General features: G+C 36.2%; 8 protein-coding genes across 10 annotated transcripts; 4 read left to right on the top strand and 4 right to left on the bottom strand.

Annotated features, from left to right (window-relative positions):
• Window positions 1-33,701: 33,701 nt before the first annotated feature.
• LOC132553605 (neo-calmodulin-like) lies at window positions 33,702-39,095 on the bottom strand. Its single transcript, XM_060217861.1, has 6 exons — window positions 39,051-39,095; window positions 36,013-36,043; window positions 35,536-35,679; window positions 34,694-34,867; window positions 34,180-34,260; window positions 33,702-33,733 (listed from the first exon to the last, which is right to left on the bottom strand). The coding sequence occupies exons 1-6, from the start codon at window positions 39,093-39,095 to the stop codon at window positions 33,702-33,704; spliced, it is 507 nt and encodes a 168-aa protein (XP_060073844.1).
• A 20,273-nt stretch (window positions 39,096-59,368) lies between these two features.
• Window positions 59,369-69,161, top strand: LOC132553610 (26S proteasome non-ATPase regulatory subunit 14). Its single transcript, XM_060217865.1, has 11 exons — window positions 59,369-59,403; window positions 61,294-61,378; window positions 61,698-61,772; window positions 61,913-62,032; window positions 62,726-62,796; window positions 63,709-63,859; window positions 64,704-64,811; window positions 65,334-65,408; window positions 65,628-65,753; window positions 67,847-67,909; window positions 68,548-69,161. The coding sequence occupies exons 2-11, from the start codon at window positions 61,331-61,333 to the stop codon at window positions 68,644-68,646; spliced, it is 936 nt and encodes a 311-aa protein (XP_060073848.1). The 5' UTR covers window positions 59,369-59,403; window positions 61,294-61,330; the 3' UTR covers window positions 68,647-69,161.
• Window positions 69,162-74,981: 5,820 nt separating this feature from the next.
• LOC132553611 (glycoprotein 3-alpha-L-fucosyltransferase A-like) lies at window positions 74,982-90,991 on the top strand. 3 transcript variants are annotated; one of them, XM_060217866.1, is made up of 3 exons: window positions 74,982-75,024; window positions 82,533-82,845; window positions 89,641-90,991. In XM_060217866.1, the coding sequence occupies exons 2-3, from the start codon at window positions 82,808-82,810 to the stop codon at window positions 90,830-90,832; spliced, it is 1,230 nt and encodes a 409-aa protein (XP_060073849.1). In that variant the 5' UTR covers window positions 74,982-75,024; window positions 82,533-82,807; the 3' UTR covers window positions 90,833-90,991. The 3 variants fall into 3 exon arrangements, with proteins under 3 accessions (XP_060073849.1, XP_060073852.1, XP_060073850.1); XM_060217869.1 differs by lacking the exon at window positions 82,533-82,845 and having other exon boundaries at window positions 75,009-75,024; XM_060217867.1 differs by lacking the exons at window positions 74,982-75,024; window positions 82,533-82,845 and adding an exon at window positions 86,847-87,879.
• Window positions 90,992-101,020: 10,029 nt separating this feature from the next.
• On the bottom strand, window positions 101,021-105,068 carry LOC132553612 (uncharacterized). The gene is made up of 2 exons (XM_060217870.1): window positions 105,016-105,068; window positions 101,021-103,041 (listed from the first exon to the last, which is right to left on the bottom strand). The coding sequence occupies exon 2, from the start codon at window positions 103,007-103,009 to the stop codon at window positions 101,762-101,764; it is 1,248 nt and encodes a 415-aa protein (XP_060073853.1). The 5' UTR covers window positions 103,010-103,041; window positions 105,016-105,068; the 3' UTR covers window positions 101,021-101,761.
• Window positions 105,069-113,739: 8,671 nt separating this feature from the next.
• On the top strand, window positions 113,740-141,997 carry LOC132553607 (cytochrome P450 2J6-like). Its single transcript, XM_060217863.1, has 8 exons — window positions 113,740-114,298; window positions 126,245-126,467; window positions 134,407-134,530; window positions 135,598-135,754; window positions 136,081-136,217; window positions 136,457-136,550; window positions 136,878-137,072; window positions 138,749-141,997. The coding sequence occupies exons 1-8, from the start codon at window positions 113,962-113,964 to the stop codon at window positions 138,937-138,939; spliced, it is 1,458 nt and encodes a 485-aa protein (XP_060073846.1). The 5' UTR covers window positions 113,740-113,961; the 3' UTR covers window positions 138,940-141,997.
• A 3,149-nt stretch (window positions 141,998-145,146) lies between these two features.
• On the bottom strand, window positions 145,147-161,077 carry LOC132553615 (NAD(P) transhydrogenase, mitochondrial-like). Its single transcript, XM_060217873.1, has 16 exons — window positions 160,996-161,077; window positions 159,435-160,073; window positions 158,534-158,721; window positions 158,125-158,289; window positions 157,638-157,842; window positions 157,198-157,265; window positions 155,187-155,418; window positions 152,833-153,063; window positions 152,179-152,358; window positions 151,347-151,454; window positions 150,689-150,934; window positions 149,775-149,963; window positions 148,512-148,663; window positions 147,828-148,092; window positions 147,268-147,479; window positions 145,147-146,638 (listed from the first exon to the last, which is right to left on the bottom strand). Exons 2-16 carry the CDS (start codon window positions 160,054-160,056, stop codon window positions 146,489-146,491), a joined length of 3,213 nt encoding a protein of 1,070 aa, XP_060073856.1. The 5' UTR covers window positions 160,057-160,073; window positions 160,996-161,077; the 3' UTR covers window positions 145,147-146,488.
• Window positions 161,078-161,369: 292 nt separating this feature from the next.
• LOC132553603 (isocitrate dehydrogenase [NADP], mitochondrial-like) lies at window positions 161,370-173,811 on the top strand. The gene is made up of 9 exons (XM_060217859.1): window positions 161,370-161,505; window positions 164,108-164,205; window positions 167,911-168,076; window positions 169,853-170,294; window positions 170,564-170,715; window positions 171,213-171,325; window positions 171,790-171,887; window positions 172,325-172,417; window positions 173,278-173,811. The coding sequence occupies exons 1-9, from the start codon at window positions 161,400-161,402 to the stop codon at window positions 173,354-173,356; spliced, it is 1,347 nt and encodes a 448-aa protein (XP_060073842.1). The 5' UTR covers window positions 161,370-161,399; the 3' UTR covers window positions 173,357-173,811.
• A 5,920-nt stretch (window positions 173,812-179,731) lies between these two features.
• Window positions 179,732-260,070, bottom strand: LOC132553613 (doublecortin domain-containing protein 2-like). The gene is made up of 17 exons (XM_060217871.1): window positions 259,778-260,070; window positions 235,038-235,098; window positions 221,211-221,243; window positions 217,108-217,190; window positions 215,720-215,854; window positions 215,067-215,228; window positions 212,791-212,829; window positions 207,951-207,974; window positions 202,455-202,532; window positions 201,812-201,912; window positions 200,780-200,904; window positions 200,130-200,216; window positions 199,116-199,139; window positions 196,956-196,994; window positions 194,800-194,928; window positions 189,757-190,398; window positions 179,732-179,943 (listed from the first exon to the last, which is right to left on the bottom strand). Exons 1-17 carry the CDS (start codon window positions 260,068-260,070, stop codon window positions 179,854-179,856), a joined length of 2,145 nt encoding a protein of 714 aa, XP_060073854.1. The 3' UTR covers window positions 179,732-179,853.
• Between the last annotated feature and the right edge of the window lie 28,288 nt (window positions 260,071-288,358).

Here is a 288,358-nt window from a genome sequence, read left to right as displayed (position 1 = left end):
AAAACTTAAAATATCCTTAACTCACCTTCGTCCCGTCACAATGGTACCAAGAGGAAGGGACAAGCGTGCCTCCCGTTAACTAAACGGAAGAATTCTTAATCCACACAACATACCAAATCGGCTTTAACTGTATCATGTATGGGTGTGGACCAGGTAGACGAGTTTTTACATGTACAAAGGGTCAATATGTGGAAGTCGTGTAGGCTAAGTCCGGCTGATTGTCCATTCAGGTACACAGGTAAGTGTGGTACCTTGTAAGCAGAACGACAGGAAAATGGTGGCATTGGTCGATAAACGACCTAGCTGCTTCACGATTAATGGTATCTTTTCCGAGGAACTGAGGTTTGAGCTATAAATAGAATCTCGCCTCTACGTTTGTCGTTGGATTCCGCCCGGCGACGGGAGGAATCACGGAGACGAAAAACTGCCAACAACAACAACAACTACGTTTGTGCACGAAGCCCTCACGGTAACTTTCATCCGTCACAGTCTACTACGTACTGGATTCGTATGCACTTGCTACAGGTCTACGAAGCGTAAAAAGAATAAGGCTGACGAAAGCAGTGATAGCAGTATTAATAATAGTATAGACCCATTTCACACATAAGTACTTCCGGTGACATAATACACATTGGCCCCCATATTGGATGACACCTTTTACACACGTACACAGCTATACATTTTCTTTCTAAAACGCTTACACATGGCTTCCAAAAAGACACCTACGTACTTCGATGGACTCAGCAAAGAAGCACAGAATCGGTACACTGAGAAAATAGAATTGGTTGGTGGAAGAGACCCGTATCTATTCCAAAAAAGTGAATTCAGCCAGGACATTGAGAAAATATCGAACGTGACCTACCCGGACATTGTAAATTATCTTCTTTACTCAACAAGTTCTTACACCTTAGATGAACTGAAGGCTTATAAAGGACTTGATGCATATAATCAGTACGTGTGTGGATGGGTTCGAGACCTCAGTGTTCACGTTAAACGAAAAAAGGAAAATGATAGTCCTGATCAGGTTACTAACAGGGGCAGTAGTTCAAGAAAGTTTCTAGATAGTTGGAAAATTGGCAGGCCATGGCTAAAATATGACCCAGAGCAAACGCTCATGTTTTGTGACATATGTATTAAGGCATTAGTTAGAAATAGTTTCTCTGATGGCTGCAGTATCATGAAGAAGAAGTGCTTGGTTAAGCATGAGAAAGGATCAGTATATACAACTATTCATCATTTATGAACAGAAAATTATGTAAATTTAGATTAAGTAATTCAGAAATACTATACAGCCTGGAGGATGGTACAATGTAGTTACTCATTACAGCCTGCTTGGCACATGAATTAGAAACACAATCTTTTAGTTTAACGATTATGTCTTTATTATCTCTGAAGTGTTTTTAAGAGATATATTACTTAGGAAGTTACTGTAATAAGTATAATACTTTGATGGTGTAAAATAAGGTTCAATGTAATCCTGTATCTCTCTGCAAATGTCCAATTCTATTCTAAATTTTATTTTCAATTTTACAGATGAGAACTCTCACTCTGCTGCTTTGGCAACACAACAGCAAACTGTCGAGATGCAGAAGGCCTGTAATAATTCCATGTTTATAAACTCTTTTACCATATACTGTGTTATGTTTTGATGTATTGTTGTTAAAACAATGAATAAATAATGTAATTATATAATTAGCATATGTGTTTTTATTATATGAGGAAATTAAGGGCTCGTCGGGTGAGGGTGAGTTCCGGAATCTGTTCGCACGCTTATAGAAAAAAAAAATTTGGTTTGGCGAAACTGAATTTTGACCCAGAGCTAGCCCTGCAGGGCTCGCGCTGGCGATCGCCAATGGCGCCATTGGCGAAAGTGAAATGAGATTGGCGATTTCAAATTTCTATTGGCGAAAATGCCGATTACAGACATTTCCAGTCACCGATGACTGTATAGAGAAAAATCACTGGCGTTTAACTTATTTGTAACGAGTGACACAGGTAAATTTTGCTCCGACATCGTTGTGTACTACACGGTCACGGCTGACTGACTCCCGCAGCTGGGGCAAAATACAAAATACCACATACTAATTTACCTGTATGAATATTGGGACAACTTCCCTTACCTGTTAAAACAACACTGCAGTCCCTTACTGTTATAACAACACACAGGATTTCGGGACAAACAGGATTTATAAATTTTCAGTTTTGGGACAAACAGGATTAAACCAGGTCAGCTATCGGAACGCTTTTGTGTTTTGACAGAAACGTTTACCTGTCTAAACAGCAACACGCCTGTATCCAATGTTGTCTCCATTGTCTCAATCCGAGATAGCCTCTGCCGTGAACAATAAGGTAAGTTAGCTGAAGGAAAGATGTTTTATCGGGAATTGGCTTACGGTAGGTCGATCATTAGGTGTGTCGATGTCGTTAATTGGGCACGAGTTTGTGATTTCTGCAGTCATAACTTAGTAAACTAGTGTATTTGAAAGGGCCCGAAATAGGCTTCTTAACGTTTTTGATCGACTATTAAAATAGCAAGAAACACAAGATATAATTTTGTTGTTTTTACACTAGGTTGCCGATTTTGTTTTATATTTTTGTACATATTTTGGTCACATCAGATTTGGCCCTTCACTAAGATAGATCGTTAGATGAAATGGGAAAACGTAATCTCCCCTTTCGTGATAGGGATGGGAAAGTACCCAGATTGTCATCATTTGGTTTTCAATTATGTAAATTTAGATTAAGTAATTCAGAAATACTATACAGCCTAGAGGATGGTACAATGTCCTCGGAGGACAAACATACAGTATATTTAAAAATCATTTCGGAATTGAAGATTATTTAAAACGTCTAAATGAGAAAGAGTGGAAAGTAATATGTAAATTCAGAACTTCCAATATAAAACTTCCTGTTGAAACAGGAAGATGGACAGGAGTCCAGCGAGAGAACAGAATTTGTCCATTATGTGACACTGGTGTAGGTGATGAATTCCATTTTTGTTTATTTGTAATAATGATAATGTACTACAGTTAAGACGTAAATTCATCCCGTCCTACTTCTATACGAATCCAAACTATTATAAAATGAATGGAATGTTTACAATATCTAACAAAAAGTTGTTAATTAATGTAAGCCTATTTGTAAGAAAATTATCAAACCTGCTATGATTTCGTTCTGTAAAAATTAAGTAATATTAAGCATACTTGGTATATTAGCCAATATTGATTGTAATAGTTTTTTGTATCGATTTGGAACAATTGTCCATTAACCCAATGAACTGTATACAATATATTATGTCTATCATCGCTCCTTAAAATTTGTAAAATTGAATTGTAATAACCTCTTGTTACACATACATGTGTCTGAGTGAATAAAGAAACCTTGAAACCTCGTACATAAATTATTGATAAAAACCAGTTTAAACTTCAGTGACAAATACGTTTTCCGTAAAAAATCCAGTGGTTAACTAAAACCAACCTTTGAGGAACTGATACCAAGAATCTCTTCATTCCCCTCTCCTTCAAATAGAAGTAATTTTTAACACCACTCTACCTTTCTGTCTGCTTCCAACTATAGTTTTCTTATTTGAACCGTGTATGTACAAGCAGAGACGTATATATCACATATATATACGTCTCTGATTTAATAGAAATTATTTGAAACTTGTCCTTAAGCAAAGATTACAAGACCAGTTCATACAAAAATGGTTCAGTGATGTAATTAATTCCTATTGTTTAATGAAGAGTAATTTTGAATTAGAAAAATATCTTTTGAAACTTAAACCTAGAGAAAGACAAATTATCGTTAAATTTAGAACTTCAAATATGCATTTACCTGTAGAAACAGGAAGATGGATTGGAATACCAAGGGAGAACAGAATTTGTAATCTTTGCTCAAATGAAATTGGCGATGAATACCACTATCTTTTTAGATGCGATCATGAATCAGTTCGTAGAATTAGAGATCAATTTATCCCACACTACTATACTACTTATCCTAGTATTACAAAGAAGCATGGACTTTTTTCTGTATGTAATGTTAAAGTTTTATCAAATCTCAGTAAATTTCTTGAAAAGCTTGATAATCTATTATTTACCGCCATGCCAAGAATAAATTTTTTTTTTTTTTTTTTTTTTTGTAATCTGACCTCTTGTAACATACTTTGTATGTCTGAGAGTACCAATAAAATCTGAAAATCTGAAGAAAAAAACTGAAAATCCGTACTGAGTACGTTTAGCTTAAAAAGCAGATCATGCCGCAGGCTCATTCCCCGAAAGGGAAGGTGTTTATATAGGGAATCCTTTGAAGGTAAAGTTATAGTCTGTTTCAACTAAGAACTAATATATATGACAAAAGTTATGATAATTTACACTTAGCTGAAAAAGTACAAGATTAGCTAATATATATAACAAAAGTTATGATAATTTACGCTAAGCTGAAAAAATACAACATTACCATACATGACAAAAGTTAAGTAATAAATCAAGCAATGAGAAATTGATGCTTCAAAGTGCAGACTGAAATATCATAATTCTCCAAAATTTACTGAGCTTTTATACATTTCCCATTGAACCACTTGGGATTGGAACAGTTTTAACAAAATATTTGAATCCTTTATTTTTCAGTTATTAACAGTTTTCTGAACAGTTATCAGAACTTGATTATCTGATTTGCCTACCTGTACAACAATTCTGCAGAAACTTCAAGAGAGAAAGCAGATTTGGGAGGAAAGAGAAAGGAGAAAAAAAGTGGTTGGGTCAGATGATAAAACTTGAAGATTGATCATATATGTAAAATATATTGTGAAAGGAGAGTAAAACAATTTCGGCTAATGAAGAACTTACATGTTTGTATACATATAGACATTTCAAAATAAAAGCACAAACATAAGTATGTAGCAGTTAGTAGAAATAGAAAACTAAGATGCATATGAAAATTTAATTAAAGATTAATAAGCCTGTCCCATTTTTTCCATTCTTTTTCAAATTTAGATTTAACTGTGTCGTCTTTACCATAGGCAACATACTTTTGAACTGTATAGTTATCTTTAATTGTATTTACTAGGGCATTTATATTAAGGGAGCTATGCAGACATCTCATTTTATAAATATATTGCTTAATTATTATGATAATTTCATTGTCTACTCTATTGCTTGGAAGATTATTCCTAAGAATTAGCCCAAAAATGAAGGACGTTTTTGTTCATTGAAAAAGGGATTAACACTGCATCTAGTAGTGTTTCAAAGCTATACAGTAATTTTTGTACCTCCTGACATTCCCATAATATGTGAGTAGTTGTTTCTGTTTCAGAGTTACAGAGAACACACAAAGGGGAGATAACTACCCTTATTTTAAACAAGAATGAGTTAGTTGCTAAAATATGATGGACAACCCTGTACTGGAACCACTGAAGTTTTGTATTGTTCGTTACAATAAACGGTAATTTGTAAAAAAAATCTCCCATGTTGGTTTGTCTATATCATTAAATACTGTATTCCACTTTTTTGTACCCGATGAAGTCTGATGAGATTGGATCAAAATGTCATAGAACCTTTTAGAACCTTTTTTTATCTCTAAGAACAAGCTCCAGGTTAATAGGAATGTGGGGATAACTTATTTTTAGTTCATGAATATGTATATTATTAATGAGTTTCTTCAGCGACGAAATAAGACTCTGATATCTTAAAAAGTTTGTATTAACATGAAATTTACGAGTAAATTCAGCAAACGTATAGAATGAGCCCGAGTTGTCATCATTAATCAGATCATTTATTACCACAATATTTTTCTCATAAAATTTTTTATAAAAAATAGTTCTTCCCCCTATCTTTATTTGATTGTTGTACCAAATAGGTACTCTCAATATCTGCTCATGAAAAACTTTGTCATAATACTTGATATTTAAAACATACCAGGAATTAAAGACGTCCCTCCAAAAATCATTTTTACATTTCTTACTACAACTTTCAATATATTCACTACCACAATTTGCAAGAAGATCTGAGTTTATATAAGTTTTTAATATAAATTGCCATTTTTCATTATTGTGGAATAATACTAGAAGTAAACTCAATGTGTAGCTTACGTGGGATGTATGCTTTAAACTAGAACAGCATCATTTGGTGTATCACAACATACAGCCAGTATATCAATATACAAATCTTTACAGAGTGTATCACAATATAGTCAGTATATCAATATACAAATCGTTATAGAGTGTATCACAATATAGTCAGTATATCAATACACAAATCGTTATAGAGTGTATCACAACATACAGGCAGTATATCAATATATATCTTTACAGAGTGTATCACAACATACAGTCAGTATATCAATATATATCTTTACAGAGTGTATCACAATATACAGCCAGTATATCAATATACAAATCTTTATAGAGTGTATCACAACATACAGCCAGTATATCAATATACAAATCTTTATAGAGTGTATCACAATATAGTCAGTATATCAATACACAAATCGTTATAGAGTGTATCACAATATAGTCAGTATATCAATACACAAATCGTTATAGAGTGTATCACAACATACAGTCAGTATATCATTATACAAATCTTTATAGAGTGTATCACAATACAGTCAGTATATCAATACACAAATCTTTATAGAGTGTATCACAATATAGTCAGTATATCAATATATATCTTTACAGAGTGTATCACAATATAGTCAGTATATCAATATATATCTTTATAGAGTTTATCAAAATACATATTTAAACAACAGTGCCCATTTATTGACGATACGATGATACAATATTAATTTCCTGTTCTTTCTCTACAGTGCATTTCGTTTAATCATCATTTAAAATTTCTGAACATTTATGAATAAACGCTGATATTTTGTTTATTATGTCGTCTGATACCGAAATGATGACGTCAAAACTTTCGACAAATAATTCTTTTGTGACACATTCGTCATTCAAACACATCATAAGTTTTTATTGAACACACAACCCTTATCTTAAATACATATTACATTATTGTAAAACCATAAATTTTCGTGGGGGATTTATTTTGTAAGTACTCTTAATGCAAGATATCATATATATACACGAACTGATAGAATAAGTACAACTACGAAAAACTACGGAAAACTATGGAAAACTACGAAAAACTACGGAAAACTACGGAAATTGAGCCCCACAAAAATGTATGATCTTACAGGAAATAATTCTATCCAGTATCATTTTTTCACTTTTTTTCTGACTCTAATCAAATTTCCATGCGTTCCCACGAGTTATAGAAAGGTCTCATGGTGAAATCAATATAGTTTTTTATCATAGGTAAAGTTGATTACCACTAATTTACCATTAAAAAGATCTTTTTATTCTTTGAACGTGCATGCAAATCAGATGAAAAGAGATTTGATATATAAATGAATATATCTATTGGTTTAAGATTTATCTTTTTGGTCTTAGTTCTGATTTTATTATTATATTTTTGTTTCTTTCACAAGCTATAACTACACACATGTAGAAAAGCAATAAAGTCCTAAGAGTGACCGATTGGCGTTTTCTTATCCCGGGCTTTTCAGTTAGTTTCCTTTTTAGGCTTAACGTACTCAGTACGTACAGCCTATTGCGACGGCCTTTCAGACAAAATTTACCGATCCTGGCCTTCTCATTGGCTGAAATATCGAAAAGAGTTAGAGCCCTCTAGCGGCGATTTTCTGTGTAAATAATGCCGCGATCTTTCAAATCGCTATTTTAAAAGCATCCACAATTAGTTTATTTTTTAATAACAATACGATTACTATATATTTCAAAAAAGAAGCACAGTGTGGTTGAACTATTGATAAATTTTGAACAATATATTTTACGGAATTCTCGACATGACGTAAGCGTACAGAACACTGTACGTGCGAGTTGATAAGAAGCTAGTCTTGGGGCTTGGTTTGAATTTTCAACTAACAGCACTTATAAACAAACAAAATTTACAAACAGAACATCAATTTTGTTTTAATCCTTGTCGTTGTGGCAAGATCGTCTTTATATATAACATCACTTTACCTCATTAGACGTCACCGAATTGGACTGTTCGTCCCACGCGCACACCCGCCGATATGACACTTTTCAGGTTTTTCACACCCACCGCCATGACACTTTTTCAAGTTTTGAAAGATAAAAAGTTTGCGCTTCGTAGGCAAGGTACAATTGGTGCTCATGATTTATGAATAATATATTTTTGATAATGTAGTGATCATGATGTTGACTCTGTTATAACTTATACTTTTTGTCTTTTAGTTTTATTCGATGAAGGTTGATTGTGCTGATTTCTCAAGATTTGTTAATGTGTATCAAAGTTCCTTGAAATGAAAATATTCCTTCAAACAAAGCGCATATAAAAAAAAACCAAAATATTAATGTTTATAATTATCAATTAACTAGAACGAAATATTTCCATAACATATTTATTCATTTAACGTGTCATGGTGACATTATCTAATGCGTTGGAGATAAAAAATAGTAGTAGCTATAGTGAAAATATTGTAAATTTTGTATATATTTGGAAGTCTGGTTTAATCTCAAAGAACTATGTCTTTAAAGACATAATTACTGGAAGAAAAGTCCAACCATGATACTTCAAGGAAGATAGGCATGTAAATACATTTAATGTAATTACTTACACTTTAATCTACCTGAAATGCTGTGTACACCTTATCTACTTTCTTCAACTACAAATATAATTATGATAAGTAAGGACTATTACTTTGCATTACATTCAAAATAAAGAAGTAGGTATAAAGTCCTTTCGATTTGTCTAAATCCTCATATTGATAGGATAGTAATTGCAACATCTTGGGTATTTCTAAGTTTTATTTAGTCAACTTCATCATAGAGTTATTTATCATTTGGCTTGTTGGCGATAAATATATGGTTGTGTGTATTTTATTTTATTTTTTTAAACTATTTTGATTTGTTCACATTAATGTCGTCAAATTTAAAATAAGAATTAAAGAAGATATAAAATCGCTTAAAATTAAGAAAAATGGCCTCTGATTCTCTTATTTTAGTTATTTTTGCATTCCAAAGTGTAGGAGTATGGGGAAAGTAATATAGCTTTGCGGTTATTTGTGAACATTTTTCAATACGTTTAGCCTCTCAGTACCAGTACTTTGATTTATCATTATGATGTCCTTTGCAATAAAAAGTTATTTGGATCATCGCAACAAATGGTGGACTGTTTCCTGGTACACGTTATATACATAGGTATACTGTCTCGTTTCTTCCTGTTGCTTGCTGTGAGGTACTGCCATGATCTTCTTCATATACACTCCTACAATAAATTGCTAAGCTCAGATTACATCAGACAATGGTCAGCAGCGGTTGAGAAGTCACTCACAAAATTCGAAGGAATCCAAAGTTACTAGGCAAGTACTATGATGGATTTTGGAACTCGTAATACATTTTAGCATTATGTGTGCCATTCAATAAGTATGAAGTGATATTACCTGTCGGAAAAGTGTTTATTACTAATAATTGAGATGGCCAATAACTCACCAGGTGATATTGAAGGGTCCAATATCATTAATGTATCACAGAGCAATAGTGAAATATTCAGTCACTTATGTGACATCGTTGGTGGATGTGATCGACTAAAAGTTAAACAGATACTGTTAGATATATACAAAGATGAAATTAGTGAAATCAGCGCGATTCGTAATAGTTTATTTGAGTTGGCCAAAGAGAGACGCAGCGAGACTCAAGCTGGTCAGTTGATTAGAAGAACAAGCGGTGGAAATAGTCAAGCCAGTGACAAACTGGATGATATATATATATTATTTCACTATGTAGACGGTTCATTGAGTGTCTCCGATCTCAACAATGTCTTACTATATAAAGACCGTATAAAGTCCTCGTGTGAGAACTTGACCCCTTCGGGTACTCCTGGCATAGACGTCGTACAGAGCGGACAGTCACTCCGTACACATTCCAGTGAGAACGTAAACAACACCCGTTCAGGTCAGGCATCCTTAGACAGAGATATTTTTATCGAAGACTTATTTCGTCTGATCGTCGGTCTCCGGAATGATTTCATAGACAAGTTCGATTACATGACACACAAAAACACGCAGGAAATAAAAGAGCTTATAAAGGAAATCAGTATCCTAGGAATAAAACTAATGAGCAAATGTGACATTATTATGAAGCAACAAGATAGAAAAGAAACAGAAAACTACATGGACAATTTGAATAATAAAGAAGCTAATCCTGTTAAAACTGATCAAACAGATACCAGTAAAACACAAACACAGCGGAATGAAACAAGCAAACATCACCCAGATGCTAAACAGATAAATGTACGAAGTGAAACCAACATTATTGATAAACAACGACCGAGTAAAAACACAACGGTAAATGTAGTAATGTTATTTTGACATATTATTTTAATATATGTGCTATATGCATTTGCTATTGTTTTAATATTATCGTTAGGCGTTCGCGTGTCAGAACCGGAAGTCAGCCTTTCGTATTATTCGGTACGTGGCGCATTGCGATATGGATTTTAGCGCGCGCGAGTATGGCACGTGAAAGTGAGAGTGGAGCGCGAGATGGATGTGACGTTTGTATTTGTAAACCAGTTTGTCTAGTCTGTCTTATCTATTATTAGTATATTTACGGGGGATATTGGGTGATCTGGGAGCCTCCGTTACCTGTCGTCAGTGATATAGTGTTAGGTTACGCCAGGATTAACATCTAATCCTGAGTATTTTATTAGATTCTAGTGCGAGATTTCTGTGAACATTTTGTGGTTATTCAGAAGAATAGCAGGGTGCTTGTGATTAATCAACAAACCAAGGATAGATTAGACAACAGAGTTTCCGAGAAATCCAGCAGAACGATAAGTACTTTTCTAGTTTTCATAATTATCGCATAGTCTAAAGGTCAGCCCTTATGTTTTAATCTTGTATTTTAGCGACGGGAACTCATAGTAAATAGTATCTTGGTCTGTTCAGTTAGCTATTTAGATAGGTACTGTGTTAAAGGTGTTTAATAGTGATGTTATAGGTATAACTAGGTTTAGCTATATATCAGATATAATAGGTAATAGTATTAGGTAGAATTGGAGTCCTGTAGGATATACTTCGGATATCTCTTATATATATATAATCTTTACTTTTATCTATCTTCTTTCTGGGATTATTCATTTCGGACCATCTTTTTAAGACGGCCTTATAAAGTGCCATCTTAATCCCATAACAAAAGAAATCTTGTACCAGGTTCCTGTCCGTTGTCTTTCCGCGGCCAGGTATCACACCTTCACACCTAACTGCACCCCCTCAGCTGTCCAGGTTTCTCACTTTCACGCTTGACCGCGTCCCTTTCTCTATCAAGGTCTCTGTCGATCCGTCTCCAGGTACCACACCTGACCTTTTGTTCCAGACTAATCGGGTTCTCCCCACAGGTTTTCCTCACCTTATTCACCTCTTCCTTTTGTTATATACTTATCATACAACATGGCAGGCCCAACTATAGACAAACCCGCCGTGGTAATTCTGACCCCTAGGGATAGAAAACCACTACATGCGGGCCGTGTACGCGGGGACATCTCCCAGTACACAGGGGTGACAAGGGACGTCAGGATGCTACCGTCAGGTATCATCCTAGTCCTGTGCGCCACGAGCTGTGCGTCAAAAGGGCGATGAAAATCGCATCTATAGATGGAACCCCAAGTACAACACGGCTGTCTAAACGGCCATACATAAATTCCCCACCCAAACAAAAAATAACACGAACAACAACAACAACAACAACAACAAAGGGGGTCATCTATCGGATCCCCCTCAACACACCATTAGCATCATTAAACAAAATAAACAATGTCAAGACAGCCAGTAGGATGTACAACAAAGAGAAACAAAATACAACATCCATCCTATTGGAATTTCACACAAACACTTTACCCAAAGTTTAACAAAATCACTTACCCAGTGACAAAATTTAACGTACCACACAAACAACAAAAACAAAATACAAAACAAACCAAACCGAAATATACCCAGGACTCGGCGACCCAAATCAACAGCAACAAAACTACAACCAATCGACTGTACTCGGCAGTAGTACAAAACTCTCCTCAAAACAACACATACAAACACACCAACACAACTACAACCAATAACACCCACACAGCACGGAGTATTTGTCACAACGGAGCTTCTCGGCAATATTGTCTTGCTAGCACGTGATCAAACACTCAAAGACAGGCAAGCACTACAGAAAGCCAGGGCCCTAATAAACAAACAAAACGGATACCCAGCACCACAAGTCACCCCCATAAACAAACTGACATAAACAACACCCACACAAACCTCACCAATACAATCAACACCAACACAGTCCACACCAACAACATCACCAACACTATTCTCAACACAAACAACACCCCAAACCTTAACAACCTCACAAACCAAAAACACACCTACTCAACAAACAATACGCCTTCTGGACAGTTCCGGGGACAGACGACTCGGATCTATCCAAACCTCTCACACCTCGCTCTCCTACTGGATTGTGTAGGCGTAGGACACAAACAAACAACAAAACAACACCAAAAAACAAACAAACAAACCAAACAACACCCACACGCCCTAACACCAGATCACGGGCCAAACACACAGGCAATCAGCCGAGAAATGGAAATAGCAAACGAAAGCTATACTAGGGCCACAAGCACCCTAAATTTAATATAATACCCATTTTCTTTCGCGGGTATACTAAATGACCAGTCAGGCCTTACTGTCATGCATTGGAATGCAGGAGGCCTTTAACCGAAAATTTCAGAATTAAAATCTTTTCTGAACTAAAATTCTCCCGACATTTTATGCATTCAGGAAACACTGCTTAAACCTAAACACAAGAGTATAAAAATTAATGGTTACAATCCCCCCTTTAGGTACGATTTTGACCAAGGTTTGGCTATCTATGTAAAATGCGGAATTGCATACAAAGAGTATGAAATTAAAGATCAAGATCTTGTGGCTCTAGGAATAGAAATACACAACAAAACAAACAAAACAATCATACTCAATATATACCTCTCCCCCACAAAACCCATTCCATTTAATTCCCTGGCAAGTCTGATAGAAAACACAGACACTGATAACACCATAGTAACCGGGGATTTTAATGGACACCATACACTGTGGGGAAGTAACAAAAACAATTCCCGGGGAGAAACAATACACAAATGGGCAGATGAGACTGGTCTAACCGTACTAAATGAGGGTAATCCCACTAGAATAGATGTGGCACGGGGTATCGAATCCCATCTAGATATCACCCTAGCATCACCATATTTAGCTAGTAAATGTAGCTACTGGAACACCATCGATAGCACTCTAGGTTCCGACCATTACCCAATTTTAACACAATTTGATTTTAAACCTCATGTCAATACAATTCAGTACCCACCACGATGGGTTTTTAATAAGGCCAATTGGGACCAATTCAAAATTTTAGCAGAAGTAATCCAACATGAGGAAATTTTCGATCAAGATGTTGACGTCTTTAATGCAAATTTAACTAGGGTTATTTTAGATATAGCGTCAACATCTATCCCAAAAACCTCAGGCAAACCCAAAACTAGGAAAATAATCCATGGTGGAACGATGAGTGTAGGTTAGCCAAAAAACTCACAAAGAATAGCGAAAGGAAATGGAGGGCAAAAAAAATAGTGAACTATTAAAAACAGAGTATACAAGATGCAAAACAAATTTCAATAACATTATTCAAAACGCCAAAAACAATCATTGGGAAGAGTTTTGCACATCTTTAAATAATAAAACTAATTTGAAAAACGTTTGGTCAAAGGTCAAAGCTATACAGGGAATAAGTAGATCAGAAATCCCTACACTAGGTAAGAACAACATCACCGATAAGGAAAAGACAGATACTCTAGCTAAACAATATCAAAAGGCTAGTAGTAATGATAATTTGACCCCTGAATTCAAACTAAATAAGGTTAACAATCGGGTCACCATCGATAATGAAATCAAAGATCCAGGCCCGAACACCGGTGATCGCAACTGCCCATTCACAATCACAGAATACAAACAGGCATTACAGAACAAGAGAAACACGTCCCCGGGCGAAGACAACATTTCCTACAACATACTCAAACACTGTCCAGACAACATCACAGACATCATAATACATTTCTACAACCACATATGGGACACGGGTATAATACCTGAATCTTGGAAAAATGCCATTGTTATACCTATACTAAAACCAGGTAAAAATCCACAAGAACCTGCATCATATAGGCCCATAGCTCTAACCTCACACCTGTGTAAGGTTATGGAAACTATGGTAAACTATAGGCTAGTACACTCGCTAGAAAGAGCAGGTATCATAAACAAGGAACAGAGCGGGTTCCGTAAGGGTAGATCGACATTAGACCTACTACTTCCGACTCACTTCAGAGATAAAAAAAAGTATTAACCTCAAACAACACACTCTAGCTGTCTTTTTAGATCTAGAAAAAGCTTATGATCTTATTTGGCATGACGGACTTCTGGTCTCACTAAAAACATTTGGCATAACAGGTAACATCTTTAAATACGTCAACAGTTTCCTTAAAAACCGTAAAATTCAAGTTAGGATCCATAACACTCTTTCGGATCAACTAGAACTAGACAACGGTGTAGCACAAGGCAGCGTCATTTCTCCAACACTCTTTAATATTTACATCAACACACTGTCAGATACGCTAAACAATAACACCAGGTTAGCGCAGTTTGCAGATGATGGGTGTATCTGGAGTACAGGCAAAAACATTAGATATTTAACTAAACATATTAAAAAAATCTTACAGCAATCAATGAGTGGGTCAATAAGTGGGGTTTTAAACCATCTAAACAAAAAACTGTAGCTATGTATTTCTCCAGAAATAGAACACTACCAGAACTATACCTAGGCCAAACCAAATTAAAATTTGAAAAACAAGTTGGGTATTTAGGCATGATAATCGATCACAAACTCACTTGGAGCAAACATATTCAATATGTTAAGGAATCATGCCAAAAGGCAATTAACACCATGAGGTATATTTCTGGTTGTAAATTTGGCGCCAATAAAACAACTCAATTAATGTTATATAAGGCCTTAGTTAGATCAAGGTTAGATTACGGGTGACAGGTATATAACATAGCTAGCGACACAGTATTGTAACATCTAGATGTAATACAACACACAGCCTTAAGGGTAGCGCTAAGGGCCATAAAAAATACCAATAGCAATAGTTTACTAGCAGAGGCCGGCGAAACCATATTAACTCTTAGGCGAGAAAATCCTACACTAAAATACTGGGCTAGAACTCAAAATCATGGGGATAGGTTTTTACTAAATAAAGAAATCCAAAATAGTAAAATACCCGTTACCAACATAAGGGCTCCCTATCCTTCAGAAATACATAGATTAAAACAGAAATATGGCTTAGAAGGTGTCAAGATCTCCCGCAAACAAGATTTCCAAGTCCCGTGGTTAAAAACACCACCTAATGTATCGCTGGTACTACATAAGACATTAGATAAACATCGCGACACGATAGGCGCAAAACACCTAGCATTAGAGTTGATAGATAATAAATATAACAACTTCGTTAAATTTTATACCCGGATGGCTCTAAAAATCCAATCAATGATAGAGTAGGGGTAGGCATATTTAACGATACTTATAACATCAGAAAATTTCTTCGGCTAAGTTACAGAGCTTCGGTCTACACAGCTGAACTCATGGCTATTCAAATCGCATTGCTAGGTATCAAGAAAAACCACACCAAATTTGAACGAGTAGTCATTCTTTCGGACTCCCTCAGCTCTTTACAATCCTTGATAACTGGAAATAGCAGTAGACCTTAATTGCTTAATGCAATTCAATATATGATCACCGAGATCGATCAATTAGGAATAGATCTAAAATTTGAATGGATTCCATCTCATGTCGACATTTTAGGTAACGAGATAGCCGATCAACTCGCTAGAGCAGCCTTAGGGTCACGTGATGTTCATCTAAATATAGACTTGAGTGTCTCAGAAGTCGTCAGTATAATCAATAACAAAACTCAATTGATAAGGCAGGAAAATTGGTCGAAATTAACTAATAATTGGCTCTATTCCATCGAGAGCAATGTTAAGATCCAGCCTCAGTTATATAGTTATAATAACGTAGAGGATACTGTCATCACTAGACTTCGATTAGGCTACACCAAACTCGGTCATAACATCAACCGTATTAAAAAGGAAGTCAGTCCATATTGTCCTAACTGTGGTGAACCAGAAACCATTGAGCACATACTGTTTGAATGTACCGCCCATGACAACCTTAGAACAGTTTTCCAAAACCAAATTGAGGCTATAGACAATATGAAATTTGGTTCTAAAACGGTACTCAACCCTCCTAAACAACATAGGAAATATGTATTCGACCAATTAACCTCCTATCTGACTGATATTGATTATATTGATAAAATCTAGGACAGCGATAAAAAAAAAAAAAAAACACGCACACACACGCACACACACAATATACGCAATTATGAGTCCACGTCCAGTATAGACTAAAAACACAAATAGGTACTACTTGTAGATCGTACAAGTACTGTTTACTATAACTGGATAAACAGTAGGTGTATTTGTATCTACCTGGGCCCAACGGGTGTTCGGTAACCTATGGTAGGTAGGGAAACCAGGATACACAGCCCTCCATAATTGACTTTACAGGGAGGTGTATTCAACTCTGGACATAGGACCATAATTTCATCACCCCACACATACCAACAATACCCTCCAACACCTACCAATAACACACACCACATACCTTAGCAGGGGGCGCTGTAGAAATAAAGTCTGATCCCTTTTTAAGTTAACATACCCACAACACCACATACTTAAAAACAGCATACACTGGGCAGAATCCCCAAGCCAACAACATCCGTTACACAATCTCTACTATTCCTTCCTCCTAATATACAAATCCCTGTCCTAGTAGGGTAGACATGTAGACGATTATACACAGTAATCTACAGTCTCCCGAACGACATCGTTTGTATAATAATTCACATTAATTCTCACTAATCCCAATAATCTACGCTAACCCGATTCCAGCACATTCTTTACATCACTCCATCACATCCACTCTCATAACTGAACTTAATAACACAGTTCCCCATTTTTAAATCCACTCTAGAACATCATGACTAGCCTTGTCAAATGGTGGCTAGAACCCCATCTACCAATAACAAACCTATACCCGCTAACAAGCTAAACCTATTTTCCAATTTTCCTACTTTCCCATACGCTCTCTCCCGCTATTTTCTAAACCTCTTGTCCTTCGGAAGGGACGTTCAACGGGGGTCCGGTGTACAGTGAGTCACGCCGTGCACGCTGAAGAACCTCTGCTGGTTTTCGAAAAAGAGAAGGCTAATTGCTAGCCGCCGCAGAGTATAGGTTTTTAATAGGTAAATATAGAGTTAGACTAGAGTAGGAATAGGCGTTTCTGTGACAGTTCAAAATTTCCCCGTTTTGGTTTTTTTTTTTTTTGTATTTTGTTTTTTATTCATAGACGTTAGGGTATAGAAATAGTCATATATGTCCTTCCCACATTAGACCTGTTTGATGATTACTAAAAAGCGAAATTGCACACCTTAATGCCTCGGCCCTACCAGCCCCCTCCCCCTTAGTGTCCTATGCTCGATTATAACCGGAACAAGGACGTTAAGCTCAAAAAAAAATGATCTGGGAGCGCACTGGTCATTTTGGGCGGAGCGGCCGATGCGGCAACATCAACCAGTTACCTAGTCATAATTGCTATTTGTGGGACACTAGCTATATGAGTAATGTAAGTACCCGATACTTAGTATCTATTTAATAATATATTTAATTTACGTAATAGTTTTGTTTTAAGTAAAAGTAAATGTTTTCGGAATCGAGTAAATTCAAATATTGGGTGTGGTCAATTTACATTTTGTAATAAGCGTATAGGTCTATAGTTTTAAAGAAGAAGGCTTTGATGTGTATCGTACTTTCCTTTTTTTATAGTGTAAGCTTCGAGCCAGAATTGGTGCTCGGCGGACTTCGTCCGGAAAAAAAACCACCTTCGCATTGAAGAGGTGGGTATTTTATACGTGTGTATTAATGTCTGATATTGTATATTCGTTAATATATAATTATTCAGCTGTAATTTCTGTATAATTTATAGAAATGTAGTTAACAGTGTAATTGTTCAATTAGTAACTGACTGCGGTCAGGATGACATTAATTGTGTGATATTCTTAGTGTGTAATAGGTGTGATTCGTAGTAATATATGTTGTATCTGTTGCAGGATTTTTTTTATTACTATCTGAAAATAAACGCTTAAACGAACTCTCGGAGTTGTGGTTTTGGTATGCGAAGAAGCACGACTACTACATAATTAACATTGAGCATGAGAATAATAATGCTGCTATATTAGACGTGCCCACTGATAAAATTACAACAAGCGCGTATAGGGCGAGAAAGTCTCGTAATGGCGTCACTTCCGGGTCACGGACTTTATATAAACAAACTAAACACGTTACTTTTCTACGCTATGTTTGACCGGCGGCAGATTTAATCGCAAATATTTAACAGCGTAATGTTTTGTAACGGGATGCAATCACCAGAGTTTGAGAGAGATGTGTAGCTTTTTCAGATTCCCTAAACCACGGGTAAAGCAGTGGGAGAAATTATGCAGGTTTGTAAACAAACAATCAAGTTGAATGACTCAGAATGTTGGCCTGCAGCTACAGCTGTCAGTCAGTCTATCGCCAGATCTATTGATCTAACTGTACGCATGTAGTACCTGAAACATGTCTCTAAGGCATCGCTTTATGATCAGTGAATCATTAAATTTAAATGTTTCTCATATCAATCAAATACAAACCTTCATACTTGAATTATTGTGTGCTTGGAATTATGTGAAAATGAGTCATCCTGCAGTGGGCGTGGTCATTTTCCTGCACAAAATCTGCCTTTGATCACAATGGATACACTGATATCTCTTTTAGGAGGAGCGATAGGAAAGTAACTGATGCAGACCAAATCTGTAGCTGCCATTTTAAAGATGGGAAGAAGGAGAATGGTCCCACTTTGTTTCCTTGGAACCAAATCCAAATAAAATTCACAATTAATTGCTATATTTCCATAAAAAATGTCTGAAACATTAATTTTGAAATCGACTGGACAAAAGACACGATAATATATCAGTCCTTTCCTAAAAATGTGACAAATTATTTTAAGAAATAACGAAGCACTTTTAAGATTGTGTTCTCCATGTTCATATTACAGGTGTATAACATGTACATCTTTATTATAACTCTTATTAACAGGTATCATGCCTATTTTAATGTTAAATGTATTAGCTGAACATTAACACAAATATACTCAATATATATATAGTTGTTATAATTGTTAATATGAGTCGAGTTCCTGGCTGGCATTAGTATTATACACCTCTGTAGTCAATATAGTCTGACAAAGATAAAGATAACAATGTTGGGTTATGAAGGAAGTTTGTTCAAGTCAGATTTAAAACTATGTACAAAATAAATGTTTATCACAGGAAACCAAAAAAAGTGGACACTAGTTCAGCTGAGGTAGCGAGTACTTCTTGTACAGAAAAAAAGTACTACTGTGGTTGAGGAGGAAGATCTGCATAAAGTGCCTAATGATCGTGAATACCTGAGGTCATATTGGTCTCTTGTAGAAGAGATAAAGGTACATAAAGTGTATTAAGAAATCAAGAACCTGGTTAAGTTGAATATCTTTCTTCATCCAATAACTTTTAACAAGTCTCCTTATTCTGTACATATTACACAAAGGATATGTTTGATATGATCTTTTTACATCAAGATAAAACAATATGCTATTTGATACATGAAATATGAAGTACATGCAAGCCTCGATGACATTCAAGTTATTTCTCCATTGTAATTTCATCGAGTTTTTTTTTTTTTTTTTTTCTCTCTTTTTAATTCTGGAATTATAAATGAGACAGCTGTTTCAGATTTCGGTGTAGTTTATTTGGCGTCCAAGCTCTGAGTGAATACATGTTATGATATAAACAATATACATGAATGTATATTAATACAGCATTACAGTACAAAGGTAAAACACATTATAATTGATATTCACATAGAAATACAATAAGTATTCTGAAAATAAAGAGTTACAATCATATAAAATTGAACTACTTAATAATGGTTCACTATACTGTATGTACAATTGATTAAGTTTTTAGGGGGGAAATTAGCCAGTGGTAAAGTCTAACTTTGCCATGCGAGTAATGCCTGTAAAATATAACTGAACAACTCATCTACCGTTAGCTGATACAAGATACATATGAACATGTTTAAATGAAACTTATTTACAATGAACTTGACTGAGATAACAACTACAACAAGACATGACCAAATAGTGAGGTTTGACTACCTTTTGTTTACATTAGAAACATCTACTTTCACTTTACAGATAATTACTTCCGGTTGTGATGGTCACTTCCGGTCAACTCACTATCCCTGACATGATATCAGATGTGGACAATGACATAAATCCTGAGATAAAAAGTTTTCTATCCTAACATTACGACATTTGGATCAATGTAAAACAAGCTAATATTAGAAATAAATGAATTGTCATTAATAATTATTTACAAAGAATCATTGTGTTTTTTTTCTGAATGTGAAAATCGAGCGCATAAGTGTCTACTGTACAGAATCAGCGGAAAGATCATGACAATCATTACGGGGCAAAATACATATTTATACTGAATAATACGAAAGAACGATTGAATCAGTATAATTACCTGAATAACGGAACTCATTTCCAACCATAGAACATGATTTATGAAAAGATTAGAATACATTTCAGATTAAAAACTGCCTGCTGTCATTCCAAGCGGTTTCTTTGTTTTCTATCAGAGCGATATGATGAGGGAGATAACTCTAGCAAAATTTGATAAATTCAGGTTCCGCAACCAACAATAAGCTGAATATGCTTTATAAAAATAATAGTTAAAACTACATTAAGGTATTTTTTTTATCTTTTCAACATAATTAACTTACTATTAACAATTTACAAAACATGTGATTTTGTCAAAAATAGTAAGACTTCAATAATTTCTTTTGTTCGGACTGAGACATTTACTTACACCATAACAATAGGTCATATACAATATATACACATTTAGAATTCAAGTCAATAGAAATAATAAAACAAGTATTTGTAACATTTGTAATAAAAAGTTAATTACAAAAATAAACAGATATATAAGTTGCTTACCTGGAATTATAAATGAGACGGTTGTTTCAGATTTCGGTGTAGCTTATTTGGCGTCCAAGCTCTGAGTGAAGAGTTGGGCGATGATACCAAAATCTAAACACGCTGTCCGAAGGACTTGCGTAATCTGATTGGTCAGTTTGATGTCCTTCTACAATCTGATTGGACAGAACCTAGCTTTTTCTTGAACAATCAAAATCATCTCGGTTACGATGACATGACGCGCACGCATCTACCTGAGCTATCGCTAATTGACACTTAATACCTGACACGGCTTTAAGATAATTAACTGACCAGGTAACGTAACAGGTAAGTTGTACATGTCATTAGAGATCTAAGCAGGAACAAAGGAGGGTATAAACCTGGGTACATAGGTGTTGTCTTCGAGTGACCAAAGAGTAAATAAAATTACATTAACTATGCGTATGTTCTTTGTTCGTTACCTAGACTAGTCTAAGAAGTCACAGCGTGGGTACAATCTTATTACACTGATCAAAGAGAATTTGTTAAACTACATTGCTGACAAACACGTATTGTAAACCTGACAGTCTTGTCAAACTTGGAAAGTTTGTGCTATGTAATTTCTGTGTCTGCATACTCAAAATTATTCAAAATTATTTCTTTAAAAATCATTTTCATTCTATTTATTGAAAATAAATGACTTTTAATTAGAACATTATAACTTTCCACATAAAAATCTAAAATAAGATTTGTTTATCAAAAAAGATTTTCACTATGAAAGTAATGTAATATAATAAAAATTCAATTTGCATTTTTTTAATGTCTTGAATAATGTATTATACAGGATGGTACCTGTAACATAATCAATGGTTTAATTCAGGAACTGCAAGTACATGTTACTGATCTTGAGAGAGAAATAGCAGATCTGAAGACGAAGAAACACCCATTTACACTTGATCAAATCATTGATAACGAAAGCAAAGTATACAAAACATATCTTATCTCAATCTGATCCCACAAGATTTAATGAAATAAGACACTGATTTATTCTAATAAAACCTGATACATTTAAAGGGAGCTGCACCTTTGTGTAAAATGAAAGATCTATTAAGTAACAACCTGAAACTTTTTTACAAGATTTTACATAGAAATGCATTATCTGTAGATGCTGATGTACACATCACTGAAGGCAGAGAAAATTTCTCATCATTGATGCAACATTGAAAAGATTTCCTCTAAACTATGTGGATGGATGGACCCCGATTTCCTTCTCAAGATCAGACCAGCTCCTTATGTGCCTGATGAAACTGAAGATGAATACCCCTCTCCTTGACGTTGCTGAGCGCTTTTGCACGAGTAAATCAACAATACACAATATCCTGACCACACATATCTTTACTTTACATGAGGTTTTTTTTTCAGGGTATGATGGAAAATAATATCCCTTCAGTACTTAAATGTAAAGCATCTATGCCTGCTAGTCTGGGGGATTTCAGTAGCTGTCGTCTAGTTATTGATGCCACGGAAGTGACACAAGATGTCCCTGGCCTTGATATGAAAGCCCAGTCCCAGACTTACAGCTCATACAAAAACCAACACACTGTAAAGTCTGTTACAGGTGTTGCTCCAAATGGAGCTGTAGTATATGTAAGTAAATTGTACCCTGACAGCACATCTGATGTTGCCATTGTAGAGCACAGCAACATGCTTGCTCAGTTATCTCCAGGGGATATGATGCTTGCAGATAAGGGCTTTACTATTTACCCTTTACTACCCCAAAGTGTCCTCCTGAACATTCCACCTTTATAAAGGACAAAGGACAGTATACACCTGCAGAGGTCCAAGTGTGCCGGAAGATTGCTAGGTCGCGAATTCATGTAGAGAGAGTCAATGAGAGAATCAAAAACTTTGAAATTCTTTCCCACATACCTCAGCAGTTTAGACACATCAGTACAAAAATTTTCAAGTGTGTTCAATGTTAGTTAACTTTCAGGAGCCAATGATTGCTGAAATGGCTGAACATTTATCTCCCCAGGAATAATTTAAAACTATTCAAGTAAACTTAATGATGTGTACTGTGGTGATGAAATGTTTTAAATACTTCACTTTTTAAATTGAATCTGTATGCCATTTTGTAACAGGCATATACATTCAGTTGTCCTGGCATAGTTTGCCTGTAGATTGACTAGTTTTCACTTTAGAAATAATAGTTGTAATTAAATATGAATAAATTATGTAACACCTGTATCAATCTCACAGGACAAGATGAGGAATTTATTTACCTATCAGTTGTAGTTAGTATATTTTCAGCCTCTCTTTGTTTTCGTAACCTTAAAATAAATTTCTGTCAAACTAATCTTCATCATATCAGATGAGTTTTCTATCATCGGTACGGTTACATCAGGAATCCATTAGACACAGTCATTTGCTATATTATCTATATATTATAAAATATTCTGGAGATTCTCTTCTATAATGGGGGTTTCCCGGTCTTAATTGCAATTATGAAAAACTATGGACCTTATTTTCACTTTTTATGATGATTAGGGTACATTTTCTATTATTGATTTTTTTCTAGCTAAGGTTTTTTCCTGTTAATAAATGGCATTATTATCAGAATGACTGACTTTTCTATATCGTTATTTTCAAATCAACCTATGTATTATTATGTTATGATTTAAGTTTAAATGTGAAACTTAAACTTTGGATCATCTTGAGACCTTGACTCATAATAATGAGAAAATCAAAAGAAATATTTTTCCATATCAATTTTTTACTAAGATCAACTTTAGGGACTGTGACATATTAGTAAAAAGTTTAGCTGTTTAGTAGCAGTGAGCACACACTATAACATGTAGAGGGAATGTAAGCTGAACAGAAGTGCACATAAACATAAACTAAATCATGTGACAACAATGAGGGGATAAAAACAGCAGATTTATCCCTTCACTTACGTTCACATGCTAACTTCTGTCCCTCATACTGGCTTGCATTCGTCCCTGTAGGTGCTGTGTCTCAGGATCGTAGACGAATTTAGAACATGCTCCGATTTTACGGCTATTTCTGATTTCTGGTGCAGTTCCTTCGTTCCAGAAACAAAGTTCATCCAATACAATATTGAAAATGCCATTGTGGTAGAGTCTATACGCTTGCTCTGACAACTGGCCGATCGATAGCTTTTGATTGACAGCGGGTAGTATTCGCCTCTTTGTTTACGTTTCGCTACTCCGACATTCTCCGACAATGGTGAAACGTTTGCTGCTGGAGAACTTGCAACACCGATTTCGCTACCCAGAGCGATTAGAGGGAAGTGTTGTGTTCATACCGTTTCCCAAATCTCAGACGAAGCATGAGAAGTGCAAAGCTTGGCTCCGATTGTACGGACGGCCTAAGTATCAACTTATCGAGGAGATCCTGCGGTGTCCTTCTAGATTAAAGCATTTTTTTATTTTTATGTCTGCTCAAAAGTGCGTAAATATTCACAGACTCACGTGTACAATATTTCAATGAACATCAGTATTTTATGTTCGGACTGACCATTTTCGGATATTTATTGACTGAAGGGAAATGAAATTATCTGGACATGTTTCTGCTCTTTTACAAAGTTTTACTTTGTGAATGGTCTGTGATAATATTCATAAGTGTTTACTGTTATGGTTAAACGGTTGAAATAAAATCTTAGTCTTCCAATAAGGTATTAATATTCTTGATGAAAAAAAAAAAACATTAACATGATATACATAAAAAGCCCCAAAAATATAAGGCCAGTTTAGAAAGTAACCATTATATCAGTGATGTATCTTGGTGGCCATTTTATAAAGACTTTATATGACTTGGAGTTTACCACTTCATTCCCACTTGAAACAGAGGTGAGAGGTGAATTTTCACGGGAAAGAAATTGCTGCTGCCGGGATTCAAACCCACCCGGCCCTCTGCACCCTTCTGGTCGTGGAGCCTATGCTCTTCCAACTGAGCTAACCCTGCATTGCGACTGTTTTTATTTTTATTTCATTAATTCTGCTCCATAGAATACTATCACACCACTTGAACTTTGTTTTGTTCTGTTTTTTTTTTATAACTTTTTAATTATTAGCAAAATGTAAAGAGGAAAAAACATAAACAGATTTAATATTGTGTAGTGTTTAAAGGGTATCTTCAGCGAAAAATATTTTTTTATAAATGAAAATAAAGGTTACTGTGACCACTTTACAAGAAATAAAATTTTTTATAGATGAACCATAAAAGCGAAAATGACTGTTAAAATGGCAAAATTATCGATTTCACTGAAACAGTTGAGTAAAAATCTGAAAACCCAATAAGTGACCAGTGACGTCACAGTATACCAAAAGAGACTGAAATCGACTCGATTTAACATGGCAGTATAGGGAAATGAAAGTACGTGACTTCTTAAATGGACCGTTTTGAGTCATTCAAGGAGGAAAAGGGCTAAAATATATATACATAATTTTAGGTTATTAAATTCCCTAACGTCCGGTATATTTCTTTATTTAATTATTGCACTGCTACCACATATAAACTTAGTTTAAAAAGTAAAAAAAAAAAACCCTCTCAGAAATACTCGTCTGAAAAACGGGTCGTAGTAATGTGGCGACTTACTAGGTTCTGGCAATATGCGTAAAATGAAAAAGACCGTTTTTACTCCTTCAACAACGGAAAGGGCTGTAATTCATAGATACAAATTTAGTATTTTGAATTCCCTATTGATTGGTGTATATATTGTCTTTGAATAAATGCAGTGATTTGCCATATTAACCTTATTTGAAAAGGGAAACCTCATAAATATTCGACTGAAAACGGGTCGTAGATGGTATATATCCCCAAATTTTTTCCGCTGACTGGGGAAACATGGCCACTAATTTCAACTGTATCATCGTCTCTTGTTTTGAAGGACGCTCGTTGAAAGTATGGCCCAGACACGAAACCGTTCGCTTTTAATTTTTTCTTCGATACGTTAGAAGTATAATTATGTCCGATATCATCGGGAATGACGTTCAATGCTGACGACATTTTGTTTGTCGGAGATGGTGGGAGTAGCCTCCCTTGATTTTCGGTAGGCGTGGTCATTTTTGCGTTGTCGATCGGCCAACTGATCAGCGGTTTGTTTATCTCCAGAACGCAAACTCTCGTTGGATCTCGTGAAGTCTCGCGCTTGACCTTTCTCGCCCTATTCGAAAACAGACACCGGAACAACAAGCACATATTCTGACCGCGTACAAAACGGCAATGTCGCGGCTGGTCCTAGTAGACAGGTACCTCGAACTCAGAGAAGTTTACGGGAAGAGGGCAAGGCCCACACGCGCAAGGAACCAGATGAACAATCAAACTATGTGTTCCAGTGTGTTCAGAGGAAAAAACGCACAAAACGTATTTTAATGTCAAGGATAAAGGCTGACGGCACATACAGAGAAGTTGTCAACTCTGTTATTGAATATGCTGCCGATAATGGCGTAAAAGTCACGTATGTTCTCATCCTGAAGTGTTGGGACAACTACAAAGAACCGGCGTATACGGCAAGGGTAAATATAGTAGAGAGCGATTACGATATTGCCAGGAGGAATGGATTCTGGCCTCCAAGACTGCTTGTTCGCGAGTGGTTCGATAATTTTGAAAAAGATGGGAAACGTCAATCTGCACGAGGACAGCACCAAAACGATCACGAGTGGGCGGGTGTATAGGACGATAACTACTGGAATGTAGGATTCGGAAGCGGAAACAACACTAAATATGATGAGTACCAACAAGACTGGTTCGATGAGTAAGGGTATACCATACTTTGTTTTACTGTTTATTGTTATCACTCTATCTACCGTAATGAGATTACAGAGCTGGAACATACGTGGTGTAATGTTTGGTACACCTCATTTATGTGAAACGCTAGGTAACTCTGATATTAGTTTTTTTAGCAGAACACTGGTTACTGCCGGAACAATTAGACTTCCTTAGTAGTATTGACAGCAATTTCAAATATTTTGGAAGGTGTGATGATAGGTTAGCATTAGAACCTGAAAATAGAAAAGGTCGTGGCTTTGGAGGAATTGCTCTGTTATGGTGTGAACAACTTAAAGTAACTCCTCTTCTACAGAATGGTAATGACAGGGTAATTGGTATATATGTTGATACTGGTAATGTGTCCTATTACATTATTGGTGTTTTAATGCCGTCTACCAACTTACCACTATGTGATTACAAATACACCATGCAATGTCTATGTGATATGTATGATAAATATGTAGAAAGTGGTTCAGTTATAGTGATGGGGGATTTTAACGCTCATCTTTCAAAAGAATTGGGTAGCAAGAACAGCGTTTAAGCAGACGAGAGAGGGCGAATTCTCGCGCAGTTTATTCGAGATCGCTATTTAATGTCTGTCAATTCACAAAGCTGGTCTAACTGACCAAGCTATACTTACCTCTCTGGTGAAGGAAGTAGAATGTCTATGATTGACCATATTTTGGTGCCAACATCTAAGTTTGATCTCGTCGAATCGTGTCGTATATGCGATGATCATTTTCTCAACGTGTCCGACCATCTACTTATCCAACTTAGACTACGCGTAGTACTTCATAGGCGTCAAACTATAACTCCTAACTGTACTGTCAACTGGAAAAACGTAACTGAGATTCACATAAATAATTATAAGCATGCACTTGACACAATGATGGAAAACACATCTTTACAGTTAAATGACATTGAAAATATAGTAAAACTATTTAATAACGCAGCAAAGTTAACTCTTCCTATGAAGAAGTACAGGCATTATCTAAAACCGTGTTGGAATTCTCATCAGGTTAAAGAACTGCATGCCAGGATGCGAGCTCTCAGGTTATTGTGGATAGCTGAAGGTAAACCAAGAGGTGTTCACTTCGAATTCTATGCAAATTATAAGTCCACTAAGAGACGTTTTCGCGTTCAATTGAAATTAGCTCGTGATGAGTATGGGCGCGAACAATTCGCGGAATTGGAATCATTGGCAGAAATAGACATTGGTACTTTTTATCAGGCTGTTCGACGGAAGAGGTCTGTAGGGAAGAAATCACAGTCATATGAATTATGAGTTAATGGTAAAATCGCGATACGGATGTTATGAGAGAAGCGTGGTACGACCACTTCAGCAGACTTGCATGTCCTGTAATTCAACCGCATTTTGATGATAATTTTAAGATCCATGTTGAAAATGCTGTAAAGGACATGCATGCAGACAGCTTTAACAACCCTGATGGTAGATGTGATCATCCGATATCATTACCGGAAGTGAAACACGCAATCACCAATATGAACTGCGGCAAAGCCGGAGGACATGATGGACTAGTATTAGAACACATAAAATTTGCCAGTGATACATACTATCATGAAGATAATTGTAAATATGTTTAATAATATCATTGAAAGCGAAAGGTATCCAGAACGTTTTAAATATGGGATTGTGATAACATTATTTAAGGGAGGAAAGCGAGATAGATTACTAATGGATAACTACAGAGATATAACTTTAATGTCTGTTTTACAGAAAATCCTTGAAAAGGTTATGTTCTTTACAGTGCTTAAGAAATGTCATGAAATCAACTTTCCTCACAAATTACAGCAGGGTTTTAGAGAACAATGCGGTAGCATTACAGCTGCCTTCATTGTGAAAGAGTCAATTTCTTACTATATTGAAAAGAAATCAAAAGTATAGGCAGCTTTTCTTGATAACCAGAAAGCGTTCAATTCTGTATGGATAAAAGGATTAACGTATAAAATATATAAACTAGGGTTCAATGGCAAGTTCTGGCGACTTTTATCTGATTCGTTTATTAATGTTAAAGCATCAGTGTTTTTTGAAGTTAAGCGTAGTCCAACGTACACCATTGGACAAGGTGTCGGTCAAGGTCGAGACCTCTCTGCTTGGTGCTTTCTTGTAATGATTGATGACCTTGTAAGTGAGTTAGAGAGTCGAGGTCTTGGGCTTAGGATAAAAGACATACATGTGCCTTGTGTTTTACTAGCTAACGATACATTAGTATTGTCAACCTCTATAGGTTTACTCCAAAAAGAATTAGATGTAGTTTATTCATACACTACTCGATGGCGTCTTAACTACAATTCTACAAAGAGCTCTCTGGTAGTATTTCAATCCCAACGTCGACGAGTACTTTTAGATGATTTTAGACATATACGATGTAAAATTGGTTCCCAATCCCAATTACATCATAGAAAACTTACGCTGGGATAACGTTTACTAGTAACTTGCACTCAGGACGTAGTATAATGGACGCCTGTGTAAAAGGAAGAACTAACTTAAATTCACTTCTAAATATCGGTATTCACCCCAACGGACTTAATCCCGTAGCAAGTTTTAATATTATCAAAAGTATTGTATACTCAGGTATGTTGTATGGATGTGAGCTTTGGAATTCATATACTAAACGAGCTGTGGAAGAGCTGGAACGCACACAGAGATATGCATGTAGACCTCCTCCTCGGCAGTGACTGTTCAATGTCTAGGATCATTTGATATATGGAGCGAGGTGGAGAGACGAAAACTATTGTTTTGGAACAAATTGTGTTTAGGAAGTGCTAAGTTTTTGTGGAAAACGCTTTTTGTAATTAGATTGTGCCAATTTATGTATAGTGGTTCATCATCCGCTCAAGCAGGATTTCTGCCTGATATATAGAACATAATGGTTAAATTTCGTATAGAGTCTTTCATTAATGATTATATCTTTTAATACATTCGTACCACCGACAATGTGTTGGAAACGTTTATTCTTGAATGTCCTGGTTTATACCTAAGTCGGGATAAAATGATGGATGGTGTTGTAAATGCGATTGAGGTTTTGTCCTATATAAAATTTTCAGAACTAAGCATTGAATGTAATTTTTTGTTTGGTGATCGCTCACAAGTATGTTTGACTGATATAGAATGGGAAACTCTGAAGATAAACATGGCTAAAAATATCAAAGGTATGGTCCGTGAAATGGAAAGCCTAATATTATAGTCGTTAACATATAATGTATATCTAAGTGTGCATTAGTATTTAAATCGATAATGTAAATATTATGTTGTAAGTAGTATAAAATTATGAATTGTACATGTAAAAAGTAATCTTAAGAATATCAAAAACATTGTATATATACTTTCCACTGTATATACATACAAAATACGACTTATTTTGTAAAATGTTTTGACAAGATATGAAATCTCTGCAAGGAGGAAATAAAGAATGTCTAATTTAATGGTGACAAACACACCACAAACCAGTCAATTCTAATTCTCGGGTATTTGAAATACATTCGCTACATCTGTTCGATATTGGAAATATCCGTATAGTGTGGTGATATTACCCGCTTATTGATATGTATAGATTTACAGAAATGTTTGTTAAGGACTTAACAGCTTAATATAAACTTGTATATATATAAACTTTATATATTTAAAAAAAAGTGACATATATATCAACATAAAGAAATAAAATGCAATGTTTTTTTTATTTTATATATGTTTAAAAAAAAGTCAATCAGATAGCTATCATTTAATAGGCTAGTTGGCACAGGTGACCACAGGTAAAATACAGGTAAATTAATATGAAATAGACTATAATCCTTATCACAACATTCTTTTGCCCATGTTATTTTAAATAGGGGGCAAATCGGGATACAGCCAAATCGAGAACCCACCGTTTTTGTAAATCTTCGACAGTGTCTGCTAATAAAACAGTGTCATCAGCGTATAATTATGCGTTCTTAAGTCTTCTACGTTATTTAGAAAGATAGAAAATAAAGTTTCCCGTTGTCTTACTCCAGAATTACAATTAAAAATATTAGACACAGAATTGCCTTTAATTACTTTAGTTTTAATACCATTATACATACTAGTTATTACGTTAAAACATTTTCCAACCATATCACTAGTAATTAATTTGATCCATAGACCTATTCTACAGATACACTGTCGAACGCCTTTTCGAAGTCTACAAAAGCTCAGTACATGCAATTTTTGATTTCAATTAGAGTTCAATTGAAAGCATATAGTGAAATATATGATCAATGGTAGAATGTTGTCCTCGAAATCCAGCTTGATTTTCAAGAATAAGTTGGATACCGTCAGCATATTTATTAAGACGTTCATTAATTATAGCAGTGAATACTTTACATAAACAACTACTAGGTGTGATTGGCCTATATATGTTGAGTTCCTTTACGGGATGACTTTGGATTGTACCACGAATTGAATCAAGACGCATTCAAGCTCAGTACCATGCTATTTTAATCCCCGACCTTCTGCGCATGCTCAGGGAGCACATATTATACAAAGTATAAGGAGGGAGCTGTTATGAATTACAATTAATGTATTGTAACGACACTACAATATAGACTCGAACTTATCAGCCTTTATACACAGGTATGATGTTAACCGCCGTATCTTCGATTTCCAACTCTGTAAGATTAACGTAGTCGACAAATCTCTTGTTATCTAAAGACGTAATCAACACACCTGAAGGTGAAGTACAACGATTTTACAAAGTCTTTGTGACCTGTTTTGATAAGTTCTTCAATAAATTCAGCCTCGTATGAATAAGATTTAGATTTATGACTTAGATCGTTGTTAACTGCACAAAATATAGTTAATTAAATCACCAACTGATGACTTGTCAATTCACCGCCCACTTTGGTAAATGTATTACCACTGAATATATGTATCCCTTCATCTTATCTATGTACATTTAATATAAAAAAATGTGATATTTATTTACGACATATTGGAGGTTTCGACCTTGCTTGATGGATCTATTTTATTCGTATATATAACGAACATGTATATTGTGATGAAGTGAAATTTTTAAGGTAATTTTAGTTGTTAATTTTATGGGTAAGTTTTACTTACAATTCACTATTAACCTCGTCTCATTGGATACCGGCCCATTATTTGTATGACAATATTGTGATAAAAGTATCATGGTATTGTAGTGTTTATAAGCAAAACAGATACAAAATCAGAAGTATGACCATAACTACAGAGTCTATAGATCTTTTAAACAGGGAAGTATTACCCGATGGTATTATATAGTCGATATGAATACAGACGAATAGAATGACGACTTGCTTATATTAATATTCATATATAATTTTCGTCATCTGAAGAAAAAAAAATTGACCGAATACTGAGGTCTGGAAATTCATAACAGAGAACAACCTGAATACTAATTTTCTCCTGTCATCTTAAGTATCAATGGCATGAAATAATATTGTCACAAATTGAACTCGATAACCAATATGAAAGTGTAAACTATGTTTTTATTTATAATTACATTATTTTTCAGTTCGTTTGAAACAAAAACATTTTATTCAGTAACTAGTATACGATGAATTGAAGTGCGTATATAAATAAAAAATGGCTCGCTAAGAGCTGCTTCAAATAATAATAACCCTACTCACACAGATCCTGATTATTACACTAGCTGTCTCACTCAGAGCTTAAACGCTTCACAACTCGATAAAAACTGAGTTCTAACGCCAGGTAACTCACTCAGAGCTTAAACGCTTTACAACTCGATAAAAGCTGAGTTCTAACGCCAGGTAACTCACTCAGAGCTTCAACGCTTTACAACTCGATAAAAGCTGAGTTCTAACGCCAGGTAACTCACTCAGAGCCTAAACGCTTTACAACTCGATAAAAGCTGAGTTCTAACGCCAGGTAACTCACTCAGAGCTTCAACGCTTTACAACTCACTAACTTCTGAGTTCTTACGCCATTTAACTCACATAGTGCTTAAACACTTGATAGCTCGCTAAACAGCTGTAATCTGAAGTTAATAGACTCACTCAGAGCTTAAACGCTATAGCACACTAAATAACTGCGTTCTGACGCCAGTTGACTCACTCAGATTTAATTATTTTAATGATTTTTATTTCCTAAAGAACTAGAACCTCGATTATCACGTTAACAAATTCCCGCCAAAAATCGCACTAAGTGATTCATTGGCATCTTCATCATTACGCATACAGACACAAGATTTTCATTCTCACTGATTTGGCTCACGCTTACTCTGATGAGAACTTCATCAACACATCACATCTCGCTCATTGATTGTCTCATATATATATATCTTTTTGAAAACAGACGATTACACGACACTTGTTGTGAATTGCGAAGTTTATCATCAAGTCTGATGCTTTGTTATTTACACACTAGATGACAGTTATTCTGACATACAATGTGATCTAAACGTAATCCAATAAACGTTCCTCCTTAATTCCACGGACAATTGTGACGTCACGAACACTTGACATCAGAGTCTGTCCCCTTCATCCGGGTCTCTTATTATCTTACCCACTGCTTATTTGTATTCTGTCACCTTAACTGATGAAGTCATCTCATTCTTATAGAATTATACCGGACTTCCGAGTCTCGCTAAAGATTTGGGGCCATGTGTTTTGTGAATTCTGAAATTAAAATCCGGAAAAATAAGTCAAAAATTTAAAACAGTTCCTGCTTTTCAAAAAGCAAATTTGTCTTGTGGTGCTTGAAATGTTATGAAAATTGTCATTTAAGTCATGACTGAATGCTTCCTAGTCCTAGAGATAAGTAAATTCATATATAAATATCAGCAGTGATATTTGTTAACACACAATGGCTTTCGCATGCTATCGATCTGTAACTTCAGAGGGCAGACTTAACGTCATGCAATCATACGACAATCCTTAATCAACGCTTTGTCACAATTACAGACATTACGATATCACCTAAGGTTTGGCAACAAATATTCAAAGTCATGATTTGTAACCGGTCACGGTGATGTAATGCACCATTGTAATGACGTAAATGGTGACGTCATCCCTAGAACGTTACGGTATTGTGAGTTTGCCTATGTATCTTATGTGTACTCTACCTGAATAGCTGATGCGGCCATCTTTATTCACATCCGCTTCCTTAATAATGGCCTGTATTTCAGCCTCTGTCTTTTTTTCATCTATAAATAAATCATATCTATCTTAAGACAGAGTATGTATCTAATAATACTGATGACGTCATACTGACAGCTGTGAATTTTGAAGTAGTTATACTATTCGATGAATTAACACACAACTCATGCCAAGTAATGAAATATATGTATTATATCTTACTGCGTCGGTATCATTATAGTATGAATGTTTTTCTCAAATATTGAGCAAAGGTGAAAACCTCGAAAAACAAAATGTTTAAACGTGTGACAGGATGTTCTTAGAATTTTGATGAAAGCATTCATAAATTATTGTTGGAACACGGATGTTCTTCACCGTAAGACACAAAAAATATGTGAAAATGTCAACACTTCCCGTTTTTACTTTGTGAATATAACTGGAATCGATAGATTATCGAATTTGAATTGAGAAATGGCGTTCTCTGAAATCTTGATCACTCACCGAAACGTGACATAAAGTCGGTGAGTTCATCTTCGGTGATGTAGCCATCGCCATCAGCGTCCAGAACTTGGAAGGCTGCCAACATGTCCTGATCTGTCTCATCAGGAAGGGACTTTAGGAAGCCACTGTTGGTAATGAAGTTCTCGAATTCCTCATATTCTACCGTACCGTTTTCTATAATGATAAATTCGCCATTTTATTTTGGTTATGGTACACCATCATCAATCAGTACTTTTGTTAGGTTAGGGCTTAATGTTTCAAACTTGTCTGAGATACTGGGACTTAGGAACTCACTATCATCACAAATCCTTCATCTGACATTTAAAATTGTCAACAATCTAAAATTGAACCTCGCGCATGCGTCAAATGACATCCTCACAAGGTATCTAAATATTCTTTTTTACTTGATACCTTAATGTGCATGGAAATGACGCCAGATAACCGATACAATTATTGGTCATATGTTGTGATGAACAAAATTCAGTGGTTGTGTTATATAGACATACAGCTGATTCGTCCTTCTACGACTCCTTCGTGGTGGTGTTATGTTTAGGTATTGGATTACATGCTGTATAGAGATTATTTAGTTTTCTGGTTAGTTAATTTTCGACGTTCAAAAGATACTGTTTCGTAATGAATGTTTATTTACCATCCGCGTCAAGCTTCTTGATGACGTCGTCAATGTTTTCTGGTTAGTTAATTTTCGACGTTCAAAAGATACTGTTTCGTAATGAATGTTTATTTACCATCCGCGTCAAGCTTCTTGATGACGTTGTCAATGTTTTCTGGTTAGTGAATTTTCGACGTTAAAAGATACTGTTTCGAAATGAAAGTTTATTTACCATCCGCGTCAAGCTTCTTGATGACTTCGTCAATGACACTCTTGCTAGGTAAGATTCCCAGATTATCGAGTACGTTCTGTATTTCGCTTGTAGAAAGTTTTCCATCATGGTCAACATCAAACAGCTGGAATGTTTCTCTAATCTCTGAAATAATAATACACAGATACATAGGTTTACTTACATCCGGTATCATGCTCTAGCATAATGGCCATATTACTGTGGAATTTGGATAACCTCGGGTGCTTCCGGAAACTTGATGTAGTTACGGAACCAACCAAGAAATGTTTCAAACATATCACGCGATCGTGTGGTTGAGTTATTTATTACAAAATTCAGGTATATCAATAGACTTGTGAAAACCATTTTCCGTGTATATATGTATGTTTTTTTCTATATAAAATACATTTCTACGACTTTTATATTTCAGAATACTTTATTTCAAGAGGACGATAATAACACCTATATTTGTACACTTACCATTTCTTATTTCATCCGTTATGTTTCCAGACTGAAACGTGGAGAAGAAAATTAAATATACATATTAAGTATAGAACAAATACTCTATATTGTACTCTTGATTTGAAAGAGCTATCTTCCTTGAACCAAGGACCTAGGATGTGAGATTATGCCACTATTACCAATAACTTTCAAGAAAAAATCGACGCATGCACACGTACGCACGCACAAATAATAATAATAAAACATAGAAAGACACCGATAAAACGTCGTTGCTCCTGACCAAAGTTTATTGATGACTTGTAAGTGTATACGATCGGAACACATCTTATGAAAAGTAAATTATACAGATCATATTTACATTTGGCAATATTAACTGAACATGTTTTCCGTACTGCATTAGCACAAACGCTTTTTTTCTGATGCTGTTCAATAACACACAGAAACAGTATCAGAAATAACAAGAACATGTAAATATACAATGATCAAACAAATTCGTAATGAACAATTCAGATACGTAAACAAAGATTTACTGGATAATGAACAAAGAGAATAAGACCAGAAATTCGGGGAGGGATTGTTATCCAATTCATGTAAAAGTTGTCTCGTTCATTTAAACAATATCTAAAAACTTTTTTCAACAATATGACACATGGAAAAAAACAAGCATACATCCTAAATCAACATAGCCTAAACCACCAGGTACATTATAGAGGAGCACTGGAAGTATCTAACTTGATATTACAGCGATCCCTCCAAGTACAATACACAGCACTGGAAGTATCTAACTTGATTTAACAGCGATCCCTCCAAGTACAATACACAGCACCGGAAGTGTCTAACTTGATATCACAGCAATCCTTCCAAGTACAATACACAGCACCGGAAGTGTCTAACTTGATATCACAGCAATCCTTCTAAGTACAATACAGAGCACCGGAAGTGTCTAACTTGATATCACAGCAATCCTTCCAAGTCACTTCACAAGTGTCTACATATACAGCAATCCTTCCAAGTAGCACAGCACCGGAAGTGTCTAACTTGATATCACAGCAATCCTTCTAAGTACAATACAGAGCACCGGAAGTGTCTAACTTGATATCACAGCGATACCCCCCAAGTACAATACAGAGCACTGGAAGTATCTAACTTGCACCGGAAGTATCTAACTTAATATCACAGCAATCTCTCCAAGTACAATACAGGGCACCGGAAGTATCTAACTTGATTTAACAGCGATCCCTCCAAGTACAATACACAGCACCGGAAGTGTCTAACTTGATATCACAGCAATCCTTCCAAGTACAATACAGAGCACCGGAAGTGTCTAACTTGATATCACAGCGATCCCCCCAAGTACAATACAGAGCACCGGAAGTATCTAACTTAATATCACAGCAATCTCTCCAAGTACAATACAGGGCACCGGAAGTATCTAACTTGATACCACAGCGGTCCTTCCAAGTACAATACAGAGCACCGGAAGTGTCTAACTTGATATCACAGCAATCCTTCCAAGTACAATACAAAACACCGGAAGTATCTAACTTGATATTACAGCAATCCCTCCAAGCACAATACAAAACACCGGAAGTATCTAACTTGATATTACAGCAATCCCTCCAAGCACAATACAGAGCATCTGAAGTGTCTAACTTGATATCACAGCTATCCTTCCAAGTACAATACAAAACACCGGAAGTATCTAACTTGATATCACAGCAATCCTTCCAAGCACAATACAGAGCACCGGAAGTATCTAACTTGATATCACAACGAAATATCCAGATACATCACAGAACACCGGAAGTGTCTAACTTGATATCACACAAAGAGATGGAACATAATGAGATCGAGGCATCATGTTCTAATTTATGAAACAAAGAAAAAGTAAAAAGAAATCGGGCGTTAATGAACCTTAACAATAAAATGAAAATAAACAAATCCCTAAAGGTTCAAAGATTGTACAAACCTACAAGTCAAAGCACCTTTTGATACAAATTGAGATAAGATACAGAATAGTCAGGCAATGAATTAAACTGCATCACACAACTGTTTCGTCCTTCCAGGACTCGTCAGTGATGCTACATCATACAGCTGTTTCGTCCTTCTAGAACTCGTCATTGATGCTACATCATACAGCTGTTTCGTACTTCTAGGACACGTCAGTGATGCTATATCATACATATGTTTCGTCCTTCTAGGACTTGTTAGTGATGCTACATCATACAGCTGTTTTGTCCTTCTAGGACACGTCAGTGATGCTACATCATACAGCTGTTTTGTCCTTCTAGGACTCGACAGTGATGCTACATCATACAGCTGTTTTGTCCTTCTAGGACTCAACAGTGATGCTACATCATACAGCTGTTTCGTCCTTCCAGGACTCGACAGTGATGCTACATCATACAGCTGTTTTGTCCTTCTAGGACTCGTCAGTGATGCTACATCATACAGCTGTTTCGTCCTTCTAGGACTCGTCAGTGATGCTACATCATACAGCTGTTTCGCCCATTGTAGGACTCGACAGTGATGCTACATCATACGGCTGTTTCGTCCTTCTAGGACTCGACAGTGAAACTTGAAGCATAGGAGATGTACTAACATCGTAATTCAGTAAATTTCTGATGATTATCGAAGAAATTAAATGTGAAAGCAAAAGTTAAATAAGAATTAATGGCGTCATGAAAGAGATATATCAAAATAACTTAAATATGTAATTACTGTAAAAAAAAATTAGTTTTACAAACTCCGCTGAACAAATTAATAAAAATGTTTTAGTAGACACAAACCAATAGTCTATGTTATAATTCATTAAACATCAGTAAGATTGTATCATTGATATAATTGTTTAAATAATTATCTCTTCAGTTATCGGAATATTTTCAGTTTAACCAAATATTTCCTCATTGTACAGAAAACTGGATTTATTTTCTTACAATCTACAAAACAAACACACTGTGTGAGATGAATACCAAAAAAATATTTATATAATTAGGAACAGTCGGTATTTTGCCAAAAAAATTTAACAACCTTATTATAAAAATTCATATGCATACCTCGTCGAAACAGTTGTAGTCAACCATAAAGATGACAGAAGTCATTGTCCGTGTGAGGTAGTATCCTTAATATCGGTGCGGGCCTTCTGATTGATTTTGTTGGCTGAGACACCTTTTTTCGGTGTATATATATATTCGCCCTCAAACTAACCTCGTAAACAGTCACTGATCTTCTTAACCCTGTGACGTCACAACCGTTAATCCTTTATTTCCATTACCAAATATGTAAATATTCGATTGACCATCTGGTGACTGGCCGAGATAAAAGTGTGACCATTGTGGGTAGTTTAGCCTTAATGATATAACTGGACGTTTTTTTTACATTCTTATAATCATAATCATTGGAGTAAGTTACTGGCCTGGCTAGTACCTACATATAAGAACCAGTATTTCTTAATTGACGTCACTAAAAAACCGTTATATATTCAATACATTAACATATTACAATTAATATCTGAAAATTATTTTTTGCTACTTTTCAATATAATTATGTGTTTGATAGAAAAAATTAATGCAAAATTTCTATAATTTATAACATAAATACTTAAAACTACTTATCTTTTGTTCTTAACTAATGTGGACGAGGTTCAACAATTCGATCACCCGAAAGCGTATTTAAAAAGAAAACTTTTAATTTTGTTTCATGGGACTAATTATCTATATCAGTTTATTTACGCCAACAGCAATGATTTATTTTCTAATCATAATCATTGCTTTTTCAGGATTGATTCTTTCGTCATGTAATTTTGCCTTGTGTAACACTAACAGGTCTTTTATGGCTTCCATGATTAACATGACTTGTTTATATACCGAGAGATGAGGCAGCTTGATGTCTACTGTAAGTAGATGTTTGTTAGAACTGGGATAATGTTCTAGACAAGATAGATAAATAAACAATTATTAGATGGTGTTATTTACAAGTAAATCTACGTGACGGGATATTAAGAAATTGATCATTATATTGTAAACATATAAATATATTAGTGGTTATCCTATTTCAAATATACATGATGGGATATTTAGATATCATAAGACCATTGAAATATTCTAAACACACACACACACACACACACACACACTCACACACACATATACACACACACACACACACACACACACACACACACACACATACACACATATATATATATATATATATATATGTTTGTGGTTATCCTAATTTTAAATCAACATTGTAATATTGTAAACATATATATATTCGTGGTTACCTTATTTTAACTTATTTTTTGCTGTGAAAATTACATTTTCTGGATGTTATTCTTAAAGCAATTATTCCAAATGCACAAATTGTCATTCTGTTAATTTGTTAAATATTGATAATATACTTAAAGGACAGTTACAATATCTATACAGACCTATTTATATCTCTAAGACTGCCTTTTATAGTACTCCAAACGATGTTTAATGAATTAATAATTGTGACGTATAAACATTTTAATCCATGAACACCATTTTGTGTTTTGATTGTTTTCTAATATCCTGGTCGTTTAAATCATTGTCATCTTAGACCCATATTTGAAAAAAAACTCACAAACAATTTTCAATATAAAAGAACAAATACGAAACACATGAAATTTATAACTTTAAAATTAAGATTTAACTTTTAAAATTAAGATTTAACTTTTAACTTCTAAAGATGTTTGAAACAACATTGTCCGCAATCTGTATCTACTTTTTGGAGTAAACACTATTAGAACCTTGTCAAGGTTTTGGATTTCAACATGTAAACACAGTCATTAGACAGAGTTAAAACCTACAATGTAAGTAAGCCAGATCATATCAACCTCGCCAGGTCAATAACATTAATAGGGAGATCAACACCTAAGTATTGGCTATGATATCCGAGGTACTAGGCGCCTTTCTCGTTCTGGCGTCGGTCAAAATTACAAGTCACAGACCCTAGGGATCATAACGTTCTACTTTGTTTCGCTCCGTATTTCTTCATCAGCACTTTACTTCATGTTCCATGATAAGATTTGCCTTTATTCGCTGTGTTGTCCTAGTCTTACTTAGACTTAAATTGTGTCATATTTAGATTGTTTAATGCGCCATTTAAAGTATCTACAAAAGACACACGATAGAATGTCATGATTCTATATAAATGGAGAGTTATGTACAGTAGAGGCAAATACTATGAATTAAAAAACATGATACACTTGTTAAGTTTTTAAGGGCTCGTCAGTGACATTAGAGACAAATGACGTAGTAAGATAGCATCATCCATCCGTCTAGTCTTTTCAGGACTCGTCAGTGACAGCATAGACAAATGATATGAATTTAACTGCATATTCAGCAGTTCCGTCCTTCCAGAACTCGTCAGTGACACTAGGGGCAAATAATATGAATTACACTGCATCTTCAGCAGTTCCGTCCTTCCAGGACTCGTCAGTGACAGTATAGACAAATGATATGAATTAAACTTCATTTTCAGTAGTTCCGTCCTTCCACGACTCGTCGGTGACAGTATAGACAAATAATATGAATTGTACTGCATCTTCAGCAGTTCCGTCCTTCCAGGGCTCGTCAGTGACAGTATAGACAAACAATATGAATTAAACTTCATATTCAGCAGTTCCGTCCTTCCAGGGCTCGTCAGTGACAGTAGGGGCAAATAATATTAATTAAACTGCATCTTCAGCTGTTCCGTCCTTCCAGGGCTCGTCAGTGACAGTATAGACATATGATATGAATTTAACTTCATCTTTAGCAATGCTGTGTTTCCAGGGCTCGTCAGTGATAGTATAGACATATGATATGAATTTAACTTCATCTTTAGCAATGCTGTGTTTCCAGGGCTCGTCAGTGATAGTATAGACAAATGATATGAATTAAACTGCATCTTCAGCAGTTCCGTCCTTCCAGGACTCGTCAGTGACAGTAGGGGCATTTGATATGAATTAAACTGCATCTTCAGCAGTTTCGTCTTTCCAGGACTCGTCAGTGACAGTATAGACAAATAATATGAATTAAAAATAACATTATACAGCTGTATAGTCCTGGCCTGAATTGGTATATCTAGGAGGGGACAGAGGAAATTCTAAAATGGTCGAAGAAAATGTCAGAACCGAGATGAAATAAATAAATCTTTAATTCAATGAAGTTCATCAATTTCAAAAATCGGATCGTAATACCCATCAAACACAGGTGTAAAACAATGAACAGACCTCAAAGTTGTCAAGCTTCCGAGAGATCGTGCCTAATATATGATTCAAACCAGAATACAGCAAATGTCATTAACAGTACTGAAAATACACATGAAAGCAAATATAAACGAAGTATTTACACTGAAAATACAATGACAAATAAATAAACGAAATATAGACACCTATCTAAGGTTGTTAGAGAAACACATTCGTAAGATATAAAATCGGTGTGTCATTAAAAACACACTATAGAAAGGTACATTTACATGGAAATCCAATATGAAAAATAAACAGAATAATATTATATATAATACATTGACTAACTGATAGCATAATTGTTTCGTCTAGAAATCGAGGAAGCGTATCCGTAACTTAGTATATATAGCCCTTACGTCATGGTAAAGTTAATCAGCAAAGTGATTCTTTAAAATTAGTATCTGTGACCTGAGTCGTATTCTGAGTTGTGACATCCACTCGTGTTTCTTACATCACAGGCAAAAAACTACCTGTATATCACATAATTAAGATTGAAAAACAAAGTAATTTATACAAGGGATATATCTAAACAATGTATTCTTACAAATGACAATGCTAAATATTTAAATTTTAATTATGTAAATTAATGGAACCTAAACGGTTTTACTTACATAAACAAAGTAATTTATATATATCTAAACACTGTATTCTTACAAATGACAATGCTAAATATTTAAATTTTAATTATGTAAATTAATGGAACCTAAACGGTTTTACTTACATAAACATAGTAATTTATATATATCTAAACAATGTATTCTTACAAATGACAATGCTAAATATTTAAATTTTATATTATGTAAATTAATGGAACCTAAACGGTTTTACTTACATAAACAAAGTAATTTATATATATCTAAACAATGTATTCTTACAAATGACAATGCTAAATATTTAAATTTTAATTATGTAAATTAATGGAACCTAAACGGTTTTACTTACATAAACAAAGTAATTAATTCTTTTCAGAAATTCCTGTTCATTCCAACAAATGAGAATACTTTCAACCTAGTTTTGTTTCCGTTAAGACATTGCACTTGATGTTCTTTTGAAAGCATGCGATATTGACAATAGTGAAATTTATTGACTTTGTGTAGCTAGTACATCTGCACGTCTTGTTTAAAACTTAAACCTGTTTTGTAGGATCTCCGTTTTCTCCTAATTTTCAATAGTTTAGACCCTGAACATGACTGACGTATCCTAGAATTACAGAGCATTTAGGTTATATTGTATCTTGAAACTTGATTTCTGTATTGAAAGGTGCTGATTGTTGTTACCTACTGTATGTTATAGATTGGTTTGTGTTAATTGTTCTAAATCAGGCCAGTCCTTATCTACTGGGTAGTGTTTATGAGTTAGGATATATACAGCTAAATAGCTATTAGTTCAGACGCACTAAGCCAACTTTCAGTTTAATCTTCACAAACTTTATACACTGTGCTTCTTATACATTTTGATCTCATTCTAATCTGATAATCCGGATCACGGCATTTTTACAAGAGATAATCGACATCAATGTAGTACTTTTAACTTATAGGCCCGACAGCTTTCCCAAGGATTAATCATTTGACTGATCTGAACTGAAGAGTAACACGTGACTAGAATACCGATCTGAATTGAAAGTAACACGTGACTAGAACAGGTCTAATTGAAACAGTGAAATGTTGTATAAAAAACTAACTTTAAAATAATGATTGTAAACATTGTTTTTCATATATACAGGTCATATACTTAGTACACGATTATCTCCCGCTTAGCTTCGAACTGGATATCAACCTTCTTTGAGTTGTCCCAGAGTGTGTGGTGACCCTTATATTCAAAATAAAACGACGTTAAACCGGAACATGTCCATAATGTGGAACATGTCCATCTATAACTTCTGACGTTAAACCGGAACATGTCCATCTATAACTTCTGACGTTAAACCGGAACATGCCAATCTATACATTCTGACGTTAAACCGGAACATGTCCATCTATAACTTCTGACGTTAAACCGGAACATGTCCATCTATAACTTCTGACGTTAAACCGGAACATGTCCATCTATAACTTCTGACGTTAAACCGTAACATGTCCATCTATACATTCTAAGGTTAAACCGGAACATGTCCATCTATACATTCTGACGTTAAACCGGAACATGTCCATCTATAACTTCTGATTAAACCGGATTCTGCCCTGTTAAACCGGAACATGTCCATCTATAACTTCTGAGGTTAAACCGGAACATGTCCATCTATAACTTCTGACGTTAAACCGGAACATGTCCATCTATAACTTCTGACGTTAAACCGGAACATGTCCATCTATAACTTCTGACGTTAAACCGGAACATGTCCATCTATAACTTCTGACGTTAAACCGGAACATGTCCATCTATACATTCTGAGGTTAAACCGGAACATGTCCATCTATAACTTCTGACGTTAAACCGGAACATGTCCATCTATACATTCTGATGTTAAACCGGAACATGTCCACCTATACATTCTGATGTTAAACCGGAACATGTCCATCTATACATTCTGAGGTTAAACCGAAACATGCCCATCTATACATTCTGACGTTAAACCGGAACATGTCCATCTATAACTTCTGACGTTAAACCGGAACATGTCCATCTATACCTTCTGAGGTTAAACCGTAACATGTCCATCTATACATTCTGAAGTTAAACCGTAACATGTCTATCTATAACTTCTGACGTTAAACCGTAACATTTCCATCTATACACTCTGAGGTTAAACCTGAACATGTCCATCTATACATTCTGAGGTTAAACCGGAACATGTCCATCTATAACTTCTGACGTTAAACCGGAACATGTCCATCTATACATTCTAAGGTTAAACCGGAACATGTCCATCTATACATTCTGAGGTTAAACCGGAACATGTCCATCTATAACTTCTGACGTTAAACCGGAACATGTCCATCTATAACTTCTGACGTTAAACCGGAACATGCCCATCTATACATTCTGACGTTAAACCGGAACATGTCCATCTATAACTTCTGACGTTAAACCGAAACATGTCCATCTATACATTCTGAGGTTAAACCGGAACATGTCCACCTATACACTCTGATGTTAAACCGGAACATGTCCACCTATACATTCTGATGTTAAACCGGAACATGTCCATCTATAACTTCTGAGGTTAAACCGGAACATGTCCATCTATAACTTCTGACGTTAAACCGAAACATGCCCATCTATACATTCTGAGGTTAAACCGGAACATGTCCATCTATACATTCTGAGGTTAAACCGGAACATGTCCATCTATACATTCTGACGTTAAACCGGAACATGCCCATCTATACATTCTGAGGTTAAACCGGAACATGTCCATCTATACATTCTGACGTTAAACCGGAACATGTCCACCTATACATTCTGTTGTTAAACCGGAACATGTCCATCTATACATTCTGTTGTTAAACCGGAACATGCCCATCTATAACTTCTGACGTTAAACCGGGACATGTTCATCTATAACTTTTGACGTTTAACCGGAACATTTCCATCTATACATTCTGAGGTTAAACCGGAACATGTCCATCTATACATTCTGACGTTAAACCGGAACATGCCCATCTATACATTCTGACGTTAAACCGGAACATGTCCATCTATACATTCTGACGTTAAACCGGAACATGCCCATCTATACATTCTGACGTTAAACCGGAACATGTCCATCTATAACTTCTGACGTTAAACCGGAACATGTCCATCTATACATTCTGACGTTAAACCGGAACATGTCCATCTATACATTCTGAGGTTAAACCGGAACATGTCCATCTATAACTTCTGACGTTAAACCGGAACATGTCCATCTATAACTTCTGACGTTAAACCGGAACATGTCCATCTATAACTTCTGACGTTAAACCGGAACATGTCCATCTATACATTCTGAGGTTAAACCGGAACATGTCCATCTATACATTCTGAGGTTAAACCGGAACATGTCCATCTATAACTTCTGACGTTAAACCGGAACATGTCCATCTATACATTCTGAGGTTAAACCGGAACATGTCCATCTATAACTTCTGAGGTTAAACCGTAACATGTCCATCTATACATTCTGAGGTTAAACCGGAACATGTCCATCTATACATTCTGATGTTAAACCGAAACATGCCCATCTATACATTCTGACGTTAAACCGGAACATGTCCATCTATAACTTCTGACGTTAAACCGGAACATGCCCATCTATACATTCTGAGGTTAAACCGAAACATGCCCATCTATACATTCTGACGTTAAACCGGAACATGTCCATCTATAACTTTAAACCGGAACATGATCTATAACTTCTGGTTAAACCGGAACATGTCCATCTATAACTTCTGACGTTAAACAGACATATTATACCTGTGATTTCTTACACTTTATACCCGTAATCTATGTTACAGTTAAGGCTATATGCTACCTTACACTCTATACATGTGATTTGTGTTACAGTTAAAGATATATGCTACCTTACACTTTACACCCGTGATCTATGTTACAGTTAAGGTTATATGCTACCTTACACTTTATACATGTGATTTGTGTTACAGTTAAAGATATATGCTACCTTACACTTTACACCCGTGATCTATGTTACAGTTAAGGTTATATGTGATCTATGTTACAGTTAAGGTTATATGCTACCTTGCAAATTTTACCTGTGAATTGTGTTACAGTTAAGGCTATATGCTACTTTACACATTATACCCGTGAGATATGTTAAAGATATATGCTACTTTGTCTGAAATTAGCATATATGCCATCTTTTCAATTTTATCAGTCTGTGTCACGTTTAAATGTGTATGTTATATACACTGTACTGTATCTGCTATCGAAATTCCTCTGAGCAATACACTTAAACATGATTTACCTATTTAAAGTAAATTGATATCTTTTAAACCTATGAGTGACGAAGAATTGATTTAAATAGAATGGGGTTCACTTTGGAATTTAAAATTACCTCAGTCATAAACACGTCTGTAATACTAAAACTGTCCTGTGTCATTAACATTCAGCGATACGGTGACAGCCATATGAGGGAAACGCGAAGAAAAAGTCCTGCAACCTAGTCGTCACATTTAACAGAACACCCGGTGGGCATGCACGTAAAACCAGAAACGATAACTACAATCTGAGTATAACATTACGCATGTATAATCTTGCACTTAAAAATAGACAAATAAGACTGTTATTCTTCTTTCTATTTTACTTTCTATTTTTCAATATTTGTTTTATCTGATATGCTCTATGTATACATTCAAATCAAGATCGCAGGTAACTGTTCCTGGAGGCAAACAACTCAATAAAAACGATAAGACGGGCTCGGGCTCAGTTACGGATCAACGTTATCGTCATCATACAAATTGTATCTTCCAGCGAGAAATAAATTGAAAATGAAGTGTTAAATGAGATAAAATATATATGACCAGTAAAAGATCGGTAAACAAATGAGCTACAGCGTCATACATACTAGGTCACCAGTTCGTGGTATACCATGCGTTCGATAGGTCGCTGGGCAATTTAATGTTTTATATTGGAATTGGAAAATCGATTAATTTTCGTTGCTTTCGCTTCTTTTTATTCATTTTTTTTCAGATTATTATATTATAACCGACACCAAACTTGCTAGTCTCATTATTACTTTATAGTCAGCTTTGAAATACAAATCTATTATCTGTGTCTGTCTGTTTGTTAGTCACCTTACATCACAAGAGTTAAACAATAAATATTTATATATAATATCTATATGATAACAAAACAGAATAAACTTCAACGGCATATCGTAATACTGATTTTCGAGTATTTAATTCCCCAACGAGCCTTGAATTGCCGAACCTGGTTACTGTACTGTTGAATATTTTCTAAATTTACCGATTTTACCTTTAGATGAGCCTTGAATTGCCGAACTTGGTTACTGTACTGTTGAATATTTTCTAAACATACCGATTTTACCTTTAGATGAGCCTTGAAATGCCGAACCTTGTTGTCATACTGTTGAATATTTTCTAAATTTACCGATTTTACCTTTAGATGAGCCTTGAAATGCCGAACCTGGTTATCAAACTGTTGAATATTTTCTAAACTTACCGATTTTACCTTTAGATGAGCCTTGAATTGCCGAACCTGGTTACTGTACTGTTGAATATTTTCTAAACATACCGATTTTACCTTTAGATGAGCCTTGAAATGCCGAACCTTGTTGTCATACTGTTGAATATTTTCTAAATTTACCGATTTTACCTTTAGATGAGCCTTGAAATGCCGAACCTGGTTACTGTACTGTTGAATATTTTCTAAACTTACCGATTTTATCTTCAGATGAGCCTTGAATTGCCGAACCTGGTTACTGTACTGTTGAATATTTTCTAAATTTACCGATTTTACCTTTAGATGAGCCTTGAATTGTCGAACCTGGTTATCAAACTGTTGAATATTTTCTAAATTTACCGATTTTACCTTTAGATGAGCCTTGAATTGTCGAACCTGGTTATCAAACTGTTGAATATTTTCTAAACTTACCGATTTTATCTTCAGATGAGCCGTGAAATGCCGACGTTAGAACTTTTTCTATTTCAGATTTAATCTATATACTTCGAATTTCTATTATGTACTTTTTAATCTTAACACAGGTCATCTCTAAGGGTGCCAAATTACGTCATAAGAGAAATTAACGATTTATTTTAGAATAAAGTAAACTTAAGTAGATTATATATATACATAAAATTTAATAAACCTTTAAAATATTAAATTTTTCTTATTTGATGAAATGTTCTTTGAATAAGGTCATGATTTAAATCGCGTCTGGTTTAGGAATGACTATTTCATGCATGATTTCATTTCAGTCAAATAAATCTATAACTTGGTATACTCAGTAAACGTGATTTCATAATTACATTGAGATCTCTTCCTATTTCCCCACCAGCATGAGTTGAAATGTATAATCAAGTATCCCCACTCCTCCTGTTTCTGTCATATATATGTATATCGCCCTTCTATCTTCCTTTTCAACATTTTCTCATTCAGTCTATCGAAAGTATACCCCGTGTATTCTGTCGTTATATATGTATTGACATGTATATGAACATACCGCGTGAGAGGATAGTAAGTACTTACACAAACTCGGAAACTCCACACAAAGTGATATTGATATAAACATTTATACCCACAAGTCAATACACATTAAGTTAGCTCACTCAAGGCTAACCTGAATTTGAAACCTTTTAAATCACAGTAATTGGTGTTTGAATGAAGCCCCACTTTTTTGACAATAAAACAAACTTAATCCTATTACTGTTTTATACACGTATACACTCCTTAACTGTACAAAGTGTCATTCACGTGTTTCATATTCAACAGCTTTAAATCGGTCTTGGATTTCATTGCGCCGGAAATACAAATGTTCCATGTGTCACTTTAGAAAACGCTTTCCTGGTGTCCCGTTGGAATTAACCCCCTATCTCAGCCATTAAATGGAATTAACACACATTTCTGTATATTGCTATTTGTACTGGGATTAGTCTAATTATTTGCACATTTCTTAGATATCATTTTTTGTATTGTGTTGCACTGTACTAATCAGCTTTTTTCTTGTGTCATGTCGGATGTAAGTCTTTCTTTCTATCTGTCATGTCGGATGTAAGTCTTTCTATCAGTCATGTCGGATGTAAGTCTTTCTATCAGTCATGTCGGATGTAAGTCTTTCTATCAGTGTCATGTCGGATGTAAGTCTTTCTATCAGTGTCATGTCGGATGTAAGTCTTTCCATCAGTGTCATGTCGGATGTAAGTCTTTCTATTAGTGTCATGTCGGATGTAAGTCTTTCCATCAGTGTCATGTCGGATGTAAGTCTTTCTATCAGTGTCATGTCGGATGTAAGTCTTTCCATCAGTGTCATGTCGGATGTAAGTCTTTCCATCAGTGTCATGTCGGATGTAAGTCTTTCTATCAGTGTCATGTCGGATGTAAGTCTTTCCATCAGTGTCATGTCGGATGTAAGTCTTTCTATTAGTGTCATGTCGGATGTAAGTCTTTCCATCAGTGTCATGTCGGATGTAAGTCTTTCTATCAGTGTCATGTCGGATGTAAGTCTTTCCATCAGAGTCATGTTTAAAAAAACGGTAATTACGTCATCGTTCACGTTTTTCTAAAATGCTTCGTATTTTATATTGACAATTTATACACCTTACAGAAGATAAACAACTTTTTGTCTCAAAACTAAATAAATACACATCCTATAAGAATAACAAGGACTTGCTATGAATTTACAGTCTCTTGGTTCCTATATATATATATATAATGTGTAATCAGATAGGTGTACCACTTATCAAAAGATAACACAGACGCCTCGTAGCTGACTCGCCTTGACAGAACTAAAATAACATACTGCAACTTGCACCAGAGTTTAAATAATGCTTACAAGTGAGAGGATTGACCTGACAGATACAAACTACAAATATACCTGTTCCAGTAGTTTGGATATCGTGTCATCTCTCAGCATCTGTATCATCTTTTTGTTTAACTTTCATTAGTAAGGACGACCGAATTTTCAATAATCACAAATATTTCTTAATTCCGTACAGTTGCTTCGGCTGTCACTTGTCTGTACAGTTAATTATTACGTGTCCCACCATCATTCCGCAGCATAGGTATTAAGTTTTTATGTAAACACAATTAAAACTTTTTAAAATGTGTTGATTAAATGGAATTAAGAAATGTCTATACGGCACGTGACCTGATGTTAGATACAAGACTGATACTGATCCGGAAGACACACCTTCTTTGTAATACATAGAGTATGAAAAGTTCCGATACATGAACACCACCTTGGTATTTTTTAACACACGCGTGACTTTTCTATACTCTAAAGTATCATCTGAGGGAAAACTTCATTTGACTATTGAACATGGAATACAATTAGATGATTGGATAGTCTCAGTTTTCATTTGACTGTCACCTTACGTACAGAATCAATCTATTGAAGTTGAACACTTGTATTTATCAATGTAAATATCCATGCATGTATATTGCTTCCGGAATAATTTTGTAAATTATACGCCCATGTTATATCCAGTAATTAATATGTTATTGATCACTCCTGTTGGTACTGTTTAGGTGTAAAATATGGACAACAAATTGAGAAAAATCTCTGTTATATACGGATTATCTAGAAAACTACGGAAATGTAATAATTTCTGTAAATGTAAATCAGTTGAGAAAAAAAAGAGAACAAAACTGAACCATACCTGTATGGCCAGCGATGTCCTGCGTTTTCTTGAGGCGTCCATTCCGGTGCTTAAATCGGCGAGTACAGGCGCTTAATGACGGATATAAAACATAGGTAGATATATACTGTCAAGGTAAGCAAAGACCTTTCTACAGGTAGGACTGAACGGCGGCGATTTAAAAGCTCTTGACTAAAGATAATACCTGTCCATTGTATACAATTTGTTCATTGAAACTTATAGTAGCTTTCACGTTAATAACGACCTGAAATAATACAGAAGTAAATAGTTCGTCACTTGACTCCGTCTGTACGACTGTCTATTTTCAGATACATACTAGTTTAAGGAATAAAAGTAATATTATCATATAATGAGCAAATAAGACCAGAAAAAACATCAACATTGTCATATAACGAGGGAATAGGTCCAGAATAAATGTAATATTGTCATATATCGGCGGAATAAGTCCAGTATTATGATAATATCGTAAAAAAACAAGTGAATAAGTTTTGAGTAATAGTGATATTGTAATATAACAGGGAAATAGTCCTGAAAAGCATTATTATTGTCATACAACGATGAATTACTTAAATCCCCGTCCTCATCAAATTCTGAGACCAATAAAATTGTTCCAGGGACAGATTTTCTTGTGATGGCAGAATCAGGAAACTACCTTTACTTCTGACATTTTACCCAGTGTTATTTTTTATCCAATTACATGTTTATTTCAATTTTATTCATTATTTCTATGTGCCTTTAATCAAAATTGCTATTTAATCACATTTTTCCTCAATGGATTCATAAACAGAAAAGGTTCACGTGGCCTGCACATGCTCTTGTTTTTTTGAAAATATGAAATGTATATCAAAGCAGCATTTTGTGCATCATTGATGAATCAATCAGATGGTAGTATCTCTCCTTGAAACATTCAAGCTGAAGCTGAGGTAAGCAGCTGAAGGCCATGAACTACGCTTTTAGGCCTGTCATCAGGCTGCTAGATGCTGCTGCCCAGAAACTTTTTCTGGTGAAAGGCGCAAGATTCGTTGTAAGTGCTACGCGCTCCTTAACTTAATGGTTCTTATTTTTTGACGTTTCCACGCGATATTTCGGATTTACATTGGTAAATCCTCTACTTCCTCGCGTTAATTGAACTGTTTCTGTTTATATATATATATATATATATTCTCTTTTCCCTGTCGATTTCTTGTATTACAAATATCTCCTTCGGGAGGAAATAAAGTTTGATGATGGTTCAGGCAACACCTTTCTCTGGAATCAAATTATCATTGAATGTTGCAGAAGTTATTTTTAACAAACGGGAGCTTCTATTGATAGTCTGCACTCAAATTGTACATTTTGTACACCACCTTAGTAATCTAAGTCTATTCATACGTTTTGTTGTTTCTATACCTTGTTGATTTATATACCTAAGACACAGAATACCATTACCTGTATTTGGACATTAAATGTATTTGTTATGTTGTGATATAGCTGATGCTAAAAGTGGATGAAATGATTGGTTAAAACATATGCTTAATACAGAGGGGTTGGCAATAGAGAGTGAAAATAAGTTGTGTGTAAAGAGGTACATGAGGTACCATAGAAACAAAAACCTGACTCAAAAAACGGCACTCAGTGTAATAATGATTCTTAGTTAACTTCTTTTGATAAGATAACAAAGAAACGATCCCTCCACATCTACCTCTTCTTCGCATAGATTTTTCTAGAAATAATCGGTTTAAACATATGCTTAACACAGAGGGGCTGGTGTAGAGAGTATAAGTAGGTTATGTGTTAAGTGTTACCTGACGTACCTTAGAAGAAGACTATGACCTCACTCAAAGGTCGATACTCTGTGTAATAATGATTCTAAGGTAATTTGCGATTCATTTGAGGAGACTGAAGTTAATCCAAATGACAGAGCACCGAACCCTCCACATCTACCTCTTCTTCACATAGAAGATCTGAAGTACGGTTCCTCTTCATATTGGAAGTGTTTACATGTTTAGAGTATAACGACAGCTGCATAAACATTCCTAAGTCTGACCGTCACTCTCTTATCCATAGATATTCACCTTGGTATTCTCCTGATGCTTGTGTGTGTTCTGAACATCTCAGAGGAACCATTTCTGCATCAGTATAAACAATGATGTTCCTCTGCAAAGTGAACTGAATGGATTCATTTCCTCAGTTGTAATCAATGATTTGCTTGAAATTCTACATCAAGTATCCAAACATGAGAATTCCCTTAAATCACGATTTGAAATTTATCAGATTCAGACAGATGCATGGACTGGCTGGACCTTGGGTCAGTCTAAGGACATGTACGGCATATGTGAATCAGACATTGTTTCTGCTTCATGTGACACTGCATGTGCAACAAACTTGTTTCTGACATTTTGGGGTGTTAAAACTAATATTTCATGGAATCAAATGACCATGCTTACTAACCCTTCCAAAGCCAAACTGTCAAGATATTTAAAAAAAAATGTTGATCTGTCGAACGCTTTAATTGTCCCCAAATCATATGATACAGCCATATATCACACCAAGAAGCTGTCACACACAATACTGTACTTACCAAAGCATTTTATGGGGATCAGGTCACTCTTATCTTAGATGGTACCTATATCTACCTCAACAAAAGTAAAGAACACCAGTTTCAAAGGGCATTATATGGAAGGCAGAAGAAAACGAAATTACTTAAAGTTCACGTCCATTGTACAGCCTGATGGGTATGTTTTAGACACAACTGGACCTTTTCACGGCAGTGGTAATGATACATCTATAACTCAACTCATCTTGGAGAAATTAGACATCCTGAAATCTTGACTGCAAGTAAATGACGATATGACTGTGAATCATGGTTTCAGGGACGTCTTAGATCTTCTTGATCAGCTGGAGTGTGATGCTAGAATCTCATCGTTTTTTTAATCATTTGGAAAATCACAATTGGACTCTCATACAGCCAATACTTATCGCTGTTGGGTACGTTTCAAGGATCAACACCCATCAAATTACTTCATTGAGATAATTGGCAAGCTATTGCAACTGCATGTCTGAATGACCTATCAGAGGACCCATATATGACTTCAGATATGCAAAATGAGTTGGTGAAGACCACAACATGACATGCCACTCCAAAAGTGAATGGCAAAAACTTCATCTGATATCTCGTTCCCTCGTGTGTATCTGGAATACCTTGAGACAATCACATGCGGTACGTACCAAAAATCAGTCACCTGGTTACATTGTGGAACATCAGACAGATAACGGTGATTATGAGATTTTGGTCTACCAGCAAGACGATGAACTCATTCGAGGAAATATTCATTCTCGTCACAAGTCTTGGGTTCAGTTTGACGAGACAGAATCTGACGATCCTGTGATGGCCTACTATCGTCCTGCGGGGAAGAGAACCTCTTGCATGTGTGTCCACGCTCGTCATTAATGTATTATTTGGGGATATTATATGTATTTGGAAAATCCAAAACCAATGCAACCAAACAGTAACAAACTTTCAAAGATTCTATTAACAAGCCTGCCAATGTCTCAAATAAAAGAAACAGAAAACAAGTACATGCAACATAAAGTGAAATATTTCTACGCTTTTGCCAATACATAACTATAGTAATGTTACACTCTAGCAATGCAAGGATCGATATTAGGCAAAACAAACCATCAATTATCACCTTTGTATTTCATTGTCTTTATTTCAATTTAATACCACCTGAAGCATTAGGATGGAAAATTGGCCAAAAGTTTCAATTAAAATTGGTACATAAAATAGTTTTAGATATGATATATGAACCTCTGAAAAATTCACTGTAGCTTCCAGAACAAGTACTGACTAATATATCACCGGTACATATTTTAGAACCCATTCTTTGGTTGACAAATGAATTAACCACACAACCTGTATAAAAATATTTCATACACAAAATTGTCTTATACAATGAAGAGTATACAAACTTTTCAGGTTGTTGTCAAGGTTATTGAAAACCTAAACAAAAATCAACAGTTATTTTATATAAGATTCACGTGTGCATAATGAATTCAAAATGTGAATACAGTTGTGGTAACTCACAACGTACCGAAGACTGCGTGCGCGCATACGCGCTAAACAGTATCTAGCCTACATCTCTGCGATAGGATTGCACAATGTATGCGGTTCAGTTAAAAGGATGGTCTCCTATGACTGAATAGCAATCATAAGTCTATCAAAATTGTTCGGTGATTATCAAAGTCATTTCTAAGCCGACAGTGTTCGAAATAACACTGGACCTTACGTTTATTAGTCTTTCTGTCGTATAGTTTTACGCCTCAGAGAGTGGCGAGTGGTGTGACTAGGGCAACACAAATCAGGTTTTTACAAGTATAGACGTAACAGATCCAGATCCGTGTCGTCTTGGTCCCGTGTAACAAACACAACACTTCAGATTTACATCAGTGTATATTTACAAAAAGACAGAAAAACTATATTAAATGAAAGTAACGACAGAATCGCATATCTGTGGGATAGAACCACATAACGTGAACACAGATGTGCGATAGTTTATTTCATCCAGTTTTTCTATTATGCAGTCATCCTGCAGTCAGTTTGCACATATCGTGGACCGTTGTGCTATCCCACAGCTGTAAACTAAATAATGAAGTTCAAATGAGCAAATGAAGAAAGAAATAGCATTCCATGAGTAGGATTACTTATTTCTAGAAAAGAATGGCTGCCAGTATAAATATGGCTTGATGCAACATCTGTTAACTCGCTAAAAAGAATGTTTTTATTATTATTATTATTATATATATTGTATTTGCTGCTGATCAATAAGTTGCTTTTTATTTAAAGTTGGTTTCACTACGATTCGTTTGTATTCACTGTTAAAATCCAGCGGTCTGTGTTGATTTAATCACATAACCAATGTCACTGTATTTTGTAGGGATTATATTGTACGCGACATGTCCCTATATTGATTCTCTTGATGTGTAATGAAGATATTCAGCTTCACTCCAGGACTATCTACCCGACTCCGACCTCTAACCTCTGACCTCTAACTACGTGACCTGTATGATTCAGTTTAAAACGACAGATGGACTGCTCCCACAGAGCTTCCACTTATGAGTGTGCACGTCATCACAAAATGGTGGAATGCACACAGACCTCTTCATCGTTTGGAACCTTAGTATGATCAATCAAATCGATCACTTTGTATTAAAGTTTAGAAAGTCGTGCGCAACACAAGTGTCAGCTGTTAACGATCAACAGTATAATGACTACATATCTGTTTTGATTAACGACACAATGTACTGTCACCATGTAAGGATGTCAACCCTCCTCGATAGTTTAGAACGAAAATTTGACCCAAAGAGGACCAAACAACACAGACTACCTTCATACGAGGTTGAATTTATTGAAGAGCTGATCAAAAACAGGTCACCAAGACCTTGCAAAGTCGTTTTATTTGACCTTCAGATATACTGATGACTGGAAGTTTTATGGTCGCCATAGTGATCTCATTGAGAAATATTCTGTTTCTTTGTGCGACATGAGGATGGACGTATTTGATGTTGGTTAGCTTGCCTGTTGGTTCCGTTGTTGTATATCTTGTTCCCATTGGAGATCGTGACATTACATGGCGCTTACTCTTCCGGAACACCTTATCTTACTCTCCTTGTAATTTTTCACGAGTTGCCCTGTAAATCTTCCTTTTGTTCATATTTTGCTTCAGTTTTATGTAATTTGAGTTTGTGTTGCCATGTTGATATATTCTTGAATTTTTAACTTCCTAAAGCTTCCTATCTGTACAATTTTTTCACATATGAAAATTCTTTACAAGATTATGTCAAAATTCAATTTAATTGCGCTGAAACATACCTCAGTTTAAATAGTTTTTAACTTCATAAAAAACTGCATGATTTCACGACTTCGTAGGAAGAATCTCTACACATTTCTTCCCATCTTAACCGGCTCAGGTGAACTTATAAACTTGCTCTTGTTTTGTTGCTTTGTCTTTTGCTGTATATCCGAAACTGCTCGACTGTTTTGAAGTAGGAATTCAACTCTTGAGCAGATCATATTAAAGACGTTTTTGCAGATTTTTCAGACATTTTGTCCCATTAATACTTAACAAGGAATTAACTTAGGCTCCGAGCTTGTTTCCTAGTCCCCAGAAAGTAATATGTGCATGCTTTTATCATTATTAACTTCATACATCTTGATGTTCTTGGTGTCAGATGGTTCCATCTTCAGGTAAATCCTCCATACTTGGTTATTTCGGTGTTGTCCACTACAACCTCCAGAGGTGCCCCTAGGGTGATCAGATCCTAGCCTGAAACCGTCTAGCCTGTTCCACCATGTACCACTGGTGATGTTGTCACAGTCCTCTTGTGATTGATGTTGTTATCACTATACAGATATCACACATACTTCACTCCAAATCACAAAGTCTATATTGGAGTGATTCTGAAGAGTTACACAACACTTTGATGTCTGCGATTCTGCCCGCTTCCTCCACCGCCACATTGATGCTGACTCTGCTCGCTGGCACATTGCAATCAGATACATCCGGTCTTTCCCGCTGACACCTATATTCCTCATGGCCCTCCACAAAGACTAACCAGCAAATCCTCTACAGCCAACCTCCACAGGGAAGGACAGTACCCACTAATCCTTCTGCTGACAATAATCCACCATCTCCTTATATGTTGCCTTCTTCCGCTCGTATGCCTCCTCGATAAGTTCTTCCAATGGTACTATCAGTTCCACAATGATGACCTGTTCAGTTGTGGTGATGATTTCCAATGGGAATTTCACCCTGACGTTCAGATCTACATTCGGATCTTCAATGAGACCCCGTGTACAAAGGTTCGCTGTTCTTGGTAGCACACCAATAACAGATCCCAGTAGAAATGCGTTGCCCATCCATGGTCAAGATGTTGCTCCATATGAGCTTCCTTTCTCGAACCTCCTGCCAGTTGATGTAATAACACCAACACACACAAGACACAATGAATGGAAAATCAAAATTGTACAAACGGAAAACATCATAAACTTGCACAAAAACTAAAGGTGAAATCGGGAGATCCGGAGATCCGGACAAATGTACATCTATTATGCACTTTCTTAAAAATGATGATTTTGACCAAACTATTAACTGTGTATTTTGTTTTAATTTCCTTTAAAAGTTGAGGCGGGGCTAGGGGCTGAAAGTCGCACTTAATCAAATACTAATTACCTTGTCTATGTATGTTGCCTCTATCTGCCCCGAAGCTCGGCAAAAAATAGTACCGGAAAGGCTGTCAGTTTTAATTATCAATATATATGTAGACGTTCCGATAAACATCTCAAAATAAAACATACTTTGTATCTGAAGTAAAAAGCAAGAAAACACTATTAAAAGAGAATTGTCCTGATCCATAAATCCTATTTTTTCATGCAGAAGCCAGAAATACATATTTTTGTTTTTGTTACCTTAATTGAGTCCCCTTGAAACATTGATCCTTTGAACGAAATCTTATAATTGAAGAATTGGAAGAGGAACAAATATAATATGTTTCCCCATCCCAAATGTATGTATTAAACTAAACTAAGAATTTGGAAGAATTTGCAGAATTTAACTATAAGGCCCCTCCACTGAGCAGTGCTAGGTGAACTGACAAATGAAGGTACAGGTCGAAAACGGAATGAAGTTCCGTATGCGCTGATATGATAAAAGGTATTCGATAACAATAGCAGCTTATCCCTATGGCTTTTCTCCATCACCACCGAGTTAGCTGTGACGTACATTCCCCGGTAGTTGGCTTTCCGGAATACAAAAACGGAATTCGAAGTTTACGTCTCTAAATTTAGTACATTCAATGTATTTCCGGTAAAATTTTGCAAGTTGGGCCGGTTGAAGGCAGGTAATATATTTAAGTTTAATGTTCTTACAGATGATTTTCAGGGCATTTGTCGTGTTTTATTTTAAAATCGAACCACATGTTTACGTTTGTATAAATAGTTCGTGAAAATAGTCGTTCATGACGGTACATGTTTAAAATCCGCCAATAACAAAAACAGTAACAAGCGTCCGGATTGTATTTTACCAGATTCATTCTAAAATCTTATTTAACTTGATGTTTTGTCATTATTAAAGAATACAATAGAATATTTACTTGCATCTTTCAACATTGAAAATATCGTATGACACTGTGAGAAAAGTAGTGTAGATTTTCGTAGATTGAAATCCAAGCACAAAGAAAATAGACCACACCAACAACGATCGATCAGGAGATGGCGTGGTCCGTGTCAGAAAAAAACATATAGGGTCTATATAATCTGTATTTTGGCGAGGATAAAAAACTACAGTGGTGAGCTACTTTCGCATTTCTGTCCTGAGCTAAAATACAGCTTTAGGACACTGACCCTATTTTACGTTTATGTTTACGTGATATTGACGTCGTGCTAGTCTGAAGAATTCTGGGTATCTATTTGAGATTTCTTTTTGTCTTGGTGTCTCCGACAATTGATAAGATTAAGTTAACATTTTTGTAGATTTATGTATATTGAAATGTAAACAAGTTTTTATTACCTTTGGTGTTCCTTTTAAAATTTGAAATGTTGCCATCATTTGGCTGTCTGAGCTTGCCCTGAATTTTTGTTCTAAAACAATGTTCAGAAAAATTTTGTTGTGATCTAGCTCCGACATTTTTTTAATTTCATCCATGATTTTGGAGTGACCAATACACCAGTATGTCACGGTGCTTTTTTTTTTAACGAGTACGTACCATACCTTTTTTATAAATCACAATAATATCTTCTGGACTTTTGCAGTTACTTCGAAGCCCAAGGAGAAGTTTACTATAGCCTTTTGTATCCTTGGATCAACAGGTCATAGGTTATAGGTCAAATTCTAGAATAACCTCCATGCTTGTTTGCAATATAAATGCCCTTGTGTAACTTACAAGAAGAAATAATATTGGACTAAGAATTTGGTCAGCATACAAGGGCCTTCTTTAATATTTAATAGTAGGACACCGATGGAAAGATTGAGAAAACCATTCATAACTACAGGCCCTATATCTGTGCATTGACAATCTATGAAAGACTAAAGCCAAACAAGTTCAATATTTTCCATTTAACGATTTTTGAAATACATCAATGAAATAAAGGATTATCTGTGAATAACTCATTTGCAAAGTTTTTTAAATGTTTCACTGACGATCTTGAAAAATTGCCCTCCATTGTCTGTTATGTCAACAAACTTTTTGAAAAAAAAAACAGGTAAAGCTTATATACCAGTGCAGCTTATAACCTGGAAAATATGGTAGTCAAAATTATGTTTGAACATGACAACAACCATCATCTAAATACATACAAGTTTGATAACTATACAATAGAATTGATTATAAAGTCTTTTTACCTAATGGCCCTTTGAAACATGTACCCATTACTCTTGATTTTTGAAGGCTATGGCTGGATATTATTTGACAAGAGGTTGGTGAGACTTTGATTGCTTCACTAAAAGCTCAGTAGATTAAAATGGTGTTCAAAATAAAGAGTAAAATAGGCTTACTTCACATTACTTTTTCAGTTATTTCAGTTAAATCCAGATCATATTTTTCAATATCCAATTAAAGTGGCCATCGAATTTCAAACTGTGGAGTCCAACAAAAATCATGTCAATTCAAGCGCTTTTATTTACAGTAAATTCAAAGAAGTTGAAAGGACTTCTGTGTATTTATGATAAAAATAATATTAAGTGTATGGATTAGCAAAATAGCAGTTTATTTGAAATATTGTTATTTTTGTAGGTTGCAGTAAGGAATAGTTTATATTGTTTGGAACACAATGGAGAGACTTTTAAGATTAGGAGGAGGAATGCCAGGACTTGGTCAGGTAATGTTTTATACTGTAACAACTACTGGCTTTATTTGTACTGATCAACCTTTCTGGCCTCAAGATAATGAAGCATCTTTGAAAATCTTTTTTTTTTTAATAATTTCATTTGAATAAGAATTAAAATACTTGTTAAATTTGCATAAAAATAGGGGATATACTATATTATTAATGAACAGAAGGGAAATATGCAATAATTTTGAAACAATTATATTTAGGCGGAGTTGTTTATAAAATAAAGTAGACATTATCATTTAAGCAAGTATCACAGTGTCAGGTATTTGTCAATATTTTTTTTTATTTAATAACCATATTACAGGGTGCGCCTCCAACAGATGCTCCAGCTGTTGACACTGCTGAGCAGGTGTATATCTCATCATTGGCCCTCCTCAAGGTAAGTATCTTCATTTATATGAGGTCTGCAATATCTTCATTTGAAAGATTAGACTACCTGTTAATAAATTTTTCAAGTGTAGAAAAAAAAAACTTTTTCATAATTTTTATGAACAATTTAAAAATTGCTTCTATTTTAAGATGCTTAAGCATGGAAGAGCAGGCGTACCCATGGAGGTAATGGGACTAATGCTTGGAGAGTTTGTAGACGACTATACAGTCCGAGTCATTGATGTGTTTGCCATGCCCCAGTCAGGAACAGTAAGTTACCCTAGTCTGGGCAATTGATATGTTTGCCTGCTCAGCTGAAACAGTCAATGATAGGTTTGATATTCCTTATAGGCGAGGAAAGTTATAGGTTACGCCTGCAGCATGCATATCATAATCATTGAGAAGATACATTATGCTGTGCTTATTTCTCAGCATTGAATTGGCTGTTTAAAGATTGGTACATTATGTAAGTCTGTCGTTAGTATAATTTGACTGAATGGGATGTCATGCTTCTTTCCATATTATGACATTTCATTGTGATAGCACTATAAGTGTCCAATAGTGGCACAAATTACCATAGACACAGTTGTCATGTGATCATGGCTGTTGTGAGGACATTCAGGTAAAACTGAAAACAAATCCATAGTAAAAAATGCATAGTCTAGACTAATTCTTCTTTATCAGTATTTTTGCTATACATAGGACAAGTCTTTATACTTAATGAGTATTACACAAGAGTGGAGTATTACTCCCAAATTACTTCTAGATTTTGTTCTTCAACTTCATTGTAAAGCTTTCATATTCCAATATTTCTTATGGTCTTTACACATTTCATTTACTTTTTAGTTTGTTTGATGTTATTTCCTTTTTGGATCGCTGTGTGTTTTACCATTTGATGGCCATAATGACCTTTAATGTGTTGACTGGCCATTAAGAATGTCATAATAATATTACACATTTCAGGGAGTGAGTGTTGAAGCAGTCGACCCAGTTTTCCAGGCAAAAATGTTGGACATGCTTAAACAGACCGGCAGGTAAGTTTTATAAGCTATGGTCAAGTTTGAACAGGTAAAAAGTATTTTGAGATTCAGTGCACTGTATTGAGAACTTGAAATGATGCTGTTTCATTGTCAAGTTGATTCATAGATGCACTCTTAATACTGAAAAAAATAGATGGAAAATAAGAAAAAGAAATGAAAAAGATAAATAGAGTCAACATCAAGAATTTGAATGTTTATTTACATGTTACATATATGGTATATTTATAACATCTATTTAATATACAAATTTTTAGAGTTAAATTTGTTAACCTGAACATTACCTTAATTTCTCTTGGAGATTCTCATTGAAAGGATGTGCTTGTTAACATTTAAACTGGTCCATTCACTCTCCCATATTCTGTGTTAAATAACGTGAACTTTTATTTATCCAGCAATCAGCACATGTCTGTCTGGTAATAAGCCCACTGCCGTCCAGTAAAATCATAAAGTCATTGAATTTTCTTATAAATAGCCAACCTCCTGGTTTTGGTAAAGAAGTTATTGTATATATACCAGTATTTTGATGCTGTCAAATTTTAATGCATAACCAAATTTATTTATTTAGATATTAAGTGCAATGATGATTTAGCTTACTCACAATAACTGAAATAAAAAAATGGCATAGGTAAACAGAAATTAAGGCAATCAGTCATAATTGTAGTGAAATGTGCTCAGCACAAAAAGCATTAAAAATCTTATCACTGCTGTATATGATGGCTATGCACAATGAACACAATATTTTTTACTGTCTTTTCTTGTTTTTGAGTAAAAATTGATGAGAAGACCAGTTGCTCTCAGCTCTTAGGATTTTCAGTAATGGCCACTTTGTTGTCAGTTCATTTGATCAATTAGAACGCCTTTCTTTGGAAATACTGTTTTACATATTCCATGTATGATTTTTCACAGACCAGAGATGGTGGTAGGATGGTATCATTCTCATCCCGGGTTTGGCTGCTGGCTGTCTGGTGTAGATATCAATACTCAACAGAGTTTTGAAGCCCTGTCAGAACGTGCCGTGGCTGTTGTTGTTGACCCAATTCAGAGTGTGAAGGGCAAAGTAGGTATTAAATTGGTTGTTTCTTGGTTCTTCATCATTACTTGTCAACTTTAATATTTTCCTGATAAAAATTCAAATATAAATGAAACAAAAATGAAGTACAATGCATACATTTATATTGATAACAGAATTTTTAGGTTACCTGAAACAAAATGTCATGGTGACCTGTTCTAATCACCTTCATCAGTGCCATGCGTCCAAAAACAATTTAACATTTTCTACTTCTTTTCAAAAACCCCTGATCTGATGTTAATGAAATTTTGCAGAAATCTTTCCTTACTTAAGATGAACCAAAATTGAAAATTATACAGCCCACCACCAACCCCCCCCCCCCCCACCCCCAAGGGGCCTGAGGGGTGGGTCCAAAAGGGGTCAGATTGACTTAAATTTCAAAAATCTTCTTCTCAACACCCAGATATGGTAGAATCAAATACTCTTTATGCATGGAAGCATCTTAAGGTGCATTAATTACCAAAATGAGTCTCAAATTTCTCCCTGGGGAGGAATATTTTTTTAGACTGTACTGTAAGTTTCACATATTGACACTGGCTTACTATATTCAGTGTAACAACTTCTGTTTTATGACACTTGATAACTATCCTTTAACCTTTATTTTCAATATTGCTTATCTCAGGGGACCATCAAGGTCGCCAGGCCTCTTGTAATACTTATTTGGTGAATAGAATTTGTTTTTATTTTTAGAAACGGTTACTACATTTCGGTTTAGAAATGTTTTCATATATTTGTAATGTGTATTAATATTACTTTTTTGTAAACCTTTTGACTTCTTTAAATTTTTATACATTTGTAAAATGTAGTATAAGTTTCTTTGTATTAAATCTAGGTGGTGATAGATGCTTTCCGTCTGATCAACCCAAACATGATGGTATTGGGTCAAGAACCTAGACAGACCACATCTAACCTGGGGCATCTCCATAAACCATCGATACAGGTAGGTATCTATATAATACTGGAGACATGCTTGTAACAAGGACTTATTTCAGTGAGGAAATTTATTTTCCTATTGATACTGTTGCCAGGAAATTACTTTGTAGAATTTGGTGCTGTGAGATAGATGAAAGTTATTATAATGTTTGACTTGTTACTTAAGGCTTTGATATCTGGTAGTGGTCATATGATCACATGATCACATGATTGATTGTCTAATTGTTTAAACCTCATTTGATGTGATGATCAAATGTATATCTTTATAATCGTTCATCAGGAACTAATTTTTTCTTGTGTTTTAGCAAAACACAATATTTATTTCATGCATAATAAAGATGCCAGTTGCCAGTAATATTCATTCTTTTGCAAATTCTAGATAAGAGAAGTGTTTATAATAATAATGAAAATGATAAACATTCTTTATTGAGGATGAAACATGTTTAGCCAAACGACTAATTTAATTTGATATAATAATTTATATTTAATTTTATGATACATTGAGTAAGTCTATGACTTTATATTTCAGGCTTTGATACATGGACTCAACAGACATTACTACTCGATTGCAATCAATTACAGGAAAAATGAGCTGGAACAGAAGGTAATATTCCTGTTGTTAGAAACACCACAGTCTGGTATAGGTACAATGTGAAATACTATAGAATTAAAGAACAATTTAAACTAATGTCTTAAGTATTCTTGAAGAGTGTAATATAGTTAAGTTGAGGTAACCACAAGCTAAATCAAATAATCAAACAGGGCAATAAATCTAGGGGGAAATAACTCGTATTATTAATATTTTTATCCTTGACATTTGTAGATGTTGCTTAACTTACACAAGAAGAGTTGGGTGGATGGTCTGTCTCTGGAGGATTACAACACGCACTGTACAAATAACGAGAATACTGTTAAAGAGATGCTGGAACTGGCCAAGAACTACCACAAGGTGGATATACTGATTGTAACACTCACTTGATTTACAGTAAACTGTTGTTAAGTTGGTAGGATGTTTGGTATACTGTTGTTAAGTTGGTATGATGTTTGGTACACTGTTGTTAAGTTGGTATGATGTTTGGTATACTATTGTTAAGTTGGTATGATGTTTGGTATACTGTTGTTAAGTTGGTAGGATGTTTGGTATACTGTTAAGTTAGTATGATGTTTGGTACACTGTTGTTAAGTTGGTAGGATGTTTGGTATACTGTTGTTAAGTTGGTATGATGTTTGGTATACTGTTGTTAAGTTGGTATGATGTTTGGTATACTGTTGTTAAGTTTGTAGGATGTTTGGTATACTGTTGTTAAGTTGATATGATGTTTGGTATACTGTTGTTAAGTTGGTATGATGTTTGGTATACTGTTGTTAAGTTGGTAGGATGTTTGGTATACTGTTGTTAAGTTGGTATGATGTTTGGTATACTGTTGTTAAGTTGGTATGATGTTTGGTATACTGTTGTTAAGTTGGTATGATGTTTGGTATACTGTTGTTAAGTTGGTAGGATGTTTGGTATACTGTTGTTAAGTTGGTATGATGTTTGGTATACTGTTGTTAAGTTGGTATGATGTTTGGTATACTGTTGTTAAGTTGGTAGGATGTTTGGTATACTGTTGTTAAGTTGGTATGATGTTTGGTATACTGTTGTTAAGTTGGTATGATGTTTGGTATACTGTTGTTAAGTTGGTAGAATGTTTGGTATACTGTTGTTAAGTTGGTATGATGTTTGGTATACTGTTAAGTTGGTATGATGTTTGGTATACTGTTAAGTTAGTATGATGTTTGGTATACTGTTGTTAAGTTGGTATGATGTTTGGTATACTGTTGTTAAGTTGGTATGATGTTTGGTATACTGTTAAGTTGGTATGATGTTTGGTATACTGTTAAGTTAGTATGATGTTTGGTATACTGTTGTTAAGTTGGTATGATGTTTGGTATACTGTTAAGTTAGTATGATGTTTGGTATACTGTTGTTAAGTTGGTATGATGTTTGGTATACTGTTGTTAAGTTGGTATGATGTTTGGTATACTGTTGTTAAGTTGGTAGGATGTTTGGTATACTGTTGTTAAGTTGGTATGATGTTTGGTATACTGTTGTTAAGTTGGTAGGATGTTTGGTATACTGTTGTTAAGTTGGTATGATGTTTGGTATACTGTTGTTAAGTTGGTAGGATGTTTGGTATACTGTTGTTAAGTTGGTATGATGTTTGGTATACTGTTGTTAAGTTGGTAGAATGTTTGGTATACTGTTGTTAAGTTGGTATGATGTTTGGTATACTGTTGTTAAGTTGGTATGATGTTTGGTATACTGTTGTTAAGTTAGTATGATGTTTGGTATACTGTTGTTAAGTTGGTATGATGTTTGGTATACTGTTGTTAAGTTGGTAGGATGTTTGGTATACTGTTAAGTTGGTATGATGTTTGGTATACTGTTGTTAAGTTGGTAGGATGTTTGGTATACTGTTAAGTTGGTATGATGTTTGGTATACTGTTAAGTTAGTATGATGTTTGGTATACTGTTAAGTTGGTATGATGTTTGGTATACTGTTAAGTTAGTATGATGTTTGGTATACTGTTAAGTTGGTATGATGTTTGGTATACTGTTGTTAAGTTGGTATGATGTTTGGTATACTGTTGTTAAGTTGGTATGATGTTTGGTATACTGTTGTTAAGTTGGTAGGATGTTTGGTATACTGTTAAGTTGGTATGATGTTTGGTATACTGTTGTTAAGTTGGTAGGATGTTTGGTAAACTGTTGTTAAGTTGGTATGATGTTTGGTATACTGTTGTTAAGTTGGTAGGATGTTTGGTATACTGTTGTTAAGTTGGTATGATGTTTGGTATACTGTTGTTAAGTTGGTATGATGTTTGGTATACTGTAAAGTTGTATGTTGTTTGGTATACTGTTGTTAAGTTGGTATGCTGTATTGTGTTATAGAGATGGTAAAGTATACCATTGCATTATAAAATTGTTAAAATGTTTGTGATATAGGCTTGTTTTAACATTGATATACAGTTTTAATATGGTTTCTTCTCATTTCACAGGCTCTGGAGGAAGAAGAAAATATGACCCAGGAACAATTGGCTATAAAAAATGTTGGCAAACTGGTATGTGGTACAAATTCCTTCTGAATGTTTAAAAGATGGAAAGATCATTATATGTCAAATATGAATGATAAATGAATAAAAAGAACATTACTTTCCTTTTTGTTTTGGTGGTCAGATGAACTATTTATTAGGAATAAACTGTAAAAGACAAATTATCATAGTTAAGAAAAAGCTGGTATAAATTGCTGTCTTGATTATATTTGTAAATAAAAACCGTAGATGTATGTAACTGAACCAAAATTGTTACTAAAGCATATGATTACTCATTGTCACTGTTGATAAAGCTTGAAAAATATGGAATTAAAGCCTCACTTTTTTGGATAATACATTGAAATTTTTCTTTTTTTTGTAATGCAGAGTTATCTGCTCTTGTCAGTAGGTAGTCATTGTTGTGTTATTAGTTTTCCTGAGAAAATTACACCAATTCCTCATGATTTTGTTCACATGACAACAATACCCACTCTCTAGAACATTTGACTATGCATTCCAAAAGGTGGAATATGAAGATAAGTTGTAAATATTTTGTATTGTTTATTTATTTGGATAAAATGGAATTTGTTTATTGAGATGAAACAGATGCTTATGTATTTTTTTTCTATTTACCCACTAAAGCTTTGTTATTTATCTTTGTGTGACAGGATCCAAAGCGCCATCTGGAGGAGCATGTGGATGTTCTTATGACAACCAATATAGTGCAGTGTTTAGGAGCTATGCTTCATACTGTAGTGTTCAAATGATGTCCAGAAAGACTGTGGAGAAAATAATGTATATCTGACATGGTGACCTTCATGTGTAGAAAATTTTGTTTATCTGACATGGTGACTGAAGGTCTTGTAAACAGGTCACTGACAGAACTTTTAAGTGCTGTAAATAATAATTTGCAGCAAGAAAGACCATTTCGGATAATGTAATTTGGAGCTTACCCCAACTGACCAGGGACAAGTTTGAACAGATCTGCCTGGACGTATACAAGATGGTCGGTCAAATTACTTGTCCACACTGAAACTATTGGTCATACTTGTAACAATTCTCATTGTATACGATAAAGGTCATGATAAATAAGAGTGCTGATGGACCAGTTTCTCTTCCATGGACGTCAGATTCTTTGTTACATAATTGTAATGACAGAGGATATATGGAGTATGAAAATACAGGTTTTCATCACAGTTACAAAAAATTCAACATGACCAACCTAAGTCCAAATATGTGCTATTATAATTAATTCTTTTAAGAATAAAATTTTGAAAATTTCTGTTGAGATTTTTCTTTTAATTTTACATTTATTTCTGAAATATCACATAATGGATTTTGGCTGATATTATCTCCCCTTCTATTCATTCAAGGCCTGAGAAGCATATTAAATTGGTGATTTCAGTTGGCTTATCAAAACATAGATAAATTTTCCCACATTTTTTTTGTAAAATTTCCGTCAGATGTATAATGTATTCCACAAATTAACTTATATATTTTGTTCTGACATTGATAATTTTATTTGGGACATACAAAGGGATAGTTGCAAAACTTATCAAAACATCCAGGCAAATGAATTTGGCATTACAACAGGTGCATTAAGCTGTTCTGATATAATTGATGGTGGTATGCGACTTTTGCTGAACGGTGAGGTTTGATCCAATAATTCAATGTTACATTAACTTTCTTTTATGCTACAACTGGGGCTGCCCTCATCAGATTTCACCTGGCACATATATTTGCCCTGTATTCTGGAGTGATGTGAAAATAACTGTATTTTAGCATTTATTCAACATAATTACTTTTTATGAATGAACTAAAATATTACATTTAAAATATAAATAATTGTTGCAGTAAACCATCTTGTTTTTTGTAATGAACAAATTCATTGAAATTATCAAATTACTGTAATCTACATTAGAGTTTACAAGTATATTTGCGGATGGAGCAATTATTTTGGTGTACATCACCAGGCTAAATTCAGTGTAATGTCATCCTTGGGAAAACATTAACAACAATCTGTTTAAGCTTTGATCGCCTGATTTTCAGTCAGCGTTGCATGGTAAATAAGATATAAGCTGCATTTTAGCTCGGGATAGACAACAGTGGCTCCCTCTATTTGTCATTCTTCACGCTCGCTAAAATATCCAACACTGACCATGTATTCTATACAACTATATATTGATCTGGTTATTGACTCCAGGCTCATATTCCGTCTATTTGATGTCGTTTCCTCACAAATTTATAACATTACTCTCACAAAGTAACGATCAATATCTGCTCACAAGAGCAGATAACTGTATTACGAAAAACCGAATATGTAAATGGAAAGAATGTCGGGACGATTCAGGCTTAACCAGTGATAGTCTGTACAATTGTAGATACATGTACACAATCTACAACAGGTTACCCGGGAGGGTTCAAGTTTTCCTTTTAACATTGGACACAGTTTAGTTCATTTTTGAAAACACAGTAATTTTACACTCTTATAAATCTTCATGTTCAACTTTCCCAAGATTGTTTAAAGTGATGTATACATTCTGATATCAATGAGTTACCTCCCTTCTTTACATTCCATCTGTTGATGGTATGGCAATATACCTGACAGCCGATGGAGGTCAAGGATATATTCGTGAATTTTGCCATATGTGTAATTATCACCTTCATAAACTTCATATATTTAAATCTGTGCAGTTACTTTGCTTCAGTATAAAATACACCTTGAGTGAAAATTTGTTGAAAAAAAAGAACTATTGGCCATCAATGCATGTCATTCAAGGTCTCTATGCACCACACAATATGGTGTGGGTGTTGGTACAGCAAGTATGTATTTGTATATAGTTTATTCGTGCGATTTTAATACCACACAATATATGATAAGTTTCTATATCATTTAGAAATAAAAGACTAGGAAAGAGACAATTCTTTCCCTTATATAACATAGACATTGAAAAAGTTGTCAAGAATCACAAAATCACCATTGTTCATAATTTTGATTGATATGAAATTTGCTTGCAACTTATTCCACAAACTAATTTTCAGATTGTGTTAATACTTTTTGAACATGATGGCCAATTCTTTTCCTTTGGATTAAGAAGTTACTTCAAATGTGATCAGCTATGGAAATACCTAGATTGGCTTTTTTCAAATTAAAAGTTGCATATGCACAAAATCTATTGTTGATCAGAGAGAATTCCATCATATTGATCAGTATTGAAGAAATCACAATTCCTATCTTAATCAAACTGGCGTTGTTGATGTATCAAGGAATACTAAGCACATGATACGTTGCAGTGCACGGCTGGGTATGATCATATGTTGCAGTGCACGGCTGGGTATGATCATATGTTGCAGTGCACGCCTGGGGATGATCATACGTTGCAGTGCACGCCTGGGGATGATCATACGTTGCAGTGCACGGCTGGGGATGATCATACGTTGCAGTGCACGGCTGGGTATGATCATACGTTGCAGTGCACGGCTGGGTATGATCATACGTTGCAGTGCACGGCTGGGTATGATCATACGTTGCAGTGCACTGCTGGGTATGATCATATGTTGCAGTGCATGGCTGGGTATGATCCATATCTTTCAGCTGAGGTATAGAAGCATGTATATGATGACTGTTTGAAAATGAGACATACCATGTTGACTGTGAGGACACCATGCTAGGGAGTTGAAGCAGGTGATATCATCTAGCATGTTAATTGTCTTGATTCCTTTATAATTTTGGATTTCTATATATTGAATTAAAAAAAACACTGACACATCAAAAATCTTTTTTGAGACAAAATACTGATGAAACAAGTTCAAAATGTGAAAATAAGATGTACATGTTGACTCTTACGAAAGAACAAAGAGTATTTCTGTGTCATTGACAACATTTGCCATGAATATAATTTTCAAATCTTTGTCTTTTCAGGTACATGAATGTCAAAATATGAATATGATAGATTTACATGTATATCCCGGAATAGGTACAAGATCTTGCCGTGGTTGCTCAGAGTTTAATTAGAATTAACAAGTGGTAAGGAAAAATTGTTGCCACAGAAAATACTAGAGCATTATAGGAACAAGAGGCCCATGGGCCTTAAGGGTCATCTGACTATAAAGACCTATATATGAAAGAGGCCAAATAGGCTTAAGATAAATTGCTCAACTACACCACAGCATACATAGAAGACATTGTTGGTTCATACAGACATTTTCTGCAAACTTGAAATCCTATTCTTTATACATGCACTACAAGATGCCATTACTCTAGACATATCGCTTGTTGAAAAAGCATGCTACAGGCCCTATATCAAGACCCTTGGACTTTTGGTTATTGAAAAGAAGTAACTTATGTATTTCAACAAATTTGACCCCTATGACCTTGACAGTAGTCAAAGGTGAACAAACTTGGAAGCCCTTCATCCCAGATCCCTGGGTCAAGGTCATTCATTTTAACAAACTTGGTAGCCCTTCATTCCAGCATGCCCAATATTAGTACCAGGGGCCATTATGGTTATTGAGAAGATGTCATTAAAAGAATGTGAACCTTTAACCATGAAAGTAGGTCAAGGTCAGTAATATGAACAAAATTGGTAGCAATTCATCTTACCATGCTACTGGCCAAATATCAGCAGTCTTGCCCTTTTGGTTATTGAGAAAGAGTTGTTTAAACATTTGTTTTCCAATGATGAGAAACAGATGATTTGTGATTACTGTAAATATTTCCTAAGATGATTTGTAATTATTCAATATATCTTTCCTCAGACGATTTGTGATTATTAAAAATATTTCCTCAGACAATTTGTGATTATCAGAGATCTTTCCTCTGACAATTTGTGATTATTAAAAATATTTCCTCGGACAATTTGTGATTAGTAAAGATATTTTCTCAATACCATGGAGAAAAGGTTCTTATATTTTATACAATATTTCATTTGTTGACATGAAATACCTTTAAGAATTGAACTGGTACCAAATGGTAGTAAACAGTAGATATGAATACAAATTGGGCAAAAGATAAATAGAATGTTGACGTTTAATTTATATTTACATTTGTAAACATTTCCTTTTCACTGTAACTAGTGACCTGTTTAAATTTGTTGTTTACCATTACATTTAACATCAAATACTGGAACAACAGAAATTTCCCTAAAGGAATAATATCGACCCTTATGTAGCATAAATAACATACACATGAAATAGTTTTTGCACAAATTAAATTTAATTTTAGACAAAACGTATGTTAATTTGGCATAATATATGCTTCATCAAAAATATTTTATTTCACTTTTTGTTACTTGTATGAAATTTGCGCTCTGCTATAAGGAAATAGTAAACAGTTAATTTGCTTTTTCCTGAAATTATTGGTCATGTTTGACATATACACGTATAGCAGATTGGTTATGAAAAAACAGGGACGTATAATACTGTATTATACGTCCCTGGAAAAAGACATCATTACGTTTATATATATATTTATAAACTACATAACAATTACATTAATAGTAGAGAGATAAAAATTGTGTAAATCAAAAATTTCCTGATTTCTGACATGTGATTGCCATGGTTACAAACTGAAAATGTTAAATATGCAAAAATACTGCTAGTTCCAACCTAACACTACAAACGTATAGAAGAATTTCAGTTCTGATTTGCTGTCTTAAAATCAACAACGCTGTCATGGTAACAAACTACGTACATTTCAGCATATTCCAACACGGAAGTCATTCACAACATGATCACGTGTACACAGTAAGAAAATTCACTTCCTGCTTGTTGGTCAGACGATTTACGGAATCGGGCAGGATCGGGCAGAATCGGGCTAGAAAAGTGCCGTTGTAATGATTTTTATTAATTTCTTTTGAATTGATATCATCATATGTTACACATTGTGAAAAGTTTTAAGGAAAAATGAAGACGTGTTACAAAAAACACTCATATCTGTTTTGGTCGCGCAAGACCGAAAGACGATTTACAGGATCGGGCAGAATCGGGCGGTTTATATGTAGAATTTGGGCATTAAATTGTTTTTTTAGTGTACTTATTGTAGTGTTCAATGGCCTTAGTAAAAACAGAGACGTATATATCACATGTGATATATACGTCTCTGGTTAAAATATCATAATTTCATATTGATCAAAAAGGCCAAAAAAGATATTGTGTTCTTTCCACATAACATAATGTGCCGCATTGGACCGAAAGACGATTTGCAGAATCGGGCAGAATTCCGCCCGACTCTGTGCGATCCTGCAAATCGTCTTTCGGTTTTATGAGATATGAGTGTTTTATGTAATATGTCTTCAATTTTCCCGTTTTAATTAATACGTTTCCTTTTTTTATAAAAACTGATCAGAATGTTTAACATATGTTGGTTTTAATACAAAAGTAATTCATTCAAATAAATAAAACGGCACAATTCTGCCCCGATTCTGTAAATCGTCTTTCGGTCTTGCACGGCAAAGTACAATCTGCGAGAAAAATACAATATTTTCGCCATTTTTGGTCAATTTGAAACTTAAATATACGAATGATGGTCATTTAAAAACAAAAATAATTACACTAAGAACAATTTAATGCCCAAATTCTACATATAAACCGCCCGATTCTGCCCGATCCTGTAAATCGTCTTTCGGTCTTGCGCGACCAAAACAGATAAGAGTGTTTTACGTGATACGTCTTCATTTTTCCTTAAAACTTATTCATAATGTGTACCATATGATGATATCAATGCAAAAGAAAGTCATGAAAATAATTAAAACGGCACTTTTCAAGCCCGATTCTGCCTGATCCTGCCCAATTCTACCCGATCCTGCCCGATCCTGTAAATCATCTAACCGGTTTTTCTTGCAAAGATAAGGATTCGACACTGACCACACAGTAATCTCCAACACAATGGTAAAATATTACTCTGAAAAAAAATGAAATCCCACATTGTCCACTTCAACGTGACAATGCCAATTTTAGCAAGGATTTTTTTTAAAAATTTTAATTAAATTCTTTATGAATTGGGTAATATAATGAACAAAAATATCACCCATGACCACAGCGAGAAACTGTGTACTGCTACATTAGGCGTGACGCAGCTCTTTCGAAACGCTTGTATGAAGTGACCATATATATCTAATGGAATTGACCGCTTGGATGGCTAAACAGTAAGTGCGGAAAAATGACGATATTTCCCTCTCCATTATCTATTTCGTAAAAAATATCGTACACCACTGAAATGTTGTACTGTCAAAGAATCCCGGGGCTGTATCATAGATGACAGCCAGACAGGTAGAGAATGTGATATGTTATGTGAGTCGTGGTATTTCGTACACGTTCCGATCACGAATGACGATTTGACCGGCAGTGGCTAGGTCTACATTTCGTTCATCGGTAATTTCCTCACTGAGGAGTTAAATAGTGAGCAAAGCTCAAAGCTTTTTTTCTGACAAGAAGAAACATTTCTCGTGTTGGACCTTAATGAAGGTTGATTTTTGTGGGAGGACATAAACATTAGGGGCAAGTGTTACAATTCTGATCGGGTATACAATTTGGGCCACATAAATAAAAGGCACATATTTCAATTAAAATTGGCGTTTTCGCGTGTCTGTCTCGTAGGGTTGCACCCAACTATTTTAAGAAATGGGAAAACACCCAAACGTGCTTTGCTTTATGTGAGCATGCGTAATTATTTAATCGAGCGCGTGCCTTTTTGACCTTCACCTCTCACTGCTTTTGGCGTTGACGATTCCAACTTTTTTGCGAGTCCAAGGTTACCAAGGGTGCTGTAATCGAAGTCACGTAAGTGAAATTTTCTATTATCGATCATTATTTTATCAGTGGTACCACTTTTAAAATACATTTTTGTTTAAGTGTATAATTCAAACCATGAAAATAATATAATTTATCAGTATCACTTATTTATTGGGGTGACCGAAATTACAACACTAGCAGTTCATCCCAAAGGAAGAGCAGAGTGATTCTCCAATCAGGATGAACACAACACAAACAATAGGCTTTGCGTACTGAGTACGTTTAGCCTAAAAATAGACAGGATATAAACGTAGACTTGCTTAAGTCATTTTAAAACAAATTAAGAACGTGATATCCAGTATTTTAAAAATGTAGTATAATTGCATCTCGTTGAATTTTTAGACTGTTAAAACATGCTGACTCACTCATTTTTATTGGTATTTTATTTTTTAAAATTTTCAATTTGTTCATAAATAATAACAACAACAACAAACTTGCATGTAATTTTATTTAATTTTTTATTATGATTCTGTGGAAAAGAGGATGATATTATTTAAAAGTATGTAAATCATCAATATTTGTTTTTAGTTACGAACAACTTCTTTCTTGGTATATTGATATTTTGGTCTTTCTTTTGAAATTGGAATGGTACTTTTTTTCGTTGTGATTTAATTTTTTTTAGAACTGCACGATGGAAAAAAAATAAAGTTGTAAAAATATTTTGTAAATTTGCTTTTTCAGTAGCTTATATTTCTGAGAATTTGTTTTGTTTCTGTAAGTATTTTTTGGGAAAGACTTGAATTATCAGAGATAATTTTTTCTTTCAAAGATCTACATGATTGAAAAAAAAAAAAAATTGAATGTTAAGTTAGTTGTCTCATGGTGAACTATTCAAATCACCTTCTTTTGACGTCATGCATCCATAAACAACTGAACAGTTTTGACTTCTCAGAAACCCTGATCCGATTTAAGTGAAATTTTGCAGAAACCTTCCCTGGCCTAAGATGAACCAAAATTGTGAATTACACAGTTCCCACCCAATAGGGGCCCAGAGGGGCAGGGCCAAAAGGGGTCAAATTGATGTGGGATTTTAAAAAAATCTTCTCTTCAAGACCCAGATATGGTAAAATCAATTACTCTTCATGAATGGAAGCATCTTAAGGTGTTTTACCAAAATTATGAATTTCATCACCTCAGGATCTCACATTTCCCGGTGGGGAGGGGGTAAAGTTTACTATAGTTTATGTAGAAAAATTAGATTTTTGAGCATAATTTGTTTAGTTTCCATAGGAAATATTTCAAACTTGGTGAGAATTATGATTGAAAGATGACATATTGATGGTATGCCCATATTGATCCACCAGGGACTGATGGGAAGGGCCAAAGCATCTTAAGGCACTTTATTACCAAAATGAGTCTCGCATTTCTTCCTGGGTAAGAATATTATTGTTAGATTGTACTGTAATTTTTATATAAAAATTGCATTTTTGAGCATAACGTTGGTCATTTCCCACTGGAAATAACTTTATAAGAATTATCAGTATAGGACGACAAATTTGATAGTATACATATATGGATACTGGCTTACTATATTCAGTGCGTATCTCAGGTCAAGACTGGTAAGAATGGGTGTACAACATTTATGTTTTCTTTTCACCCATTGTATTTTGATCATTTGATTATAGCCTGGGAGAAGAATAAAAAGAAATCCTTGTTCTATGACAGCTGAACTATGGACTGTGTCTTTGTTTATTTCATATCCCTTAGTGACATATTTTTGGGTGCGAGATTGAATTTTTGAAAATTTCAACGTCACAAGTCAGAATTTCAAATCAGGCCAAATCAATGTGCAGTTGTCTAATCTTTTTTTTTTATTCAGAATGTCCAGAAAAAAAGGAATTTATTCCATGTACCATCTGAGGATTTGGATAGCGCAGTTGAAGCTATAAGAACAGGCCAACTGTCTATCAGAGCTGCAAGCAGGTAATTCAGTATTCCACGGTCAACACTGCAGGACTTGATTTCCAGAAAAGACTAGAGCCAAGATTGGAATACCACTGGCTCTCTCACCAGACATAGAGGAAACCATTGTAGCAGGCGATTTCAGCATCTGAAAAAGACTTTGGAGTGAGCAGGACCATGTTGAGGTCAAAGACATGATGATGAACCACCCAGTTGTCTTTAATTATTTTGCTTCCTTTGAGGCTCTCATGCAGGACCTAAACCTCTGAAATAAATCTCATCAAGTATGGAACTGTAATGAAATGGGTTTTCTAATGGAGCACTCCCAAGTTGCAGTATGTGCCAGGAAGGGAGCAAGGAGCCTTCCTGGAAGGACCTCTAGCTCCAGGGAATCAGTCAATGTATTGGCATGTGTCAGTGGGAGTGGGGCTTCAACGCCACCCCTTTGTATAGTTAAGGGGACAACCAGAAGGTTATTGGAATCATTTAGGGCAGAGGATGTTCCTCCTGGCACTGTTAAGACGTGGCAGCCAAAGGCCTGGATTACCGATGTTTTGGAAATAAATGGTTTCAAGAGGTATTTCTTCAGCATACTGGCCCTGAGAGGCCATAACTGCTTATCATAGACTCTCGTAGAAGCCATGAAGTGCTGACATTGTTAGAGGCCACCAAAGCTTCAAATGTTCTTGCCTTGCCACCACATACTTCGGCACAGTTTCAGCGTTTGGACAGGACTGTATTAGGACCCCTTCTCAGCCTCATACAACCAGGTGGACACTGAATTTCTTGCCGCAAGTCTCTCAACAACACCACCAAACAGACATGGGAACAAGTATTCAGTCAGGCCTGGGAAGCAGCTGCCACATCTGAAAATATCAAGAGGGGGTTCAGGGCATGTGGAATATTTCCCTTAAACAGAATGGCTGTCCCTTCAGTGGCATTCCTAACATCAGAGCCTTTTGATGCTCAGATAGCAGGAAGTGACAAGGATTCTGAAGATGTTCAAGTTCAACCTCCAGTTGATGATGTGTCCTTAGGTTCAGGTGATGCTAGTCCTATAGGTAATGTGTTCATAGGTACAGGTGATGTTGGTCCTACAGGTGATGTTGGTCCTACAGGTGATGTGTCCTTAAGTTCAAGTGACGTTGGTCCTACAAGTGATGTGTCCTTAGGTTCAGGTGATGTTAGTCCTATAGGTGATGTGTCCTTAGGTTTGGATGATGTTGGTCCTACAGGTGATGTGTCCTTAGGTTCAGGTGATGTTAGTCCTACATGCGATGTGTCCTTAGGTTAAGTTGATGTTGGTCCTACAGGTGATGTGTCCTTAGGTTCAGGTGATGTTGGTCCTATAGGTGATGTGTCCTTAGGTTCAGATGATTTTGGTCCTACATGCGATGTGTCCTTAGGTTCGGATGGTGTTGGTCCTACAGGTGATGTGTCCTTAGGTTCAGATGATGTTGGTCCTACAGGTGATGTGTCCTTAGGTTCAGGTGAACTTAGTCCTATAGGCGATGTGTCCTTAGGTTCAGATGATGTTGGTCCTACAGGTGATGTCCTAAGGTTCAGGTGATGTTGGTCCTACAGGTAATGTGTCCTTAGGTTCAGGTGATGTTAGTCATACAGGTGATGTTGGCCCTACTTTTCAGCTTGATCAGTTTCTAGGAGCGGTTTTACTTCCAGCCTGCTCATTCGCGGAGGTTTACACTGTAATAGAGTCAGATGGTTTGGCAACCATTTCCAGTCTGTTAGAATTGGATACTACTCCAATGCAGCCTGCCAATGTGTCTGTCACACCTGTTGTTGATTTAGGTGAAACAATCAATAATGTCTTCAGTACACTGAAGGTCCCTAAAAAAACCCACAGATGCAAAGAATGGACATACGACATGATAATAGCAGAAGAGCAAAGAGAAATAGCAGAAAGAAATGAGAGAAAAAAAGAAGGAAAGAGAGAAACAGAATGTAAAACTACCAAAAAAATGGAAAGAGAAGAAAGCGAGTAAAGAAGATGTCCTCTGACACAAGATTGAAATCTAAAGTACTATGATAACTTACAGATGATCTTATTCTGTTATCTGTGACATTCCTTGTGTGTAGCATGTCACTGGTATCTTTCCGCTGCGAAGCCTCTGTCAACGTCATCAGGTGATAACCAGCCCTCTTCAGTTGTTTTGACCCTAAACCACAACATCCTCCGGCTGGTGGGTCAGCAGTGCTGGCCAAACCACTGCTCGTCTACATTGGCTTCCACATTGGCTCATCTCGTCAGTGCCATAGCCAGCACAATGCTTTCTCTGCAGCTTCTTCCAAACGTCTGATGGCTGCACTTCAGGTTCTTCCTGTGATCCCTAGTGTCTGCAGCATCCTCCATAAGGGCCAGGAACACTCTGCAGCCCATCTCCACAGGAAATAGCCACACAATCCATCCCCTTTCTCTGCACTTCGCCATCAGCTCATCATACTTCGTTTTCTTCCTTTCATGAGCATCCTAGCAACCTTCTTTCCATGGTACTGTTAGCTCTATTGTGATGAGGAGTTTGGACTGCTGCGATGACATCACGATGTCAGGCCTCAGCGTTGTCTGCACGATATCTGGGAAGACAAGCTTTCTGTCCAAATCAACCATCATCTCCCATGATTGAGTCCAGTCCAAGATAGAAGAGATGCTTCTTGTCCTCCCTTTCCCTCTTCTGCCTTTCCATCTCCAGGATATCAGCTAATACTCTCAGTACATTATCATGACTCCATCGATCCCTTCCTTGTTGAAGTGCCTTCTTACATCCCGGCTGGATGTAAGACATTGACCCTCTCTGATTGCATAGTCTGCAGTTCGGGTCTGCTGTCATTCCCCACTGGTGCAGATTGACGGGTGATGGAAGAGTGTCATATACTGATCTTAGCATGAACGAGATCCTGAAGGTTCAATCCTCCAAAATTCAGCACATGTAAGCTTTCTCTCCGGGATATTCCATCTGGTCCATGCACCATGCATACTCAGTTCAATAGATTTCTGCTTCCGTCTCCTCTTCAACTCTCCATACCTCTTTCTGAACCATCTGTCGTCGCTCCTGTGTGTTTGCCCTTTCCCACTGCTGGAAGTGTGAACAGCCAACACCTTGCCCTCCTACACATGTATTCCCAATAATATCCCTCAACTCCAGCATACTCTCCGCTTCCTCTACAGCAGCAGTCGCAGACCACTTCCCGTTCTTGTCTGTATCCCTGCCTCACTGATCTTTGGATTCCCGGAGTGTCATCACCAGCCTGCTCATGGACACTTTGAACTCCTCACCATAAGTGGCAGTTGTAGCTCTGTAGAGCGTCCATACAGATCGATATCTGTGAAGCTTGGCGGGACTCCTCGCTATTTTCTCAGGTACCTGTTCACCACCCTCTCTAAAGTCTCCACTGTCGTCATTGGGATCTCATACAGCAACAGCAGCCGTGTCAGTCTCGGTAGCATTCCATGCTGGTGCTTCCAAGGCTTATACTTTCCCGGAAGTCCTGACTAATTCAAGTATTTCTGTTTCAGTGAATGGAATAAAGAATCATAATTAATCTAATATTTGTGATATTGTATTATTATTCCAATACATTTATATATGCTTTAACAGATATCAAACATTTGTACCTCGGCAAAATGTGTATAACAGATGAAACTGTATTTCCTGAAGATGTCAATAAATATTTAAGTTCATCGTACAATACTGTAGCAAATCTAACTGTAATTGAAATCTACAATTATTAAAATGAAAATGTAACCAAAATAATTGATTCAGTATACACTATACTTATATCAATATTTTATGTTTTTGTATGTATTTCCCCTCTTATCAATTCTAATTATCATGACTTAAATACAGTAAACAAGTTTTCTGCACAATCCTGCCTGGACTAAGCATTTCTATCTAGTTTGCTTATTGGTTTGAATACTCTAATATTCTGCAATGTTGGTTGATTGGTTTAAATAGCCTAGCACTTTGCCTCAAAAATCCTGTTTGGTTTGCTTGGATTTTGTATGAGCACCTGATGAGTTGCGGATCCACAAATTGGCAGCGACAATGGAGAAAGGGTACATGCTCACGTGCTTCTACATTACATCAAAGGTTTTTTGCACCTGCCTATGTGAGGGGAGCTTCAATTTATAATTAATTTACATTGTTTTGTCGATATGTATAATCGAATGGTCTTTAGTTTATTTTAATTGGTGTGTCCGAAATTGTAACACCCCTTGGCCGAAATTGTAACACCTCATTATGATCGATTGGTATACCATGTGCTGCCATATAGTACAGACGAAGTCACTATAAATAGCCGGAAAGTCAACCAAAGTTATTCCCCTTCCTTTAGAGATGCGAATGACATGTGAGGTACATATATACAGATATAGACATATCACTCGTGACCCACCAACTGAGATGTTGTATGACTGTTGCCCAAAGACAGTGAGGTGTGTACCTCTTGTTTACACCGACTGATTTACATTTAAGCATTGAACTGTTATCAAATGGCAGTATACAGTCGCTATGAATACAATGTTGAATTTAAGATATAATTGGATTGTATGTATGCAAGCTATGTTTATTTATTGCTACTGGCGGCCATGTTTGTTTACATTGGAGACACTATCTGCTGTATTCATACACTGTAAGTTGAAGTAAACAGTCTCATCTACTACAATTTGGTGTACAAACGACATATAGGCAACACAGAATGTAAATATACAATAATATTACATTTCTTAATACATGTAATTTTGCATTTGTTTCTTGCAGAGACATATAACACATAACATTCACTGATATAATATACATAAGTTGTAGCATAAGTTGGTTAATATACAGATACAAACATACATGATAGAGATATTTTAACAGTCCAGCACATTTTACATTATAGTAGACACTTTCAAGTCTAAAGGTGCTCCTTTAGTTGGGTCAGTCTGCTGTTGATATTTCAGTATCCTTTCCCAAGCGGTCTTGATGTTCCTCGTTGTATCCTGTTGATTTCATTGGCGGCATAAATCTTTTGGAACGCTCTGATAATGATGTATATGTTCGGATATGACTAGTGTACCACCTTCTGCAGCTTCTAATACTATGCTTCGAGAACTTGGTTGGAGGTCCCTCTGTGAACCACACATCAGCTTCACTTTACCTGGGCATCAAAGGTAGCATGGCGGATAAGGTGAACTCGTCTCGCTGCTGTTCGTTGTCGTCTTAGTAGCATCAGGAAATGGTTATACAGCTAGGGGGTCTTGCCAGGTATTGGAGGTATTTATACGATATAATTAACCGTAATTAAATGCAGAAATCTGCACATTAACTAATTATTTGAATACTTTTTAATTCTTATTTGAGTAATTCTAATGAAGAAACTTTTTCATTCATAACTTGATCTCCAAGATCGCTTAAACCAGTTTAAACACAATGGTGTCCTTGAGAATGTCATTGTTCAAAGTCAGGTACCCCTTCATTTATTACACCTAAAACAGTAATAGAGTTAATGGTATACCCCTTCATTTATTACACCTGGGCCAGTAATAGAGTTAATGGTAGACCCCTTCATTTATTACACCTGTAATAGAGTTAATGGTAGACCCCTTCATTTATTACACCTCGATCAGTAACAGGGTTAATGGTAGACCCCTTAATTTTATACACCTGGATCAGTAATAGAGTTAATGGTAGACCCCTTCATTTATTACACCTCGATCAGTAATAGAGTTAATGGTAGACCCCTTCATTTACCACAACTGGATCAGTAATAGAGTTAATGGTAGACCCCTTCATTTATCACAACTGGATCAGTACTAGAGTTAATGGTAGACCCCTTCATTTTATACACCTGGATCAGTAATAGAGTTAGTGGTAGACCCCTTCATTTATTACACCTCGATCAGTAATAGAGTTAATGGTAGACCCCTTCGTTTATTACACCTCGATCAGTAATAGAGTTAATGGTAGACCCCTTCATTCTATACACCTGGATCAGTAACAGAGTTAATGGTAGACCCCTTCGTTTATTACACCTCGATCAGTAATAGAGTTAATGGTAGACCCCTTCATTTATTACACCTGGGCCAGTAATAGAGTTAATGGTAGACCCCTTCATTTATTACACCTCGATCAGTAATAGAGTTAATGGTAGACCCCTTCATTTTATACACCTGGATCAGTAATAGAGTTAATGGTAGACCCCTTCATTTTATACACTTGGATCAGTAATAGAGTTAATGGTAGACCCCTTCATTTATTACACCTGGATCAGTAATAGAGTTAATGGTAGACCCCTTCATTTATTACACCTGGGCCAGTAATAGAGTTAATGGTAGACCCATTCATTTACCACAACTGGATCAGTAATAGAGTTAATGGTAGACCCCTTCATTTTATACACCTGGATCAGTAATAGAGTTAGTGGTAGACCCCTTCATTTTATACACCTGGATCAGTAATAGAGTTAATGGTAGACCCCTTCATTTACTACAGCTGGATCAGTAATAGAGTTAATGGTAGACCCCTTCATTTACCACAACTGGATCAGTAATAGAGTTAATGGTAGACCCCTTCATTTATCACAACTGGATCAGTACTAGAGTTAATGGTAGACCCCTTCATTTTATACACCTGGATCAGTAATAGAGTTAATGGTAGACCCCTTCATTTATTACACCTGGGCCAGTAATAGAGTTAATGGTAGACCCCTTCATTTATTACACCTGGATCAGTAATAGAGTTAATGGTAGACCCCTTCATTTATTACACCTGGATCAGTAATAGAGTTAATGGTAGACCCCTTCATTTATTACACCTGGATCAGTAACAGAGTTAATGGTAGACCCCTTCATTTATTACACCTGGATCAGTAATAGAGTTAATGGTAGACCCCTTCATTTATTACACCTGGATTAATGGTAATTTATTACACCTGAGGTTAATGGTAGACCCCTTCATTTATTACACCTGGATCAGTAATAGAGTTAATGGTAGACCCCTTCATTTATTACACCTGGATCAGTAACAGAGTTAATGGTAGACCCCTTCATTTATTACACCTTGATCAGTAACAGAGTTAATGGTAGACCCCTTCATTTATTACACCTGGATCAGTAACAGAGTTAATGGTAGACCCCATCATTTATTACACCTGGATCAGTAATAGAGTTAATGGTAGACCCCTTCATTTATTACACCTGGATCAATAATAGAGTTAATGGTGTCAATACGGTCTTGAATAGATTGATTCATGATGAATACAGTTTTCCCCTATAGATGACCGATACATATATATTTTAGCAAAACATGGCGACGAATCGCTGGATCGCTGGATAAAGGTGACTGATAGTCGTCTTCTACGTGAGATTTAGGATTATCATCTTCCAAGTTTCTCTGCGTGAAGAAAAGTCGGTCCAGTTGTGTTCAATGGAATGTTGAAAAGACCAAGCGAATCATAATTAGACAGAAAAGTGACAAAATTACATCATTAATTACAAAATTTCATTACTTGACATATTTACCTATGACAATATGTATTTCTGCCATGTAAACATGTAATCTGTCTTTAGCCTTTGGGCATAATGACGATAAGGTTTTGGATAAAGCTCATATTCATATTTTGCTCAATACAAAATACGAGATTTTACTCTTATGATAATTTTGATATTATTTCAGAAATTATGTATTGTGGTTCTCTCGTCCCTTTGTCAGAAATAATTTCACATTAGTATGATTATGACATCATGTATGAAAAAATAGTTTAAGTAAATATTCATGATAAAGTTATACGAAAGTATATTGACGAAGTAAGGTTAATTTATGGAAATCTTCAAAAATTATAATAAAGTTTCTTATTAAAATAAATACATTGTGAGTTATTTGGAACACGTACTTATTGTAATCTTAATAATATCATATTTCTGATAATGAAATGATACAAGTCATGTATGGAGTGTTAAAATAAGTTCATATCATTAATACTAACAAATTGAATGACAGTCTTTTGTCAATAGTTATTGTGAAATTAAAGTACATAGTACTTATAATAGAGTGAGAAATAACATCATACATTACAATGACGATGAAACGATACACCATTAACATATAATATTGCTAACAACAGGGTAATATTGCCAAACACTTCGAGTAACGAAAAACTTGAAAGTACCAATTAAATAAATGTACAGATATATAATTTTTATGCACTATAAGAGATTACGAAACATCATGATGAAGAAATTTGATTAGTTGATAAAGTTCATTCAAGGTAATATTGACGTCCAAAGCAATAAAGGCAAGTGTTCTTGTTCATGAAACGGTAAATGATGCTGCTTGGATGATGTACTTCCAACTTAAATCCATGCATAATATATCGAACACCAATAAGGCTGAGATGTACAATGTAGATTTGTCAGGAGTTCCATGTTGTAATGAGGATGCTGTAAGTTGTAGAAGTGAATGTAGTTTATCTTTAGATCAGGAAATAATTTTTTTCTGCATTTAACTGCATCGAGAATTTCTTTATCCGTTGAAATATGTTGCGTTGTTATGTCGTTTGAGTAGTGGACGATATATTTGTGCATGTATGATGACGTTACAACGTCTCCGACTCTTGACACAGTAGGGTAAAGTTACTATTACTTTATATGACCGTGTTTGTATCATGTTAGGTTGAACACTCCATTGCAGATTGTGAAGACGTCTCTTCTGTATAAATGATCGAATATATATTTAAGTAAATGTTAAGTAATCAATGTGGGTGAAGATAATATATAAAAATGATGAATAATTTCTGTGTCGTTGATGGAACTTCTGTCGATGAACGAACATAAACACTTTGATAGTATTACATATATATGAAACAATTACAATGAACAGTTATGAATCCTCTTCAATCACAGGAGGTAGCATAATGGTCTGGGGACGAGGATTTATTGGCGTCTACTGGTATGTTTTTGGCACGAGTGGTACTTCTGTAGGTGATGCTACAGGCGTTGATGTAAACGTCACAAGAGGTTGACTTCTTTGTAGACCATTTATATCAGTTTCGTGTTTTGTAGATCTAGCTTTATTTCTCTTTTTTTGTGAGCATTTATACAAGACAAAAACAAAATAGAACTAAAAGTTACATAATAGAAGCGATAACAGAAAAAAAGAATGAAATACTGTTTATAATCCCCAAAAATGTTTCCAATGTGTTTAATATCAGATAATTCCTGAATTAGTGAACTCAGATATCTTGTTTTTCATTTCCTGTAATTTATCAGGAACCACAACAGTGGAATAATAAGGAACCTTGTTTTGAAAAGGCTTCCATATGGAGCCTATCGAAATATTTAATCATAGTTTGGTGTGAACGTTATATTCAGGGAACTCGCCAAAACGTTGACAAAACAAATGCTAATTTTAAAAGATTTACATGTTGCTCTTGAATTTCTAGCTGAGAATATCTCATATATAGGATTTCCGTTAATTTATTGATATTGTTAGCACATGCGTTAACGACAGCTAGCAGCTGTTGTCGTTGTATTATAAAAGTCAATTATTGGTTGACCGAGCTAAACTGTTGTAACTCGCCCAAGCCGACTTAGTCAACCATGGTCAGGGCGACATAAAAAATTGAAAGCATTTTGTGTATGTTGTGTTGGCTTCCACAGTGACATGTGTTCACCAGTACAGGTATGGAAGAGGAATGATATACATTTAGTGATATAGTGTCGTTTCGATAAAGCGGATGTCACACTTACTGCACATTTAAAAATAGATTTATTGGTCATAGTTTTTATGTTGGCCTACAATGCTTTAAACATTCAAACAATGAAAAGCTTAGCTTTTTCACAAGTAGCTGTGCATCTCACATTCGCCTCAAGTACGCCACTATAAAACCGTCTGCCTTACAAGGAAACGTGTGTAAAGTAGAACATGTGTATAAATATGTGGAGATTAAGTAAGTAATCAACATCCTGGTCAACTCTGGGATCAATATTAACACGTGTTTATAGCCAGTGTTTGTGCGACAGGGTTAATACATTCAGTGTCACGAGATAAGAGGATCATTAGGTATACTATGTACTTAAAGATCGCATGGAAAGACAGTGTACAGTTTTGTTAAAACGGTCCATAGTGCCATTTAATCTACTAATGAAAGGAGACGATGTGTGTTGGATAATTAATACGCATTTGAATCATTGTTAAGTACCGACAAAAGTACGACTAGGGGAATTTCAGTGAGAATTACACCAGTGTGATAAACGTCGGGATACGTATGTGAAAACTGGGAACAATGTTTCGTTTCCGGCTAGGAAAATTGTAAGTATTGACATTGCACGTAAACTGTACAACCTGTTTTAAATGGTCGTCGTTTTCAGCAAAGATTTTTGTTCAATGTTTACACTTTTGTATGAATAAGAGAATTGATTTCATAGACTAGGTCTAAATTATAGGCTCATTTCAGGTAAATTGAAAATTTCGAGTTTGTTTGGAATTAGATAGTAGTAATTGGTTTGGTAGATTCATTTGACTTTGAGTTCAATTTGTGATACAATCCTTTAACTGCCTAGTTCTTTAAAGAATGTTATTATCAAAGAGTCATTTAATTATTATTTCAAGGTTGGAATAAATGGCTAAAGCTGATGCAATGAAAATGTGAGAAAACATTATTTCTCATTTGATTTGATTTTAAGGAGAAAAAACGCATCCAAAATTTCGGGAAAACCTCAGAAAATAAAATTAATGAAAACAATCTGACAAAGAAATTCACAGTACATTTCCTTCTGTAGGATCACTTTCTACTTCTAAGAGGTTCTGATCAACAAACATTATTTCAGAGGTGGGATGATAAGGAGAGAGTCATAAATGTTTGTGTATTTAGTGTATCTGAAATAAAGACAAAGGACTGTTCTTTTCTCTGGTCTTGGTTTTAGGATGAAAGATTCGGGTTTGCTTGGAATAAATGATTGTGGCATATATAGTAATTTCATCATCGTAAGCCTATCAGTATTGTTTTTTTTATGTTGACAGAGTTATAAAACATGGTAAAGAATGCGTGTTTTTTGCTAAAGAACACGTGTTAGATTTCCAACAATCACACCGGAAGTACTGATTGATGGTACCTTCGGTTTATTAGACATATATGGGTTAACCCCCGTATCAGTTCTTTCGATGTTGTAAAAGGATCCCCTTCAGTTCACACACAATCCAGTAATGCTTTATATGGAGATATGTATATTTGCACAGTTTTGTTAATTTCGAGGCAATTTTGAATTGATAATGCCTGAAGAAGCCCACAGTGGAATTAAATTGAAATAATAGGTTGTAACTTTGAGAGATCATATTTCAAATGTTGTTTAATTTTGACACACAAATACGTCACCTGATCTACATTCCCTAAAGTGTAATTATAAACCGCAGTAACTTTAATTATGATCGTGTATCTAGAGAGATTTTTCCAGACACCGCTTTTCTAAATTGAGATTTCTGGAAATTGCGATATAATAAACACACGTATACACAGTTTAATTGGTGGGTCATGTGTAAGTTTGGATTTTCATATTTTTGTTAGAAAGTATTCTTTTATTTGCCTTTTTCAGAGTTGCCTTTTATTTTAATAAGGTACTAGATTTACTTGTTTAAGATGTATTTTCAAAAGGATAGTCTGATTTTTTTATCTGTTAGATATGTTCCCATTTTTCAAACACATCCTTATGCCACTAACCGTCCTATTTCTCCGTACTCATTACTTAATTTACAATAAATGTTTAAAGTCTCATACAATATCACTAACGCAGAAACATTCTTCTGCATTCAAACTAATGGTATTAAGATAGTGTTAAACCAGTGAACAACCCTTAAACTGCTCAGATAAAATGTATAGTTGTGTAGTCATAAGGGTTAGCTATTTAAGGGCAAAATATTACTACAAAATTTACATATGAACGTCAACAGAGTTAATGTACCTCCCTTACTGCGGATTTATTTTACATGAAAAGACCGGGAAGGATGGGGATTGGGGGGTATCATGAGTCTCATTTTGAACTTATGAAATTAATATTTACTTTATTTGTTTTACAGGAAATATTTAACAAAAGTGTTGGCAATGTGTGCTGTATGTTTGTCAATGAAACTCTTACACGACACCTACCAGATAATTAACAGAGACACGAGTAGCCCACTGCCTGTTGAGAACCGTGAATTCGTCGATGGGACGTACAGTCAATGGTCTATATTAAGGAGAAATAAAACAAAAATTGATATCTATCTAGAAAAACTGAAACACTACGTAATGTCTACTGCATTGGAAGAAAACAAACATGAAATTAAGAAAAAAATTATCAAAGTCCATTATTTTAACAAACCGGACCACGTGTCACCTACATCTTTCGATAACTGCCCGGATGCATGCACAATGACTTATGGCGTTAATGGTAATTTGTCTACCAGTGATGCTGTGATGTTTCAGGGCCCGCCGCTAGGGATTACCAATCCTCAACCACCAACGAAAATCCGAGGTCAGATCTGGGTGCTACACGGAAGCGAGGCTCCTGTATATTGGATGGGGTCCTTGTCACCATGGCGGTGTCTTTTCAATTGGACCATGTCATACCGTCGTGATGCCGATATTCGCCATTCATATGGAGATTTTAGGAAACGTCAAAGTGTCCTTTCAAAAATTCCGACCGCTTTAAATATTCCTACGTCATTCAATCCTGTGGGTTGGTTTGTTAGTCATTGTAACACGTCATCAAAACGTGAATTATACGTCGAACAACTTACTAAATACGTCAAAACGGATATATACGGTGCCTGTGGAAAATTAGTTTGTGATTTCGATAAATTTAAGGAATGTTTGGATCGTTACAAGTTTTATTTGTCTTTTGAGAACGCTATATGTCGGGACTATATTACCGAGAAAGTTTTCAATATTTTCCAAATCGCTTCAAATACAATTCCGGTGGTTCGGGGATTCAAAAATCAATCTTGGATGTTCTTACCCCCTGGAAGTTACATAAGTACGGATGAATTTTCGTCCCCAGGGAAACTCGGCGAGTATATAACAAAACTTCCAAATAATATGACGGCATTTGAAAATTACTTTACATGGAAACAATTCTATGAATCATACAGCTATGAGCCTAATCCTTTTTGTATATTATGCCGGAGGTTACATCGATCAGAATCCTACAGACGCTTATATGACGATATCGATGCTTGGCTTAAAGGTGGAAATCAAGAATTTTGTGTAGGAGCTGATGATGTTGAATAGTCGGCTTCTCTTGATAGTAGATATTATGTACTTATATATTTTCTGTACAATTCTTGATCATGTTAATGTTTATGCACGATTCATTAATGAGAGCTTGTTGTTATTGCAACATGACATGTTTATTTTCAAAATGTAAATGAAATAAAATATACTAATTGGCATGCTCTTTGAACTTCTTATCCATATGACCACTCTTTCTTCCCAGTAAAATACTATTGTATTGAACTGCCCGCTGTTCCTACGATGCATATTAGAGAATTAGTGAAAATCTCTTGATGGCGAATGTAATGATAAGGATTGTTTTCCAGTTTACTGTACTTACTTCAAAAGGTATTATACGATGGAGTAAACGTAAGCCTATATTTTTTCTGTATCGTTTCGAAATGTTTTATATGATAGGATAAATGTAGGCCTTGAGATTTTTAGTGCGATTTAACGTGCACCAAGAAATATGTTGTTACTCCTATTAATATACACTTCGATAACGGCACAAGAAAACAACAAAAATAATTAAATCAATAAAAGTAAAGAAATGATCAGGCCATCAATGAAATTTCACCAGAAATGATGTATACGATAGTGAATAATTTTCATGCATTTTAAAGTTTGGAAATTCTTTTTTTAAAAATTGAAAAATAATTATCGTTTTTGTAATGCTCTCTCTCTCTCTCTCTCTCTCTCTCTCTCTCTCTCTCTCTCTCTCTCTCTCTCTCTCAGTTGAAAATACTGATGAAAACACTCGAGTGATATTGTTAAAAATATTCTGTATCGGTCTATAACCAGATGTCACGGTGTCGATAATCAAGATTTATCTGTCCGTGATATGATTTAACACGATGTTGAAAGATAAATAATATGGACTTAAGAACAACATAAAATTTGGTAAAAACGCAGATAGGAGCATCTGCTAATGATTTACTCAATATTGAATACAATGTAGACGTTACACAACAGTCACTACAATGTAGAAGTTATACAACAGTTACTAGAATGTAGAAGTTATAAAACAGTTACTACATTGTAGAAGTTATACAACAGTTACTTCAATGTAGAAGTTATACAACAACTACTTCAATACAGAAGTTATACTACTCCACCTGTGGCCGGGTATCGTCTCACCGACGAACGATTTGAGTTGGCAGTGGGATGGAACCGTCTGTAGCGGTGATCGTTTGAATATAGTAGTTTGAGTAGACGGCTCTATAAAAATATCGAGTGTACTACTTAACAGAGTTCCATATGATACAAGCCTGGGTAGAAGACCCGAATCCGACAGCAAACCAGTCCATGACCGTTGTACCTGAGGTATCCTTCTGTTTATCCTAACGTAAGGCCTTAAATGTGGAGTTTGTTTGTGTGTATTTCTTCATATTCAGTCGTTTGTCTAACAAATACTTGAAAGGGTGGACTTACTTGTGTGTGTTGTTTTATTATGTATTATTAGTTTCAGCAGTGAGCATTCCGCTCGGAACCTCCGGGAGACAACTGTCTTCGCTGTACGTGTAAACTATTTTAGAAATTTGAATTTGGAGGGGTGGGGGCACAGAGGACGACAACAGATACCTCATGAGTTGTCAATATGTACCAATGAATAAAATAATCAGCAGTAATCATCCCCGGTACAGTTTCCCTGGGTATCCTACAAATTACAGTACTGCACAGGGTTCAGGTAATCGAAAGATGAGCCCTACTGCGTCCCTTACAGTGACCTAGGTATAGGGCCGAGTCTCCAAATCCTGCACCATCCTCTTTACAATTTCGTGTTTAGTAGTGTGTCTGATGTTATATTTTGTTGTAGCAATATATAGTTTTCAAATACGTAATTATTATGTTGTGGACAATGCTGTGACTATTTAGTGCGTTTAAACTGTGGAAATAACAGTTTTATCACTGCACTGTATTTAATTCCTTTTGGTGACAAGGATTGCGTGGGCGTTAAGACTTAAAGAGAGTCAGCACAAGAAGTGGACATTATATGACCTAACAAGACAAGGTCTGATTTACGAAGTCACATATCCGTGAAATCAACTGCATTTAAAAGACATCTTTCCTTTCCCTGGAAAGTCCGGGGATACCTTTCAAAAAGAGAGAAAATGGAAATGTTGTACATTATATGTCACAGTAACATCCCCACTATCTGTATTTGTTGCTGTAAACAGTCTCCTAGCCCTATAATATATTAGTCCGGGAGCTAGAAGGGTCCACCGTGGACACACACACACACACAAACATTACATTGCGTAAGTTGGGACAAAGAGAAGGCGTAGTGAAAATTGTATCAACGTCCGATATGAAAACAAGATGTGTCATCCATATTCAAGGATTAAAATGTGTACAGCTGCAGTTGTTCGTGAACATGAAAAATGGCAACAAAATATTGGACAAAATAAAAGAGGTTTCTCATCCCGGAGCAACTGATTTGATCAAGAGGGGAGCCATAAGTGTGGCTCGTTCCTTCATACCCGGAAACCGATGTGCCGTCGACAAAACTATGGAGGAAACCTTTATGAGACATGCCAAATCTCATAGTGACGCTGATGGGGTTAGTTTTAGTGTTTCAGGGGTTCTCAGCAACCATGATGCATACCAAAGATGGGTGCAAACAACACACATGAGATCCCAGTATCTCAACACGACACTGAACATGGCTGACATGCTGACAGCTCAGTGGAACAATGCATCGTGATGTACGACCCGCAGAGATCCTGAAAAGGGATGAATACGTTCGAAAGGCCAAGGAGGCAGTTGAAAGCTTCATCAATCCATTTATGGTTGACGACCAAGACAAACTTATCAGTCTTTCATCTGGAGCTGCAGCCACTGAGATTATAGCAACTGATGTTCTGGGCGTGGAAAAGTCAGGAAAAGAGGCACAGAAAGCTTTCATAAAAGACAGACTGGAGAAGAATGAACACTTCTTTGAACCAGTAAAGCTAATGAATCTAACAACGGCAAACAACAAAGTGGTCCAGTATAAGCAACAAGGCAATATTGCCTTCCAACTATTTATGAAATCCCAAAGCCAAGGCTTGCAGTTGGACATGAAGGAGCTGATGACGTACCCGCTGACCCCTCTCCCTTACAGCATTTGAACAGCAGATGGATTTCTGGCAAAGAGACAAATCTAAATCTTTCCAGTATCTGACCAAAGAGTGTGAGGATGCACCGGTACCATCGGCTGATTCAACACTTATGTGGCTTATGCCTACTTCTACTATCTCAAGGAGATACCAGCCAATTTCAACTTGATCTGCAACAAGTTTTTTGGCATGATGTCAACGACAACAGATGCGGTGTTCAACACAGATGTGTTTACTCCCAATTCTGTAAAATCCGTGGAACCTCCTGATTGGAAGCAGTTCCTGACAAATGATGACAACAAGACACAATTCATTAATCTCCTAATCAAGACGTGGAGTAATTCAAATGCCAATAAGCTCCATGGAAGAAAAGTCATCATCATATGTGCAAGAGCTGCATACCAGCTGACGTCTGAAGATGGGCAAAGCACAGCGAATATGGAGATCGAAACTCTACACTCATCCCAAGAGGAAACTGATTCCAGAGTAGTTCTGTACTGCAACTATGGAAAGGACATGGGATTCGAGTACATCCGAATCAAAAGTCCAGACAGTGATGTTTTCACTCTCCAGAAAACTCCAAAGTTTGCTGCTGTACTCTGCAGGTCGGGAAAACCCGGTACATAACCGAAGACCTCGTTGATGAACTGGAGGAATTCACGTGTCATATATGGTCGTGCTAGAGTTAGCACACGGTTAATGAGCTGCGATACATCCGCATACAGGAGCAGTGTGCCTAGGAAGACCAATCCCACCCTTCAAAGAATGTGGACCTGGGATCACTTCCACCATTCAGAAGTTTGGAGCAGCACGTAAGACGTGTCAACTATCAGGTTGGAATATGGAAGAGGGCCCATATTGCTGAACCAGATATTCCAGATGTGAAGGTTGACCATGGATGGGAGGTCAAGGATGGAAAGCTGGAGTCACTGTGGTACAAAGGAGATGTTCTGCCACTAGTTTCTGACGACGATGTGGATTCAAATGACTCCGAAACTGTATACCAGCTGACAGATGTGTTAGATCAGTTTAGCGTACAAAGCGACAGTGAAAGCACAGGCACTGATCTGGATTGACAATATGTACCCTGGAATGACATGAACTTTGTGTACACGGTGGACCCTTCTAGCTCCCGGACTATATGTTCATGATACAATAATTTCACCTTGACTATTAACATAAAGACAGTTTGTGCGCAAGAAGTTAGAAGTCTGTCGACTGGTAAACGGATATGTATTCTGATATATTATACATTGTAATACAATAGGAGTTGCGGAAGAGCTGAGCTGTTTGATAAAAAAGAAAATACACCGTAAGTTGTCTATATATCAGTATCAGTAACACCATATTGTCCTTTACATCATCATTATAGTTCTTCTTTTGGACAGTTAGAGTAAATTTTACAGATTCACAATATTGTAAAAATCTATTAGCATTCATATTTGGATTATTTCCTTTTGTGAATAAAGGTTGAAATTAATCGGAATCGTGTGAGGGTGACGGAAAACGTTCGAGTGGTTTTGTAAGAATAACGGAAATCTCCGAGTGGCGTTCTGATCATAAAACGCTCTATCTTTGTTCAGTACAGTTGTTCCGTGGGGATTAGATACAGGGTTCAGGAAAAATACTGAATCATTTTCTCAAATCGAAAGAGTCGCTTTACATCTACAAACATCATACCATTATACATGTACATGTATGTCGGTAAATGTAGATACACATATTTGCTGTGACTTATATGATATGCTGCCAAGACAATACGTGAACAGGTGCTCAACAGCGTGGAACGTAAAACACAGATAGATTCAGAAATGAAAGGAGCGGAAAAGAAAGAGAACGAGAAAAAAGAATGAGACAGGAGATGACTTGGAAATAACGAGGGAGATGGAAGATATAGATGTTGTGGAGTCTAATTTCCACAGACCAGTCAACCAGTAAACCAACCTTCTGTCCTGCTTCTGTGTCTGCAAAAAAGCATAACCTCACTGTGTGTTTTTCAAGCCCAAATGTCTTTCTGTATATCTCTTTTAATAATTTGTATGCCTTTTTATATAATTTCTAATTGTCATGCAGAGAATTCGACAAAAAAAAATTTCTGTAACCATCCATGATAAAGAATATAGTTGAGGTCACAACATACAATACATATCCATATTAATACCATAGTATTGAATGAATAGATTCTCAACATTGTCTATTCACTAACATCAGAAAAAATCCACATTTGATGGTAGGTTGATATAGTAGAAAATTGTTACAGTAGGTAGTAGGTAGGTTACAGTAGGTAGGTTACAGTAGGTAGTAGGTAGGTTACAGAAGGTAGTATGTAGGCTACAGTAGGTAGTAGGTAGGTTACAGTAGGTAGTAGGTAGGTTACAGTAGGTAGTTTATAATAGGAAGTAGGTAGGTTTCAGTAGGAAGTAGGTAGGTTACAGTAGGAAGTAGGTAGGTTACAGTAGGTAGAAGGTAGTTTATAATAGGGAGTAGGTAGGTTTCAGTAGGAAGTAGGTAGGTTACAGTATGTAGTAGGTAGGTTTCAGTAGGTAGTAGGTAGGTTTCAGTAGGAAGTAGGTAGGTTACAGTAGGAAGTAGGTAGGTTACAGTAGGTAGTAGGTAGTTTATAATAGGAAGTAGGTAGGTTACTGTAGGAAGTAAGTAGATTATAGTAGGTAGTAGGTAGGTTACAGTAGGTAACAGGTTGATTACAGTAGATAGTAGGTAGGTTACAGTAGGTAGTTACAGCAGGTAGTAGATAGGTTACAATAGGTAGTAGGTAGGTTACAGTAGGTAGTAGGTAGGTTACAGTAGGTAACAGCTTGATTACAGTAGGTAGTAGGTAGGTTACAGTAGGTAGTAGGTAGGTTTAACAGGGAGTAGGATAGTTTTGGTAGGCTGGTTAATTTTAGTAAGTTGAGGTTGGTTTTGGAAGGTAGTGAGCTTGTTTTTGTAGGTTGGGGTTGGTTTTGGAAGGTAGTGGGCTTGTTTTTGTAGGTTGAGGTTGGTTTTGGAAGGTAGTGGGTTTGGTTTTGTAGGATGAGGTTGGTTTTGGAAGGTAGTGGGCTTGTTTTTGTAGGTTGAGGTTGGTTTTGGAAGGAAGTGGGCTTGTTTTTGTAGGTTGAGGTTGGTTTTGGAAGGTAGTGGGCTTGTTTTTGTAGGTTGAGGTTGGTATTGGAAGGTAGTGGGCTTGTTTTTGTAGGTTGAGGTTGGTTTTGGAAGGCAGTGGGTTTGTTTTTGTAGGTTGAGGTTGGTTTTGGAAGGTAGTGGGCTTGTTTTTGTAGGTTGAGGTTGGTTTTGGAAGGCAGTGGGTTTGTTTGTAGGTTGAGGTGTTTTTGGGTTTGTTTTTGTAGGTTGAGGTTGGTTTTGGAAGGTAGTGGGCTTGTTTTTGTTGTTGGTGGTTTGTTTAGGAAGGTAGTGGGCTTGTTTTTGTAGGTTGAGGTTGGTTTTGGAAGGTAGTGGGCTTGTTTTTGTAGGTTGAGGTTGGTTTTGGAAGGTAGTGGGCTTGTTTTTGTAGGTTGAGGTTGGTTTTGGAAGGTAGTGGGCTTGTTTTTGTAGGTTGAGGTTGGTTTTGGAAGGTAGTGGGCTTGTTTTTGTAGGTTGAGGTTGGTATTGGAAGGTAGTGGGCTTGTTTTTGTAGGTTGAGGTTGGTTTTGGAAGGCAGTGGGTTTGTTTTTGTAGGTTGAGGTTGGTTTTGGAAGGTAGTGGGCTTGTTTTTGTAGGTTGAGGTTGGTTTTGGAAGGCAGTGGGTTTGTATTGTAGGTTGAGGTTGGTTTTGGAAGGCACTGGGTTTGTTTTTGTAGGTTGAGGTTGGTTTTGGAAGGTAGTGGGCTTGTTTTTGTAGGTTGTGGTTGGTTTTGGAAGGTAGTGGGCTTGTTTTTGTTGTTGGTGGTTTGTTTAGGAAGGTAGTGGGCTTGTTTTTGTTGTTGGTGGTTTGTTTAGGAAGGTAGTGGGCTTGTTTTTGTAGGTTGAGGTTGGTTTTGGAAGGCAGTGGGTTTGTTTTTGTAGGTTGAGGTTGGTTTTGGAAGGTAGTGGGCTTGTTTTTGTAGGTTGAGGTTGGTTTTGGAAGGTAGTGGGCTTGTTTTTGTTGTTTGTGGTTGGTTTTGGAAGGTAGTGGGCTTGTTTTTGTTGTTTGTGGTTGGTTTTGGAAGGCAGTGGGCTTGTTTTTGTAGGTTGAGGTTGGTTTTGGAAGGTAGTGGGCTTGGTTTTGTAGGTTGAGGTTGGTTTTGGAAGGTAGTGGGCTTGTTTTTGTTGTTTGTGGTTGGTTTTGGAAGGCAGTGGGCTTGTTTTTGTAGGTTGAGGTTGGTTTTGGAAGGTAGTGGGCTTGTTTTTGTAGGTTGAGGTTGGTTTTGGAAGGTAGTGGGCTTGTTTTTGTAGGTTGAGGTTGGTTTTGGAAGGTAGTGGGCTTGTTTTTGTAGGTTGAGGTTGGTTTTGGAAGGCAGTGGGTTTGTTTTTGTAGGTTGAGGTTGGTTTTGGAAGGTAGTGGGCTTGTTTTTGTAGGTTGAGGTTGGTTTTGGAAGGTAGTGGGCTTGTTTTTGTAGGTTGAGGTTGGTTTTGGAAGGTAGTGGGTTTGTTGTTTTAGGTTGGGGTTGGTTTTGGAAGGTAGTGGGCTTGTTTTTGTTGTTGGTGGTTTTGGAAGGCACTGGGTTTGTTTTTGTAGGTTGAGGTTGGTTTTGGAAGGCAGTGGGTTTGTTTTTGTAGGTTGAGGTTGGTTTTGGAAGGTAGTGAGCTTGTTTTTGTAGGTTGAGGTTGATTTTGGAAGGTAGTGGGCTTGTTTTTGTAGGTTGAGGTTGGTTTTGGAAGGCAGTGGGTTTGTTTTTGTAGGTTGAGGTTGGTTTTGGAAGGTAGTGGGCTTGTTTTTGTAGGTTGAGGTTGGTTTTGGAAGGCAGTGGGTTTGTTTTTGTAGGTTGAGGTTGGTTTTGGAAGGTAGTGGGTTTGTTTTTGTAGGTTGAGGTTGGTTTTGGAAGGTAGTGGGCTTGTTTTTGTAGGTTGAGGTTGGTTTTGGAAGGTAGTGGGCTTGTTTTTGTAGGTTGAGGTTGGTTTTGGAAGGTAGTGGGCTTGTTTTTGTAGGTTGAGGTTGGTTTTGGAAGGTAGTGGGCTTGTTTTTGTAGGTTGAGGTTGGTTTTGGAAGGCACTGGGTTTGTTTTTGTAGGTTGAGGTTGGTTTTGGAAGGTAGTGGGCTTGTTTTTGTTGTTTGTGGTTGGTTTTGGAAGGTAGTGGGCTTGTTTTTGTTGTTTGTGGTTGGTTTTGGAAGGCAGTGGGCTTGTTTTTGTAGGTTGAGGTTGGTTTTGGAAGGTAGTGGGCTTGTTTTTGTAGGTTGAGGTTGGTTTTGGAAGGCACTGGGTTTGTTTTTGTAGGTTGAGGTTGGTTTTGGAAGGCAGTGGGTTTGTTTTTGTAGGTTGAGGTTGGTTTTGGAAGGTAGTGGGCTTGTTTTTGTAGGTTGAGGTTGGTTTTGGAAGGTAGTGGGCTTGTTTTTGTAGGTTGAGGTTGGTTTTGGAAGGTAGTGGGTTTGGTTTTGTAGGTTGAGGTTGGTTTTGGAAGGTAGTGGGCTTGTTTTTGTAGATTAGGGTTGGTTTTGGAAGGCACTGGGTTTGTTTTTGTAGGTTGAGGTTGGTTTTGGAAGGCAGTGGGTTTGTTTTTGTAGGTTGAGGTTGGTTTTGGAAGGTAGTGGGCTTGTTTTTGTAGGTTGAGGTTGGTTTTGGAAGGCAGTTTTGGAAGGCAGTGGGTTTGTTTTTGTAGGTTGAGGTTGGTTTTGGAAGGTAGTGGGCTTGTTTTTGTAGGTTGAGGTTGGTTTTGGAAGGCAGTGGGTTTGTATTGTAGGTTGAGGTTGGTTTTGGAAGGCACTGGGTTTGTTTTTGTAGGTTGAGGTTGGTTTTGGAAGGTAGTGGGCTTGTTTTTGTAGATTAGGGTTGGTTTTGGAAGGTAGTGGGCTTGTTTTTGTAGGTTGAGGTTGGTTTTGGAAGGTAGTGGGCTTGTTTTTGTAGGTTGAGGTTGGTTTTGGGAGGTAGTGGGCTTGTTTTTGTAGGTTGAGGTTGGTTTTGGAAGGTAGTGGGTTTGTATTGTAGGATGAGGTTGGTTTAGGAAGGTAGTGGGCTTGTTTTTGTAGGTTGAGGTTGGTTTTGGAAGGCACTGGGTTTGTTTTTGTAGGATGAGGTTGGTTTAGGAAGGTAGTGGGCTTGTTTTTGTAGGTTGAGGTTGGTTTTGGAAGGTAGTGGGCTTGTTTTTGTTGTTTGTGGTTGGTTTTGGAAGGTAGTGGGCTTGTTTTTGTAGGTTGAGGTTGGTTTAGGAAGGTAGTGGGCTTGTTTTTGTAGGTTGAGGTTGGTTTTGGAAGGCAGTGGGTTTGTTTTTGTAGATTAGGGTTGGTTTTGGAAGGTAGTGGGCTTGTTTTTGTAGATTAGGGTTGGTTTTGGAAGGTAGTGGGTTTGTATTGTAGGTTGAGGTTGGTTTTGGAAGGTAGTGGGTTTGTTTTTGTAGGTTGAGGTTGGTTTTGGAAGGTAGTATGGTAGTTCCAATAAGTACTACTGTAGTGTAGGTTATTTTAGGGTTAATAGGTTTATGTAGGTTTTTATGGAGGGTTTTTTGTAGGTTAGCTAAGGGCTTGGTTGATCACAGTGACTTAACTCTAGAACCCCTCAGGTGCTTCCATCCTCCCAGAGTTATTGATATTTACATTGTAAATGTTGTAAGATAATAAAAGTTTACTGAATTTATACAATATTGGCACCCACTACTATCCTACCAATAGAAAGTACCATGGTATATAAAACATTAACTAATATATTCAACAAATTTTAATTTATTTGAACACATACAATACAGAAAAAATTAACACTAATAAAAGAATTTATCTCTTCAAGTATGTACAATTGAATAATGAAGATGTACACAAACATACATACAATAATATGTATATATATTTTTCTTTGTAGTATATACAAAATCAATTCCTGTTAATTGATTGATAACCTACTGTAAAGTCAGACATTCTCTAAACTTCAGCGATTTTTCATGAAAATTCTATTTCCTGGATATCAATATCGCTCAATGTGAATTTGTTGATTAAGTGTACCAATGAAACGAAAGAAATGTAACTAAAAAAAAAATTCATGATGTTAAACAGAATGATCTCTTTAGTAACCATTATTAGTTATCTAGACATTCATTGCTATTTAAACAGTAAACAAGAGTCCCAAGAAGCCTGCATTGCTTACCTGGCTAATACAGCTATTCAGTCATTTAACAAAGAATTTCAAATCTGATGCATAATTTCAGAAATAATTTGCCTATTGGGTTCCGTCCTGGTGGTCAAACAGAAGTCTGATTCACTGTTCTTGAAAGCTGTGCCAGACCAAACTTGGACAATATCCTTGTAAGAACTTACATTTCCCCAATTGGGCCCCACCCCTTCCGAACCCAGGGGGCAGGATCTGTCTTTTATACAAAACTGATTCTCCTTCACCAAAGAATGCTTCAGACCAAATTTGGGCAATATCTGTTCATTCCTACGGTGGTAGGATTATAAAGAATTTTCTATATTTCCACTATTGGGCACTTGCAACCTTGCCCCAGGGCCCGCCCTTCCTTCCTAGGGGACTGAGATCCTTTAGACCTAGTGAGCTATATACTTTTTACCTTCATTTTCGAAAATCAAGCAAAATATTCACAACATTTTGCAGAAGCCTAGATAAAATGTAATGAGACTGAATGTTGAATTGCAACTGTTGTACAATGTTTAGGAGCTGAGTCATGAATTTCAAAGATCAGAGAAGATACAGGAAGAAAAAGAAGCTGAAGATGACACTCTCAAAGTTGTTTCCAAAATTTTCTTGGTTCTTTCATGAACCTTACATTCCTTTCATGAATCACTCACACTAAACTCGTCTCTCATCATTTCTTTAGCAGCCTCCCTCTCTGCGGACACACCCACAAGTTCTGCTTCCTGTTCCAGTTGGGCATGCTCACACTCATATTTGTCCATAATGGCAGTGATGAGCTGGCAACGTGAGGCACCACATGTACAAGGTATAGGGTGTTCTGAACCTTCTTCCTCATCCCCTGTGTCAAAGTCATCCTCGCTACCCTCATCCTTGTCAATCATCTCCAAGGAGATATTGTAATGTCTCTTGTTTGTCTGGTCCTGGCCTAGCTCTAATTTACATGAGATTATCTCCCCTTCTTGTACTGAAAATGAAGATGGCAAAAAGAACACGGTTTGTTTCCAATGAGTTGGAGCTGAGCCAGGAGCCGTGGAAAGTGTTACAGATGTACAACTGTCCTTTGGAGATGTTCCCAAAGGACCTTGGAAATCCACATCAAACCAGGCAGCAAATCCATGCACAGTGCCATTCATTAAAATTACAAAGCTGAGTTTGGCATATATCTGTTCAATATCATCCTGTGAAGATTCATATAAATTCAGATCTACCACTGTTTGTGGCTCAGCAAGCTGTTCATCTGTAGACACCATTGTGATTACAGGTTGTTGAATAGCATTTGTCATAGCTGTGGACTTCAGTGCAGATAAGTCATATCCGTAAACATTATCCCAGAACTGGAAATGATCCCAGACATAGTCATCCATAGCAACAGGCATTAAATACAAAGTGGCCACTGATGGCAACATTAGGCCGCCAGGTGCAAGCCATCGATCTCTTGCCACAATCACCGAGTCCAACATGGACTCATGAAAAAGATAAAATCCCATCCACTCAGAGATAATTACATCTACTTTATCGACAGGTAGGTCCACATTTTCCACTCGCCCATGAATGACCACCACTCTCTCTGTTAAGTTATTTTTTTCCACAATTTTCTGACAGGCGCTAGCCATTTCGCTTGCCTCCACTGCATAAACTATCCTAGCACCTGCTGAGGCTGCAAAGAGAGAGAGAATGCCGGTGCCCGCACCAATATCCAACACAGTTTTGTCTCTAAACAGATGGGAGTTTTTTTCAATGAAGCCTTTATATGCCAATGTACGAGGCTTGTCCTTAAGCATCAGTTCATGTACACTCAGGTCACCATAACTTGTAAAGTAGTCAGAGTTGCTGGCCTTACCCCCGGTAGCTCCCTCAAAAGGTTCATTCATGTCGGAGGTATCCATCCTTCTGCTGTGTGCTTACAGATTCATTTGATCTGTAAATGAAATAACAGAGACTGAAACCCCATAGGCAATCATTTATGTACAATAAAAATGGAAACAAGACACACTCTGACTACTAATAGATTCTGATAAAAGCCATGTCTAAAAAGAGAACAGCTTTTAAAAAGAGACTTGTCTTGATATTGTCATTTGCCAGAGACCGCTGTGAAGCTATGTTTCTTTTTCTTTTCTCTTTTGTTACTGTATACCAACTTTAGACTGGAAATAAAACAATTTCCATGAAAAAACAAGAGATCCCAGTGGGATCTTGGTGCCCACCATTTCAGGATCTGTTTTCAGTTCTTGAAGATTTGCTTTGTTTTTTTTTTTGTTACAGGTGTTGTAGATGCTCATGAACTGGTCTTCATTGAATTTAATCAATGGTTGCACAAGATATTTTTATTAAGCGACTATTAGCAAATATCATTTGAAAAAGATCCCAAAGTATTATTAGATAGCAGTCAGTTACAGGTGGATAATGGACATGGTCTTGAATCAATATGATAGAATATCAAAGAAAGTATGCTTGTGCTGTATTACTGTTGACATCCAAGATGGCTGCCTGTGGGCCACCTTAATTTCAAATCAGTCCAAAAAAGGTACCATGCACAACTAGGGACTAAGGGGAAAAAACTGCATATGAAATTTGAGAAGATCCATCCAGTACTTTCCAAGAAATAGCGGTAACAAACTTTTACTTCCAAAATCCAAGACGGTCGCCTGTCGGCCATCTTGAATTCGAATCAGTCCAAAAAAGGTACACTGCACAACTAGGGACCAGGGGAAGCTCCCTATGAAATTTGACAAAGATCTATCCAGTACTTTCCCAGAAATAGCGGTAACAAACTTTTACTTCCAAAATCCAAGACGGATGCCTGTCGGCCATCTTGAATTCAAATCAGTCCAAAAAGGGTAAAATGCACAACTAGGGACCAAGGGGAAACTGCATAAGAAATTTGACAAAGATCTATCCAGTACTTTCTCAGAAATAGCTGTAACAAACTTTTACTTTCAAAATAAAAGAAGGCTGACAAGTGGCCATCTTGAATTCGGATCAGTCCAAAAAGGTACAATGCACAACTAAGGACCAAGGGGAACCTGCATATGCAATTTGAGAAAGATCCATCCAGCACTTTCCCAGAAATAGCGGTAACAAACTTTTACTTTCAAACTCCAAGATGGCCGTCTGTCGGCCATCTTGAATTCAAATCAGTCCAAAAAAGGTACCATGCACAACTAGGGACCAAGGGGAAACTGAATAGGATTTCTGTTTCCAATTTGATGAACCACAGGATTTTCAAATGTAACAGTACATGTATATATTGCTAAGACATGTAGAAATTTCATATATCATATCCAATTCAAGCACTCACATGTAGAGAGCTGTGCTCATGTAATTTGTGAAATATGACATTAAGGAAAGTCACCTTTACCAGGTCCAAAAATTACAGATATAGATCTGAATACTGAGAGGATGTAGAGTCTGCTTTAAGAAGTTCATCCCTCAGAAATTTTGTTGTGCGCAAGACAGCGATTTATCTTATCCTGGTCATGTGTATAAACTCTAAGGTTACATATAACAATATTTGTAAAAAAGTGATCAGCTGAAGATTGGCAAATATTCGCCCCCGAATAAGAATACAGATGTGAGCATGACATTTCACAGATATAGTAAAAGCAATGTGACGAGGAGTCGCAATATATTTCTTAACGGGTTTTATGTCCAAAATTACAGCCTTTCTATGAGTAGTGTGGGAAAAGTATGAAGCGAAAGGAAAAAGTGTAATACAGAGAGTCTTTGTTAACACTATGTATACTTGGTCCGTCAAAACAGGTGACGCTTCATTTGTCAACATAAATATATTTCATGCTATGAAGGACATTCTTGTTTCTTTACAATATAGTGAATAAATTATTTTCAGCTGAATGTACCCATGAGTCGTAGGTTTTTGTTCCTACATACATACCCTCACACTATGTGCAGTCCTAAATCCGATAAGACACACGTGTTAATAACCGGAAGTACGTATCAAAACATAATTCAGGACTACTGAAACCAACGATGCGGTTTAAATTCCGACAACATAAAGGATTTCTTATTTTTATTTATTTGCTATCATCAGGTTACAACTCTTCTGATAACTATTAGTATTACTAGCATGCCAGACATGACATGGTGATGGGTTGGGGTGAAGTCATCCTGACGCGATATGAAAATATCGGTGTGTGTGTGTGTGTGTGTGTGTGTGTGGGTGTGTGTGTGTGTGTGTTGGGGGGGGGGGGGGGGGGGGGGGGGGTTATCAATTCAGGACTACAGCGTGCCGTAGTTCATCCATTTTCTTGTTCTGTAGAAATCAACGAAATGGGAGTTCTTCGGCGACACGTTTTGTCTCTTACGTTAATTAAAATGTGTGATGTTTAATGTTAAGTCTATCCCTTCAGATATTTTGGATGGCACTCGACTAATTGAATTTTTATTATTTGTAAACATACTTACACCACAATAAACACATAAAACACACATCACCATATTGCTTTTACCACCACGGTAAAATACAGATATATACTTATGAACTACTGATCCAGATTTTGACGATTTGAAGGAATTAAACATTGTATCCAATTAATTCCCTTATAAAACATTATTGATATATACACATCACATAAATATTATAGAAATGTATGTTTTGGCGATTTCAGCGCTATCAAATATGAGTCAATTTTATTTTCAAAGTTGTTTTCAAACCCATGCTTTTTCCCTTTATTTTCAAAGTTTTATGTGATATTGATCCATTTTTTAAAATTTGTTTTGAAATTAAGATTGATTATACTGCTGGTAGTGTTGTGAAACGACATTGTACATGTAGTTAAGGACAGTTCAGGGGATTCGGGTTGACTACATTCACTCTCAAGGACTCGGACCTCTCCATTACATACAATCTCGTGCGACTCGAGAGTAAAACAGACATTTCTACCCGTTGATGCGTCTGTCCGAAAATATTGTAATATAATCATGACTTATCACTTATTTAAACCTCTCGATTTTACAACATCTTATTTTCGCTTCAAAAAGCACAAACATGGACTAATCTCAGACCGACTTTTTTCAAAGTTTTTGTCACCAGTACTTCAATCCGTTTCACAAGTTCTATCTATTATAAACACGTTTATAAAACAAAAGAAAAATGTGTCTGTTTCTTTTTTTTTATTATAAATGTTTACGTTTTGCATAATCGTTGATAATTATGACCGTAAATGGCACGAAGTCACTAATACCGATATCCGTGTTTATACCCCCCTGAGCGACCACCGTTTCTCCTTGCTGAGCGACCCACCGTGTTTTCCTACCGATCTTATTTAATTTACTTCATTTACAAAAAGTCCCATCCTTATCCCTAGATTTAGTCTTGTGATTAACAAAAACGTTTCAAAACGTCAATGTGTCATTTAAACTCCAAAACCTGACATGGGTAGTGCGTCTCTATATAAAGAGAAACGGATGACCGGACTACGGAAGGAGTGACGTCACAGAAAGTCGATCCCCGTTTATCCAAGTTTCCAAGTATGGGAAAATAAAAGTTTTGCTCGCTAATAGCATAACTATTGGATCACATGACATCACTGCTCTTCGAAAAGTATTTCACTTAATCGACATCTTATTAGTTATTATCATTTCAATGGTCATTTCAGGACGTACCAAAAGTTTGGTTGGAGGAGGCGGAGTTCCCGGACAAAACCACCGACCTGTATCTGGTTGGTGGAGGAAAGCCGGAGTTCCCGGACCAAACCACCGACCTGTATCTGGTTGGTGGAGGAAAGCCGGAGTTCCCGGACAAAACCACCGACCTGTATCTGGTTGGTGGAAGAAAGCCGGAGTTCCCGGACCAAACCACCGACCTGTATCTGGTTGGTGGAGGAAAGCCGGAGTTCCCGGACAAAACCACCGACCTGTATCAGGTTGGTGGAAGAAAGCCGGAGTTCCCGGACCAAACCACCGACCTGTACCTGGTTGGTGGAGGAAAGCCGGAGTTCCCGGACAAAACCACCGATCTGTACCTGGCAGCTGCACCACGTAGTTCTCGCACCCCGAGGTGAACAGCTAGTATTTCTTTAATAAGCATATTTGGCATCGATCCATAACTTTTGATATTGTAGTTTTATTGAAAATCGTCTAAAATCGACATTTTCCCCAGCAAGTCCGTGACTATTTTGGTCCCCACTTTTCGAGCTAACCCCATCCCTTCAGGTCAAAATCTCCCCATTTCACACCAAGGATTAATTGTTTGTTTTGAAAATGTATATCTTCTACACAAAGAATATTTACACTTTCGGCCAGAGTACCTCAAACGTAAATCTAAATTAAATATATATTTCGGTTTTTAAATACGGAAGTTTTCAGGGAGAAATAAAAAAAAAACAAAAAACCGGAAACATGGTAGACGTGTCTTGATACTAAATGTTGCTTCTTTATCCAAGTCATGCCACTTCAGTGTGATGACACTGTAAAGGCCTCCGTACTCTGTTTACACGTTTTCATGGTGATAGCTGTTACCGAGGAAGTGAAATCTGAACGATAATCATCAATATACATTTAAAATCAAATACCGCTTAAACTAAATTCTCTCAGTTTGACTAAATAAAAGATAAAACAAAATAGATAAAACAAAACAAAAACAATAAAATTTTATTGCCTTAAAGTCACCTGTGGGCAGTGGTCGGTTTTATAGACGAACAAAAACGTATTACCTTCCCGAAGGTTTTCATTTGAAAGACAAGGAAGTAATATCAGGTAAAATCAGTCTAAACTTCACCTTGTGATTACACTCTACTTCACCTTATGATTACACTCTACCTCACCTTATGATTACACTCTACTTCACCTTATGATTACACTCTATTACACCTCTATGATTACACTCTACTTCACCTTATGATTACACTCTACTTCACCTTGTGATTACACTCTATTACACCTGATGATTACACTCTACTTCACCTGATGATTACACTCTACTTCACCTTATGATTACACTCTACTTCACCTTATGATTACACTCTACTTCACCTGATGATTACACTCTACTTCACCTGATGATTACACTTTACTTCACCTGATAATTACACTCTACTTCACCTTATGATTACACTCTACTTCACCTTATGATTACATTACACCCTACTTTACCTGATGATTACACTCTACTTCACCTGATGATTACACTCTACTTCACCTGATGATTACACTTTACTTCACCTAATAATTACACTCTACTTCACCTTATGATTACACTCTACTTCACCTAGTAATTACACTCTACTTCACCTGATGATTACACCCTACTTCACCTGATGATTACACTTTACTTCACCTGATGATTACACTCTACTTCACCTTATGATTACACTACACTTCACCTTATGATTACACTCTACTTCACCTTGTGATTACAATATACTTCACCTTATGATTACACTGTATTACACCTCTATGATTACACCCTACTTCACCTTGTGATTACACTCTATTACACCTTATGATTACACTCTACTTCACCTTATGATTACACTCTACTTCACCTTGTGATTACACTCTATTACACCTTATGATTACACTCTACTTCACCTTATGATTACACTCTACTTCACCTTGTGATTACACTCTGCTTCACCTGATCATTACACTCTACTTCACCTGATGATTACACCCTACTTCACCTTGTGATTACACTCTACTTCACCTTATGATTACACTCTACTTCACCTTATGATTACACTCTACTTCACCTTATGATTACACTCTACTTCACCTTATGATTACACTCTACTTCACCTGATGATTACACTCTACTTCACCTCATGATTACACTCTACTTTACCTGATGATTACACTCTACTTCACCTTGTGATTACACACTACTTCACCTGATGATTACACTCTACTTCACTTGATGATTACACCCTACTTCACCTTATAATTAAACTCTACTTCACCTTGTGATTACACTCTACTTCACCTGATGATTACACTCTACTTCACCTGATGATTACACCCTACTTCACCTTGTGATTACACTCTACTTCACCTAGTAATTACACTTTACTTCACCTGATGATTACACCCTACTTCACCTGATGATTACACTCTACTTTACCTGATGATTACACCCTACTTCACCTTATGATTACACTCTACTTCACCTTATGATTACACCCTACTTCACCTTATGATTACACCCTACTTCACCTGATGATTACACCCTACTTCACCTGATGATTACACCCTACTTCACCTTATGATTACACCCTACATCACCTGATGATTACACTCTACTTCACCTTATGATTACACTCTACTTTACCTGATGATTACACCCTACTTTACCTGTTGATTACACCCTTCTTCACCTGATGATTACACTCTACTTCACCTTATGATTACACTCTATTACACCTTATGATTACACTCTACTTCACCTGATGATTACACTCTACTTCACCTTATGATTACACCCTACTTCACCTGATGATTACACTCTACTTCACCTTATGATTACACTCTACTTCACCTGATGATTACACTCTACTTCACCTGATGATTACACTCTACTTCACCTTATGATTACACTCTACTTCACCTTATGATTACACTCTACTTCACCTGATGATTACACTTTACTTCACCTGATAATTACATTCTACTTACCATATGATTACACTCTACTTCACCTTATGATTACACTCTATTACACCTTATGATTACACTCTACTTCACCTTATGATTACACTCTACTTCACCTTATGATTACACTCTACTTCACCTTATGATTACACTCTACTTCACCTGATGATTACACCCTACTTCACCTTGTGATTACACTCTATTACACCTTATGATTACATCCTACTTCACCTTATGATTACACTCTACTTCACCTTATGATTACACTCTACTTCACCTTATGATTACACTCTACTTCACCTGATGATTACACCCTACGTCACCTGGTAATTACACCCTACTTTACCTGATGATTACACCCTACTTCACCTGATGATTACACTCTACTTCACCCTATGATTACACTCCACTTCATCTTATGATTACACCCTACTTCACCTTATGATTACACCCTACTTCACCTTGAGATTACACCCTACTTCACCTTATGATTACACTCCACTTCACCTTATGATTACACCCTACTTCACCTTGTGATTACACTCCACTTCACCTTATGATTACACCCTACTTCACCTTATGATTACACTCCACTTCACCTTATGATTACACCCTACTTCATCTTATGATTACACTCTACGTCACCTTATGATTACACCCTACTTCACCTTATGATTACACTCTACTTCACCTGATGATGACACTCTATTACACCTGATGATTACACTCTACCTCACCTTATGATTACACTACACTTCACCTTATGATTACACTCTACTTCACCTTATGATTACACTCTACGTCACCTTATGATTACACCCTACTTCACCTTGTGATTACACTCTACTTACACCTTATGATTACACTCTACTTCACCTGATGATGACACTCTATTACACCTTATGATTACACTCTACTTCACCTGATGATGACACTCTATTACACCTTATGATTACACTCCACTTCACCTTATGATTACACTCTACTTCACCTGATGATGACACTCTATTACACCTGATGATTACACTCTACCTCACCTTATGATTACACTACACTTCACCTTGTGATTACACTCTACTTCACCTTATGATTACACTGAACTTGACCTTATGATTACACCCTACTTCACCTTGTGATTACACTCTATTACACCTTATGATTACACTCCACTTCACCTTATGATTACACTCTACTTCACCTGATGATGACACTCTATTACACCTTATGATTACACTCTACTTCACCTGATGATGACACTCTATTACACCTTATGATTACACTGATCTTGACCTTATGATTACACTCTACTTCACCATGTGATTACGCTCAACTTCATACTCCTCCGACACCAGCTATTAGTAATCATGTGTAAAATCTTCCAACGTTTCACCCAGTCAATCAAACACACTTCTAAATCAAATACCGACATTCATTATAACAAATACCCATGGCATATTAAAATGAAGACATCGAATCATGCTTTATTGGACATGAATATCGACCTTTTCTGGTTTGAAGGAATACTGTCACATGTTTATTGCGTGTCTGTTTTTGGAATGTTAAAATGAAATCTACAGGTGTAGCCTATTCCATAGACGTATGTATCGTCTACACAAACCAGGTCCCCATGGTACAAGGGAAGGTAACTCCTGCGTGGTTATTTTCATTTGCTCAATTGGAAAGTAGCAGACTGTGTGTATGATAGGAAGTAGGTACTTTAAGAGATTTAAACGTAAACGAATTATTAAAAATGTAAATTCTAATGTTATGTGAATAGATGGGGATTTAAAGCTTACATATTAAACATAGCAATCCACCAAATTATATTAGTTTTACTTCACAGACCTAGCCTGTTTCCGGGACATTCTGGTGATTAATCAAATGTTTCCCGTTGCACTATATAATTAAGCTTTGAACTGTTCCAAAAAAAAAAAAAAAAAGCTTAAGCGAGGCAACGGCTAATGTGTTGTTTTTACCGTGTGTGCTATAGCTAAAACGGCTGTGAAAAAAGAAAATCTTGGAATGAGGCCCATTAATTCAAGGCATGTTCGCCAGAACGTTTAAATATAAATACACTACACTGAATTCGTACCTTTTGTTCTTTGTTGAAAGAGAATTAGGTAAAAGCACAACAATTCAGTAACTGTGATAAATAGGTTTTTAAAGGTCCTGAATCTTAGTTTCTAATTTGACCCACTGAACTGCTGTTTAACCTGATACGACGTGGAACTTTGTTAAGACTTCCGTGTGAACAGGATCTCGTCTACAGCACGTATTTCCTTATCGAAGTGAGGAGGTCGTGACTTAATTGTGATAGATCAAATAGCCACCTGGATCACTGTTAATTCGTCCATCGTATTTCCCTAGGGAAACCAGCTCCAGCATCGTTTGAAACGGACATGAACCAAACCTTTAACACATACGAGAGAAAAAAAATACGATTAGAAAAAAATAAGTAACCAAAATAAATCGCCCATTAGAAATTAGAGATGTTTTAAAAGAAAAGTTAAATCCAATTTATTTCCATATCAAAGCAGATTTGATATATTTACGGATATATATATATATAATTGTTATTGACTTCAACATGGGTCTAAACACCTTAATAGAAAGTAGGAGCAGTACTTGGCCCAACCGTAACGTAATCTGTTTGTAACATCATAGATTTTTGTGAGAATAATTTCCTCACGCAATCCAGTGACGTCACCAACAACACATGTTCACAAGAGAAGATAACTCTGTATGATGTATACTGGGACATCTTTAAATTGTGAAAAGACGGTAAACCGTACCAAACATACTGATAACTACACATTACACAAGTTACTTTACTCTTGTTATATGGTAACCAGTATACCATATGTTTTAATTTAGTGTGTATGAAATCCAGCATCAACGATTTGTTGTTATTGTCACGAATCTGATAAAAAAAATTACATGTCCGTATTACAGTTCCGGAACTGCTAGTCAAACCAATATATTTAGGTACCGTTTTACGGCAATCTAATCCTAACCACGTGTAATTAGTCCAGAATAATCCGGATGTTTGTATCCGGACCTACAAGGAACTGTAATATAAGCTGGCATTACTATAAATAAATTTGAATTCTAATCAGGTCTTAGACAACGTTTACACTTGGTCTCAACAGTTCAAAAAATACCTAGAGTGCGCGTTAAATCTCCGCGGCGTTCTGACTTTTCTAACTGCGATTTTATTTTAACAAAAAGTAAAATTCCGGGTAGATGGCTGAAACCATTCGGACAATGGCAGATCAGTTTTATGTTATAACATACAATGAAGTTTTACGAACACGTGAGCTGTTAGAAAACATGTGTCCGGGAGCATTACCTGAAGATACATTCATATATGGGTACGTATAATTCGCCAAGCCTTCTCACAGGAAAGGTCGAATTGTAGACAAAGTGTTTCTCGATTGGAAAGGCCAATGAAGCATGTAAGAAACGTTGGTTTGTTGACAAGCTTTAATGAATAAACAAAATCGGACTGCCTAGTGGCAGAACGACAATCTTAATCCGTTAATGTCTGTTTCTCGGAAATTTTGTTTTGGTATACATGACCACACACTTAGATCGAAGTGAATGACCCGACAAAAAAGGACAGATATATAATTCATTACATAGAACCAGGGACGTCCCTGATAGAACACATCCTACAAATAGATCTAATGGAATTCCATAATTTGGGATTGAAATAAAGTTTCACCTTTAAACTTGTACACCTTCTCCAGAAAGTGATTCAATCATTTTATAATATATTACTCGGTCGTCACGTCTGAGTGGTCACGAGTCCAGCGACAACAGGCATAGATTCGCCGGATCCAGGCGAGTGTTTTTCCGCCTGACTGACAATTTGGTCCACAATCTTAAGTACATGTGTATCACATACTCTTCCTGTCATCTTTAAGTCTGCTCGAACCGATCTGTACGATCGATGTTTATTTAAACACGGCCAGATATCGTTGAAGAGGGATGTAAAAATCCTCAGCGGATCCGGGATTACGTACAAAGCTGCTGCAGCGCGTGCTACGTTACGAAAATTGTCAATATCGTAATAACACAATCTCTAGCGTCTGCCTCTTGTTTATGGCACAATTTAGAGTCCGGTATTGTAGCTGACTGCCTAGCTCAGATTGATGGAACAAAGCTGATAAATGCTGACATTATATATCAGGGTCATCCGAGGACTGCTTGTGTTTAACTGTCAACCCCCACAATGGCGATCTGGCTGTCTGTAATTCTCCTGGTAGTGGCGGTCAGTTTGTTTGTCCAGTTCTTGTGGGGTGGAGATCCCGCTAACTTTCCTCCAGGTCCCTTTGCATGGCCTCTAGTTGGAAACCTCTTTAGTATTGCCGGAGGTGATGGATTTTATTCTAAAATCCTAGGGCTACGCAGTCGCTATGGTGATATTTTTCGCCTCCGACTCGGTGAGATGTCCATGATCGTTGTATTTGGTCTACAGAATGTGCGAGAAATTTTGGTGGAGAAAGGTGACATCTTTAAAAATCGACCCAACTGGCTGTATATTCCTGCTAATGTCATAAAGAACAGAGGTAAGTGCAGAATTGATATAAGTGTCATATAATTGTTTAATGTCACATGTCGGTTAATATCATGGTGTTTTTATAATCTCTAAAAATCATTATTGTAATTATGTTTGTTAAATCCTCATGTGATTTGACACACATACACAGATTTAATAGCTTTCATTATGTTCCATACAAATGTCAGTAGAGCATAACTACTTCTATAGCACTGTAAACAGGACAAAATGTCAAAGAACAGTTTCATGTTGGTAAAACCAGTAGCTAAAAACTTAAAATAAAGTGAAACAATCACAAAATTATTTATAAAAAGTATTTGATATACATTTAACTTGATTTCATATTCAATTTCAAGAAATTGTATTTTGACTACTACTGTTCACAAACGGGTACCACTGTTTGACCTCCCTACTGTCAGAACACCTGTTACGAATATAAAAATGCATTTCATGTAGTGATCAGTTTGCACCTGTTTAAACTTTTACCTTTCTTTTTGACGTCTTAAAGACACCTATGTGGCATTTCTTTCAAACTGGGCAAAGTAAAAGAAGGGCAATCAATACCAGTTGTTTTTAATGACCCAGCGTTACCCATCCTCCTGGAGTTAGGTTCACCTTTGCTCTGTATCCCTGGAAAATTTCATGGCAAAACTGAAGTCACAAGCAAGGTGAAGCATGTAAGCCTGTCAAACATACAGTTATGTGACCTTGAGATTCACATCAAAAGATCAAACTAGTTGACTTGTCTTATCCACAAGGTGCTGCACATGGAACCTTCAGTTTTGCCATGAAATGTTTCAGGTGTGTAGATAGACTGTGACTGAAAACCTGGAGTAACAAGGGTGACCATGACCATATTTGGTACACTGGTGTTTGTGTCACTTTGGAGTGTTTTAAATGAGACTGATTTTCAGGTCTTTTGGTACAAGGTCATGTGATTTGTTCTAAAATTGGAATTGCAGTCCCACTTAGGACATCTTTAAGTGAAAGGTCATGATATAAATACTTAATGTTGCTGAAAATAGAATTGAAGATTTTTAAAAAATTTTTTTCTCATCTACTTTCTTTGTATTTATCGGTATGGGTTGGCAGATATGCAGGATATGTCATGTCAGGTCATCCAAGATAGAGTCACTAGCAACCAAACAGGATTTTGATTGGAACTTAAAATGTGAACAATATCAAGTTTGCATGTGATGGTATTTATCTTATTTAAAAGACAAACAAATTCAACAGCACAAGTTTTGTTGCCATAGCAATTTCATTGAAAGTTCTGTTCCTGCCTGCTCAGTTGTTGTAATATATGGAGATAGAAAAAAAAGCAAAAAATGAAGTTTGCAAAAACGAGTGAAAAATCAGTGATGATTTATTAATGTTATTTGGTTGTATTATTGAAGGTAATTAGCAATGTTATTAACAACAAATTAGTTATTAATGTCTCTTGGAAATAATTTATCATTATTTTCAATGTATATTTACTTTTGTACATCGATATAGAATCACCAGCAGTGTTTTTATGCATGTAACTATTATGTACATGTATATTGCTCGATGTCCCAGACTGTTGCTCTCTCAAATACAAATCTTCTATGTGGGAGTACATCACTGTAATCCCTGTAAATCACAATATTCTGTAGGTAACTGTTAGATTGATAATTAAGTGTCTTTAGTCCATGCATGCTGTCTTGCTTTTCATTACAGATATTTTTGACAGCACTATCACCTTGTTTTCCAGTGTTTTGAAGTTCCTGAACATATTTGCTTGACCCCATACATTGTTTACGATAGCTGTAACTTTTTCATGGGATTTTGTCCTATATTGAAATAATTACTTTGATGCCGTTTTGAGTCACAGAATTTACCAGTGTGTATAAAGATAGGATGTCATGCTTACAAGTTTCTTCAAACATTTAAATAATTACATACAACATTTTTAATCAAAGGATTTACCGGTGTGTTTAAAGAAAGGGTGTCATGGTTACAAGTATCGTTAAACATTTACATAATTTCCATGGTTGATAAATCATAAACATGCCTATATCTTTGTAATCTTGATAATCAACTATTTTGACAGCAGTAAAATAAGCTTAATTTAACAAAAATCGTGACAACATATGCAATATTTTTATCCATATTCAGTGTGTATTGTCAGATTTAACAATGCATTGCAAGAGTGACTTGTTAGTAAACTGAAAAAATTACTTATTACATGAAATGAAATGAGCACTCTAGGTCTTTTTGCATTTATAAATGTAGAAAAATTATATGACTATATTATACATGCAGGGCTCTCACAGCCTATTTTGGGACTGGGGCCCGAGGCCCTTAGAATTGGGAAAAATAATGGTGTTTTCCTTAGAATTGGGAAAACTTAGGGTCTAAATTGGGAAAAAAAGATACTATTTTGCATTGGGAATGGCTCCGATATTTGGCCCCAAATCTGGCAGATCAAGAGCACTGACATGTTGACATCTGATCTTGTTTCCTGTTAAATTTCTGGTATTGATATGCACATCATGTCATAATGTTATACAGTAAGAAAAAATACACAAAACCTATTATAAAGCTCGATCAGCTATGTACAGGGTAACCAGCATTTTATGAATTTTTTAAGCATTTGAAAATTGATATTTGTATTTTGGATGGAGGTTTACCAGTTTGTTTAAAGGAATAACTTTGATTTACCTTCAACCTTGCCTTAAAGGCCTCCTTTAAATACCTCTCAATAAAGAATACCTGTCTGTACTTGTATGTGTGAATCACGGTCTTTTTGTGTATAAAGTTAGCGCTGTCTTAAAATGCCAGTTTTTTCTGGCCCCAATGTGATACAAATTTTATGAATTGAACCTCTGCATAAAGACCATCTGTTAAGATAGGGCACTTTCTTCTGTTTCCTAGAATGGCCTTTATTGACAGGTTTGAATTTGTTTGATTTGTATTTGGTCAAAGCATTTTAAAATGAAGTGGTATTACATTCATTAAGTTTGTGAAAATCAACAACATTGAACCATTTCTTAACTCAGAGGTCACACAGATTTGTTTTATGAAAAGGCCTTCTGATAATTCATTGGTTGTAATATGTTTGGTGTAAGGACAGGATGTCTGCTGAAGGTGATTGACACATGGGTAATAAAGATTAGCTTACTATATATAGATTTAATTTGACACAAGATCACCAGGGTAAAAAAAGTTAAAATTTTCAATACCATTGCTGTAACCCCTTGTCTCTTGAACATGTAGTTACTAAAAGATTTGTATGAAAGTTCTGATCATTGAGTTAGTTCTGATTCTAGTTAAAGTGAATAGAAGTTTCATAGAAAGGAAAGGTATGTCAGAAAATAAAATGCATTGAGTAATTTCTTAAGAAAGCTTTGGGGCTGAGAGTCTACTGTAACCATGAAAAGGCCTAAGGGTAATACAACTGTACTAACACTAAGTAGCTACCTGGCTATCTAAACTGATGATTGTTTGATTTGTACCTACCTGAAGGCCTATGCTAATCTGTAAAGATCTACCTTACACAGAGGTTCAATATTTTACTTATATAACATGGCCCATAACAAATTCCCGTACAAGAATAACCATCATCCACGTTCAAGATCACTGACAGAACATGTACTACCAACTCTCTGTCTGTAGCTACATCCTGGAGGCATACCCAGTTTACCTAACACAGGTGTGATATGGTTAGACCAAAGTGAAATTTCTGGTTTTCTGTTAGACCCTGTGGGATTTTCTGGTTTACACAGGAATCCAGATTACACAAGTTCTCTTAACACAGACAAGTTTTCTGTGAGACCCTGAAGGATTTTCTGGTTTACACAGGAATCCAGATTACACAAGTTCTCTTAACACAGACAAGTTTTCTGCGAGACACTGAAGGATTTTCTGGTTTACACAGGAATCCAGATTACACAAGTTCTCTTAACACAGACAAGTTTTCTGTGAGACCCTGAAGGATTTTCTGGTTTACACAGGAATCCAGATTACACAAGTTCTCTTAACACAGACAAGTTTTCTGCGAGACACTGAAGGATTTTCTGGTTTATACAGCTGGATAAGATTTTTTCAACATTAAAGTATATCATATAGCATGACTGAATCCCAATGAGGGATCGAAACAGATGGCCACTTTCTAAACTAGGCCACTAGACAGTCTAGCTAGACTGCAATTTCTCTTCCCTGGCTAAATCTGTCATAAAATTACATTCTTTCTGAAGAGCAGATTGAAACTGGTACTCTCTGAAGGATAACAAAGGAGTGAAATGGACAATAAAACGGTCAGAAAAAGATCTGCATCATTGATCAATGACCTTTCAACGCCTCAACAACGTTATAAATACTGTTTATCAATATGGCCTTAAGCACAGAAGTAATGTATTTTCAATGAATTAAGTGAAGGTAGAACTGAGAATAGGTAGGAATGTATAGATATCAAATCTAACATCAATATGTTCATGTTTCTGGCCAAAAACATTTAATTAAGATTTTCACATTATTCTTTTGTTAAGAGTTCCTGGTTGAGTTTTTGTCACAGTCTTAATCTGTATTGATAACTTTTAAAATACAGGTATGCCTACAGGGTGCTGGACAACTACATGTACAGATGTATATATATATATATATATATATATATATACCGATATATGTACAAATGTATATATATATATAGACCTGATATATGTACAAATGTATATATGTACAGATGTATATATATATATAGACCTGATATATTTACAAATGTATAATGTATATATATAGACCTGATACATATATAATAATTTTCTAACAGGGCACCTGCCTATACATGACAATGAGACATTAAAACAAAATTAGGTGTCTGGTTTGTGCAGTAATGGAAGGCAGTGATGAATGTAAATGACTTATTATCAGAAAGTTTTTTGATCTAGAACCTAATGTAATTATGCTAATAGTTGGACAGATTTTACACTGGTACTGCATGGAACAACATTTAAACATCTTAATAATTCATATTGCTCAAGGAGCTAATCAAACTTATGCCTTTGTGTAATGTATGCTACATACATTTCCTGACTTAACTGAAGGGATTTCACATACATTTCAGCTTAAGCATGGTCAGGTCAAAGGAATTCATGTTTCACAGTGGGGCAGAGGGCTTGGGTTGGGTGTTTTGGGGAGAGATTAGAGGGGATGGGGTGAAGGGGAGAGATCAGAAGGGGATGGGGTGAAGGGGAGAGATCAGAAGGGGATGGGGTGAAGGGAAGAGATCAGAAGGGGATGGGGTGAAGGGGAGAGATCAGAGGGGATGGGTTGAAGGGGAGAGATCAGATGAGATGGGGTGAAGATAAGAAATCAGATGGGATGGGGTGAAGGTAAGAAATCAGAAGGGGATGGGGTGAAGGGGAGAGATCAGAAGGGGATGGGGTGAAGGGGAGAGATCAGAAGGGGATGGGGTGAAGGGGAGAGATCAGAGGGGATGGGTTGAAGGGGAGAGATCAGATGGGATGGGGTGAAGGGGAGAGATCAGAGGGGATGGGTTGAAGGGGAGAGATCAGAAGGGGATGGGGTGAAGGTAAGAAATCAGAAGGGGATGGGGTGAAGGTAAGAAATCAGAAGGGGATGGGGTGAAGGGGAGAGATCAGAGGGGATGGGGTGAAGGGGAGAGATCAGGGGGGATGGGGTGAAGGGGAGAGATCAGAAGGGGATGGGGTGAAGGTAAGAAATCAGAAGGGGATGGGGTGAAGGGGAGAGATCAGAGGGGATGGGGTGAAGGGGAGAGATCAGAGGGGATGGGGTTAAGGGGTGAGATCAGAGGGGATGGGGTGAAGGTAAGAAATCAGAAGGGGATGGGGTGAAGGGGAGAGATCAGAGGGGATGGGGTGAAGGGGAGAGATCAAAAGGGGGATGGGGTGAAGGTAAGAAATCAGAAGGGGATGGGGTGAAGGGGAGAGATCAGAGGGGATGGGGTGAAGGGGAGAGATGAAGGGGAGAGATCAGAGGTGATGGGGTGAAGGGGAGATATAACAAGGGGAGGCGGTGAAAGGGAGAGATCAGAGGGGATGAGGTGGAGGGGTGATATCAGAAGGGGATGGGGTGAAGGGGAGAGATTAGAAGGGGATGGGGTGAAGGGTAGAGATCAAAAGGGGGATGGTGTGAAGGTAAGAAATCAGAAGGGGATGGGGTGAAGGGGAGAGATCAGAAGGGGATGGGGTGAAGGGGAGAGATCAGAAGGGGATGGGGTGAAGGGGAGAGATCAGAGGGGATGGGGTGAAGGGGAGAGATCAGATGGGATGGGGTGAAGGGGAGAGATCAGAGGGGATGGGGTGAAGGGGAGAGATCAGAAAGGGATGGGGTGAAGGGGAGAGAACACCAGTGAATGGGGTGAAGGTAAGAAATCAGAAGGGGATGGGGTGAAGGTAAGAAATCACAAGGGGATGGGGTGAAGGGGAGAGATCAGAGGGGATGGGGTGAAGGGGAGAGATAAGGGGGTATGGGGTGAAGGGGTGATATCAGAAGGGGATGGGGTGAAGGGGAGAGATAAGAGGGGATGAGATCAGAGGGGATGGGGTGAAGGGGAGAGATCAGAGGGGATGTCGTGAAGGGTAGCGAGCAGAGGCCATTGGGATAATGGGAGAGATCAGAGGGGATGGGGTGAAGGGGAGAGATCACGGGTGAACTGGAGAAGGGGAGAGATCACAAGGGGATGGGGTGAAGGTAAGAAATCAGAAGGGGATGGGGTGAAGGGGAGAGATCAGAAGGGGATGGGGTGAAGGGGAGAGGTTAGAGGGGATGGGGTGAAGGGGAGAGATCAGAGGTGATGGGGTGAAGGGGTGATATCAGAAGGGGATGGGGTGAAAGGGAGAGATCAGAGGGGATGAGGTGAAGGGGTGATATCAGAAGGGGATGGGGTGAAGGGGAGAGATTAGAGGGGATGGGGTGAAGGGGAGAGATCAAAAGGGGGATGGGGTGAAGGTAAGAAATCAGAAGGGGATGGGGTGAAGGGGAGAGATCAGAGGGGATGGGGTGAAGGGGAAAGATTAGAGGGGATGGGGTGAAGGGGAGAGATCAGAGGGGATGGGGTGAAGGGGTGAGATCAGAAGGGGATGGGGTGAAGGGGAGAGATCAGAGGGGATGGGGTGAAGGGGAGAGATCAGAAGGGGATAGGGTGAAGGGGAGAGATCAGAGGGGATGTGGTGAAGGGGAGAGATCAGAAGGGGATGGGGTGAAGGGGAGAGATCAGAAGGGGATGGGGTGAAGGGCAGAGATCAGAGGGGGATGGGGTGAAGGGGAGAGATCAGAGGGGATGGGATGAAGGGGAAAGATCAGAGGGATGGGGTGAAGGGGAGAGATCAGAGGGGATGGGTTGAAGGGGAGAGATAAGAGGGGATGGGGTGAAGGGGAGAGATCAGAGGGAGATGGGGTGAAGGGGAGAGATCAGAGGGGATGAGGTGAAGGGGAGAGATCAGAGGGGATGGGTTGAAGGGGAGAGATCAGATGGGATGGGGTGAAGGGGAGAGATCAGAGGGGATGGGGTGAAGGGGAGAGATCAGAAGGGGATGGGGTGAAGGTAAGAAATCAGAAGGGGATGGGGTGAAGGGGACAGATCAGAAGGGGATGGGTGAAGGGGAGAGATCAGAGGGGATGGGTTGAAGGGGAGAGATCAGAGGGGATGGGGTGAAGGGGAGAAATCAGAGGGAGATGGGGTGAAAGGGAAAGATCAGAGGGGATGAGGTGAAGGGGAGAGATCAGAGGGGATGGGTTGAAGTGGAGAGATCAGATGGGATGGGGTGAAGGGGAGAGATCAGAGGGGATGGGTTGAAGGGGAGAGATCAGAGGGGATGGGTTGAAGGGGAGAGATCAGAAGGGGATGGGGTGAAGGGGAGAGATCAGAGGGGATGGGGTGAAGGGGAGAGATCAGAGGGGATGGGGTGAAGGGGAGAGATCAGAGGGGATGGGGTGAAGGGGAGAGATCAGAGGGGATGGGGTGAAGGGGAGAGATCAGAGGGGATGGGGTGAAGGGGAGAGATCAGAGGGGATGGGGTGAAGGGGAGAGATCAGAAAGGGATGTGGTGAAGGGGAGAGATCAGAAGGGGATGGGGTGAAGGGGAGAGATCAGAGGGGATGGGGTGAAGGGGAGAGATCAGAGGGGATGGGGTGAAGGGGAGAGATCAGGGGGGATGGGGTGAAGGGGAGAGATCAGAGGGGATGGGGTGAAGGGGAGAGATCAGAGGGGATGGGTTGAAGGGGAGAGATCAGAGGGGATGGGGTGAAGGGGAGAGATCAGAGGGGGATGGGGTGAAGGGGAGAGATCAGAGGGGATGGGGTGAAGGGGAGAGATCAGAGGGGATGGGGTGAAGGGGAGAGATCAGAGGGGATGGGGTGAAGGGGAGAGATCAGAGGGGATGGGGTGAAGGGGAGAGATCAGAGGGGATGGGGTGAAGGGGAGAGATCAGAGGGGATGGGGTGAAGGGGAGAGATCAGAGGGGATGGGGGGAAGGGGAGAGATCAGAGGGGATGGGGTGAAGGGGAGAGATGAATGGGGAGAGAGATCAGAGGGGATGGGGTGAAGGGGAGAGATCAGAGGGGATGGGGTGAAGGGGAGAGATCAGAGGGGATGGTGTGAAGGGGAGAGATCAGAGGGGATGGGGTGAAGGGGAGAGATGAAGGGGAGAGATCAGAGGGGATGGGGTGAAGGGGAGAGATCAGAGGGGATGGGGTGAAGGGGAGAGATCAGAGGGGGATGAGGTGAAGGGGAGAGATCAGAGGGGATGGGTTGAAGGGGAGAGATCAGAGGGGGATGGGGTGAAGGGGAGAGATTAGAGGGGGATGGGGTGAAGGGGAGAGATCAGAGGGGATGGGGTGAAGGGGAGAGATCAGAGGGGGATGGGGTGAAGGGGAGGGATCAGAAGTAGATGGGATGAAGGGGAGAAGACTATGAGACTATAGCTTTACAATGAGTCCTTCTGTCCACTGTTGTGTCTAGACGCAATCTCCTATGCTACTTAGCTCATTAATGGAACCTCATGCTAAGAATATGGATATTGTGTGTCAGGAATCAAGAGTAGGTCACTCTGACCTATATTTAGATCTTTGACCTACATAAAAGGAAAAGTTTCTTTGAGCCCTACCTCCTTCACTACTATTTACTGAAACTTCATTCTTTTGAGGTATGGGTTCACCTTGGTGTGGCAATGTGTCATTTATCAATGTAGGTCACTGTGACCTATGATTTGACCTTTGACTTACATCACTAGTCATTATAACTTCTTACTTGAGGCTTGGGTTCACATGCACTGCATTCTTGACATATATTTCAACATTCTGTGTTGGGCCTGTAATTTGCTTAATAGTTTGGTTTTCTGAAGAATTTCCATATCTTAAGAAATGGTTATCTAATTGTTAAAAAATTGAATATAGTTGATTTCTATTAAAGGTTCTGTGCAGCTTGTTAAGTTTGCAGGATTATTATTTCACAGATGCTACATTTTGGGCTCCTTTATGATGATAAAAATTTTGCGTATTTCGATGTACCTGTAAATGAGATGGAAACAAATTTTGAAGAGAACAATTTCAAGTTTTGGACTTTCTATTGTTGGTCTGACGTGTTAGTTAAAAATTCCGAGATCAATTTCTTGGCTCCCTGAGATTGATTTTGACAGAATTTTGGGGTGCGCACATTATGCAAGTAGAAGAATTTTTCATCGTTTTCAACCCCAAAAAGTACCTGCACACATTACATTGGTGCGTTTATTACACTGATTTTTTACAGTAGTTTTGTCTCCATGTATACAAGCATATATTAATATACATATCTGATATTTTGATTTTGCTGGGTATTTAATTCCATGCTTTCTTTAATTGCTATAAATAAAACAATTTTAGATCCTATTCAAATTTTTATAACCAAACATACTATAGGCATTACATCATATAAAGGGGTTACTGAGTTGAACTCATTAATTAATTGATTGAAGGAAAATCTTAGTTGTTAAAAAGTTTTAAAATTCAGATCTTCAGTTATAGAACACCATTAGGTTCAGTTGGGTTTGAAATATACAATGGATTAAGTTATTACTGTAACTACAAGTTTAAATGGGTTTCTGGGAATTGTTTGGTATAAGTATCCTTACAACAGCCAAACTAGGTCAGATTAGTGTGACGTCTGTCCATAATGGGGCCAGTCAATGGCCATTTTTAAGGGCCATCATTAACTGACTATAGGCTAGAACTGAGGACCCTTATTGTCAACTTGTTTCAAGCTCAGATCGTTGAACAGAGGGCAGTAAACAGCGCCAAGGTGAAGGACTTCGCTGTTTATTGTTCCTACTTGTATCTGATGTGATCATGTGATCAAGAAAAGCAGGATACGCTGTATTGCAAAATGAATCACTCAGAAAGGAAAAAAATAATAAATTATAAATGATGAGGAAGTGCCGAGAAAATTGCTTCTTGCAAACAATATGGGAATTTTGAAAAAAAACTAACTGAACTTATTAACCAGCTTAATTGTTTCTTAAAGAGGTATGTATTGTTATACATACCTTATATACATATGTTATATGGTGATATTATGTCATTTCCCAGTGGTACTGCTGGGCAACAGAACCTGCTGTCCTCATTACATGATTGTGAGAGGTGACTAAACTTAGAATCATTATAAAATTCCTTTTTTAAAATGATCTTTTTTCTTCCTCATGTCGTGACACTGCCTCATTTTTGGCCTTTGATTGAGCAATCGTCCCTGTGAGGAACACTTTAGGGATTGTCCCTTGGCAGACTCTATAGAAATGAAAGTTATGCTCCTTGATAAACGTTAAAGGTAGAAGTTAAAAGTTTTATATCTGTACCATATGACTAACCCTGTAGGCATTAAATATTCCTTCTAATTGCTTCAAAATAATGGTAAAGTGATTCTGGTTTGAGTTTTATGAAAAAGAGTTATTCCCCTTTCTGGGTAGCGGGCTAGGTTGAACAGAAGAAATGTAAACACAAATATAATACACGCCTTCCTGTTTTATAGAGTCAAAATATTGTTTACTGGGAATAATAGGGTCCTGTTGGGACTTCAGATAACCTGGCCTGTCTGTTGTCTGTTCATAATTCATCCGTCTGTCTGTTCAGCATCACCTTTTCTATTTAAATGACTTCTTCTCAATAACCATTGCAACCAACCAAATGTCATGGTATTTGGCAGATTAGTTGCTGGGATGAAGCCTGACAAAGAGAAAAGAAACGATCTTGATCCTTATTCAAGGTCACAGGGATCAAGTTTTTGTTACAATCTTTAAACAAACTTTTCTGTTTAACCAAAAGGCACAGAAGCATAACATTTAGCTGATAGGTTTCTTGGATGAAACCTGACAAAGTTTGCAAAAAGAAATAACCTTGACATTTATTCAATGATACTGGGTTGAATTTGTTAAAAACGACCTTTTCTGACATACCAAAAGGTGCAGTAACATATTTGGCTGATTAGTTCCTAGGATGAATCCTTACAAACTTTGTGAAATGAAATGATCAAGGTTAATTGGGTCAAATTTGTTAAAACCTTATAACAACTTCTTCTGATTAACCAAAAGGCACAGAAGTATGGTGGATGATTGGTAGGTTCCTAGTCTCTATTTACAAAATTGATTGCTGACTTAAATGTTAATAAAAAAGTTGTACAACTATGATACATGTGTTAGATATTTAGATTAGAAAACATGTGTCATATTACATATTAAAATTAGTAGACAAGGCAGGTTGTCATGGCTCCTATGGATCTTTCATAATTTTAATTTTTCTTGAATTCATATTTTTTTGTATTTATTTTCGAAATCTTCATAGTATGGATAAGCAGAACAATAGATGAAAATAGAACAACAGAAAAACGGATAAGAAGTGAAAACATTTTGAATGAAATGTGGAAAATGTGATAAAACAATATGTAACATTGTTGATTGAGTTTTAAATCTCCTGTGGTACTTTACAGGACTGTTCTGGACCAATGGCAATTTATGGCTCAAACTTACCAACCTACTCATCACCACACAGTCTGATGAATTGAGGCAGAACAACTTAGAAAAACAAATTCTTGATGAACTTGCAGCAACAAGTAAAGAAATAAAACTTGCTGAAGGGAGACAACTGGCACCTGAAAACATGATGACAAGATCAGTGTTTAATATAACTGCAAGCATTGCTCTTGGCAAAAGGTAAGTTCAGACACCACAAAGTCTTTCTGTTTCTTTGAGTTCTGATTTTTGTCTCTTGTTCATTGTGTTCCCTCTATCCACCTTGACACTACTTCACTTTTGGCTCCAAGTTGTGCATTGGTCTCTGTGAGGATGGCTTTCAGTTCTGTGCCCTGGCCGAGACATACATGAGTCATTAAAAAATGGTAGTTTTAACTCCCTACTTAACTACTGGTTTGTTAATTGCCAGTATAATTTGATTGGTGGGGTGTCCTGTTTGAGACCTTGGGCAGTATAATTCAGTGTGATAACACTATAAGTTCACATCAGTTCCACACTATCTCAAAGAGCCTTACATAGACACATTAGAGCCTCCCAAAACTTACACTAAACATATTGAACTCACCAGACATACATTGGGAGACTGTCCATAAATGATCCTGTTTCTTTTTAAGACATCAAACAATAGAATAAACTGATCCAATTCTCCTTGCACTCATCAGGAGGCCATTCTTTCATGACTCTGACTGCCATTAGGACAATAAACAATATCATACAAATCGCTTCAATCAATTCCCATCAGTGTCATCACACAAACTTTGTTTATTAATAGATTTTGATCCAAGTTTATAGAGATTTAAAGTACAAATGTAGAGTACAACAACACAGTTATCATCCTTTTGGATAAGATTGTGTTTCAAAGTCAAGGTCATGGTTAATATTTATAGAAAACTATCAACCAATGACATCCCTCAAATGCCTTCATACGAGAAGGGAATTTCATGAAACCTTCTGATCATGTCATCTCTGAAAGAATCAGGGTTCAAAGGTCAAAGTCACTTCGAAAAAAACCATAGTCAAAGGTCAAGATCACCATTACTTTTTAAAGAACACCACCAAAGTTTTCTCAACATGGTTCTACCTGGTAGTTTCATGTAGACTTTACTTTTAATTGTACACTAAGGTGAATAAATGATAGGTGGTTTGAGTCTCATTTAATTGTCAACTAAACAGCTTATGTATCTTTAATATTCTTCAACACTATTACATGCATTCCCTCTGTACAGTTGATGCATTCTTTATTATTTTACCTTTGGGAACACAAATCTAAATTCCATTTACAAAACGACCCCTATAGCTTAGCTTCAGGGCTATTTGTATATAAATTGTGATTTTGTGTTCGGCTATGAATATTGCATGCTCAAAATGTGTAAAAATGTTTCAGTCATGACATACAACATGCATCAGTGAGCAAGTTTCATTGTAACAAAAACGTTTGTTTTCATATCTGTGAAGATATCATAAAGCCTCAGATTCGGTCTCTTTCCTTACAAGGTTAATGATGAGGGGCCAGGGAAGGGTTAAATAGTGAAAATGTAAAGTAAGGTGATGAGGGGCAGGGAAGGGATTATATTGTTAATATGACTTAAGATAATGAAGCCAGGGACAAGATTATAATGAAAATGGGAGGTAATTTGATTAGGGGCCAGGGAAGGGATCGTAGTGAAAATGGGAAGTAAGATGAAGATGAAGAGTGGCCAGAAAAGGATACTGGTGAATAGGAAGGTAAGATGATGAGAGGCCATGGAAGGGATTAATAGTGAAAATTGGAGGTAAAATGATGAGGGGCCAGGGAAGGGATTAATTGTGAAAATTGGAGGTAAGCTAATGAGGGGTCAGGGAAGGGATTAATTGTGAAAATTGGAGGTAAGCTAATGAGGGGCCAGGGAAGGGATTAATTGTGAAAATTGGAGGTAAGATGATGGGGGGCCAGGGAAGGGATTAATAGTGAAAATTGGAGGTAAGCTAATGAGGGGCCAGTGAAGGGATTAATAGTGAGAATTGGAGGTAAGCTAATGAGGGGCCAGGGAAGGGATTAATTGTGCACATTGAAGGTAAGCTAATGAGGGGCCAGGGAAGGGATTAATAGTGAAAACTGGAGGTAAGCTAATGAGGGGCCAGGGAAGGGATTAATTGTGAAAATTGGAGGTAAGATGATGAGGGGCCAGGGAAGGGATTAATAGTGAAAATTGGAGGTAAGATGATAAGGGGCCAGGGAAGGGATTAATAGTGAAAATTGGAGGTAAGCTAATGAGAGGCCAGGGAAGGGATTAATAGTGAAAATTGGAGGTAAGCTAATGAGGGGCCAGGGGAGGGAGTAATAGCGAAAATTGGAGGTAAGCTAATGAGAGGCCAGGGAAGGGATTAATTTTGAAAATTGGAGGTAAGATGATGAGGGGCCAGGTAAGGGATTAATAGTGAAAATTGGAGGTAGGCTAATGAGGGGCCATGGAAGGGATTAATAGTGAAAATTGGAGGTAAGCTAATGAGGGGCCAGGGAAGGAAGTAATAGTGAAAATTGGAGGTAAGCTAATGAGAGGCCAGGGAAGGGATTAATAGTGAAAATTGGAGGTAAGCTAATGAGAGGCCAGGGAAGGGATTAATAGTGAAAATTGGAGGTAAGCTAATGAGGGGCCAGGGAAGGAAGTAATAGTGAAAATTGGAGGTAAGCTAATGAGAGGCCAGGGAAGGGATTAATAGTGAAAATTGGAGGTAAGCTAATGAGAGGCCAGGGAAGGGATTAATAGTGAAAATTGGAGGTAAGCTAATGAGGGGCCAGGGAAGGAAGTAATAGTGAAAATTGGAGGTAAGCTAATGAGAGGCCAGGGAAGGGATTAATAGTGAAAATTGGAGGTAAGCTAATGAGAGGCCAGGGAAGGGATTAATAGTGAAAATTGGAGGTAAGCTAATGAGGGGCCAGGGAAGGGATTAATAGTGAAAATTGGAGGTAAGATGATAAGGGGCCAGGGAAGGGATTAATAGTGAAAATTGGAGGTAAGCTAATGATGGGCCAGGGAAGGTATTAATAGTGAATATTGGAGGTAGGCTAATGAGGGGCCATGGAAGGGATTAATAGTGAAAATTGGAGGTAAGCTAATGAGAGGCCAGGGAAGGGATTAATAGTGAAAATTGGAGGTAAGCTAATGAGGGGCCAGGGAAGGGATTAATAGTGAAAATTGGAGGTAAGATGATGAAGGGCTAGGAAAGGATTATTGTGATTATCGCCATTTGTCCATCCTCGCGGATGTGCATCAATAACAATTTACATTTTTGACTTCTTCTTAATGACCAGAGGGCCCAAAGTTATGATAGTGGGACTATAGCATACTGTGATAAAGAGCTACAAATTTCTTCATAGTAATGACATTGACTGACTTTCAAGATCACAGGTGTTGAATATGTTAATGTTTTCAAATTACTTTTCCTCCATAACAGAGAGCCCAGAGGTCTGATATTGGGCCTGTAGCATGCTGGGATGAGGGGCTACTAAGTTTGTTCAAATGAATTACCTTGACCCACTTTCAAGGTCACAGGTCAAATGTTTTAGTATTTGTATTAATCTTCTGTTTGAATTACAAAACAGGTTGGAATTTCATTGTCAAGGAGGTTTTGAAAACTTCAGTGCAGTTTTTTATCGGTTGGATTTATTCAAATTTCTGCAATGTCCTTAAATTCCACACTTGTTACAAACAATATCCTACAGACTTCAGTCTGTATGCTAGATTTTAGATAAAGCAGTTTTGTTAAGTTTGTGCTTATCATTTGCTAAAGACAAAATTTCAACTCTGGTACTGTTAAGGTCTATGAGCCTATCAGTAGAATTTTTGTTGTTAATTTTATAGTAAAACAGGGAACATAAAAAATAGATGGTATGATGAAAGGATTTTCAGGAATGTAAGGTAATAAATGTATAAACAACCAACTGTATAGGCCTGAAGGCAGAACATGGTTGATTGTGAAGGAAGCATGTGTATATTTTTGTGGAATGTATAAACATGTTAGATATATAATAAAAAGCTGCGGGGCATAGTAAATTATTAGTTAAATGCCAGCTAGGAATTTGTGTCATACAGATTTAGAATGAATGATTTCCATAGTAAAGTTATCATAAAGCAGGACTCAGCAACAGGATATGTTTACCTTGCTGACTGTCTTTAATCTGGGGAAGAAATTTCCAGCACATGTGGTCACAAATTGAATCTTTATGAATGCTGCTTTAAAACAGACCTAAGACAGAACTTTGTTTACATTTGAGTTGTTGATATGTGGAATCATGTCCCCATCAAATTATAAATGCAAATACTATTAGTGAATTTGAACATTTGCTGGATATACACAACCAAGAAATAGTCTGTGAGTTCTAGAACTATAACTTCATTGATTTACCAATCATTTATGTTATATAAAAGTTTACAGTTTTTAATGAATTTAATTGATATGGCCACAAAGGCTTTCAGCCTACGTCCACAGACACTATTACCTAAGTGATAAAAGACAACGTGCGAAAATGATATGGTTCATAATGTTATACATAAATGCCCAGTTAACAGCTGGAGATGGGTCTCCTTGTAGTAACTGGTGGCTACTTTACTGAACAACATACAGGAGGCCCATTACTTGCTATCTAGCATATATTTCTACATTTCTAAATTTAACTAGATTAAAAAGATATCAATATATGAAATAAATAAAAGTAAATATATCAAAGCTGATGAATTTTGTGAGTTAAAGATCCTGATATTGAAATTATACCAAATTTACTTTACATCTTTAAAATTGTTTGAAATTTCCCTTCAATCTTAAAATTAGAATTTTGAAAATTCAGTTTCTGTTTGATAGTCAACCAATACAGTAATTAGATAGATATCTGTCAGATCAGTGAAAAGCTGAGAACCCTTACTTTTACATTTTTATAGTATGTTACCACTTTCATAGTACAACAGGTGTACAGATGGAGATAGACAATAGGGCTGTCAGACATAGTACAACAGGTGTACAGATTGAGATAGACAATAGGGCTGTCAGACATAGTACAACAGGTGTACAGATTGAGATAGACAATAGGACTGTCAGACATAGTACAACAGATGTACAGATTGAGATAGACAATAGGGCAGTCAGACATAGTACAACAGATGTACAGATTGAGATAGACAATAGGGCTGTCAGACATAGTACAACAGGTGTACAGATTGAGATAGACAATAGGGCTGTCAGACATAGTACAACAGATGTACAGATTGAGATAGACAATAGGGCAGTCAGACATAGTACAACAGATGTACAGATGTAGATAGACAATAGGGCAGTCAGACATAGTACAACAGATGTACAATTGAGATAGACAGGGCAGTCAGACATAGTACAACAGTCAGACATGTACAGATGTACAGATTGAGATAGACAATAGGGCTGTCAGACATAGTACAACAGGTGTACAGATTGAGATAGACAATAGGACATGTCAGACATAGTACAACAGATGTACAGATAGTACACAACAGGTGTACAGATTGAGATAGACAATAGGGCAGTCAGACATAGTACAACAGGTGTACAGATTGAGATAGACATTAGGGCTGTCAGACATAGTACAACAGATGTACAGATTGAGATAGACAATAGGGCAGTCAGACATAGTTGAGATAGACAGATGTACAGATTGAGATAGACAATAGGGCAGTCAGACATAGTACAACAGGTGTACAGATTGAGATAGACAATAGGGCAGTCAGACATAGTACAACAGATGTACAGATTGAGATAGACAATAGGGCAGTCAGACATAGTACAACAGATGTACAGATTGAGATAGACAATAGGGCAGTCAGACATAGTACAACAGGTGTACAGATTGAGATAGACAATAGGGCTGTCAGACATAGTACAACAGATGTACAGATTGAGATAGACAATAGGGCAGTCAGACATAGTACAACAGATGTACAGATTGAGATAGACAATAGGGCAGTCAGACATTTTATATATAACATGTTTATGTATATTAGATATCAACATATAGTGTGGGGAGTACACAATAACAATGGTTGTTAATATGGTCATCCTTCCTTCCTTTAGAGGTCAAGGGTCATGTCACCTTTCCTGTGTATTGGCACTAGATAAGCACCGATGAAATAGATATTGAAGAATTCAACATGATCAGTGTAATCTATAAAATGTAACTTTTCCTGAAGCTAGTTGTCAAAACATATGTGTTGGCTTGTAATACCTACTTAAATCTCCTAATTATCAAGAAGTACTAGTAAGCTAATTGTATAGTTATACATGTATCTCCAACATCTGTGTGATGGTACGTACCCAGTTAAATGTCCTAGTTGTCAGGAAGCACTTAGTTGTAGCCATAATTACAACTCCTAGTTGCCAACATATATGTGATGGTTGTGTACCCAGTTAAATGTCCTAGTTGTCAGGAAGCAAGTGTAAGTTGTAGACATAGTTACAACTCCTAGTCAAGATGTTTATTTGTCAGGACACAGTTGAAGTTGTCTTGCTATTGTAGATTTTTCTTTTGATTCACAAATTCAGATAAATTATTTTGTCGAGATGTGTTGGTCTGTCTGAAGTTCACAGCTATAAGTGATGTACATGCTGATCAGTATTAAGATATCTGACACTAGAGGGACTTATTTATACTATGTAATCCTTTCATCACCACCAACAACCCAATGGGTAATTTGTGAAGGATTTCCTAGTAACTATTGTGTGTCTATGTTTTTTTATGATGTACATCCTCCCTTTTTCTTTAAATGTCCTGGTCAATTTCCTGAAATGTTTGTAGTCAAGGAAAGACAATTAAATTTTACTCAATATTCTTGACTAGGCTGTTTATTGTTAAAAAAAGTTTAAACTGAAAGACTATTTACTGGGTGTCTGTACATTGTATGTATTCACATCTTTCAATAAAGGATGTGTTTATTATAAAACACTTGTTGATAAACCTTCCAAACACCTGTCTATATCACAAACAGCTGTCTATATCACAAACACCTGTCTATATTGATATCAAACACCTGTCTATATAGGTATCAAACACCTGTCTATATAGGTATCAAACACCTTTCTATATCAAACACCTGTCTATATAGATATCAGATATCTGTCTATATAGATATCAAACACCTGTCTATATAAATATCAAACACCTGTCTATATAGATATCAAACACTTGTCTATATATGTATCAAACACCTGTCTATATATATATATATATCAAATACCTGTCTATATATGTATCAAACACCTGTCTATATATATATATCAAACACCTGTCTATATAGATATCAAACACCTGTCTACATAAGTATCAAACACCTGTCTATATAGATATCAAACACCTGTCTATATATGTTTCAAACACCTGTCTATATATATATCAAACACCTGTCTATATAGATATCAAACACCTGTCTATATATATATCAAACACTTGTCTATATATGTATCAAACACCTGTCTATATAGATATCAAACACCTGTCTACATATGTATCAAAAACCTGTCTATTTATATATATCAAACACCTGTCTATATAGATATCAAACACCTGTCTATATAGATATCAAACACCTGTCTATATATGTATCAAACACCTGTCTGTATAGATATCAAACACTTGTCTATATATGTATCAAACACATGTCTATATATATATATCAAACACCTGTCTATATAGGTATCAAACACCTGTCTATATCACAAACACCTGTCTATATAGGTGTCAAACACCTGTCTATATAGGTATCAAACACCTATCTATATAGATATCAAACACTGGTCTATATATGTATCAAACACCTGTCTATATAGGTATCAAATACCAGTTTATATAAAAAAAAACCTGTCTATATCGAAAAGACCGGTCTATATAGGTATCAAACACCTGTCTTTAAAGATATCAAACACTTTTTATTGATATCAAACACATATCTATGACAACAGGTTTATGTCGAATATTTGACAGAAATATGTATTTAATATATTGCCTTTAGGTTTAACCACTGTGACCTAGAATTCCTCACACTGAAGGACATTATGTCTTGTTTCTATGGTAACAGATACAGGGAAGATGTCTGACAGGAATGTTTTTTATTGTCTGCAGGTTTGACCACTCAGACCCAGAATTCCTTACCTTGAAGGACAACATCCTGTTCCTGCTAACAAACTGCAAATCAGCAAGTCCAGCCAATATGTTTCCTGTCTTAGCTAGACTGGCCAGCTCAAAGGTAAGATCTGTTGTCAGGGTAGGATGGACACCAATCATAAGAGGAGGGGTAGAAGTTGAACTATTGACCTTGTTAGTAGCACAAACATACATGAATATAATGTCACTAAGGTCTGTTACAAGATGTGTATCATAATATTTGCTCATTTTTCATTGTTCCACAAATTGCCTGCATAGTTGATTCGGAGAAGTAATTTTGATTCTGACTGAAAGATAAAAAAGGAAAATATAATTGGTAGATATAGAATTATTATCAAAATTTTAAAATGTAAAGGTTTTGATTTCAGTTAATGTTGGAACAGTTGCTAATAGAAATGATATTAGGGTGAAGGAGGAGGCAGTCCTTACATATAGTAAAAGCATATGCAATGGTGTTATAAATCTCACATTTTATTTCAAGAAAAGATTTTTTTGTTTTTTATTTCAATGGTTCATATTTTCATATTTTTTCCCTTCCATCTCATCTCATAAAAAATTTAACTTACCTTTCTAATGTTAGGGATGGGTTGGTGGGTGGCACAGGAGTTACTCACGTTTTCCTCTGCTAAATTTCTAGTTCCCTCCTACCTATGGTACATTCCTACCACAGTTAGACCTTGTGTACCGCCACCTGCACTACCACCAGATACCCCTGAATCTTTAAAAAAAATTATGTATTTTCACTCACAGCTTAATGCTCATCTTTCTGGTAGTTTAACGACTGGATTTATAATTCTAGTAAACCCTTTTTAAAATTGCAAAAACTTAGAATCGTAAAATTTGCATGTTTTCTTGTTATTATTGTAAATGCAACAATACGGAAAGTGCTAGTGGTTATTCAAATTTTTTTTCTAGTACGAGTTGGCAGTTAGATCTCGAGTTGATGTCAGTTAGAATCTACACTATATACATGTAACCTTATATCCATTCTGAGGTATTCAAATCTTCAGATGAGGCCTTTCAGATTTCTGAGATGATAAAATTGAAGAAAATGAAATATGCAAAAATTGCAGAAGATAATTTGTCGGCTTTTCCCAAAAATATTCTGATATACGGTTTATAAATATTTATACTTTATAACTCTGTCAGTTTGGGCAGGTGAAATTGAGAGAGGAGCAAATCTTTGATTTCTTTAAAAAGAAGTTAGCTGAACATGTTGAGAGACTAGATGTGAACAAGTGTGGGGACTATATGGATGTTTACCTGAGTCTGAGCCCAAAGGAACGTCAGCAGGAGGAGTACTCAGGTCTGAAATTTCTGTACTTAAACCTGTGCCCGCCAATAATAAGCCCACACATGTATTTTACTATTGAGTTTGATTACAAACCAATGTTATTTATTTGTCTTGTAATAAGCCCAAACTCTCTGACTTTTAAGTAAGAAGTAAGATAATGTGATGGCCACCTGGACTTATTTTAGGATAAAAATCACCGTTTGTGATTTCATCGTCTACAAAGAGTTTTTCAATAAAAAAAAATTACCGTTAAATAATGGATCTTGTGATGTAATCTATAGTAATAAGTCATTACGGTCTGTGCTTTATATAATTTCTAAGTGTGTTGTCGGTTTCAGAGCACAATTTTTTCCGCAGTATAATAGACTTGTTCTTAGGTGGAGCTGATACAACCACTTCAATGTTGCTATGGCAACTTGTTTACATGTCCAAGTACCAGGATGTGCAAAAGCGATGTCAGGATGAGATAGATAAGGTTTGTACTATATCAGTAAGGACACTTGAAGCTTGAAATTGATCCTACTTGCAATTATTACCCTTTAATTGCTATAACAATGCAAAAAGATGTTGCCTGTGATTTTGTCTGGTGAAAGTTTGTTTATGTTTCTGTCAAACATATCCCGTGAAAAGATACTTTTGCTATATGGACCCTATGAAAGAATTTTACAGACTTACGATAAAAATTCTTACTTAAATAATTGTTGGGGTATGTAGGTTGTCAGAGGCCGACAAGTCACATCGGCTGATAGAGCTAACCTGCCTTACACTGATGCCACCCTGAAGGAGCTAGGAAGATCCGCCGGAACAAGTAGGTGTCCTTGAAAGGGTTTATGTGGGTGAGGGAGGGGGGGGGGATGGGGGGTGTGCATGAAAACTCTCTTGGTATAGTGTTGGTCAAGGTGTCCTCAGGTGAAGATCTCAGAATCAACAAAAAGATGAAAATAAAAATGGACATGGATTTTAGCACTTTGGGATTTAATTAGCAAGATTCTTCCATAAAATTAAGTGACAATGCAAAAGTACATTTTTTTTAAAGAATTAAATTTGAGCCCCAAGAAATTACATGATCAGACAGTATTTATTTCACACTTGATAAACAGGTGTCCTTGACTGTTGTCCCTTGTTTGTTCAACAGTTGTCAACACAGCATTGCGCACAAACACAGAGGAGACCAGGATTGGAGAATTCCAAATTCCAAAAGATTCCATTGTTCTTTGCGATCTTCGTCAGCCTCATATTCAGCAGGAATACTGGGAGGATCCCACCAAATTTAATCCAGAGAGATTTCTAGAATCAACCCAAGGCAAACCTTACCATCCATTTGGAATGGGTAAGAAATTTGAAATATCACAAGTTTTGTGAAGTCTCGTGTTGGTCATCCGAAATCAATTTATTCTCAAATTTATGTTAAGTTTTTATATTGGACATTCCATCTTTAACCAAGGGAGGGCAGGACGCTTTTGGTATGATGCATGCAACTTTTATCTCCAGACTATCTGTCCACTGTTTTGGTAAATGACCTTGGTCCAATTTTATGGTCAAAATCTTAAAAAACTCCTTCTGAATCCACCCAGGATCATGATATTTGGCCAATATTATTCAGATTAATGACCTTGGCCAACTTTCATGGTCACAGGATAAGAAATGGGTCAAAGGTGGTCCAGGGTAATGATATTTATAGAATGTTGGAATAATGTTGATACTGTCTCACTTTCAAGTCCCAAAGTCCCAATGTGAATAATGTACTTAGAGGAAAAAGAAACACAATTTCAATTTTACAGTTTAATAGGTTGGTATTTATGAGCAATATGCCTAGATGTGAAATGTTGAAATATTAAATCATCTGTCATCATATTTCTGAGATTTTTAACAAATGAGTACTTCAGGAGAATGCCATCAATTAAGATACCCTAATGTACACAAAGTTGAAATATTAGACAGGTCTCTAATATTGTGTGTGCTATTGTGTCTCTAATTCTTGGTGGTGCTGAGTTCACAAAGGCATAGACAGTATAAAGGGAATTATTATTCCATTCCTCATTGAGTGAATTGGCTTATTGGCAGATGTTATTTGGGATGTTTGTTCAATTCCGAACTCATCAGTCTAATTCATCCCACAACTGTTTGACTGGGGACAAATCGGGGATATATGGAGGCAAACCAATAGGGACAATGTTCTGGGTTGCATGAAAGTCCCTACAAACACTTGCAATGTTTGGCCTTATGTTATTATGGTGCCTTATAATGAATGGCACAACATAGTTGAGGCCTCATGATGTCATTAAATAGCATACAACTGTTAAACTCCGGATAATGATCACTAAAGATGTCTTTAAACCATGGAAATTCCTCCCAGTTGTCTTCAAAATGCTCTCCTTGACTGCAGTACACACATCGTCGAGATTCATCCATGAAGAGCGTGTACCTCCAACATCTCATAGGGAAACATCTAGGCACATGTGCTGTCAACCATAACATACACATGCTTGACATTGAGATGTTGATGGTAAACCATCATACTTGATGAACTGCTGTTTAGTGTTATCTCCCATGAGCATTGTGAGAGCCCATCTGCTATGAAATCAGGATAGCCGTGACATGCTTGTAAAAAACAATTATTCAATGCAAATATATTGGCAATCACGTGTCTCGGTGATAGTCAGAAATTGACACAAGTTTGAATGGAAATGAACGCATGCATTTGTACAGTCACAGTGAATTGGTAATTTAGACACACCAGATGTTTTTTGTCACGGTTGACAGATTTTGAACATTTATTGAGGATTAGGTAAGGTGTCCTAATATTCCTCTTACTTTTTACATAGGTTTGTCAATTCAATACAAAACATTTTACAGTTGCTGAGAAAGAACCAATTCTTTTATCAGTTTGGTTTACCCCTTTGAATTCAAAGAAATAAAATCTGTAATGGTGAGTGATACCAGCCCATTATGCCTTTTGTTCTTGTTATTGACCACAAGCATTTAATTCTTGCTTTTCTTTTACAGGTCCACGTCAGTGTGTAGCTAAGATTGCTGCAGACACCTTATTGTTTCTCTTCCTTTCTAATATCCTACAGACATTTCACATTAAAGCTTCTGGGAATTCTCAGGAAGGTGAGGTGTCTCTAGATAGTTTTTATACCGGTGTGTCACTACGGCCAAAACTAGCGAACTTCTCTTTCTCACCAAGGGTGTAGAAGAAAACATCATTAAGTCAAAGATGGGAGAGGAAGTTCAAAGGTTAATGGAACAAAGGTCAAAGGTCATACTGTCAAGGGATGATGGATGACTGTCACCGATAGAAGTGCAAAGGTCAATTGATGTAGAGTAAAGGTCAAAGGTGATATAGCACACTTGTTACTGATGAAGGGTTTAGTTTATTTATTGCTGCCTTACATTGTACAGCCTATTAACAGTCAGCTGATGTTCCTAGTGGAAAACTACCAACATTCAGTCAGTGCGTGGTGATTGCTCTACAGTGACCTCAAAACCGTGACCCAGAGATGGAAGCTAGTGATAGAGATAGTCTGAGATATCTTGACCAGTCGGCCTCTGTGACCCGTTTGAAGGGTAAAGGACAGTTTGCTAAAGAAGATGTGATAAACTGACACTGAAATTTACAAAAAGTTATGTTTTTGACAAGGAAAAGCTCACTAGATCTTTAATAGCTAGTCTACGGATGTTTATCTTGGGGTATGCCCATGGAGCCAACATATAAAATCTAACTCAAGGGGATGGGCTTATTGCAGAGCATTTATTTGTTATTCTATTCATCAGCAATATATTCTAAATTTTCATAATGAAGAGTTTTATTTTTGTCTTGTGAGCAGGGATCGATTGTTAAGTTATTACATGAGAAAATTACATTGCTTTCTCACAAGTTTATGACCTTATGACCTCTCACAATAAATACAGTAAATTTTACCATTCTGTAAAGTTGCTATGCAACAAAAATTAGACAATTGTTACCTCTATTTTCTGTTCAATTACACAACAAACGAAATGCATCAGGGTCAAAGTGTTTCTTCCTAGTAAATCATGCTCTAAAACTAGGTCACTGTGACATGTTTTTTAAACTTGACTATAAGAATGAAATTTAACTTTATTTCCAGGTCATAATTTTCAGATATTTTGATATGGGGTTTATGAAAATCAGTGTACTGTTATATAATTTCGTAGTGAATGACATTATGACATTATTACAGCTGATTACTTAGAGTTGGAGGCTGTTGAAAATTGAAAATTTATGTTACTGTAAAAATTCTTCCTTTTTTTCATTTTCCTGGACAGCATTTCTGTGATTTTAAGTAAATTAAAATATTTTAGGGGTAATTTTTTCAAACTATTGATGTACATAAATTTAAAGTATTACAAAACAGGCTGTATGGTTCCACATTGACAAATTCCTATTTCCGTAGGTTAGTGGAAATCATGTTTCATTTATATTTGTAGTTTTAATTGAATTGGTAAATTTTCAAATGTCCTGGTCTCACTCACGGGTGATATGTAGACAGAGCGTAACATTCGTTGATACAGTAAATAAGTTATATATGTACATTGGATTAAATTTACACAGGAACTATATTTTGGGGCTGTATTTGAAAATTAAAAGGTTGCAAAAATAACAACATCAGCAGCAAATGAATGAATCTTGTCAGTGGTATCAGTACACGGAACTAAACATTCAATGTACAATTTTTTTGTGTTTTGTTTTAATTATCAGTTTTTTTTTTATTTGTAATTCAATGCTAAGAAAGATTGGTTTGTTAATAAATTGGCTCATTACTCAAAAGTTCCCTGTGTACAGCATTTTGATGAAGAATAAGATGTAGATATCCTTTTAGTTTGAAATGAAATCCATATTACACAAAATATACAAATATACATATTTGTTTACACCTACTAGCTTGATACATGGAAATTCAACCGTCCTAAGTTGGATATACCAGCATTAAAAATCAAACAATTTCAGGATACTCTAAACCTGTATAATTTAGCACAATCAAATTTTAGCACATTATCACTATTATTTTTACAAATTAGCACAATTATTGATTGGCATATCATAATTGCTACACAATGTATATGTTGTATAAATGTTATATTGCAACTAGCACTATCACTACTTTAGTGTATAATGTTCATTAGGAGAATTGTTAGAATGACATTGACACTGAAATATGTACAGTATATTGTCTACAAGTACAATGAAGGAAAGCTGAGGTGAAGATGATGTCTATATTTATACAGTGCCTGTGTAAATTGGTGTTTATATCAACAGTAGCTAGCAGTGAACTCCTTACGTCACTCGTACTTATGTATATTTTATTGTAAACATGCTTGTTTTGTTGTACTCCAATTTTAGCTCATAACCAAATATTAAAGGATAAGTGAAATGATGAATAAGTGTACTCACAATAATTGCAGCAGAAAACATTGAGGCTGCAATTAGCACAATTTAGCAGAATACGTTCAGTGCAACATAATGCTAAAATTAGATTACTACAAAAATAAGTATGTTTATGTAGTACACATGCCATATATGGAATATGTACTATGTTTTTTATACCATAAACATTATTAATTAACATAAACCTATATGCCTTTTAAAATCACTGACTTATGTTTCATTTATTCAATGACCAAGTAAAATTAGTGAAAATTCTCTAAATCCAATTTCCTACCAAATGTGTCTATTGTAGTTATTCTGCAAGGATTCAGGTCCTCTCAGTACCAAGACAATTAACTTTCTGTCCCATCATATTAAGACCACCTCCTTTCTGTCCCCTCAGTATTAAGACCACCTCCTTTCTGTTCCCTCAGTATTAAGACCACCTCCTTTCTGTCCCCTCAGTATAAAGACCACTTCATTTCAGTCCCCTCAGTATAAAGACCACTTTTTTTCCGTCTTAACAGTATTAAGACCACTTCCTGTCTGTCCCCTCAGTTTCAAGACTATTTCCTTTCAGCCTTTTCGGTATTAAGACCATGCCGTCTATCATCGTACACAGGATATAGCTGAACACATAGCATGAAACCAAAAAACATATCATTTACATTGGAAACACAAAATGAGAAAAAAACTTGATCTTCGTGATAAAATCGGTACCAAGGCCACTTACAGTCCCAAATAATTCCTCTATGTCTTTTTATTGTACATGTATGCTTTACTCTTTGGCCGTGTTGAAATATTCTGTGTTCATGAGTATAATTATAATATAGCAATATAATAAACTTTATTTTACAACAATTGCCAAACAAGTTTTTCCAATGTATATCAATCATCGTATTGGCCGGAATAAGGCGCATGTCAGGGGTCTCAACTTCACTATTCTGACCACCCCACTAGTAAGACAACTACAATGTAAAGCTGTTTTACCTTGAAGTTCATCTCACTAATCAGACCACTGACCTGTCAAAAATTTATATGGTGTGTATTCCAACACATTCATCTGCCAGGTGTCAGATTAGTTATATTTAGGTGTCTTCATACTAATTAATGGTGTAAATAGACTTCAGTGACCATGAAGGAAGTGTCTAGACTTCAGTGGCCATGAGAGAAGTCTGTCTATACTTCAGTGACCATGAGAGATAACTGTTTATACTTCAGTGGTCATGAGGGAAGTCTGTCTACACTTCAGTGGCCATGAGAGAAGACTGTCTATACTTCAGTGGCCATGAGGAAAGTCTGTCTATACTTCAGTGGCCATGAGGAAAGTCTGTCTATACTTCAGTGGCCATGAGGGAAGTCTGTCGATTCTTCAGTGGCCATGAGGGAAGTCTGTCTATACTTCAGTGGCCATGAGGGAAGTCTGTCTATACTTCAGTGGCCATGAGGGAAGTCTGTCTAGACTTCAGTGGCCTTGAGGGAAGTCTGTCTACACTTCAGTGGTCATGAGAGAAGTCTGTTTAGACTTCAGTGGTCATGAGGGAAGTCTGTCTATAATTCAGTGGCCATGAGAGAAGTCTTTCTAGACTTCAGTGGTCATGAGGGAAGTCTGTCTACACTTCAGTGGTCATGAGAGAAGTCTGTCTATACTTCAGTGGCCATGAGGGAAGTCTGTCTATACTTCAGTGGCCATGAGGGAAGTCTGTCTATACTTCAGTGGTCATGAGGGAAGTCTGTCTAGACTTCAGTGGTCATGAGGGAAGTCTGTCTACACTTCAGTGGTCATGAGAGAAGTCTGTTTATACTTCAGTGGCCATGAGAGAAGTCTGTGTATACTTTAGTGGCCATGAGGGAAGTCTGTCTATACTTCAGTGGCCATGAGGGTAGTCTGTCTATACTTCAGTGGCCATGAGGGTAGTCTGTCTATACTTCAGTGGCCATGAGGGAAGTCCGTCTAGATTTCAGTGGTCATGAGGGAAGTCTGTCTACACTTCAGTGGTCATGAGAGAAGTCTGTTTAGACTTCAGTGGTCATGAGGGAAGTCTGTCTATAATTCAGTGGCCATGAGAGAAGTCTTTCTAGACTTCAGTGGTCATGAGGGAAGTCTGTCTACACTTCAGTGGTCATGAGAGAAGTCTGTTTATACTTCAGTGGCCATGAGAGAAGACTGTTTATACTTCAGTGGTCATGAGGGAAGTCTGTGTATACTTTAGTGGCCATGAGGGAAGTCTGTCTATACTTCAGTGGCCATGAAGGAAGTCTCTGTAGACTTCAGTGACCAGGAGGGAATTCTGTGTAGACTTCAGTGACCAGGAGGGTAGTCTGTGTAGACTTCAGTGACTAGGAGGGATGTCTGTGTAGACTTCCGTGACCAGGAGGGAAGTCTGTCTATACTTCAGTGAGCATGAGGGTAGTCTGTCTAGACTTCAGTGACCAGGAGGGTAGTTTGTGTAGACTTCAGTGGCCATGAGGGAAGTCTGTCTAGAATTCAGTGGTCATGAGGGAAGTGTGTCTACACTTCAGTGACCATGAGGGAAGTCTGTCTAAACTTCAGTGGCCATGAAGGAAGTCTGTGTAGACTACAGTGACCAGGAGGGTAGTCTGTCTAGACTTCAGTGACCAGGAGGGTAGTTTGTGTAGACTTCAGTGGCCATGAGGGAAGTCTGTCTAGAATTCAGTGGTCATGAGGGAAGTGTGTCTACACTTCAGTGACCATGAGGGAAGTCTGTCTAAACTTCAGTGGCCATGAAGGAAGTCTGTGTAGACTACAGTGACCAGGAGGGAAGTCTGTGTAGACTTCAGTGACCAGGAGGGTAGTCTGTGTAGACTTCAGTGACCATGAGGGAAGTGTCTAGACTTCAGTGACCATGAGGGAAGTCCGTCTAGACTTCAGTGACCATGAGGGAAGTCCTGGACTTCAGTGACCATGAGGGAAGTCCGTCTAGACTTTGGTGGCCATGAGGGAAGTCTGTCTAGACTTCAGTGACCATGAGGGAATTCTGTGTAGACTTCAGTGACCAGGAGGGTAGTCTGTGTAGACTTCAGTGACCAGGAGGGAAGTCTATGGAGACTTCAGTGATCAGGAGGGAAGTCTGTCTATACTTCAGTGAGCATGAGGGTAGTCTGTCTAGACTTCAGTGACCATGAGGGAAGTGTCTAGACTTCAGTGACCATGAGGGAAGTCCGTCTAGACTTCAGTGACCATGAGGAAAGTCCTGGACTTCAGTGACCATGAGGGAAGTCCGTCTAGACTTCAGTGGCCATGAGGGAAGTCTGTCTAGACTTCAGTGACCATGAGGGAAGTCTGTGTTGACTTCAGTGACCATGAGGGAAGTCTGTGTAGACTTCAGTGACCAGGAGGGAAGTCTAGTTGTTCACACTTGTTGTTCTGACCATGTTTTCCAAGTGTTAACGTGGTCTTGTTAGCGAGATTTCAAAGTACCAAGGTTCAAGTCAAATACACTCAATTTTTAAAAATATAATCATGATTTTAGGAACTTTTTAAACTCTATTATATTTCTTCCTGATGCCGAGTTATCTGCTCTTGTGAGAAGGTATAGATTGTTTTACAATATGTTGGTGACATAATGTCACAAGATGATGCAACTTCTCTTGCAAACTGATAAAACAATTAATACCTTCTCACAAGAGCAAGTAATTCTGCATTATTAAGAAGGAATTGCACATGTGCATATCACCAAGTTTGGCTTCGATATAATCTTCAAGGACGAGTACAGATGGACAGACAGACAGACACTGTGATTACATTATAAGTGGTGACTATTTGAGTGATGCACTCATTCTTTTCCTGTGGGATTCACTTACATTTTGAAAACTCTCAAAACTGACTCTTTGTAACTGGACTCATCCAAATTTTGGAAATTGTTCACTGGACATAATACTTAAGTTACTTTATTGGGTACCTTCCATCTCCATCTCCATGCAGAGCCCTACTTAAGATTAGTATACATGTTAATGCTTTCTTGTTTTTGCAATAAATACACAACAAACAGTATTTTGTATATAAAATGAGTTTACTTCACCAGATTGGTCTCTATATGTATGACACACATGGTACTGGAGGTTCAACCCACAGCACCTAACAACCAGAAGTAGCAGACAATAAATACACCAAATTCAAAACGGTCCAGGACTCAAAACCCTTGTCAAACTTTATTCATGATTAACAATCAATAATTCTTCCTAGAATGATTTAACTTGATAACTGGACAGCCATTAAGAGGTCTTAGCTTCTAGACTCTTGTGGGACAAAGTAGTGAAACAAGGCCCTAGTTTAACAAATGTTTCTTAATAATTCTTATCTTAAAAAAATTTCCATATAAAATTTACAGAATTCAAGGAAGCAATCTTCAACCAAAATTTCTCCCCAACTCCTAACTCTAAAGATTGGACAAGACTAAAGTTAAGGAATTACCTTAGATTTAGCAGCATTTATGAAAACTTGGGTCAAGTTCATTTCTAGAGATTCTTACCTGTAGATTTGTCTGTAATTTTGGCTTTTTGTTGCGAGAAATGGTTTTCTATTTCAAATTTCTAAAGACATTCAGGAATAAAATATATACATGTAGCTGTCGTCTATTTCAAGTTTTCCTTAATTATTACCACGTCATTGACTCATGATCGCAAAAATAATATCTTAGATATCTTATTCATTAATGTTTTTCTTTTTCATAGAGTGTAGTAGTCCAGTCTTACTGTTTAGATATCAGGGCTAGCCTGTACCAATACTAAAACCTAAAGCTTCAATCAATGAGAGCAGGTTGAAAGTTTGAAATATTTTTTTTCTATACAAAAGACAATTTTCAAATCACAATAATTGGAAAAACAGAGCCCTGAAGGCGATTTCCAGATTGTAAAGCACAATTTGTTCTGTAATCCTCATAGAGCAAGCAATGATAAAGGGCCAATAATCAGTTTAAAATTAGGTACAAAAATGTGTGTTAATGTCATGTGGTACAAGGACTAGAAGGCAACTGCCATCAAAATCACCTGAATAATAATAATAATACTGAAGTGTCCTCTCCAGTACAGCTTTGAAGGCTACATTTTAATAACTCACTGGAAAATTCTATTATTATGAGCTGTCTCTTGTGGAACTCCTGAACATTTTCTCCAAATATCTCATTCAAAACGGATGGTGAAAGCACTTTTTCCTGTTCGATGTATCTGTAGAATTGGTTCACACAAATTTTTCTCTGATAATTTACAATCATTTTCAAACACAAAGAAATCTCATTTTCTCTGATAACTTAACATGATTTCAAATGAGAAGAAATATTTGTGAAACAAATCCACACCAAAAATGTTAATTTCAAGTCACTAATATTTCATTAGTGTTAATCTTCATAATGTGTTCTGACTTTGGCTAATAGAGCATCACATGTCTTCTTGGCATCGCCTAGCAACATGGAAGTGTTCTCTTTGAAGAAGATTGGGTTATCTACAGCTGCATAACCTACTCCAAGGGTCCTCTTCATGACGATCACCTGTAATGATACAGATGTGAATAAAATTTTAATTCTTTAAATAAACACAAGCCTAACAAGCCATTAAGATATATAAATGGACCTGTCTATCGCCCTTAACACTCACAAAGTATGAGCTGAAAACCATGCCTATAGCCTTTTGAAGCACAGAAATGAAGAACCCTAATTAATTTTAGGAATTCCATTCAAAATATATAGAAGGACCCCATTACACAAAACATACTGAAACCCTGGCATACATCACTCTAATTCAAAGCTTCACCTCTCCACACCCTATCCTCAATCCATTTCTTCATTTTCAAACTTCAAAAACATTTTTTGCAATGCTGTGACCATGTATTTAGCCTGGAACTTCAAGAATCCTAAGTCTAACTCTAAACGCATAGTTTAAGTGATACAACAAGTCAATATTTCTTTCAGAAATCTGTGTTAAGTATTAAATCACTCTGATATTCTCAAACTAGGCAATACTATCTTAAATCAATCTGTAAAACGCAAGTCATCATAGTAAATGTGACTGGGTTCTAAATTTTCGAATTTTTACTTTTCTTTGTAAAGTTGTATAAAATCATTAAAATTAAGAGCTACACAACCATCGAATAGGAACATTATATCACAAAATGACTTACATTTTTGGAGTTCCAAACGCGAAGGACAGGCATGCCTGCAATGATGGAGTTGGGATCTTCTTCTGCTGCCGAGTTGACGGTGTCGTTAGCTCCAATCACCAAGACCAGATCTGTTTCTGGGAAATCATCATTAATCTCGTCCATTTCCAAAACAACATCGTAAGGTACTCCAGCCTCAGCTAGCAAAACGTTCAGCTGACCCGGCATACGACCTGCAATTCAGATTCACAAACATTTCACATGGCCCAGCACACAGCCCTCAAAGTTCCAAGATCGCAATTAACCTCAGGCATTATCCATAATCCAAGTCATACCTGTCTAATAATACTCAAAAGTGATATCAATCACACACAACAACCTATAATGAAGTAGTAATATGTTTTTTTCCCAGCATTAATCCAATATTTGGTAATGGCTATCAGTTTATACTGCTGTTGAGTGAAATTGCCATCCAATGCTATATAGTACTCAGCTCATCTTTGATAGTTTTATACAATGTAATATATTAGCACCCAAAACTTATTTTTGGATAAATACAGCATCTTTATGATATAACATACCAGCCACTGGGTGGACACCAAAGCGACATTCGATGCCTTTGTTCTTGAGAAGTTCGACCATTTCGGCGATTGGGTACTGGGCCTTGGCAACACAGAGTCCGTAGCCTGGGGTGATAATGATGTTGCGGGATTGTGTAATGAGATCAGCAGCAGCATCCACATTGATCTCAGTGTGTTCACCAGTAATCTCCATGGGTTTACCTCCGCCGGTTGCCAAGGTACCATAACCACCGAGAATGACGCTGGTCAGAGATCGGTTCATGGCCTGCAAGGATGATTAACTTTTCCTTAACATTGCTGTTAAGCAATACACGAAGTCCCAAAGAGACAAAAATGAAAAATTGTAAATCATGAAAGCTAAACATCATCAAAGAGCTGTTTGAAAACAGCACAGCTTGCCTATTAATGGCACATTTCACCCAAATAGGAGTTTACAACTTATAGGCTCCATATTCCTAATAATTCATATTAATACTTGAACTATTGGATGTTCAACCGATCTTTGACATTTGTGATCTAGTGCTGCTTGAAAAAACAGAAAACATTTTAAGGTAGGATGCAGTCAACACCAATGCTGACATGACTAACATAGCCCCCTGTTTTTCGAATAAGCAAGACAGAAAAAACAGTTTTACATTGTCACATATTCCATTGTTTTATATATGAATGTCAATCTTTTCTCACCTTACACATGATGTAGGAGAGAATAGCTCCAGAAGATCCGATCATAGCACCCACAATGGTCATGATGTTATTGTTCAACATGAAGCCTTCAGCACACAATGCCCAGCCAGAGTAGCTGTTGAGTACAGTAATGACCACCGGCATGTCAGCACCTACAGAGAAGGAAAATTACTTTATTATCTGCTTAAATGTGTGTCAGCATGGCAGAAAAATTACTTTGTTTTCTATAAAAACATGACGGTGCCAACAGAAACTGAAAGTTGTTTTATTCTCAACAAAAACCTATTTCAGTAACAACAGAAATTGAAAATTGTTTTATTCTCTGTTGAAATATGTGTCAGCATGGAAGAAAAATTACTTTGTTTTCTATAAAAACATGTTGGTGCCAACAGAAACTGAAAGTTGCCTTATTCTCCATAAAAATCTATTTCAGCGACAACAAAAATTGAAAATTTTTTTATTGCCTATAAAAACCTGTTGGAACCAATAAAATAGGAAAACTGCTTTATTCTCCTTAAAAACCCATGTCAGCTGAACAGAATAGAAAAATGGCTTTATATTCTGTATAAATGTGTTCCATGGCCTTTCGCAAAGGAAAATAAAGGATCCAACATGCTTTGATAAAACCACAAACATGTACAACAAAAAAATAACTGGTAAGGAAAACATATCCATTTCAAAACTTCTGAGAACTAGAAAATGTCTGTAAGACATGAATACTTAAATAATAGACAAAGTGATTTTGTTAATTTGTATGCAACTATTGATTTAATGTACATGAATTGAATTTTGTTCTCTGTAAAAAATGAGGGAGTATATTAGTTCCTTATGCCTTAAAACCCACAAGTACCAAATTATGTAGAAATAAGATGATGTTCCTCTTTTTTGAGTTATTTCCCCCTGGTGGCCATCTTTTTTTAGAATGCCGAGAAATTCAACACTGCATGAGGCCTTTCCATACTTGATATTTGTATGAAGTTTCATGAAAATTGCCTTCCGAATGAAGTTGTTAGGTGGTATATACTGATTTGGGATGCGACGGGACGGGACGGACGGACATGGGCAACGCTATATGCCCCCGGCCATAAATGGCGGGGGCATAAAAATATATCCGTTTTAAATCAAGCCTATGGTAAACTGCTGAATATTTTAACAGCTGAAACAGTGCTTGTAATTTAGTGATTCTGTGTTATGCACTCTCTCCTTAATAAGCCTACAGTCTTTCTTAATACCTCTGCTTCGAAGGCCATACATTATACAAACCTCCAATTGCTGCAGTGAGAGTCACACCCAGGGCAGAGGACAGAGCTGTAGTGGTACAAAGTGCACCCATATGGGTCATTGGGTCACCACTGGCCAGAAAGAGGCCCATAGCAGCTGCATTGACACCCATCATAGAGGCATTCATCACATGCCTCCCTGGCAGAAGCAATGGATCTGACTTCAAGACACCTGAAATAGAGGGATAAAACCATTCTGACATCTGTTCATAAATTAAAGTGCAGATACAACATGGATGCCTTTGCTCCTCCTTGCATACCATAAAAGTAACAGCATTTTAAAGATTACCATAATTAGTAATGATGACCTTGAAACCCAAGCTCACTACAGGTATTCTCAAAATAATGTTTGATTTTCTCAAAAAGTTTGATGAAAATACATTGAGAAATGACGCCAATAGATTAATTTTGTCAAGAAGAGAACATTAGGTTTACCATGAAGTAAAAGTTATCTTTTGCTGGTCTGAATTTTGAAAATTTCGTGGGATTGAATTTTCACACTATCAAAGAGCAGAAATATGAAGTGTTTCAAAATAGGCTTTAAGGTTCCCCATTCTGCAAAAATCCTACCTCCACTAGTTAGCGAAAATTATATTTATAGTGATGATAGAAGTTTTTAATAGAAATGGTATGTTTTCAATATTCTTGCCTCATTTGGACTGCTCCCAAAATTAGTGTGTAGATGGAGCATACAATATGTTGATACAGTAAATATATCATCTACACTTGACTAAACTTTAAACTATATTTTGTGTTTAAAATTCAACAACAAAAATTATGAAAATTACAGCCCCAGAAAATTACAACTTTAAAGAAGATCAATAATATGTCACATACCTACCCAATAGAATGACAGGGGACATAAAAACAACGTTCAATGTTAACATCAAAACCTACCGTGAAGTTTGCCAAAGGCTACCAGACTTCCAGTGAAGGTGACACCACCAATGAAAGTTCCAAGAAAGATGAAAGTCTTGATGACTCCAGCTGCTGGATCTGTGGCAAAGTGTGGCTGCTCCAGGATGTAATTACTGTAGCAAGTCAGGACTGCAGCCACACCTACCAAACTGTGGAAAAGGGCCACTACCTGAGGCAGGTCTGTCACCTCCATACGCTTAGCAGCAACTGCTCCCAACAGTCCACCTAGTAAATCACAAAAGAAACATTGTTTCTACTATGTATCAAAACTTGTCATATATGACATACTTCAATACAACACCCTTCATTATCAAGCTAACAACATGCAACACACGTCCTGTTGTGCCATAATCAGCAGTTTCGAAGCAACAAATACTTAGAATGGAGCATGACATGGGAATTTTATATAATATATCATGCACATGTCAATTTCTTTCACAAATACATTCTTCTTTGCAGAAGTTGCAGAAATGAGCCAAAATTGCCAATCCCAATCCAGTGAAAAATGCACAGCCCAGTCAACACCATTCTTTTGCATGATCCCACTAACCTAAATTTGAAGTGATCATTTTAGCCGAATTCTTGCATGATCTCACCAGCCCAAAACCTCACATATCCTTCTTGCAAGAAAACTCACCTGATCCCATGCAGGCAGCCATCTGAGCAAAGTTTTCATAGTTTGGCTTGAGGATTCCCAGTGTACCGCCAAGTGCTCCAGCCACGCCAATCATTCCAAGGGCATTACCTGATGGCAAAGTGAAGGTTCGATCAAGGGCCATCAATATCATCATAGCTGATCATGTGACTAAATGGATCACATGATAGCATCAGATCATGTGATTTCAACAAATTATACGAACATTATAAATCTTGTTTTTTTATATCCTACTATCATATTAATATTTTCTTGTGATGAAAAACTTACATTTATATTTTTCACGCCACTTCTTTTCCATAACATCATTTTCATATTAAGACCTAAGTTTATATCTTTATTCAATCACATATCAAGTCACAAACATCCTGTAATCAGCCTAGTTCCTGACACTAAGGTTGTAGTAATGAGTTGGCTAATTAAAGTGTAAATACAATATGTTATTAGGGTATGTCCAAAAGGCATTCTACTCATTCCCACTCGATACCCGATACATAGATTATTAAGGTAGTAGTCTGTGCAAGTGAGGAGAATTGTCTTTCAAAATAAATTCTAAGGGAGCACAAGTTTTAAATAGCAGCCACGACATTTACTGACATTCATGCAATCATGTGTCCAGTATTTCGCATTTGTTTGTTGGTTTTTCTAGAATAAATTACATTTCAGCAGTGCTATCTATTAATAAGCTTTTCTGTTCATTACATCTTTATAAAAATACATCACCTGTTGTAAACAGGCCTATATAGCTACATGTATAAAAAGATATATGTAGTCCAGAGACTCTTGTCAAGTTTTTTTAAGAGAGTTCACTCACCCACTCGTGCAGTTTTCTGTGAAGCAAGCCCTGTTAAGGCACCAACACAGCACAATCCAGAAGCCAGGTACACCATCTGGTGGACATCTGGGTACTCTCCCATATTCAGAGCTAGACCATAAGATCCAAGGAATGCTCCTCCCGGTATGGCGTAAAGGGTGTTATACTCAGTGGGGTCAGCTGTAAAACAGAGTAGAGTATGCTGAAGGACAAGTCAATTATATCTACCCATTAAATATACACTGATTCCATTGACATATATAATGATGAATACTGCAATGTGCAAATCATAACCAGTCAGAAATATCACATAGGAGTATATTTTGGATCAAACGAATTGTTTTAAAATCAATCTTAAGAACAAGCTCGTAAAATCCTCAAAGAAAGACTACAGGATTGGTGTTTTCAGCTAGCGCCTAAGGGAGACAACTCAATTTTCAAAAGCTTTTCTAGGCCTTTAGTAATTACTTAGTTTAGACATTTGAACATGTCAAGCATTCTCTGTGTGACAGTGAAGCCATTACCAATGTTGATAGCAAATCTTAACATAGCTTTAGGGTTTTTATCAGTGATTTGGGAACTCAATTTTTCAAGGCCTATTTGGGCCTATATTACTTTGGCATTTGAACTCAATCTTTTAAACCTTAAACTTACTTGGACGTTTGAACATGTCAAGCATTCTCTGTGTAACAGTAAAGCCTCCGCCAATGTTGATGGCAGAAAGGAAGGTAGCTGCAGCAGCAAAGCCCTCCATGGCATTGGTAGGATAGTATCCACCACCCATGAGGAGAAGTCCACCTACTGCTGTTGAACCAGAGATAGCGTTAGTGACGGACATCAGAGGAGAATGAAGAGCTGGAGTTACTCCCCACACTGTGTGGTAACCTGGAACACGAATTGTAAGAAATTAATAAAAAAGGTCTATTATTCTAATCCATGATTTTGTACAGAAACACGCAAGGACAAGAAACACCATAAGCTCACTATGGTACACCACTTTTTTTCTGTTCTTTCTAAAAGTGGCTCAAGTTTGTATACATGTTTGTCACATAGAGATTTTACTATATTAACCACTGCAACTGCTCAATCAACATTGTGTTTTAACAAACAGGAGAAATGGATATTCTACTGGTGAGTACAAAATTTAGGTTCAGTGTGAAGCCTCTGTTCTGACCCAAATTTCACACCCTCAGAGAGAACATCCATATCTCACATACTTACAACATGCAAACTGTAAAATAAAAACTTACGACTTCCCACCCAATATTAAATAATTGCATACCAGCATAGATATGTTGCTTAGTTTTTTTACTGGTTTACTTAATGATGCTTTGTGAGACAAAATATGAAAATAAAATTCTTTTACAATAGACCCATGGTATACAATCTCCATTTTGTTGCTAATCCTATATATATATTGCATTTATATTGTTCACACTGTGTTTCCCCTATAAAAAAAAATCCTTGTTAATACCACCTCGACAATGCATACCACCATCAACAAACCATTTTCAAATGTTTTCTAATGCCAAATGCCCAAGCCATATTCTCAATTTTTTTTACGTTTCTTTTTGGCTGAGCTGTCAATCATACAGTTGAGGGTAATGTGTATATAATACACCTGTGCAGATGATGGTTGAATTATTCCTCATCAACAGTCTCGTGTAAAATGGATGTTGTGGTCATTGATTTTTCATTTTATAAGTCATTACCATACCAAATAAAACAAAGAATTTTTCTGATCTTCAATCAAAGCCTGTAAAAATTTACCCAAATTTGATAGCCTCTTTCAACAATTCATTAAAAATGATAACTGTTGACGAAATTCAAGCATTCTGACAAAGAAAGAATCTGTCTACCTCGACTTTACTTTAGATCCGTCTCTTTGCCAAAATAAATGACAATATATTATTCACAATAGTGATGAAGCTTATTTGTACATGAACATGTCACATAAACTTGTTATCTGAAAGATTTGTCAATTCATTTTTTAAATTACAGCTTAAAAACTTTCCTGTGATACATGGATAGTGATTAAAGATTGCAGACAAAGGGGGGTAACTGGCAGAACTGCATATGAAGTGAAAATGTCAGAGTTTTCATTTCTAAGAAAAGATGCATCTTCTGTTTGCTTCCTGTTCATGTAGAACTCAACATTCAATATTTTATGGTCCCCACAGAACGGTCAAAATTGGACGTAGAAAGCTAAATTTACTAAACATGATCCTAATCAAAACCCGACACCATGTATAATGTCAGACACAAATCTGTTGATGATCTGCACACCGTAAAGTACATTTGTAAATAATGATATAGAATTTTACTAAAATGCTTTAATTCTTTTTATGAAATTCAAAACTTTAATTCATTAAATAATGACGGAAAAAGTAAAAATTATGTATTATCAATCTACTTTTGGATATTCCGTCTCTGTTTCCGTTGTACAGGAGTGTATTCTATGGCACACAAATCCTGAAACCCTGTTGTATTGCCAACTCCATTATACTGCAAAAATTGGCACAGTAGAAAAGGCGGCAGTATAACAAAGGACTACTGCATTCTCAATATTCACTCAAATGTGACAGTTTTAGCTCAAAAATATTACTCTTCCAAAAGAGGGAATAAAAATCTGATATTTTTTCCAGTACTAGTTGCACTATGACTATAAACTAAAACTGAAGTAAATAGCATTCTGAAAATCAAAAACAAAATTCATTTATGTAGTTTGGGCTTTCAAACATCACAACTACATCATGTAACTATACTTTGGGATTGGAATCAAAATAGCACTATTACTTTATGAGAAACTGAACTAAACACAAATATTTCAAGTTCTGTTTCTCACCATTCCAAATTTGAATTGTTGTAGTTTACACTTGTTTCAAATTTTAGCAAAACAAGAATGGAAGCAGAGCGATGACAAAGATATGAGATAGGTTGCAGCATTGGATGAAATGGACATGGATTATATGCCTCGTCTCCTCCAGCCCCCAAAACTATGGCCTTACCAACAATTCCTGCCAAACTGAATGTAGTAAACATAGTGGTAAAGGCTGGGTTTGGTGACAATGTTCCCAGTCCTATGGCTCCAGTAAGTCCAGCTGAATACACTGCTGCCTCACGCATTGTTTGAGCTTTCTTGTCTAGTGGCGGTGGGGGCTGAACCTTGACTGGTGCCTCAGTGGGCTTAGGGGCTACAGCATCCAATTTCGGGGGTGGTGCTGGTGGTAAAATATTGCCCTAAACAAAAGAGTTCACAATGTTTTAATTTTTTTCAAGTATGATGTAAACAAGAGGGCCACAGCCTTAACGTTCATCTTGCAATTAGCAAATGGATGGACAAACCACAGAAATAGCTGGTGGTGATCAGACAAATCTGATGAATTCAAATTCTACACATTCCTTGAAAGTATCAGAAACTCATTAATGATAGATTCTGTTCATGGAAAAACTGCTGCACAACCATGTTACAAATTAGCTACTGTGATTACCATGTCGATATTTTGATCAGGCTGAAAAATAGCAACATATCATCTCTTTCTTTTCCTTAACAAATCAAACTCCCAATATTTTTCTCATAGGTGTGGTGTATTCCTAGAGAAGCAGGATTTTAAAAAATTTGTTTGATCTCCCCTATTGGACTATCAACAAAACTGATTCCGCTTCACCAAAGGATCATTCAGACCAAATATGGGCAAAATCAAATCATTCTTACATGAGGAGTAGGATCTAAAAGGATTTGCTCTATTTCCCCCAAAAAAATTGGGCCAACCCCTCCTCTGGCCCCAAGGAGGTTGGACCCACCATTATACCAAACTGATTTCTCTTCACTGAAGCATGCTTCAGACCAACTTTGGACATTATTCTGCAATAACTGATGAACAAGACTGATTTTACTATTTTCCCTGTTAGACCCCATCCTTTCTGCCCCAGGGGGCCGGGACCCTCCACTTATACAAACCTCATTTCCCTTCACCCAAGCATGCTTCAGACCAAATTTGGATAACATCCTGCAATTCCTGAAGAACAAGATAGGTTTTAAAGAAATAGATAGATTTTCTCTATTGGGACCCACTCCTCTAGCCCCAGGGGGGGCTGAGACCAAGGGTTTATACAAAACTACTTTCCTTTAACCCAAGCTTGTTCAGACGAAATTTGGACAATATCCTGCAATTACTAAAGGACAAGAGAGATTTTAAAGAAATCAAAAGATTTTCCCTACTGGGCCCCATCCCTCAGGCCTCAGGGGATCCATAGCACTGTATACACAAAATTAGCCCCTCTTCCCCCAAGGATGCTTCAGACCGAATTTGATTAAAATCAGCTCACTTATTCATGACTAGTGGAAATTTTTAGGAAAACTTTAAAGACGACACACTGGTATCCCTTTAAGCTCACTGGTTCCTTTGGTCTAGGTGAGCTAATAAACAGCAATAACTCTGTTATTAATGGGTTTTGGACCCTGAATTTGGTACAATTCGTACCTTCTTCGTATGATCAATGTATAAATTATACACTATATTTCATTACCCTAGGTTTAATGCAAGCAAAGTTATGCTCTGGAGTATGATCTATGTATACACCAAGTTTCATGATCCTTGCAAGACTGTTGGCAAAGTTATGCTACGAAAATGACAGGACTGACAAAGCAGCAACTTTATGCTTGGGGAGCACAAAAAATTTTGCTACATCTGGTAACTAAATTCTTCAAGGGGTTATTCCAAAAACCCATCTACTTGACCTCAGTACTTCAAAATTTCTTTTTCTATCAATAGTCTATCCATGGTCTCCTGTCTAAATTCAATTTAGGCGTTACCCCTAACAAAGCCTGAAGACCTGAAGTAGGCTGGAGTTTATCACAATTGTCTAAATTGATCTATTTTAGACTATTTCATTAAAAGTATATTATTTTATGGAAGTAGTTAGTAAGGTTATATCAAAGAGCGATATTGTCATCAGTTACTGGTTTTTAAAACCTTGCTGGTATGAGATATTTTTCAAATTTAGCAGTAGACTTACATTTTGCATAACAATAGATCCTCGCACTACTTCATCCTCTAGGTTGATGTTGAAGTGGTCCTTCTCCCCTACAGCAAGTTAAAACCATCAATCAGACTTATTTTGAAAGTGAAAAAATACTCAAATATACATCTTATTCCAATTTTTAGACTGTTGGAATTTGCATGAGTCTCCATTTCATATCAGATTTATGAATCAGTCCAACAATTTCTCACATTTTAGTGAACTTCTGGTGAGATAAAAACTAATTCTGTACGACGATAAGATGAAAATGGAAAAGGAAACACTCAACAAAATGTAGGAGGAATAAATAAAGTAATGCCATTATTATCTACATTTTAAAGTCCTAGTTGATATACTTTGAATGTCAACAATGAAGTATTGTGACACACCGATAACTTGTCCTTAAATGTAGGATTCCAGAAATAAATAGGATGTACCAAATGACAGGAGCAGTTTAGAGATGTTGTTGGCATAAAGTGTGCTGGACTGTGTGGGAAGGCGACTAGGAAGGTCTGAATATCCAATGTGTGTGACATCGTTGTAACGGTAGAGCTCTCCTGGCTTAATGGTCTCAATGTTACCACCAGCCTCTGCAGCAAGATCCACCACAACAGAGCCAGGCTTCATTGAATCTACCATTGCCTGTTATCAGACAAATAAGGACATTCAAATATTTCACAAAATTGTCAGAAGAAACACACAATGAAAAATGACAGAACAAACACACAAATTGATGTTAGAACATACCAAATTGATATCAGAACACCATTGTTGCTAAGGGTCATTCATTTGAACTGGCATTTTATAATTGATGCTGATGGCAAAATATCTTGACCCTAGGCATCTTCTTATCAAGAAGAGTGAAAGCATATATTAGCTTACTAATCTGCAGTTTCAATTTTTTAATTAGGACTACGAGCTTACCTTGGTGATGAGGACTGGGGCACGTTTACCAGGCACTAAGGCAGTTGTAATGACAATGTCCACATCCTTGCACTGCTTAGCATATAATGCCTTCTGTGCATCTTGGAACTCCTGGGACATCTCGCTAAGGTCTTTAGCATAACCTCCCTCTCCTGCTCCTGACTCCTGTAACCATAGTTACAAACATCAGCGCTTGAAATCAAAAACTTTATTACAGAAATGTTTTCATCACTGCGAGATTCCAACAACAACAACAACAAAAATAAATATATATATAAACCAAGTGGAAAAATGTATTTTATAAAGAAAATAAGGAGATGAAAATGATGCGTGTACATATGTGTATTGTTCTGGATTTCACACTTGGTATTTATTTATTGACAAGGAATTCCTAAAATTTCCCACTTACCTTTACAGACACCTCCAGAAATTCCCCTCCAAGTGACTCCACCTGTTCTTTCACAGCTGGTCGGACATCATAGGCACGCACAATCGCACCCATGTTTTTGGCAGTACCTACAGCAGCAAGACCTGCTACACCTCCTCCAATGATGAAAACTTTTGCAGGTGGCACTTTACCAGCGGCAGTGATCTGACCTAATGAAATATCACAATTGTCAGCAAACAAATTTATATTTCATTTTCAAAAAATGTTGAAGAAACAATAATCCTTTGTATGAGAGGTCATTAATGTATCCATAATACAAGTTTATAGCAAAAAGACAACCCTCACCATGTTCAGAAGTTATCTCCCTTAGTCTATAAACAATAAAAAGCACTTGGTGCTATTTTTTGGAAGCCAAATTAAGGATGCAGTTTTTTTTTTTTTTTTGCTGTTATTTCAAGATCCCAGGTAGTCTATGAATATGACTGATTTCTGTGACAAGTTTGTACTACTAAATGATAACACAGTCAGCTGAATTATCAGCAACTTCTAATCAGGTTGGAGAACACCACAATTTTTTATATCATATATGCAAATCTGTTTATAGTTTTTTAACTAAAAATTGCTAAAGCTGTTTAAAGAGTACCTTTTGCAATATAACATTACAAGTTGCATTAATTAATGACAATGCTGATATTTTTTTTCACTAAAGGGTATTGATGTTTTCTGAAAGTGCTACTTTGAAACTTGATAAAACAGTCGCTGCCGTAGTAACTATAATATTATAATATAAGCCATATAGGCTGGAAGTACTGCATCCATTTTTGACATACAACAACCGGTGGAGTCAAAGAATAAATTTCATGTTAAAGGAGGATAAACCTGTTATGAACTGATAATTTACAAGTTTTCAATCAATGTTTACCTGTGAAGAAGCGACCAAAGTTGTTGGCAGCTTCCACCACAGCTTTGTATCCAGCAATGTTTGCCATAGAACTGAGTGCGTCAAACACCTGTGCTCGAGAGATCCTGGGCACCATGTCCATAGCAAACACATTGAGCTTTTTTGATGTAAGCTGCTGTACAAGATCAGCATTCTGTTTTGGGTAAACAAAGCTAATCAGAGTGGCGTTGTCTTTGAAATTTGGGATCTCGCTCACCTCGGGTGCTCGCACCTTAAGAACAATGTCTGACTTGAATGCATCATTGACTGATGTAATTTTTGCACCTGAAGCTTCATAATCACTGTCTAAAAATTTTGCCTCAAGTCCTGCTCCCTTTTCTACATTAACATTGAAACCTTTTTTGGTAAGGTTAGCTACAGCTGCTGGACTAAGAGCCACACGCTTTTCATTGGGAAACTGTTCTCGGGGAACACCTATTGTCAGGTTTTTGTATGGCGTTCCTGCAATAGTTTTCTCCTCGACCTTCTGGCAATATTGTTTTGCAGCCTGGCGAAAACCTCGTGTACATTGGAGAGAGAGTTTGCGAACATTTCCTCCCAGGTTCAGGAATAGGGCAGTGCCCTGTCTGGCCTGGAACAACATCTTGGCAAAGTACTACACTGAAACATAACAAAAATAGAAGTTATTAAAGTTTCATACTTTAAAAGTATTTTTCTTAAATAGTCAGATGAATTTTAATCCTGTTATGTCATGTTTGATGACACTGTGTTCCTTTTACTATATGCAGAATTTGAGAATACAGGTCACCTTAATAGCCTTGGCTAGTGGAATATCCCGTTACTGCGTTAGTTGAGCAGTGGAGTGTCTGGCTGGAGACCAAAATGTCGCTAGTTAAATTCCTCACAGTTGCAGGGGTTTTTTCATTACTCCTTCCTATTATATATATATATATATATTTAACTCAAGGAAATGCCTTATTGAAGCATACCTACAAGATTTCTTGACCTTATGATGTAATATAGGCATATAACATCACCAGTAACAACAACATGTGGCAAAACTAACTATGACAGCTAAGGAAAAGTTTGACACATAAAACATTGCCAGTTATTTTGTTTTGGAGGATGTGAAAAAAATCAGATGCAAAGTACTTTTATCTAATGTAAGAAATAAATGATCGTTAAATCCGATAACTGATTGCTATCAACATAAAGCTTATGGAAAACAAATCTTTGAAAACTTCATGTTGGCAAAGCATCAATCGCACGTGCGTGCAGACACGTCTGTAAGCTGAAGGAAGTGAATGTATCAGAATTGACCGATAGATCGCATACACAATTGTATGCGTTCTTGTGGTCTCAGAAACACGTGTCTGCTCTGGACACATGTGTCACCTTGACAGGTCACTGAAATTACCAAATGCCGAAATGACCCCTAATTGCAATTTGCGAACATATCTACACAGACGTGGGTAAATTTTGTATTTATGAACAAAGTACAGTAAAACGAATAAAATATTTTTGCATCACAGTACACAAGAAAATGGATCGGTCATTGCGCTGATTTGCAACGCGTACTTACAGAATTTAGAGCCACATTTGACTCAAGAACTTTGTAGTCATGTACGAGAATTCGCCGGTCTTATGGCTGCTGCGAAGGCAATTGGTGGTTAACCAATCAAGTATCTACTTCAATTCACGTGACTTGAAACCGTGGATTAGCCCATTCTAGCATAGGTAAAGCGATTTAACAAAAGCTACTATTAGCTGTTTATTTGCAAAGTTATTCATAAAATTTCGCATATTTCACTCATTATTATGTATAATAATATACTGATAGTACACACTTGATTTAATGTAACTCTCACTAATATTTAAATTCATAACTAAATGAACATATTTTCCCGATTATCCCTTCACAATAGTTTATGCTTCCCTTTCCACTTCCTGTGAGATTTGCCGGTCTCTGGAACAAGTGCGAGCAAAATGGCAAGTCCAGTAATCTCTGTTACACGTGCTCTCGGCCGTGCAGGTAGAGCATGGAACAATCTTGTGACACCTGCATCCGTCAGTGTCTCTCAGAAGAGACAATGTAAGTATTGCAGTCTTGATAACATCATATATGCGCGGAATTAATCAATATCGACCGGTATGTCTGTAACACCTTGACAGGTGCCCTAATTACGGACAAGGAGTTTTCAAGTTCATTTGATAAAAACTAATTTAAAGAATACTGTCACACTCTTCTAATAGGTTTAAAACATCTGAATACATATATTTATTTTATTTTTCACTAGTTTCTATCACAGAGATGAATTGTCAATCATATTTCGTTATTTTGTAGGAGGAAATAATAGTTATTGGCATAGCCTTTCAGTTTCAATAAAAAATATTTTTATTGAATGTATTATTTTTATTCTAAAACGACTTGTTGAGTATGTATTGAAAAACAGACACTACAAAAATGAAAATGTTAGTTTCTATTCTAGATATAGCTCAAAGTACGGACAGTCTCCACTTTCCAATTTGACATTATATATTTATAACTAATTTTCCAACTATTTTTACAATTTGATTTAACTTGTATCACACTAAAACATTGTCTAAGAAAACAATTTGAAATGCATTAAAACTTATTGATATAAATTGAGGACCCATTGTGTTTTTTTCTGGCCCCACAATATGCATGTGATTTTTAGTGATAGTATTGAAGATAAAATTGATGACACTTCCTTTATGATTATAACAAACTAAATTCTGTCATGGATCTTTGTGTAAAATACTTAGTCATATCAGCACAATTTAAATTTTACTTTAAAACTTTAACAGTTGGTTTGGGGACAAACTAACAATGCTTTAATTCGTTGTGAAATTCACTAAAGGTTGATTTATCACATTGTGAGCGATTTTAGAAAAATAGTATACTGAAAATTAATTTCAGTAATTAACATAAAAAGCAAGAAAATGGCAATATCCACATCACAATTATGGTCACATAGGCATTTTTTCAGATGAGTTTTGACAAGTCATTATTCTGACATCAAATACTAACGTGCAGTATTTTTGGTTCTTTTTAATGTATTGAGAAAGAAAGTTTAAAGTTTTATAAGTAAATTTAATAATTTTGATGAAATTATTAAATATTCATAACATTTGTGAAATCTTATCTTATTTGAGGCCCTTCAGAAACATTTAGTTTCAATCTAGCTTTGACCAAATTGTCATATATACTACAGGAAAACTATGATAAATAACTGAAAAGCATGAAGTACCAACACTAAGATCTTTAATATTTAAAAAAAATTGATTTTTTTTATTTGTATTTATAGCAGTTTTATTGGAAACTGTTGATAAGAGCGGTTTTATTTTTTTTAACAATCTTGATACTAGGTACAGTTCTGTGGGCAGGATTATTTGTGTTCATGGTATACAAACAAACCTTGTTTCCTGCAAGCAACCAATCAATTCAATAGTATTGTTTCATTAAGAATTTTTTAAGTAAAAGTTTGTGTTGAACCTGTCACAACTGAAAATTATAAGCCCAGTTATTTTCTGAGATGCCATTCAAAATATATTCAAAATATATAGGACTGACCCCAATTATTTTGAAAAGGACTCCATTGATAAAATATTTTTTTAAATATATGAAGATTTTTTTGTTTTTAAATGTGGGAAAAAATATTGAAGAAAATGGGGGGAAAAGTAGATGGGATTATTTTGACTGCTACTTTGGTATTTTTTGTCATAAGATGAAAAAATGCAGAGAAATACAGATTATGAAAAATATCAGGAAGTAATCTGAGGAGAAGGAGGTAACTTGTCAGAACACAGAGAAAATTGTGGATGAAAAATAAAAAAAATACACATAAAATGTATCCATTAGATAGAATATGTGGTTAAGTAATTATTAATAGTATTGATCTGCACAATACCAGCCAAGAAATGAGAAACAGTTTTGATTCCCATCTAAAATTTACTTGCATTTTTTTTAATTGCTTCATGTAAAAACAAAAAAAATCTCTTCATATTTTTGATTAGGAGGAGAGTGTATAGACTGTGCATTATGTGTTGTACATTAAGTTTAGGCAAATTCTGACTCGGTCAGGGGTGGGCTTTACATAGAGTTCCAATTTTCTGTTCTATTTGTAACAGAAGTCATCATTTATATCATTTCCTCTGCTAGCATTCCAACCTGTAACGCCTTGCTTCAAAGTCTAATGCCCAGCTGATCAAGTTAAGGAGAAGTTTTCTCTAGCCAAGCGGTATATTGCAGCTAGTATTTACCAGGATGACATACTTGATATGAGTACTGTCTCTGGATATTTGATAGTGAGGTCATGATTACTTTGTCCAATAAACCTAATTGTTATTTTTATGATTAATTCAAAGTAATAGATGTTCACAGGGTTTTCCATAAGAGCCGGTTGCCGGCCAATTTGACCGGCTACTTTGATCATTTGGCCGCCTACACCAATCCAGTTCCGTAATAATATTCTGTACACGACTACACGTACACGGCAGGCCAGCCTCCTACTTTCACTACACAGCCTACTACTAACAAAATTATGGAAAACCCTGTGTTCATCTTCATTACTGATTGGCAGGGGCATTTTCAGTTTAATTTTGACAAAAGACTAAACATGTTGCTGGAGAAAACATCACCATCAAAGCATTTAATTTTGTTTAATTTATAGATGGCGCTCAGGGCCAGAGGATCAAGGTAGCCAATCCTGTTGTGGAACTGGACGGAGATGAGATGACCAGGATTATATGGGAGAAGATTAAGGACACGGTCAGTTTTAATTCTGTCTTTACCGTAATATGGAAGGACAATTTGATTCTATTAGAAATGCATGTTATTACTACCAGACAATTTCTATATACATATTCATACTAAATAGAGAATATTAAATGGTTCAACCTTTGCTTCATTTGCATCCAAACAAAAATTGATGAATTTCAATTCAGTGACTGGAAAGCACTGCTTTGGTTTTGTCAGAACTACAACAGGAAGTGTTGTCACTAGTGATGATATAACCTTTTAAGGAATTGATAATTTCACTGGTAAAAATGTAATGAAAACCTTTCCTTACAGTTTGATATATTTACCCTCACCTAGTTTGAAAGCCATCCTTTGTACATTTTATCATTACTAACAAATTTTAAAACTGATTTAATGAGTTGGCTTTTTAAGGGCCAAGTTTTTCAATAAGGAAATTTTGCAGTGACAGGTAACTGACTAGTTTTTGGTGTTTTTACATTGATGTCAACAAAATTGACAAAACAATTAAGATTCTCACTTATTTTGGTTACAATGTAGACTTAACAGCTGTGATTTTTTTTTCTGAATTATTTGTACCAAGATTTTCAGGAAATCATTTTTTCTAACATGAAACTGAATTACTTTGCCATTGAATTGCCAAGGAAGGACAGCTTCAGTTTAGAAGACACTTGTGTGTATACTTTATAATACATGTTCATGTATGAATAATGTACATTATAAGACAGCAGTGTGTTGTACTCGTATTCTGATGGGGCTGTATTTTGTGATATGTATTATATTGAGTGATACAGAATACTAACCATCCATCAAAGCTCCATATATTTACCTGTATATAGCCTTGAGCAATCTGAGTCTGGTCTATGTTACAAGGAAAGATGTGACATTAGCATATATACAATGTACGATCTAGATGAAATGCACACAACATATTGTGGATTACAGTTGTAACTGACATAATTAGTTTTGGATGTGGTCAGATGGCTTGGCAAGTTAGCATACAGGTTTTGGACAGTATGTAATGTACAGGGGTAAGGGGTGGGGATAGTGTTTGCCTACAAACCTTGAAGCTGTGATAGTTTACTTGGTTACAGCACCGATCTAAGTAACCTTGGGTGGTTTGATAATCCCTAACCTGTAGTGGTTTGCTTTTCCCAGGAATCTGAGAAACCAATTTTTCTGTACAAATGTGGTTCTGTCATCTTTCAAGACATTATAACCTTATTTGCTCTGGACGGCATGTATCAAGCCTCCCCTATGTTGTTCAGTGAGGTAGTCACCAGTTCCTACAAAGAGACTCTGCCTCTAAATTATCCTTGCCTTTAAATCTAGTTAAACTCCCTAACTCACTCTTTCCCTATCCCTGCTCTCCAAACCCCCATCCCCACCACATCTGATATTCCAGTAGGCCATGATGAATTTCATGGATTGATTTTTTAATTTATTGATTGTAATTGAACTTGTCTACTTTTAGAAAACTTAAAGACAAAAAAGTTTTGAATTCAAACATTTGTTTAAATCTTTATTAAAAAGAAAGTTCTAATTTCCATTGAACTGTGAATTTCATCTCAGTAATGTATTTTACCTGTGTTTAAAATCTGCTGGCTTGCAGATTCAGTGACATGTTGTTGAGATATTGCCAGCACAAGTACTCACATATGGTCTTATATTGATTGAAGGTCACCTACTACTGTATTGTGTCTGTAAAAGAGTTACAATCATGAATATGTTTTATGATCAGTATAGACACCTATTAGTATTGACCTACTGGTATCAATACACTTCATTGTCTAAACTATCAATAATAAATGGTGAGCATATTTTTTTAACAAGAACAAGTCATTTAAGTCCAAAGTTCAATTTTATTCTGTAGAATTAAACATGGTGTGGTTATGATTTAAAACATGTAGGGACATGAACCCCTCCTGTACCTAAATGTGTATTGGATCTGCTGGAGATTAGAGGAGATAAGTGGCTTTGTTGGAGAATAAAGAAAGATCAAAGTTCACATGTTTTTGTAAATCTATGGATTTATCTGGGGTACCTTACAGGTTTCCCCCATTTAATGTCATATTACAACTGAACTAGGCCTGGAAACAGACTGAAGGAAAATTATATAGGACTCTGCCTTTGTCTGTAGTATATATCTTGGTTGTATGTATATATGTCCATGATTTCTTTTTCACTGGTTTGGTTGGAATAGGGTATCAAACCTCATCTGGGAAGAAAATTGATGAATTGGAAAGGAAATTTTCAACAATAAATAGAAAATTTTGGGAATTTGGCTTCAATAGGAAATTTTAATTTGGAGTTGGCCCCCAAAAGACTCAAAAAGCTCAAATGTGAATTTCAGAAGTTTAAACCATAGAAAGTTTAATGCAAATCTTAGCGTTGCTATGGAAAAGCTTTCTTCTATCATTGTTTCTAAAAATGATATTGTAGTCTAAGAATAATCAGTGGGGCAAAATCAAATCCTGTTGAAGTTTAAACTTAATACAGTATGAATCCCATTTGTTTTGTAACAAAGAAAATTGATACCCTGTCTTACATACAAATATACATATGTACATCCAAATAAATAGATTGTGCTACTTACGATATTCTTCTTTTGCCATGAAAAAGATGATACCAATTTTACCTTAAATGGCACCCAGTGGGACACCTATAAATTTGTTTAAAGGAATGGAATAGGCCAAGATAGTGACAATAAGCATTTCCTGTTTCATTAAGGCATACATTAATGATATTATATGTAATTTCACTAACACTAAGAACAAGTAGGGACGGTCGACCACGGAATTTCAGATTTCTTTTGCCCCTGCCCTATTATTGAAGGGGTATAGCGGTGGAATGGCATATGTTTCACAGATTTGGTGAATATTTCCCAACAGCAGTATCATAGTATAAAGTTCTTGAGTTGATCATTGGTCAAGGTTAAAGGTCAAAGGTTACATTAATTCTGGAGCTGGACATTCATGTCTGATTATGCAGACAATCTTTTGATTGAATAGTTTTTACCAAGGATATCAGATATGTTAAAAAAAGAAGTTTAATTTGCAAATTCTTTATTGAAAATTGTCAAAAAATAAATTAGGTTAGACTCAAAAATGTTAGGGGTCAGATTAGGTTTGTGGTGAGACTTGGGAGGTCTTAGAGTAGCTCTTGATGTTATCATTTAGACCACGATCCAGTCCTTTTTTCATCGATGTGGGATGGGGACATTTTTGCTTCATTTTGGAAAGAAAATTAGTGAAATGGGAGGAAATTTTCAGAAGTAAATTACAAATTTTGAGAATTTGGTTTAAATATCAAATAATTTTGATTAGAATTTGGGCCCATTATTAGCCCTCAAAAGATTTTGAACCGTTATACCTTGTAAAGGTAAATACAGGTAAATAATACCGCTTACTCATTAGTAAAGATTTGATGTCATACGTTATTCATCCTGTGATAAGCCTCAACATTACCAAGTCAACCTTAAATTTGAAGGGATTGGCTTATTCAAGGACATAGAAATAACATTTGTTAGTAATTCTACTGAACAGCATTGTATCTGGTTGGGCTTATTACAGGACAGAGAAGTAACATTTGTTAACACTTCTATTGAACAACAAGAGGTCAAAGTAGACCAGATGAATATAGGGTATATTTTTTTATATTCAATGACAATTTCTCCAGCAATATGACCGGAGGTGGTAATTGGTTGATTTGTTACAGCTGATTCTCCCATACCTGGATGTTGACCTGAAGTACTACGACCTTGGTTTGCCATACAGAGACCAAACAGATGACCAGGTCACTATTGACTCGGCTCTTGCCATACAGAAGTACAACGTAGGTGTGAAATGTGCCACCATCACCCCTGATGAGGAACGAGTAGAAGGTAAAATAATCTCTTTCAGCATCCCTCCAATTCGTGTAACTGTGTTCTTTTAGTGAGACACCGTTTAACCGTGGACTTGAACCCTCCCTAATCTGACACCTTTTCACCTTGATCCTCTCTAATCTGGCTCTCTAATTTCAAAGTTTTCAGACTAAAGAGCTTTTTTTTGTTTTTTTTTTCCCGAATTAGGCACATGGCCTTAAATTTGAGAGGAAATAGTGAGACATTCTCAAATTGGAGAAAAAAAAATAAAAAAGACAAAGAAAATTAAATTGAATCATTCAGTTTTGCTGAATCAAGTAAAAAAATCATCTGAACCTAGGACCAAAATGACATGTTAGCGTTGTCCAGATTTGTTCGTGAGATGAATGGTTATTATTTTTAGGAATCGTAATGTTTGTGTAACCCTGGTAAAATACTAGCCACAATAAGCTGCTGCGCTAGAGGGAACTTCTCTTTAGCTTTAGGTAGAGCATCAGATTAGTAAGCCAGAGGTTTTGGGTTCAAATCTTAGCAGAGACAGTGAAATAATAATGACCTCTGTCACAGTTGGATTGGGAAAATGATAGTTTTGGCATTGGGATAAGGGGCACATAATCAGCCACAAATCTGCTGGGGAAAAAGCCCTGGATGTGGCTTTCAATTCAATTTTTTTGTGCAATTTTACAGTGACCTTTTGTCAAGGACTCCAGCCAAAACCAGGCTCTTCATCCCTTGCAAAAGAGTTATTTTTCCAAAATTAAGAATTCTTAAACATCATTACAATTTTTACAAAAATATAATTGTTTTCCAGCAGCATATGTAGGTAACAGGCTGCTGGTAATGTAAGGTAGGAATAGCTGTGTTGAAGGTGATATATTGATTTTGCAGATTTTCCTTTCCATATGGTCCTCAGTCAATACAGATCAAGGGGATAAACATGTTCATTGCAGATTTTACATCAATATGACAAAACAAAAGTCAATATTCCTATGAGAAGAAAATAGGTAGATATATATATATATACAAATTTCCCAAGTTACATTGAAAAGTATTTGACTGCATGGAAAGGGAGGGGGATGATCCAAGACTTAATTCATCACACCTGTTTGTGCACCTGAGTATATTCCATTTTTCTATCTAACTTTAACAATATTGACTACAGTAGTCACCCTCCTGTAACACCCTGACTACCTGTAATTCCACAAGGATGGAATACTGTTAATATATACTATAAACTTTATTGATTTACAACAGTTGCAAAACAAGTTATTTTAACTTGTACTAATCTCTTGTTGGCCGGGATGTAAGCACGTGAGGGGTCTTATTGTGGGAGGAAACAAGAGTACCTGTGGAAAACCCACATGGTCGGGCATGTTACCCTTACCTTTTCACGTCTGTTCAAGGAGTCGAACCCCGGACGGCTAGGTGAAAGGAGAGTGCATTACCACTAGGCCACCCGAACACCTGTTACCCTACTTATAAACTGTGAACAAACACACATTTCCAGCTTTAAACCATTTTGTTCACCAGCTGAAAGTAACATTGGTGTTATCCAGTAAAAACGATTGAAATTCATTGTCTCATTATGTGGTAAATGACTTTACAAATTTTGTTTTGATTTCAAAAAAAAAATTTCAATAAGTAAATCGCACAGGAAAGTTGGGTTACAGCATGAACTCATTATCCATGGTAATTGGAATAATAGATAAAGAATTTGTTGTCATGGTTACTTTTTGTTGAACTGTGTGACCTCAATGTCACCACTGTATTAATATCTACATTTTTGTATTACAGAATTTAAGCTAAAGAAGATGTGGTTGTCGCCCAATGGAACAATCAGGAACATTCTCAATGGCACTGTGTTCCGTGAACCTATTCTCTGCGAGAAGATCCCACGTCTAGTGCCTGGCTGGACACAACCCATCGTCATTGGACGTCATGCTTTCGGAGACCAGTACAAAGCTACAGATATGGTCATCAAGGGAAACGGCAAATGCGAAATTGTGTTCACTCCAGAAGGTGGAAAAGAAGAAAGAACAGAGGTGTTTACCTTCACAAAAGGGGGTGGTTGTATGATGGGCATGTACAACACAGACGAGTCCATCACTGGCTTTGCCCATTCAAGCTTTCAGTATGCCATCAATAAAAAATGGCCACTGTACATGTCCACCAAAAACACCATTCTCAAACGTTATGATGGACGCTTCAAGGACATCTTTGAGAGCATTTTCCAGAGGTAAGTTTTCTACTTGTATTCATATTTATTCTCCCTGACAGGACATTATATTCAAACAGGATGTAAAATGAGAATTGTATGTGTAGTTAAAAAGACAAAAATATGTTTATAGTGCTTGAATTGAGTTGTCTCCCTTTATCAATCCAATGCTGAAATTTATGTAATTTCATATACCACAGATTTATTTAATTTAATCTCTTAGTTTCACAGAATATCATTAATACTCAGAGTTGTTCTGATTAGATCCAAATGATGATATATTTTTACAGTGACTACAAGGCAGAGTTTGACAAGTTGGGAATCTGGTACGAACACAGATTAATTGATGATATGGTGGCTCAGGCTCTCAAGTCCAGCGGTGGCTTTGTTTGGGCATGCAAAAACTACGACGGAGATGTGCAGTCAGATATTGTTGCCCAAGGTAAGTTGGCTGGTTGACTAATTTTTCCATCTCCACAATTTTTTCTTATTGCTTGGTTAAATCTTAAGGTAAGTATATAGAGCAGAGTGTAGCTTGTCTTACATGACAAAAATGTGTCCTTACTACCAAGCATGCACTATGTCATTTCATCAAGGATTCAAGGGTGTAATACAGGGCTGGTTCTGGTTCAGGTATGTTAGACACATACACCATTGTCTTGTTCTTGTTCAGGTATGTTAGACACATACACCATTGTCTTGTTCTTGTTCAGGTATGTTAGACACATACACCATTGTCTTGTTCTTGTTCAGGTATGTTAGACACATACACCATTGTCTTGTTCTTGTTCAGGTATGTTAGACAGGTACACCATTGTCTTGTTCTGGTTGAGGTGTCGTACTGGTACACTAGTGTCTTGTAAAATCAGTAATTATACAGACTTTGAATACCGACAATACATAAATCTGGAATTATATGGGTGTGATTCTCATCCTTAGGTTACGGTTCCCTTGGACTGATGACTAGTGTATTGGTGTGTCCTGATGGTAAAACCATTGAATCTGAGGCTGCCCATGGAACTGTCACCCGCCATTACAGAGAACACCAGAAGGTAGGAATTCTCAGTTTGTATCTGGGTTATCTCCCTTGAACATCCTGGTAGAAAGGTCTCAAGAGGAGGGGCAAAAATGGGGAGAAAATAAAAAACGATTCATACAAAATTTTGTGCATATTTTGTTTCCTGTAGTACAAGTACTTTCCATTATGTTTTTTCAATGTTGCTTTAATGACTGACATTTCGAACATAGATAAAAAATTTTTAAGATGAAAGCGTGGTTAAAAAAATGTTGCTTCTTTTCAAGTCATTTTAGAAAGAGTAAGACTCTCAGCTCTTCTGTATTTGGTGATTTGAAGAAACCAATTGAAAAGTTTCAGAAGATTTGTGTGGTTTGATTTAAAACATGAGAAATTGATCAACGTGACAATTGGACAATTTGAAATAATAAACAACTGACCAATAACATATATTGGTTGGCTTTTTGGTTCTGATATGGTTGACGGATTGTTTTATTGTAGGGTAACCCCACTAGTACAAATCCTGTAGCCAGCATCTATGCCTGGACTCGTGGTCTTGAACACCGTGGAAAGCTTGATGGAAACCCAGAGCTTGTCAGGTTGGTTTTGATTCAGCATTGTTAACTTGGGATGCCAGTATTGGGTATTTCTGCAGCTGGTTTTAACTTCTTATTAGATGAAAAAGAAAAATATGAAAATTCAACTTTTGTAAACTCTTTATTGAGGAATAATGCATGAAAGTAATATTTTATGAAATGTTGTAAAAGTGTAAATTTTTGTATGTGACAATCTTTGAAGTATGATTTGTTTTCACCATTTCCATTTGAATGCCAACCAAGCCATGGGTCACTTTCTGTGACTGTAAGGCTGGAGTTATGATATCCACAAAGGCCTGAAGAATGTCAAAACATTATCTGGTTTGCAATCACCATTATATTTGGCTCATACCTGTTTGCCAATATGTTAAATGTATAAAAGTGTGCATACAAGTCCTGTGTTGTGTTGTTTATTCCAAAAATTGTACTTTGTATTGCAGATTTGCCACCACCCTGGAGAAGGCCTGTGTAGACACTGTTGACTCTGGAAGTATGACAAAAGATCTTGCTGGCTGTATATATGGAATCAAAAAGTGAGTTAACATTAAGTGAGAGTTTGTTGGTTTAGAGATGTAGCAAGTAGCTTCACCATCTCGGGGCAGGAGGGAAGGTATTTTACATGGAATATTGGATATACATAATTGACTGAATAAAATGCCTTCCTGTGACCTTTATGTGTAATGTAATTTGACATTTCCGGGCTCAAAGAGGGTACACTTTGTAAGATAATTCAGTATTTATGGACTGCAGGAGGCTATACCTTAAAAAGTCAATCCTGGTTTTGTTGATAGGGCAATATTAGCACAGCACGCAAAGATAAGTGTTGAGTGCCCTTGTCAGGCTAAGACGAGTAGAGTTACTTCCCTTTGCACTGTGCAATATGAGATGCGCCCTTGTCAGGTTAAGGGGAATAGATTTATGTCCCTTCCTACTGCACAACTCAAGGTGTTTGCTCTTGTCCTACTTAGAAAACTAGAGCTTTGTCCCTTTGTACCGTACAACAAGACTTGTGTGCCCTTGTCAGGCTTAGGAGACTAGAGTTGTGTGCCCTTGTCAGGCTTAGGAGACTAGAGTTGTGTGCCCTTGTCAGGCTTAGGGGACTAGAGTTGTGTGCCCTTGTAAGGCTTAGGAGACTAGAGTTGTGTGCCCTTGTTAGGCTTAAGAGACTAGAGTTGTGTGCCCTTGTCAGGCTTAGGGGACTAGAGTTGTGTGCCCTTGTAAGGCTTTGGAGACTAGAGTTGTGTGCCCTTGTTAGGCTTAAGAGACTAGAGCTGTGTGCCCTTGTCAGGCTTAGGGGACTAGAGTTGTGTGCCCTTGTAAGGCTTTGGAGACTAGAGTTGTGTGCCCTTGTTAGGATTGATTAAATGACTAAATTTCTGTCCCTTTGTTTTAGTGTGAAGCCAGAACACTACCTTAACACAATGGACTTCCTGGAGGCCATCCGTACAGACTTGGAAAAGAAGATGAACTGATGACACTTGACATAGTCATGGAATTATCTAATACAATCATTGGATGCAGACTAGGCAGCTTTGCAATCTAAGAACATTTTTGTGGGGCGAGTGTAGATCATTCGTCACTTCAAACAGTCATTCCCCACATTTGTCTATTTAATATGTATTTTTTGTTGCCGTTAATTTCCCCCTGTGTGCTAACACTGACCTGGCGGTGCTGTATGTTCCCCAGTTCTACAGTGAGGAGAAAACCACAATGTGCCAAAGGTTGAAATCTTATTAAATTCTTTCTCTGGCATGTTAATATCTCAGAAGAAAAGTAATTTAAAAGAACTTTGATATAAATTTGATGGTGAAGCATTTTGGTTGCATTTAGAATGGTTGTACAATTTTCTACAGTTTTCATGCGTGAACAATATAATACAGAGTTACTCTGTGTGTGCAAGATAATAAAACAGATCAGTAGTGACAAATTCTACCTTTGTTGTTCTTTAAATTTACTGTATACTTTATTTGGTGCTAACAAACTTCAGCATATTATCACTTATTGGAAAATTAGCACTTCCAAATAATAACTATACACAACATAAAAAAACATTTTAATGCAACGATTTAAGGACGAAAGACACTGTCATAAAATTACCATCTACTGTGTTCTTTAGTAGATCAGCTGAAGGGTCAGAATGATCTACTTTGTTCTTTAGTAGGTCAGCTGAAGGGTCAGAATGATCTACTTTGTTCTTTAGTAGGTCAGCTGAAGGTTCAGAATACTGTGTTCTTTAGTAGGTCAGCTGAAGGGTCAGAATGATCTACTGTGTTCTTTAGTAGGTCAGCTGAAGGGTCAGAATGATCTACTTTGTTCTTTAGTAGGTCAGCTGAAGGGTCAGAATGATCTACTTTGTTCTTTAGTAGGTCAGCTGAAGGGTCAGAGTGATGTGTTCTTTAGAGGGTCAGAATGATCTACTGTGTTCTTTAGTAGGTCAGCTGAAGGGTCAGAATGATGTAGTGTTCTTTAGAGGGTCAGAATGATCAACTAAAGGGTCAGAATGATGTAGTGTTCTTTAGAGGGTCAGCTGAAGGGTCAGAATGATCTACTGTGTTCTTTAGTATGTCAGCTGAAGGGTCAGAATGATCTACTGTGTTCTTTAGTAGGTCAGCTGAAGTGTCAGAATACTTTGTTCTTTAGTAGGTCAGCTGAAGGGTCAGAATGATGTAGTGTTCTTTAGAGGGTCAGAATGATCAACTAAAGGGTCAGAATGATGTAGTGTTCTTTAGAGGGTCAGTTGAAGGGTCAGAATGATCAACTGTGTTCTTTAGTAGGTCAGCTAAAGGGTCAGAATGATGTATTGTCATGTTCTGTACTTCATAAACACTGTTGCATTTTCAATATCAATTTCAGGCTAACTGACTGATTTTAATCATGTTTGGCCATAAGAATTTTAATTCAAAATTGTGTAATTTAGTTTTCTGCCTAAAGACTTAAAAAAATCTCCAAAAACAATCAAATGACCAACATGAAATTTCTAAAGAAATTTGGAATGCTATACATATATATTTACATAATTTATATATATATATCATATGAAAGTACAGCCTGAATGACTGATCGAAAACTGATTGCCATCCTTATCAATATTTTATATCCTGTGGTATTGTATTCTTGTGATTTGATGACGGTGACAGAGTATTGTCAATGCAAATTTAAATATAATATGTAACTTTATGAATACTTATATAACTCTTCAAAAACATTTCTGGATTATCCAGATTTAAAATGCTTTATCAAATGTACAAATATTGATAGAAAAAACAAACCAGAAAATATCTCGCCTCATTTATTCATTTCCAGAATTTCAGAACAGAACCATACAATGTGTATAAATGTCATATATATATATATTTGAATGGCTATATCTAACTACATTCCTGAAATCAATTACTATTATACATTACAAAAACAAAGAACATCACAAAACTGTTACAAACAAAAAGTTCAAACCCTAAGATCTTATTTTGAAAAACCATAGTTATGTAAATGACCAAACAGAATCTGAAAAAATTCTTTTGTTTAAAAAAATATCAATTCCAGGAAATGACCTTGAAATTTAATAAAATGCTTCTTACAAAGTAAAAATAATTTGTACATAATTTTGTGCAGATTTTATTTCCTTTAGTACAAATTTCATCCTTGACAAAAATCCTAGTACAATAATTTCAAATCTATTTATCTCATATATGTGTGTTATCTCTTTATATCTAAATTCATAAAAGCATGGTTATGCTTCCTCAAGTAACTTAGAGATCAAATATCTGCAATACATTATAGATATTTAAAGTTAATGCATATATAATGAAAAATATGGTCTTGTTTCAAAAGAATTAATATTTATATATGTAAATCAATTGAAATGATATTAAAATGTCATAAAAATGATCTACTATACTCTTTTAAGTTAAAAAGTTTTTGTCCTATGTAGCTAAATAGGGGATCTACCAATGCGATAATTCATCTCTGTCAGACTAACTAAGACTGCTTTTTAACAGATAGCAAAATTACTTTGCAACTTTATTTTGCATGGTTTTATCAGAATACAGGAATAGATATAGACTTATTATGTAAATGTCCAATGTTTTTACATGTTTTTCATGAAAGCTGCAAGGCTTCATTCAATAATTAATTTGAACTCGCAATACTTTCCAGTGGATACATTTCTCCTCCTAAGTAACCAGACAGTAGAGAATTAACTGAAGTTCCGAACTTTTTTGTAACAAGGTGAAGAATGTTTATTTTCTCCTAAAATCCCAGCTCATTTATTAACTTTTTATGGGTTTTCAGAGATTTCAGAAAAAAAAGAAGAAAAGGTTTTAGAACAAAAACAAGTTGGTGTAAGCATAATTATCTCCCTTGGAATAAATTCAAAATTTCTAGATAAAATGGACGGAATTATTATACAAGATAAAATTTTAAAATGCAAAATTCTATTTACAATTCTTTGTAGTTGGAGGAATGTTGATTATCTCAGTATAGCTATATTGCTATAATAATTGTAAAATCTCCCAGATAATGGACAGAATTCATCTATTCTAGGGAATTCAACAAACATTCTATGTTACAGTCCATTGTATTATGAGAATAAATAACATCAATGGGACTTGCTTCATATCAATAGACATTCATGATTGTCTAATTGTCATCCAAAAGTAACGGGTTGGTTCAAGAGCCAATCAAATGACAAATTAATCAACAACCTGCCAATCAAAACAAGCAAATATCAAAATGTCAGTACATGATTTCATATTTACATGAGAATGTAACTACTTGTTATTAAAAGAAAAATGTCCACTTATCACACATTGAGACAGATGACTACATATGAAATATTAAGACACTCTGGGTTACTTATAAAACACTAACAATTCTAACATTGTTTTCCTATAAATCTATGTATTTACATATCACAAGGCCCAAAGGCCACAAACTGTAGCTATTACTAAATGCCACATGAATTAAATATATATGGTTGAAAAATATCTTTCTGGATACATTTTCCCAAAGCTTCATATTTCTCGTTGAAGCAGGTGAAATAACTTTCAGATAACTTTTTTTCACAATGATTTAGGATAAGACTCTTTCAGGAGCCTGTTTTTCAAGCTGAAAGTTGCTAAAGTATGCAATGAAGCTGACAGAACAAGTAAACATGTAGCAGCTAGCCTCTAAGTTAAGATTTGATAAGGGGTCTGATTTTAGTTGTGGATAAATATTCCTTTTGGATCGCCCTCAAAAAGAATACTTTCAGTGGGTGTGGATGATGCAAGTTTGTTAAATAGTGAACATCTTTGTCCATTGATACATCTTCACAGTGTGGCTGATGTAAGACACTTCCCACAATGCATCAGAGATTTTACAAAGGCTTACACACCGTTATTTTGACAGCTATTTCAAATGTTGCTTCTAGCCTGGGAATGCTGTTGATAAGTTTCATCTACCATGGAGATGTGAGGCTATCCTGCTCCGAAAATATAGCTGACCCTACCTTAGCGATGCAGAGTCTATGCTTGATTTTAGAGGGGTAAAGATTGCCCCCATACCCAAAATATAGCCTGCAAACTCCTGATTAAGCAATGTGATGTGGCGGCTGCCTCCATACCCTTGTAATGTGAAATCTTCCATTCCAAGGATGTGATGTGGAGGCTGCCTCCATACCCTCAGGATTTAAAGGTAGCCCATACCCTGAGGGTATGAGTTGGAGGCTGCGGGTTGTAGGCTGCCTTCACCCTATGGAAGTGTGGCCTGCTTTTTCTTCCCTTGTAAAATACATAACAGGTTCTTAAAAATGGGTAATTTCTTTTCAAGTTACAATTACACATGAAAAGAGCAAACTGTCCAACCATATGTTTTTCTTTCAAGGCAGAAATTACTTCAAAACTCTGGAGAAGCAATTTCATATTTCTAACAGCTAGAATCAATGGCATTAAAACAATACTATTGTCTTGTGATGGGAAGACTTGACATTTTACACTTACTACTTATAGAAAATCCTTTCTCTTTCCCATCAGAAATGCACTCAAAATTCTTAACATTTTTTCAAACTTAGTCTTTCAACTTCATTTTCCTCCCAACTTCTCTAGAATCATTTAAAAAAAACAATTCCAAACATGACCCTGATGGCCTTGCAATAAAGATACTTACCAAATATAATTCCACTGAGACTAAGATTTTGATACTGAGAACATACTGTAAACAAACACTTTTGAGACCAAGATGTTGATACTGAGAACATGCTGTAAACAAACACTTTTGAGACTAAGATGTTGATACTGAGAAAAACACCCTTCAGTACATAATTTGAAAATTTTGTCATTTTTTTCCATTTCAGGTTATTAAGCAGAATGACGGTAACACTATATTAATAAAGTCTCCTTTCACTTTTCAGGAAAAAACATGCAATAATGATTGACATCAATTTATTACAATATCACAAACATTATCTTATATAAACATATATTGCAAAGGTCAAGATACATGATGAATTTGATTCAAAGTTTTGTGTAAAGCAACTGGATCAATTTAAGATATATATCTATAAGTATAGTCAAATTGCCTTTAACATAAACATTTTCACTTGAATTTACTTGAGGTTTATATAACTTTCACATCAAATAAACACTGCCTTTTAAAAAATAAACATTTTATATATATATCTAATCAAATTGCTTTTCACAATTTCAGTAGACATGGTAAATATATCAAACAAATTAAATTACATTGATTATATATGTACACAATTAAATAGGAATTTTTCATCGCAGTATGACAATATAGATCATAAGCTTGAAAATTAACACGCGGCGAGATACTGCTCCTAGGATGCTAGTCCAACCCTAATGAGCTAACACTACTTCAGGAATGTATGCAGGAATATGGTTAGGGTTAAAATTTATTAGTATAAATACAAACATGGGTTAGAAATTCATTCTCCACTTCAGGAAATATCTTTACACCTCTTGACCAATATTCTATTAAAAGTTTCATGTCACATACAGTCTATTTTCTGAGTCTTGTAGAACTCTCAAGAAATAGTTTTTGATGTTTCAACTTTGCAGTTTATTGATACCATCTCGATTTCATTCGTTATTGCTTTTTAAAATTTAATTCTGCCATTTTGATGGCCCAAGGGATAAGCATCACTTTCTTTGCTTCATTTCAACTGAAGAACATAAAGCTGATCAACAGCCTTCACGCTTAAAAGAAAAGTATTTACTTTCTGTCACTAATAGGATCTTGAAGCTGAGAATTAATATAATAATTTCCTGAACTAGAGAAATATGACTTAGACATAAAAGAAATACAATGGAATATTGTCGTGTGGTAGCAGCTGGAGTTGTCCCCCTTTGTAAGTTGCCATGGTTATGATGACTTCACAGCATGAAGACAATCAAGTGATCACAACATCATCCGGTCACTATGGAAACAAAAAATTGCCTCTTATCACACACAATGTTCACAGCAAAGCAAACTGACAGGCTAGCAGCCATGGAAGGGGGTTGAGGATGGGGTAGATCATTTCAGTAACTTTGATTTTCATCAAATTATCTTTCAATGAAAAGTTTATCAAACACTTTCATATGACATTCAAATGGTTAATCATGAGTTATGTTATCAGGAATAGGTGCCACACAAGTAAGATTTTCATGGTTCAGGAATTGAAACCAGGGTAATTAATCAAGCCGTCAACAAACAGGAAAAAAAAAAGGTGGGTTTCCACAGCAACGCACAAAATTATTAAAGTGGAACGGGATGCATGTCAGGTAACGAAGGAAACTGTTAGAAAGGAATGGATTAATCACATTACCAACGAGTTAATGTCAACATAAATATAGTTATTAGGGTAACGGGAATAAATTATGTTAATGAGGTCTGTCAAACATTGAATTCATTAGGAGGAATTTCTGGTCAGTCATGGGATAACTGGCCAAAGGTCAGAACAATACGTTGGTCAGTCTGTCCGTCTGTATTATGCACGGCTGTTAATTCCGGGGGCTTCTGAGGAGTGGGGCGGAGTAGAGATGACAGTCTCGCTACCCTGGCTTGCTATTCCTGCTCCCTGAAATAGGTAACCAATCAAATATTACGTTAGGTGGCTTTAAGGAGGAAAGGTAGAAAAATCTTAATATCATTGCCAGCTTTATATTCAATAGAACATAACTTTATATCACCATGATAAACCAAATGCACATATATAAATTTTTTCATAATGCTTGTAAATTTTTCGTTAAGTTAAAATAAAATTTTTAAAGTTTTTAAAATGTTTCAAATTTGTTACATTTAAAGCAGATATGAACAATATGAATGACGCTATCAATAAAATTACAAACTTGATACATGTAATAATAACATATTTATCTACAATTAACTTTCAATTAATTGGAAAAACAACATAATTTGAAACTAGTTTAGATAAAAAATAATTTTATAATGAAATTACTTTGATAATATTTTAATTACAATATTTTTTAAACGTAATAAGATTGAATAAAAACAATCCTGAAAAAAAAAAGAGTTTGTGTTAAAAAGCATTAATCATTATGCAGTAATGTCAAAACCTGCAATTGAAAAAAGCCATTTTATTTACCATGAAATCAGTTGATATTTAAAGAATGAAGCCTTCGATGCTGGAATTATTTTCAGAAATAATGTCGCAGAAATTATGTACAATGAAATTTCATAAGTCTGGGCACTTTGGTTTTACCAAAAAGAAATCAGAATTAAAACACAGCCTTGTTGACCACCAAAAATACTCACAAAAGTAAAGTTATAACTGTAAATACAACCTTTCATCTTTTTACTCATTAAAAGTGAAAAATTGTAGACTTTCATCATGTTGATAAATCATTTGCTTAAAAATTGTTTGTTGAACCAAAATTTTTAAAAAATTGATGAGAAAAAGTAGAAATTCCAAGAATTACCAATTCCCCTGTCAGATCCCAAACAACCAATGAAAGGTACATATCCATTTGAAAATGGAGGTTATCTTATTTTAAAGGAAGACATATATGCACAACTCTCTATACCCCTCAAATCAAATGTTCAATTAGACCTAAGTGATTCCTATATGTTTATAGTTACAATGACAATTTATAAATTAAGGAAACTGGTAAAATTTTATAGATTTTCTGGTCAAATCCTTCTGACCAATCAAAGTCCAAGTTCTAGTAACCAATGACAACACTAAGACATCAGAAATCTACCAACTCAAGTACATTTGTATAACAGTTTTGATATTCATGACAACTTCATTGAATTTATTAGCCCTCAAGTTTATGAGTTAATGTCAAAACAATGGTAGAAGTTTTTTGTCAACAAAGGGACATATATCTGTGCACAAAATTTGGAATGAAGAAAATAATACAAAGATGCTCAACTGCATTGGATTTGGACAAGATCTGGAGCACTGAGAAATCATTCTGGTATACATCTCCTTACGTGGTATAATCAACAGGATACATTTTAAATGTTCAGGATATGAACCTTTCCCCATACAAACCTGAATATGGACTACAATCCTTGATATCTGTTATATATGAGAAGAGATGGTGGAGTAAAGGGTGTTTTTCTTTTTCCAGTGCCCAGACAATTAAAATCTCATAAATAACAAAAATTAAAAAGAAGTTGTGAATTCATAACAGAATCTCTATAAAATTGTTTTCATTTCTGTTAGAATATTAATGCTGTTAATACACTCATAATGATATCAACATAAATGTTTATTAAATAAAACTAATTGTACTACCAGTCTTATCTGCAAAGCATACTACGGACTGTCAATGCATGCAACCCTCTCCCGAGCTTGGAAGAGTGTAAAGATTTTATCTGTGTTGCTGAATTCTTTATTATGAGAAAACAATAGATGGCATGTTTATAAAGATAAACTTTAATAATTTTAACAGATATCTACAAATTGTGAAGTTTTTCTAGCCACAGTATGCACTACATGAATAATAACGTTTTCATATAATTTGCCATATGTACACGTACAAAGTTTCTTTAATCATAAAATCTCATTTTCATTTTTGTCTCAAGAGCTGCATTTTACAATAAAAATTTAATCTTTTTGAATCATTTATCAAACCAGATCAGTTTTATCTGATATTCTAAATTACGACGAGAAGAAATTTAGAAAGCTGAAGAAGGGAGATAACTATGTCAAAGTCATAACTCTGACGGAGGAAAGGGGGAGGTAACTCTATATTTGTAAACTACTTGTGGTTGTGACCAAAATCCTAATGAAAGGGTATACATAAGAAATTATGTTTCAACTATAAATGAATTACTGTTCACATCTGACATATCACATTTTTAATTTCTTTATATAATTCTATTGATTATTGTAAATGCATTGTCTTCCTTAATGTGAGAAAATAGATATCATTGTCTTTGTTTCTTCCAAAAACAAAAAAAAAAACCAATAATAATATATTAAAAGCAAATTTCACAAAAATTGACTGTTTGAACTCATACTTTGTAGGACACATTTCATTTGTGAAAAGTTGACACAGAAAAAAATCAAGTTTAGATTTCCCAACCAACAAAAATGTATATGTAAATATATATAAAGTATACAGCAATGTGATTGGATGACCAAGGTCATGTGACCAGAATGTATAAGTATAGCGATCTACAAGCTGCAGGGTATTGTGATGCTCTTACTTTGTATCATAGCCAGCCAGAGGATTCCATCATTTCTATCATACCTAGCAATGGGATATTTTCAATGTTAACACAACACCTCCACCCCCACTAGCTATTTGGATATAAGCCTACTCTTATCTATTGTTGCTATGTAATATCACATACTGCCCACCCATATATATTGTCTGTAATATCACATACTGCCCACACCTGTTCATAAGCCCACCCATATCTATTGTCTGTAATATCACATACTGCCCACACCTGTTCATAAGCCCACCTATATCTATTGTCTGTAATATCAAATACTGCCCACACCAGTTCATAAACCCACCCATATCTATTGTCCGTAATATCACATACTGCCCACCCATATACATTGTCTGTAATGTCACATACTGTCTACACCTGTTCATAAGCCCACCCATATCTATTGTCTGTAATATCACATACTGCCCACACCTGTTCATAAGCCCACCCATATCTATTGTCTGTAATATCACATACTGCCCACACCTGTTCATAAGCCCACCCATATCTATTGTCTGTAATATCACATCCTGCCTACACCTGTTCATAAGCCCACCCATATCTATTGTCTGTAATATCACATACTACCTACACCTGTTCATAAGTTCACACCTATTTGTTGTTCCTTGACAATCATACATATATTTTTATGATATCCACTGATAAGCCCATCCCTTTGATCCAGAATTTGTATGTTTGCCACTTAAACTAACTGCAGGATATATACAACTTACTTTTTGCAATGAATTTAATTCTCCACAATATTTAATTACTTAATTTTTCACCTTTTTTTTTTTTTTTTTTTAAACGGATTTTCATTTTATGATATTTTTGTTCCTTGGCAGTTTCTTCACCCACATTTTAACATTCTTAAGAAATTTAATTAAAGATAAAGATAAAATGCAATATCATTTATGACCCCAAACAATTTAAAATCAGAATTCTTATTTACATTTAATTTACATTTAAAACATTTAATTAAGTTTAATAATCATATAGTTATAAGGCACCAAATGTCTGGGGATAGGTCCATACAAATCTACGTGTTAACACTTTTTTCAGTATAATTATCAAACATTGTTTTTTGTCCCATGAGAAACCTGTCCACTTCTCTAACTTTAACTTTGAGATATGATGGATATAATAACAACCAACCCCACCCCCAATCGCCACCCTCTGGGCTCATTGCAGAAGAAACACAGTAGCATGATATAACATTTATGATCCAACTGGATGACTGTGATTTGTCACAACAGAGAGGGTTCTAAGGACAGAGAGTTACCTGTACTGGATTAATTATCTCATCATTTCTGAAATATATTTCAGGTAGATAAGTTTTAATGAACATGATATACAAACATGCAACATCATACAACAATAGTTATTTGTGGCAAAGTCAATATCTATATAAACACCATCATTCTTTATCATGAGCAGACAGACATCTTTATCATGAACAGACAGACATATGGAGTAATACCACGTACCATCAAACTACATGTAATTTGGACCCGGACAACCCAGAGACTTGACATATTTACAAGACATTCAGATTTAGAAATAAAAAATTTAGATTTCTAAAATCTTCATCTTCTTATTATCATATCTTTTATTTATTGAAATCACACTTTATTCCTAAATGTCTCAAGGCACATATTTAACAGAAATTAACCATTGACTAATTAAGTTATAAATCAGAGTAATTAAAAAGAAAGTGTCAATCATATAGCTATAATTTCCTTACTATATTTATGGTAATCATAGCAGATGGAAGAAGTTCAAAATTATTGAAGAATTAAAGAATATGAAAAGATAATATATCAATTTAAACAAAGTGTGAAACCACTAAAAATTGGAAAAAGCAATTAACGGCAGTTAAAAGCAACATTATCTCTGTCAATGAGCTTTTATCTAGCATCATGCAGCAATGTTATACTGCTCAAAGCACATTTTTTAAAATCTTATCTTTCCATTTTTAATATATCAATTGAGAATTTATTGCCTTGCTATAAATATTTCATCACTCTCCTCCCAGACAAATCATGTGTATCCACGGTAACCCCATCAATGTCTGTTTACAAGTATTTCAGCATGCACAATGCAACACATCACAATGCAACTTGCCACACACTGCCCAAGCTTTTGTATTACAGTACTTATCAGACAAAAAGCCCATGCCTTTTATCAGGCCCAACAATACCTATGTAATGTTCAGTCAATAACCACCCACTGTTATTTTATTGTCCTATTTTTATAAACCCACCCCTGGACTTTAAGTCAGAAGTATGTATAGTGTAGTGTTTTTAACCCCTGGGGTACTGTAATAAGTCCCTACCCCTGGACTTTAAGTCAGAAGTATGTATAGTGCAGTGTTTTTAACCCCTGGGGTACTGTAATAAGTCCCCACCCCTGGACTTTAAGTCAGAAGTATGTATAGTGTAGTGTGTTTAACCCCTGGGGTACTGTAAAAAGTCCCACCCCTGGACTTTAAGTGTAGTGTTTTTAACCCCTGGGGTAGAAGTATGTATAGTGTAGTGTTTTTAACCCCTGGGGTACTGTAATAAGCCTACCCTGACTTTAAGTCAGTGGTTATATGTTGGCCCCCTGGGGTACTGTAATAAGTCCCCGACCCTGGACTTTAAGTCAGAAGTATGTATAGTGTAGTGTTTTTAACCCCTGGGGTACTGTAAAAAGTCCCACCCCTGGACTTTAAGTCAGAAGTATGTATAGTGTATTATTTTTAACCCCTGGGGTACTGTAATAACTCCCCACTCCTGGACTTTAAGTCAGAAGTATGTATAGTGTAGTGTTTTTAACCCCTGGGGTACTGTAATAAGTCCCCACCCCTGGACTTTAAGTCAGAAGTATGTATAGTGTAGTGTGTTGAACCCCTGGGGTACTGTAATAAGTCCCCACCCCTGGACTTTAAGTCAGAAGTATGTATAGTGTAGTGTGTTGAACCCCTGGGGTACTATAAAAAGTCCCACCCCTGGACTTTAAGTCAGAGGTATGTATAGTGTAGTGTTGAACCCCTGGGGTACTGTAAAAAGTCCCACCCCTGGACTTTAAGTCAGAAGTATGTATAGTGTAGTGTTTTTAACCCCTGGGGTACTGTAATAAGTCCCCACCCCTGGACTTTAAGTCAGAAGTATGTATAGTGTAGTGTTTTTAACCCCTGGGGTACTGTAATAAGTCCCCACCCCTGGACGTTAAGTCAGAGGTATGTATAGTGTAGTGTGTTGAACCCCTGGGGTACTGTAAAAAGTCCCCACCCCTGGACTTTAAGTCAGAAGTATGTATAGTGTAGTGTGTTGAACCCCTGGGGTACTGTAAAAAGTCCCACCCCTGGACTTTAAGTCAGAGGTATGTATAGTGTAGTGTGTTGAACCCCTGGGGTACTGTAAAAAGTCCCACCCCTGGACTTTAAGTCAGAGGTATGTATAGTGTAGTGTGTTGAACCCCTGGGGTACTGTAAAAAGTCCCACCCCTGGACTTTAAGTCAGAAGTATGTATAGTGTAGTGTGTTGAACCCCTGGGGTACTATAAAAAGTCCCACCCCTGGACTTTAAGTCAGAAGTATGTATAGTGTAGTGTGTTAACCCCTGGGGTACTAAAAAGTCCCCTGGGGTACCCCTGGACTTTAAGTCAGAAGTATGTATAGTGTAGTGTTTTTAACCCCTGGGGTACTGTAATAAGTCCCCACCCCTGGACTTTAAGTCAGAAGTATGTATAGTGTAGTGTTTTTAACCCCTGGGGTAGTGTAATAAGTCCCAACCCCTGGACGTTAAGTCAGAGGTATGTATAGTGTAGTGTGTTGAACCCCTGGGGTACTGTAAAATGTCCCCACCCCTGGACTTTAAGTCAGAAGTATGTATAGTGTAGTGTGTTGAACCCCTGGGGTACTGTAAAAAGTCCCACCCCTGGACTTTAAGTCAGAAGTATGTATAGTGTAGTGTGTTGAACCCCTGGGGTACTGTAAAAAGTCCCACCCCTGGACTTTAAGTCAGAGGTATGTATAGTGTAGTGTGTTGAACCCCTGGGGTACTGTAAAAAGTCCCACCCCTGGACTTTAAGTCAGAGGTATGTATAGTGTAGTGTGTTGAACCCCTGGGGTACTGTAAAAAGTCCCACCCCTGGACTTTAAGTCAGAAGTATGTATAGTGTAGTGTGTTGAACCTCTGGGGTATTGTTAAAAGTCCCACCCCTGGACTTTAAGTCAGAAGTATGTATAGTGTAGTGTTTTTAACTCCTGGGCTTATTGCAAGATAAATACTGTGTACATACAGCAGTTACCAATCTGCACAATACATTAATGTAAAACAGTTTATATACAGCACATCAAACATCACATTTCAGCCACAAGTCTGGCACTTTTCTGATTACATTACTGTCATTCACCACACAGAGCTTATCATGAGAGTCACACCTTACACAGCATATCAATGTTTTATTAAAATTGTATATGTATCACCCAAGTGATCAATAGCAAATAACATTAATCTCACACCCGTATCACAAACACATCCAACACGTTGTCACAGTAACACATAAGTCAAGGCCATATTCAAAATTAATTATACAAAAATTGTATCAGGTTTCAGTTTGAGAAATTTGTGCAGTTTGCTGAACATATAGAAATGTGAATACAAGGTATAGTATAATTTCAGCTGTAATAAATTTAACTTTTCATTGCAATTTTTTCCATTTAACTTTTGATATTCTTATAACCCTTCTTGATGATGTTAAAATCCTAGAGGCCTTCTTGCCATCTTTATCAGTATCCGTGTTTCATCTCAAAAGGATGACAATAAGCAAGTCTATTGGCCGTAAATTTCACATGAAAATTTAGTTTAATGTTTTGAAATAATAAATTGACAATCAATTTTTCAAAATCAGTAAATCAGGAAATCCCTAATTCCATGGTTGTACAATTTATAGATGCTTCTTACAACATTCCTAACCTTTGATCTATATCATTAACAATGTTTTTGAAGACAGCACATTTGCAACAAACTCTAACATTGATTTCTAAGATTTACATAAAAAGGCTTATACATACTCCTGATCTGAAATTTTATTTTTGAAACCAACTGACTGTGTAACTGGATTTTCCTTCCAAGTGAGACTGGTTATTGTATTGTTTCAAGTGAATGCTATGTATATATCTATCACTAGCTTCTAACACAGTAAAACTGACTAGTGGACCAATATAAGAATCATTATCCTGACTTCCACAAGAAGAGATTTACTTTTGACACTAATTTTCTGAGATGTTATGTCAATCACCTGGCATATGACCCCTGATGTGAACTCTGACCCCTGACGACAACTCAATATACAACCTTTGACCCCTTACATACGAGAAGAGCATATGATAATCAGTTAGAATATATTTCATAAAATTTTCTTTCAGGTTTTACAAATTGGTGATATCTTATAATCGCTAACATTGATTTTTCAATGAAATTTGTGTATGCGAGTGACCTTGACTGTTAGTGTTACCATGGCAGCAAAATTGGCATCTAATGCATTCACACACACACATTAACCAGCCATGCTAGGATAATTAACACAAATTTTACATCTAAAGAGAAATGAAAAAAGCAAGTTAATCATAGATTTGATAACGTTCATGCCAATCATTAAAGTTTAAAATTCTGTAATTTCTTTTTTCCTTGTTTTGTGTTTGTTAACACACCTGGCAGACAGTGAATTGGAGGGGTTTGAGGGAAAGGGGGGAGGGGTTTGGGGTGAGGGGGAAGAGGGGTTTGGGGGGGAAGGGGTTTGGGGTGAGGGGGAGGAGGGGTTTTGGGGGGAGGAGGGGTTTGGGGTGAGGGGGAGGAGGGGTTTGGGGAGGGAGGGGTGATTATATCCTGTCAACAGCTATGGTCATCTCATGTAAGCAAGGTAAGATAAAAGTGCATGTGATGTGCATATATGATAGTTGATAGCGCAGAATTGAAGCCTGATTTTATAGTGCTAGTATAATGCTGAAGTCATGCCCCTGCTCCCTCCCAAATCAGGACACCTGAGTCATATTATACAGACAACGGGCAAACTAATCGTTACTCTTACATATTCTTCAGCAGAGGAAGTAACTACCATTTTTAGAGACTCTTGTATGTCTCAAGCAGATGAGAGAACCTGAACCTAACTGGAGCAAATACACTACTTATATAGACCTAAGTGAGACAGCGTTAAGGGAGACATATGTAAACGTATAAAATAAATCGTCAGATCCCAAATTAGTTGCCTTATATGATCATGCAATGGGGGCATCAAGTGCCGTGCCATCCCTGCCAGCTCCCACTTTATATTATCTTCAGGTTAGAAAATTAACAATTTTGAACTTTTGAAACCAAACTCATGGCACTTAATGTATTTGGGGTGTAATTAACAACTTTCATTCCAAATCCTAATATTTACCACTGTTTTTCACTGGTGTATCTTTGGTGTACAATAGAGGGGTGTAGATGACTGTTAATCCTGATGTAAGACAGACATACAAGTCACTAGCCATTCCAGACAGAAAAAGGGACAATGGAACAATTTGTCCCAATTACCTTAGTAAAAGATATAAGGATGTTTAGAAAAAAAAATTCTGTGAATGCAATTTACATTTGAGAAAATGTCACTCTTTAATAGTCTACTCTCTTAGGTTTTGGAGTAAAATTAAGGGTATGAGGGTACGGCAATACATAAATCTATAATTTTTAATCCTGTGAACAGAAACTTATAAACTTTTCACAGATACAAAACATCTCAATTATTCATGTTTTATTTGTGTTTTAATTACATCCCTAACACCTTAAAACAACGATGTTGTCCTATTTCAGGGCACTATAGACGAGATATCTGTATGTTTTTGTACCTTTTTTCTCATTCATATGATTAGGACTTTGCTTTTTTCATTTTTACAATCCAACCTACAACAGCCTTATCTCAATTGGACATTGCTTAAATGGTCAATTCAATCCAATTTTCCAAACTTTGATGTTTGAAAACGTTTTAAATAAAATAATTTTAAGAATTATTAAGGTTTTTAAAGATTTCAAAGTCATATAAACATCGATTAAATTCAAATTTAAGTACAAAAAAATTTCACTTTCAATTTGGTGGTAAAAATTGACTCCAATAAGACACGTCCATTGAGAATAGGCATTCTTCACAAGTCTTTTTTTTATGACTCCTAACGTACCTGTTCTTTTTCTTGCTTGAATTGCTTTCGTGTCTGGTAGCCTCTAAAGCTAGCTTGAATCTTGGTTGCAGCCTCATCTTTATCTAGTGGTTTTTTATCTGCTTTTTTCTGGGTGCTCTCTTTTTCTTTTTTCTGGGTGCTCTCTTTTTCTTTTTTCTGGGTGCTCTCTTTTTCTTTTTTCTGTCCTCCTTCTCTTTGTTCCTTTTGCTCCTTCCTGACCTTGTAACCTTTGAAATTAGCTTGGATCACGGTCGCAGCCTCGTTTTTCTTTTTCTCCTCCTGTATTTGTTTGACTTCCTTCCTAGCCTGGTAACCACGGAAACTGGCCTGGATCTTTGTTGCAGCTTCATCCTCTTTCTCTTTTGATACCTTTTTATCCTCACCTGAGTCAGCATTAGCTGCAATTGGAGGACGTACCTTATGACCTTTTGCTTTTAACTCCTGACGAGTCTGGTAACCACGGAAACCAGCCTGGATTTTCGCTGCAGCTTTGTTTTCAGCATCTTTGTCAAGGGAATCCTTTGTGTCTTCTCTCTGAGTGGTGGTATTCTCTGTCTTTTTGGCATCCCCAGCTATCTTCATGTCAGCGATTTCCTGACGGGCCTGGTGACCTCGGAAACTTGCCTGGATCTTAGTGGCAGCCTGTGAAAATCCGCAAGCAGCGGTAATAGATGTTACAGTACTTTGTACAGTGAAGCAAGTGCCTCAATGCATGGCAGTGTATGGGTGGAAAGGACAAGAGGAGGGATAGAAGAGGGCTTCTTAAAGGGTTGATAAGGCATACAAAGGTCAAGGGAATAACTCAATTGGAGAAGGGGCTCTAATTGGATTGGGTGGGTTTTATTGAGGTGAGACTTATTGAGTAGGTGGTAGGTATTATTGAGGTGGGACTTATTGAGTAGGTGGTGGGTATTATTGAGGTGGGACTTATTGAGTGAGACTTATTGAGTAGGTGGTGGGTATTATTGAGGTGGGACTTATTGAGTAGGTGGTAGGTATTATTGAGGTGGGACTTATTGAGTAGGTGGTGGGTATTATTGAGGTGAGACTTATTGAGTAGGTGGTAGGTATTATTGAGGTGGGACTTATTGAGTAGGTGGTGGGTATTATTGAGGTGGACTTATTGAGTAGGTGGTAGGTATTATTGAGGTGGGACTTATTGAGTAGGTGGTGAGTATTATTGAGGTGGGACTTATTGAGTAGGTGGTGAGTATTATTGAGGTGAGACTTATTGAGTAGGTGGTGAGTATTATTGAGGTGGGACTTATTGAGTAGGTGGAGGGTATTATTGAGGTGGGACTTATTGAGTAGGTGGAGGGTATTATTGAGGTGGGACTTATTGAGTAGGTGGTGGGTATTATTGAGGTGAGACTTATTGAGTAGGTGGTGAGTATTATTGAGGTGGGACTTATTGAGTAGGTGGTGAGTATTATTGAGGTGGGACTTATTGAGTAGGTGGTGAGTATTATTGAGGTGGGACTTATTGAGTAGGTGGTAGGTATTATTGAGGTGGGACTTATTGAGTAGGTGGTGGGTATTATTGAGGTGGGACTTATTGAGTAGGTGGAGGGTATTATTGAGGTGGGACTTATTGAGTAGGTGGTGAGTATTATTGAGGTGAGACTTATTGAGTAGGTGGAGGGTATTATTGAGGTGGGACTTATTGATTAGGTGGTATTATTGAGGTGAGACTTATTGAGATCAGATTTATTGAGGGAGTGGTGGGGAGTATTATAAATGAGGTGGTGTATCAAGAAATCCTCGGTTTTGATAGAGATGGTTGACCTACAGGGAAAGTGATAAAATACCTGGGCTGGTGATGATAGACAGAGTTGATAATGAAGAAACTGAGGGATGAGGAAGATGGTTTAATAAGGAAAAGTGAAGACATCATTGGAAAATTGTATTTACGTTGATATTACAAAATACTGCTTAATTTACATCATTACATTATCAAAAATTGTAATAAAAATTAAAAATTATCAATTTCATTTTGATAGGACAGTATATGTGATAGTGTAACAAATATATAAATTTCTTTACCAAAAATTATTCAACTTATTCACATTAAACATAATCTTAGACAAAGTGTGTTAATATGTTCAAATCATGCTGCAGGTAGGTAAGGAATGGTGATGCAAGATATCATAGATATATTAGTGCGGTAATTAGTACATATATAAGGGTAAGTACTAGTTTGGTGGTCAGTATGGCACTGTGACATATCACATACACATTAGCAGGTAAACTACTGGTTCATTGTGCTGTTACATAACGCATATAATAAAGAAAAACATTTTCTGGCTTAAATTTGATAAAAGATTATTTTGAATTAATCTGATTTTCATTTAGCTTAAAACAGATCTCTAGAAATTTCCGTAAATTTAAGTTTAAAAATCTAGATATCTAGTTACATAAATCATGCATGATACTGATGTTCACTGTTTTATTCCTATTTATAGCTGCTTTTCAATAAATGAATAAAAAAAAATACATAAATAAAAATGAAGGTTGTTACTGAATAGCAAATTAACAGATGTCTATAATGGGTGAAATTTCCTGTTTATATATGAAAAAATATTGAATTATGCATTAAAAAACATTTAAAAAAAAAAAATATTAAACAAAGACAATAGAAAGACGTATACCTTCAGAACTGAAGAAATTAAAGCAATTAGTTACAAGATGATCCAACAACTTGAAGGTAACTAGTTTTGGAAAGGGAGAAGTACATAGAGAAAGATGATGATTACTTAGAGACTGTCAGAATAGAAGATGGAAGTTTGTGATTGATTCATGAAGCTCAAAGTACTGAAAAAAAAGATGCTGATTGGTCAAAGGAAGCTCCAAGTTTAGAGAGGAATGTAGCTTTTGGTCCAGAACATTCCAAGTAAAGAAAGGAACATAGTGACTGCTTGTGAATGCTCCAAACATTGAAAAGAAGTCTGTGATCTGTCTAGGAAGCTCCAAGTGAAGAAATGAAAACAGCAGGTGATCCAAAAGAAAGGAAAATATAATGTGGAAGCGGCATTTTTGCTTCAAATACATCAAAGAGGATGAAATTTGTTCCTTCAACAATAGAAAAAAGATCAGTGAGAATTTGTGTGAACACGAAATGATTAGAAATTTGGTTGAGGATTTACTTTATATCCCCCACACAGCAGAAAATGTGATAGTAAACTGACAAATTTTAAAGATCAAGAATAGGACATAACAAAAAATGGATAAAAATAATGAAAAATTATGATAAATCATTGAACAAAGATGTTTCTCAAAATATCAAATAAAGACCAAACAACAAAACAAAATGCCAAAATAAATTGGCAAGGGAAAACAAAAAATTTACAAGATTGAAATATACCTGATACATCTCATTTATCAAAATTTCCATTCTGTTCCATAAAAAGGTTTAATTATCATTGGAAAGTTTTTAAGCTGAGACCTGGTATATTCCTGGTAAAAAATATGAAATTCAACACAATGTCGATTTTAAAATCTGAATCTTTTTTTCCCATGTAACACTAAGCTCTTTAAACAAAGAAATCAGGAAATATCCCTATATAATGGTTATCTCATAGTTACAAATACTTGTTTTAAGAATTTTCATTTCAGATTTCATGTACAATAACAAAAAAAGTTTCTTCAATTTTTTTTTGTGATAATTCATATGGTTAATAATTTCACTTTACAGATCCAAAACAACCAGTGCTTTTGGTTATTTGGTAATAAATGTCATTTTTATTTCAATTCTGCAGAAAATGCCAAAAAACTATTTTTCATTGTCTTGCAAGTAGTCCATATACCTAGTTTCTGGATATATTTTTTGATAAATACAGGTATGGTAATTGGGAAAAGGTAGTTTAACATTTTATTTATCATGAACTGAAATAAAAATCAGGTATTAACTATACATCTAATATGTATCTCAAAATAAAGACCAGTAAATCTTTCAAAGTAAAGAGAGAAAAGATTGCCTATCATTAAAAAATGGATACTATCAATCCCTACCCCTCCCTAATTTTTTTGTGTAGCATTTAAAAAATAGAAAATGTCAATGTTTAATAAAAAGGTTGAATTACCTCCCTTTATCAAGGTTTCACATCCTAGCAAGTGGTATAAAAAAATATGAAATAAAGTAACAACAAAGCCAACAAAAAACACAAAAACAAAAGCAAAATTGCAACAAAAACATGAGAGCAGAATAATTAAAAAATAATCCAGTTTTTTTGCAAAACAGAAAACAATGAGAAGATTTCTACAGGGAGACACACACAGAACATGTAGAAAGAAGATCTCTACAGGGAGACACACACAGAACATGCAGAAAGAAGATCTCTACAGGGAGACATACACAGAGCATGCAGAGAGAAGATCTCTACAGGGAGATACACACAGAACATGCAGAGAGAAGATTTCTACAAAGAGACACACAGAGCAAGCAGAGGTAAAGCCTGGTCAAAGATTACTCCTGTAATAGTTTTACTTAAACTTATCTCTCATTTTATCTTCCATTTTTTCAAATACTGCAAAGTTGTCCAATTATAAAAAAAAGTTAAATGAAATAAAGATACCAGTAAGCAAGAATATAGTGTAATCAAATTGAATTTCAGCTCATCAACTAAAATTTTTTTCCCATGAAATTCAAATAATACATTTATTGATTTGCTAAGTACACTTGTTGGAACCAAACCTTGTGTGACATGGAACCTGTCAAATTTACAGCTCACAAAGCTGGTCAGGTTTGGCGGTATTTTATTTATATTCCTACATTTTTTATAGAAACTACTTGGGGAGTGATCTTTACCAAAGCAACAAGTAAATAAACAAAAGATAAGAAAAGAATTTCTGTGATTTTAATCACATTTAATTAATTTCTCATGATGCGACAGCTATTAGTGACAGAAACCTATGTTGGTATTAATATGATGTATTAATTACTTATAAATAAAGTTCATGATGTTATTAACAAAACAGTTGGTTGTCATAGAAACAAGGATGGATGAAGAGTTAGTGCAAACAGAAGGATCAGCTAGCTTCCTCTACCTCATCTTCTTTCCTTTTCCTTTCCTCATCATCATCATCATCATCATCTTTTACTGGTGTAGATGAACGCTGATCTTTCTTGATTGGGTCTAACACTTTGTAAGGATTCAAGTCACGTTCTGATCTCTCCTGTGTTGTAATAAAAGAATTATTAAAAATCTACAACAAAACCATCAAGAATTTGAATACTGAAATAACCATGATATGCCTTGTGATCATGCATCCACGTTTAAAATAAACACAATGTGATTAGCACCTGTTTTTGTGTAAAAGTGTTCTGAAATGTTTATACTACATATATTTATTATCTAACAAAACATATTTATTAATTTTTTTTCCAAATCAAATTATGAGAATATAATTAAAGATTTAAAAATTTCAAATCCCTGTCAATTTGTTGGAACCATGATACTGTTAAGCTCTGTATCTTGGAAAAATGATAAATTAATTATGTTTCCCAGTGGCTTATCTCCCTTGTTACTGTATATAGAGCACTATGTAAAATATGACACTACCAATCATCCTTTGTAGCCATAACAACTAGGGAAATGACAGCTAATAATGTTTAACATAGGAAATAGCAACACAGAAAAAATAATACTAACAAGCAATAGAAAAGCTGAACAAGGTTTTAAGGTAAACATGATGTTTGTTAAAGCTATTCACCAACTGTACTGTTAGTAATTTCATAATATTAGACTCAACTACTGACTGAGTGTGATACTTTCCCAATGTTTGAAAAACCCTAACATGTAGTGCATGTACTACAATTGACAGGTGAAGTGTGTAGTGTCAAAATGGGTTATATATTTCTCAAGTTGATCTCAATGTTTGTGTGTGTGTGTGTGTGTGTGTGTGTATGTTTCACACTCAATCCCATACGTCATTGTAAAAACACCAGTTATACAGTCCATCTCTTTTTTTTATTAATTCTACTTTTACCAAATATTAGTAAACACTGTAGTGTTTAAAAACTAATCATGCAGTATTGAAAAGAAATTTGTTTAATTGTTTAAAAGGAAAGAAATTTGGGGGGAAAAGGAGCTAAAGGATAAAAGTGACTTCTAACTAAAGAAACTGATAAATGTATTATAGAGTATAGACATAACGTACCTACAAAAACAAACAGCTTAAGTTCTATACCATTTTACTTTCAAGATCATACCAAAGATAGCATCCTATACAGTACTGAGAGAAAAGTATTTAGACTTTAAAGAATAAAAATTTCAACATAATCTTAATACAAACTCAAATTCAATCAAACTTGGGCAAAATATGAATAAAAGAAAGATTTATACGGAGACTTCAGAAAAAGTACAAGGATAATAAGACCAGGTGTTCCAGAAGAGTTAGAGTAAAGAAAGATTTCAATAGTCATTGATAGCAGTAGTACTGAAATAAAAATAATAACTCAGGTGAGCTGTTTTGCGTCTTCAAAATATACTGTAATTTGTAAGGTGTATGTAAAGGATACCTACTACCTACAAAGTATAAACAATATCTCAGGACCTCTTTGTTCAAAGCATGAAAATGAAAAAAAAATTATGGTATGTTTGTAAAATTTAAAGTATTCCTGAACAGTTATACCTACTTCCAGTAATGACTACAAGCACATAAGACACACAAGTGTTATTTACATTTCAATAGAAATTTAGATTGAATTATACAACTATTTTATCTTCACCTTGAACCATCAGTGATGCCAATTTTGTTGAATGTCAAAATGTAGATGAGAAGATATTGCATAACCTCCATAATTTGATAAATTTCAAAATTTTCAAATATCTGATGATTTTAAAAGAATATATATATATAGACTAAGATGTGCCAGATTGGGCATTTAAATGAATCAATACATGGCATCCAGGTTACCAAGATAATAACATAAGTGATTCAGGCTTCGAACAACGAGGACACATGGGTATGAATTCCGAACTTATCCTCATGCACTAATATCAGATTATGTAAGGTCACATGACATTCATGCAATCACTCGCTCAAATCTCCACCATGAGAGAAATAATGTGACGAGTGATCTCATTAATACCACTCAGTTGTCAGTACTTCAGGTAATGTCAATTATCCCTGTAACTCTGTTTACAGAATGCTGTAACTAAGGGTTACAGGAATGGTGGCATGCATACTACCATTCCTACCTTGGTGTATGGATGTCCTCTCGGCGACCTCCTGTCATCCTGGAACCATAAGTACACAATTACAGACACCTGCCTGTATTCAGGTACAAATACCTGTATCCTGTGACTTATACCTGTATAAATAACTACTATTGGTTTTTTTCAAGACAAGGTACAATAACCTGTATCCAGTGACTACCACTAATAAAACACCTGTATCATTCATCTGCATCCAACAACTGGGAAATATCTGTATCCAGAAAGAAATTCCTGTTTCCAAGCACAAATATGTTAATCCAGTGACTACATTTGTAAAATACCTGTATAATTTAACCTGTACCAAATAACCATGAAATGCCTGTGTCCAGAAACCAATACCTGTATCCAGCAACTACCAGTATAAAAACACCTGTATCATTCACCTGTATCTAGCAACTATCAAATACCTGTATCCAGGAAGACATGGCTGTTGTCAGGTCTGACACTTGTTTTCAGATACTGTTACAAACTTAGTGTTGATAAAAATTCGCTGTATATAGTCAAAATTACACACTCATATTACACATGCAGCGACACAACAGTCACTTTTACATGTATATGTGTACTGTTACTGTTGTTAAGCATCTGAAGATTAAGAAGTAAAAGTGCTTATGCTTAACTCTTGTGTTTGCAATCATCACACATTTATATTGTCCCTGATATCATTTTACCTTCACAAACTTTTCCCTTCATGAGAATAATTCTCAAAAATTTCATTTTCTTTTCTTTTTTTTTTTAATGTAAAATATTCTGTAAAATTGAAATTGGTACTTTGCTCTGCCTGAATTTCAGTTTTTATTTTATTTTTGTTCAGAATATTTCAAATAAAATAAGTAAAATAAAGACATATTTTCATTATCAAATTGTCAAGATTTCTTCTTACATAGGATAATATTTCTGCTAAACTCATTTTGTATTCATGATATAAACTAAAACATTATCTGTCTACCACACTGAGATGCACAAATTCATAAAACAAAATGGAAAGAAAAAAAAACTTCCAGAAAAGAGATAACAGAGCTGACAGTATGTGTACATCTAACCCTTTTCACATACACAGTAAATTGTAGGTGTATACGACTATTACAGAATCTGGGGCATACCTATGACAGCTATGGAAGGTACCTTTAATTAATATCAATACATTATAAAAGAGAAAAGAAATCAATGTTGTATGACTACGATTCTGTCAGGGAATCCTTACCCACATGTATTTCAGCACATTTGCATTTGGAAGGGGATGCACGATTGTGATGTCAGAAACCTGAGAACATTGGGTTAGCCTGTACATCACACTCTGCATTATGATACCCTCTCCTCTACAATATTCAGGTGTGTTTGTTTTACCTTGATTTACAGCACAGTAAATGTTTGGCAATGTGTTATGAACAGGTACTTAATTGTAAAGCTACAATCAGATGTTGTTATAATAAATGGCCAATTCAATCTATGGTATTTTGTGACTTTTGACTATTGAACATGCTGAGAGTGTGACAGGATTTTCTCGGGTAATAAGCAGCTATGCCTAAAACCCACTTTAGGTTAAATGAGTTCTAGAATTTGGGCAAGAAGAAGTTTACATGACTATCATATATTAGATTTGTCATTCAGCAATTGAAACTGCCATGCAGAATTATCCGTTACTGTATTATTTGTGTTATGACTATCATAACATGCTAACAAGACTAATGAAGAACAATTTTACAAGTCAGCTGTAACAAGCTTGACATATAACTTTATCTCATGACCTTGTTCCTACATTGGAGGCTCATTTTCCCCACAATCCCTATTGTCCTGACTCAGAAAAAAAAATTACTAAAAAGCATTAGGTTGTATATTGCATGTGAAAAGGGTGGTAGACAATGAGTCAGCTCTCAACCACAGCACGACCAGCAAAACAAGCCATTCACACATTTAAGAAGCAAGTTTTGACAAACATCTAAAATTCACAAATACATGTAGTTATGTATATCCTGGAGTTTTAAAAGTGAACCTTGATATAAAACAGTGTTACATACATACAAGTCACCACATTTTCAGATGTAGATATTGATTCAATTTCATTGTAATTCATTTGATATAAAAACTATCAAAATAGGGGTATGATTCATCACGCTTGTGGAAATTACAGAGTTATCTTACCTTGTCATAGCCATAATAATCTTCCTGTAATGAAAAGAAATATATAATCAATATCTATCAGGTAGACAGGGGTACAGACAAAAATTATAAACCATAATGAAAAATATTTTATTACATTTTTCATTGGGACTGAAAATCGAAAACGTGGAAAAATTGACCCCAAAAACTTCCTGTATTAACAAAACTTTGCCAGCATGGAAACTGATTTTAACTATGTTAATAATAACTTATCTTACCTACAGCTGATCATAACTGATTTTACCTACAGCCAATCAAGACTGATTTTACCTACAGTCAATCGTGACTGATTTTACCTACAGCCAATCATAACTGATTTTACCTACAGCCAATCATGACTGATTTTACCTACAGCCAATCAAGACTGATTTTACCCACAGTCAATTGTAACTGATTTTACCTATAACCAGTCGTGACTGATTTTACCTACAGCCAATCGTGACTGATTTTACCCACAGTCAATTGTAACTGATTTTACCTACAGCCAATCTTGACTGATTTTACCTACAGCCAATCAAGACTGATTTTACCTACAGCCAATCATGACTGATTTTACCTACAGCCAATCGTGACTGATTTTACCTACAGCCAATCGTGACTGATTTTACCTACAGTCAATCATGACTGATTTTACCTACAGCCAATCAAGACTGATTTTACCTACAGCCAATCAAGACTGATTTTACCTACAGCCAATCAAGACTGATTTTACCTACAGCCAATCATGACTGATTTTACCCACAGTCAATTGTAACTGATTTTTCCATAGGCTATTCAAAAGTGATGTTTATATATGTAAGAATGTTTTGATTTTTCTTTTGGTTTTTTTCCCTAAACTACCTGTACATTCTTAACTAAGAACATACACATATACTTACATACAGAATTAATTTAATGATCTAGAAAAAAGGCAAGTTTAGGATTTGCAACTCAAAGTCCAACAGCTATGCAACCAATGTGCTTACAAAAAAATAGAAATAGATTTTGACCTCTGACCTTAGCATAATCCTGATCTTCATCAGAAGGGCGACGGTTTAATTCTAAAGGAGTCAGGTGATGATGAGCAGGGGGAAGTAACTCTTCCTGTAAGTGGGCAAAGTAAGATGAGGAAAGTCCAATTGATTAGAAAAAGAAAAAGTCAAGTTAGCAGAAAAGCAATATCTCTTACAGAAGAGGCCATGTTGAGGACACAGTCATCATGTAATACAAAAGTTGAGGTTAAAGGTCAGGCCATCATGTGACCCAAGAGGTCAAATCAGAGGGCAGAGTCATCATGTGACACAAGAGGTCAAGTTAGAGGGCAGAGTCATCATGTGACACAAAAGGTCAAGTTAGAGGGCAGTCATCATGTGACACAAGAGGTCAAGGTAGAGGGCAGAGTGGTCATGTGACACAAGAGGTCAAGCTAGAGGGCAGAGTCATCATGTGACCTACAAGGTCAAACATCAAAGGAGATAGCCAGCATGTAACATAAGAGGCCAAGTTAGAGGAAATGGAGAACAGAACCAAACTGACAAATATAATCTACCAGCTTATGTAGACTTAAATGAAAGAGAAAAAAAGGTCATAGAAAGTCTGTGAGATGATTATTTCTTTGATGTAAAACAAAAATATTTATCTTCTTCTTCAGTAAATACTGGTCTTACCTCCACTTCCTCTGCCTTGACCTGATCAATCGGGAGGTCAGTCTTTGTCTCCCTAGATTCCTTGACCTCTTTTGCACCCTTTGTCGACTTGTTCTCTTTCTTGGCTCGGAAAACATTAGAGTTATCTGAAACAAATCAACGTAGAATATCATTCCTTGAAAGAGGAAAATCAACATATTCTGAACAGTCTGATCTGTTGTCGTTCCCAATTCTGAAATTTAAATTACCAAATGAAATACTAGGGATATACTACTACTGGATTTACACTGTATGAAAGTAACTACAACAAAATATCCCAACACTTGCTTCACCTTCTCTTAGCTTTGTGTTAGTCTAGGCACTAAAACACACCTGTAGAAATGAAGTCCACTTGAACTCAGGAATTTTTACCGGGTCAATCAGAAGAGAGGTGTCATCATCGGTAACACATTGCATTTTGCTCCATTTACAGTTGTGTATAGATTTCAGTATAGCCTATGTTTTATAAATTTCTTCTAGATAATACTGTTTCCAGTTTGTATCAGCATAATGAAAGAATTCAATAAAAGGCTTCCAGGAAATATTAAGCGTCTACTAGAAATTGCAATATTCATCATCCCCACTGCTGTACTGCACATATTCTCACCTGACCTTGACCTATATACTTGAACTTGACACCTGCAGATGACCTTGACATTTAACTAAGTTCCTCCATGACTCTGTCTGATTTATTTATGTATCTTTGTAATAACATATCACATCTACCGTAATAAATGTGATTTTTGAAAGAGCAAATTTTCATAATTTTACCAAAAGTTTTAATTACAAAAGGGATACATTTAATCATTTTGATTAAAGTCATGATACAAATTATTGTTTTCTTTTTGTAATTTTGATTTAAGTGTAAATATTTTTCACAGTTTTATTCAATTCTTGAAAATAGCAAGAAACAGAACCCCTTAATTACCATACCTTTACAGTGTATCAATTTGACCCTGACTACAACAAAACAAGCAATCAAAAGTCTGTATCAGACAAAAACATTCAACTGACCTTGGTCATAATCGACCTGCTGAACTCTCTTCTCCGGTGTGCGTTGATGTTTTATAGCTTTCTGGTGGACGTCTTCCTGGGTTTGATGTATTTTTCGCCGTCTAGATGGAAACATTTGCAAAATTTGTTAATTTCAATAACACACAAATTAACAAATTTTAAAGTCAATGATATCATAACTTAATACTATGAAGATTCACCATCTAAGTCAATACTTTGTAATAGCAAAATTTGTCATCATAATGTCATGTTTCCCATCTGATGTGACTTGTAATTTGTGTGACAAAGTTTTGATTGAAGTTATGAAGAAAATATCAGTATTTAAATTTCCTCAGTTCATTAAACTTTTAAATAGACAAAAGATACATGAGATATTAACACCATTGATAACATGTTTACAGTTAGATGCACTTCAGACTAACAATGAATTTCACTGAATCATACACCTGTTTGTCATCCTAGGTATCATCAGTAATGCTAGGGCCATAATCCTGAAACCTAGGAGGCAACTAAGGAAAATTAAAATGGCCTGAAGAAATATCAAAATGGACAGAGAGGAAAACATCTTTTTATTCTTTAAATTACTGAGCATATATAAGAGGATCCATCAGTACTATGAGAAGATGATGACCACATGACCTACCTGAGACTGGTCTCTGGATGGCTGGCGACTGATTGGTTAGGAGACGGTTTGCTGATTGGTGGAACATGGTTGTGCCTACTGTTTAAACAGGAATGGAAAACCCATAGAGATTTAGCACACCAGTTCTGACAAGGTAAAATGTCACAGAGAAAAAAAGTACCATAACTTTTTAGTAAATTAAAGAACCCAATCATACATTTTTTCAAAGTTAATGTATGTATATGGTTAAATCAGTCATTCGTAGTAAGATATATAAATTAGAAAACAAATTCATACAATATTTTCCTAATTCACATTACAATATAGTAAAAGAATATTTTGTGAAAAAAATTTGCTAAGATTTTTCTAACCATGTTTGGGAAGTTTAAGTGAAGATCTCAACTGAAACTGATTATGATAATTTAGACGTAAACCCCAAACCATCTACAAGTAAACAAGGTGCTGGTACAACATGTATTACATCACAAAACAGTGTCAACATAGGTCAGTAACATATATACAGAATACTGTGGCAAATGTGTAGATCACTTAAGTATTATATAAAGGACACTGATATCACAGTTCCCTAGCATCATAGCTCACTTACATACTTCACAGAACACTGACATCACACCTCACTTACATACTTCACAGAACACTGACATCACACCTCACTGACATACTTCACAATACACTGACATCACACCTCACTTACTTACTTCACAGAACACTGACATCACACCTCACTTACATACTTCACAGAACACTGACATCACACCTCACTTACATACTTCACAGAACACTGACATCACACCTCACTTACATACTTCACAGAACACTGACATCACACCTCACTTACATACTTCACAGAACACTGACATCACATCTCACTAATATATACTTCACAGAACACTGACATCACACCTCACTGATATATACTTCACAGAACACTGACATCACACCTCACTTACATACTTCACAGAACACTGACATCACACCTCACTTACATACTTCACAGAACACTGACATCACACCTCACTTACATACTTCACAGAACACTGACATCACACCTCACTGATATATACTTCACAGAACACTGACATCACACCTCACTGATATATACTTCATAGAACACTGACAACACAGCTCACTGATATATACTTCATAGAACACTGACATCACACCTCACTTACATACTTCACAGAACACTGACATCACACCTCACTGATATATACTTCACAGTACACTGACATCACACCTCACTGATATATACTTCACAGAACACCAACATCACATCTCACTGATATATACTTCACAGAACACTGACATCACAGCTCACTAATATATACTTCATAGAACACTGACATCACAGCTCACTTACATACTTCACAGAACACTGACATCACAGCTCACTGATATATTCTTCACAGAACACTGGCATCACACCTCACTGATATATACTTCACAGAACACTGACATCACAGCTCACTGATATATACTTCATAGAACACTGACATCACACCTCACTGATATTGGCATCATAGCTCACTGATAGTGGCATCATAGCTCACTGAAATACACTTCACAGGATACTAACAAAACATCTACATAAAAAATACTTCTTAGTAAACTGGCATCACAGCTTGTTAAGATATACATTTCAGAATAATGGAGTCATTACATGTTGAAATATACAAAAATCTATTACCAAATCGGTGTGGCATCATAACTGCCTAATATGCAATGCACAGATCACTAAGGCACCACACTTCACTAAAATATACTACACTGAATATTAGCACCATAGCTTAGAAAGATGCTACAGAAAACTGAGGCATCCTCGGCTCACAAAAATGCTTTATTCAAACCATTGGCATCATCACTACAACAAATACAACCATACACATGCACAACAAAACATTTATTAGTATTAAGGCTGATCAGAATACATGAAAGTATGCATTGGTAAGGTGTGACCTTTATCCTTTAACCTTGAGTGATGACTACCAATATATGATGAAAATTTTAAGCAGTGAGGTGTGACCTTTGCCCTTTTAACCTTAACTGATGACCACCAATCATAGATTAGGTGTTAAACAACACTCCATCACTGAATTATAACATTGATTTCATCGAATGAAGTGTTTATGAATTATTTTGTAAACAACATTTTCATTTTAGAAGTGGTCAAGTGGTCAGGATCATGACCAACAACAGGTCAGGTTTTTATGTGACAATCATCTTTTATCACAAACTTTTGCTGTATATAGATACACATATATTCAGACCAAAAAATACAGCAACTCTCTATTGTGTTCACAACAATTTATGCTGTTATCATTGAATTTTAGTTCAGGACAGGCAATATTGTTACATGCATAATAAACAAACTGCTATAAAAGTCAAACTCATTGTTGTTATTGACAAATCTTCATGTTATAAACAACAACAAATCTACACCATGCTCTGAAAAAACTAATACTTAATTTAGTGCTTGTTAACTTGTACATGTAGCAAATCAGTAATTTGTCCTCCAGTCACAACTGTTGACTAGTTTGCTTGTCTACTTTTAAATTGGTTTGTTTTCTGGGTTAATCACCACTAGAAAAATAGTCAGGGTCTCCTGGTGGTTACTTCACTGAACATCATGCAAGAGGCCCATCCTCATGTTATACATAGGAATCAAGGTAATTATGACAGCAAAGGACAGCTATGATCACACTTTCTGTGAAACATTAACTGTCCTAGGTAAGGATCCAACCACACACCTCAGGTTCTCACCTGAGAAACATTACCTGTCCTAGGTAAGGTTCCAACCACACACCTCAGATTCTCACCTGAGAAACATTACCTGTCCTAGGTAAGGATCCAACCACACACCTCAGATTCTCACCTGAGAAACATTACCTGTCCTAGGTAAGGTTCCAACCACACACCTCAGGTTCTCACCTGAGAAACATTACCTGTCCTAGGTAAGGTTCCAACCACAAACCTCAGATTCTCACCTGAGAAACATTACCTGTCCTAGGTAAGGATCCAACCACACACCTCAGATTCTCACCTGAGAAACATTACCTGTCCTAGGTAAGGTTCCAACCACACACCTCAGATTCTCACCTGAGAAACATTACCTGTCCTAGGTAAGGATCCAACCACACACCTCAGATTCTCACCTAATGTTGGTTTTATCTAACACCTTACAGGATGACCGAGATACTGATATCTATATATAGCCCTCTGATCATTAACATATAAGTCAATCTTATTCATAATTATTACATCAAGATCAAGCTTTGACAGATCACCAGACAGTTGACAGATCACCTGACCTTTGACAGATCATCTGTCAATTGACAGATCTCTAGACATTCAACAGATCACCAGACATACGACAGATCACCCAACATTTGATAGATCACCTGACATGTGACAAATCTCCAGACATTTGACAGATCACCTGACATGTGACAAATCTCCAGACATTTGACAGATCACCTGACACATGACAGAACAACTTGGCCGTTGACAGATCACAGAACCTTTGACAGATCACCTGGCCATTAAACAGATCACCAGACATTTGACAGATCACCAGACATATGACAGATCATCTGACCTTTGACAAATCACCTGACCTTTGACAGATCACCTGACCTTTGACAGATCACCTGACCTCTGACAAATCACCTGACCTTTGACAGATCACAGGACCTTTGACAGATCACAGGACCTTTGACAGATCATCTTCTTGACATTCAACAGACCATCTCATCTTTGAAAGATCAACAGATATTTGACAAATCCCCAAACATTGACAGATCAACTGACCTTCGAGAGATCACTTTTGATGTACATCCGAAGAAAACCTACTCATTATTTTCTTTATCAAAATCAGCTGTTTTGAATCATTGCTATTCCTGACAATGAAGTGAGAGACAAAATATTTTTTAAAAAATTTATGCAAACAGCATTTACAATTTTTGTCTGATATAAGGACTCATTGAAAATTCACAAAAGAAAAATGTTTAAATAAAAAGAAAAAATTGAATTCCTTTGTCCTAGCTTAGTAAGTAACATCACAAAAACATAAAAACATGCTTCAACATGTGGATATTATTAGAACCTTCTGAAGTTACCAAATACTTTAATTTCTGACCATGATTTAAATGATATCCAGTCTTTAGGGACAGGGGCCTATAAACACCATTTAGAAACAAAGAAAGTGCTGTGTTTCTGTTCAGTTGTTTGTTTTGTTAGCCAGGGCCATTTTGAGGTGGGGACTTATAATATACGTTACTGGTGGCTACCTCTCTGAACAACATACTGGAGGTCATTCACAGGCTAACCAGAGCAATTAGGATAAAGTGTCATTCGCCAAGACACAAACACAACAAACTAGACCAGCCAGTTTTTCAGCTTCTTCAGAAAAACAACTTTACCACGATATCCAGAGCTCTATACCTTCCAAAACTACATCTTAAAAAATGAAATTCTTCCGATATATAATTTGTTTTTGAATGAAATTATTTTATGATACCAACACAAACCCTGCCAATGGTTATTAATCAGTATACCTCAACCTCAATATTTCATGTTTTCTTCAATATCAAAGACTAAATTATTGAACACACATATACACTGACATGCAAGACATTACTATGTGTTAGGACCTCCACAGACTGCCTCTGTACACAATATATTGAATGGTGTTCTTACACTGACTATAAAGGACATAATAAGAGGACTTTGTATCTATATCCTGAGAACGTCCATTGCTATACAACAACCTATAAACATGCTGAGTACACTCTGTATCAATGGGAACTAAATACAGTGCTTTCTTAGAGTAAATTTACTTAAACCAATGAGACAGACTCTCAAGTAGAGAATATCCATTCAGACATTTATATAATGTTCTTTTTTCAGTAAATCACAACGGTGCTGGTTAGCGGGCTGCAAAAGTATGGTGAGATATGGAGGTGTGTGGTGGGGCATTAAAGTGTGAGAGGGTGTAGGGTTGAATACTCAGGATATCAATATAAACAAGAGTCCAGGTGGTGAAGTTCATCTAACAAGAATCTTTACAGTCCATTTACGTTATCCAAAACTCCACACAGGTAGACAGAAATACAACAGTTTTTCATGCTTTCAGACCAAAAAAAGGAAGTTTCACAGTGAAAAAGGAAACGAGTTAAACTGGGCAAGTCAATGGAAAAACAAGGAATTCCAATGTTCTATGCTGCTAAAGTAGTCACTGGCTAAGCAAAGTATGCTGAGTAATGGAGAATACCCAAAAGTAAAGCATGCTGGGTAACTAAGTATACTCAATAGTGAAGCATGCTGGGTAAAATAAAGTCTGTGGGGTTACTCAGTATACTTGATACTGAAGCATGCTGGGCAATTATTTGCTGCATGCTGGGTAAGTGAAGCATGCTGGGTTTAGCAATGCATGCTGGGAAATCACATAAAGCATGCTGGGTAAGTGACACACCACACAATTGTGTTTGCAAGGGTTACCTTGTCCAGGTGGTGGGTCTAGAGCTGTTCGGGAGAAAAAAACAATACAATATAAACATTTACAGCAGGAATTTAAACACATTGCATCACATTTACAATCCAACACCAGGTTTAAACTTCATACATTATACATATATATACAGTCAACCATGAAGTACCATAAAGCAGAACAAACAATACAGCTGAAATAGGCGAAGGCAGTTTTAACACCACTGTAAAAAAAAATATATCATTGGCACAATGTATCAGTTATACATACAATGTATTCAATACAATATACCAGAAAAAATGTATTAGTTCAACATACAATGTTTCACATGTATGTGTCATACATTACATATCAGACACAACGTATTTGTTACATGTACATACAATGTATTTAAGTTATCAAGTTACCAAATGAATCATACCATGTCCAGTGTATTAATTTAGTCATTAGGTTTTGTTAATTGAAATACAATGCAAACGCACATTTCAATATAACAATGCATGGCAACGATACATAACAAATATATCATAATACCATGGGACTATACCATAACTATTGTGTGTTATGTTTGATATTTTTAGTATCACTTCATAATGTTACCATCTAGCAATAATGTTATTTAAATTAGATTTATGTCTGTTTTTACGGTCTTTAAACCTTTCAAGCAGACAAACTTAATATCTCATATGACAAAAAATGAATAAAGGTAAACATATTGGGTTAATATTTCATTAAAATGTCCACTGAACTTTCCAATATAACATGCTCTATATTCATAACACCAAAACGACATACTAAGACTTTTATCAAACAAAAAATCTGTCACAATATGCTTCAGAAATTATACTACATAGGTTCATTCTTTTTATATATAAAAAAAGAAGAAGAAAACAAAATAATTGATAAATATATTTCAAATTAAACTTTTTTGAACATTTTTTGCGATATTTGAGATTCAGATATCCCAGCCCTGGCCAAACCTTTTCCTGTGGGACATGCCTGAATTCAGAGTTCCTACTGTATTTCTCTAAGTAAAAGCACTGATTAAAATTTTGGTCTGGACTAAATATCATCAAATTTACTGCCTTTTTCACTAACATAACCTAGTGAATGTTAGATCTTTCAATAAAATTCTGTTCTGCAAGATTTTAGGCACAATGAAAATCAATATTTTGTTAATAAAAGCATTTTTGAACCAACAACACAATAGTTGTATTATTGACCTGCAGATTGAAATGTCCAATATTAAACACAGGTGTACATTTATGTATATCAAAACTTGGTCCAGATTGAAATTTATTACATTATAAATTTAAAGCTTAGGAGACATCTGAATGTTTTATAATACATCTAACTATTTTAAGTATTAGTCTTAAGAATTATCAGGACAGCAGTTTTCTTTACCTTGGTTATTTGTTGCTTTGGAAAAGTTCTAAATATTTTATAATCCAGATTTGAAATCTGAGATGATCTAAACCTACAAAATACTGAACATATCTACAGAATTAAAAAAACATGCAAATCTAGTTTATTTAAAAATTATGTCAGATATTTCTAAAGTTGATATATAGGCCTACAGTGCAGCATGCAATACAGTATTTAGCTAATTCATTGACTGTAATAAAAAACAAATAAAACGAACATATCTTACAGTGGCACAATTGGCCTGCATAGCTCAACTGGTATTCAATATTCATCAAAAATAGAATTGGTGTTAACATCACAAGTATATTGAAATGTACACCATTGACATTCAAAGTGGGCACATCTAATCAATTTCAACAAGTTCAAACAACAAGGGGCTACTAACACTCACCTCTAAACAGTGACAGCTATGACCTGGATTATATGTAAATGCCCGATCTTTTTTTCTCAAAATTTGTTAGGCTTTGACCCAGAACCAGCTTTCCACCAAATAAAGGCTTTTGGTTTACAAGAAGAAATCCTTTTATTGGCTTCAAAAAATTTGATCCCTGTGACATATGATATGGGTCAAGGTCATTTCTTTTCATAAATGTCTGTCAACATCCTGAAAAATTTATCACCCAAACACTGTGCTTCTGCAACCTTTGGTCAGATGAAGTGGTGCGAAACATTTAACAAATTTGACCCCTGTGACCTTGAACATAATGAAGGTCATTTCTTTTCACAATCTATGTCAGGCTTCATCCTGGAACATAACTGGACAAATATCATGCCTCTAGGCTTTTTAGTTCATCAGAAGAAGTCCTTTAAATGTTTTCACAAATTTGACCCTTGTGACATTAAACATATGTCAAGGTTCTTTCTTTTTCCAAATGTTGTTAGGTTTTATCCTAGGAATATACCAGCTAAATACAATTCCTCTAGCCCTTAAGTTCATGAGAAATTGTTTAAATGTTTTGATAAATTTGACCCTGTCACATTGAACATATGTCAAGGTCATTTCCTTTCCAGCCTGTGGAAAACATCAGTATCCTGATCCTGTTGGTTACTGAGAACAATTCTTTCAAGATTTTAACACGTTTGACTGATGTGACCTTGAAAGTGGGTCAAAGTCATTCATTTGAACAATCTTGGTACTCCTTTTTCCAAGTATGCTTAAGGCCCAATATCATTATCATTGGCCTTCCCTGAAAAGTAGTTGTTTGAAGATTTTTTAACACATTTTACTTCTGTGACCTTAAAAGTAGGTCAAGGTCACTCATTTAAACAGACTTGGAAGCCCTTCATCACAGCATACGGCAGACCTTATATCAATACCCTCAGCCTTTCAGTTACTAAGAAGAAGTAATTTGAAGATTTTCATAAATATGACCTTCGTGACCTTGAAAGTGGGTCAAGGTCATTCATTTAAACGAACTTGGTAGCCCTCCACCCATCATGTTGCAGACTTAATATCAGTACCCAGGGTCTTTCCATTACTGAGAAGAAGACGTTTTAAGTGTAAAGTTGACACCGGATGGACAGGCGATGGACTGACGACGGAGGCCGTACCATGGCATAAGCTCACATGGCCCTTCGGGTTGGTGTATTTTTCCAGTTACTCCCCTTTTCCAAGAATTGATCTATATTTATGTTTTCTTAAATAGTATTGAATGCTGGTCCTCAATTTCATGCCATTATTACTATGTCATCAGTAAGTCAAACTTATTTTCATTTTGTAAACCAACACTCATGCTTTCTAAAGAAAATGAAAAATTGGTAAGTGGAAAGTCATACATCCTGCACATGTAATGATTAGATTAGAGATGGAAAGGTTAAAATACTTCAATTGTTTACTAAAAACAGAAATATAAAAGTACTTTTAAAAACTGCAATACATGTTTTATAATTGTAGCTTTGAACTCATCAATGGCACGTCAATTACATCCATCAAATGTAAAACTGCATACGTGTATGTGTTGTACCTGTCAATATCGTAATTATAAGCAACTTTTCGATTCTAATTCTGACGATTGTTTACAACTAATTGGCTTCACATCAAAGCAAAACAAAAACAATGATCAAAGCATGTTAATGAACAAGATTGAATTAAGCATCATTATGAGGAAACATGACTAATGAACAGCAGGTCACATGCAATGTGTAATAGCTGTAAACAAATATAATAACTATGTACCATAAATGCAGTAGTAACGCCACCAAAGAGACCTCAATTATTGTTATTACTCTTTCAGATTCCAAATAAAGTGCACTGAATTTTCATGAATTACTCCAAAACTAAAAAGTCATCAAACATTAGTGACAATTAACACACAAGTTAGAAGCAAATTATTGATATTATATATACGGTATGTTTGGCTATAAATCATGGTATATGCTGTAAATTTTCTTCTACTTTTTAAAATTCTAATTTGAACTTTAAAATTTTTTTGAAATCTATTTCATGTTTCTAAATAGCTGACAAGTGTGTGAACACACTTAGCTAATAATCATATGAAAATACTTGAAAATAAAAACGAATATTGATGACTTCATAATTTTCTTTAAATTAAATGTTGTGTTTCATTTCAACAAGAAACCAGAGTTATTGATGTATGCTTCGTCTAATTTGACAGGTAGTCTTGTCGTAAAAATTCTAACTACAATACATTTCCAAATTCTAACTATCTATCATTATATAGCTGTATAGTTGAGCTGTTTTGTGACTCAACATTTGTACCATGCACCTGTTATCTATGTCACCATGCACCTTCATTTCTAATAACAAAGCCATGCATTTTTCATTTTTTTTCTGTAAACTGTCTTATTCCCTTTTATGTAGCTATCATAGGATTATCAAAGTTTACATACAATCATATGCCCATCCCTGTAGTGTGCAGTATGCAGTAAACTTGGCGTTTGCTGTATTCAGCACTATAGTAGTAATACAATAATAAACCTTAGGATAAATATAAAAATATTCTTAATGTATAATTTGGTATTTTCATTTCTTGATCTATATACCATTTTTTTTTTGTTTTTGGCCAAAATATTACTTCAAATTTCTACAAATTCCATAAAATCACTGAAACATATGATTATTCCTTAAAAATCATTGAACCATGCGCTAAATCACTGAACTGGTTATTTACTTTCATGGGCACTGTTTGACAACGCGCTTGTAACTATAATATTGATATCTACTGAAACTACGCCTGTTTATTAAAGTTACTAGTACTCAAAAGGTAAGTGAGCACCCTAAACCAGTGTCAGTGTATCCAGAGGATTCATCACATCGTGGACAGTCTTTTCTTAAGACATATATTAAGTTACCATGACAACAGCCTACCTATGTAGCTTAGAGCACATCTAGTTGTTTGCTAAAATTAAAACAAAAAATCTTTCTCCCTGCCGTGAAAAATGACTAGCACCTATGTCGTTTTTTACCTGTTTGGGTCCTGCCAGAGGTAAGCGGTATGTGGAATCCTGTAAACAAGAAACCGATCATCGAATATCAAAATGAGGCTAGTAGTTACTCAGTTTGACGAAGATGACTTGGACGGTTTCTAAGATGAGGGGTATTGTGAGAAAGAGTCCATTTATTACAGTAGTATAAGTTAAACATTTGATAAACAATATGATTTCTGCTGTTTGCAATTTGTATTAAAAAAAAATTGAGAATGAAGAAATTAAAAAAAATTACTTTTGAGAATGCATATTACAATTCTATAATTAATCCATTACATTGTATTTTCTTTTCTTTTGCAACAACAGCTGAATTACAATCATTGAATAGCAAGTACTCAAACATCCAAAAATTGACAAAAAAAAAGCAAGATCATTAAGGTCGGAAATTTTCTGTTGTAGTAACTGGACTTTGAGTTAACAAACCTTTGTTTTCAGCATTAATGGTTACAAACTGTGGATATATGTGAATCATTTCAAACAAATTGTGCTTGGTGCGACTTTCAAAACACCAAAAAAAGGGGAGGCTGGGGGTAAGAGATAGTTATGAATCAGATCAAATATCAACAAACTTTTATAATTTCAAATGAAAGAAACAAATAAGAATGCTTTCAGTCAATGAAGCAATTTTTTATTTTAGATAGGATATAGATTCAATTTTATAAGGATATGAACTGGGGATTACATTAACTCAGAGGAATAAAACGGGATTATTTCTACATGGGAAAATGAAATGGAAATAGATTTAAATCTGAAGTGAAGATTTAATGGAATCACTTAAAAAGAAAAATTATTGTAAAAAAACTCTTTGGATATTAAGCAGTTGATATTGGTGTTGTAACAGAATGTAAATGTTATAGATGTAATAACCAATCTATTATACATTCACACAACTGAGTAATGCACAACATGTAGATAACCAGCATTACGTCCATGCTTCTCAATAAGCCCACCTAGTGATATTCACAAGATTTATAAACAAGTGTTTATAAAAAGTTAGCCAACTCAGTTTGTGATACATGAACTGACCCCTGGGTTTACTACAAGACAGATACTGTATGATACATGCACTGACCCCTGGGTTTACTACAAGACAGATACTGTATGATACATGAACTGACCCTTGGGTTTACTACAAGACAGATACTGTATGATACATGCACTGACCCCTGGGTTTACTACAAGACAGATACTGTATGATACATGCACTGACCCCTGGGTTTACTACAAGACAGATACTGTATGATACATGCACTGACCCCTGGGTTTACTACAAGACAGATACTGTATGATACATGAACTGACCCTTGGGTTTACTACAAGACAGATACTGTATGATACATGCACTGACCCCTGGGTTTACTACAAGACAGATACTGTATGATACATGAACTGACCCTTGGGTTTACTACAAGACAGATACTGTATGATACATGCACTGACCCCTGGGTTTACTACAGGACAAATACTGTATGATACATCAAGATTGATCTAATTAAGTGGGACTGTTGTAAGTGATACTGATCCAATATTGCATTGACAAGCGAAAACCTGGGCAGCCTCGTTTTTCATATCCATGATTTTTGTTTAAATTACTTCGTGGGAATTTTTTGAAAAATTAAAAGGCTATGGAGGCAAAACAGGATTGTCAGACTTCTTCAAGCCTGGTTATAAGTCTGTACAATATTGTTTACCCTTAGCACATAGAGTCACAACATGTCTAATTTTAACACATAAAATGCAGTGCAATGATTTTGCAGAAAGGAATGCACAACTGTGATTGGAAGGGAGACATCATGTGACCGACTGTGATTGGAAGCGAGACATCATGTGACCAGTCAGTAACCTTGACCCTTTTAATCTCCAAAGCAATCACAAGCAAGCAGCATAAGAAGTTTGAGTATGATCAGACTCAATGAAACTCAGTTGATTGTCCAGAAATGTTGATGCAGACAGACAGAATAACAGAATGGCAGACTGACAGATTGACAGAATGGCAGATTGACAAGTTGGCAGAATGGCAGATTGACAGAATAATGGATGAACAGCAGCATTCTTATATCCCTCTCTGATCTTCAATCCAGGATAAAAAAGGGAAATAAGTTGAAATTTACTCTGGTCAGTTAGTGGTCAGATATTTGAAATCCCTATTTTGATGGTTCCTGTTATTTTGTCACTGATGGAGAATTAACAGTAACAGCTTTACATGTTTCCAGTCTTCTCCGTTTACCTACGCTAACATCTAAACAGATACTTACCCAACTCCGACGAAGGGATTGATTGTAAAGTTGGGAAGATCCCTTGTCCGACAGCCATAGGCACACTTTTTGAATATTTGTGTGGGTGGGACAGCTACATAGAATTCCTCATGTTGGAAATCGCTGGGTTTTGTTACTTGTTCACCTTTTATGTTGTACACACTGAAATGAAATATTGCAGAGAGTTAATTTAAAGTTTCAAAATTTGACTTTTGAGCCTTGCTACGCTCAAAAGTCAACACTTAATTTTGCTCCACTCCATATAACAGTAAAAACTCGTTACCAATCACTTAAGTATCTCCCATGAATAAGCTAGCTCACAATCACTATTAATATTACTTGTTACAATTAATATACCACTAGGAACTTGTTACAATTAATATACCACTAGGAACTTGTTACAATGGATATACCACTAGGAACTTGTTACAATGGATATACCACTAGGAACTTGTTACAATGGATATACCACTAGGAACTTGTTACAATTAATATACCACTAGGAACTTGCTATACTCCCTATCCCACTTGGAACTTGCTATACTCACTATCCCACTTGGAACTTGCTATACTCACTATCCCACTAAGAACTTGTTATACTCAATGTCTCACTTGCAATTTGCTATACTCACTTAGAACCACTATATACTCACAATCTCACAGGGTACTTGCTGTCCTGATACAGCTCTTTGGTGATGTCTTCTAAGGCATAATTCAGATGTTCGAGGCGTTTTTGCTTCAGAAGGACCAAAACTGTTTTCACGTTTGGCTGATCATTTTTGTGTACACTAAGAAAAACACAAAGAAAAATTCATATTTTTTCTTTTGACATCTATGACATTAGCATGTGCAACATTTTATTTTCAAAAGATGACTGATATTTTTTTTATTACCAATATTTGCGGTTTTACCAAAATATTTATTTTTCAAGAAAGTCATATAACAGATTATTGCCGTCTCCAAAAATTCAATTTTCAAGGTTTCTTGCTTTTGCAGTTTTCTTCCATGAATAATAATAAATAGAAATGGCGTTTACAGTAACTTTTCTCTGCTTCTTTGAGTCAACGTTTATTAGATTTATTGACCCATGAACAGCCAGGGGTTCCTTGTAGTATTTGGTGGCTAATTCACTGAACAACATACAGGAGGCCCATCACAAGCCACCCAGAACAATTTAGTTAAAGTGCTTAAGGACACAATCACTACAACACAGAGTGTCGTGTTTCTTATTTTCCTGAGAAATATAGACAGGGGTTGGGAGTGCTGAACCATGCATCTCCAATCTTCATCGGAGGCTACATAGGCAGGCCAACTCTCTAATCGACTAAGCTTTCGCAGTCACTTCCTTTGTATGATCTTTACAGACAGGTTTGACTATAATAATAATTTTATTTCAGTAATAATTACCATAACTTTAGCATGTAAATAAAGTACCTGCATCCATCTTTTTTATCCCCCAGAAAAAGATTAAAAAATCTCCCTTCCTCTTTCCATTATGACACACGCTGATGGCTGACAGATGAGTGTTGTGCTATCTTTGTTTTTTAGCCACTAAGATCGTTCCTGGGGCTTGTTTTTGTTCAATTGGAATCATTATTGCCCATCTGCCATTTGCTTACAAGTATTTTTGACTGTTTTATTTATTTATATTTTGGTAATTTTTATCCTCCACGACTGTCGGAGTGGTTTGCTGTGTGGTCCGCCATTACAGTTTCACAGTCGGCTCTTCGCTTTTTGTCGGCTTGTTTTCTACCTTTTTGTAGCATGGTATACATTGTTTCCTCATTGTTTCTGTTGCTTTGCTTGTGACTTTATAACTTTATGGAGTCCCAAACTTTCCTCCCCTTTCCTTCTCAGCCTTGCTGCCCTCTCTCATAATGGCTCACAGTACTGAAGGGAAGGCAGGATTTTTTAATCTTTTGTTTTTGGGCTACAAAAATTGGTCCAGGTACTGTTTTTGCATACTAAAGTTATGGTAAGTATGATGTCATGAAAATTGGTTTTACTTAAAAAAGAAATTCAATTTCAGTGAATAACATACTATATTCGGACTCCTGGTTCGCCTGTTTCGTTGAATCGTGGTTTAATATCATCATATCTGCTATTCCTTTGATGTGTGAAGTTCTGTTTAAAAAACAAAAATTGATATCAATCAATGAAGGGGACATGATTATTCTGTCTCTGTATTACAAAACACCACCACAGTACATATTTGGTTTGTTTAATTAAATGCTTAACTACACCTAGTGTGAATTATGGAATCTAACTATTCAAATTGTTGAAAGTGATTGCAAGTATAAGAATCAGCTTTGATTGCAGTGAAAATAGTAGACTACATGCTATAATAGATTTTTGAAATCAATACACGAGAAGTTTTGGTATTAATTCTTATGGAAATTATACATTGATCAACTGTGCCCCAACAAGGTGGTTACAGTACACACCATTTCATCACACCTGTGAACCTAATCCCTCAAGAATGATGATTAACTAACCCTGTTCCTGCTTACTCTGACAGAGTCACCTTTGTGGGTAATGTAATTAAAGGCAGGTGATTTGGCTGGGTTTATCATCCTGTCAACAGCCAGGGACAATTTGCAGTGCTGGTGGCTACCTCAGTGAGCATAATATGGGAGGCCCTTAACATTGCCTTCCAGAACAAATGAAGTTAAATTTTATGCCCAAGGACACAACCACAATAGCACAAGACCGCCTGTTATCTCGGCTTCTTGAGGAACACAAACTGCCTCAAAAAGATAACCTTGGATGTTCACCTGAGGTCATTAAGTCCCTGCTGAATGAGTAATCATATCGCAACTCGAGGCTGGTGATAAATATTCATTTTGAACTACTTTATCGCTCTAAAGGATCAAGAAAAAAACATTTTAAAAAAGATTGCACAGCTATATCAATCTTGCCTGAATCAGTGGGAGATATACTTTGGAAATCAATAACAGCTGTTTTATACTGGAAACAGATACACCTGTGCCTTTTAAATATTGAATAATCATAATTTCTCTGCAAAATAATGTACAGTTGCTGATTATAAATATTTGTGTTAAGTTTATATGAAGTAAGAAATAAAACCACAAATTTATAAAAGTAATGATCAGCAAGAAATGTTTTAGAGCAAATTTTTTGAGTGAAATGTCTATAAAACATCTACGACTACTCTCTAAACTTTGTAATAATTGGAGCAAAATGTGAAGTCTAGCTGAATTAGCATTTGAAGCATTTTTTACAAATGTTCAATTAAAAAAAGCATGTTGAATATTTTTTTATTCTTCATGACAACAAACTTAACAAGTTATGATCCAAGACAATGGATGATTCATCAGATTGCATACAAAATTTCATCAAAATAGAAAGAGAAAATACTACACACTGACAGACTGATAGTCCGGATACCAAAATATACTACACACTGACAGACTGATAGTCCGGATACCAAAATATACTACACACTGACAGACTGATAGTCCGGATACCAAAATATATTACACACTGACAGACTGATAGTCCGGATACCAAAATATACTACACACTGACAGACTGATAGTCCGGATACCAAAATATACTACACACTGACAGACTGATAGTCCGGATACCAAAATATACTACACACTGACAGACTGATAGTCCGGATACCAAAATATACTACACACTGACAGACTGATAGTCCGGATACCAAAATATACTACACACTGACAGACTGATAGTCCGGATACCAAAATATACTACACACTGACAGACTGATAGTCCGGATACCAAAATATACTACACACTGACAGACTGATAGTCCGGATACCAAAATATACTACACACTGACAGACTGATAGTCCGGATACCAAAATATACTACACACTGACAGACTGATAGTCGGGATACCAAAATATACTACACACTGACAGACTGATAGTCCGGATACCAAAATATACTACACACTGACAGAGTGATAGTCCGGATACCAAAATATACTACACACTGACAGACTGATAGTCCCAAAATATACTACACACTGACAGACTGATAGTCGGGATACCAAAATATACTACACACTGACAGACTGATAGTCGGGATACCAAAATATACTACACACTGACAGACTGATAGTCCGGATACCAAAATATACTACACACTGACAGACTGATAGTCCGGATACCAAAATATACTACACACTGACAGACTGATAGTCCGGATACCAAAATATACTACACACTGACAGACTGATAGTCCGGATACCAAAATATACTACACACTGACAGACTGATAGTCCGGATACCAAAATATACTACACACTGACAGACTGATAGTCCGGATACCAAAATATACTACACACTGACAGACTGATAGTCCGGATACCAAAATATACTACAAATATAAACAAAATGCAAAAATCGTAAAATTAAGAAAATGTGAAAATTACAAAATTAAAAAATGCATGAATTTGGTGAAAGTTTTATCTGGTACAAAGCACACAGACTGGGTAAATTACCCAGCATACCTCAGACAACAAAGTGAGGAGATTACGCAATCATTACCAGAGTTGTCATTCCTTAACAACCATAATACACCTCAGTAAATGGCTCACAGACTACTAATAGTTGACCTCATGGTAAGGGTCAAAGTTTGACATCATGCAAAACTATGGTGGTATCCTTGACAACATCAATGAAGGATACAGCTGTAGACTGCTCTCTATGTCATTGACCAGCATTAAAACATCATCCTCTGGACTATTTGGGAAGTTACAAATTATATGTGTATATAGGTATTGTAGCCAAATTAAAACCAATTATCACTGATATCACAATATATGATCTCAAGGAACATGAAAGTACAAAATGTAAACATGATGGTAGGTGATTGTTTACTCAAAATTTATTTGTCTGCAATATAATCCATAATGGTTATAACCATATATAGACTGATGTAGTCATTTTCCAGATGAACCAACATCTATTTTCAAAATAATAATACAAATAACAAAAATAATGAAATACGTTATTATTTGACAAAAAGAAGTTTTCAAACCATCTTGAATTGGCATGAGCCATTTACAGAGGTGTTATATGGGTGCCACAATGCATTCTGGGAGATATGGGAAATTATGCTATAATGAAAAAACCAAGACATTCTGTAGCCATGCAAAAGGGGAGATGTCTTTAAAAAAAAGAGGGGAGGTTACTGCAAACAGGTGTGATTATATATTGATGACTATAAAATTGTAACCATTAAATATCATATTTTATTTTCATTTAAGGAGAGGTCATACTTTCATAAATGTTTAATATTCTTTTTTATTGAAGGATCATGAATTAGATCAATTATTTTCACAAATAAAAATAAAATTGTCTAGCTCTTTTAGTATTCAAAGGTTAATTGCTTGTACATATATATCCTTCAAATGACACAAAGGTGAATCTTATGTCAGCAACAACTCGCTGCTTTCTCAAAATATTAAGGTGTAAAAAGTTTGGTTAACGTTTGTGAAAGTAAAAGGAATAACAACAATTATCCTGCATGCAATAAGCCCAGGGGCCAATTTATATAACTGCTGACCTTTTGTAATGACAAGACTGACTGGAGAATGTGATTCCTTCTGCCAATGACAACCATGCATGAATGTGGAATGTCATTCTTGTAACCAATGGCAACCATGCATGATTGGAGAATGTCATTCTTGTTACCAATGGCAACCATGCATGATTGGAAAAAGTAATTCTTGTCACCATGACAACCATGCATGATTGGAGAATGTCATTCTTGTTGCCAATGGCAACCATGCATGATTGGAAAAAGTAATTCTTGTCACCAAGACAACCATGCATGATTGGAGAATGTCATTCTTGTTGCCAATCAAAACCATACATGAATGTGAAATGTCATTCCTGTTACCGATGGCAACTATTCCTAACCCAGAAATGCCAAATCGTGTTTGTTATTATTTGATATCAATGTGATTTCACTCATGATTAACACTGTTACAAAACAAAAGGCGGGTGTTTCTTAAATTAGCAATGACATGCTGGTGATGATATTCTATTAAGATAATGAAAGTGGGTCAAGTTTGCATTTAGTAAAATGGAAATAGCCGAGTTATAAAAAAATTATAATAATACATTGTGCCAGTACAGTACTCACATTTTCTTTATACCATCTACTGAAAATACTGGACTGAAGACAAGAAAAAAATACCAAACAGTTAAAAAAAATCTGCAAAATTAACACTTAAAATTTGTTTTTTTTAGCTGCATTGAAAAAAAAATAAATGTATAAAAAATTTAATTTGTAAGGATAAATGTTAAAATAAATATGTAGAGGTATGCCAAACAAAACATTCAATGATGTCTACACTGGACAGTTTTCAAATTAACTGAATTCTTCAATTTTCTTGACAAACTCAACAACAGCTGAGCATAGACAAATATTTCCACTGATGCTTTTACTAGTATAGCTTACAAAATCTTAATAACCATATTTCTGTAAAAAATCTATGAATTTCTATCAAAAACTTGAAGCTAAAACATATAATAATAATTATTTTGTTGAAGTTCAACTTTCAGAAACAAAATCTTTCCTGGGCAATTAATAGTCTTATAATTCTGATGATAAAATATCAAAACTATTCTACATTTATCATTCAAGGCCTGTATTGTTTTATGTACAGCACAATTAATTATTATCAAAAATTACATTTTCACTTCAATTTAAAATAATGTTATACAAAATAGCTGCCTAAACACTCGTAAAAATAATTATAATTTTCAAACCTTTATTAACACTTATTAATAATTGCATGTCTAATTTAACACTCCATCGTTAAACAACAGCATTGTCCAAATGCTCAAATTCAGTTTATCAGTGTCTATTGCACTCACTTCACAACACCAGGTAAAACATATTCATTTCTTAAACTGATTTTATGTATTAATACAAAAACCCATTGAACATGCAAAAGATGTCTAAATGTGATTTTTTGTAATATTAGACTGCAAGTGACGTAAACAACCTTTAAGCCAGGTACATATAAATATATATTTAAAATTCAATCTCAACTGATCCCACATGGACTAGCTTAACTCATTGACCAGTATATTTGGACTTTCTCCTGTCTGTTAGAGGAGAATTCTCTTACAGGAAGTGTTAACCCCTCAGCTTTTCCTGTGTAATTAAAGGTAGTCTCACTGTAATTTCTGTAGCTTTGTTTGAGGTGGTAACCTATAGCAACCATCATAACAGTCATAGCTTTCAACTGAATATGAAAGCAGTTTGACTTTGTAGTCTTTACGTTCCAGTACTGAGGCACTGTAGCCCAGTATTGGTAGTACATCTGCCTGGTTCTAGTGCCTGTATGGGGAGGAGGCGGTCACGCCATCTCTACAACATTGCTGTGACATCAATATTTTAACATAATGTTCCTGACGTTGCGTAGATGTACAAACATTATTTCAGGAAAACATAACACGGAACACTAAACATAATTAATTTTCCAACACAGGTTAATACCTCACTTTTCCATAATAAATGTGTCTTTGTCAATTTTTCATAAAGAATAAAAATGATAGTACAATATATAAGAAATAAATTCTTAGTTACTGTATGTGCCACATACCTACCTTATGTCTGTCTCTTATTTCAGTGTTGATTCCTCTTATAGTGCAATGTATGTCTTACACATGTATATGTTTAAAACATCTGCCTACGTATCTTACATCTGTCAATCAATCTCACATCTCACATGCCTGTTTCATATGTCTAATATATAGATACATGTGTCTTACATTTGAATCTTATACATCTTGTGTCTAACATATGTGTCTTAATCTGTTTCTTTCTCATAATAAATCTTACACCTTGTCTCTTAAACCTGGTGTCTAACATATGTGTCTTAATCTGTTTCTTTCTCATAATAAATCTAACACCTTGTTTCTTAAACTTTGTGTCTAACATCTATGTCTTACATCTCAATGACATATCTTGTGTCATATATCTTGTGTCTTTCATCTTGAGTCTTACCAAAGTCTTAGAAAGTTAACAAGTTTCTTTAAATTACACCTGCAGTGCCATTTCCCTGTGTCTAAGATAACTACACATTCAAGTGATTTTAGAGATGTCTTAATTAGGCCAGTACCCTTACCTAGTGTCTTAGACAAGTGTCTTAACAAGTGTTTTAAGGAATGAAGTGCCCATTCCTTGTGTCTTACACAAGTGTTTTAACAAGTGTCTTAATTACACCTTTGCTTTTTCCTTGTGTCTTACACAAGTGTCTTATCAAGGATCTTAACAGCACCAGCCTTTCCTCATGTATTACAACTTAGGATTTATATAACTTAAAACTTCTATATCTATCATGTATTATTATATTATATATATGTTGTTTACCCGTATCAAACACCTTTGTTTTACACTTGTGTGCTATAATTTCTCTCCTCCCTTTCCCGCCCCGCCCCCACCCTCACTTTAACCCACATCCATATGGTACTAACATTTGTGGTTGGTTATTGTGTCACCTGTCCCATGGCTGTAGTGCCAATACTCTGTGACCTGATTAGCTGGTCAAATAATCAAACAAGAGGGATCTTGGCGCCCACCATTTGAGGATCTGTTTTCAGTTCTTGAAGATTTGTTTATATTTTTTTGTTTGTTACAGGTGTTGTAAATGTTCATGAACTGGTCTTCATTGAATGTACTCAATGATGGCACAAGATATTTTTATTAAGCACCTATTAGCAAATATCATTTGAAAAAGATCCCAAAGTATTATTAGACAGCAGTCAGTTACAGGTGGATAATGGACAATATGCTTGTGCTGTATTACTGTCGACATCCAAGATGGCTGCCTGTGGGCCACCTTGATTTCAAATCAGTCCAAAAAAGGTACAATGCACAACTAGGGACCAAGGGAAACCAATATCTATGAAATATCAGAAGGATCCATCTAGTACTTCCTCAGATATAGCAGTAACAAGATTTTACTCTCAAAATCCAAGATGGCTGCCTGTCAGCCATCTTGATTTCAGATCAGTCCAAAAAGGTATAATGCACAACTTGGAACCAAAGGGAACCTGCATATGAAATTTGAGAAAGATCCATCCAGTACTTTCCAAGAAATAGTAGTAACAAACTTTTACATTCAAAATCCAAGATGGCCACCTGTCTGCCATCTTGAATTCGAATCAGTCCAAAAAAGGTACAATGCACAACTAGGGACCAAGGGGAAACTGCATATGAAATTTGAGAAAGATCCATCCAGTACTTTCCAGGAAATAGCAGTAACAAACTTTTACTTCCAAAAAAAACTTTGAATCAGTCCAAAAAAGGTACAATGCACAACTAGGGACCAAGGGGAACCTGCAAATGAAATTTGATAAAGATCCATCCAGTACTTTTCCAGAAGTAGCGGTAACAAGAATTGTTTACGGACGGACGGGCGGACGGACGGACGACAGACGATGGACCACGGATGCAGGGTGATTTGAATAACCCACCATCTATTAGATGGTGGGCTAAAAATAAAAGTATGTCTGTCATACAGGCGATGAGCTAAGACGCCTTCATCTATAATTAACATTTAAGTCCCTAGTGTAGGTAATACATACATGTATACATTCTAACATTGTATATAAATGACATGGAGGTCAAAGATTTCTGTCCTTCCAATCAATGAGAGCTCTTCAATGCTTGTTTTTCATCCATTATTGGTAGGTTCTTTGATGAAATATTATCCTTTTTCAAGACATTTAAAATATTCACAAAACGAAAAAAATAATTGAAAATGGAAATCATACTTTGAAGATAAAAAAAAAAATGCTTATTGAACCATGCCTGGGTCATAGAACATCAACTTTATCAATCATAACCAATAGCAACACACCTTTATAACAAATCCATCTCAAATGAAGCTAAAAATAATTCCCAACAACTTGCTTGTTTGATTGCATTGAGTAAACAACTCAAAACTGCTAGTGACCCTTATAGATAAACGAGACGATTACCCCTCCTTACACAAAAGAGTTCCAAGTCATTCAATGTTTATCTTTTATCCAATAGCATTCATAACAGTGCCAATGTATATATCTCTTTATAACATGGAGAAAAGAAAAGCCCCTTATGTTAATCCACCCATTTTTATTATAAGCCAAATGTGTATACACACCGTGTTCCTGTACACAGCTATCCACTCTATAACACACAATGCAAGACTGTCAGAACATTGGCTAAGGATTCCTGAAGTGTTTTTCTCGCCAAATGTGCATCTAGCAGAGCACCTGGGGAGGCCTGTTTATAGATATTTTTCCTTGTAAAGACACGGCTACAAGCCTATCAATTACTGTGATCAGTATGTATTTATTTATGAATTGACTGCTTGAGTGAAACAAACAACTGCACAATCCAAGCATCTTCAAGTTAAAAATCCATCCTATTTTATTTTGGTAAATTAAAGATGAACTGAATATCTTTAAAATTTTTATTAAAACGATATACAAGATACATGTTATTTTATTTCGTCTGTATTTACACAATTAGCTATTTCCAAAACAATGTCATTCTTAAGATGTTTGAAAGTGCTCTCTTTAACACTGCAAATTTCAGGAGCACGAGGAGCATGATAAATTCTTTGCAGTATGCAGGTCCATATCAACAATGTGAACAATTATAAAGATCCTGAAGAAGCCCTATCACATATATATCTCAGAATTGGTATTGAAAGAAATGATATATGCTACTTTATAAACAGTTAAGGATATATGGTACCTTATACCTTCAGACTGGGGTTACAGTTAAGGATATATGCTACCTTATACCTTCAGATTGGTGTTACAGTTAAGGATATATTTTACCTTATACATTCAGACTGGTGTTACATTTAAGGATATATGCTACCTTATACCTTCAGACTGGAGTTACAGTTAAGGATATATGCTACCTTATACCTTCAGACTGGTGTTACAGTTAAGGATATATGTTACCTTATACCTTCAGACTGGAGTTACAGTTAAGGAAGTATGCTACCTTATAACTTCAGACTGGTGTTACAGTTAAGGATATAACTTGGACCTGGTGTTAGAGTTCAGAATATATGCTACCTTATACCTTCATACTGGAGTTACAGTTAAGGATATATGCTACCTTATACATTCAGACTGGTGTTACAGTTAAGGATATAACTTGGACCTGGTGTTAGAGTTCAGAATATATGCTACCTTATACCTTCATACTGAAGTTACAGTTAAGGAAGTATGCCACCTTATAACTTGGACCTGGTGTTAGAGTTCAGAATATATGCTACCTTATACCTTCATACTGGAGTTACAGTTAAGGATATATGCTACCTTATACCTTCAGACTGGTGTTACAGTTAAGGATATATGTTACCTTATACCTTCATACTGGAGTTACAGTTAAGGAAGTATGCTACCTTATAACTTCAGACTGGTGTTACAGGTAAGGATATAACTTGGACCTGGTGTTAGAGTTCAGAATATATGCTACCTTATACCTTCATACTGGAGTTACAGTTAAGGATATATGCTACCTTATAACTTCAGACTGGTGTTACAGTTAAGGATATAACTTGGACCTGGTGTTAGAGTTCAGAATATATGCTACCTTATACCTTCATACTGGAGTTACAGTTAAGGAAGTATGCCACCTTATAACTTGGACCTGGTGTTAGAGTTGAGAATATATGTTACCTTATACCTTCAGACTGGTGTTACAGTTAAGGATATAACTTGGACCTGGTGTTAGAGTTCAGAATATATGCTACCTTATACCTTCATACTGGAGTTACAGTTAAGGAAGTATGCCACCTTATAACTTGGACCTCGTGTTAGAGTTGAGAATATATGTTACCTTATACCTTCAGACTGGTGTTACAGTTAAGGATATATGTTACCTTATACCTTCAGACTGGTGTTACAGTTAAGGATATATGTTACCTTATAACTTCAGACTGGTGTTACAGTTAAGGATATAACTTGAACCTGGTGTTAGAGTTCAGAATATATGCTACCTTATACCTTCATACTGGAGTTACAGTTAAGGATATATGCTACCTTATAACTTCAGACTGGTGTTACAGTTAAGGATATAACTTGAACCTGGTGTTAGAGTTCAGAATATATGCTACCTTATACCTTCATACTGGAGTTACAGTTAAGGAAGTATGCTACCTTATAACTTGGACCTGGTGTTACCGTTAAGGATATATGCTACCTTATACCTTCAGACTGGTGTTACATTTAAGGAAGTATGCTACCTTATAACTTGGACCTGGTGTTACAGTTAAGGAAGTATGCTACCTTATAACTTGGACCTGGTGTTAGAGTTAAGAATATATGCTGACTTCCAGATTTTTGTTATTTTCTAACTTAGAAGATAATACACATGTTTGTTACATTTAAGGACATTTACTAAATACGCTTAATTTACAAGAGTTTAGAATAACAGTTACATATTATAAATGATACCTGTAATCTGTGTTTATCAAAATGTTTGTAAACTGCCAAATTCATTATAGATGAAATTTTTTAATCAATATTATTATTACAGATGTACTACCGACTTAAATGTCACTTAATGAAAACTGCCGTAACTTTTTTTATATAGGAGGCTCATATAATGCAATAATGTAGCATATACCCTTAAAACAAATCAGAAAATGAATCCTATTGAGTCCCTGTAATAATCATCAGCCTAAAACACTTCCCTTAAGTGTATAGTGTGACCTTGGACGTCCACTTATGCCAGATCAGAGACACTCTGCTATCAACCAAAGACACTTTCAAAGGAACAGTATTTGAAAACAAACAGTTTCATAGAGATTAAAGGCTTCTAGCTGGTGACATAAGTGTCAATTTTGTTTATATTCACTACAATGATAGGGTTGCTATGACAAACACCAAAATCTACGGTATAATTACCAATTCCAAAATCTATTTATTTCATTTAATTTTAATTTTAATAACATTGAAATTTTCTTTCTTAAATATGATTCAAATAATTTCTTGTGGGAGGGACTTAATCAGAAAAGATTTATTTCTTTAATAAAATCATGTACGAACGAGAAGAAAACCATCAGTGTTTTTCTGATGCCTTTTTTCTCTTACTACAGAAGGAAGGGGACAGGGTGGAATCTTCATCAATTCTTTTAACACATTTTCTTTTGTTAACTTCATTTTTGAAACAATAAACTCAATTTAAAATCCATTTAAAAGCTTTGCTGAGACAATATTATAGAATTACTGGAAAATACTCAGAGATAAATTACATGAAGCACTTGATCAACACGACCATGTTAAATGTTTATTTAACAGAAATGCCCTCTAATTGATTCCTGATTTACAATGTATGTACCTGTCCACAGGTATGAAGTGTTTGTTTACCTGATACAGGTAAGACCTGTTTGTTCCGCATTACATTATAAATAGTTTGTGATATATGAATACCTTTTGGAGAATTTTCCAGAGAAATTTTCAGGTGATTTAAATACCATTAGTTATCACAACCACTATAGCAATACAGACCTCCAGTGAGTTATTCCTGAAGTGTGAACAGAGCCACTAAATCATCAACAAATGAGGATACTTGAAAATAAAGATTTTAGACCACTTTAGCAGCAAAATTCACAACAATGATATATACTCTTTACAGCTACATACAACACTACAATCTAGGATACTCTCTCAGATTTTATAGTATTATACAATGTAGGATACTCTCTCAGACTACCTAGTACTATACAATGTAGGAAACTCTCTCAGACTATATAGTACTATACAATGTAGGATACTCTCTCAGACTACCTAGTACTGTACAATGTAGGATACTCTCTCAGACAATTACTATACAATGTAGGATACATCTCTCAGACTATACAGAATTATACAATGTAGGATATTCTCTCAGATTATATAGTACCATACAATGTAGGATAATCTCTCAGACTATATAGTACCATACAATGTAGGATAATCTCTCAGACTATATAGTACCCTACAATGTAGGATAATCTCTCAGACTATATAGTAGTATACAATGTAGGATACTCTCTCAGACTATATAGTACTATACAATGTAGGATACATCTCTCAGACTATATAGTACCATACAATGTAGGATACTCTCTCAGACTACCTAGTACTATACAATGTAGGATACTCTCTCAGACTATATAGTACTTTACAATGTAGGATACTCTCTCAGACTACCTAGTACTGTCAATGTAGGGTATTCTCTCAGACTATATAGTACCATACAATATAGGATAATCTCTCAGACTATATAGTACTATACAATGTAGGATACTCTCTCAGACTATATAGTACCCTACAATGTAGGATACTCTCTCAGACTATATAGTAGTATACAATGTAGGATACTCTCTCAGACTATATAGTACTATACAATGTAGGATACTCTCTCAAACTAGTATTGTACAATGTAGGATACTCTCTCAGACTACCTAGTACTATACAATGTAGGATACTCTCTCAGACTATATAGTACTTTACAATGTAGGATATTCTCTCAGACTATATAGTACTATACAATGTAGGATACTCTCTCAGACTATATAGTACTATACAATATAGGATACTCTCTCAGACAATTACTACACAATGTAGGATACTCTCTCAGACTACCTAGTACTGTACAATGTAGGATACTCTCTCAGACTAGTACTGTACAATGTAGGATACTCTCTCAGACAATTACTATACAATGTAGGATATTCTCTCAGACAATTACTATACAATGTAGGATACTCTCTCAGACTATATAGTACTTTACAATGTAGGATACTCTCTCAGACTATATAGTACTTTACAATGTAGGATACTCTCTCAGACTACCTAGTACTATACAATGTAGGATACTCTCTCAGACTAACTAGTACTATACAATGTAGGATACATCTCTCAGACTATACAGAACTATACAATGTAGAATACTCTCTCAGACTATATAGTACCATACAATGTAGGATACTCTCTCAGACTATATAGTACTATACAATATAGAATACTCTCTCAGACTAGTACTATACAATATAGGATACTCTCTCAGACTATATAGTACTATACAATATAGAATACTCTCTCAGACTAGTACTATACAATATAGGATACTCTCTCACTACTTTTTCATGTAGTGTATTCATTTAGGAGTAATTTTTGAGAGTAACGTTCTGAAATTATTTCTAAATGCTGATTTTACTTAGGTTCACTACAAGCAGGACAGGAATATTCCAGTATATATAAAGGTATATTTGTCCCTTAACTTTATCTTAGATAGTATATACAGACAAGTTATGACAAAGTATGTCATACAGTACAACAATACATTGTATGTCTCTTAGGTGTATAAGTAGAACAGAACCAAACAGATAATCATCAATCAGAACAACTGCCACTTAATCAATATAATATGTAAATGAGCTCAGGTGTGTTCTGTGGTTACCAGGTGTAATATTGAAATAGCTGTTAAGACAACAGAGATATGTTGGGTTTGATCATCACAGTAATAACAAGGGTAATATCTTATATCTACAGTATATATATTATGACTAAGCTCTATAAAGAATGAGAAATTCCTAAAGTCAACAAGTAGAAGATGCCAGTCTTTGGGTCAGTTGTGACATTGTCCTGCTAAAAGAATATATCCCTGTCTCCAATGATAAACAACATTTAGCTATCAGGTGTATATAGACAGTAAAGAGGGCCCATGTTATCGTTAATGTGGTATAGCAGTGCTAGTAAATTGTAGTATTAGATGGGTGTTAGTGAGGTGTAGTACAGGACTACAGCATTGGTAGTGTTAGTGGGGTGCAGTACAGGACTACAGCATTGGTAGTGTTAGTGAGGTGTAGTACAGGACTACAGCATTGGTAGACTGTAGTGTTAGTGGGGTGTAGTACAGGACTACAGTATTGGTAGACTGTAGTGTTAGTGGGGTGTAGTACAGGACTACAGCATTGGTAGACTGTAGTGTTAGTGGGGTGTAGTACAGGACTACAGTATTGGTAGACTGTAGTGTTAGTGGGGTGTAGTACAGGACTACAGTATTAGTAGTGTTAGTGGGGTGTAGTACAGGACTACAGTATTGGTAGACTGTAGTGTTAGTGGGGTGTAGTACAGGACTACAGTTTTGGTTGTGTTAGTGGGGTGTAGTACAGGACTACAGTATTGGTAGACTGTAGTGTTAGTGGGGTGTAGTACAGGACTACAGCATTAGTAGTGTTAGTGGGGTGTACATTAGTTGGTTGTGTTAGTGGGGTGTAGTACAGGACTACAGTTTTGGTAGTGTTAGTGGGGTGTAGTACAGGACTTCAGTTTTGGTTGTGTTAGTGGGGTGTAGTACAGGACTACAGTTTTGGTTGTGTTAGTGGGGTGTAGTACAGGACTACAGTTTTGGTTGTGTTAGTGGGGTGTAGTACAGGACTACAGTTTTGGTAGTGTTAGTGGGGTGTAGTACAGGACTACAGCATTAGTAGTGTTAGTGGGGTGTAGTACAGGACTTCAGTTTTGGTTGTGTTAGTGGGGTGTAGTACAGGACTACAGTTTTGGTTGTGTTAGTGGGGTGTAGTACAGGACTACAGTTTTGGTAGTGTTAGTGGGGTGTAGTACAGGACTACAGCATTAGTAGTGTTAGTGGGGTGTAGTACAGGACTACAGTTTTGGTAGTGTTAGTGGGGTGTAGTACAGGACTTCAGTTTTGGCAGAGTATTAGTGGAGAGTAGGACAGAGAGAATTATTCTCTGATTGCATGTTCAAATTCATTAATATGTGAAAATGTACATGAAAATAGTTGATGAAGTCACTTGAAATAATGACCTTATGATCAGTCAGTCAAAACCTTCCTTTCAGATTATAATATTTTTGGTAGAAACACCACACCTAACTAGCATTATATATGTTTTGTGACTTCTCAGTTCCCATTTGCTATGTATTTGAAGAAATTATTATACAGGCATGCAAACCAGAATTATGACTTGGTATTCACACGACTCCTTCTGACAAAGCTTACTTTAAACACATCAGGTATTTCAAAGCTCACAGCATTTGTTAACCTGGAATCTCTGTGTACCGTTAAGACTCATTACAAGTCTCTGTACATTAACGGTTGTATTTGGATCATCTCCAATCTTTACTCCCCTAACAAACACGCTGTAAAACCTGGTATAGAGAACCCAATAGCTGTGTACAACATATATGATATGGTAAACCTTCCTACAAACAAGTACTACTTATACAGCAATTACAATACTGTTCCACTTGAGTGAACACATACAACACCAGAAAGGTAGAAACATTTTAAGTGATCGAGCATGCAAGAGTTTTAACTTAATGTAAAACAATATGAAATACTATATATTTTATCTGTAAGACACTTTCGTCATCATTTCTGATTAAATAAGAATCGTCTAACAGAATGACTTGTCACCTTATACTTAACCTAAAATATTACAATTCATTGGTATACCCAGTATTTGGTTTATACAGTACAATACTGGCCTGGAATCAGACATCTTGTAACCACTCTCCTAGTGTGATAGGTCTACCTATACTTCCTTTATATAAATACCACCTCACTTGTAATCAATATGATCAGGAGAGATGAACATGACGGGACATTGTGATCAGACTATAATAAGGTGAATATGACGGGACATCGTGACCAGACTATAATAAGATGAACATGATGGGACATTGTGATCAGACTATAATAAGGTGAACATGATGGGACATTGTGATCAGACTATAATAAGGTGAACATGATGGGACATCATGATCAGACTATAATAAGATGAACATGATGGGACATTGTGATCAGACTATAATAAGGTGAACATGATGGGACATTGTGATCAGACTATAATAAGGTGAACATGATGGGACATCATGATCAGACTATAATAAGGTGAACATGATCAGATCAACATGACGGACATCATGATCACACTATAATAAGGTGATGATCATGATCAGACTATAATAAGGTTAACATGATAGGACATTGTGATCAGATCAACATGACGGGACACTGTGATCAGACTATAATAAGGTGAACATGATGGGACATCATGATCAGACTATAATAAGGTGAACATGATGGGACATCATGATCAGACTATAATAAGATGAACATGATGGGACATTGTGATCAGACTATAATAAGGTGAACATGACGGGACATCAGACTATAATAAGGTGAACATGACGGGACATTGTGATCAGACTATAATAAGATGAACATGACGGGACATTGTGATCAGACTATAATAAGATGAACATGATGGGACATTGTGATCAGACTATAATAAGGTGAACATGATGGGACATCATGATCACACTATAATAAGATGAACATGATGGGACATTGTGATCAGACTATAATAAGGTGAACATGATGGGACATTGTGATAAGACTATAATAAGTTGAACATGACGGGACACTGTGATCAGACTACAATAAGGTGAACATGTTGGGACATTGTGATCAGACTATAATAAGTTGAACATGACGGGACACTGTGATCAGACTATAATAAGGTGAACATGACGGGACATTGTGATCAGACTATAATAAGATGAACATGATGGGACATCATGATCAGACTACAATAAGGTGAACATGACGGGACATTGTGATCAGACTATAATAAGTTGAACATGACGGGACATTGTGATCAGACTATAATAAGTTGAACATGACGGGACACTGTGATCAGACTATAATAAGGTGAACATGACGGGACATTGTGATTAGACTATAATAAGATGAACATGATGGGACATCATGATCAGACTACAATAAGGTGAACATGACGGGACATTGTGATCAGACTATAATAAGGTGAACATGTTGGGACATTGTGTCAGACTATAATAAGGTGAACATGATGGGACATTGTGACCAGACTATAATAAGGTGAACATAATGGGACATTGTGTCAGACTATAAGGTGACCATGACGGGACATTATGATAAACCATATTTTCTGTAACCAAAGAAGACACTTTCATATCCATATTACGATACAACTTACACACAAGTAAGACACCTGTAAGACACATGTCAACTGTCTCTCCATCTTTGTTAAATAGACATCATAAATCTCTTATCTAAGATATAAGACGGTAAGACAATAGTCTGTCAGATTTGTATATAACAGGTCCTTAAGAAACAGTCTAACTTAAAAACATATTTGTGGTTTACATGTCAGGAGGATGGGTGTGTGTTGGTTGGACAGACAATGATTTAAACACTGATGTAGAAACTTTGATTGATATAATTCCACTACATAGGCTAAGAGATCTCAGCCAACACTATGCACTGCAACTTAAATTCTCTTCAATAATGCTGAAATTAATATGTATAGCTGGTCTACCAAGCAAAAGGGTGTTGGATACTAAATAATCTTTCTCCCTGTGTTGAGATTCCCTCATACACAAGGCTGTGAATGTTTCTTTTTCTCAGACAACGTTTACATGTATTGTGGTGTTGAACTTTTTCTTTACTGACAGAAATGTGATGTGATCACATTGTTGATGTGGTGTCATACAATTTAAATGTTTTGACTAAAGAATTCCCTGTTTCTGAATATTTCACATCTGAAAGATGTTCATATACAGTCTAGAGACACCTCAATCTGTGGTTTAAATCTTTTCATTTAGGTATGAAGTTTTGCCCAGTTCTAAACTTTAAAGATTTTAGCCCATGGTCTGAATCTTAAAATCTTGGTTGTATAGATAATAAAACCAGGCTACCTAAAGTGATGATGTGACCATTTTGTGACTTAGGATATCTTGTAAATAAATTAATGTACATTGTAATCTATCTTTTCACTAGAACATTGGAAAGATATCTCACACAGGAAAATGAAAAGACAAATATGGAATAAGAAATAATCCCTATCCAATGTTGAATCAATGAAAAGAATGTTGTTAAAATCATACTTACATTATTTCTACTCTGTCTTTGTCCTTTACGAGGTGTTTTGTAAGATGGGATGTTTTGATAGCTGAAAAAGAACACAAAATTTAATGAGTGAATAGAATAAAAACAAGATTAGCTGAGAGGTAAGACAGCCCTGGGCATGTGTCACATATTGGGTATGAAGTCTTATAAAATATAATGTATTTTGGTTTCTAACTCAAAGTCAGGGAATTGACTTACTACAGAAACAGGAAAATAATTTGCTGAAAATGTATCAAACAGAAGTACGGTATTGGTAAGCATATTACCAAGTATGGACCTCTGGATCTGCTATTTTATAAATGGGATCCTTCTCAGATTAATTGTAGTCCTTCAGTATATTTTTAACAGCATATGTTTGAAAATATGGCTTCCTTTTTAATTTCCATGACAACTGAAACGACTTCAACACAAGTGTCGGGCATATTGCCTGATGTACATATGATCGACAATTAATGAATTCTAGATAACAACTTTTCTTTAGTATTCTATCTCATCCAAATGGCTCTTTGAACTGTAAATATTCAAAGGAAATATCAATGTTTTTGATGATGTCACAAACCGCTATGGCAACATCCCTTACTACACTTACACCATAGCGATACCACAGTTAGCGGTACATTTTTTCAAAATGTGATAATTTCACTTATAATACATATGTTATCACATCTGGATCATTGATCAAATATTTATCAATATTACAATATGTTTTTGGATACAAAAAATAAAAACACAGTAAGGATGTAGTATATATTATCAAATTTCCCATTGTTCTCTAGTTCAAGTATCAGAAAAATGAATCATGGTAATTGTCCTTTGAATATTTAAATACAGGTAAATCCTACAGAAAGAATTAGTTCTGCAACCCCAATCAATGCTAATTAAGGAAGTCTTACAAACAAGGTGCATCACCAATGATATTGCATTTCAGTACTTTATCATTGACAATATACCACCTTTCGTTCCATACTTTAATTTCATCATTTCCTACTTGGTACATGTCTCATACACACTAATGTAATCGACATAGATCGCCCCCGACATCACGGTGGCATTTCTGAAATTAGCTATGTGACAGGAATATTGAACAACATTAAAATGACAACACCAAATTTTGTGAAGTGCAACCTCTAAATGACATAAACGTAAAACCAAATCTATGTTACTGAGTAGAGCATTATCCATTCAAAACATTCATTGCATCAGGAGAGTTTTCATTATATTTTGATTAAAAAGAAAATAATGATAAACCAAAGGATGAGGCAATAATTGTATTGAAAATGGGATATAATCAATTAATGAATTAATAAAATTATTCCAGTGGACAGAATTCTGATTGGTGGATTTATTCTGTGTACTGTCAACATAGCTGCTTCCATATTCCACCAAGGCTACAAGTCTGCACATTTGAAAAATCAACATCAGTATTAATAATATGAATGGAGCTCTTTTGTGTTACTTGTACTCAAACGACAAAAAAAATTGAAACGTTTTTCCTATTGTAATGGCGACAAATGAAAAATACGATTATTTGACTCTTGTCTACCCGTACATGAAAATTGTTGCATCACCAAAATGAAGTTGTTAATTTGATAATGTAACTTTACCTTCAGGGAGCATTTTTTACACACATTCAGAGATCCCAGAAGAAACCTTTGTACTCATCATTGTACATCTTTATTTGTTATAAGTACAATCCTTTCTTTTCTTTTCTCTTTTTTTCCCGTCTACAGTGTATTTGCTCTTAATTCTATGAAATTTGAGAATATTTCAGTTCTTCAGTGAAAGAATTTATTGATAGATAGAAAAGAAGGCCTGAAGGAAGATTAGAGGTGATATATAGATGTAAAAGGAAATGGGTGATTCAAACACAGGAGCCCTAAACAACATTTAAGGTGGTCACTTTAAAAGTATGCAGTAGTTCAATTTAAGTCAAAAATGAATGTGACCACTATTGGACTAATATTGACCACCTGACACATCAGTGAAGCAATAAATCTAAACAATGAAATCTGAAGAAAGAATCATCCAGATCTCCTTGTCCTACTGCCTCAGATCATGGGCTACAAAAATCTGTAATGATTCAATCAGTTAAGAAAGATTAATAAAAATCTGTAATTCTTCGAAAGTGTCACTTGAGTAAGTACTCTGATGTTTCCTGTGGTACCTTGGAGCACTTCACCGATATACCGTTATAACAATGTCTCTGAACTGCTACACAGTACCCATTAATGTCACAGCAAAGACAAAGGTGGAAGTACACCTGTCAAGGATACTCTATAAATATTTCCGAGACCTGTTACTCTTTAAAACTTCTCTATCTGATGACATTTATCAATACAAATATATCAGCAACTTTTTTTGTGCCCAAGACTCCCTTTCAATCTCCCCAAGACCTCTAAATCTGCCGGAGATTCCGAAATCTTTCCAAGACCCTCAAATCTGCCAAAAACCCTGGTTATCTCCCCAATACCCCCAAATATGGAAAACCTCATACTCTCGAGACATCTTGAGAACTCTAATCTACTCCAAACCCCTTTATCTGCCCTTGATCCCCATATCTCCCTGACAAGGTCCCCGGCTAAATAAAGAGTTGCTATGGAGATATGTGAGTGAACATATTATAATTCTTTGTGATAACATTCTATACTGTCTTAATAATTGTCAACAATGTCAGATTGAAACATAAGAAAAAATATGTCAAAAATCTTTTTTTATCTGTTTTTCTACTGCATTATGGAGAAGGAAGTAATTCACATAAAGTCTTTACAATGAACTTGTATAAAACATTTTCAATTTACATCATTTATTTTAGTTTTATCCAAGAACTTGAGAAAAAAAAGAGACAAGAAAAATTTATGTTTTTTAAGAGCTTGTGGTCTGCCATCAGCCATTTTTTTTATCGGACTATATGGATAAATAAAAAAACTGCCTACAACAGGTATATGATGTGGTAGAAAAGGCTTAATTGACTTCAATACATGTTCTTGATTAGTACATACATTTATTATCTTATAATCAAGGTTACTCTATTAACCAATTTTGATTTGCAATTAGTGGTTTTAAATACCAGTAAAATGTATATCAATGGCATGTGCTTTTAGACATATATAAAAATGTTCTCTCAAGTTAACAACAAGGATATACACCTGATTCATACGTCACTTTATATGCAAAAAAAAAAAAAAAAATGAAAAAATAACTTATGCGGAACTTTCTACCAATTTTTATAACGGTAACAGCAATTTAACCAGATTTTTTACATACAAGTTACCAGGTAAATTTGTCAAAGTTTACCATCAGTTAAGGAAATTCTTGTGTTATTCTGAAGAGATAAGAAAAATATAAAAGATGGAAATTATAAGAAAAAATTTTTTTTAAACTATTAATATAAACAAGTACTTCATTAATTTTTTTTTTCTTTAAAGATTTGCCTGAAGTTAAAATAACATCGGGTTTACAATGTGTATATATATGAAGGCTTTATTACAATGCACCATTTCAGCTTGGCAACTGCCCAGAGATCGTTTTTTAAACAACAAGATTAGAATGGTCATTCTTAAATATTCTAAGGGAGCACCCTCCTATATCCTCTGGTTTTTAAAAGGGACATAACTCTATGGACTGTCAGCTTACAAATAAACTTTTCAAACTTGTTTATTTCTTCATCTCATATTCAAAATATATTCATTGTTAAACTGAATATATATTTCAAAACTTGAATTTTCAAATATGAGATAAAAAAAAAATCAATAATAAAGAAATATCATTAATTACGAACTGAAAACCATTAATAATGATAAGCTGACCGAATTAGACTTTGAATGCAAAGGCATTATAAGTGGTTGGACACAATGGTATTAAGTAGAAGAATTCAGGTTTATGCCAGTGCTTTTATAAAATGCCATTAGCCGTGTCATAAACGGTGCGATTGACTCTCATAATAACTATACAATTTATTTCAATGGACAACTCAAGCACTTGTATAGGGCAAAAGGAATTAAGTTCAGACAAAAGCCACCACTGAAATAATATTATACAACTCACATGTAACCATGATTTTGACAACAACTTGTGAATAAATATATTAAAGCAATTTGCATTTGATGGAAAAAAAAACATGTAAATATAAATATTTTTCTTCGTATATTTTTCTCAATGGTACATTATATGTTGGTAATCCTGACTCAAATTGCATCAGAGATCAAGAGTTACATTTCAAATTCAACATCCCTCACTTTACAATGAAACCTGTTATATTCAATCTAGTTCATAGCATGCATTATCCACCAATTCATATATATCCATGAATTATTAAACAGTCAAACATTTTGATAAATTGGTATAATTTGTTTCAAGTATAAGATATGTAATAAATCATTAAAATCATGTGCCCACGGAATAGAATTTTTTTGTAAAAAACATAAAATATATATTATATATGTAATTCAATATATTCTAACATCAGGTGATTAAAAAGTGATCAATCCATTCATTAAATCATTTTACATTCCATGGTGAACCTCACATTCAATATGTATACCCAGTAAATGTATGCATCAAAATTCAGTATAGTGGACCTGCAAAATACATTTTGAAAAAAAGCAAGGAGCCTGTATTGCTCACCTAGCTAATTTAGGTTTTCAACCATTTACCAAAGAATTCCAAATACAACAAATAATTACTGAAATAATTTCCTTATATGGTCCCAGTCTTGTGGTCAAACTAGGACAATATCCTTGTATGGAGGAAGAATTTTTAATTCAATTGGACCCCGTCCTACCATTGATGCGGCCTGGATACACTGTTTATGCAGAACTGATTACAGAATACTTTAGACCAAATCTGGACAAAATCCAATCAGTCCTACAGGAGAAATAGGATTCTAAAGAATTTGCTCTATTCCCCCTATTGAGACCTGTCTTTCCTGTAACAGAGGGTTGATACCTATCGTTTATACAAAGTTATTTCTCTTAATCCAAAAATGCTTCGGACCAAATTTTGGCAAAATCCAGTCTTTGCCACAGGAAGGGTAGAATTTTAAAGAATTTGCAAAATTCCTCTTTTTGGCCTCGCTCCTCAGGCTCTCGGAGATTGGGTGATGGTGAGGGGGGATAAGGGGACTGAGACACAACATTTATATGAAATATGTTCCCAGTCCCCTAAGAATGCTTCTGAAAGAAAATTGTCCATATCGGTTAAGACGTTCATGACTAGGAGCCATTTGTAAAGTTGACAGGCAGACGCCCCATAATATTGTAAATCGATCAGACCTAGAGAAACGTCATCTAAGTGCAATTCTAAAACAATAATAAACATGAGACTATTAAAATGACAACTATCTTGAGAAACAAGTATAAACACCATTCCACTTATCGACCGAACGTGTAAACATTTAAACACGTGAAATAAATCGATGTGAATTCCATACCTATATTTTTGGAAATCTTCATCCCCAGCAGCAACTATTTCTCCTCCATTACTTATCTGACTGAATGCATGAATCCTTCTCCCACTCTTAGTATACAATTTGCGAATACATCCCTTATTTCGACCTCCTTTCTTCGGAATCAAATTGGTGAGATGGTCCATAAAAATGTTAGGATTCGGATAGTGTTTTGGGTTCAGGTAAGTTTCACATCCGGCGAAGTGTGTGTTTCCATTTTGAAACACGGTAATTTTCTTTGCCACGTCCAACTCCTTGTTGAGGGACGGTTTCCTGGGAGTACCTGTGTGCGACATCTTCCCCCCTTAGGCTTTCCCCCGGTTTCACTTATAAACCATAGTAAATATCCAAAGGCAAGCACGTATTGAATTCAACACGACGGTATAGATTGCCAGCGGAAGGTAAGGTATTGTGGGATATATTGTTTATATAAACGACGACCTTTGACCTCCACTCACCCTAGCGACCACATGGTAGCTCCCCAGTGATATCAAATTAAAATCAATGAAAGGTGCTAATTAATCGATACTACCGATGAATTTATAGTTATGGATCACACATAAGTTAATCAGGAAAGAAAGAAATACTGTTTTTTGTGAAATGTGTAGGCTTGCCAAGCCATAAGCTGTATTGCTTTTCATGTGGGGATCACTTATTATTCATGCTAAAAGTGGGTAATATAAATTACGCAAAACACATATGAAAATATAACGAAAAGAAAATTATGCAAGAGACCGTCAGTCATGGGCAAATATCAGAATTACAGACAACAAAATTGATAGGTTAGGTTTTTTATGAACAGTTAAAGGTAGATAATGTAGATAGATCCCAATCATTGGATTGCTACGTAATACAAATAAATAACATGTAAATGTGTATAATTACGAAAGAAAGGCCAGATGTGAAAAAATTATACGTAAACTAGATTATCTAAATTAATTGAATTTTATTAAAAGCTAATTACGGTAATTTTCAGATTACATGTATATTAAGTGATCTTTTTATATGTGTATATTAAGTGATCTTTTTATATGTGTATATTAAGTGATCTTTTTATATGTGTATATTAAGTGATCTTTTTATATGTAGACTTAAGATAAAATTAGAAATCGAATCCCCAGAAAGTGAGGATGTTATGTATCGGTAGTGATACACATCAGAAATTCTACAGTTACTCAGATTTTTTTAATGAATTACATCACCTTTTACAATAAAGATGACTTATATCGTTTGCACACAGGCATATATATATATTGTAATTCACAACTGGCATACCTTCAAAATAAAGCTGATCACCCTAAAATGTGAACTCATATTATTGTCTATTAGTCTTACGGTTCCTACATTAATTTTTAAGGTCAAGGTCGAACTACAAGTAATAAAGGGTTATGCCCTAGCTGTATAATACTAATGGCCTCCTTCACATAAAATACATATTTGCCATTATAACTTCAAACTTTCTTATTCAGTGCATAAGAGCCTTGATTTATCACCCTGTTCAAAACCTCATTTTTTCACCATGTTAATGGGCAAAGGTGATTTATGCCCGACAGCTTTGTTTACATAATAATACAGGTAAGACTAGTGTGTACATATTAACTTTCTTGTTGAACTTTAAATCTTCTTAAAGATTGTTTATTGGTATATATCATCAAAACATTACTCAGATGTATGACACATACATATCTTTGTGAAATTGTCAGTCAAGGACCAGAGCAGATGTGTTGGTAAAACACCATGATATACTGTAGCGGCTGTCATAAATATAGCATACACTCTTGAGATATGCCTCATTTACCTGTGGGATTCATTAATGTACCTGTATGACACACCTCAATATACCTGTATGAAACACCCTTATAATATACATGTTTATGACACACCTCAATATACCTGTATGATACACCTCAATGTACCTGTATGACACACCTCAATGTACCTGTATGACACACCTCAATATACCTGTATGAAACACCCTTATTATATACATGTACCTGTATGACACACCTCAATATACCTGTATGATACACATTAATATACCTGTATGAAACATTTTTTATGTACCTGTATAAAATACCTTTATATTTCTTAAAACATATCAGCCCACATCCAGTGAATTTGCCCATGTAATATTATTTTTGTATACATGTCACCAGTGTTTATACCCTGAAGTTTTTTTTTTCATTGACTGTGACTGTCAGATATTTTCATTTTTTGATTATTTTATTTTTAAGATTTTAGAACATATAATCATATACAATATTCATTTACACTCACTCACACTATTACACATCATCAATACTCACACACTCACACACACATTTCCTTATTTTTTTCTCTTTTGCCTTCACCCTCCTCCTCATCATCACCGTTGCAGTCACCATCATCATCATCATCATCATCATCATCCAAGAAAGAGTAGTTTACAATAACTTGTTATCAACATTTCATCCTCATTGCTGATCAATCATATTTAACGTCATTATTCATCATCATCTGTCATTATCATCAGCCTCATCATCCTCATAATCATTCATCATATTTATCATCAAGATATCGTCATTCATCCTCCTCATCATAACCACCAGTAGTCATAATACCAGCATCTATCACTATCATCAACATCATCCTCATCATCCTCATAGTCAAACATCATATCTATAAATATAATTAAAAGATATCATGATTATAATCATTATCATTGTGAATCCTTGTCGTTATCATAATAATCACTAAAATATCAACAGTCAGATATTGAATGTGATGTCCTAATAAGAACAAAGATGCTAGTCATGAATTGGAAATGCTGCCTCGGATAATACTCCACATTTTATTTTAAATCAAAATGTGACTTTTCTGAGTTTTAGAATTCACAAAAATAAAACAGCTTCTTTGACAAGTTTGTAAAGATCTCTTATGAAACAGACACATATCTAAAATCCTTTAGGTATGACCCACCCTTTTACAACTTTGTAGGATCAAGCCCAGCCCCCTCCCCCTTGGACTTTAAAGGTAATTTACAGGCCCTTTAAGCCTCTTGTACACTTTTAAGAAACCTTCATGTACGTTGAAAGAGTCTTGCCATATATAACTGTGTATCTGTTTGTTTTCTCATGAATGTGTAGATCCCATGTCAACTAACAGTCCTTGTTTATTATAAGGTTAAACTTGATATGAAGCAAATAAATCTCAAGTAGGGGAGATTATCATGTAATTATAAAAACTTCAGACTGGTCTTGAAGCAATATCAAGTCCTTGTTAGGTTCAAACAGTGTAAAGAAACTTTGATACCATATTTTAACTAATAGGTGCACAGTGCCCTTGAGAAAAACAAGAAGGGTTCCACATCTAAAACTGTTTATAGTAGGGCAAATTTCTATACACATTGAGGATAAGAATATTTTTCAAAGATTTTTTTTGAAATTTAGCTTTTTTTCCTTTTTCTGAAACAGTCTTTGGTCTTTTGTATTGTTACAAAACTTTTGTTTTCTAAATGTGCTACCCACAATTGATCTGGCCTGGTTACTGTTACAGGTAAATAACTGACCAATATCAACTTTACCTATGCTGACAAAGATTATTGAGAAACATGTTTCAAAATAACTGTTTTCTTTTTTCAACCATTATAATTCAATTCATGAAACTTGAAAACGAAAAACTTGAAATGTTTTACTGTAATAACCCTGGTGTTCTTTGGTTTACCTCATATCTGGAATATAGAAAACAAATGGTCAAATGTGAAAATATATCCTCCACCTGGAATATGGTGAAATCTGGTTCAAGGTTGTGTTTTAGCACCACTATTAATCATACTTTGTGTTAATGATTTGCCATCGTACACTGGACAATCAGGTGTTGATATGTATGTTGATGATGCCTTACTGAGTAACGTCAATTCTTATTTATTCGTGGTTGGAAATGAATTATTGAAAGATCTTAAATGTACTACAGAATGGTTTGCTTATATTAACATAACTTTAAACTTGACAAAACTACATGTATGATGATTGGTTTCCGACAGCGATTAGCAAAAGAAAATGAATTGATATTAACATATGATGGTTGCACTATATTCCATGTAAATACCCAAAGAATACTAGGACAAAATCTTGATAAAAATCTTGTTTGGAAAGTACATGTAGATAAATTGAGCTCTATTATTGCTGTCAAAATATGTCTTCTAAGGAGATTAGATAAATATTTATACAAAGATGCCAAAATTTCTATTTGTAAACACATACCTTCTTCCCATAATAGATAATGGTTTAACCATATGGGAACAATTCAGCAAAACATATTTTGACAGAATTTATAAACTATTGAAAAGAGTGGCAAGAGTAGTTTTGCATAAACCAAAGCTTACTCCACCCAAATATATGTATCGTGATTTGAATTGGCTATCTCTCAGTAACTGAGTCAAATATATGACAGAGGTTTTATTGTACAAAATTACAAACAATCTAGCCCCTTAACACTTGTCAGATTTATTGATGCAATCTTCCAGTCTGTCAAACTACCATCCAAGATCTGTTGACGATGGAAATTTTATGATTCCAGTGCAAAAGTCTGAGCAATTTAAAATGTCATTTAGCTACTCTGCTGTTAAAATTTGAAATTTAATTCCAGCTCAAGTACAAAATTATAAATCTGTGGATTCTTTTAAAAAGCAGTGCAATGATATATAATAAAACAATATTAATTCAAACATTTTATTGAAAATTGTTCAGGACACTGTTCATACAGTCATTTTAAGTCATTTCAATGTAAATGTAATTATCAAAATGTATTTTGATGCCCTACCCTCTCACCACCCAAAACTAAATATCTCATTCATACTTCATCCTCTCCTTACCCAAAACAAAATCTCTCCTCCATCTCTCCCAAACCCTCACCATGTCACTGCACCACACTAAATCTCTCCTCCATCCCTCCACCTCTCACTGCACCACACTAAATCTCTCCTTCATCCCTGTGTGGGGCAAAGAGTAGATAGATAAGGAGGTAGGGAAGATGGCTTGTGTGTGGGGCAGTGAAAGGATAGAGGATGGCCAGTGAGAGGATATAGGGAAGGAGATAGAGCTATCCTCTCACTGCCCCACATTAAAGCTCTCCCCTATCACTACCTATATCCTGTCAGTGCCCCACGCTGAAGTTCTCCCCTATCACTACCTATATCCTGCCAGTGCCCCACACTGAAGCTCTCCCATATCGCTACCTATATCCTCTCACTGCCCCGCACTGAAGCTCTCCCCTATCGCTACCTATATCCTCTCACTGCCCCGCACTGAAGCTCTCCCCTATCGCTACCTATATGCCTCTCCCCTACTGCCCCGCACTGAAGCTCTCCCCTATCGCTACCTATATCCTCTCACTGCCCCGCACTGAAGCTCTCCCCTATCGCTACCTATATCCTCTCACTGCCCCGCACTGAAGCTCTCCCCTATCGCTACCTATATCCTCTCACTGCCCCGCACTGAAGCTCTCCCCTATCGCTACCTATATCCTCTCACTGCCCCGCACTGAAGCTCTCCCCTATCGCTACCTATATCCTCTCACTGCCCCGCACTGAAGCTCTCCCCTATCGCTACCTATATCCTCTCACTGCCCCGCACTGAAGCTCTCCCCTATCGCTACCTATATCCTCTCACTGCCCCGCACTGAAGCTCTCCCCTATCGCTACCTATATCCTCTCACTGCCCCTCACTGAAGCTCTCCCCTATCACTACCTATATCCTCTCACTGTCCTACACTAGATCTTCCCCTCCCGCTGTCACCACCTTCCCTCCTTCTGGTTCCCGTTTTATTACTATTTCTCACACTCAAATGTCAATTAGTAGAACGCAGAGTGAATTACGACAGAATTAAATGTAGTTTTAATGTCAGGTAATGTAGCTTTTCAAATACATCAAATGAATGACAATTGTGAATTTAAATGTTTCGGACCAAATAACTGGTATAAAATATGAAAGCGACCACTTCTTTACAATTTGAGGACAATAAATTCCAAGTCAATAGGACAAAGAGCAATGATAGCGCTGGAACATTCATTCTGTATGTACAATTTCCGTTTGAATCTCTATGAGAGAATATTTCATTCAACACGTACCTCTGCAGTGTGAGTGACCAGGAACAGAAGGTGGAATCGTCAATGGTATTAACAACAAACTGATATGGACTGACAACATACATTAATAAATAAATGTATAAATATGAGTATGGTATTGAAGAGAGGTGAGATGATAGATCTGATGCAGACTTTGGGAACAATAGTGTCTAAAGCCTGGGGGTAAGGTGGGGAGGTGGGGGGGGAGGGGAGGGCAGGCTGTCACTCTGTGTCACTCGGTTTATTTTGTCTCTCCTAGACGATGGAACCGTTGAATCCCGTCAGTCCGGGTCGGATATCTTCTAGTACAACTGACCCATTAAGGGTCATCACCATGGTAAAATATAAATACAAACCCATCAACAAGGGCAGTAATCACAAGATAAGACATTAAAATGTTCTCCGATTTGTGTCATAGCAACAGTACTTCAAATCTCTGATGGAGGTTGTTGTAACACGGAAAGACTATACCAGTCAATCATTAGATGTTGACACACAGGATTATCTATATTAAAACCACAAACAACTCTCTCAAACATTTACTCCTTCTTTTTTATTCTTATTTTTAATCGTACACTACTTGGCTAGTTCATCTCCGCACCACGCTATCTAGATTTTGACTTTCTCAGTCGTCTCCTAGATTTCAAGCGACTCTTTGGCATCACTGACGAATCCTTGAGGGATGAAACGGCTGTATGACGCAGTTTATGGATACACTATTTCAGCATGTTTAGTAGAGATAAAACATTCATACACAAAAGAACATTAACGCAAATAAAGTGCTTTATTTGTAAGAACACAATAACTAGACCGATGCAGTGGCTTACAATGTGTATATTATGTGCCTCGCGGACAATGGCACCTCAAGACCAACGTGTTAGACTTACAAGTTAAAACGTAGTACTGGAAAAGGATTGGTCGCCGGTTGCATTCTCCAATCAGGGTCATTATTGAGGACCCCAGGTAGCATTCTCCCACCAGGGTTGTTATTTAGAACGCTAGGTAGCATTCTCCCACCAGGGTTGTTATTTAGAACGCTAGGTAGCATTCTCCCACCAGAATCATCATTTAGAACGCTAGGTAGCATTACCAGAATCATCATTTAGAACGCTAGGTAGCATTCTCCCACCAGGGTTGTTATTTAGAACGCTAGGTAGCATTCTCCCACCAGAATCATCATTTAGAACGCTAGGTAGTATTCTCCCACCGGAATCATCATTTAGAACGCTAGGTAGCATTCTCCCACCGGAATCATCATTTAGAACGCTAGGTAGCATTCTCCCACCAGAATCATCATTTAGAACGCTAGGTAGCATTCTCCCACCAGAATCATCATTTAGAACGCTAGGTAGCATTCTCCCACCAGAATCATCATTTAGAACGCTAGGTAGCATTCTCCCACCAGAATCATCATTTAGAACGCTAGGTAATTCATTTTCATATCATCATTTAGAACGCTCATCATCATTTAGAAAGATTTTCATCATTTAGAAAAATTCTTTTCATATTCGTCATACATTGAAAGATTTTTTAAAAAATATGAGTTCAATTCTAAAATGAATTACAGCGAGATCAGCCATAAATCATACCTAAAAGATATAGAATTCGACTCAGAAATTAACTAAGAAGCCTCTCCGTATGGTGGATTGAAAGTTAATACAAAACAAATATCTTCTTTCACGATCCATAGTTCAAATTGTTAAAATCCCGTAACATCGAAATAATTCATTTTCTTGTAATGTGATATCAAATGAGTCCTTAAGCATACTGTGGATAACAAAATGTTTACTTATTTATAATCTTTATGTGAAAAAAAATGTTTTTTCATCATGATATGTTGATTAGTCAGGTCTTACAGACTTATCTCCCTTCGACCACTAGGAATAAATTTTTAACGAGTTGTGTCCCTTAGACCTTTGTAAAGACAGGACTTCAAAATCATTTTCTGTTATCTATGATAAGGAAACAAAATACTGTCTTAAAACCTGTCTGTTATCTCCAAGACCTGCTGCATTCCTATAAAGACACATGTCCGATGAGTTAAGGGTATATACTACCTTTTGAATCGAATCTGTGGGTATAAAAGTAATAATAAAGATGTTTTCGTGTAAATGTGTTATTTTTTCATATACATGTATATAATTTTCCATCAGTAATTTGTAACCGACTGTTTAGATGAAGTTTGGGCCAAAGACATAGATATCGCTCTTGCTAGGCTTCAACATCGAGACAGACCTGTCGTTACTTATTTCAATAAACATCGGGCGGAAGGCTCGTCGCAAACTTTCCGTAGCCACTGAGGTAAAATGTCTTTCTTAGGGACACAACCGTGACGGCTCAGGTTCATGGTCTCGGTTTCCTGAGTAAAATTCTTTGTTGTCACTAATTCAATATTTCATTGTGCTGGGATGACGATAATCTGAGTGACAACATTTCTGATATCCTTCGGTTTTTATCAACATGAAACATTTTACACGGTTTTCAAAAGCACAATAGAATGACGACATAAACTCTTCAGATTATTGTGTTTAATTCAAAAGGAATATCGAACTCGTGCGAGAAATGGCAATCATGCTTTGAGTGAATTGTATTAGATTTTCTTGATCAATAAATTGAAATTATGACCCATTTTAACATAATGTGCACAACAATGAAAACAGAAAAATTGTACTTTTTTTCTGCAAATACAGACACCGAATTTTGATTAACTATAAGCCCACATCCCTGACTAGGGGATCTTTGGACGACCCGAGGACGCTGTTAGTATATAATTCACTGCGTGTAGTCTCAGGCGCACAGATAATGGAAAAAGAGTGCTAAATCCATTGTATTCCCCGTGAACTTAACAATTTATAAGTACACACACAATACAAATGGCTGTTTATATATCTTGTGCGTGTGTAGGTGGACTTTCGTACATCGAGAACAAAACTTTGACGACATGAAGTTACTCAGCTCCCCGCCGTGTCACAAAGCCACGTAATCTCACACCATTAGAGAAGAATGTAAATGGATTACAGTTCCGGTTACCATGACGACAAAATGACAACACATTGAATTATAACAAGGGATGATGTATGTATTCAAGATAGAACATGCCTTTGTTAATTACATTGGTTTCGTTTCTTATTTAATCATCATCATTACATCGTGATGGCATGGACGTGACCCTGATTAAGGCACGCAATTCCCAACAACTAGCCTCGCTAGGGTCGTGGTGTTGGTCGTAGCTTATTTTATCATGCAAAACACTGAAGAGCTCATCATACCCACAATAGCTTACCGCCAATTTGTTTTAGAGTTACTCCCCCTTAAATATAATTCGGTATTTGGTTTCTATGGTAACAATAACCTCCTATTTACCTACACAAATTAATTACTGTTAGAAGAGGTTCAATGTGTGATCAGCTAAAAATAGATTATGTAATATAATGCTCGGGAATATAATCCAGTGTTAGATGATATCAATTCCGTATCTCATGTACTCTCATGTTTCCGCTTCATAGCATATATCACAATGGCATTTTTTCAATGTCATTTTTCACGCCATTCATTTGTAAAAAAAATAATTGATAACCGTTCGTGAATATTTAATGTGTTACAGAGACGGGTGACTACCTCAACTGAAACATATGTGAGGCAAATCGCATGTTATCTAGCAACACTGGGGTGATGCTTTACTAAAGACAATCACCCCGACAGCACAACAGGATACATCACTCAGTGTACTATGTTAAAGTAGAGTGAGTTGGAATGAAATGGATTTGCCGAAAAAAAAAAATCATTCAGGATTTGGTCTCAGCAGGTAAACACAAATCTAAAACGCCTAATTTAGTCTTTGGCATCTTTTGACGGATGTGTCCTCGCGATGAAGTGAGTGATTGGTTATGTAATACTTGGATCCAATGAGACTCCCGCCAAGCTAACAAAATATTCTCGATATTTATTATTTGATTCGAATTTTGCTTAAAAAAGACGACAAACAGTGCCCTGTGTACTTTGTAAACATTAGATGAATGACAATGTTTTAAACACTATAAATCAATATTGCGTATGAACTCTCTAAACTTACTTATCAAGTTCAACATTACGTCGAATGATTTATAGACTCGATACAAAAATACATCTTGAGGGAAATATCTATAAAAAGATCACGACTTTGATCTGCTGTCACAGTTCACGTGTGTAAAACAAATACGTCAGAGCTGCATTTTGTAGTCATTCTAATTTTAAAATCTAAGATTAATCGTGACAGACAATATCTGGTTGTATAGTGATCGTATATTGTTTGTATAGGGTAAATGTAACTAGAGACTTGATCTTAAAATCTATCCTTGCATACCGGATAGTCAAGGCCCATAACACTATACCGATTATGTCACATTGCTGTTTTGCGAACAGCCTGTGAAAATACAACACGTGACCAAAAAAAGCCGAAATTCAATATAAACAGAAAACTAACAAGAGGTCCACAGGGCCAGTATCGCTCACACGGTTTATTCAAGCATTGACTCTTGCGTTCTTTGATTTCATGGAGTGATGAAATAAGTTGCTCTTTAGACAAAAGCCAAGATTCAATGATGACATTTCAATTAAAACTTTTTTTTTTTAGATATTTTTATCAAATCAAAGTCTGCAGAATAGAATATTTGAGTGTGACTTTTTATGGTCACCTTCATCAGACAAATGACCAGTTCAGTGCACTAGCACTGACGTATGTAGGTACGAGATGGTAAAGAATCGACAATTACGAAATATGCTCACGTGGTTTAGGTCACTGATATCGCCTTATCTAGACTAAAGATTTACATTTATCTCCATTAATAGGTCCCTCCGTTTTGGCCCAGGGGGTTAAAATGAACCGTTTGTACCAAACAGAGATGGGGAATCATTTAACCAGAATTGGGTTTCTTCTGCCAACAAATGCTTCACACCAAATTTGAACAAATCAAGTTTTCAAAACTATTTCTCTATTTTCTATGCCTCAAGGGATCGGGGGACCCATATTTGATACAAATTGGTTTTTCCTTCGTCTTTATCCGAGGATGCGTCAGATCAAATTAGGATAGAATCGTGCTATTCCAGCAGGAGAAGGATTTACATCAACCAGTATGCTTCAGGTAAAGCGGTACCTATCCTTTATACAATATTAAAACCTCTTCACGTAAAAATGATTCAGACCAAACGTGGACAATACAGTTTGATTCCATCAGAACAAAGACTTTAAATAACTTAAATTTCCCTTCATTGGCCCACGGGGAGCGTTTCCCACTATATACACAAAATTTGTATTCGGATCAGATGAGCTAAAAGAGAAAAATCAGCAGAAACTCTCTCTCTCTTTATCTCTCCCTCTTTGTCTCTCCCTCCCCTCTTCTCTCTCCCCCGCTTTCTCCCCTTCTTTCTCCCTCCCCCTCCCTCTCACCCTGCCTGCATCCCCCTCCCTCTCTACCTGCCTGCCTCCCCCTCTCCCGTCCCCTCTCTCCCTTCCCCTCTCTTTCTCCCGTCCCCCTCTCTCTCCCCCTTCTCTCTCCCTCCCCCTCCCTCTCTCCCTGCCTGCCTCCCCCTCCCGTCCCCCTCTCTCCCTCCCTCCCTTCCCCCTCTCGCTCCCTCCCTCCATTCCCTCTCTCTCTCCCGTCCCCCTCTCTCTCTCCCTTCCTGCTTCCCCCTTCCTCTCTCCCGTCCCACTCTCTTTCCCTCCCTCCATTCCCCTCTCTCTATCTCTCTCCCTTCGTTCCACTCCTCTCCCCCTCCCTCTCCTTCTCTCATTTTGAATTTTTCCGTTCAGGATAATACACTACAGATTTCTGGATTTGTACAGACATTAACAATATTACCTCATATCAAACGATGTACACACGTTTAAATCGGCGTGAGGTTATACCGTTATCAGCCAAGAGAAAGCTTGTCGCTGTAAATGAATTGGATTATATCGAAAGAGTTCACCTTGTTGCCAACATTATCAAATTCGACTTTATTTCAAAGAACGCTTTGTCCTATTTTCGGGATCTATCTATACACCACTTGACAGGGTAAGTTATCCGCTCTGCAAATGCTAAATCGACACCGGTAAATTGACATTCACTCAAAACTTCTCAAATTTCATTTCATTTAAATGTCAAATTATACACCACACTGCCATTTAACACGCGTTTATTGTAAAGTCATGAGTTTAAAATAACTTAGTTTATATGCAACAAGACAAATATGTCGGTCACAGGGACCTGAGACCACATAACCAGTGTAACGGGGCCTGTCACTTCGTGATTATAGTAGTTATAGACTTTCTGAGAATATCTTCGTCTGAATAGGTCCAAATAAACATGAAACATTCTCTCAGGTCCCTGCGGATACTGTGTTGGGCCTGGGGGTAGGTAGGAGGGGAGGTGAATCTCTACTCAGAGTTGCCATTCTATACGGTTGCGTGCATTACAAGTTGATACGTTTAAGGAACGACAACTCCGGGTAAAGATTGGTTAAGTGGTCAGAAACTATAGATACGTTTAAGGAACGACAACTCCGGGTAAAGATTGGTTAAATGGTCAGAAACTACAGAGACGTTTAAGGAACGACAACTCCGGGTAAAGATACGTTTAAGGAACGACAACTCCGGGTAAAGATTGGTTAAGTGGTCAAAAACTATAGATACGTTTAAGGAACGACAACTCCGAGTAAAGATTGGTTAAGTGGTCAGAAACTACAGATACGTTTAAGGAACGACAACTCCGGGTAAAGATACGTTTAAGGAACGACAACTCCGGGTAAAGATTGGTTAAGTGGTCAGAAACTACAGATACGTTTAAGGAACGACAACTCCGAGTAAAGATTGGTTAAGTGGTCAGAAACTACAGATACGTTTAAGGAACGACAACTCCGGGTAAAGATTGGTTAAATGGTCAGAAACTACAGAGACGTTTAAGGAACGACAACTCCGGGTAAAGATTGGTTAAATGGTCAGAAACTACAGATACGTTTAAGGAACGACAACTCCGGGTAAAGATTGGTTAAGGAACGACAGAAAGATTGGTTAAGTGGTCAGAAACTACAGATACGTTTAAGGAACGACAACTCCGAGTAAAGATTGGTTAAGTGGTCAGAAACTACAGAGACGTTTAAGGAACGACAACTCCGGGTAAAGATTGGTTAAGTGGTCAAAAACTATAGATACGTTTAAGGAACGACAACTCCGAGTAAAGATTGGTTAAGTGGTCAGAAACTACAGAGACGTTTAAGGAACGACAACTCCGGGTAAAGATACGTTTAAGGAACGACAACTCCGGGTAAAGATTGGTTAAGTGGTCAGAAACTACAGATACGTTTAAGGAACGACAACTCCGAGTAAAGATTGGTTAAGTGGTCAGAAACTACAGATACGTTTAAGGAACGACAACTCCGAGTAAAGATTGGTTAAGTGGTCAGAAACTACAGAGACGTTTAAGGAACGACAACTCCGGGTAAAGATTGGTTAAGTGGTCAAAAACTATAGATACGTTTAAGGAACGACAACTCCGAGTAAAGATTGGTTAAGTGGTCAGAAACTACAGAGACGTTTAAGGAACGACAACTCCGGGTAAAGACACGTTTAAGGAATGACAACTCCGGGTAAAGATTGGTTAAGTGGTCAGAAAATACAAACTAAATATCCCCGATTTGGTAGAAATGTCAGCAGACAAGTTCTGATTAAAAGCAGACGATATTGGTAATTCGACCTCCTAATTACACCAATCGTCTCAAACTAACAGTTAATAAGACCGGATTAACGTCACGACAGCGCTCTCCTCAGTTAATTAAGTTTTCTAATCTAAAAATAAAAATCCGCGGGTTAGGGCCTCGGAGCCACGTAATATCTTCACGGTAACAGATTACAGGGTAGAGATATCACAACTAGTGACGGTTGATGATCACGTTATCACAACTAGTGACGGTTGATGATCACGTTATCACAACTAGTGACGGTTGATGATCATGTTATATAACTCGAGATATAGAGACATAACAACTAGTGACGGTTGATGATCACGTTATCACAACTAGTGACGGTTGATGATCATGTTATAACAACTAGTGACGGTTGATGATCACGTTATCACAACTAGTGACGGTTGATGATCATGTTATATAACTCGAGATATAGAGACATAACAACTAGTGACGGTTGATGATCACGTTATCACAACTAGTGACGGTTGATGATCATGTTATATAACTCGAGATATAGAGACATAACAACTAGTGACGGTTGATGATCACGTTATCACAACTAGTGACGGTTGATGATCATGTTATAACAACTAGTGACGGTTGATGATCACGTTATCACAACTAGTGACGGTTGATGATCATGTTATATAACTCGAGATATAGAGACATAACAACTAGTGACGGTTGATGATCACGTTATCACAACTAGTGACGGTTGATGATCATGTTATATAACTCGAGATATAGAGACATAACAACTAGTGACGGTTGATGATCACGTTATCACAACTAGTGACGGTTGATGATCATGTTATAACAACTAGTGACGGTTGATGATCATGTTATATAACTCGAGATATAGAGACATCACAACTAGTGACGGTTGATGATCACGTTATCACAACTAGTGACGGTTGATGACTAGTGACGGTTGATGATCATGTTATATAACTCGAGATATAGAGACATAACATCTAGTGACGGTTGATGATCACGTTATCACAACTAGTGACGGTTGATGATCACGTTATCACAACTAGTGACGGTTGATGATCATGTTATATAACTCGAGATATAGAGACATCACAACTAGTGACGGTTGATGATCACGTTATCACAACTAGTGACGGTTGATGATCCGTTATCACAACTAGTGACGGTTGATGATCATGTTATAACAACTAGTGACGGTTGATGATCATGTTATATAACTCGAGATATAGAGACATCACAACTAGTGACGGTTGATGATCACGTTATAACAACTAGTGACGGTTGATGATCATGTTATCACAACTAGTGACGGTTGATGATCACGTTATCACAACTAGTGACGGTTGATGATCATGTTATAACAACTAGTGACGGTTGATGATCATGTTATATAACTCGAGATATAGAGACATCACAACTAGTGACGGTTGATGATCACGTTATCACAACTAGTGACGGTTGATGATCACGTTATCACAACTAGTGACGGTTGATGATCATGTTATAACAACTAGTGACGGTTGATGATCATGTTATATAACTCGAGATATAGAGACATCACAACTAGTGACGGTTGATGATCACGTTATCACAACTAGTGACGGTTGATGATCATGTTATCACAACTAGTGACGGTTGATGATCATGTTATCACAACTAGTGACGATTGATGATCATGTTATATAACTCGAGATATAGAGACATCACAACTAGTGACGGTTGATGATCACGTTATCACAACTAGTGACGGTTGATGATCATGTTATATAACTCGAGATATAGAGATATCACAACTAGTGACGATTGATGATCACGTTATCACAACTAGTGACGGTTGATGATCATGTTATATAACTCGAGATATAGAGACATCACAACTAGTGACGGTTGATGATCATGTTATATAACTCGAGATATAGAGATATCACAACTAGTGACGGTTGATGATCATGTTATATAACTCGAGATATAGAGACATCACAACTAGTGACGGTTGATGATCACGTTATCACAACTAGTGACGGTTGATGATCATGTTATATAACTCGAGATATAGAGACATCACAACTAGTGACGGTTGATGATCATGTTATATAACTCGAGATATAGAGACATCACAACTAGTGACGGTTGATGATCATGTTATATAACTCGAGATATAGAGACATCACAACTAGTGACGGTTGATGATCATGTTATATAACTCGAGATATAGAGATATCACAACTAGTGACGGTTGATGATCATGTTATCACAACTAGTGACGGTTGATGATCATGTTATATAACTCGAGATATAGAGACATCACAACTAGTGACGGTTGATGATCATGTTATATAACTCGAGATATAGAGATATCACAACTAGTGACGGTTGATGATCATGTTATCACAACTAGTGACGGTTGATGATCATGTTATCACAACTAGTGACGATTGATGATCATGTTATATAACTCGAGATATAGAGACATCACAACTAGTGACGGTTGATGATCACGTTATCACAACTAGTGACGGTTGATGATCATGTTATATAACTCGAGATATAGAGACATAACAACTAGTGACGGTTGATGATCACGTTATCACAACTAGTGACGGTTGATAATCATGTTATATATCTCGAGTTCGACAATATAGAAACTATTTCGGCTGTTTAGTTGATTATCTGCTAGGCTCCCAACTCTGAAGTACATCGTTATAACAAATTATTTAACTCGAGTTTCCCCTAACCCCGTCTTTCCCATAGTGTTGGTTTTAACGAGTATGCACAATAGACCGAAGTTTCCATAACCAAGGAATTCCACCGAAGGGGTTGCAGTATACAAAATAGTAACTTACTATAAAGTTAATTAACTTTTATATTATATGCTGTTAATAGAATGCATAATTAAATCGGCTGCGTACAATCTCTACCTTCCCATTATAAAGACCCGTAGTGACACTACTGCACACGCTAATCTCTTCCTCTCGGCTGGATCATGACTTTTTAGATATGTATAAATAAATATTTACGACCAGGTTCAGGTGAGGATTTCTCATGATTACCTCAAGCAATAAAAGGACAGGTAGTGTCTTAGAAGGACCAGGCGTTGCACACAGATGAAAAAATCAGTTCCGGTTAATGTTAGAATTAAGCTAACCATACTTTATATCTAGGATGTGTTTACTTTATTTTGTCAACGTTTTAATCAGAAAAATGTAGCGTATAGGGTTAAATTGAAAGACAACAGTTAGAGAGAGGTCAAATCAAACGAGGCCAGTGTTCGTACATGTTTTAAATGAACGAGTGTAATTAGGACAAACAGTACGGGCCCTATAGTACGAGAACGAGGCCGGGAATATATTTTAGAGGATATATCAGATATGGAACAGAGATAAATTCAAGGTAACGCACATAAATAATCGAAAATCATATTCACCGATTCAAATAAATGCATTTCATGTATAGAACTGTATAAGAGTGAGTTTTTTTAATTTTCAAATGTCTTCCTTTCGCACAGAAGCTCCAAAGAAAAACGGAAAGAGTGAACTAAGGAGAGGAAAGATCCAAAAGAGGAAACAGGATTTGAGAAAGAGACAAGTTATCCATTAAAATTAAAGCACAGACTGTTTTCATATATTAGCATGTACAACTACAGCTTCAGTAAATAACCGTTTTTTTTAAAGTCTGGTTAGAACAATAGATCCCTATTAATGACGAACTCATAGGTGACCCGATCTATAGTTTATATAAACGTGCCTCATTTGGCAATGATTTCAAACATATGATAACCCGGATTTTTATTCAAAATAAAATTTAGAACAAATCCGTGTGGCCAGAGGCCCGTCGTGACAGTGAGGTGTACCTTGATAGGCCGGGTATACATATGTGATCATCTCTTATCGCCCTTTGTTGGTATAAAACAATAGCTCTCCAATTACATTTATATATCAGATAAACAACCTTGTTTGTTTGTTACCCGTGGTTTGTGTTTATTGGTTTTACGGTTCCGTCCAATAAACTCCGTGCTGTGTCTTATCTGGTCTTAAACATGGCTCTAGCGAGGACATATATTGTTCAATATCTTATACAGGGGTCGCGGATATAAAACCGATGGGAGGGTAACGGGGGTTTACCTACACACGTTGATCTTTGGTCTTGTGGTATTAGCAAGGAATCAAACACATTGCAGGGTTACTACCCAGGGGTCATGGAATCATATTTGTATACTTATGTAGTGAAGGCACATAACAATAGAAACTGATTCAAAGCAAAAGAACGCCATTTTGAAATGTCAATCCTTCCTCCATCAAACACCCTTCCATCGGGTGGTCAATTTTTATCTTTAACCATTTATCCAACCTTTACTGAATAAACAAATAAAGAAAAAAATCATGGTTGTCCGATTATCCTACGTCATGTAAAAAGTCATCATGTACAATAATACCACCCGATTGTTTAGAACATCACTTCATCACCGCTCTCCTGTTAGGGTGGTTGTGTAGACCTCTGGTATATATACTTTATGTAGCCACAATATGCCTTCTTTATTGACCGGGAATATTGACGGAAACCAGACGGAATTATGGCCTCTGTATTCTAGCCACCACTTGTATCCGTCTTCACCCAATAAACAACTAGCGTTTTAAAGAAAAAAACGCACTTCATACATAAATACATCCAAGTAACTCGGTCGTTTAACAAAGCCTCCATGGTTACTAGAAAGTAGAGGTCGGGTTGATTACTGAGGGTCCACTCTAAACACGTTGTACTGAGTGTACCCTTGAGTGACTGGGAATATTGCTAATGTTTTTGGTTCTCTCTCTCTCTCTGTGTCTCTCTCTCATAAGAACGTGACATCAACTCACTTGGATTCACCATATATAACCACATTACTTATTTCCGGACCAAGATTTACAAGGCGGATGTCTTCAAAGAAACCGAAGACGCTTAATCTTCCAGAGCACCTGGTCTTATTCTCGTACGTTTTTCAGAAGTCTCATGTAAATCTTTCTTTTGCTTTTTTCCCTTAGCTTTTCTTTATTCTGAGTTTGAATTGTGGTTATGTTGACATCTCATTTTTGAGACGTCGTCTGACTAACTGGACAACATACGGTAGACTCGTGTCAGTCTGTGATGTTAGCTTCCCGAGACACACAACTCTCTCCGATAAGGGATCGAACCACGCACCCCGGATCTTCCCCTAAAGTTAAGTACAGTTCTTTGCACTACCGTATGATGTATAGCCTCCCATAGAGAAACCATGTTAGCAGCTCTTGATCATCAATTCATGAGAAACCCCGTCATTAGCTCATGGACATCAGTTCATGAGAAACCCCGTCAACAGCTCATGGACATAAGTTCATGAGAAACCATGCCATGAGCTCTTGAACCTAAATTTATGAGAAACGCCGTCAACAGGTCATGTCCCTAGATTTACGTAATTATTGATCTCGGCCTGGGAAAAAATATCAATGAAATACAAAAAGAACTTACTTATAATCCTTGAAGCGTCCTTTTCCCGTTGTGACCACGTAATATTGGCCGTTTTCGAATTGTGAAATATCCTTGATATGTGTTCTGCCTTTAGGTGTGAAAACGTCACGCATACATTCGTTTGCTTTGATCTTCTTCGTTACTTCATCAAGAAATGTGGTCATAGAGTTTGTGTTGATGATAACACGTTTCGGTGGTGTGAATGGATCGCCATTTTTACACAAGTACACCGATTTGGCCGTCGGGACACTGTGGAGATGATTCGAATTACCTGTTGATCTCGGTGACGACATCTTTTTCGTTTTTTTTTTAAATGATGCGTTAATTAACACAATCCATGTAAAGTTAAATTGAAGTATTCATATAAAGTGCTCCAAAACGAATGTTTTCTCTCTCGATGTTTTCTCTGATGAAAGGATAATATTTCAAACTGTGTGACTGCCCAGCGCCTCACCTGTATATCGGTGCTTTGACTTCGTATACTAAATAAGTATATATTCGGAACGTGGACGCTACACACCACTGGAGTGTTTGGGTAAGAATTTATGTCTGCTCCTCAAGACGTGCTAAGAGCCTGATATTAAGTCTCAGTAAAAAGTGTCGTGTATGTCCCAGTCTTTGTTTACCTGTGATGTTTACCCAGGACACGGCACAAACCTGGTAAGTTGACACAACTTGATACTCATAAACTAATCAAATGTGCTTAATTAATAACAACTGTCAACATACGAAGACTTCCGGTTGACAGTTTAATATCAATATATAACTTCCGGTCAACAATTTAAAAAAAACAATCACTTCCGGTTAAAAATAATTGAGCGAAAAACTTCCGGTTAATAGTTTTTGACGAACCATTCCATTGTAAACGTTTAACAACTTTCTGAAAACAAATTAAAAAGCACCTGTGATGATATTTAACAAAAAAACACTGCAGTGATGATAAAACCACAGAGACAGCACGCGATTTTTGTTTAGTCTTACTTAATATCTCTGTAGCTTTTAATGTAAAGATCCACCGGTAGACACGTTACCTCCTCTATAAACACCGTCCATATCCTGATAAATATTACGTTACACCCTTTACTAACCCTCCTCAGGAGAGCCGAGCTGAATTCAGAGCAGAACAGCCATTCTCAGGCCGTCACGTCGCTAGGAAAGCGCGTCCTTGTATCTATGGATGTATGCGATCCGTCAACCAAATTGAATGGCATTACAAGAGATGCGTCTCCAGTGTCGTTCTTACCTTAATTTACCTGTGTTTACCTGTGTTTACCTGTATATCGGGTCGTATACTGAGAGGTGGAATGACGGGTATGCGCGCCTCGCTCAGTGTATCAACCACAATCTGTATGTACACGTAATGGGCCATGGTCTAGATCGATACAGCACACAGGCTAGCTATTGTTAACGTAAGCTGCTGAACATGTGACATTCACATAGTCTTACTCAAGTTCCAACATCAAAGAACTCGATACATTTCCCTTATTCTCCGCCATAGCGATATACTCCTTTAACTATTGTTGAAGTATGAAGTAAGTAAGTAATGGACGCAGGCAAAACAAATGCCTCTTTATCCATATCTAAAGTTATATGATGATCGGGAGATGTTAGTTTCCTATAAAAATTCTAAGATTCTCATTTATAACATATATATAGCCAATTAAATGCTAAATAGCAAAAACAATTCACTATTTTCAAGTTGATATGACATCAAAAGTTTCCTCTTTATATATTGTTTCTGGGATGGCGCACAATTTTTCTACGCCAAGTTGGTCCACGGACACAGTATATATAATCCTCCGTTTCATTGTTTTCTTTCTGCTTCGCTTCCTCGTAAAATGCCGACTCTGTTGTCAATGTGATAAGTCGTTTCTTATTCCTACTGAGGAAAGTTGGCTATGATTTCTTATTTTTCTGATATTTTTAAATTTTCCTTTCTTTGGTTGTTGCGACTCAAAACGAACCAGAATAGGGCGGCTGTTATTGGTTATGTCATTAGACTCTGGTCTCTTTCCCAATCGTATAATTTTTCTAGGCCTATCTTTGTTTGACACTCCACAGACTTCTAATAAATTTCCTACAACGTTAGCATCTTCTTCCATACGTTGCTTTCCGTCGTGATGGGACTGTTCCGGAACACCAAATAGAATTATGTTGTTTTCCTTCTCTGCTCGCTCTTTAATTTCAGCAACTATTTCGTCTTTGCTTGGCGCAGATTTCTCAGATTTCAAGTTCATTTCCAGTTTAGCGATTAACCCTTTTACCTCTCTTTCAAGTTCTGCGATTCTATCTTCAAATTCTTGCGTGATTTGCCTACACCTCTCTTCTATTTTTCTGTCCGTGAGAATATTCTTTTCGACTGTCATTCTGCATGTTGGACAAAACCACATTGTATCTGATTTTGATAGGATGTCCTATTTCTTTTAATCAAATCCAGACATCTGATGCAGAAAAGGTCCTGGCATCGATCACACTTCATGTAATTCTTTGCTTCCTTCGAGCATATCTTGCAGTTATACTGTTCCTCCATCAATGCGTCGTTGAAGGACTCTTCCTAGTTCCGGGATGGATCCCAGTTGAGAAGCCGATTTCTTGCTACTTCTTGCACTTCCGGTTTGCATTTAGTCATTTTATCTGTTATATCGCGTATATTTTCGTATCCACGAATTCACACTACATCTAGGATGGTCTCCTGATCACTTCCGTACTGTATATCGATAATTACCTCCTTATCGGCTAATTATCGACGAAAATTACACCGTTGGTACTTGTACAACTGTATCCATGGCGTGACGTCAAAATTTTTAAGTGCAAGAAAACATATCTGCCTGATAAATGACCATGCAGTTCGGGGCAAGATACATAAAGTTTCAGCAAATAAACCCAACTTATTCTCAAGGTCATGAGAGTCCAATGATTTTTAAAAAGTCCTTAAGAATTAAGTCATCGTCATTTGTATATTTCGGTATAGGACTAGTGAACCAGAGATCCGGGGTTCGAATCCCGGCACAGGTATTGAAATCAAATTACCACTGTTACACAAAAACGAAAAAAATTGCTTTTTTTTTCTTCCGCTTGAGTATTGAGCAACTTTGATTATCTATTTCAAAACTGAAAGTTCAGGGGTCACGATAATGTAACATTTCCTCAAATGTTTCAAAAAAGAAATTGAGATGTCGCAAAATCTAGACATTTGTTACTAAATTTACGTTTCTGTACCGTCCGAGGGCTGGTCGCTAGAGTTCCCGGCCAGCAACTGCCCCACGTAGGTCTCGAACCCGCGACCATAGTGATAAAGACGGTCAGACGCCTTAATCGCCCAACCACCGCGGCCCCTGCATAAAAGCAAAGAAATAAAGAAATAAGTTTTGAAAATCATTAAGCTTAAGATCCGATATTTGACCAAAACTTACACAGGGTTAAGTATTATAAAGACTTCAGGCCACGATCATCCAATATGATTAGCAACTTCAACGCTTCGAAAGAGATCAATAATTTTCAATTCTACGATCCGTAATATTATGAATATTTGCATGTTTGTAAGGACCGTGATGTTGGAGATTCGTGCCAAGTATATGTTGTGACGGACTAGTTTGTTCTGATCATGACGTCATAATGGACACATAAATGATTACATTTACTGTATGACAACTTCATTTCAGTCTGGCGGATATAATTAATAAGATGTAATACACACACACACACACACACACACACACACACACACACACACACACACACACACACACACACACACACATATATATATTTAGCTGTGATTTTGCACTATACAACAGAACGAAAGAAGTCCCATCTGTTCCATATCGCATGTACTGTGAGGAACATGGATTTAGACAATCGAAATCGAACTGAAAAATATCAACTTAATCAAGTTAATATATAATCACTTTTTCATGATTACAATACATAACTATAGACAGACATATATCCACAAAACACCCCCTATCGTTCCGTATGTACTACAGGAAACGTGGGCTTCAGTTGGTAGGGACTTATGTTTGTCTTAACGAACTCCACTTGGTATCATGTTCTATAAATTCTGTAGTAAGATTATTATGTAATAGTGAAGCGCATTAGAGTATTTTGTCAAAATAGATAGTGCGCTTTATAAATGTTGTATATTATTATTATCAGACGTTTACTTAGTCTGATTAAAATACAGCTCACTACATATCTCTTACATGATCTGTAGCATCACACAAATGACGACCAATAGGCCTAGGTACTGTTATGGAAATTGTATATTTAGTTGAATATAAATAAAAATGGACATTTATAGATTATCAATTGAATAAATAATTCAGACAGCAGTACTTCACACTGTTCAGTTTACAAAACACGATTACGTATGTCTGCCACATCCTGTGTCATGGCTTTCTTTCTCCGTTCGCTTCGTTGCCTTCTGAAATATTCGTTTCTCTTATACCCTAGGCATCTGAAATGGTTTTATAAACAAACACAAATTTACATTTTATGTTTTTTCCACAACATACTGATCAAATGGGAGAGATAGGAAATTAAAATCTATCGAAAATGTATTTCTGAGCGTTTTGACATATCATAACATTATCTTCTACTTATAAATCACTTCATCCATGTAGTAATAGTTGCAGGTCTAGCGGTATGACATTATTTAGGTTCCGGTACAATTCTATTCTTTGTTCTACATAATTATTACAGGTGAAGACTCGGGAAATGATGTGTATCCTCAATAGTATGTCCACACAGAAAGTGACGATAATCAATTAGATGAGAATGGAAAAGGTCGTTATTTAAAGTGCTACATTTCTTAGTCTTTCTATTTCCAACAGAGTCAAAGTTAAGTAATTGTTTTCTATATCATATACTGAATATGAAGTCCTTTGCCTAATTTCTAGATCTAGTTGGTTCTAAAGTCGAAAAGTGCATGTGTCTACTAGATAAAGAATGAAAATAAGATAGTTACTCTTGAGATAAATCTGTTAACGAGAGCCAAGGAACTTATCGAAAATATTGTAATTATCAGGTTTCTTGGGGTTGTAGTGTGATGAAATGGGATACACTAATATGTGGACATTGTGGCAACTCCACTTCCAGATTCTGATTACAACTTGCAATGTCTGGAATCTGTTTTTTCCTGAAACACGTCAAGTCTTCACGAGTTAACTCCCTTTGGATTTATTGTACTATAGTGTATTTAGCGCGTGATTATTATCGATATTGTAGGACAAGCCATTTTTGCTATATTGGCACCATTCGTCTCGTTATCTGCATGTCGAGGTGAAGGAGACAGTCTACAATGACTAATAGAGGGCAAAGTTTTAGACCGCCGGTAACCTTGGTTCGAATCAAGTTGGGGTACACGTATACTCGGGACTCCTGTTTTTCGTTATTTCAATCAAGAAATTTTAATGAAACAGTCTGCAGCCTTTTATCAATATGATCTCGAATAAAATCGACAATAAGGCGAAATCGATCTTGATTTACAAATTTAAGGCCACCTGCAGAATCTTATTACCGTGGACCTTGTGAACTCGATAACTTAGTAAATATAAATAGATTTTATGGAATCTGGGTATGCAGCCTATTATCAATAAGATATCAGCTGACTTTGGCAATGGGTTTGATTCTAGCGTTACAGAGTTATGGCCCTTTGTAGATTTATTAATTAAAACCATGTAAACACGATAAATTGAGTAAATATGAATATATGAAACTTGGTATGCAGCCTTTTATTAGTAAGATTTCAAATGAATTTTGACAATTATAACTTACAGAGTCATTTCCTTTTGTATCTAATAGAAAATGACAAACTTCAACGGATTGAAGGTTTTGTCATTTACGGTTGGTTGTTGCAAGAAATGGAGAGAAACAGAATTAATGATAGTGTAACAGCTATGTCAATGTTTCAATGCCTCCGCTAGGATTCCAGCCCGGCACTTCTAGTCTGACTCTCAACCGATCGAGCTAAAGAAAAGTTCTCTCCGGCCGAGTGGTATATTGCGGCTAGTATTTACAAAGGTTGCATTAGAATGGAGGAGATCGCTGATTTGAAAGGAGATAATGCGTCTGCTAATGAAATTTCAGGAGGAAGTACCTTTCAATTATTGATCGTCCGGGGAAAGAAGTAATCTTACTCCGCGTACGTTCTGAAACAGGTAGTGCGGAAAGAAATTTGATGGCAGTGTCTTATAGCAGTGATAGCAGGTGGTAAACACTGCTGGTGGACTTCAAGTCTCCGGTGTTTGCCCTTATTTACTTGTCACGTTTTAATTCACTCGAATAGTGGCACGGTTAAGAAAATGTACTTGACGCTATTCTAAAATTAACCGATGTATGAAAATTGCGAAATTTATTTAATCATAGGACTGGTGAACCCCCCTGTCCAGGTTTGGACTTTCCTTTTGATCACTTTGGATTTTTCCTAGTCGCCTTCTAGGCTTCAAAATTTAGGCACTTAGCACCACCGACGAGTCCTAGAAGAACGAAACAGCTCTATGGTGCAGTTTAATTAATTGTTTTGCTAAGCTCTGTCTCACTCTAAATTATGTAAAGGTGTTATTCACTTGTGTGTCTTTTGTATCATTTTGTAGGTTTTATACTGGGGACAAGATGTTCGGTGTTGATGGCAACTCTACTGTGGCATATATTGTAAACCTTGTGAACATGATAATATGAGTGACTGTAAGTAGATCTTTATGAACTTTGGTATGCAGCCTCACACCACGAACATACGGTCAACAATAAGATGGGCGACAATGTGTGTGATTCATTTCGCATTTTTATGATTCACAAAATTATTTTATATTTTAATATAATGAGATGAAACAAATCTTTCTGTCCTTGCCGATCTTCGAACCGTATTTTCTGGACATTAGCACTGATGGGTTTTATCACGGCTATAACACGTGATAGCTTGAACTAAGTGAGGAGACAGATATCTACATTTAGTGGTAAAGGGACGAGTTTGTTGTTGTGTTAACCTCGCAGTGGTAGCTGGTCCAGCTTGGCACTTCCGGACGAATTCAGATTGCGACACCATGTCGAAAAGTTGGCGCGATTGTAAGGTACGGACAGTTTGTGTTTACTTATTATCCGCTCATAAAGTAAACGATAGACTCTGGTATGTGCAGAAACGTTTATAAGTATGTAGCCTATAGGTAAATGTTAAACTGTAATGTTAGCCTGGCGCGCATTATTCTCAGCCATTGGACCGGTTAAGAATTTAAGTTTACGTAACGAGATAGCTCTGAAGATATCGGATTTACAAGGTCACAGATTGTTTCGGCGTGAAGGACATGAATAAATTTAGAAGGGATTTAAACTTTTCTAAACGGCTATGGTTTTTAGATTCTTCTTTGGGTAAAAGAAATTTAACTGACTTGATCAGAAACTACTTTTCAATTGACGTTAATGAAAGACTAACCTTTGTAACAACTACTTTGAAACTTACATTTAAGGTGTGTATTCTCATTTGGCATTGCCTATACCACCAGTTTTAATGTTTACTCTTTGTTAAATGACCAGTCAGACTCGGCTGTTATGTCTATACATAATGGCCAATGAAATCTGATTGCTATTTTTTTTCATGAGTAGTATAAATAAACAAAGCTAACAAAAAATTGTACAAGAGATATTTGTTAGGCTGTTGTTGTTCACTGGTGTGTAAACTGCATTATCTTACATATATATCAACATTGTCATCAAAGTCCAAGCACTGACCTCAAAAATTAATTTTGGTGACTCTATCCACTGTTACTTGTAAAACTGGCAGTATGTTGTTTTCTGGAGTCGGGTAGATTTATGTGTAGGTCTAATAGACAAGGTTTCTGCACTCCCTTAAATATACAGTACTGGTGGAGTTCATATATTTTGACTTTTAGTCTAGCATATGTATGGATAATTTCGGAATCAGTGTTATGTTTATGTAAGGCCTTTGTAGCTAGCACAGTGGCAGGCATGTTTTACTAAGTGCTATCCTGGATCTATAGTAGGTTAAGGGTAGGAATGGGAAAATGCCTGGAGGCAAAGAGGGGGAGTATATAATGGGGTAAACATTGTTGTACTATGTCACCAGCGCACATATTCTGCACATGCTGTGAATGATAGCTGTGTAAGAAAGCAAGTGAATGAGTAGCACCTGCATTGTCCACTATCTAGTCCACTCGCTCCACACCTAACAGGCACCCAGCATGCACCTGGTTCCCTGGTGTCATTCTGAATACTACAGTCCACTCGCTCCACACCTGACAGGCACCCAGCATGCACCTGGTTCCCTGGTGTCGTTCTGAATACTACAGTCCACTCGCTCCACACCTAATAGGCACCCAGCATGCACCTGGTTCCCTGGTGTCGTTCTGAATACTACAGACCACTCGCTCCACACCTAACAGGCACCCAGCATGCACCTGGTTCCCTGGTGTCGTTCTGAATACTACAGACCACTCGCTCCACACCTGACAGGCACCAAGCATGCACCTGGTTCCCTGGTGTCATTCTGAATACTACAGTCCACTGGCTCCACACCTAACAGGCACCCAGCATGCACCTGGTTCCCTGGTGTCGTTCTGAATACTACAGTCCACTCGCTCCACACCTAACAGGCACCCAGCATGCACCTGGTTCCCTGGTGTCATTCTGAATAATACAGTCCACTCGCTCCACACCTAACAGGCACCCAGCATGCACCTGGTTCCCTGGTGTCGTTCTGAATACTACAGTCCACTCGCTCCACACCTAACAGGCACCCAGCATGCACCTGGTTCCCTGGTGTCATTCTGAATAATACAGTCCACTCGCTCCACACCTAACAGGCACCCAGCATGCGCCTGGTTCCCTGGTGTCGTTCTGAATACTACAGACCACTCACTCCACGCCTGACAGGCACCCAGCATGCACCTGGTTCCCTGGTGTCGTTCTGAATACTACAGACCACTCACTCCACGCCTGACAGGCACCCAGCATGCACCTGGTTCCCTGGTGTCATTCTGAATAATACAGTCCACTCGCTCCACACCTAACAGGCACCCAGCATGCGCCTGGTTCCCTGGTGTCGTTCTGAATACTACAGACCACTCACTCCACGCCTGACAGGCACCCAGCATGCACCTGGTTCCCTGGTGTCGTTCTGAATACTACAGACCACTCACTCCACACCTAACAGGCACCCAGCATGCACCTGGTTCCCTGGTGTCATTCTGAATAATACAGTCCACTCGCTCCACACCTAACAGGCACCCAGCATGCGCCTGGTTCCCTGGTGTCGTTCTGAATACTACAGACCACTCACTCCACGCCTGACAGGCACCCAGCATGCACCTGGTTCCCTGGTGTCATTCTGAATACTACAGTCCACTCACTCCACACCTAACAGGCACCCAGCATGCACCTGGTTCCCTGGTGTCATTCTGAATACTACAACTACATTTACCATAACAATGTCCAAATAAGTAGTGAGGTTGGACAGAAGAGTTAAGTCATTATTTATTTGACCAACCTGGTTTCACAAGTAAGACATAGTAACAATGAAAAAAATATAATATAGTTTAGAATAGAAGACAGACAGAAGCAGGGGGGAAGAGAAGAGAGAAAGACAGAAGGGGGAGAGAGAAGAGAGAGGGGGAGAGAGAGAGAGAAGGGGGAGAGAGAGAGAGAGAGAGAGAGGGGAGAGAGAGAGAGAGAGAGAGAGAGAGAGAGAGAGAGAGAGAGAGAGAGAGAGAGAGAGAGAGAGAGAGAGAGAGGGGAGAGTGAGAGAGAGAGGGGGGAGGGAGAGAGAGAGAGGAGAGAGAGAGAGAGAGAGACAGAAGGGGGAATGGGAGAGAAGAAAGAGACAAAGTGGGGGAGAGGGACATAGAGGAGAGAGAGAGAGAGACAGAAGAGAGAGAGAGAGAGAAAGGAGGGAGGGGAGAGAGAGAGAGAGACCGAAAACGGGGGGGGGAGAGAGAGAGGGGGGGGGAGAGAGAGAGACAGAAAGGGGTGAGGGGGAGAGAGACAGAAGGGGGAAGAGACAGAAAGATGGGAGGGGGAGAGAGACAGAAGGGGAGGAGAAACAGAAATTGGGAAGGGGGGGAATGGGAGAGAAGAAAGAGACAGGGTGGGGGAGAGAGACAGAAGGGGGAAGAGAAGAGACAGACAGATGGGGGGAGAGAGCAGATTGGGGGAGAGAGAAGAGAGAGGGGGAGAGAGAAGAGAGAGACAGAAGGGGGAAGAGAGAGGGGGAGAGAGAGACTGAGAGGGGGAGAGAGAGACTGAGGGGGGAGTGAGACAGAAGGGAGGAGAGACAGATGGGGGGAGGGGGAGAGAGGCAGAAGTGGGGAATGGGAGAGAAGAAAGAGACAAGGTGGGGGAGAGGGACAGATGGGGGGAGAGAGAAGAGAGAGGGGGGGAGAGAGACCAAATGGGGGAGAGAAGAGAGAGACAGAAGGGGGGGAAAGAGAAGAGAGGGGGAGAGGAGAGACAGAAGGGGGGAGAGAAGAGAGAGACAGATGGGGAGAGAGAGCAGATGGGGGGAGAGAGGAGAGAGAGACCGAAGGGGGGAGAGGAGAGAGAGACAGAAGGGGGGAGAGAGAGAAGAGGGAGGGGGTGAGAGACAGAAGGGGGGAGAGAGAAGAAAGAGGAGGAGAGAGAGACAGAAGGGGGGGGGAGGAGGAGAGAGACAGAAGGGGGGAGGGGGAGAGAGACAGAATGGGGAATGGGAGAGAAGAAAGAGACAAGGTGGGGGAGAGGGACAGAAAGGGGGAGGGGGAGAGAGACGGAAGGGGGAATGGGAGAGTAGAAAGAGACAAGGTGGGGGAGAGGGACAGAAGGGGGGGGGGAGGGGGAGAGAGACAGAAGGGGGAATGGGAGAGAAGAAAGAGACAAAGTGGGGGAGAGGGACAGAAAGGGGGAGGGGGAGAGAGAAGAGAGAGAAAGAAAGGAGGGAGGGGGAGAGAAGAGAGAGACCGAAAAAGTGGGGGGAGGGAGAGAAGAAAGAGACAGAAAGGGGTGAGGGGGAGAGAGACAGAAGGGGAAGAGACAGAAAGATGGAAGGGGGAAAGAGACAGAAGGGGAGGAGAAACAGAAATTGGGTAGGGGGGGTGGGAATGGGAGAGAAGAAAGAGACGGTGGGGGAGAGAGACAGAAAGGGGGTAGGGGGAGAGAGACAGAAGGGGGGAATGGGAGAGAAGAAAGAGACAAGATGGGGAAGAAGGATATAAAGGGGGAGGGGAAGAGAGACAGAAGGGGGAAATAGGAAATAAGAAAGAGACAAGGTGGGGGAGAGAGACAGAAAGGGGGAAGGGGGAGAGACAGAAGGGGGAATGGGAGAGAAGAAAGAGACAAGGTGGGGGAGAAGGACAGAAGGGGGGGGGGAGGGGGAGAGAGACAGAAGGGGGAATGGGAGAGAAGAAAGAGACAAGGTGGGGGAGAGGGACAGAAAGGGGGAGGGGGAGAGAGACAGAAGGGGGAATGGGAGAGAAGCAAGAGACAAGGTGGGGGAGAGGGACAGAAGGAGAGAGACAGAAAAGGGAGAGGGGGAAAGAGAAGAGAGAGACAGAATGGAGGGATGGGAAGAGAGAGACAGAAAGGGGGGAGGGGGAGAGAGAAGAGAGAGAAAGAAAGGAGAGAGGGGGACAGAAGAGAGAGACCAAAAAAAGGGGGGGGGAAGAAAAGAAAGAGACAGGAAGGGGTGAGGGGGAGAGAAAAGAGTAACAGAAAGGGGGGAGGGGGAGAGAGAAACGATGCCCCAACCGATTCATTATGTAAAGATTTCTATTAATGTAGGGCTGTAAACATGGCATGAAGCCGGCAGCCTCAAGTTGTAACTTTTCTAATTAACTTGCACCAGTTAGAGAACAACCATCTCATACTTCAAGCAATATTCTAAATTTGGTAGTATAAAGGATCTATATAACTTATTCAAAGTACGTTTGTTTAATGTATATTTGAGTATACAGAGGACACCTAAAGCAAACTCTTAATATATAAATCAGAAAGAAATTTTTTTTTCATTAAATTTTTTAAAAGATTTTCGAGATGTAATATTGACAAATAACATGTACCATACATGCATCCTTACACATGCCATACAAACACTTGCTATGATAATCCCTGGCAGCATACAAAATCATAAACCTCACTATCATCATAGACGTCATCATAGTCGTCATCATAGTCGTCATCATTGTCGTCATCATAGTCGTCATCATCATAGGCGTCATCATTGTCGTCATCATAGTCGTCATTGTCATCATCATAGGCGTCATCGTTGTCGTCATGAAAAAGAAAATGATAATAGTAATATTAAAAAGATAAATATTAAAATAAATAAATTAATAAATAAATAGATATTGTGAAAAACAGTCAGCTGAAGATATGTCAGAGATGAAGGATAATAATGATTGGGATTCTTCACCAGTGTTATAAAACCAAAATTACATGAATTAATGAATGAAATTTTCATTTTTTTTTGGCAAAATAGCAAAGATCTACTTTCAGAAGTTTGTGACAATTCAATTTGAAACTAACATGCATTTTGCTAGAAAACTTGGAATTTGAAGTTATTTCAATCCTTTTGACAAAAATGCATTTGGCAAGAAATCTGAAATTTTTCAAAAGTTGATGGAAATATTTTACAAATTAAATGAATTACTTTGACAATAGGCCTGGGCAGACTTTGGTATCCCTCTGACTACTACCAGCAATGAAGCATGCAAGCTATTTGATGCCTCCCTCACTCAGGTAAATGATGACACTTTGAACTTTTTAAGTCTAGATCAGGGCTATAATGCGAAAGCCATTTTTTTTTTACATTGATTCATTAGCTATTTGTATGTGGATTCATGTATTGGTGAGTCATTCCAGACTAAGGAACCCCTCTGTGATTTACTTCTTATTTGGTAACATATTAATGTAATTTCAGAATATTTTATAGCACTGATTTTATGTACAATGGGAATTGGGCAACAGGCAAAGCCGATATTAGCCCTCTCCCTACAAAACATAACAGTATATATTTCATATTAACCTTACAATGACAGTAATAAGTTAGGAGATTATTTGTACTATAATAGATAATACATGTTACAAATACAGTAAATGTTAACATAATTTTAAGGTACATCTCCATAAATTAAATTTTGGTGGTTGTGGGTCAAGGTTGTAAGGTTGAAGTTCATGATACCTAACTTTCGAAAACTTTAATGGAGTTTTTATTTTTCAAGTATTTACACGATATCCTGACAAGGATATGGTGGATGTAAGTGACCCCATGCTCGCTTTAATTTTATTCTTCAACAGAACACAAAAATGTATGATCTTACCTGTTTTGTCAACCAGTCTATTCTCAAAAAAATATATTGATACAGTTAACAAATGTTTCCCAATGTGTGGTAATGTGGTGTATAAGTTCAGACCAAATTGATAGATCAGGATATTATTCCATACAGTATGTTGGCTGGTACGATGAGGAAAGTTTGGGTGGTCTGGAGGCTACATGTGTTAAGACAGTGGAGGCAGATCCCAACTTTGGTCAGTATGATAGTTTCTTATAGTAATCAGCTAACAACATAGTAATTACATTTTAACGAAATGTCAGTTAATAGAATGCATCTTAAGATTATGAGGTTATCTTTAAAATATTGACTACTCAGTAGTTTGACTGAACATTAGAGAATTTACCGTTGATGTAGTAAAGTAGGAATTTAATGGAGAGAACCATTGTATTCATTATAGTAAATACACTACCAACCTTTTATCTAGGGAAGAATATGTAAGAGCTCTTAATTAAACTCCTTGAAAATAAACTATTCACTTAAAACGTTTTAGCTCTGATCATATATAGTTACAAAATAACCTAATGTCTCAATATATTTCATCTGGAAACTTTTTTTTTGATAAGCACACACTTGCTGTAATGCTTTGAGGGGAAGTTTGACAGTTGTCATAATGATATCATTCTTCATGGTAAATGAATCAGGATGCGTTTGTCACTTGGTGGTTTTATTGTTGTGTACCTAGTGTGTTGAATTTTACTTTAAATTTGAGTTTAGATTAGGATTGTGTCCACATCAGGATTTTTTTCAATTCCTTGTTATGTTTGGACTTAGTATTAAGTGCAAGGTGGTTGATTTTAAAAAAAGCAGACGGATTGTCAGTTAATGTTAGATAACTTCACCAACAAATTGCTGATCAGTCACAATATGAAAGTTAAAAGATAGCAAGCTATTTATCAGAAGATTAGCAAGGATATCAACCAAGCTTTACAATGAAACTTGGTTTTATGAGGATGGTACTTAACTTTGAAAATGAAAAAATTCAAAATAAGTTTTATATTCGTGTTGGTCTAAGGTGTTAAATTGTCCTATATTATAAAACAAGGATATATCAGATTGTTTTGTTGTCATAGTGATGGGCCATGTGATTAAGAATGGTCTAGACGTTTTGGGAACTGGTCGGACAATCAGACTTGACCAAGAGTTTGACAAAGACATTAAAAAAATGGTCAGTCTCGCTGAATCAAATGGTGTCACTGACCGAGAGAAGAAACATGTCAATGCTGTTAGACTGTGGGCAGAAGGGTGAGTAAACTGTTAACTGCTAATTCTTATTCGTCAAGTTCCCACCATCCAAATATCCAGTATAGTACGACTGTTCAGTATTGTCTCACTATTCAGTATTGTCTCACTATCCAGTATTGTCTCACTATTCAGTATTGTCTCACTATCCAGTATTGTCTCACTATCCAGTATTGTCTCACTATCCAGTATTGTCTCACTATTCAGTATTGTCTCACTATCCAGTATTGTCTCACTATTCAGTATTGTCTCACTATCCAGTATTGTCTCACTATCCAGTATTGTCTCACTATCCAGTATTGTCTTACTATACAGTATTGTCTCACTATCCAGTATTGTCTCACTATCCAGTATTGTCTCACTATCCAGTATTGTACCACTATTCAGTATTGTACCACTATCCAGTATTGTCTCACTATCCAGTATTGTCTCACTATACAGTATTGTCTCACTATCCAGTATTGTCTCACTATCCAGTATTGTAACACTATCCAGTATTGTACCACTATCCAGTATTGTCTCAATATCAAGTATTGTACCACTATACAGTATTGTCTCACTATCCTGTATTGTCTCACTATCCAGTATTGTCTCACAGTATTGTCTCACTATCCAGTATTGTCTCACTATCCAGTATTGTCTCACTATACAGTATTGTCTCACTATCCAGTATTGTCTCACTATCCAGTATTGTCTCACTATCCAGTATTGTTTCACAGTATTGTACCACTATCCAGTATTGTCTCACTATCCAGTATTGAACCACTATCCAGTATTGTACCACTATCCAGTATTGTCTCACTATCCAGTATTGTACCACTATCCAGGATTGTCTCACTATCCAGTATTGTTTCACTATACAGTATTGTCTCACTATCCAGTATTGTACCACTATCCAGTATTGTCTCACTATCCAGTATTGTACCACTATACAGTATTGTCTCACTATCCAGTATTGTCTCACTATCCAGTATTGTCTCACTATCCTGTATTGTCTCACTATCCAGTATTGTCTCACTATCCAGTATTGTCTCACTATCCAGTATTGTACCACTATCCAGTATTGTCTCACTATCCAGTATTGTCTCACTATCCAGTATTGTACCACTATCCAGGATTGTCTCACTATCCAGTATTGTCACACTATCCAGTATTGTCTCACTATCCAGTATTGTATCACTATACAGTATTTTCCCACTATCCAGTATTGTCTCACTATCCTGTATTGTCTCACTATCCAGTATTGTCTCACTATCCAGTATTGTCTCACTATCCTGTATTGTCTCACTATCCAGTATTGTCTCACTATCCAGTATTGTCTCACTATCCAGTATTGTAACACTATCCAGTATTGTACCACTATCCAGTATTGTATCACTATACAGTATTTTCCCACTATCCAGTATTGTCTCACTATCCTGTATTGTCTCACTATCCAGTATTGTCTCACTATCCAGTATTGTCTCACTATCCAGTATTGTCTCACTATCCTGTATTGTCTCACTATCCAGTATTGTCTCACTATCCAGTATTGTCTCACTATCCAGTATTGTAACACTATCCAGTATTGTACCACTATCCAGTATTGTCTCACTGTCCAGTATTGTCTCACTATCCAGTATTGTCTCACTATCCAGTATTGTACCACTATCCAGTATTGTCTCACTATCCAGTATTGTCTCACTATTCAGTATTGTACCACTATCCAGTATTGTCTCACAGTATTGTCTCACTATCCTGTATTGTCTCACTATCCAGTATTGTCTCACAGTATTGTACCACTATCCAGTATTGTCTCACTATCCAGTATTGTACCACTATCCAGTATTGTACCACTATGCAGTATTGTACCACTATCCAGTATTGTCTCACTATCCAGTATTGTACCACTATCCAGTATTGTCTCACTATCCAGTATTGTACCACTATCCTGTATTGTCTCACTATTAAGTATTGTACCACTATCCTGTATTGTCCCACTATCCAGTATTGTCTCACTATCCAGTATTGTACCACTATCCTGTATTGTCTTACTATACAGTATTGTACCACTATCCTGTATTGTCCCACTATCCATTATTGTCTCACTATCCTGTATTGTCTCACTATCCAGCATTTTTCCACTATCCAGTATTTTCCCACAATCCAGTATTTCACTTCTATCAAGTTCCATTTGATTCCATACCCTCTCTTGCCCCTATTGATCATTGTTAACTCATTTTTTGGTTTCCACTAATGCAGTCACTGAAACCACCAATGGTTTGCTAAAATGAAAAAAAAATAGGCTTTTTTCATATCATTTGGTAACTTATGTAAGATCTGTTGTATATTTACTTTTAAATATCAAATCTTTGATTCTATTGTTAGGGAGATGGTTGCTGCAACAAATGTGTGGGAAGATATCTTGGTTACAAATCCCAAGGACATGCTTGCTATTAAGTTTGCCCATGACTCCTACTTTTATCTTGGTCTCCACCCACAGATGAGGGACAGTATTGCGAGGGTAATGCCCTCCTGGAACAGCCGTATCCCTTTATATGGGTAAGGAGTAATTTATTGGTAAAATCTCTATATCACATCTCAATAAGCCCAGGAACAAATGATTAACTCTGAGTCTGAGGGTATGCTTATTACAGAATATTGAAACAGTACTTTCTATACAAGAAGTTTTATTACACACCTGACCTGTTGTGTCGTGCCATATTGGCCTTGTCATAAATAATCCAATTATTGAAATAGATTCCGTATCACATCAAAACTCAATTAAGATTCTCTTTATTTTTAAGAGGGTCATTTTTCACTTAATTGGACGATTGATTTAAATCTTTTAAAATAGATATTTATACTTTCATAATAAAATATAGACATGTTTTGAATTTTCACATACATGTACATACTTTGAAAGTGGAATGTAGTTATTGTTCATTTTGCAAAAAATTATCTTTTTTGCTTAAAAATTTTGGTTAACCAACTAAAATAAAAATTGTAAAAAGTAAAAAAAAAAATGATGGTAATTCTACTGAGCAGAAATAAACATGGGTTGGCTTATTACAGGACAGAGAAATATCATTTGTCAGTAATTCTACTGAACAGCATTATATCTGGTTGGGTTTACTACAAGACAGAGAAATATCATTTGTCAGTAATTCTACTGAACAACGTTATATCTGGTCGGGCTTATTACAGGACAGAGAAATAACATTTGCTAGTAATTCTACTGAACAGCATTATATCTGGTGGGTTTACTACAAGACAGAGAAATATCATTTGTCAGTAATTCTACTGAACAGCATTATATCTGGTGGGTTTACTACAAGACAGAGAAATATCATTTGTCAGTAATTCTACTGAACAACATTATATCTGGTTGGGTTTACTACAAGACAGAGAAATAACATTTGTCAGTAATTCTACTGAACAGCATTATATCTGGTTGGGTTTACTACAAGACAGAGAAATATCATTTGTCAGTAATTCTACTGAACAGCATTATATCTGGTTGGGTTTACTACAAGACAGAGAAATATCATTTGTCAGTAATTCTACTGAACAACGTTATATCTGGTCGGGCTTATTACAGGACAGAAATAACATTTGCTAGTAATTCTACTGAACAGCATTATATCTGGTTGGGTTTACTACAAGACAGAGAAATATCATTTGTCAGTAATTCTACTGAACAGCATTATATCTGGTTGGGTTTACTACAAGACAGAGAAATATCATTTGTCAGTAATTCTACTGAACAACGTTATATCTGGTCGGGCTTATTACAGGACAGAGAAATAACATTTGTCAGTAATTCTACTGAACAGCATTATATCTGGTTGGGTTTACTACAAGACAGAGAAATATCATTTGTCAGTAATTCTACTGAACAACGTTATATCTGGTCGGGCTTATTACAGGACAGAGAAATAACATTTGTCAGTAATTCTACTGAACAGCATTATATCTGGTTGGGTTTACTACAAGACAGAGAAATATCATTTGTCAGTAATTCTACTGAACAACGTTATATCTGGTCGGGCTTATTACAGGACAGAAATAACATTTGCTAGTAATTCTACTGAACAGCATTATATCTGGTTGGGTTTACTACAAGACAGAGAAATATCATTTGTCAGTAATTCTACTGAACAGCATTATATCTGGTTGGGTTTACTACAAGACAGAGAAATATCATTTGTCAGTAATTCTACTGAACAGCATTATATCTGGTTGGGTTTACTACAAGACAGAGAAATATCATTTGTCAGTAATTCTACTGAACAACGTTATATCTGGTCGGGCTTATTACAGGACAGAAATAACATTTGCTAGTAATTCTACTGAACAGCATTATATCTGGTTGGGTTTACTACAAGACAGAGAAATATCATTTGTCAGTAATTCTACTGAACAGCATTATATCTGGTTGGGTTTACTACAAGACAGAGAAATATCATTTGTCAGTAATTCTACTGAACAGCATTATATCTGGTTGGGTTTACTACAAGACAGAGAAATATCATTTGTCAGTAATTCTACTGAACAGCATTATATCTGGTTGGGTTTACTACAAGACAGAAATATCATTTGCTAGTAATTCTACTGAACAGCATTATATCTGGTTGGGTTTACTACAAGACAGAGAAATATCATTTGTCAGTAATTCTACTGAACAGCATTATATCTGGTGGGTTTACTACAAGACAGAGAAATATCATTTGTCAGTAATTCTACTGAACAACATTATATCTGGTTGGGTTTACTACAAGACAGAGAAATATCATTTGTCAGTAATTCTACTGAACAGCATTATATCTGGTTGGGTTTACTACAAGACAGAGAAATATCATTTGTCAGTAATTCTACTGAACAGCATTATATCTGGTTGGGTTTACTACAAGACAGAGAAATATCATTTGTCAGTAATTCTACTGAACAACGTTATATCTGGTCGGGCTTATTACAGGACAGAAATAACATTTGCTAGTAATTCTACTGAACAGCATTATATCTGGTTGGGTTTACTACAAGACAGAGAAATATCATTTGTCAGTAATTCTACTGAACAGCATTATATCTGGTTGGGTTTACTACAAGACAGAGAAATATCATTTGTCAGTAATTCTACTGAACAACGTTATATCTGGTCGGGCTTATTACAGGACAGAGAAATAACATTTGTCAGTAATTCTACTGAACAGCATTATATCTGGTTGGGTTTACTACAAGACAGAGAAATATCATTTGTCAGTAATTCTACTGAACAACGTTATATCTGGTCGGGCTTATTACAGGACAGAGAAATAACATTTGTCAGTAATTCTACTGAACAGCATTATATCTGGTTGGGTTTACTACAAGACAGAGAAATATCATTTGTCAGTAATTCTACTGAACAACGTTATATCTGGTCGGGCTTATTACAGGACAGAAATAACATTTGCTAGTAATTCTACTGAACAGCATTATATCTGGTTGGGTTTACTACAAGACAGAGAAATATCATTTGTCAGTAATTCTACTGAACAGCATTATATCTGGTTGGGTTTACTACAAGACAGAGAAATATCATTTGTCAGTAATTCTACTGAACAGCATTATATCTGGTTGGGTTTACTACAAGACAGAGAAATATCATTTGTCAGTAATTCTACTGAACAACGTTATATCTGGTCGGGCTTATTACAGGACAGAAATAACATTTGCTAGTAATTCTACTGAACAGCATTATATCTGGTTGGGTTTACTACAAGACAGAGAAATATCATTTGTCAGTAATTCTACTGAACAGCATTATATCTGGTTGGGTTTACTACAAGACAGAGAAATATCATTTGTCAGTAATTCTACTGAACAGCATTATATCTGGTTGGGTTTACTACAAGACAGAGAAATATCATTTGTCAGTAATTCTACTGAACAGCATTATATCTGGTTGGGTTTACTACAAGACAGAGAAATATCATTTGTCAGTAATTCTACTGAACAACGTTATATCTGGTCGGGCTTATTACAGGACAGAAATAACATTTGCTAGTAATTCTACTGAACAGCATTATATCTGGTTGGGTTTACTACAAGACAGAGAAATATCATTTGTCAGTAATTCTACTGAACAGCATTATATCTGGTTGGGTTTACTACAAGACAGAGAAATAACATTTGTCAGTAATTCTACTGAACAGCATTATATCTGGTTGGGTTTACTACAAGACAGAGAAATATCATTTGTCAGTAATTCTACTGAACAGCATTATATCTGGTTGGGTTTACTACAAGACAGAGAAATATCATTTGTCAGTAATTCTACTGAACAGCATTATATCTGGTTGGGCTTATTACAGGACAGAAATATCATTTGCTAGTAATTCTACTGAACAGCATTATATCTGGTTGGGTTTACTACAAGACAGAGAAATAACATTTGTCAGTAATTCTACTGAACAGCATTATATCTGGTTGGGTTTACTACAAGACAGAGAAATATCATTTGTCAGTAATTCAACTGAACAGCATTATATCTGGTTGGGTTTACTACAAGACAGAGAAATATCATTTGTCAGTAATTCTACTGAACAGCATTATATCTGGTTGGGTTTACTACAAGACAGAGAAATATCATTTGTCAGTAATTCTACTGAACAGCATTATATCTGGTTGGGCTTATTACAGGACAGAAATATCATTTGTCAGTAATTCTACTGAACAGCATTATATCTGGTTGGGTTTATTACAAGACAGAGAAATAACATTTGTCAGTAATTCTACTGAACAACATTATATCTGGTTGGGTTTCTGATACTTTCATGGAATGTTCAGAATTTGAATTCATCAGATTTGTCAGACCACCATCATTGAATTCCATGGTTTGTCTATCCATTCATGGATTATTAGAGGATTGCTAAGGACCATGACCCTCTTGTTGAAACTCCAATAGACATGAGTAGGCTTATCATTGGGCATAGGATTATTGCAGGTTAAACAGGGGATAACAGTGGTGATATTATTCAACAGGTATCTACTGGGGATGCAGGCTTTTGGACTTGAAGAATGCAACATGTATCAAAAGGCAGAGATAGCTGCACGACAGGTTGGTTTGTACAAGAATTTTGTTCAAGTATTTTTATAATACACATGAATGTAATGTTCAATGTTCCTTTATTAGTTCTTTGTTTCAGATAGTATTTAATATTCAAACTTTTGAAATTAAACTTTATTTCTTTTACTACAATTGCAAAACAAGTTAGTTTGAGTTATACTAATTGCTTTTGATGGCCTAGATTGAAGCACATGATGGGTCCTTTATTTTAAAAACTGCAGTACATTTGGATAATCCTTATGGCAAAACAAATGGCCCTATACCTTTTCACAATCCATCAAGGAAATTAAATCCCGCACATCTGGGATGAAGGTAGATTCATCATCACTGCAAAACCCATCCACCCAAAGAAATAGTGAACTGATGTCAGTAGTGTTTAATTTATAAAACTTAATTATGCTGTACAACCATTATTATACTCCAAATTCAAATTTATTTGTGTTGCCAAAGATCTTTTTGAATCAAGATTTGGTTTTATTTCATTTTTCAGGGATTGGATCTTAATCATAAAGATGCTTGGTCAACTCATGCTATGGCCCACGTCTTTGAAATGCAAGGACGATTTGAGGAAGGCATCAACTTCATGTCAAGTACAGAAAATGATTGGAATGTGAGTTGTCCACTGTACAGGTTATTTTAAAACTTTTTATCTCATTAAGTTGCCCGATGGCCATCTTGGATTTTGACTTTGCATGTTTGTTATCGCTATTTCTTGAAAACCATTTTTTTTTTTAATTTCATAGGTAGGTTTCCTTGGTTCCTATTTGTGCCCATTTACTTATAGTTCTGAGCCGGAAAACGAAATTGGCAACAGGCGGCCATCTTAGATTTTGATTCTGAAAGTTTGTTATCACTATTTTTTAAGAAGTACACAATAGATCTTTCCCAGATTTTCCGGGATCCCTAGTTATGCCTGTTTGATTTTGGTGCTGATCAGAAAACAAAATGGCCAACAGGCAGCCATCTTGGATTTTGCCTAGTAAAGGTTGTTATCTGAATTTCTTACAAAGTATTGAATGAATCTCTCTCAAATTCTATATGTATGTTCCGTTTGGTCTCTACTAGTGCCCTTTTGATTCTTCGACTGATCAGAAAAAAAGGAAATGGCTTTCAGGCAACCATCATGGATTTGGCAGGTTAAAATTATCATCGCTATTTCTGCAAAAGAATGTTCAAATTTCTTATCTTTAAGAGCAAAAGAAGAGAAGAGAAAAAAGGGGAAAAGATCCAACTTTCAAAGAGCAAAAATAGATCAAACAATGGTGGGTGCCAAGATCTCTCTGGGATCTCTTGTATATGCATATTCCTAAAGGATCCAGTATTGATAAGTAATCAGATGACCTTCGCCCTCAACACTCAAATTTATTTCACCAAATTTTTAAGCAATTTGTGGTCTTAGGTACTGACATATGGCCAAGAAAAGTTGTTATCTCTCTTGTTACAATTCATTGGCATTGTAATCTTATGACCTTGACCTTTATGTTACAGGCCTGTGACAGGCATTGCAATGGATTTTACCTAAACCTCTCTTGTACAGAAATAGTTGGCCTTGTAACTTGATTTCTATATTACAGACCTGTGATTGACTATACAATGGTTTGACCTTGAGCTCTCTGTTATAGTCCTGTGTTTGAACTTTGAATGGTTTGAGTTTGACCTCTATGTTACAAATATGGTTGACATCATTACATCATGACCATGACCTCATTACATCATGACCTAGACCTCAATGTTTTATATACCTATGGTTGACTTTGCCATGGTTTGACCTTTATCTCTGTGTTACAGACATGTGGGATGATAGCATGTCACAACTACTGGCACTATGGTGTCTACAACATAGAGAAGGTAAGTAATTCTGTAAATAGTTGGAGGGGAGGTAACTCTATTTGTATGAAGTATTATATAAATCATTGATAGCAGGTGTAAATATAGAAAGTGAACCAGATTTCTTTTCCATGCCATAAGCTTTTCCCAACTTTCAAGATATGAACAAGTGAATGAAATTTTTAAAAGTGCAAATTAAGACGGCTATAAAAATCACATTAATAACTAGTCAATACTTTGCTTCAAAATTCTACTCCTTCTTAATGCCTGGGTAGATTTCAACAAAATTCAGTCTGAAACATTTTTTCAGGTGGGTTATTTTTTCTTAAACTTAGACTTAGTCTTTGGGGGGCGGGGCCCAAAATAGGAAAATTAGTCAATAATTTTGCTTCAAAACGCTGCACATCCTCAATGCTTGAATGAATTTACGCCAAATGTGGTACAAACCATCATTGTGGTTGGAGCTTTATTTCTTAAATTTTGAAAGTTGATTTGACTCCTAGGGACTTTTAGGACAGGGCCCCAAAAGGGAAAGTTGAACAATATTTTACTCCCAAATACTGCTCATTTTTTAATGTGTGAGTAGATTTTAACGAGATTTTGCCAGAAACAGTATCAGGGAGAGGCAATGGTATCAAACGTACAACAAGTCATACTCAGATTGTTCACACTAAATAGTATTTTTTCGCTTTTGTCCAAAATTCAAATTAACACATCTAGAACAAATAGTCAGAACTACTTTTCAAGTTTCATTCACACTATTGAGAAAAATATTGGGAGTTTGATTTGTTAAGGAAAAGAAGGAGATGATTTGTTGTTGTTTCAGCCTGATCAAAACTTCAACATGGTAACCACAGTAGTCATTTGGTAACAATTGTGCAACTGTTTCTCATGAACAGAACCTACCATTTATGATAAAGCAGTCGATAACCTTTATAATTTAATTATCAAGTCTTTACTCACTCACTGATTACTAGAACCTGGGCAAGCACCTGTTTCTGATGTATTCACAGGGTAGCTACGAAGATGCGTTGGGTATATTTGATAGTGAGATATTGAAGAGGACCCAGACCTCAGGAGCATTACTAGACATGGTAGATGCAGCATCTTTACTGTACAGGCTTCAAATGGAAGGTATATTAATTTTTTGTGATGTTTGCCCCTCTTGTGGAATCTTTGCCAATGTTGCTGTGTTTAGACTGCCTTTCATCTGTCATCCATCAATCTTTAAATAATTCTTTTCCCCGGGTACGTTGGTTTCCTACACTAAGACCCTTTGCGCGCTTACATTCTATTCAACAAGAGTGATTAGTATAAGTTGAAATAACTTGTTTCGCAATTGTTGTAAAATAAATAAAGTTTATAGTTTACAAACAGTTCTTGTTATTACCTCCCTTTAGATGTATGGATGGATATTTTCATATAGAGGCTTCTCTTGGTCTGTTGTGGTGTGGTTTCTGTTGAATTTTAGAAGGATTAAAAAACAAGATGGCTAAGAAACATCCATCTTGCGTTTTTACAATTAAAGGCTTTCATCACTATTTCTTGAAAAACAAAGTGGCTGACATGCATCCCTATGTACTTTACACTGGCATATCTGTCAGTAAGTACTTGTTAAAAAAATTGATAAGGATTACCTGGTTTATGTACGTTACCAAATGATGTATTTACCTGGCAATACTAAGAAGAGTCACCTTGTTAAAGTAATGAAGAGGAAAGAATAAAAAATTACAAACTTATATAGAACAGACAGGACTACAGTGATGGACATAATGACCTCTTTTGTATATGTATATAGTTTGACTTAATACAGACTGCTTTCACTTAACACAGTTGAAATGGTCCAGACAGATCTGAAGTAGTTTGACTTAATATAGACTGCTTTCACTTAACACAGTTGAAATGGTCCAGACAGATCTGAAGTAGTTTGACTTAATATAGACTGCTTTCACTTAACACAGTTGAAATGGTCCAGACAGAACTGAAGTAGTTTGACTTAATATAGACTGCTTTCACTTAACACGGTTGAAATGGTCCAGACAGAACTGAAGTATTCCAAGATAGGTAAACACACCTGTACTGGAAATGTCACATGTAATTTCTAAAATGCAAAGTGTCTGAATTTCATGTCAAATATAAAACAATGTACAAAGTACTGTCAATACATGTTTTGTCCTGTCCTGAATATTATCCTATAAGGACATACACTGACCTTGTATTATCTACAAATTCTAGAAAAAAATGACATTCAGCTAGTAAATTTCGGTCAGACACAGCTGGACCTGTCAAACAGTCTGCTGTCAAGCCCAGCCCTGTTATTCACCCTACATTTCTTCAGCAGGTCCCACCATTCAACCTTATACTCCTGAAACACATACCCTATGTCTTTTACACTGCACAATATTGGCTTGACCATATTGATGTTTGAGGTTCTTACGAGTATGACAATAGTGATACCTGAGGTTGTGAGCATGACAATAGTGACACCTGAGGTTGTTGTTAGCATGACAATAGTGATACCCGAGGTTATGAGCATGACAATAGTGATACCTGAGGTTGTTGTTAGCATGACAATAGTGATACCCGAGGTTCTGAGCATGACAAGATTGGTACCTGAGGTTGTGAGCATGACAATAGTGATACCTGAGGTTGTGAGCATGACAATAGTGATACCTGAGGTTGTTGTGAGCATGACAATAGTGATACCTGAGGTTGTGAGCATGACAATAGTGATACCTGAGGTTGTGAGCATGACAATGGTGATACCTGAGGTTGTTAGCATGACAAGATTGGTACCTGAGGTTGTGAGCATGACAATAGTGATACCTGAGGTTGTTGTTAGCATGACAATAGTGATACCTGAGGTTGTGAGCATGACAATGGTGATACCTGAGGTTGTGAGCATGACAAGATTGATACCTGAGGTTGTGAGCATGACAATAGTGATACCTGAGGTTGTGAGCATGACAATGGTGGTACCTGAGGTTGTGAGCATGACAATAGTGATACCTGAGGTTGTGAGCATGACAATAGTGATACCTGAGGTTGTGAGCATGACAATGGTGGTACCTGAGGTTGTGAGCATGACAATAGTGATACCTGAGGTTGTGAGCATGACAATGGTGATACCTGAGGTTGTGAGCATGACAATAGTGATACCTGAGGTTGTGAGCATGACAATAGTGATACCTGAGGTTGTTGTGAGCATGACAATAGTGATACCCGAGGTTGTGAGCATGACAAGATTGGTACCTGAGGTTGTGAGCATGACAATAGTGATACCTGAGGTTGTTGTGAGCATGACAATAGTGATACCTGAGGTTGTGAGCATGACAATAGTGATACCTGAGGTTGTGAGCATGACAATAGTGATACCTGAGGTTGTTGTGAGCATGACAATAGTGATACCCGAGGTTGTTGTTAGCATGACAATAGTGATACCTGAGGTTGTGAGCATGACAATGGTGATACCTGAGGTTGTGAGCATGACAATGGTGGTACCTGAGGTTGTTGTGAGCATGACAATAGTGATACCTGAGGTTGTGAGCATGACAATAGTGATACCTGAGGTTGTGAGCATGACAATAGTGATACCTGAGGTTGTGAGCATGACAATGGTGATACCTGAGGTTGTGAGCATGACAATGGTGATACCTGAGGTTGTGAGCATGACAAGATTGATACCTGAGGTTGTGAGCATGACAGTAGTGATACCTGAGGTTGTGAGCATGACAATGGTGATACCTGAGGTTGTGAGCATGACAATGGTGATACCTGAGGTTGTGAGCATGACAATGGTGATACCTGGGGTTGTGAGCATGACAATGGTGATACCTGAGGTTGTGAGCATGACAAGATTGGTACCTGAGGTTGTGAGCATGACAATAGTGATACCTGAGGTTGTTGTCAGCATGACAATAGTGATACCCGAGGTTGTGAGCATGACAAGATTGGTACCTGAGGTTGTGAGCATGACAATAGTGATACCTGAGGTTGTTGTGAGCATGACAATAGTGATACCTGAGGTTGTTGTTAGCATGACAATAATGATACCCGAGGTTGTGAGCATGACAATAATGATACCCGAGGTTGTGAGCATGACAATAGTGATACCTGAGGTTGTTGTGAGCATGACAATAGTGATACCTGAGGTTGTTGTTAGCATGACAATAATGATACCCGAGGTTGTGAGCATGACAATAATAATACCCGAGGTTGTGAGCATGACAATAGTGATACCTGAGGTTGTGAGCATGACAATAGTGATACCTGAGGTTGTGAGCATGACAATGGTGATACCTGAGGTTGTGACCATGACAATGGTGGTGTCTGAGGTTGTTGTGACCATGACAATTGTGGTGTCTGAGCTTGTTGTGACCATGACAATATCTGTATTTGAGGTTGACATTTTTGTTGATTTATTTTAAATTGTTTTCTTTAACTTAAAAATTATTTTACTACAAGCTAAACTAGAAAAAAGATCATCTTGATATTGGGTAAAAGTGACATGCTGAGGTGTGAGGATTTTAAGTTCATTAGAATGAATGATTATGATCGTTGAGGTAACAGATTATAACAGTATAGGTAACAGATTATAGAGTAACAGATTATAGAGTATAGGTAACAGATTATAGAGATTTGAGTGTGACATTAGGTTGATATAGGTAACAGATTATAGACAGATATAGGTAACAGATTTGTATAGAGTATAGGTAACAGATTATAGAGTATAGGTAACAGATTATGAGTATAGGTAACAGATTATAACAGACAGATTATAGAGTATAGGTAACAGATTATAGAGTATAGGTAACAGATTATGGAGTATAGGTAACAGATTATGGAGTATAGGTAACAGATTATAGAGTATAGGTAACAGATTATAGGTATTATAGACAACAGATTATAGAGTATAGGTAACAGATTATAGAGTATATAGGTAACAGATTATAGAGTATAGGTAACAGATAGGTAATAGAGTATAGGTAACAGATTATAGAACAGATTATAGAGTATAGGTAACAGATTATAGAGTATAGGTAACAGATTATAGAGTATAGGTAACAGATTATAGAGTATAGGTAACAGATTATAGAGTATAGGTAACAGATT

This window comes from Ylistrum balloti, unplaced genomic scaffold, assembly GCF_031769215.1.
Source record: "Ylistrum balloti isolate Yb309-2 unplaced genomic scaffold, AGI_CSIRO_Ybal_v1 Utg370340, whole genome shotgun sequence".
In the NCBI taxonomy this organism is placed as follows: domain Eukaryota; kingdom Metazoa; phylum Mollusca; class Bivalvia; order Pectinida; family Pectinidae; genus Ylistrum; species Ylistrum balloti.
This window is presented reverse-complemented; position numbering and strand designations above follow the sequence as displayed.

Excerpts from the sequence above, each read along its gene's own strand:
- LOC132553610 (XM_060217865.1), top strand. The coding sequence starts at position 61,331 with ATGGAGAGACTTTTAAGATTAGGAGGAGGAATGCCAGGACTTGGTCAG. Across the intron at positions 65,409-65,627 it reads AAAATGAGCTGGAACAGAAG|ATGTTGCTTAACTTACACAA; the intron begins GTAATATTCCTG and ends TGACATTTGTAG. Across the intron at positions 67,910-68,547 it reads TAAAAAATGTTGGCAAACTG|GATCCAAAGCGCCATCTGGA; the intron begins GTATGTGGTACA and ends TTTGTGTGACAG.
- LOC132553613 (XM_060217871.1), bottom strand. The coding sequence starts at position 260,070 with ATGTCGTCACCGAGATCAACAGGTAATTCGAATCATCTCCACAGTGTC. Across the intron at positions 207,975-212,790 it reads CTCTGGCAGGACCCAAACAG|CTCTAGACCCACCACCTGGA; the intron begins GTAAAAAACGAC and ends TCTCCCGAACAG. Across the intron at positions 201,913-202,454 it reads CATCCAGAGACCAGTCTCAG|ACGGCGAAAAATACATCAAA; the intron begins GTAGGTCATGTG and ends GTTTCCATCTAG.
- LOC132553607 (XM_060217863.1), top strand. The coding sequence starts at position 113,962 with ATGGCGATCTGGCTGTCTGTAATTCTCCTGGTAGTGGCGGTCAGTTTG. Across the intron at positions 114,299-126,244 it reads TAATGTCATAAAGAACAGAG|GACTGTTCTGGACCAATGGC; the intron begins GTAAGTGCAGAA and ends GGTACTTTACAG. Across the intron at positions 135,755-136,080 it reads TCAGCAGGAGGAGTACTCAG|AGCACAATTTTTTCCGCAGT; the intron begins GTCTGAAATTTC and ends TGTCGGTTTCAG.
- LOC132553611 (XM_060217866.1), top strand. The coding sequence starts at position 82,808 with ATGGTTATACAGCTAGGGGGTCTTGCCAGGTATTGGAG. Across the intron at positions 82,846-89,640 it reads GGTCTTGCCAGGTATTGGAG|GAAATATTTAACAAAAGTGT; the intron begins GTATTTATACGA and ends TTTGTTTTACAG.
- LOC132553603 (XM_060217859.1), top strand. The coding sequence starts at position 161,400 with ATGGCAAGTCCAGTAATCTCTGTTACACGTGCTCTCGGCCGTGCAGGT. Across the intron at positions 168,077-169,852 it reads TGATGAGGAACGAGTAGAAG|AATTTAAGCTAAAGAAGATG; the intron begins GTAAAATAATCT and ends TTTGTATTACAG. Across the intron at positions 172,418-173,277 it reads TGTATATATGGAATCAAAAA|TGTGAAGCCAGAACACTACC; the intron begins GTGAGTTAACAT and ends CCTTTGTTTTAG.
- LOC132553605 (XM_060217861.1), bottom strand. The coding sequence starts at position 39,095 with ATGACTTCTGTCATCTTTATGGTTGACTACAACTGTTTCGACGAG. Across the intron at positions 35,680-36,012 it reads AACGGATGAAATAAGAAATG|AGATTAGAGAAACATTCCAG; the intron begins GTAAGTGTACAA and ends TTATTATTTCAG. Across the intron at positions 33,734-34,179 it reads TGGCCGCATCAGCTATTCAG|AATTCACAAAACACATGGCC; the intron begins GTAGAGTACACA and ends TTTTAATTTCAG.
- LOC132553615 (XM_060217873.1), bottom strand. The coding sequence starts at position 160,056 with ATGTTGTTCCAGGCCAGACAGGGCACTGCCCTATTCCTGAACCTGGGA. Across the intron at positions 151,455-152,178 it reads ACAGAAAACTGCACGAGTGG|GTAATGCCCTTGGAATGATT; the intron begins GTGAGTGAACTC and ends CTTTGCCATCAG. Across the intron at positions 146,639-147,267 it reads GCGTTTGGAACTCCAAAAAT|GTGATCGTCATGAAGAGGAC; the intron begins GTAAGTCATTTT and ends GTATCATTACAG.
- LOC132553612 (XM_060217870.1), bottom strand. The coding sequence starts at position 103,009 with ATGGATACCTCCGACATGAATGAACCTTTTGAGGGAGCTACCGGGGGT.